The 288,358-nt window shown below is 42.1% G+C and overlaps 5 protein-coding genes across 6 annotated transcripts; 2 read left to right on the forward strand and 3 right to left on the reverse strand.

Moving 5' to 3' along the window:
• Nucleotides 1-26,540: 26,540 nt before the first annotated feature.
• On the forward strand, nt 26,541-189,107 carry CELSR1 (cadherin EGF LAG seven-pass G-type receptor 1). Of its 2 annotated transcripts, none has more exons than XM_083859672.1 (35): nt 26,541-29,340; nt 93,545-94,183; nt 113,899-114,121; nt 118,538-118,653; nt 121,281-121,369; nt 141,253-141,410; nt 142,315-142,478; nt 143,529-143,654; nt 148,192-148,358; nt 148,810-148,995; nt 149,327-149,440; nt 149,767-149,941; nt 150,635-150,776; nt 152,482-152,602; nt 153,721-153,904; nt 154,746-154,847; nt 156,670-156,764; nt 157,072-157,281; nt 159,883-160,066; nt 162,757-162,900; nt 164,077-164,278; nt 164,594-164,761; nt 167,096-167,222; nt 167,604-167,804; nt 171,146-171,320; nt 176,977-177,089; nt 178,356-178,435; nt 179,844-179,970; nt 181,869-181,994; nt 182,301-182,437; nt 182,860-182,963; nt 183,755-183,919; nt 184,769-185,011; nt 185,318-185,582; nt 186,906-189,107. In XM_083859672.1, exons 1-35 carry the CDS (start codon nt 26,658-26,660, stop codon nt 186,928-186,930), a joined length of 8,280 nt encoding a protein of 2,759 aa, XP_083715798.1. In that variant the 5' UTR covers nt 26,541-26,657; the 3' UTR covers nt 186,931-189,107. The 2 variants fall into 2 exon arrangements, with proteins under 2 accessions (XP_083715798.1, XP_083715797.1); XM_083859671.1 differs by having other exon boundaries at nt 26,542-29,340; nt 182,301-182,395.
• A 9,578-nt stretch (nt 189,108-198,685) lies between these two features.
• Nucleotides 198,686-209,739, reverse strand: TRMU (tRNA mitochondrial 2-thiouridylase; the record flags this gene model as incomplete). The annotated part of the gene is made up of 11 exons (XM_083860305.1): nt 198,686-199,612; nt 200,802-200,884; nt 201,124-201,268; nt 202,321-202,421; nt 203,236-203,302; nt 203,818-203,871; nt 204,802-204,974; nt 206,129-206,251; nt 206,813-206,919; nt 209,034-209,199; nt 209,652-209,739. The coding sequence occupies 11 exons, from the start codon at nt 209,737-209,739 to the stop codon at nt 199,466-199,468; spliced, it is 1,254 nt and encodes a 417-aa protein (XP_083716431.1). The 3' UTR covers nt 198,686-199,465.
• Nucleotides 209,740-210,312: 573 nt separating this feature from the next.
• Nucleotides 210,313-221,372, reverse strand: GTSE1 (G2 and S-phase expressed 1; the record flags this gene model as incomplete). The annotated part of the gene is made up of 11 exons (XM_083860323.1): nt 210,313-210,691; nt 211,623-211,763; nt 213,272-213,470; nt 214,605-214,847; nt 215,259-215,331; nt 215,523-215,900; nt 217,077-217,224; nt 218,570-218,740; nt 219,858-220,461; nt 220,538-220,601; nt 221,294-221,372. 11 exons carry the CDS (start codon nt 221,370-221,372, stop codon nt 210,608-210,610), a joined length of 2,184 nt encoding a protein of 727 aa, XP_083716449.1. The 3' UTR covers nt 210,313-210,607.
• A 6,771-nt stretch (nt 221,373-228,143) lies between these two features.
• TPRKB (TP53RK binding protein) lies at nt 228,144-232,472 on the reverse strand. Its single transcript, XM_083859459.1, has 4 exons — nt 232,164-232,472; nt 231,605-231,727; nt 231,143-231,319; nt 228,144-230,328 (listed from the first exon to the last, which is right to left on the reverse strand). The coding sequence occupies exons 1-4, from the start codon at nt 232,302-232,304 to the stop codon at nt 230,242-230,244; spliced, it is 528 nt and encodes a 175-aa protein (XP_083715585.1). The 5' UTR covers nt 232,305-232,472; the 3' UTR covers nt 228,144-230,241.
• A 45-nt stretch (nt 232,473-232,517) lies between these two features.
• Nucleotides 232,518-239,667, forward strand: ALG10 (ALG10 alpha-1,2-glucosyltransferase; the record flags this gene model as incomplete). The annotated part of the gene is made up of 3 exons (XM_083859457.1): nt 232,518-232,682; nt 233,233-233,430; nt 235,198-239,667. The coding sequence occupies 3 exons, from the start codon at nt 232,518-232,520 to the stop codon at nt 236,251-236,253; spliced, it is 1,419 nt and encodes a 472-aa protein (XP_083715583.1). The 3' UTR covers nt 236,254-239,667.
• Between the last annotated feature and the right edge of the window lie 48,691 nt (nt 239,668-288,358).

The raw sequence follows: 288,358 nt of genomic DNA on the forward strand, positions 1-288,358 counted from the left end.
GTGGAATGAACCTGCTCCAGTCCAAGCAGCGTGTTTGAGCCAGGACACACATCTCCCAGGATTACCTGGCACAGCCTCTAAACTCTCTCTCTCTTTTGAACAGAGCAGAGTCCCACTTTAGTCTCCACAGGCTGCAAGAAATCAGGAAAATAAAATTAGGTATTGGCCTTCCAGGGTCTCCTGGGAAGCTCAGGGAGCCAGGAATGAGGCTGGGCACTCAGATGAGAGCTGCTCATTCCATACTCATACTCAGAGTACTGATCACATTTTCTTCTGCCGCTGTTGTCATTCTCCATTTTTGGGGATTGTTTCAGAGAGAGAAGAATCAGTGATTTAAAGCTACAAATATAGCTGAAAGCTTAAAAGAATTTTTTTATATTGTCTAAAGCCAAGTGATTGAGACTGATCATGTCCATGCATTTATAGTTTAGGTTGTCCTTTTATGCATTATTTGCTCTTCGCTGTCCATTTGTATTTATTTTTTTTTTACTCACTCCTGACAATAGGAAGCATAGGATTGAGGAACTGATCCATATTAAAACAAACCTTTTTTTTTTTTTTTCCTTCCTTTCTTTCAAGCTTTGTTTTAATCCTGTTCTGGTGGCTGCTCTGTTCTGTCACTGCTGTACAGACATTTATGCCAGCAAAGGGAAGGGATGATCCAGGAAAGGCAAGGCATGTATAAGCTAGGACTGACACAGAAAGCATTTGGGAAGTTAATGTACAGGACACCATCCACAGCAGTTAAACGGGAATTAGTTTGAATGTGATGAGCTTGGGCTGAGCCTTAATGTTGGAGGCAACAGAAGGTGGTCTAAAAGTTCAAGGATTGATTGTCCACTAAGTAATCTGAGGTGTGACATACTTCACAGTTTCCTGGTAAGGAGGTTTGCTGCAGAAGATGGATTCTGCACTACAGGATCTGTGCTTTTAAAGAATACATATTTCCAGTTCTGGAATTGAGAAAATGTTTTGAAAGTGAAGATAATATACCAAGCCCCACTGTCTGTGATTCCTGCTGCAATCCCAGAAGCATCTCTGGTCCATGCCTGTGTTTTGCCAGGCAAATTTTAAAAAATTAAATCAACTACAGATTGAAAGGAAGGATTGGAAAAGAAGATGAAAAAGGTAATACAGCCTTGATATTAATTTATTATTAACCCCAAGGATATCACTGCACTGAGTTATTTGTTTTCATGTACAATTTAAAAGAGAAAACAAGCTGCTGTAGATATTCTGATTTTCCACCCTGCTTCCCTAGAAGAGCCTAAAGTCCATCTGCCTTTCCCAGCAGAGTTCAACCTATAGAGGAACTGAGTGGCCACCTACATGGAGGCTTGCTCCTGCTCAGGACAGACGGGTTTTTAGTCAAGCATGGGGAAAACGAGCCAAAACAAATGTGGAGGACAAGTGCCTGTACTGGACACAATTGTGTGTCCCACAAAGGGGCACTAAAGAGCCCTGCCCAGTGGAGTTGTGTGGCCTGTGCACCCTTCACTCTGGTGACAGGCAGCCATATGGGTAGCCCCAAGTCCTGCCACCCCTGGAGTAGTTTGGCATGGCCTCTGCACAGCCTCAGCATTTGCTCCGTCGTAGCATTTCCTGACGGTTTACATCCAGATCAAATTGTTTACACAGAAAGGAAGAATGGAAACTGAATAATAAAAATCACATACTGACAGAATTTGTAGAGTTTCCTGGGACCACCACCTGGGGAGCAATCCTTCATGCTTACTCCATGCATGGTATCTTGTGGGCTTATGAACAAAGAGTTTTCTGACAATAAATGTTACATCAAGTATGATTCATGTTGTATTACTGCTGGGTTATGACTTCGTGCTAATTACCTGCTTTCTGTTAAATGTCTAAATAAACTGTAACTTCCAGCCTGTTGGAAGTCAATGGTACCCAACTGTCAGAGTGTCTTTGCCTCTGCCTTATCACTAGTGTTCCCCCAAGTCCTGCATTTCTCCTTCTCTGTGATATTTCCTCCAGACCTGGGGTGACAGCAACCACCCTTCCAGCAGAGAGGGAGCACAGCTGATCCTGACAGAGGGTCAGTCAAAAACCAGAGGAGCCCCACACTGAAAGGATATCACAGGCTCCCCACTCCTCATGGGGAGTCACTCACACCAAACATGAGTGCAATATAATCTGTTTTTCTCAAGCCCTTCCAATGATTTGTTCCGGGCAGAGCTGAGCCTGCAGCCTGCCCTTGCCACACTCCACCTTGGGGTGTGCTCTGCCTGGCACCCATCATTTACCCCCAAACAGGAATAGTTTGGACTGAACAATGTGAGATCCTGTGGCTGAAGAAGTGTTTTATGCACAGTCAGAATTTCTGTTGATCTGAATTAACAATTACTAATGCTAACAACATCTTTTCTTGGACTCTGAGAAGTTTATAGGCCACAAACATGGAATGAGATGTAGCATCTGAAAACCCCAGAAAGAAAAAGATCTTCTCTTTAAAGAACGATTGGTAAATACACTCCAGTAAAATACTTATCTGCTGGACATCAGCATTGTACTGCATTCACTGGGGTGGGAAATGCATGTGCCATGCTGGACACTGTCTGCTGGAGAAACTAGTTATGGCATGTAACAGAAATCAGAGCTAAAAATGTTTCTAGTGTCTCTAAAGAAATACAAGCTTAACATAATTGGGAAAATCAGTATTTAGAGAAAAAAATCCCAATTTATAACTAGCTGATCTGAAGTATTTATTTTGAAGGAAATAGTTTTTGCTTGTTACACTGATTTCCATTTTGATACCCCTTTCCAGAGACACACCCACAGTGCACTTTTAAAACAAAGCTGACAGCAAGGTATTAGGAAGACCCAGACCAGGTTATAAAAGGTAGAGCATAACCCTATGGTCATGATTCTCCAGGTTATTGGGAGATAACTTTTTAATTATCCAGTTATTATCTAATAATTACTGACTGGTTATTCAAAGACCATTAACTGGACTCAGGTGCCAGATGAATATGGCTGTCAGCAGAACCAAGTAGACGAACTCAGGATTATCAAAAGAAATTATGAGAGGATGATGTTTGAATTAAGAGGAGCAGCCTTTCAGGCAGTGAGTCGTCCACAGAGCCTTTGGCAATGGCTGTTGAAGATGCTAGAATTGTCTCAAGGAAAAACTCCTGGGAGAAAAATTCTTTAAGCCTTGCTAAACACTTATAAACTATGCTGAAAAAATATTCTAGGCTGAGAGAGTACAGAAAGGCAGAAACTGCATGTGTCTGTCCTATTCCTACAGTCTTTTTTGCCTATTCTGTCACAACCATACCTGGAAACAAGATTTTGGACTGGATGCACCAAAGGGCTGCTCCAGGTTGTCTCCTCACACACATGAACTGTAAAGAGTTTCAGGCAGTTTTCTTAGGCCTATGGAGTTTAGAACTAAGCATAAAAGAAAGGGGTTTTGACCTCAGTTTTCTATGTGGCTCCTGCTGTCAGGATTTTAAGAGAGATGGGACCACTGGAAAACATCTCAAAACATAATTTATTGCCTCAGCCTCAAGGAGTGAGAACATCTTCACTGCATACACCAGGAGTTCGTGGTCAGTGGTCATCAGTGATCACAAGACCACAGGTTACTGGGGTTTTTAAAGGTTTATTAGCCAATTATCTACTGCCACACATGTTATTTTAGCTTTCACACCAATGGCTAATTCAAATTTTATCACATCCTGCCTGCAATGCAGACTTTTTCTATCCAATGATATTATGACACACAAACTAGTTCCTATACCTTAAAACTTATTACCTTTATAACTACTTCTATATCTTAAACTTTAAACTCTAAAACTTTCCACTACTTTGCTTAATATGTCTCTGCTTAAACTACAAACTCACATTCTTACTTATGGTCTCTAAATTTGGAAGCCTTTTCCAAGGTCTCAGGTCAAAGCCTGTATTCTCTGCTGTATTTGGGCCGGCATGTATGAGGTTCCAAGATTTTTCTGTGCCTCGATTTCCCACATCCTGGACTTGGTTTGATGGTTATATGGATTCTGTTACCCTGGCTTACATGAAAGATATGAGAGATGTTTTGTTTCTAAAATAGGTAGGGTTAATAAACACAGATGGTGTGAGAATGAGGAATGGAGCTTCTGCTTTCTCATATAATGGAAAGCTGTTCTCAAAAACATTTTTCATTTTCTCTCTTGAAGCAGTTGATTTAAAAATAAATAAATAAATACACAATTTCCTGCCTTTTAATGTCCATAATGCTAATTCCATCCCCTAGCAAAAAAAAATCTTTTAGAGAAATTCATTCAGAAAAAAAAATCTTACAAATTTAACTGTCTTCTAATAAAAGAAGAATATTCTAATAGTAATAGAAATAGGAGGATTGGTAGAAATGAGAAAGGAATGGCAATGGGTGGGTGTGAGGCACCAGAAGGGACCAGAGGCAGGAGACTGTAAGTGATTGCTGCAAGAGTGACAGATGCTGGTGGGAACTCGCTGAGGGGCTCACCAAGATGCCAGCACACACACTGTGCTGCTGCTTGGGAGATAGGAAATGAAGGGCAGGGAGTGAATCCTGGTAGCTCCCAGGAGTGGAGCAGGATGAACCGTGTAGTTGCTACCAGAAAAGGTACAAGAGGCACATCCAGAGCCAGCACATGTCACCAATTCAAGAGCAGCACAGGAAATATGATGCAGACATGAGGGCATCATGTCTTATGCTCAAAGTAATTGCAAAGTTGGACACACATATCCAGCATGCTGGTCAGACAGCTTGGATACATCCATCTCATGGGGGTGCTGCTTTAAAATAACTTCATCTGCCAGTAAGGAGACAAAGTCACCCTCCTACAGGGATTTGTGTTCATTTTGCTACGTGACTGCACATCAATCATTTGGGTACATCCAGCCTTGGGGCAGGAAAGCTGTCTCATCTTCTGGGCACTGCTCCCATTTATGGGCCATTAAACCTCCTCCTAATCAGGCATGGAGCACTTTATACAAAGTACATCCGTATTTGCCAAGACTCAGAAAAATGTCCAGCAAAACTTTTCAAATAAACCTAATCCGACCTAATCTGCCCCATAGACTCAACACACTCTGATGAATACCATGTCTGCCTCTGAACAATTCACTCTGAAGAGGAGAGCTACAAGTGCAGTTGATACGGGCACCCAGTGTCCCTTGCACAAAGCTTTCTGAGGCATAAATTACAGCAAAGTGGGAAGCCTAGGACAGTAAGGGCTGCCTGAGCATGTTGAGAGCAAGATGGTTGCTTTGTTGAGAGGTTACATTTTTGAGATGAACATGTATCTAATTTCCCCTGTCATCGAGGTAATAAAAAGTCACATCTGAGTATTGACTTCAGAGATGCAGGATCCTCCCGTCTCTTCCACAAACACCCTGCAAATGCAGCATCCACATGTACTCGCACTTAGTCCACGCTGCTCCAATACTGGCACTCTGGCCTGGGTTAGAGCCAGACAACTGCAGCTTTAAGTGGAAAACTCCACGGTAGAGCAAAAGACGAAAATCGGAATTAATCCCTCAGTGCCTTTTGCAGCTTGTTTGGTAGTGAAAGGACCGAGACACCTCAGGCTGCAGCTGATCTTGGCCAACAAAAGCTGTCTCAGTGGGGTCCGCCAGCAGTCACCGGCCACTTAGCAGGAGAGAGCCCGAGCTCTTTTTAGCCCGGATGATTCAGCACAAAGAAGCCTTTATAGCTCAGCAGCAGCAACTCGCGCCTCTCCGCATCACGCCTCTTCCCAGGTTCTAAATACAAGGGGACAAAAGTTCTTACAAACCCCTGATTCTGTCAATTCCCTGAACAGACGCCTGAACAGCTCCTGTTGGCATTTAAGTGTCCTTAAATGGAAAAGATAGAGCTCAGGAGTGTGTGCACCATCTCTCTTTCAGAGCCAGCGTCTTCCCCAGCTTGGCTGAGGGATCACCTCTTGTGATACCTCACGGCTGCAGGGCAGGACACTGAACACCCCAGAGCTGCACAGCAGAGCTCAGTGCCAGCAGCTGCCTGCCCTGAGGGGTGAGCAGGAGGTCCCCCATGCCAAAACCAGGGTATCGCAGCAACCAAAAGCAACCAATTTTAAAGAGATTAGAAGTGCATAGATGGGAAGAAGGATTTTCATAACAAAAGACTAAATAGATGCAAGTTTGCAAGCAAAAGTGGCTCTTTGCTTTATGGGAAAGTTACACTAGATAGAAAGAAACCGTAGGAAGAAATCTTATCCTGCCCTGCTAGTTGCTGTGGACCTTGCAGCATCCTCAGAAACAACCCCTGCCTGCTGGTCCAGGTAAGGAGCCTTCCCTAGGTAAAGGCAGAACAGAAAGCCATGCCCTAGCTGCCCTATTCGTGTGAATGAATAGTCAGTTCAGACTGTTCTGAAAGAAATACTCAGATTTTGGAAATTTTTCCTCTTTATTTTTTGTTTTGGTTTTCTGTTTCTTTTGCTATCGCTTTTGCTTTTGCTTTTGTTTGTTAGTTTTATTAATAATCTACCATTTAGATAAAATTATTCATTTTTTTTCCTGCTGCTTTTTCCAACTGCTTCCCAACCCTGCCATTACTCCTATTCCTAGCTTGGGCCACCCCTTTCTATGCCACTGCCGAGGCCCAGGCAGCTATTTGGAAAAAAGAAATCAAGTAAAATACATGTAGGAAGAAGCAAGTATTTCTGAACCAAAGGATAACAGATCAGTAACCTAGAAGCTGTTTCTTTAACGTAAATTATTAGTGAGGAGGTGTGTGTGACTTGGAGCAGAAATCCATTCCCAAGTGAGTGCCATCTCCTCCAGGCTCCCCATCAAGTGCACTTTTGCTTTCTAATATTTTTGGACAAGAGATCAGTTTAGGAGGCAGCCAAGGGTGAGAACTCCTTGTAAACTAGACATAGTAGTACTATTATTTAAATTTCTCACACATCTCTTTACCACAGCTAAGAGCCTGCAATGGATGAAAATCCAACCTCTGCTTCTCATTCTAGTTTCAAAACAGGTACATTAGCTGGGTCTGATGATCCAAGTACTAGTGGTAGCACCAGCATCTGTTGTTGCTGTTATCAACCTTCATAAAAGGTCTTTTGCCTGTCCTTGAAGGCAGATTGACAGTGAAGCTGTTTCCAGCACTGGAAATGGTGTCCTCTCCTTTTTGTGGTTATGTCACATTCCTGCACTTGTCAGATGATGACCTAGAAGAGGTAGCAGCCATTTCAGACAGTCTTTTCTGTCCCCTGGAGCCAGCTAGGGATAAGATTTGACTGGGTGCTATAAAAAATTTATTGGAAGACATGTGGTTAAGCTGACATCTCTGGTCACTAGTGGGATTTCAAGGCACAGCACATCAGGTTGCATTTCACTGTGCAGGGCTGCTCTTCTCCTGTGCTGAATTCTCCCTGGCTTTGTCAGTGAGCCCTCAAAATCAAGGATTCAGCTGTGGATGTGCATAATCTAAGCCATATCGTGTTATATCCTGTGTGTCTTGCTAGAGGCCCAGTTGCAGTGCTCAGTAAGCTCCAGTGAAAGATCTTAGTTGGATTCTCAGGCTATAATTAACTGAGATTTCATTGAGAATTTAAATTATTTTTAGTGAGGTGGAAAAAGTCCTTTTTCATTATCTAAGATTTAGTTCTCTCCAAGTCAGCCAGTCAAGGCACTTCCACCAGGGTGCTGAGTCACACAGCTGAAGATGGTACCACCTTTTTCTTGCAGGAATGAGTGTGATATCATCTGGGTTTTGAGCCCTGAACTGAAGCAGCACCTGTGACATACCGACAAGATGAGTCACTGAGACAGCCAGAGGGGAAGAGGCCTTGGCCACAGCAAACACACTCTCCAGAAATCCAGTCCAAAGCCTTGAGCCTGAAAGGCAACACACACACAGCTCCTTCCAGCAGCTCCTGTATAAGCTGGCTGAAACCTGCTGCTGACAGTTCTTTTCATTCTCACAGATAAATGTAAGCTGTGGGTATGGCAGAGCAGTGTTTGGTATAAATCAGTTAACTGAAATACAGCCAACTTGTGTCAGGGCTGAAATAAACCTGAAAGGTTTCTTCGCAAATATTTTATTTTTATTTTAGCAATGCTAAAATAATTGAAAGGAGAGCATGTCTCAACAGCAAAGAAAAAAGGCTTCTGTTCCAGAGAGACTGCTCCCAGGCACAGGACAGGCTGGCAGGACGGCATGGCACAGTGAGGAGTGCCAAGGGATGCTGCCAGGTGCCAGGAGTGCTGCAGGCAGGGGCCTGTTCCTGGCTCTGCTCCCTCCCCTCCCCAGCACTTTGCTCAAGTGTCCCCCTCTTTCTCCTGCTCCTCACTGCACGTGGCTTTGGCCAGCTCTTCCCTAAGGCAAGGAGGTACCAGCCCCTCTCCCTCTGAGCTCCTGTCTCCAGAAATAGATAGAAGAAATGAAGGGGTTACTCATTTCAAAGGCCCCCAACCAAAAATCTACAGCTGAAAAGGCCCCAAAGGATTGCTCATCATGCATGGAGGAGGTAAGTTTTTACAGTACTGTTGAGGAAGGAGTTATAGTCCCCACACATGCTGTCAGCTGCAAAAGCCAGCATGGATAAAGGAACATCATTTTGCTTTACTCCTCCCTGCCTGGATGACAGGTATCTGATGTGCTGGTATCTCTCATCACTGGACTTATGAGCAATTTCCACTCTGTGAGCTGACTGACATGCACTAGGAAGAAGTGACCTATGCTCCAGGAGTGCACACTTCTCTCAATTTATGAGGGAAGGAACCTAAAAACCTTCCTTGAAGAAAAATATCTGAAATTAGGCAAGGCTGTAGTAGGTAAGACATGGCTGAGGGGGAACATAGATCCATGAAGAGTCCACCCAGCAGTGTCTGGTGGCTGTGTATCCCCCAGGATGTCACATTCCTGACCTTCCCACCAGCAGCTGTGTGTAAGCTATTAACTGTTTGCCACGGTAAGCTGCTGGGCTGAGAGATGCTGAACAACATCCGATTCAGCTCAGTTTGGAGCTCATTCACCTCAGGCTGGCATAGACATGTCCTCTCCACAGACCTGACACTTACAGGGACAGCCAAAAGCCCTTCCAGAGCTAGAGCCCTTTCAGGCTTCCATTTACCATCTTTGTGTATTGTAGGGCAGAAACTCTGCCTGAGTCACCTCTCAGCAGGGTTTTCTGAAAGCAGGATGTCAGGGACTTGGGTCATGCCCTTTTGGAAAAGTGGAGAGCCCCTTGAGAAGATTATCCTGTAGACCTGTCCTCACTCACTTGCACAGCTGTCTTGCCTTCCCCACAGGAAGCCTTTCTACTGAAGGAGAAAATTCAGTGCTGCTTTCTGAATCCCACAGAGTGCAAGATAAATCCATCTGCAGGGAAAAAAAAATAAATAAATACAGTGGGCAAGTTTTGCAGGCACCTTTTGCAGGCACCTGACATCAGTTGCACATTTCTGTCTTGCCTGCAGCTGCTGCCAGAAGTTTTTTGTCATTCCCATGTCTATCCTGGAAGAAGTTGTCTCTCTGCTGTTTGGAGATTGTGGGCACAGGAAGCAGCTTGGGAACAGTCTTGGACTTGAGGAGCTTCAGCTTTACCTGCTTACTGCACAGGGCTGTCACCATAAGGGAGTAACTGAGCCACCTGGCTGGGTTTCTCCTGCACTGAACTGCACAAACAGCACAAAGCTGGGCAAGTTCAACAAACAGCTTCTCAGGGACTCAGCTCGTATCTACTGCCAGTGGTCATTACATGGCCTACACAGATCCTTTCATCTTCTAGTAGAAACAAAACAGGAAAATTATCCTTCCTCTTACTTGCCTCCCATAAGAAAAGGAGAGCACAGATTCCTGAAGTCTATGGAGAGCGATTAAATATTGTCACAGACTGACCAAGCATTGTATTCAGCCCTGTGCTCTCCCCCCCCAGTGTTTCTTCTGCCTAACAGCAGTGGTCAAATCCATGGTGCTCACATCTCCCAAGGGCATATTCTGCAGCAGAATTTTGATTCCATGAAGTGGGTGTTAGTTTCATTCAGTGCCATAATTTTGAAGGTGGGACTGCAGGTTCCCTCCTCTACCCTGATTTGGAGATGCCCTGAGGCAGACAAACCTATACACCCACACAGAGGCAGCAGGGGGATTAGGGACAGATTTTTGAAGCCCGTGTCCATTCTCCTGATGCTGAAGAAGCCAGGATCTGGCTAGCAGAGGACAGTGCTTTCCTCATGCAGCAGGGCAAGCTGTCTTTAGATCCCCGAGATTTGGGTTCCTTCAATTCTTATTGCAAGTCAAATCACATCAAATCAAATACTTTGCAACTTACTTCATGAGGTACCTGTGAAAACAGAATCTGACATGCTGCATCTCTCTCTAAAACTAACATGATCCTACTACAGTAGAAGTTTGGGGGATCAGTAGCACTTAATGACACAGTTCTTTGAGTAGGTATAAATCTTCCTCGTACTCAGGCTGGAAGAGTCACAAGTTAATGACAAATATTTGTTCTCTTTAATATGTGTACCAAGGGAGGAGAGCCTAACTCCTTCCAGCTTTCCTCCTCCATCCCTCTGACAGCTTCAACACCACCTGCTCTTAGAGCAAAGTGGGCACAGAAATAAAATCCATGCCAATTTTTGGATGGGCAGGCACCACAGTCCTGTAATGTGAGAACATGCCCTTTATTTTTAAGTAGAAGAACTTGGGCACACCTTGTTGCAGATGGAGTGATGCACTTCACTTGAAACAAAGAAGTATCAGTATTCTTATTGATATAAAACATAAATTTAAAAACATTTGATAGTAAATGCAACAGTGATTTAACAAAATTGATGGCAAGGTACACTTGGTTATTTGCTGCTTAGATAACAGAGTAAGAAAACTTTCAGGGAGATGTTCCTATTGAGTCCTGAGGTTCAGAAAGGATCCTTTTGCTTTCCAAACTCCTACTTTGAGGGGAGTTTAGAGATGGCTAGATCCAGACTTAGTCCCAAAATTGGTCAATGATTCATATATAAAGGATGTAAAGGATTTTACATGTACAATCAATCCTTTTAATCACTTAGCTAAGATTTCAAAGTTTCAGAAAATCTAAAGAAAAAAAAATTAGGTCTTTCCTCCAGGCTGCCTTTCCTGTACACTGCTATTATTCAACCATCTTTCCTCCAGGATCTCACTCCTCATAAATGTCATTGCTCAAATTCCCTGGGAGCCAGGACCAGCCTCACAGGTTCCCACTGCTTCACCTCACTCCTCAGCTGTCAAGGACCTTGAGCACTCTCCTCTGCCTCCCAGGCTGTCCCAAAAATGGCTCCTACTCCCCAGCAGCTCTTCTCCTCCTTGTCCTCCTCCTCATCATCATGTGTTCACCCCTCTCCTTCATCTGTAAAGACAGATATAGCCTGTATCTTCTTTTGCTAAAGCCTGTAAGTGCTGGATCATCCTGCCCTTCTCTGATCTGTTCTCACTAAGGAATCAGACAAAAAAGAAGTTTCTGCTTTTGTTGTGTAGCTTTCAGATTACAGAAAAGTTTCAACATAGTGCACCACTGGTGCAGACACCTCACAGAGGACATTGGACTGACTGGCTGGCTGCTCTCATGCTACAAGGCACAGTCAGAGCAATCACCAGCTGATGGAACAAGATGCATTTGAAGCCCTGGGGCTTCAGATTGAAACGCTGTGGTCCAGAGAGGTGACCAGATCCCAGGTTCTCAGGGATCTGTGGTGGCAGGGGAATAGCATGAAAGGAAATCCAGAGGCTGCTTTTCAACAGCGTGTCACCCTGCTGAGTGCCACCATTGTGCTGCTGAATCATGTGCAACCTCCCAGAGCTGCCCAGTGCACTGGGATGGCAGAGATGCTCCTGTGTGGCCACGCTGGGACCCCCTGCAGCAGCACGTGCCTGGTGTTTCCACATCCCACATCCTCATCCCAGGGTGTCCAGAGTACCCTTCAGATGTGAAGCTACGCCCATCACTTACACCCTTTGGGTTCCAGGAGCTGTGTGGTTTGAGTTCTTGGTTTGCTTTGCCTTTTTTTTTTTTTTTTTTTTTTTTTAAACTGGTGAACAAGCAGTTCTTTATGCTGTAATTATGAGGGACAGTTGAATATTTACAACCTTGCTCTGCCAAGACAGACATGTATTATCAGTGCTCTCATTCAAGCTTGTAGGTGCATGGTCTGTGGTATAATGGGGTCCTGATCCACATGAGGATCTTCAGTGACCTGCTGAAATATGAATGATAATAAGTACAGCTGATATATCAGGTTCGAAAAAGATTCATGTCTTTGAAAGTTCAGGATTGATGCTGCTCCTGTACAGAGAATAAATTATCTATGTAAACTTTGTCCTCAGTTTTCCATTAACTTAAACTTGCTAATGTTTCTGCTCCATGTAAGTAAAACTGGTATAAGTTCATGAAAAGATCATGAATATAATATATATACTGTTGTGGATATCTAAGGTTTAATACCTTTGAATATTGGTGCCAAGATTTGGCCCTTTTTAAAATTACTCTTTTTGTAAGGCCAGACTTTAAAAATCTGTGATTTAGAAAACACTTTATAGGTAAATTATTAAATGTTCCTACTAAGAATCCAACCAACCAGAAAACCCACGCTCCCCTCCAAAAAAAAACAAAAAAAAACCACAAAACCCCCTTCTTCTAAAGAGCTTCATTGGATACTCTTTTAGAGAACAAACAGTTATTCACATGTTTTTGTCATTGTATTAAAAGGTAGAGCAACTCTAGCATGATTAATTTTTCATGTATTGAGTAGAAAGGGATAATTAGAGTGTGCTTCATACCAATTGACTGCAATGGCTTTCTAATTAAGTAGGTGACTGCAGAGCTAATGAGATTCAAAATTAATTTTTATATATGAATTTGGCCAGACCTATTTTAAGAACCATGAAGACAGATTGGTCATAAGCTTTCTTTTGATGTCAATCAGACTTCTATTTTGGAAGTAGGCGTTTTATCACCAGGGTGGCTGTTTTGCAATGGCTTTTGCCTCTACCTGGTGGCTGGAAGATGAATTGCACGATTCACAGGTTTTCTTTTGGTTGCAGGTGGACAGTATTATTGGATAAGAATATACATAAACAGGAAAAGCACTCTAAGCTTTTACTGTCTGAGGACTCATCTTTTTCCCCCACTCCACAGCTGGGTCAAGTAAATATTGGCAAGGATTGGTCGTTCGGATATGTAAATAAATAAGGTACATGCGTCACAGCTAGCATCAGCAGTCATGATTCACATATCTGTAAGATTCCTTTGAGACCATCAACAAACTACTGTTAACAGACAAGCAAAACCCAAAAGATAAAGTCAATTCGATTTCCCAAAAGCACTGGGGAAATCCTTCAACAGCAGTTTGTGAAATAGCTGCCATGGATTAAGAGAGAGTGAGCAAGAAATTGGCAAAACCCAGGAATATATCAGCATTACTCACAGGGAAGGGGAGTCCCAGCTGGAGTCCTACACTGACATATGCTGCAGCTCCTCTGAGCAACCAGTTTCTACAAAATCTGCAAATGAAGGTGAATAATAGACCTTCTGGGATATTGAGTAAAGTCAGTCAACTATATGCAGCTGTCCAAAATAATAGGGACAAAGGTTACTTCAGCAGTTGCAGAAGGGTTTCAGAATGCACAGAAACTGGACAATAAAATGGCAGGTGAAATTGCAGATAAAAGACACAGTAGTTTACATCAAGCCCATTAGCAAACCCAATTCCAATGTGCAGAGATAAGACCTGAAAAAGCTATTGCAAATCAAAACAAGATGCACAGTTCTGGGCCCCCTTTTCAAGGTAAATATAAATGTGAAAATATGTTACAGAAAAAACTGCAGCCATTAGCCCTGAAAATAAATAACTGGGGGTGGGAGGGTGGGAACTGTGTGCATGAAGTCTTGAACAGGATGAAGAAAGGGAGCAGAGAACATTGTCTGAGGGTGTTTGCAACCCTAAGCAGGTGACAGATGCTACAGGGAAGGAAGGGGAGGTTTTCTCACACAATGAATGCTGAAGTTTCACAGCAGTTTGTGGGAGGCTGCCGAAGTTTGCACAGTTCAGAAAGGAATCAGCCAAGTTCCTGGAAGAAAAATCCATTTGGTGCTATTAAAAATGAAGGTGTTATTTCTGGTCAGAAAGTCTTTGGACCACAAATACTTGCAGTCTGCAAGCTCTTCTGTGAAACACCAGCACTTTCTTGTCATCTCCTTTTACTCTGCCTGCAGGACCTCACTGCCAGAGAGAGGGTAATGAAACCAGGAAGCTCTTTGGTCTGCTTATTCTTGATGGTCTTTGTATCATTTATATCCATTACATGCCAAATTTGAAGAAAAACACCAAAGGCTACTAAGCATTTGCTGAAATACATCTTGTCTCCCACTGGATAACATTTCAAACCTCAGCAGGAGTCATCTACAGTTTCTATAATAGGAATGGAGACAGCTAACCAGAAAGCCCCAACTAAATGTGAAAGGGGGCTAAAATCCTTTCTATTACTAAGTCCAGAGTGTACAACAAGTGCTATGCTGAGGATCTGTAGCAAAATTCCCATAGTAAGTGTACTTAAGAAATCTATATAGCACATAGAGCTCACCTTAATTCTGGCATACTGTTGCAAGCTTGACTTTGCAAAGGCAGTAAAGTTAATTTAATTTGGTCTCTGCGTGTTGCTGTGTGAATAATTAGTAGGAATAATTTTTAAAATCATCAGGACTTTACATTTGTACTGTACATTTTTACAGTTTGGGATGATTTTCATTCATCAGACTCAGTAGGGTTCAAGCTGCTCTCTTCCTGTGAGTGTAGGCAAAGCCTGCCCCAGGCATGGAAATGACCCATTGGAGGGTCTTGTGTGCCTGCACCTTTCAGTCAGATTGTGTCTCAGGGCAGGCAGTGCTCCCACAGCACTGAAACCCTGATCATGGTCCATGGTGAGCACTGGTGCTATGCAAGCTCAGCCCAAAATTGTCATTGTTTGGGCAGATACGACACAGAGTGACACAAGAAATTCTTCAGAAGGCTCTTTCTTATGGCAGCATGCTGTCTTTTATACAGTTTTTACAAACCCTGTGGGCAACTGTAATTGGTTAATAGCTTTTTTGTTCATTATTCTATTGGTTAGTAAAAGGTATTCTTCTTGTCCATCAAATTTCTGTATTATTGGATTGTTTATATATTTTCTTTCCTGATTCTCATGGGACAAATCCTTTTTTATTAGAGGTGCATTTGTTTTTCACCCTCAGAACAGATTGTTGTGTTAAAGGAACTTCTAATTCTCAAAATAGCTACATATGGGAATGCAAATTGCTCATTAGCTGCACTAGAAAGAAATGACAGGCCAGCTATGGCTCTAGCCACACAAGAGGTGATGAGTACCCCTCGCCACAGCCACCCCACCTGTGGGCATGGTCTTCACTGCACAGCCAGCCTCAAGCAATACCAAGAGGAAGAGAACAGTTCTGTATGGCTTTCAGATAAGCCAACAGCACCACATAAACCCTTGCAATGATGCTGCTAGTTACAGTAATAGAGTCAATCCAACCCCAGCAAAGAAACTGTGCTCAGACCGGCCAGCAGACATCATGCCAGCTGCGGCTATCACATTCCACCATATCTCAATTAGCAAAACTGCCAGTGGATAACAGGACAATCTAGATGAACACCACCAGTGAAGGCTGCCAGGAATGTCCACCCAGCATTCCATGTGTTTGATGTGCCATCTGCTTCTGACTGACCACTGTAGTACTGGAAGCTCATGCCCCAAGCAGTTTCTGGGATTCAGACTCCAAGGGAGAGGGAAAACCACAGAAAAATGCTTGATTAGGAGCAGCCATGTCTCTTGGATCACCCTGCCATTGCCTCTGCACATCCAAAGGCAGACTCTGTACATGGGTGATGAAGTGCAGTGACAGTGCTGATACTGGGCAGCTCTTCCAGCACTTCCAGGTTTCACTAGCTTAGTGTTACAGGATGGGATGGCTTGGCATAGGTTGACTGCAACCCATGATGACCATCTTGAGAAGTTCAGTACCAGGTAGGAAACCTGCCAAATTGTAAGATTATTGTGATTTTTCACTTTGCAACCAATTTCTACTGCAGCATTATATCTCAGTAAGTCTTAAGATATTGGTTTCAGACAGGGCCAGAAGAAAGGGAACACTAACTGATGCTCCCTCCTAGCAGTTTCATTCCTCTCTTCCATTCTGCCTCTGTAATTTACCTCACTCTATCTTTCTTGCCCTGTCTTAGCCTGCTTTTTTTCCACTGTTTACTGTCCTGTTTTGAACCACAGAATGGTTGAATTTGGAAAGGACCTTTAGAAGTACCTGGTCCAAGGCTCTGGTCAAAAAAAGGTCATCCACAGCTGGTTGGCCAGGCCCATAGTCAGATGGCCTTTGAGTATCTCCAAGGACAGAGACTCCACAAGATGGAGACTCCTGGGCAGCCTGTGCCAGTGCTCAGTCACCCCTGCAGTAAGGAGGTGTTTCATTGATATTCAGAGGGAACCTCCTGTGTTCCACTTTGTGCCCATTGCCTCTCAGTGGGCACTGCTGAGAAGAGGGTCTGTCCTCTCTGCACCCACCAGGTATCTGTATACCCTGATGAGATCCCCCTGAGCCTTCTCTTCTCCAGGCTGCACAGTCCCAGCTCACTCAGCCTTTCCTCACAGGAGTGGTGCTACAGCCCTGTCATTGTGTCCATGGCCCTGCTCTGGGCTGTCTCCGGTATGTCCATGTCTCTCCTGCACAGGGGAGTGCAGAACTGGACCTGGCACACCAGGTGTGAGCTCCCCAGTGCTGAGCAGAGGGGCAGGATCCTCCTGACATCCTTCTCCTGGGAATACTTTGCCTAGTGCAGCCTGGGAGGACACCAATAGCTCTCTTTGCACTCCACTGCACAAGACCAGGAGAGCAACACTGCAGAACTTACCTAAGAAGAAATGTTTCATTGAAAGAACTCTAAGAGCCACCAAGTTCCTACCAACAGATTATTGAGGCTAAACACTTCTTTATTTTAGAAAAATGCAGCCTTGAGGCTGAACAAACCATCTGATCAAAAGTTACAGTACATGAAAAAGGCAAGGCCTTTCCAAGAGAGCCTTACCTCAATCCATACAATAGATGGATATCATGGATTAGGACAGGAAGCAATCTTGGCTGTAGAACAGTAAAACACAGATACAGGGCAATATGCCTTCAGCAATCCGAATTATCACACATATCTGGATCTACAAGTTTTAGACAGTATGCAGTTGAGTAAGGAAGCAAAGAAAGGATACGAGGATATCCTCTTCCAAACAAGACCAAAGGCTTCCCTTCATCCTCTTTCCCAAGAAGCAACTGATTAGCACCCAGTGATATCCACCCATGAGAAGTCTAACATCCCAGCACTCCAGCACTATGCTCCGTGACTACCCCAGGACTCTTCTCTGTCCTAGTCTATGCTGACAGCATGCTCTGTTGGTTAGAATTTTCAGAATAAGCCAATTGTGACAACCTTTTTCATCAGTGACAGTGGCAGCTGTGGGGATACTTTTACTTCCAAGTTTCTCAACCTCCTCATAGTGCAGAAAATATTTCATTTTCTCCGCGGTGGGTGAAAATGAAGATCAGCACTTTCTAATGTTAGAGCAATGCTCTCTGCATGAGTAGCAAAGAGTCCCAGTGTTTCACACAGAGTCTGCAAAACACAAGGGCACCCTGCATTTCTCTAACATGACATGGCAGAAGGTGCAACTAATTGCAGAGGGAGCAGCTAAGGGTGATGTTGCACACTCCGGTAGGAATGGTTAAAGGTATTCCCAGAGGACTTTTTCACCTGAAAATGTGTTTTGTGCCCCTGAGAACAATGAAATCATCAAAATGGAATTTATAGCTGAAGGTCAGGTCAGGAATTATAGTATCATCAAGGTTGGAAGAGACCTTTTAGATCATCAAGGCGAACCATCAGCTCACCACTACCACTATAACCCCTGAACTCCTAAACTGTTAGGGAGAAGCAGGCAGGGTGGGAGCAGTGCTGTGTTGGCTCTGCAGAGCCCTGTGAAACCATTGCTGGGGCATGACTGATAGTGGGATTTGAAGCCAAAGCTGCTCTGTGGAAACCATCTTGTGTGACTCTTGTTTCTTTGGGGGCTGTGAGACCCATGTCTGTCGGTACAGGGAAAATCAGTCTGGCAGCAGAGGTGGAGTTGGAGCACATGCCTGACAGCCTAATGAGCTTCCCATTCCCCCAGCCTGTGTAACCAGAGATAATTTTTGTCCTTTTTCCTTACTACAGTGTTCAGGGTAGAATATCTGAAGATAAGGCTGTTTTGGGGCATGCCAGATAGAACAGGAAATGACTCCTGGCTGTATCTGAGTGGGAAAGAGGGTCTCTTGTATCCACGTGGTACATCCTCCCACAGGCACTGTAGTGCTGCCAGTGAGGCTGCTGTGTGCCGAGGGGCTCCAGTCACTGCAAATAAGCTTCACCAATTTTACTTAAAAAGCAGAATTTGGACTGCTTCCCAGATTATAATTACCTATATATAAAAATAATGATAATTACGCTACCTAAGAGAGACCTCAGAGCACAAAGCTGACAAGTGATGACAACTAAATTCATTAAGAGTGCAAATGCTCTTCCTCTCCTTTATGAAAAAACACTGAGTGATCTCCAAAGAAATCCAGCAACCAGAGACAGTCTGTTAATAAGTGGTGAGCCTGGTGAAAGCTGCTGGAGAGGCAGGACAATGAACTGTGGTGCTCAGTAGCAGAGCAGAAGAAAATAAAACAGCTAAGATACTAGATTCTGAAAATACAAAGTGTTTCATATGTTTGGAGTGAAATCTCTCTTTCAGTTTGTTTAAACTGGGAAAAAAATCAGAGCAGGGGCCATTTTTCATCACAGAGGCCAACTGGTATGGCATGGCTTGCTACCAAAGAAGAGCCCTTTTACCTTTACCAACACACACAAGGTAGCTCCATCCAATTTTCTCACAGGGCATAGTCCCAAGGGCTGTGCAAAGCCCAGCCTGGCATGGGCTGACCAAGGAGGTGAGCTGGCACAGGCAAAGCTCAGACTGGGAGCTCAGCAGCAGTGCAATGCACACAACCTGGGTCTGATCCCTCTGGATGCCAGCAGATGGACATGGTGTCTCTGTGTACCCATCCAGAGCCAGAGAGAGCCTAAACTGAGACCCAGCACAGTATTAGTGAGGCTTTTTAAAGTGATTTTCCAAACACTTCCTGTTTTTCAACATTCAAAATTGCCAAGCCTCAGGTATGCCCACAAACTCTCAGAAATATGTTACAAAATGCATCTATGAGAAAAAAATTACTATTCCTATGTCTCTTGGGAAAAGATGAAAAGAGGTTGTAGTGAAGAGTGTGATTCCAGTCCAGGGCTAGAAACCAAGTCTCTGTCTTTCCATTGAATTCTAGGTATGAAATAAAACTAAGAAAGGGGGGACATAACAATAGTCATAATATCTCACGTGGAAATCCTACAGTGACTAGGAGAGGTGCTAAATGCCAACTTCACTTTCTCTTACTAAAACAGCCACAAAGCTGTAACCCCCACTGTTATCTGAGCAACCTGTTATGCTGACTTCATATTCCCACATTAAGCATTTCAGTTAATATTTTTATTTTTCCAACTAATTCCCTGCCTGCAAGTGTTAGAGCACTTAGAGCTGCGTGTTTCCTCCTCTAAGGGCTGAAATCCCTTGCCTTTGAATGTAACTGAACTTCTGACAAATGAACAGGTTAGACCAAAGTCACAGTGTCCTTGCTTTCACTCCACCTTCCTGCCCATCCACCAGAAGCTCTTTGAATACTCTTTGATAAGTAGCTGAAAGAATTTTCCTTCATACTTTTCTTCTGCAAATGTTGCTGTGCCCAATGAGCCCATGGCAAGCTCATGAAAAATGGGCTACAGGGTCCTACTGCCAGGAAAGGAGCCAAGCAGAAAGTTGGCTGGGTGTGTAGATGTTACAAAAATAACCAGTACTGTTTAACCTAATGACATCAAACCAGCTTCTGGAGAAGAATCTCTTGGTGCTGAGCAAGTAGGCAATATAATGGCAAATGATGCTTGGTGCTGATAAAGACAAAATAATAGAGATTGGAGGGAAAAAGTCTAATCCTGTCTCCATGTATACCATAAAAAGTTCAGAAGATGTTAGTTCACTCCAGCAAAAAAATATTTTGGAGGCATTAAAATCTCTAGAAAACAGTATTTCAGTATGAAATGGGTGTTTAAGTAGTAGAAAGAGCTGAAAGAAATACTACGGGAGAAATTGGAGCAGTATGGATTTTAAAATTGTATTACAAACATCCACGTGTAGCTACTGAGGAGTAGCTACTGATGGTGGTACAGGAACAGTGTCCCCATATTCCCATGTAAACACAGAGCATGCCTACCCCAGCAGTGCAGTCCTGCAGACTCCTCCACAGCCAGAAGCATCTCTACCAGTACTTGAACTCTACTACTTAATCTACTCATCTTCTGTGTCATCTCCTTGTTCTTCATGGTTCTTGTAGCACCACCAGTAACTGCTCCCTGGTGACCACATCAGGGTGTTTGTAACATGTTGTCAGACTTCAGTCCCAAACCCATCACTCAGTCAAGCTAGAATGACTACCAAGATAGTGTTTCCCTTTTGTACTCTGTTCTTATTAATTAGTCCACTAATCCCCTGATTAAACAACAGGAGCTGGCAAAGCAAGGAGATCTGTCCTACTGCACTTTTATTTTGATGAGCTGGCAGCAAACTTCCAGCAAACTCTTGGGCAAAGTCACAAGAGCTGACTTTTTAATCTGTTTGTACATTATAAAGTGAGACACTGTGAGAAAGAAAGGGCAAATCCTACAAGACAAACAGTAAAAGGTAATTTCTAAGGGTTTGTTTTTCTCTCAGTACCTCAGTTAATGTATAAGAGAGGCATGCAAAGTACAGAAAAACACATCAATTTGTAGACTTGGGCTTTCTCCTCTTCTTACTTGAACTAACTGGCTGATTAGTCTCATTTTATTTACTAGTTTGTTACAGTATGTGTTATAGACTTGTTATTATGTAGAACTACATTTCTGATGCATTAATCTCTATATCACTTCCTTCATAAATAAAAATCAAGCCTTATTCAGTTTTTTTTCTTGGCCGCTGTGCAATTTTTGAACATGAAATTTGCTTTTCTATTGGTTTATTTGTGGTTTTGCATGTTGTAACTAGTGAAGCCTTTAGCTAAACTGAGGAGGGAAAAAACCCCCAAACCAATTTAGAGTGAGGAAACTCACAGGCAATGTTTGAGTAGGGTGGAGCTGAGCTCCTTAGGGTAAATTATAAATGGATGGTATGAAGTCTAAAGAAATAAACAAGTTCCAACACCGAATCACTGCTGTATCCACTGAGGATTTAAAAAGAGGCAACAGTATGATTCGCTAGAACAAACGCCAAGAGAGCTCTGAACTGTTTCTACTCTTTCTCAAAAGGAAAGCTACATACAGCCAAGAAGCCTTGAACATTAATTCCTGCAGTAAGGATCTCAGCATTTTGAAATCCATTCTTGGCTTTAAGAAGAATGAATGTTAGCAATAAAAGTATTTTCTGGAACACTTCCAAACCCGTGTGGTTCCTGCAATAGGTGAGGGATCAAATTTCACCATATGGAGCTTGAACTAATTCTTCTATTCCTAAAGTAAACTCAGTTGCAATGTGGAAACATAAATTACTTTTGCTCATTTGATCATTCTTGGGCTGGACATGGAATAGGATGGGGACTGGAAGTCCAAATGCCTGTTCACAGAGAAAATTCTTATGCTTTCTTCCTGTAGTGATTGGAGAAATAGCCTAAAATTATGAGTTTATCCAACTTAAATTCACTACAATGATCCTATCAGCTCCTGTCCTCAGCCTAGTTTGCACATTGAAGCAGGATGAGGTCTCCTGGAGGAGCTTTGAGCAGACAGATCCTCTCTGTGGTGCATTGTCCCAGGAGTGACTTGGCCAGGGCTCCCACCTGCCTCCTGCCATGGGCAGGGGGAACCTTCAAAACTGAGGAATTCCTCTTAGTTTTCCCCTTCCATTTTTAATTAGGTTTTGTCTGGGATCACAGAAGATTGCTCTTTGCTGATGCGCAGTCCCAGACAATGAAGACACCCAGCCATGAGGGTAGGATGTAACAGCAACCAGCACAGGTAGTCTAAAAACTAGCAAGTCATTTGTTATTTGGTTTTGGTTTGTTTTGGTTTTTTTCATGTCTAATACGCTCGTTAGTTTATTTGAAATAATGGGCAACAACTCAAAAATCTAGTATTATTTACTTCTAGTGTGTGGCACAAAACACCCAGTTTCTTTCCAGATGCTGGAAAAATGTAAGGTTGTGGAATAAATTGTGGTTAAAGGTTGTTTTATTACTGCCTGTTGTGGTTTCTTAGATTATTTTCTCAATGTACTGCTTCAGCAGGAATAGATCATTGGTGCATTTGTGAAGTAAATACTTGCAGTTATGAAAATGTAATACATGTATCAATTTATGTTAACACCATGTATATAGAGATCTTGTACAAGATATAGGTTGTGTTGCATGGGTACCTAAATTTGAGGAAAAATTTTCTTCTTCCCCCAAGCAAGAGTTTAGAAGATAAAAGCCCTGGTTTGGAGGGATAGGGGAAACACTGCATATATTTTTTGCAATATACTTCACAAATCCAATAACAAAAAACTTTTCACCACTCTTGTTCTTAAAAAAAAAAAAAAAAAAAAAAAAAAAAAAAACAAAAAAAAAAACAAAACACAGAAAAAAGTGAGCTATTTTAACACAGCATTACTGAATGTGAATTTTTAAGTCCTTCCTCAAAGTACTGGTGAGCTGAGATAAGAAAAGCTTCATCTGCTTCTATAAAACCACTTCTTCCACAGGGATGGATTGACACTGAATCACTTTATTCCCAAGTTTAAAAATACTATTGGATCTAGATGCAGGCAACTCCAACTCTGCATGAGCCTTCCTCTGGCCTACAGTCCCAATTAAGGAATGACACGCGATCTCTCCCTGGTCTTGTAAACTTCATGTTTTAGGAAAATTCCTTACAGTTTAAGTACTTTTTTTTTGTTCAAGCTAAGCTCTGAATGAAGCTGGGTAACAATTCAATCTATTTTGGTTTTATTTCATTCCTCAGTTTTCTTTTAAATTCACTTTGGAAAGAAACTTTGAAATATTTCACTCCTAGACAAGTTGAAACAGAACTTTTTCTTTTTGCTTTTTCTTTTAGCTGTGAAATGAATATGTCATCAATTGCTACTGAGGAAACAAAGGGTCAAGGAAAACCTCACCCACTTGCATTTTTTATGGACGTCGCTCATCACAGCCATGTCAGTGTGCTTTCTTTCTTCTATAGGAAAAGGAGAGCTTATATGAGAAAATCTGCAAAGTCAGGCACAAAGAAAGTATCTGGTATTCTTTGAAGGATCTGCCTTCATTAAAACTTGCCAGCTAAAACAAGAGAGACATGTAATTTTGTTTTTGTTCTCCAAGTTTTGTTGCCTTTACCAAAAGTTCTGTTTCACTGTTGCCTTCCCTGGCTCCTCTGGACGCACAGAGGCAGCAGCAGAAACAGATCCCCTCAGCCCTGACCTCTGATCTAACAGCGACCCCTGTTTCCACACACAGCAATCTGAGAACACGAGTCTTTCACCACTGAAAAGTCATTTGAGTTTCCCGAGTGTTAAATAAACCTATTATTTTTGCTAGAGCAGTGAGTCAGTTGTAAAAACTGTATTCACCATTTTGGATCTGAAATCTATTTTAATGGTAAAATAATACGACAAATGGTGTAAAACATGCAAGGAACAATAAGGATAATACATTTAATTAGAAAACAGTGAAACAAGACAAATTTAACTGGAAATAGAAGGCAGGTCATACAAATAGGGAAAAGATGGAGGATTTTGTGTAATTGTGCAGAAAATTGGTTTATACAGAAGATATTACAGTATCTTCCCAACTCACAGTTGCCTCTTATCGCAATAAAAAGAAAAGAAAAAAGTTTAAACTGTCTCTTCTTACAAATCTATTTTATCTTTAAACATGTACTTGGTTGTTATTTTTGAAGAGTCAAAAAAAGAGGTTATTTCATAACAAGAGGTTATTTTTCAACTGTAGGTATTACGAATAGCAGCAAGAAAATGTGGAGTGAAGCAAGAAAAGTATGGACTTAAACTAGTTTCCTTATGCAAATCCCAGGTTAATATCGATTAACCAAATTACCAAGTGAGTTGCTTTATTCCTGGAGTACAAAGTAGGTCACTACATCCACTCAAGCTCAATAAACAAATGGAAGATTACGCTCAATTTTTTAAACTTTCTTTTCATGAGCGATCATTTTCATCAGAGGATATACAATGCCAAGTAAACTTCTAAATTCCATTTTAAAAAATCTCTAATTGAGTAAAGTTGAATCAGCAAAACATCTTCCAAAAATTTCAATTTATGAAGCTCTTTTTCCTCCTGACAGACATACTGGCAATTATCCAGTTGGTTGGTTTTTTGATATTCTGGGGGTTCCTCTCCTCTCCTCTCCTCTCCTCTCCTCTCCTCTCCTCTCCTCTCCTCTCCTCTCCTCTCCTCTCCTCTCCTCTCCTCTCCTCTCCTCTCCTCTCCTCTCCTCTCCTCCCTTTCTTTATTTTCTTTCTTTCTTTCCCTTGCAATAATGCATTTCCGGGGATGAAAGCCACTGAAAGAATCTGTTTTGCTCGTAGTCTTCTTAAAAGTGCTGAAGAGCCTGAACCGACAGCGACAGATCGCTCTGAAAGTCGCCTCCCAGCTCCTACAAGTAACAAAGTTTTGCCAAATCCCAATCGGCAACCCTTGGCTGCTCGTTGTCCACAACCCCGTGTGTTGCCCCTGGCACAGCCCTGGCACGGGGGGTCTCTGCACACGAGCATCGCCGATTGCTGCGGGCGGCAGAGCGAGCCCCGCTCCGCCCGCGCCTCCCGCCGCTCCCGGCAGGGGGCGCCGCAGCCGCGGGGATGCGGCCCGGGCTGGGGCCGCTCCGGCCTCTGCCCCGCTCAGGGAACAGGAGCGCGACGGAAAGTGTTTCGCATAACATCCCTAGAATTGACATTATAATCAGCAGCGCAACATTTCCATGCGGGGTTGGGCTCTGCTTCTTCCCATAGAAGTTTGCGTCCTGTCTATCGTTGTTTGCTGCCCCAAAGAAATCTTTAACTGGAGCTCCAGCCCCCGCGGCTGCTCTGCGTGTGCCGGAGCGAGGCGAGAGCGCGGCACATCTTCCGCCGGGACACCGGCAGCCCCCCTTGGGCTCCACATGATGCTCAGTTTGCCCTGGAAAGTAGTTTCACTTTATTTTCCCCTCTCCACAGCGAGAATTTAATAAAATGGATTAAAATTAATTTCTGTTTAACTTTGTTCCGGACGCCGGCTCCAGACGACAGGTGGCTGCTGCCGGGGGAAGCGGCCGAGCGAAGCTCCGTCCCTGTGGGGCAGCGGGCCCGCCCCGAGCCCGCCCGAGCCCGCCCGGCCCCGCAGCTCCCCGGCCGCCGAGGGGCGCCGGAGCGGGACCCCGCGGGGCTGGAGCCGGCCCGGCCCCGCCGCCACCGCCCGGGAGGGGCCGGGCGGGGCCCGCAGGAAACCCCGCCCCGGGCAGCGCCCGCCGAGCCAGCGCAGCCAGAGCCGCTCAGCCCAGCGAGCCGAGCCGAGCCGAGCCGGGCCGGGCCGGGCCGGGGGCTGGAGCGGGACGGGACGGGACAGGACGGGACGGACGAGGCGCGGAGGCGCTGCCGTGTCCCGCAGCCACGCGGGACCGCGCCGCCCGTGGGCCGGCCCCGCCGCGGGGGGACCTCGGTGTTTGATTTTCTTTTCTTCTTTCTGGCGAAGGAGAGGAGCAGCAGGTTTATGCTAATCGTCCTCCGGGGAGCGGCGGCGGGAGGAGGAGGAGAGGAGCCATTTTGAACTCACTTCAAAGTTGAAGGTGGAAAAGTTGGAGCTCTCCAGCGCGCTGCCCGCGGACCGGGCCGGGGCGCGGGGCTCGGGGCCGGCGGTGCCCGGGCGGGGGCGGGGACGGGCCGCCGGCTGATGGATGCGGGCGGGCGGGCGGCCCGGCGGGTGGATGGATTGTGCGGCAGCCCGCTGCCCGGCCCCGCTGCCCGCTGAGCTCCGGAGATGCCGCGGCTGCTGTCCGCCGCCGCCTGCGTGTCCTGGGCCGCGCTGCTCTGCGCCCTGGCCTCGGCGGGCGGCGGGGACCCGCGGCCGCCCCGCACCGCCCCGCCGCTCCACCTGCCCGCGGGGCCCGGGGGCCGCCCCGCCGCTGCCGCCGCCGCCGCCGAGCCGCCGGCGCTGCCGCCCGCCGGGCGCCTGAGGGCTGCGGGCACCGCTCCGCCCGCCGAGCCCCGCGGGGCCCGTGGCGGTGGCCCCTGCCCGCGCCGCCCCCGGCACCGAGCGGCCGCCGAGCCCCGCGGAGCCGCCGCCGGCTGCGCCCCGACGCCGGGCAGGGAGAGCGGCGGGCGGCGGGGAGCGCGGCGGGCGCGGAGCATCAACAACCCCCCGCAGTTCCAGCTGCCCAGCTACCAGGTCTCCATCCCCGAGAACGAGCCGGCCGGCACGGCGGTCATCGTGCTGCGGGCCCAGGACCCCGACGAGGGGGAAGCCGGCCGGCTGGCGTACTCCATGGAGGCGCTCTTTGACGAGCGCTCCAACGACTACTTCACCATCGACGCCGAGACGGGCAGCGTGGTCACCGCCCGCAGCCTGGACCGCGAGACGAAGGACACCCACGTGCTGAAGGTCACCGCCTCCGACCACGGTTCCCCCCGCCGCCGCTCGGCCACCACCTATCTGACGGTGACTGTGAGTGACACCAACGACCACGAGCCCGTGTTTGAGCAGCCCGAGTACCGGGAGAGCATCCGGGAGAACCTGGAGGTGGGCTACGAGGTGCTGACGATCCGAGCCACCGATGGTGATGCCCCAGCCAATGCCAACATGCTGTACCGCCTGCTGGAGCCAGGGGCTGGTGAAGGGGTCTTTGAGATTGACCCGCGGTCCGGGGTTGTGAGGACCCGAGCCTCGGTGGACCGGGAGGAGGTCTCCGAGTACCACCTGGTGGTGGAAGCCAACGACCAGGGCAAGGATCCAGGACCACGCAGTGCCACGGCTATGGTGCACATCACTGTAGAGGATGAGAATGACAACTACCCTCAGTTCAGTGAGAAGCGCTACCTGGTCCAGGTGCCAGAGGATGCCCCGGTGAACAGCCAGATACTGCAGGTACAGGCCACAGATCGGGACCGGGGCAGCAATGCCCAGGTACACTACAGCATTGTGAGTGGCAACCTGAAAGGCCAATTTTACATTCATTCTTTCTCTGGCGCCATTGACCTCATCAACCCTCTGGATTACGAGACTATCCGGGAGTACACGCTCCGGATCAAAGCCCAGGATGGGGGCAGACCTCCTTTGATCAACTCCAGTGGTATGGTGTCGGTGCAGGTTGTAGACGTGAATGACAATGCCCCCATCTTTGTGAGCACTCCCTTCCAGGCCTCGGTGCTGGAGAATGTTCCTCTGGGCTACTCGGTGCTGCACATCCAGGCTGTGGATGCTGACTCTGGAGAGAATGCCCGCCTGGAGTACAAACTGATAGAGATGGCACCGTCCAGTGGAGGTGCCCCTGTGACAGGAGACTCTGGGTTCCCTTTTCAAATCAACAACAGCACAGGGTGGATCACTGTAGCTGCAGAGCTGGACCGAGAGACTGTGGAAAACTATCACTTTGGGGTGGAGGCCAGGGACCACGGTGTGCCGGTCATGACCTCCTCAGCGAGTGTGTCCATCACTGTCCTGGATGTGAATGACAACAACCCCACCTTCACAGAGAAGGTGTATCACCTCAGACTGAACGAGGATGCGGCTGTGGGCAGCAGTGTCCTGACCCTGACAGCAGTGGACAGGGACGTTAACAGTGTTGTGACTTACCAGATTACCAGTGGCAACACCAGGAACCGTTTTGCCATCACCAGTCAGAGTGGAGGAGGGCTGATCACACTGGCCTTGCCCCTGGATTACAAGCAAGAAAGGCAGTATGTGCTCACAGTCACTGCCTCTGATGGCACTCGCTTTGACACCGTCCAGGTCTTCATCAATGTCACAGATGCCAACACACACCGCCCAGTCTTCCAGAGCTCCCACTACACAGTGAGCGTCAGTGAGGACAAGCCCATTGGCACCTCTATTGTCACCATCAGTGCCACTGATGAAGACACAGGGGAGAACGCAAGAATCACTTATATTTTGGATGATAATATCCCCCAGTTCCGCATCGACCCTGATACAGGCACCATCACCACCCTGATGGAGCTGGACTATGAGGACCAGGCCTCCTACACATTGGCCATTACGGCCCATGACAATGGTATCCCCCAGAAATCAGACACCACGTACGTTGAGATCCTCATCCTGGACGCCAATGACAATGCGCCCCGCTTCCTGCGCGACCGCTACCAGGGCTCGGTGTTTGAGGATGTGCCACTCTCCACCAGTGTCCTGCAGCTGTCTGCCACTGACCGTGACTCAGGCCTCAATGGCCGTCTCCTCTACACGTTCCAAGGTGGTGATGATGGAGATGGGGACTTCTACATCGAACCCACTTCTGGAGTGATTCGCACACTGCGCAAGCTGGACCGCGAGAACGTGGCTGTCTACAGCCTGCGGGCCTTTGCCGTGGACAGGGGCAGCCCACCACTGAAAGCCTCTGTGGACATCCAGGTGACTGTGCTGGACATTAATGACAACCCCCCTGTCTTTGAGAAGGATGAATTTGATATCTTTGTGGAGGAGAACAGCCCCGTGGGCTCTATTGTGGCACGGATCAGTGCAGCTGATCCCGACGAGGGGACCAACGCACAGATCATGTACCAGATTGTAGAGGGAAACATCCCTGAGGTCTTCCAACTAGACTTGCTCAATGGAGACCTCACAGCCCTAATGGACCTGGATTACGAAAGCCGGACGGAGTATGTTATTGTGGTGCAGGCCACTTCAGCCCCTCTTGTGAGCCGAGCAACTGTGCACATCCGCCTCCTGGACCAGAACGACAATCCACCCGTGCTGCAGGACTTCCAGATCCTCTTCAATAACTACGTGACCAACAAGTCCAACAGTTTTCCCTCTGGCGTGATTGGCAAGATCCCAGCTCATGATCCCGATGTGTCTGATAGCCTGGCCTACACTTTTGTCCAAGGCAATGAGTTAAACTTGCTCCTTTTGGACTCTGCCACTGGGGAACTCAAACTGAGTCGTGATCTGGACAACAACAGACCCCTGGAAGCCCTTATGAAAGTGTCAGTCTCAGGTAAGCAAGCATTGGAGTGCATGATTTTGTTTGTCAGATCAGTGTGTGGGCATGGGAAGAAATAACACACTTGCAGTTTAGAGTGTAGTTCTTGATTTCCTGAAGCAGCAATTTATCTGTGAAATTTTTGGAGAGGAACCACAAAAATGTATCAAGCCTATGTGCTGTGGATTGAAGTGGTGCTTTGAAGTTATTTAGTAAACGTGGATCACAGAGATAAATAAATATGAGTGTGCGGGGAAGGGAGCATACTCCCTCAGCTGAGGTGGTACCTTGGCTGGAGCTTTTCTGACGTGGTTCCATAAAGGTAGTAACTGATGTAACTTGAAAAGATGTAGGGAATGCACGTGTATCTGTAATGCTGTCTCCCCTCCCTCTTTATTTTTCTCTAAAAAAGTTGAGATTTGATATCTGCTTTTCCAGCAACAAAGCATGTTTACTCCCTTCTGTGTACCCTGAGGTTTGGCTGGTAGCTCCTTCGACCTCAGCCCAGAGCTGGGATGTGGATGGTGGATGTGCTGCTGGTGTTTGCATTGCTGACCTGCACTCCTGTGGGAAATGGCAGCTTTAAGAGCAATCAGTTATGGGTTTGTGATGGCTGTGTAACGTGGCTAATGGCACTGGAGTTGCTTTAGTGGCACCAGGGGCAGATACTGGCCAAATGCAACCCCTAAATCAGGGCTGTTATGGGGAGGCAGAAAAAGGGAGAGGGAGGGATACTGTGCCATTAACTTCATTGGAGAACTTTTGTCTGTGTGTGTGTGAATACTGTTCCTTGGTGTCCAATATGTACTTTTCTTTGAGCACAAACATGCTCTTAGGATATTATTCTTTTTCTGCTTAGTTGCTTGTTTATCATGGAATTACTTTTTATGCCTCTAATTGTGATATCAATCATGCAATGAGTAATTTCCTCTGCAGGTGCCACTCTATAAAGTTTACTGTGGACCTGATCCCATATTTCTGTTGACTTTCAAGGGTTTAGCCAGATACTTTCCTTGCTGCTTCTCTCTGCAAACTAAACTAAGATCTGTGTTATTTTTGTAAAAAAGAAATAAGCTTAAAGTACTAAGTATATAAAATCATACTTCGGGAGATTATGAGAAAAATAATAATCAAACTCTAGCATAATCCCAGCAGCAATTGTTTTCCTGTAAAAGTGGGCACGGTGTGCAGCAAGGCCTCGGAAAAATGAGCTACACTCTCCCTTGTGCTCGCAGGCTTGAGGTTCTTTTTGCTTCAGAAAAATGAAAGTGACATTAACTGAGCTGACTGATTTTGCTGCAGTGTATATCCTGAAAAGCCGCTCCTGGTTCTTGCAGAGTACTGGGGTGCAGCTTATGTGGTAAGGCAAATGCTGTTTCTGTGTCCTGTGAGGACTAGCAGGAAAAACAGACAGTAGGCTAAAGAAAAACATTTGGATTAACGTGCAGATGATTGCATGGTCACTGTCTGTTTGAACCAGTAGCTCTTTATCTGGTAGCAAAAGATAAGCACTCATCTTGGAGCACCAAGCTTGGAAAAGTTGTTAAACTAGGTGAAGAGTGTGTTTACTGCAGAAAAATAGCTGACACGAATAATTCCTTTCTTGGTATAATGATTTACACTGTTTAAGTGGGTGAAGTCTCAGGTAGGAGCGAAGACCTGTTTTCTTATGCAGGAGATTGATTATTCCAGCATCATTTTCGTGTTTTGTGAAGCTCTGAACTTTGAAACTGTGCTGTGCTGTTCATCAGAATGGACTGTCTGCTGTGTGTCTCGAGATACTTGAAATGTTAAAGTTTTTAATGGCTAGGATTTAAAGATAATTTTAACGAACACTGAACGACATTTGACATTTGTTTGGAGTAGTTCACTGTGTGGAAATTGGAAGGGCAGTTTGTCGTTGTGTGATTAGTCCATGCAAGTCTCACCTGCCTGGTTTCTCTGATTTATCTGATGTAGTTCAAAAAAAGAAAAGAGACAGAAAAGAAGCTCAGACAGAAGTACTCCACGGGGTTATCTCTAAGTGTTGCATAACACCTGCAAATCATCTGCTAAAATGACCTGCCAGTTAACTGAAAAAAACGTGTCTATGGAGTAGCCATTAGCCTCTCAACCCAGACAGACACAAAGTCCTCCGCTACTCACAGCTGCTCTTGGGTCAGGGAAGGACTGGAACTCTTTATGAACTTGGGGAATTTGATCTCTATATGAGTCGGAAATAACAGCGGTGCTGTAAAAATCTTATTTCTGTCTAGCGATGTGTTGTGCTGCAGAGGCATGTGAGTGTGTGCAGTGTTAGTGAGGAGCCCTGCTGCTCCACTGAGTTACTTTGAGACGCTGATACGTGGCTGAACGCAGCACTCTTTCATTTGACTTGGGGATTATTCAAATAAGCATGGTAATTTTTGCCTTCTGCTTATAAACAAAATTTAAGAACCATGAAGACCAAGCAAATGGAGCTAATAGACTTCACAAGGCTGTCAGAAGTTTCATGTCAGCATTGCCAGAAGCCCTGTGGGGTGGTGAGCAGCTGGGCAGGCTCGGGGCGGGTGTGGCTCTGCCCTTGCCCGGAGCTGGGCTACCCGTGGGGTACCTGTGGGCTGTGCCCCCACAGCCAGTCAGGAGCCAACACAGGCAGAGGAGGGAGGAGCGTGGGTGGTGTGGATATTAGCATCTTGCTTTGGATTGGGAAGAAGCTTTTGAAGTCTATCTCTTTTGAAGTGAATCTCTCTGGGTGCCCCTCTGCCTGTGCCTGTTGTACAGAGCCGTCGGAGTGAACAAACCAGACCCCTTTTGCATGCAACTGTTCCAGAAGTGCTCCAGGGGGCCCTTAAAAAGGCACATTCTCCTTTTTCTAGTGTACCTTCAAGGTTTTCCTACAGAAAGGCAGAGCTTTTGCTTTATGTTCCCATGTCTGCACATTGTGTTGTTGTTTTAACAACTGGGACGAAATCTGGACTTTGCTGAAATCCTGCCCCTGGTTTCCAGGAGGGGCAGGAACTCTGACCTTCTAAAACAGGTGGTCAAGAGTCGATCAGTCTGTGATTTCTTAGTGTTATTAGTAAATACACGGTTCAAATTGACAGGATGGTTAAATATGATTATGTTTTGTCCACAGCGATGTTCATGATAATGTTAAATTGGGATTTATTTGGTCAAAAAATGGGTTAAATATTGCTGAAGTCACATTGCATTTCCTTGTTAAACATTATATTGCAGTCCTTGCTGGGGCGGCGGGGAGAGGGCTGGTATGAGCATCAGCTTTGCACAAATGTTACACAAGTTTGCCTGGGTATCACATTGCAAACAATGCTGGCACCTGCTTGGCTGTGTTGCCACAAGTAGTCCCACTTATCATCAACGACAGCTCGGTGGGATACAATAGCTGTGTGTGCAAACTCCTCTGGGAACCCAGCCTAAATCAGCAGTGCAGACAAAACCCAAACTGGCTGGATGCTACAGCTTTTGAGTGGTCCGGATAAATGTAAAATATTATGCAACATACAGTACACAGTTCTGGGAAGGTGTTGCACCTCAGGCAGTGAGGGATAGACACCCAGGCATTTCTGAGGACTGTGCAAGCTCAAGTATCGTCTTTTACATTTCTTTAGCTTTAAATATCCAGTGGCATTCAGTGAGGTTATTGACTAATCAGCAAATGGAAGTTAACATAGAGCTTGTTGTGTTACAATCAACTTCGGGAATTTTTACTCAGAGCTTGGTAAAGAATCTTCATTATTATTGTAATTTAAAAGTCATTATTGCTAATGATCCTGAATCTCCAGGTCTGTGCCTTCTCCATACAAATGCAGATGATACAATACTTTGGTGCTGCCCCTCTGAAAAAGGTGAGGCCACAGCTGTGCGTGAGATACAAAGTATTGGGCATTACTCGTGTGTGGCAAGATTTGAGATTAAAGGGAAAAAGGAAATTCTAGCTAGAAGGTATCCTTGTGTGTACAGGGACACCTCTGGGCGGGAGAGTGAGCATGGTGTGGCCTCTCAGGATGTGTCCTGGACACTTGGGCAGCACCAGGGCCCAGCCCAGCCTCGTGTCCCCCCCTTTGGGCAGCAGGGCAGGTGGGGCTTTGTGAGCTTTGGGAGCAGGATGGCGGCTTCTGGCTGCCCCCAAGGAAGTGCTTCCAGGGACTCTAAGGGGCACTTAGCACCCAAGCTGCTCTCCATGATCCCCCTTCCAGGGAAACAATCCTACAGGCAGCTAGTATATGGATCCTGTGAGTTATACAATTAGGAGATGATGGAAATGAAGGGGTGGAGAGTTCTCCCCTTGGAGCAGGAGAGGTGTTGGAGCCTGTTGTGTGGCTGCAGGTCTTTTGCATGTTGGCATCCCAGGGACCTTGGGCTCTTGCACTTCCCTCATGTATCCCACTGTGGAGTGAGGGGAGGAGGCAGAGGCTGGGTGGCAGTGATGAGGACACATTTAGAAAGATGGCATGATACTACAAGCTGCAGGATTGTATCCCCAGTCGTTGTGTGGTGTGTTTGGTGGGACTGAAGTGAAGAGTGATTGATAATAGCTAATAGTGGTGACTTTGAACATTTACATTTATTTTCCTAAAATAGCAAATCAAGAACAGTGACCATCAATTAAAATTAGTGTGGTTCCTGGATCTGCTGTGGCTACTCATATCCTTTCTTGCATCCATGTATGTTCCATAGTCTAATTTCTGCTACAGCAAGGTGCATTGATGTGTGTCCTTCCAGCATGCTGGAATATGACTTTCTGTTTCCAGCTGTATGATGTGTTCCAGCTGATAAAAAGCTGTGGTTGCCTTGTTGCTTCTCTACAGGCTTCCTTCCACTTCATGCCTGGATTTTATAGGAGTGGTGTATTTTTGTTTCAAAAAACAGGAAAACATCTATGGCAATGAGGGGAAAATATTTAGTGGAAGTCTGACAAAGGAACTGTTTACTGAGATAAAAGGTATCTTCTCTTTGTTAATAAATAAAATGTTGATACTTTTCTCAGCAATTTCTGCAAAAGAGAGATGCTAAGTTAACAAGGAGAAATTATAAGAAGAATGAGAATGGAGATATGACAGTGAGAAAGATCTAATAGGCTTGATAATAAGTCTCATGGGAAAGAAATTAAATGTAGAGAAGTATGGTGGTGGGATAACCTTGGTAACTTTTTTCCTCTCATTTTCACATTATTTTCGAATGAAGAGATAGTTGTAATAAGCATTTTTAAAAATTGGACTAGTAATTGTTTTATATTTTTTGATTAATTTTTAAGCCTCAGCGTATATTAAAGAATTGGTTTCCTTGTTGTATACTCTTGTGATTTGCTTCCATCTCAGATATCACTGAAGTATTCTTCCTTCTGACCTGCACTCATGAGTTCAGAAGAATCCTCTCTTGTTCTGTTTTTCTGGTCAGGCATTTCAGAATTGTTTTAGGCCGGAATTGCGGAACCTGCTGCAAACTGCCAAATACAGAATAAACATTGAATTGTTGTCTGAGTAACGGCAAAAGAACCCTTTGTTTAGAATACAGGAACAGTTTCCTAAGTTTCGATGTTAGCATGATAGTAAACCTGCAGTAGAGGTAGTGGTGGGGAAAGTAGGTGATGTGAAGCAGTGGGATTTTATACTTCATTATCTCCAGCATCCCAAGCGTTACCTGAGGAAGTGTCTGGCTGCTGATAAAGCCTATCATTTTACACCTGCTCCCTGAATGGTCCATTTTCCTTCAGTGTATATACTTAATGCCTTGGAAGTAACTCCCATCCATTGCTGACTCCTGTCTTGGAACTAAATAAATTTTCTCAGACATCCCATGACTGAGGAACATAATGTGATGTTTTAAAGTACAATATTAGGTGAAGTAAGTAGCTGCTCTTCTGTAGGGTGATTGAGAGACCCTTAGCAGACACTAGGATAGGAACCCAGACATCTTCACATTTCAACCAGTCGGATTAGAGCATCTTGATCAGAGCATCATGGCATCCTGGTATCTCCCAGCATCTTCATGGAGGGTTTGGAGTGACTCATTCATGATCTGCCTCCTCCTCAGTGTGCAGCAGATCTTTCAGACACCCCTGTGGCTGACAAATTGTCTCCAGTCCTTGGGCTGGCTGGGTGCTCAGAGTTCATGGGTCCAGGGGCGTGTCAGAGCATGCCACACCTGTGATGGTGGTTCTGGTAGCCAGATGTGTAGCTGCTGCATACATTGGCATAGCTGAGCTCACATCCCTCTGGTTATGTTGGGTACAGCAATTGTTGAGCACAGGTTCTACTTGCAGCTACTGGGCCCCTCAATTCAGCTTGTGGTCAGGTAAGACTGATATGAAGACTCTGGGAATGTAACTGCTCTGAAAGTTGGAGCAGAATATAACTAAATGTGAAGCAGAAACCTCTTTAAACCTGTGTGCAAGTACGTTTTCAATATTTAGCAGTGTAGGCAACTCTAGCAGTAATGCTCATGCATGGAGGATGAGTAAAGAAAGGATCAAATGTCAAGACACAAGATCTATGCTTTCCATTCCTTCACCCTCTCTTTTGTAAGCCCTCAGGGTTTTGAGAGTCAGTTGGTGAGGACAAGTTCTCTATATTTGAGTACTGGAAATAACAACACAACCTACCTGCTTACCTCAGTATTGCCTAAGTTACAGGGTTTGGGCAACTGCCTCTTTTGGCTTCCTTTGGCCTACTGACTTGCATTTCCAAAAATATCTATGGAAAGTATTTAGGAAATGTAGGAGGGTTAGAAGAGCTGAAGATGCTCAGATCAGATCTAATGATAGTCTTTGGCAATCTTCCGTGTTACAGTTTTTCTGTCCTGGTTTCTGTGGGAATTATGATGTTTTTAGGTAATATAGTACTCCTAACTACTCTGACATCTGCTTTGCCATTCAAGAAACAAGCATGGTAGTACTGTCTTTTCTGAATGATAGGCTTTTTTGTTTTCTGCTCCTTTTTTAAGACTAGTTGGATGAAAGATTGCATAAATCAAAGTACAGAACAAGTTGACAAGGAGTTCAGTTCTTCAAAGATTTGTTCACAGTGGTTGTCCACTTGAAACAAAGAACATCTGAGACTTAATTAAATTCAGTTTTGCCACTTTGTATTTCTGTGACAAGTGACGTATTATTATTCACCCCCCCCCAATGAAGCTCTTTTTCCAGTGTTGAAAAACACTGAGCTCTTTATAGAAGTAATACAAATTTCCAAAAGGGGCAGGATGTAATCTTTATTGAAAATTTTGAAATCTGTTGAGATTTGCCTAATGCCTTTTTTTTTTTTTTTTAATTCTTAAGACTTTGCTTGAGAATGACTTGCAATGTGTTGGTCTTGTTGGATGGAAAACAGCATTATCAAAAGTACAGCTTGACTTCTGTGGTCAGATCTCTATCTGGTACCATGGTCCTCCTCTGTATCTCTTCTAATGCTTGAAATGTAGGTTGCAGCCATGACTGGTTGATAAGCAGGAGGGCTGTTGACTGGAAATGTCCATCTCGCCCCACTGATTAAAGGGGGAGCATAAATGACTGATTTGGGCTGATTGCCTTGTTGTTAGGTGGCTAAAGTTCAGTGGGATGAACCCACCCTGGATGTGTGCGCCAGAACGGAAGGGTTTGTTTTCTTTTGGAGTAATGATTGTACTTATTTCTGTTACAGCAAACTACCTGTAGTAACAGGCTTAGCAGACTGGATAGAAAAGATGGGAGAGGCTGTAATTTGCAAAAAGAAAAATGTTTTGCCTTTAATAATGTTAGGATATACTTTAAATATTGTCAAGGGTTTGAGTGAATGAAGGGGGAAAGTATGCTTTTACGGGGATTTGGCATTGAACAAAGAAAGAAAATTTTAAAATACTTCAGAAAGATGATCTTCGCACTTGAAAAAAAGCACTTGAACAGAAAAGTAGGATTTGCTGAAGAGAAAGAAAAACTGTTGGGCTTTGTTTCAACAAGCCATTAATGCTGCTAAGCTGTAACCACCTTCATATTTATTCCAGTGTTTACCCTTGCCAAGCACAAAAAAAGCAAATAAATGGAAAAGCAAACCTGTAATAAATCCTCAGGGGACCACATGATAAACATAGACATGTTATGTTTATCACATACAAAGGAAAGTAATCTGTTTTCAACACCATTGCCTGAGATATGATAGATGCTACATTCCATCAGGTCTCCAGCACTTTTGAAAATGACGCATATGGTCAAAATATTTCAGTGCTTTTTAAAGGAGGCAAAAGAAAAATCCCTCGTTAACAACTGCTGTCAACATGGTATCTCCTGCCTGCCATGGGCTAGGCCCAGTTTCAGGAAGCAGCAAAAGGTTCTGGACCCCACCAAAAGGGGCAAAGCAAGGGCTATGTTATTAGATCTGAGTTTCCAGGATGTGATGGCCAGCACCTAGCAGTCTGTCTTTGCTGTTAAAGCCCAAGGGGCTGTTAGGTTTGGAAGCTACTGTACTCAAGGCGGATCTCTAGATGCCATGCACCAGAGCACTTATCAAGGGCACAAAGATCTGCTGGATTGGTTGGGTGTGCCCTTTCCTTTCACTAGCCACAGATCAGACTCCTTGATCCTATTCAAAACTGATGTGAGCAAGTCACTGAGCTTATTGCATTGAATTCCTGTCATAACACTTTTGAACTTTCCAGGAACTGGTTCAGCCTCTCATTCATTTGTGTGCTTGCAGTGGTGTTTGTGCTGGCTCTGCTTCTAAAGGAGACCCTTGAACATCCAGTTTGTGATTTTTAGTTTTAATATTGATTTGGCTGTGTGCATTTAGTTTAAATCATATAAAAGCTGTCCCACACCAGTGCATTTCTTGCTTTAGCAGCCTCCAGACACTGCGGGCACTGCTCAGCGTGACTGGGGAGAGGCATTTGGCACCTTTCATGCCTTAGGTCTAGTAAGAGGACTTGGATCTAACCAGCAAGTGCTACAGCACTTCACTTGTAGGTGCCTGTTCCCTGCAGTCGTATTCTGTTTTAGGCAGTTAAGTGTCCTATAAAGTGGGAATACTTGAAATACCATCCCACTACAGCTTGGGCACTTCACTCAGCATAGCGATCAGGACACTCAGCAGGGCAGAGATGGGCTGGGCTCCAGCCCTTGATCTAAGAGCTCTCACCGTGCTATACATTAAAGAGGAGCCGAAGAAGGTTCAGAAGCTGTTGTGGGACTCACATTTCCCATCTCTTTGGTAAGTGCCATAAGCCACAGGATCACACTCACTCTTGGAGGGCACAGGAGAAGAGGCTTTATGGCTCATGTGCATGGACACCTCTGCTCCAGCAGCAGTGTGGGCAGTCTGGCTTTTACCCTCAGCTGCTGGATACTGTTTAGGCTATTACAAAAGTGGGATCATGAGCCATTCAGGCCATGGCAGGATTAGGTCACTTCTGGTTGTAACCAGGAACTGAATTCTTCTCACTTGGGAAGCTAAACTAAAGATAAAATAAACAAGAACCCTGGGAATTTCTGTGGAATACTTTCTTATTGATCAGAGATGATTTGGTTGCCTCCTGGCTTTAACTATTCGTAAATGTATTCTGATTTTATGTGGAGCAGCCCCTACATTGGCTAAAGAGTTGATTATGGAAGAATTCATGGTGTCAGACTTAAATTACACTGCTAAATGTTCTGAGTCCAACTCATCTTCACCTACTGTTTAATCCTCTTTCTCACTGCAGTTTGCCATGATGATAGACTTGCTAGTAATTATCGACATGTTGCTGCTCGTTGCTTGGATGTGGTGGCTTTTCCTGCAGTGTGCTCACTGGTTCTGTAGACAGCCAGTGCTGCCCCACACATGTGGTAAAGGTCTCTTGGCAGCAACCACTGGGCTGAACTATCCTGTCGGCTGACTCAGTTTCCCTTCTCACAGGGTGTATTTCTGATGTTGGCCCCCTCTTACTGACACAGTGTAATTTAGTGATGTGTGCTCTGCATGATGAGCTCTCCATCTGGCAGGTAATTGCCTGCTAGTTTAAATCCCATCTTAACTTCAGTTTCTCAAGCTCATGAACCTGCTGGTGCCTTCTGGTTAGTTTTGCAGGGTGTTTGCAAAAGGATTTGGTACAAGTTAGAGTGATGTGGGTAAAATTCTCTGAGGTTTTTTTTGATTGTAAAGACAGATTAAAAACGTAAGAGAGATTAACTTTTAAGTCCTACTTACCAAGCTACCTGGCATTATTCTGCATTGAGTTTGGCAGTCTGACACTTGGGTCCGTAGATCAAGCCGCTGACAGCAGGCACTGGTTGTTTGCACTGGTTATGCAGAGTGGGAACCCTGGGTATATTCTGGGACCTGGTAGATGCTGAAAGCTTGTTACACAGTACATGCTGGTGTTCCTCTTTCCTTCTTCCATGTTTTTTTCTCCTTTCTCCCCTTGCAGTCACTGGATCTCTTTGCCCATTCTGTTGTGCAGCAGGGTGCTGCATCTCTGGAGTTTGCTTGCTGCAAGTTTGTACAGGGCCATGCACAGCAGAGACCTTGTTGGGCTGCTTTTGTAATACCTGCTGTAAATAATGAGGATAACCAGCAGGCATCCACTGAGTGACTGCCCTGTGAGATAACAGATGGCAGTGCTGGGGATGTCCTGGGCCTGGCCCATGGTGTCTGTGGCAGGCACTGGGGGCTGGCTGGCAGCTGCCCACCAGGCTCAGGGTTTGCTGATGGTGTGGCAGCCTCCTTTGTCACTGCCTTCCCTCTTGCATTTGGGGAGGCAGGGCAGATTTCTCATCCACTCTGCACCCTTTTCTGACCACTGTGCTGTCACTTAGGAGAGTATGTTGGTGCAGGGCGAGGGGCAGGGTCCATCCCTTCCTGGGATGCCCCTTGAGATGTGCCTGGTGAACCAGTGTACTGCCCGTGCAGCCCCTGCACTTCCACTGGCAGTTCTGGGGTTGAGACTTCAGCAGTGGTGACTGCTGGTTGCAGCTTCTGGAGGTTTTGCAGACACAATCCTTTGCCCCCCTCCTTGTGCAGAGCCCAGGGAGCCAGAGCATAAGGTGGTGACAGTCCCACAGAGGTCACCAGCACAAGCAGTCATGGGACATCTCCAGATTGCAGGGTGTGCTGCACACTCAGTGCTTGTTGTCTTTGCAGTCTGTGGGAGCAACACCTGTGTGGCCGCGTCTGGATATTGATGTTGACTGTATTTTTTTCCTATCCCTTGTGAAAAGGTGCAGTTGCCTTTATTGACTTGTGCCCTTGTGCCTCAGCTACCCTATGGCTCAGATAATAACAGTGTCTGGGACTTCATTCAGCTTTAAGAGGCTTTAAACTAAGAAATTCCTATTTACTACTAACAGCATTGATGGACATGACTGATTAATGGCAATAAACCCAGGTGAGAACTGAGAGACAAGGGTTTTTTTTTTTTTCTGTTCTGTGCAGAGAACATGCTTGTTTTGTATGACTGAGTTTTATGAACTTTTGTATGATCTGCTTTTAAAAAATGTCCTTTGCCAAGTAGTGGGTATTTCTTAAGCTGAGATGACTGATTCACTCCTTTATCTCAGCCAACCTGCATCAGACTGGGCTGAAGCTGAGATACTGAGATGCTCAGATAAAATTCTTCACACCACTTCTGGCAGTTAAGTATCCATCCTTTTTTTTTTCCCTGAGGCAAGTCCTCCAGGAGGGTTTCTCCTGCTCTGAGGTTGTGTCAGTGACTCCCTGGGTTTTTGCTCTGAGTCTCTTTGATAAGTCTGGAGCTGTTAAAAGATTCCATTGCTTTTTTCAAGGTCTAAAGGGAAAGTAAGTGAAAACTTTGATGGCCAGTTTGAAAGCTTTCTCAGACTGGAAAGCATCCCATGGGACAAACAACTTTACTCAAGCTCTAGGCATGCCATGCTGGTCATATAGGATGGCTTAGTGCTGCATAAAATTTGGATATTGTGCATTTTCAGCTATTTCAATGAACTTATATAAGTGACTAATGATAAGAAAGCCCTAATTAAATTTTGTTCCTGTGATGAAACTGAATTTTAGAGAAATCAGGCTGAGATTTCAGCAGTTGTGAAATTCCCAGTGTTGTTCTTTGCACTGTAGAGCCTTTGTGTTTACTGCTGTAGTCATATTACATGTCATTGCCCAATACCGAGCAAGGCGTATTCTTGGCTCATTCAGTAGGTAAGATTCCCTGAGGGTCACTGAATCTGTCCATGCACTCAACAGAGAGCTCAGTCTGATGATTTCACAGCCATGTATTTGCATTTCCAGTGCTTTTTTCTTTTTGCCATTCTTTTCCCTTTTATTCTGCCATGATTATCAAAACCAAGGCTCTGCCTAGTTTCCTGACCTGTGTCATCCCTTCCTGCATCCTATTTGTGGCAGTCAGCAGGCAATTAGCTGGTGGTCTGCCCTGGGGGAGGGTTTTCCCTGTTGACCCCCCCCCCCCCCCCCCCCCCCCCCCCCCTCCATCCTCATGATGCAGTGGGGGGGCCCATGGGTGTAGGCACCTTGCAGAGATGGTCAGCTCATGGGGTGGGGTATTGAACTTGCAGCTGAGAGCTGGTCCTCTAGCAAATGAGAAGCTGATCCATTAGAATTTCAGGGTAATATAATCCCTTTTGGAAAGCACAATAGTTAATAATCCAACACTTAGAAACTACCACTGTTTCTGTTCCTTATTAGACATCTTGATTAATTTATTTTCTATTTCTCCTCTTAGGTATTTTGTAGCATTTAATTTTCTCTATGATAATTTATGATTCACAAAATCTCTTGGAGCAGCTTAGCTTCTATGTGATGGCATTTCAGCACCTCTTGCATTTCCTTTGGTTAGATCATGTGTTGCTGCTTGTTTGGAGGAAATGCTGCTGCTTCTCTGAAGAAATCAGTGTTTTGTTACCTGGCTGTGATATGCCAGGGTCACACTGCCCTCTCTTTGGAGATGGGTCCTCCATCAACCTATATAGTACTTAAAGCGCTTGTCAAATGCTGGGATGGAAAACTACTCCATTTTCTGAAATTACACTATTTGGGTGACCTAATTTTCTTGCCTGTGTATTTAACTTGGTTTGGATACATGGAAGGATCAGACCAGTGGAAAAAAGGCAGTGGTACATGGAGCTTCCACCACAGGGGCTTAAGAACTGAGATGGGTTTATTACATAAAGTGAAGTATTACATGCTGTTGTTCAAGCCACTGCAAATATCTCATCTCACTCCAATTCTGATTGTTCCTAGTCAAGAAAATGTATATTGTAAAGAGGACAAACTGGGGAACAGAGAATTTGTTTTACCGGAGGTATCATTTATGGTAGAAGATTGCATCCTCCTTATTGCAAAATAAAAACCAGAGAAGGCTATGACTGCTGCCTACATCCCTGAAGTAGAGGAGCAGGGCGATTTTAAGAAGGAAATGTCTAAGTGAGCATAATAAATTTAGGTGGGATGTTAGAAGGCAGTCTGAAACCTTTAGGAAAGCAAATTTCTGGGATAACCTCTCTGTGAAGGGATCTGAAGAAGTGTAGCTGGGTTTAAGATAAAGCTTGATAAATTGATAAGCTTCATAGTTTTAAGTAATATTATGTATATACAACATATTTCCTTGAGAACCTTCCTTAAATAGAAATTTGAACTTGCTGGTGGAAAAGTTATTTCCTGTTCTCTTTTTACTGCAGAAATGAAACATAGATATTAATAAATTACGAGAGCAATTAGCCCTTTGAACTGCCTGAGCTTGTGTAATTTGCTGTGTGTTGGTAGCAGCATTACTGTCTTCTCCTAAACTTGGTATCAAAAGAAGGTAAAGAATCCACAAAGTAAGGTGGTTCAACAGATACATGAATAGGGCTGGAAGTTATTCACAAATGTCTCAGCATGCAAGTTGCAGCAAAGATGAACCAATCTTACTTCTAGCTGTTACAGCCCTTTGCTTCCTGTCACCCGTATGACCATGTGCTGGGCTGTTTCCATCCACCAAGTTTCTGAAAAGCCAATCTGCCGATAAAAAACCCCAACAGAACAAGCTTCTGACTTAGCATGGAGAAACAGCTGAGTTTCCAGTGCAGAGGTGGAGAGGAGCTATGGTAGTCAGCCCTTTGGCTGCTTTGCATTTGCAACCAAAGCAAAACTAATTTTTCTTGCTGTTTTTATTTCTTTTAGTAGGATTTCTGTCGCCTTGTGCTGGAGCAGTTCAGCATATGGTTGGACAGACATAGGGATGGTGTTGATGAGGAAGCAGTAATTAGGTGGGTTTAGGCTCAGCCCTTGGCTTGGTGATTTCCCTGCTGCTTTTTCTTGAAGGAGATATAATTTTGGCCATGCTTGCATTATATCCCTCTTGAAGGTTGAAAGTTTCTAGAAAGTCTATTTAAGTTGTGAAAATGTTGTACTGTCCCTCCCTCAGGCCTGTGTGACCACATAACTCATATCAAGTGAGGGATTTGTTCCACTGCTCTGTGCAATACTCAGCACCTAATCCATATAGGCAAGAGTGTCAGCACTCACCACTTTCTTCTGTGGGTACAAAGCTCCCAGCTTTCATTTGTGTGAATTTCTGCCACCTAGAAATTCTACAGCTTGAACCTATTACAGATTTTGTGATACAAAATGCAGCTGCATTGTATTAACATTAAAACCTCAATAAACATGTTTAAAAACACCTGTCTTGACACACAGAGCACACGAAAAAATAGTAATAAGTGGATGCAAAAATAAACAACTGAATATATTTTTCCTGTAGATTGCTGCCTTTCTAAGTTTGTTAATTTAAAAGATTAACAAATTTCAGTTAAAAAAATAGCAAATTCTCTGATAATAAGAGTTTTGTATTGAGAAAGTGTACATATTTATGAGCTCTGGCTCAGTCCTTTGAATTATCTAGACACTACTGTAACTGATAAGTGAATGCTGATAACCCTGTTAATATTTCAAGGACTCTTTGCAGCTATAGGGGAGCCCTCGGTAACTATCACATTCCTTTGCACTGCAGGACAGGTTTTTTATTTGCTATCTTAATGGTATTATATACATACAGTTTTTTTTCTAACTCAGTTCACCTTGTCTCGCAGCAGCTCCTTGGCACACAGCCTCCTGAACTCTCTAAGATGCTTTTTACAGCAGCTAGGCTCATTGCCTGCTCTGGTGTGGCTGAGATTTGGATTGCAAATTCCTGATTCAAACAAAGAGAGGGAATAGAAAAGGGCTGGTCTCTGGCCTCTCTCACACTTTAGGAAACTTTACTGGCTTCAGAGGATTGTTCTGGTAACTCTGGTTACACTTCCAAAAAAAAAAAAAAAAAAAAAAAAAATCTTTGTAAAGATGGGTGCAGCCCCACCACCAGCTGGAGAGAGGTGGTTCTGAGGAGGCTGCTGGGATTTCAGGCTACCTTGAGTTTTGTCCCCACTGGTTCTCTTTTCTCCCCCTGTTTTGTTTCCTCCAAACCATGGGTCTGGAAATCCATGAGTTTAGAAAACTCATGAGAGAGGGGGAAAAAAATGGATGGAGACAAGTGGTGTATGCAGGATGTATCTGCATATGTTCCTTCACTGGCTTCTTGGCTGCACACAAGGGCCCTGCAATCTGAGAAGCAGCTTCCTGTAATTGATTTCGTGAGCCAGTATCAACTGGGTAGGATTTGGCCTGTACTGGCTTGTGTTCCTTGAGGAGCAGAGGAGAGGAGTCAAACTAAACAGGGTGACTCATGAGAGTCAGGTTCCTGCAATGGTTTGTCTAAAAATGCTCAGAGTTGGGAAATGGGCTGTCATGATGGTTAAATCATTATCTCCCTTTGGTTTGCAGCTCTTTGGAGCCATTGGAGAAGGCCCATGAAGTCCCTGACAGCCACAGTCATAGGAAAAAGTCTGTGTGACTGACACTTAACTGCCCAGGGGCTCTGGACAAGGACAGCCACATTACTGCAGGGCAACTGCTGAGACTACACTTGTGTGCTTGCACCTGAGGTTCCCTTTTTGCTGTCCCTATCATTAAAATTGACCAAAATGGCTCAAATCACTGATTTGTGTGGAAACCTGTACAGAGGTCTTTGCACAGTAGGCAGTGCTGGGCTAGGCAGCCTGCAATTATTCAGTGTTTTACTTTAAAGTGTGGTAACTACTTCTCTGAAGCCAGGTTTGTGCAGTGCAATGAGGAAAGGCACTGCTTTGCTGTCTCCTGAACTGTGTTTTGATTTGACATCATTCTCCGTCAATGTTTACCACATACTGGAATCTCCACCTCTCTAGTGGCATAAAATCACAGGCCTTCAACTTAATGGACTGGGAGAACCAGGTAGAGGCAGGAGAAGGTGGCCAGATGGACACTGGAATTACTCTGTCCCTCACCCTGGGGTTGATCAGAAGAAATCCAGTCAGGGATGCTTTTCTCCTGCATGAGAGAAAACCTCCTGAATAGGGGAACTGTAAGGTAGAGCCAGCTATGAAGCTTTGGGAGGAGAACCTTGTTTGATCTGCAGATGAGAGCTCCTGTGGGTGCAGAGCCAGGGTGGTGGCCGGGAGCAGCCGTGGGAGCAGCCGGGATGGTGGCCGTGGGCGGGAAGGAGCCCCGGGGCTCCCTCACACTGATCTCTGCAGACAGGAGCAGCCTCATCAAAGCGTGGTCTTGAATTTAATATGCACAAAACAAGTCTCTGGGAAAAGCTGCTGCTTGCTGGAGACATTTTTTGGGTGTATCCTGCTCTGTGAGTTACAATTTCTGTGAGATGCAGCACACCCTCTTAGGGTGAGTTTGTTAGTCAAAAAATACACTGACTTCCTTCTGTTCCAGGGGAAGCAAGGCTGGAGGAGAGGCAGGTAAACACTGCAAGGGGATCCTCTGGCATGGCTCATTTTAGAGCTAGGAGGCCACTGGAATGGGGACTTGGCTGGGCTGCCTGGTCAGTTCCAGGCATAGAGGTAATTAAGATATATCCTCCAATTAACCTGAGTCACCCTTTAATTGATGTGTGCGATCAGTGGGCCCAACTGCCATATAGACAGCAGAAAAGAGTCTGGATTATTTTAACCACTGCTTTGCATGTTTAAGTAATTTAGAAATCTACCCTGTTAATGTTTACAGAGGCTCATTGAGCAAGACAGGTATGTTTCCCTGCCCTGCAGGTAAAGTGGCAGAGGCTGGCAGGGCTGGAATGGTTCCCTTTGCTTTGTCCATCCTGGTATGGCCAGATCTGTCCCTGCAAGTGAGCCAGCTCAGCAGGGTGCTGCTGCACCTGCCAAAAATTGCACCAGGTCCAGGGCTAACGCTGCTGAGTTGTGTGGCAGCAGAACGTATCTATGAATGTATGTATGTCCTTGGTGCCCTGTGTTATTTAGTGCCATCAGCATCACCTCTCAGACCTGCTAAATGCTATGAGGCCAAAGGGATGTCCAAGCTAATATCCCCACTCTTGCTCTGCCTTGCAACATATACTAAGGAAAGTGTATGAGAACCAGGACAAGTACAGACTGATCCTTCCCTCCTTGCACTGTTCCAGCTCGCAGCAGGCAGATGTTTAAGGGCTTTTGGGGTTGCAGCTTTCCCCCGATTGTGGTGTTGACTCACTGTGGAACAAGTCAGTGCCACAATCCGTGGCCCCCTCATCTCTCAATTTCTTTAATCCCTCTGAAGTTTCTGCTTTCCCCAGTGCCTGATCACAGTCCCCACCATTCAGATGCACACACTTGCAGAAATTGTTTCCTGTTAGAACATGTTGTGGGTGATATTTAGTTTTTATATTGTGAGGGACAGGGATTATTTATTTTTTGTTTCCTTTCTTGTTGTGATTTTATATTGCCTTGTCATGCTTCATTTTAGCCATCTGTCTTTCCATCTTATGAGGAGTGGTCCTAGTCTTGAATATACTGTGAAGATGATTTCTCCAGATGTGCTTGACTTGCCCAGGAGGATGTAAATGAAAGCATCCCAATGTATATGGGTGCATTTATGGCCAAACCATTTCCAGGGAAAAGGCAAATTGCAGAAGTGGTAACTGTCCGCAGTGTTCTAAGATGCTTTGAGCTTTGTATTTTTTCTGCAAAAAATTTACTGTATTTGGATTTTTTTTAAAACTTCTTTACAAAACTTTGGATATAGAAACATTGTTGTCCCCAGTTAGCTGCTTCTGGAGGCTGCTGTTTGAAGAGTTGCAGGGTGCCCCATAACAGCTTTTTGTTACTCTCTTTGCCCATCTCTCTAGCTGGGTGGTTTTGGATACTGGGCTGTTTTAATGCCCATTTCAACACACTAGTGGCTATATTGCCTTCCCACTCATGTCAAAGCAAAGCTTAGTCACGTATTTCAGAGAAGAATAAAGAACCAGGTGCAGCAAATGTATTTTTACATTTCTATTTGTATTTGTTGGCAGCATTTTAGCCTGCAAATTGTCAACACAAGAGCAGGCAGGAGAGCTGTGCTGAGCAGTGTTTGCTCTCCTCCCTGTGTTGCAGCTGACAGAGGGTAGCTGTGACCTGGGTTGGGCATCTTGTCAGAATTAAGATGTTCACCCCCACTGGACTCTTGCTTACATTTGGGCCCATCTTCAGGTAATTGATGGTTGTGGAAACAACCAGGAGAGGGTGGGAGATACCCCATGACACCTTCAGCCAGGGTGTGCACATCACCCCTGCCAAGCTGATCCCTGCTGGGTGCTGTGGCAGCGTGGGGAGCAGGGACCGTTGTGGCTCCCTCATCCCTGGGGAAAGGCTTGACTCCAGCTAAACGTTTTACCCCACTCACTGTTTGTTTATTTATTTGGTTATGCATATGGATACTTTTGCTTTTATAACCACATGAATTGTGAGCACATCTGAACTTGATACTTTAATTGCTGTATGAATTGCCTTTGCATCGCTAAGGGAAAATCCCTCTTTTTTTACTTTAACGGTGTTGTCTACCTGCTCAGGATTTTGCTTTGAGGTGGGGCAGGTTGTTGGCTGCCTGCTTTCTTAGACCCCCTTGCTTAGCCTTTTGTGATAGAAAGACCAAGGTGAGTGCATGTGGACAGATTATTAGTTTTTTTACAAGAACTCTTTCTGCTAAAATGAGAACACACAGAGTTTTTTTATCAAAGTCAAAACCAGGTCAAAAAAGAAGATTTCTGTAAGCTTCTGTAGAAGACCAAAGCAGTGAGAATATTATCTGCTTAGCATATGGAGTACAGGGCTTTGGGAGTTTCATGGTGCTGTTGGAGAGTGTCTTCATGGGGCCCCTGTCAGCAGTCTTTTGGAGAACAACTTCACCCAAAATGAGACCTCAGCACTTGGCAACAACACTGGATGTTATTTTTAGTTCTTAGATTTAAATTTGTCTCTGTTTACTGATTAAAAAAAGGGACAAAAATAAGAAGCAGAAAATCTTAAGCATCATTGTTCAAAGGACATAAAAAGCAAAGTTGGGTCATAGGGGCTTGATCCTGGTTCCACTTTGGATTATAAATCACTATAATAAAATGAAAAAAGCCAGCACCTCTGCTTTGCCTAGCACACAAGTATGATATAGCATTTGCTTTATTTATTTTTTTTTTTAATTTTCCATGTATGCTTTTGATTCCACTTTTAGACTTAACCGGAATTGTATTGGTTGTGTCTTGGTCACAGATGATTGAGCAGGGAATTATTAACCCAGCATAAGAGCTAACATGAGGATTACTGGAAAGTTCCTGCCTGTGACAGCTTTAAGTGAACTATGTTACTGAAAAAACTGCAGAAAGTTCAAATTGCTTGAGATCGTGCCAGAGGACTGTCAGTGGTCTTTTGTTAGAGGCTGACCACCTCAGGCAGGGCTCACAAAGGAAGCCTATTTTGTTTAAACCAAGCAGGGCTAGTTCTGTGCTCCAGAGTTACAGCCTAGCTACCTTTCCCTACATCAGCATTTCGGATATTAAAATTGCTACCCGTGTCTCCAAAAGCCTCTAGGAGGGAACCTGGCAGTGCTGTGATTTGGGTCTTACCAGCTTTAATGGAAACATACTGCAAAGCTCCTGTTGTCTTGTTGACTACCTCTGTTTTTATGTGAATCATAAAACTTGGTTTTGACCAAATCCTGCTGGCTGACCACTCCATATGGCTGGCTGACACCTGGGTCATCAGTGCTGGGCTGGACATCCATCCTGCTGAGGCTGAGCCCTGCCATGTCGATATGTCACTGAAATGGAGTAGTTCCCTAAAGCCTGAGAAATCTGGATGAGGCTCTGAATCTTTTCCTAAGCATGAAGAGCTGTGGTGGAGACATCTGCAAGGACCCTTGTGTGGCTGAGGTCTGGGGAACAGGCCTCCAGAGTCATCAGTTTCCTCCAGGTTGCTGGGAGAGGGTCTTCTCCATTGGACATTCCTCCTCTGTAGAGCCCCCATTGCTCTGAGGGATCTGAGATGCTGCACTCCTGTAATTCTTCTGGAGCAGAAAAGCCTGAAATGTCATCAGTTGCATTGAGGAGCTGAGGGTCTTCTGTGCATTGGGCCAACAGTTTCAGATCAAATTGAACAGGAGTCTGGAGTCTGGACAACTCCTCTTTCTCATGTTGTCATTTAAAGCATCGTCCACTGAGTAACTGATGTCCTTGATTCCAATATCTGCAATATCTGGATTTTAGATAATTTCAGGAGATATTTGCTTAGGTTGTCAAACCCTTGGAGACAGAGACAGCAGCAGAACCAGGAACTGTTCTTCACTGTCAGCTACTTGAGAGGTTGAGATCACCCTCCAGGAAACTGGAAGATGTTGAAAACTATTGTATTGTTTGTACCTTGTGGTGGGAAATGTGTAAATGGTGCCTGTAAGAGGCCAGTTGGAGAGCAGAGCAGTGGAGACTGGGGGGATTTCCAGCAATTCCCCAACTGCTCACACATAGCAAAGCCACACATTATCAGCAGCTGCCCTGAGTGTGTGACCACAGCTTTCTCATGTGTTCCTGGGGATGCTGAGAGGACCAGCTAGAGAGCTGCAGGCCTGGTTACTGGTGAAGCTTGGTGCTCTGTAGCAAAGTATCCTGGCAGAAGTTTTAACAGAAGAAATAACCTGGTCAGTGGTCAGCAAAAGTCACAGCTTCTTTTGCATTTTCACCTCTTTTCTAGATTGGTTGACCTGTGTCTTCAGCTCTAGCCTGGGAGGTGTTGCCTTCTGGGGTGATTTTTTCCATCACTGTCAGCAGATTATGGAGGCTGAGCCTGACTTTCTGCACCTGTGCCTCTGCTGACTTTGATGGATGCATGAGTTTGTCACTGTTAAAGCTACTCCCAGCATGGCCAGCATCTGTCCTGGAGGACTAAACAAGGACCAGCCTTTGTCTTAACTGAGAGACAATGTAATCTGTCTACAGAAGCTGTAGATAGCCCAGGGCTACCTAACTGTATGCTCTCATAGCTCTGCTGCCCTAAGAGCAAGAGGCTGCATTTCAGAAAGGAATTTCTTGCTTTCATGGAGAGAAACATTGCCAGTCCTATCTCATTGGCATGTTCTGCCCATTCCCAGAAGTCCTTTTTGCTTAGTCTGGGGGGCTGTGAACACACAGCCTTAACTGGGTGTCATTTCTTGAAGGTGAGATCTGGTTTCTTTTCTCTTTACTGCTGTAATTTTTCTGTCAAAGCTTATTTTCATTAGCCAAATGTATATGCTTTCTAGAAAAAATCCTCAGATCCTGTGGCTTTACACTTCAGAGCTTATTTTTTTTAATCTCTGATGGTAGCATGACAGACACAAGTATTACTAGTATTTGATGGCTGGACCTCTAGGAGGCCTGTAAATAGACTTATATTGGTACATTTTTCAAGTTTATTGTGCGCCTATATGTGACCGTATATCACTGCAACTATTCTTGAGGTAAACATATTGAGAGATCCACTATTGTTCCAGCATTTAAAACCCTAAATAGTGGCAGTAGCATGAGACCCTGTCTTGTGTTAGTTTGACCCTTTCAACAGCTTTCTGAAGCAGCAGATCCTGATGAGTCAGAGGAACAGATACACAGGCTTATGTGGATTCTTTCAGAAATAGACGTGTTTCCCCAAATCCTTTAGTTGTTGTAGGGTTGTTTTATTTTTTTATTTTTTTATTTTTTTTTTTTATTTTTTTTTTTTTGGTAGCATCTCTTTCTCTTATACATATGTGCTGCTTCTAGAAGAGAAGGCTCAGTACAGTGGTTGTACACTTGGCAAGTCAAAGGCTACCCTGCAGCACTGTATTCTACTCAGGCATGTCTAACAAAATTAGCTCCTTTCTTTTAACTATTGTGTATTGTATAACTTAGTATTGTTGTTGGATAACACTGAAGACCTCTTTCTTGTGTGTGTACCTACACGTGTGGAGAGCACCACTGTGGTAAAAGGGAACAATTCCTGCAACACGTTGTTGGGGCTGTCAGCTGCTGATGCTGGTGCTTGCTGGGGGTGTGTACAGCCTTTGCATCCCTCAGAATCAAAAGCAACAGCTGCTGAGGCTTTTGTGCTGGCTCTGATTGCAAAACCACTCTCTCCTTGTTTCTCCCCGTGCCGACCCGCCACCCCTGCAGCAGGCTGCGTGCAAACCCTGTGACCATTTCTACAGGATCAGTCTCCAAAATCCTCATTTTGCACTCCGGCATCTGCCAGATTCACTGCGATTTACTGCTTTAGCTGTGCGCCGTGTAACCTGTGTTTATTCACTTCCCTGTGAAAGTAGTAAGTAGTAACAGGTCAGCAGTCAGAGCAGAAAATGAGCTGGCTGTAACCTAGCTGGGTGCAGATCTCACTGAAAGGGAAAACGGGGCGGCCACACGGTACAAACCATCCCGCGGGAATGCAGAGCACTGAGCGGGGCTCAGTTAATGTGCCTCTGAATTGGCACCGGCTGAGAACTGCGCTGTGAATATTGAACAGTTTCTTTTATCGAATTCCCGGTGAGGTAATTCTTATGGAATAACGTCAAATTATTGATGAAACGGAATTCTTATGGAATAACATCAAATCACCGATGAAAGGAAAGCCCTTTATTTGCTTATTCTAGAGAGAGATGGTAATACAGTACAAGAAATGCTGTGTAAATACGAGTGGCAAGAAATGGTTGCATTTGATTTTGTTGATGGAGATATGGCAGAGACTTGGCAGATAAAGACTGACAAATCCCTAAAAAATCCCTATTGTGGATTGAAATAAAATGCAAATGTGAAGAAGTATATAATCTTCTCCTTAGCTGTCCCTATGCATCTTCATAAGTTTACAAACTCATGAGGTACCAAAACCTTTAGATCCCAGAACACCCATGTTTTACTCAAATGATGCTTGTGGCAGGTTGTTCTGGCCTCACTTTTCTTTTTATCCTTTCTGTTATTTTCTTCCTTCACAGCAGAAATATTTTGGCCAGCTATAATGTAAAATTCTCGATTCTTTTTGAAAACTCATGTTTGCCAAAATGGTAACCTCATAGATTATTCTCTTGTCAGCAAGGCTTTTAACCACAGTTTTGGCAGAGCCTTAAAACATGCCCTCTCTCAAGAAAGAGTTGTCTGGGCTAGAAAATCATTGGCATTAAAAAGAGGTTGTCATAGTGATTGAAACCTCCTCATAGACATTCCTTAGGAAAAGTAGGCTGCAAGATGCACCTTTGTAGTCCCTTTTTTAAGTAAGGGACCCTTTAAACTGAAGAGCCTATTTCATTGTCTAAATGCAGATTTCTGTCACTTGTAAAACAATAGGACTCTGGAGTGCTGTTTGTGTATCAATGCTTCTTTTAATTACTTTCTACAAGAAATGACTCAATGGGAATTAAGTTCCAATTTCTTGCTATTGGAAGGCACCAGGTTTTTAGGTCTAAACCAGGATCACAGCTTGGTTCCCTAGATTAATAGGAAAAGATTCAAGGAAGACACTCCAACTGAGCCCTGAATGACCAGCTCTGAGCAGGCTTGAAAAGCACAGCCTGGGAAATCCTTCCTTGTAGAAGTTTGGTGTCTTGCCTGAAAAGACCTAAACAAGGTCGGGAATTAACTGTTACCTCTGGAGGAGGCAGATCCAAATGTGTCATCAGTGTGTTTGGCTCTGGACAGAGCTATGCAGATACAAAAGAGAGAGTTGAGAACATGAACTAATCATTTTTATGCTAAATCTATAAATACCATATTGAATCAGTATGGTGGGGATTTTTTAATAGGGAGATGTAATTATTTATTTGAATCACTGCTATATTTGTGCTGTATTTCTCAGTAAGACTAAAATAAGATGAGGAGGCACATGTTTCTTGGATGGGATCTTTACTATATAAAGTGAATCAAAATGTATGCTGGATAATCTGGGAAAAGACTGGAAGATAATTAAGCTAGAAACAAAAATATGTGCAGGGGCTGGGGTGAGGTTGTAGAAGTCTCTTGGCAATTATATCTTTCACTAGTTGGAGTCTCTGGATGTGCTTTATTCCGTACACCTACTTTCAATTCTTTCATAACACATGCACATGCAAGGAATATTAATTAGATAAAAGCTAAACTTATGGCTAGCCCAGAGCCATCTGTTAGGAACCTACTTTTTTACCTGGCTACCCAGCAAGAAAGGTTTAATCCTGAGCTCTTTGGAGACAGTGGCAGAATGAGAAATGTTGATGTGAGCTGCACTGGATTTCAATGCCTACTCCTGCAACAAAATTAACCCTAAATTCCAATCCTGTTGGGATTAAAGAAAGAGACAAAGAAAGAGACCTTTAGGAAGATCTTGTTATTTCTGGAAGTACCCAAAGCCCTGCTGGGAATGAGGCCTAATGAGAACCTATTATTGTTCTTATTGTTGTCTCTGAAGTCAAAGGGACTTCTGCAACGACTTGAAAGGAGCAGGACCTGGGAGCCATTTATTTTACTTTCATTCCCTGCGTGAGAGTTCATCAGTTCCAGAATAGTGATTTCAGGGGTTTTGGGTATGGGAAAGTCCATCTGAGGGAGAAACAGGGACTACTTTTTTGTATTGCATCAGGGTGTCTGGGGAGTTGGGCAAAGCTGAAAGCTGTGGTGCAGTTTAAATCTGTCTCACCATAGGTGCATCTGTCAGCATTTAGTTCTGATCACAAGTGTGCTTTTGAAGCAGATCTGCTGATCATTTCCACTTACCCGCTGCGATGTGCACTTCAGTGTGCTTTGTGCAGTCACTTGTGAGTGCAGGAACTGGGCTTCTCCCAGATGAAACTTGTCCAGAATGCTCACTTTAAACACAGCCAGTTCTCAGGACAGAGCCAGGACAGGCAAGACCAGGAAGCCCTGAAATGCATGCAGAGACTGTCAGCCCCTTTCACCTCACAGATCCTGTTGTGCTGCCATGTCAACGTCATGTGCCTCTGCTGCCGCAGCAGCCTGGAGGGGAATTGTGCACCACCTCGAGTTTCCCAGTTGTCCATCCTTGTCTGCATGTCAGGCAGTAGCTTGGAGCAAGTCTGCAGGGTCTCAAAAGGTGAGGAAAATCCACAGGAGGGTCGCTGAGCTCACAAGATAACAGGAGACAGATTTTCTCCTTTTAGCACACAGCCATGCTTGCTCCATGTCTGCCTTTTCTTGTTCTAAGGATGCTGCAGCAGGTGCTAGGTTATTGCTTTCATAGAAAAGTTTTTTCTTTTCACATATGCAGCTGATTTTAAATATTTCAGAAATACTGGAATATTGAAACATGTTTAGTGATAGATTTTTCAAGCAGCTCAGTGAGGTTGGACTTAGCATTACAGTTGGCAAAGGGATTGCTACAGGTGAACTGATGGTTGAAACAGTGCTTTGAACAATTTTTTGTCTGTCCTTTCTTTTTGAAAGCTCTGAAGTTAAGGAGGACCAAAATCTGGATCCAGCTCATAATTCTTATGTGTTTTCTCCACATGAGAAAGGACTGTAAATAGTCATTCAAAAATCCTTTAGGAAAAATAATAAAAGGCATTTGGCAAAAATTGGCAAAATTTGGTCCAATACTCCCTTTATGATTACTCCCACCAGCTACGGACGGGTGTCTCTCCAGCTGCTGTTTCAGCCTGGAGCCTTCCCAGGTGCCCTTCCCCGGGGTTTGTTCCAGGCTGCAGCCTTTCCCCCGCTCCCTGCCGGGCGCGTTAGGGACCTGCGGGAGCGCTGGGCGCAGCCATTGTCCCCGAGTTACTCATCAACCGGCGGGGCCGGGGGCTGGGGAGGGCTGTCCCGTTGCTCTGGTTACCGGCTGCATCGCGCTCCGCTTGTAAATGCGATCTTTGACCGCAGCCACTGCACCGGAGGAATTTTCACAGCTCCCGGAGAAGACAAAACTCCGGGAGCCGGGATGTAAAAGGTTATCTGATACAAGATGGATGAAGTGGAGGCTTGTTCTGTGTGAAAGCGAATCCCTCTGCCTCACAGTGAGGGAAATGTTGGGAAGATTTTAAAGTTTCAGGCGTATTCCCTTGCAGCTCTGGTCTTGTTAAATTTGTTTTCTCTAGCTCCGGTACAAGGGTCGTACACAGTGGTAGGAGTTTGGCCCTTGGCCATTTCCAGAGCTATAAGGTCACTCAAAATTGTTCTTGCACTTGTGTGTTCGCAGCAAGAAAATTTTAATGAGTCTTTCATCGGTAGCAGCCAGATTGTATCTGCTCCAGGGTATCACTCATCTGGCCCCAGCAGAATTAATGCACTGAATGCCCTGAGCTTCGGGCTGAACTGGCAGAAAAGGAGCTCAAGTCTTTGTCTGCGTAGCCACAGCAACTAAACCACAGATGAACTATAAGTTTCTCCAGGATCTGACAATAAACATGCTTTAGCCTCAAAGATTGTGATCACCTGCCTGTAGAAGGGTGTTCTCAGTCAGGACTTCTTGCTTATTTGTTTCAAATTGATGGGTCCCTGAATAAGAGAAATTGGGGCAGAGCACTGAAGTCATCGTAATATTATTTCATTTACCATTGTACTTTGTCTCACTTGTTCACTGTTACATTATGTTAATAACTTTATTTTTCAGGGGCGTTTGTACCCATAGACTATATGTGTCTATTCTGTATCATGTTTTTATTTACTTGAATTGCTTACAATGTTTAATTCAAGGCAAGGGTTTAACAGGGATAGGGGCTGGTGTGGCACTGGCTGAAAGGGAAGTGCAAGAGGTGCAGGTGCTGGTATTGTCCCCTCTTGCTGGGACTCACCCCCTCCCATGTGCTTCAGACATTCCAAGCTCTTCTTAGGGTTTTAGAAGTCCCTTCCTTCTTCCCATACATCTGAGTTCAGGCCTTACCTACCTCTGTTCTTCCAGTTTTTAAATGGAAAATACACTGGCACTTGTGCAGTTAATGAAAATACCAGAAATTACTGCCTGCCTGAGTTTAAAATCTGTGTGATGGCTCTGAGCAGATCCTCAGCCCTTACGGTGTGAAGATGGCAGCTGGAGCCAACGGGGGAGGTCCTGCCCCTGGGTCAGAGGACAAGAAGGGGTGACAGTGGGGTGCTGGGTTGGCTCCAGGTTTCAGGGACAGGGTGAACAGCTGGTCTCTTGGATGGTGTCAGGAATGAAACCAAGGGAATTAATGCAGTTAAACCTGCATCCAGTTTTTTTCGTAGTTCCCTCTTTGCTATTGTGGGAAGCTCCCAAAGTGAGTATGACTCAACAATATGAGCTTGTGAAGATGCTCTCCTTGCACCACTTTGGGAGCTGCATTCAGCTCTTGGGAGGTGCTGCTAGGAGAGACATCCCAAGGCAAGCATGAGGGTGAGGGCAGTCAGGGGGTGTAGCAGGTGAGGGCTCTGTGGTGCTGCAGGATCACAGCCCCAAACAGAGATGATAGGCCAGATACAGTTTCACTGGGGCTCATACTGTGGCATAAAGGGTTCTTTTTTAGTGCAGCCAAGAATTCCATTAGCCTTTTCTTTTCCCAAACAGCCTGTCTCCTATCTGCTGGCAGTACATTTTGGTTTCCTTGCATCATATAGTGTGTCTTATATGGTTTTGTTCTAAAATGCATCTCTTTACTTTTACTCACATTATAGTGAATTTCTGTCACTTCACTACAACCAGCTCCCACAAGCCTTGAGTCATACAGTGTCCTGATGATTCCATGAGTCTTTTCCCAGTGGGGAGATGAGCAGAATTTGGTTACTAGTGAGAACAACGCCTGTCCAGTGTGTGTGACATGGGACATTCAATGTATTGGAGAGATTTGAGTGGTCTGGGGTGTGAAGCTGTAGAGCCTGTGAAACTGTACTGATGCAATGACATTGTGAGGTGTTCGACTTTATAGGAAATCTTTTGCTCCTTTCTTGTAATTTTTGAACATCTATCCCATTTGTAAAAACAGAATTCTCCCATCTCATCCACTTGAATACTCTGATAAAGCAGCTCTTCTGTTGTGTCATTAATGTTACAATGTCTTTGTGCACTCTCTGGTCCCTATAATGTCGTATCACTTTGGACTAGGAACCTGAATATAGTTATTCATTACTTTAGTGGAAAAAGCACCCAAGATCCAAGTTTTTATACCATCAAAATCAAAGTAGTAGATATTAGGCACTATCATTCTCATGTTAGTAACTTTGGCTGAATTAAAAGAAATCTGTACTATGAAAAAGCTTTTATCTGCTAGTAAAAGTATCTTAAAACTCTTTATATTCTTCCTGAATTACATGTGAATGGTCCTTCTGCTGTGAGAGATCAATACTAGTTCAATCTTGGTGGAGCTCTTTTAGTTTCCCTGTAGATTACCAGCAGCTTATACCCACTCCTGCCATTACCCATCATTGCAGAAAGCAGACTCTCCAATGCTGACTCTCAGAATAAATTGGTCTGAGAAACTGTTGGCAAACAAACTGCTGCAGTTAGATGATTTAGAACAGTGCTAATGAGGAGAAATTTGCAGGGATATTTGGCATGATTCAGCATGGCTGTCAACCATGTTTACTGTTTCTGCCCAAAATACTAAAACATGTGTAATTTGGCTGTAACTGGTAAAACAGTTTTCAGGTATAAACAGGTCAGTTGTCTGTAGAGCAGAGACACCAAAGCTTATTATAATAATTTTCAGGTCTGAAAACTCTATCACTGATAAATATCTCTTGTAGGCACCAACACGTATCTTGCTTAAGTGGGCTTTCTTGTCTACCTTGAGCAATTTCCTTAATTTCATTCTAACTGCCTGGGTAGGAAGAGGTTTGCAAGACCAGGTCAACAGTTTGACTTCATTTCCCAGGTGGTGCTAGACTTCATTGTAACAAACTCCTTGTTACCATTTTCAATTCATTTTTAGGAGGAAAGACTGCTTTTGATAAGCGATCTAGACCCTGTTGTTTGTGCTATTTTCCTATGGATTTTTCTTGCCTGGGGATTTTGTAACACTTTTTTCTGTTGAGATCTATTCTTTTAAGAATTGTCCTTTTGGTAAGAGCTGCTTGCTTGCAGAGATTTGTGTACCTAAAGTGCTGAGGTTGATTGTACAGTGGATTTCCACGTCTCGAGTATTTGTCTCCCTGTTGGATTAACTGTTCTCGCTGTGCCACTAGGAACATCTGTCAACCTTTTCTGCCCTGTCTGGCGGCTTCATTAAGGACTTCAAAGGCATGTAAACACCTTGGGGCTGGGCTTGTCTATGACTTTGCTCTTTGCTAATGCAGTGTATTTAGCAAGTCCTGCACCAGTGACACTTCTTAGTAAGAGATACAGATAGTATGTGAGTACTCAGAAACAGTAGAATATTCATGGTCTCAGTTTAAAGGGTTTGGACATCGGCCTCTCTCACAAAAGTCATTGGGATAGGAAGAACTTGGACTTTTCCAGGTCAAACTTTTAATCTCCAGAATGTTCAGGTTCTCTTCTGTACTGCAATTTACTGTTGGAAAGGTATTTGAGGACTTGGGTAGTTTTGTTTATTTAATGGGGGTTTTGTGTGATCACTTAAGGGGATCAGTGAGTTCTTTTGTGTTTCTTAATTTTATTTTTTACTTGCATCATGGGTTGTTGGACAGATCAGAGGCACCATTTATTCTTGGTACATGCACTTCAAGTGACATTTCCAGTGGTGGCCATAAGAAAAAGAAGGCAAATAAATGTAGTAGGCACAATCCTTTTTTAGGGTACAATTACTTTTTCAAAGGTGCATGAATGGAATATGCCTTCTAACCAGCAGGTACCTCAAGGAGGGGATAAGGCCTTCACTGCCTGGCTAGGAAGGCAGAGGAGTGGGGCTGGCAGTCACTGGACTTTGCCTGCAGAATGGATGTGGAATGGGATCCCCAGGCTGTACATTAGGCAGGTCTGCTGTGAAATACAAGGTCTTTCTCCTTTCCCTTTTGAAGTGCATTTTGTCCTTTTTTGGAATGCAGCTTCCTTGGGCTGAGCATAATTTGAATAATCTGTGATCAATAGCTGTTATCAGTGCCTCTCTTCTCGGACACAGTTCAGGGATGGTGTGAAGAGATGGCAACCACAAGTCAGGTCTGCCCCATCTAGAATGGATCTTTTCCATTTTTGTATGGAACCTGTTCTTCAGAAATTATGTGAAATGATCAGAACTGTTTTAGTGGATGATGTTTGTCAGGTGAGTTTTCAGTTGTTTTCACTATGGAAAGCATGTTTTGTTTTCTGACTTGGCTGAAACAATTACCCAAGTCGTGGGACCAAGAAGGTGACGGACTTCTATAATCCTCTTGCAAATTTGCTGAGGTCAGTAGAGTTTTCCTACCTGAGCCCTTTGAGCTGACCTTACAGAAAATATGTGTGCCTTACCCTAATTATGATTTCCCTCAGGGTAGGTGACACGCACTAGTTACCTTCAGTCAGAATAAAACGAGAATCTCCCTCCCATGTAGTCAGGACTCTCCTAAGCTTCCTTCCAGTGCTTCTATTGATATTGCCAGTGCCAACATAGCTCTTGTTAATTAGTGCACCCTCGTGGGACTTCTCACTTTCCCGCTGGATGCGAGTGGCAATCTAGGAACAGGATCCTTCTGTGTACCCAAATACAGAAGACAACAGACTGTAGCTGTAGCTCACAAGGGAATTTGGTTTGTTGTTTTACTCTAACTTTAGTTCAGTCTGTTTTCCAAGGAGTGCAGATGGCCCAGTTCTGAATACTGTACAGACTTGTATTTCCTCTGTGTTTTTCTTTGTAAATTGTCTTTCTTATATATTTGGGAATGTACCAATATCTATATATGTTTCTCTTTTAAATAGTTTAAAAATCTTGCTTTTTAAGGCAATGACAAACTATGGCATTATTAAAAGATACAAACATGTTGCCTTCATCTTATATTTAGCCCAAATACAGTGAGTGGAGAGTGATTTAGTAGGGCTGTGAGAATGTAATGAGTGCATTAGCAGGCTTATAAAGTCAGATTGTGAATCAAATCCTGACTCATGCACAAGAAGTTTTAACTTGCTGAGTTAGTCTGTTGGATTTCACACAGCCAACAAATTAATGAAGTATATGAATTATTGGCCTTTCAGCACCTTCCTCTTCCTTTTTTAGTTAAAATGTTGTTTTCATTCTTAGTACAGACAGTTCATATTATAAAACTGTTTTGGTAACTGTAGACTCCTTGTTGGCATTTTCCTGCCCTTTCTTGGTAAAATTGATGCTGAGGTTTCCAGGAGATTTGCATTGGCAGAAGTGTCCAGCCTCAAAGGGCTGTGAGTGCCTCCTGCACAAAGTCTGCATCTCATCCTCCTTCCAAGCTACTCTTTGCCTGTTGAGCAGACACGGGATGGTCAGGATGGCAAGACAGGTTCCTGAACCAGAGGAGTAATGGAGACAGCATTAGCACTTTTTTATGGCATGAAACTCTTGCAAGCAAGCACACTTACTGGTTTTCTGAATGCCCTCACACCTGGAGCCCTGTGATTTCACAGCTATCAATTTTTCATTTTTGGGGTTAAAAAAACCCAAAACACTTCAATGAGCAAACGCTTAATTGCTTTAATATAAGATTTCCCAACTTGCTGCAATTTCATTTTAAAATCACGTGTTGTTATGAGAAAGCCATGCTCTGACAGTTATGCCACATTTTAATAGAGTCCTGGGGCCTAATTCTGCCATGTTTGCATTAAGCAATGCTTTGTTCCAAGAGCAGTTGTATGGCAATTACCTGGTGTACATTACTGCACACCATGAGTAAGCATGTGATTTAATTACCTCATGGGAGATTCTCATTGATGTAAAAGGAAATATTGACCCAAAATCTAATACCTGAACTTCAGCGAAAGTAGATAAAGCTGTTTTCTATCTGGATACCAAGTGTACTAATTAAACATTAAGAACTCACTGTAAAAATGTAATGGGAAAAGTTGGCCACAGTGCTGGAAGAATTGTGGTATGGGCTGGAGCCTGTGCAGTTCCCAGGAATGGGAATTCTTCCTTTGACTTGGTGAAGAGCAAGATAAAGATCAGTTTGCTGAGTTCTGAGGGACCAGTTAAACAACTCATGTTGGTCACATTCTCACGGTAAGCCTGTGGACTAAATGTGCAACTACTTCAACAAGTAAATGCCTCTAAATTAACACCAATAAATTAACTAACCTAATCCTTTGCTGTAAATAACGTCTGTTGTCTGCCATATTTTAGCATGTTGGGATCTGAAGAGATTTGTAGCAGAAAAGCAGAGTATGCACTCTAATGAGAGAGAGCAACAGTCTGTGAGCACACCTTACTTTTGAGGATCTCAACTGGACACTAATCATTACAGATTTTATTAGCAAAATTCTCCTTTCAAGTCTGTTTACATATAATGCACTAAGCATGTTTTATCAGATTTTTTTTCAGAGGGAGTGGCAAGAATCTCTGATGAAAAAACTCATGTCAGTGGTGTGTTTGCCGGTAGCTCGAAGGAGGAGATATACGCTGTGCAGCTTATTCTCATCAGGCGGACAAAAATCTACTCTTTGCTCATGAGGTTTTCTTGATTTTGTTTGGTTGTTCTTCACTGAGTGTTTTAGGTTTTTGTTTGAAAGATGTATTGCTGTCCCATAGATTTCTCTACTGTTTGTCTCTTATAAAGTTGTGGAACTGTGTTCTCAGCTTCCAACTCTGAAGGGGCATCTTCTCATCTGGTGATTTTGAGGTTGGAAGCCAGGGGAGCAGGAGATCTTTATGTGTGCTCAATTTATCTTCAAATAATTCAGGAGTTAGTTTCATGGGGTGTGGAGTCAGGATCTGCCTCCTTCCCTCACTGAGTCCTTTCTGGTTTGCCAGACTTTCCTGGTTTGCCAGGACTTTCAGGTTGCCTGTCTTGCCTTCTCCACATGACTATTGCAGCCAGCCTTGCAGTGTGTGCCATGGTGAGGAAAGGGTGCCTGGAAATGCTAGGGCAGGATGTGAGCCCAGGAAGGGCAGGGACAGCCATTGGGTCTCCAGCATTAGAGTCCCCTTTGCTTCCCAAGTCACACATCCTGAGGGTTACACAGTGTATCGTTTTGTTCATTGTCTGGAAAACTTGTGTGACTAGGGAAGTCCATGATCTGTGTGCTCTTCATTCGTAAATACCAAGTCAGTAATTTTGTTTAATTCTTGAAAAATCTGCAGTACTGTAAATGCCTATAGAGGCTGTGCCCTTTTGGATAGCATTTTCATTGGGGTCTTACCTTGGTATTCAGAGAAATTCAGAGGAAAACTGTCCCCCTACTTAACTATATAACATCTGCTCAGATGATTTACTGCCTGACTTGCAGATGTGATTGGACTCATATGCTGTGTTGGTATGTTTGCCTTGCAGTATATATTACCAAATTTGAATGTAAGGTTGCTGGAATACAGCAGACACCAAGTCTACTGTACCTTCTGCACAGCACAGCTGTCATGAAGAAGATTCCATTCCTTGTGCCACAAAAATATCCTGGGTGGTTCTTGATCCTAAATGAGGAAAACAGATTTATTATTTCATTACTTTTGCCCTCTCCGAAGTGTTAGGTGAGGACTCCATGTCAGGCAGCATTGAAATATTGAAAAGTAAAAGAAAATGGAAATACAAGGATGCGTCCCTCTTCACAGCAGGAATCCCTCTCTGTTAAACAGAAAAAGAATTTATCTATAAATTTCCTTTTAAAACTTGTATCTATTGAAAGAGAATTGTTCAAACAACATAATAAAGAAAGTTATATAAAATTTTTAATGCTGTGCCATGTACCACTTTCAATTTTTAATAGGGAACTTTCATCAGTGTATTTTTCTGTTTTGATGAGTAAGTGTTTTCACCTGAAGATGATGAGTGAAAACTACGAAAGTTATTGCAGAACACATTGCTCTGGCAGATGGATGGCCTGGGGCACCTCATCAAGTAGGTGCCCGTTGCTCCTGCAGTGCCAGCAGGAGCTGCTGAGAGGAAAAACACTGCTTGAATTCTCATCCTGGTGACCACCTTGCTGCTTTGAAAAATATGGCTGTAAAAGAACTTGGCTTATGCTGCTTCAAGTACCAGCTTGATCATACCAGCCTTGCTTACTTCATCATATTTGTCCACTTAGACCAAGATCAGAGGCCACTACAGAACGACTCTGAGAAGAATCTTGTACCAGGGTGGACCTGAGGTGACTCCTCTGGCATGGGTTCTAGTTCCTCACAGTTTAGGCCTTGCAGTGAGATTTTTAAGGGCTGTGAAGATTTTTAGAACTAGAGGAGTAGATTAACAGAAAAGTGTTTAATAAGGAGATATATAAATTTTCTATGTCAGATATGTAGATAGATACTTCAGAACTGAAGTAGCCACACATGGGATGTGGTATATACAGTTAGAGCCATATAACAATTTCCTAACTGTGGCACCTGGGGAAATGTAACTGTCTCCTTTGGTCACCACTCACTGTCTTCAATTCAAAATATTAGCCCCCTATTTTTTTTCTTTTTGTGCTGCTTTTATAAACCTTTGGGCAGGAGCAATGCATTCCTGGCATTGTTAGGCTTTTTGGGGGAACACAATTCCATGCATTCTTAGCATTAGGGAGTGATCAGGCAGAAAGGTGTGAGCTAATGTCTGATGATTTATCACTGTTCTACCAGAAAAGGGACACAAGATTTTAAACAATTACTGGCTGTATAAGTTCAGAAAGTTATTTGACATGGGGTTGTTTAAGCCCAAAATAGGAAAAGTGAGAGCCTTGCATAGTGGAAGAGTGCACTCCTGTTTAAATCCATAGGCATGATTTACTTGCATGATAATTTTGATAATGGAATAATGGGAAAAAGTGTATAAAGGAGAGATTTACTTTCAGGAAAAATATTAAGACTGTGAAAGCTTAATATGTCAAAATGCTGGGTACTTTGTTCAGTCCGGGAGGTCTTTATCTTTGTATTCGTAACAATGGTCTTCTCCAACCTAGGATTTAAGTTTATTGATGGGCTGTCTTGGTGAATGAAGAACTTCCTTTCTGTGCTGCTGAGAGAAAGAAAACAGCATACTTGACTGAGATTCCTCTTTTATTAAATCCAAAATCAGTTGCTTGACAACTGATGGTATGTTCTCAAGTTTTTCACAGCAGAAACCTTGTATTTAAACCTTGCTTTTATTCTACAGCATACATAATGTAGAAGAAATTCTCTAATTTAAATACAGTAGTTGTAAAAGGAATATGTCAAGTGCTCTCTCAATTTCACTCTCTTTCAGAAAGCATTGGCAAATCAGATAGGTAGTAAATTGTTTAAATTTACTTATGAATTCTGCAAGAATTATCTACAAAGTCATCACGCTTCTATGTTTTCTTGGACACGTCTCCTTCCCAGCAGTTTTGTCCAGGCAGAAAGACAGGGCTTTGCCCATATAAAAGCACATTATGTCAGGCCCTTAGCATTTGAAAATTTTGCCTAAATTACCACTGCTACTTTGGCTTTCTATATAGCACTGCTGTGAAGACTTGTCTATTTTTAGGTACACAGTTTTCTGGGTGACAGTCTTTTGAATTTTGTGATGGACTACTTTGTACAAGCACATGCATGAAGTGTTTCCAGCCCTGGGTAATGATAAAGCCTCTTTAAAAGAAATCAAAAGGTGTATTTTGTTCTGGTTCACGAAAGTGATATTGAATAACATAGTGAAAACCTTTGCTGCTTAGTGAATCAGGAGAGAAACAGCAGTCTGGCCTTGAAGGGAGGAGAGTTGGATGTACAGAACCTCAAGAAGGTGAAGTCCCAGGGCCTTTGGGTTTATATTCTGAAAGAAATAAAGCACATTTTCTTTTAGACAGAAGTCAAATTCTGACTTCCTTCAGTTGGGAACCATGGGCAGAGTCAGGAACTGGCTCTGAAGCAAATCAGGGTTGAAGGAGCGAGAACTGGGGTTGGGAGGCAAAGGAGAAGACGGGCTGTTGTGGGAAGCTGCTGGAGTTGGACACTTACTTCAGCTGAAAAGTTTTCCTTTCCTGACTGCCCCAGAGTTCCCTCCCAGCCCTCCTGGGTGAGAAATACCTGGTGTCCTGGATCTGGTAAAATGTCTGTCTCTCAAGGCACAAAGATTCCTGTTTACAGCTTTACTAAGACAGGGAATATGTGAAAGGGGAGAGTGGGAGGGGAAGAATACATGCTGTGTCTTGGGGAACTTGTTGTGTTTCTCAGCATGTGAAGGACACAGGAATTAAACTCCCTGCTTGAAAAATATGACTCTCATTCATTGTGTTTGTCCTCAGTCCATATGTATGTATATATATTTACCTATGTGTGTAATATACAGTCAAATATTGAGATTTTTTTGGTTCTGAAAAGAGAGTGTAGAGAGAGAAATTGCTTGTATTGTCATGTAATTTCTTAGCAGCATTTGAAATAGACGGGAAATAGTGAACAAGTTCCTTTGAGTTAAGAAAACTTAACACTGAAAACCCCCCAGCAAACAAAAAAATCCAATTCCAATACATGAAAAATTATTGCATTCAGTTTCCGCAGATGGAAATGATTCTCCTTCAAGTCTGAAAGTGGAGCTTCCTTAAAATGAAAGAGTTAGGGGAATCCCAAGCCCAGAATCATTCAATTTCAGAAGTTTGAACTTTCATGCTCTAAGAAAAGGAAAGCATTTGTCTTTTTTCAGTATACATACATGTGTCTATTTACAGTCAGAGTAGTGTAAACATCATCAGAACCACCGGGATTATTTCATGTTGGCATCTGTGGGAATAGTATTTGTCTTGTGATCATGATGCTTTAGCTCCTCACCAGAACTCAAATCCACAGGTGGAATATGCTGATATTTTCCTGTGAAAGCGTGAATTCACAAGGGAAAAATCAAATGTGTGGAATGGTATCATTAAAGTCGAAAGCTGAGGGAAATTGTGCAAAGTCCCAAAACACAGACTGTTAGGCTCGGATCTGCTTCCATTATAGCGAATGCCAAAACTCCTATTGTTTTCCTTAGGAACTGGATTAAGATTTCTATTGATATCATGCCAGTTTGAATTCCTTCTCTTATTTTTGATCTTGACAATCACTTTTTCCATTGCAGTTCAATTAAAGACTTATAACAAAGTAAAAAAAACCTCAGTGTAAAAAATCAGCTTAATGCACCTAAATTATTATGCAAATGGATACAAATTAAAATGCATTCACATAATTGAAATTTTCTCTTCACAGCAAACAACAGAATCTAAACTTTATTATTTTTGCTTGCTAATCAATTTTCAGTTCATTGTTCCTTTTTTTCCAGGGGTTTCTAGAGTATCAAAGTAATTGAAAATAATTGGTCTTTCACTTGTTTTACAGTTAGTACTTGAATAATTAAAAATTAAGCAGATTTTGCATGTTGTATTTTAATAGAACAATTAATTCAGTGGCATTATTCAGTGGACTCTGTGGAGCATGCCTGGCAGCACTCAGCCCCAAACCAATGGAGACCAGTCCAGAACAGAGAACTGGCCTCTGCATTTTGGCAGCCACTGAAATTGCTATTATGGACTCTCCACAAGGAAATAGAAATAAAAGGACTGAAGTTATCCTTTTTTAACCCAGGAGAAGCTGCTGCAGCAGAGATTTGGGAGCAGTGGCAGCAAGAGGCTCCAGATGTCAAAGGGTTCTGGATCAGCTACATCTCTTCTTCATTCACTCTGGCATTTTTTCTAAGACTGATAAGAGGTGTCTATGTGGGGATCATATGTAGATCTGAATAAATAGTCCTTAGTCAGGGTCAATGTAGTAAATTCTGTCTTGGTTGACCTCAGTATGGCCATCTTTCAAATTATGTATTTACATAATTCTGAAAATTTGTAAACTTGGTTGTGAGGTGTATTGGCTCAGATTTTGCATGTAGAAATAAATGGAGATACTGAAGGCTGTCAGTGTGCAACTTTGCTGTCATTCAGGCTGATCACAGTTTGGTTTTGTGTAGATGATTTTGATATGAATTTAAAGGTGTGATAGCAAAAATATGGTTTGAATAAAATTTATATATTGCATCTAAAATATTTGCAGTGAAGAACCAAAGTGTCTTATGCCATTTTAGTTTTGGGTCTCCACAGTGTGAATTCCTTTGCCTCCAGCTTTTGCATAGGACAGCTGTAGGAGCATTGCTGTACTGTTTTACCACTTCACACAGCAAATATTACAGGCAATTAAAGACAGTTTGAAAAATTCTTCTATTTTTTCAGATTTGAAAAATCTTTAGTGAATAGACCAGTCTCCTGTCTACAGTATGTAATACAATTTTTCATATTACACCAAGTAATATGACCTGACACAAATAAGGGGAGTTTTGCAAGCTGCACCTCTTTTGGGACATTTCTGTCACTTACCTACATGAGAAGGGTGTTCAGGTAGTGGACACAGATACTGAGGAAATAGTGATATGATAAGAAGCATATGTCTTCAAATGTTGTTTCCTCTTCTGTGCACATGGACACACAAGCACTGGATGCAGAGTCTTAAGTCAGTCCATTGCTCCCTGTGGAGGTCAGGCCAAGGCCTTTGCTGGTTAATGAAGCAGGTATTTATGGCCTCCAAAAATTTTCCCTGTCCTTGTGGCAGGACAGGTTTTTATAATGGTGAGGTGTGGAATCTGTTGCATTCACTCAGTGTTCTGTGATGGCTCTTAGGGAGCAGGAGCATGTTTCTGTGTTTTCCCTTTGTGGCTGGATCAAGAAAAGAAGCTGTATGTCAGATAAACTCAGTTAATGGAAATGTTACAGACACGTTGTCCCTAGGTTTTTCCCCTTCTTTTCATACACTTCATTCTACATACATTTCAAAAGGAACGGGTATTGCCAAAAGGAATGAGCAGCATGCAGGGACAATGAAACCTGAATTTGGCAGCCTGCAGCCTACCAAGGGCTGGGAACCAGGGGGTGCAGCCTTCACAGGGCGCCAGACTGAGTAGGCTAGACCACATGCAAATCTTGATTTGAACAGTAAAGGGAATTTTGGGATGGGTCTTGCTGGGATGAGTGTTCCAAATCATTCTCATATGCCCAGGGCAGATCTATTAGTGTTTGAGCATTTGGTTGAGACTCAGCTGTTAGCTTTACTGCTGGAACCAGGGATGTCAAGTTCTCTCTTCAGTAATAGCCCTATAAGCCTCAGCAGAATCAATGGATTTATGTCAGGTTGGCATCTTTGGGAGTGAGGACAGTATTTTACTTCCGGGCAGACTTCAAATACACAGATAAAAAGAGACAAGTTTCTTTTGTCTTGCAACAAAACAGCTCTTCTTTCAACAGATTTGAGTGGGTTTTGGTGGCCTGAGTCTTTCATCCACAGTGCATGAAGCATGGTGTGAAGCTGCTCTGCTCAAGCTCTACTGCTCCCTGGCTTTGCAACAGCTCTGTACACATGCTCACAGCTGGGTGGGCTTGCCTGGAAATGTGCCCTGAACCTATGTGGTTTTATTCTTTAGTCTTCTAACACTCCACCCAAGAGTTGCTAATAAAACTGTCCTTTCTATGGCGGTCTAATATCATATGAGCGCTGCTTTTGAGCAAATTTACATCATTTCATGGCATGTGGTGACAAGTCTGAAGTGTTGCAGAGCACTGGGGTGACTTCTGCACCCTGGGCTGGAGGGGCGGCTCCTGATAGATACCCCTTCACACGTGCACAAAAATCTGTGTCACTTCTGACTGCAGCAGGTTTGTGAGCTGTGCAAAGGGATTTCAGTAGGTGTGATCTCTCATGGTGCAGCTGCAAGGACACCAGCAGTGGCTCTGCTGATGACTTTCTGCTTTTTCCTTTCAAATATGTTTGGAGTGTTACCTGCCTAAAAAAATCCCTTGATCCCTATACTCTCTGAGAAGCCTTTTAGGTGGGTGAACACAAGCTTAGTAGAACACAAGAGCTCAAATAGTAATCAGGTGGTTGTTTGAATAGTAATACTTTTTTATCATTTTCTTCACAAAAGGCTTAGTGAAGGTGTGGATTACTTGCTAACAGCTGAAGTCAAGCAGTGATAGGCAAATCCTTCCTCTCTATTTACACAACATAAAGCCAGAAAGCAAGAAATGTTTTTGAAATAGTCTCTGGAAGCACTGTAAAAACAAATGTCTCCACCCTTCACAAATAAAGGCTTTACTGGAGAGGCCATTTGCCATGTATAGAGCAGAGAAAAGGAAATAAAGCTGGTAAAAGTACCCTGTGCATGATGGAAGTGAGAATCCTGGCTGTTCTTCTGTCCATGTTTGCAAACACATCTCTGGTGACTCCGTGAGCTCCACAGAGCTGAGCACCGAGGAGGAAGAGGAGAGCTTTGGGGGAACAGTCAGAACATCCATCACCTCCCAAACCGGTGCATTTTTAAAACAGGTTTGAGTAGAGGTTAATGCCATTTGGCTCTTCTAGGAGCTCCTTAGCATGGATTGCTGATGGGGGACTCAGTTTCTGAAGGCTGATGCTTGACTATAGCTCACTCCTGCCCTGAAGATACCTGTTCTGTGCTAGTTAGTCACTAGTCTTATATTTTGTACACGTTAGCTACTGCTTCCCAAGCAACCCAGAGGTGAACCACAAACAGGTTGCAACAAGACCCTTTAAAATGCTGAAAGGTTAGAATGCAGCAAGTGGGATTTTCAGTGTGTTAAAAAAAAATAAAATCTTGTAAACCTTTCATCCCTAAATTTTTAATGGACATTTTTAGTGCGTGTGTGTGTATCTTTCTAGGAATAAAAAATTATTTGAGGCGATCTGGAAGTATAAATTAATTGTAAATTGAATTGGGAAGACACTTCCAATTCAAGAGGGAGAACAAAACTCCTCTCCAGCATTTCTGAAGTTGTGCAGTAGGATACAAGACCTTGTAATGATTTTTCCAGTTGTTTATTTATTTTTTTTTTCAATATGGCTACTCTTCTGTCGGCCTTCTACTCTTCAGAGGGGGCTTGGCATGAACTGGGAGGTATCTCAGATCTCAGCAAGTAGAGTTTCTGAGCCCTGCATCAGCTGCATTTGCAGGTCTCCTCCACACCAAACAAAAATCCCCGAAAAGGAGTATTTTTCTCTCCATGTTCATGCAGAGTAGAGGATTACTTAGTTGTCTTCCTTGCACTGAAAAAGATCTGTGGAAGCTTCAGTTGCTGAACATGCAGCTGTTTGAAGTCTCTCAAACTCCTGTTTCTGAGTCAGTGATCTCCAAAACAGCACAGAGAGACCCTTTGGTACACTTTAGAAGCTGCATAATGCTTTCAATTTAACAAGTGCTGTTCAGGTGGCATTTTGGTGCTCAGACTGGTGACCCAAAAAGCACAGCCATTGCTTTTGCAAACCTTTCCCAGTGGGGGCTCCAGGAGGTGATAGTGGAGGTGCTCAGGAGCCCGTGGGTGGGCAGCACTGGGCATGGCGTGGGGCAGGGGATGGATGGGCAGTAGAGTGGGAGCTGCTGCTGCTCAGTGACCCCATGCCCTGCCTGGGGACACCTGTACATGGGGCATCTTAGCAAAGATTAGTGCTGGAGTGTAAAGGACCTCAGCAGCCCAGGCAGGGAATGTTGGAGTGAGTGGCAATGGAGGAATGCAGTGAAACTCCTAATAGTAATTAACTGCATACTGTGGACTTAATGAAAAATCTGTTTGTTTTCTCTTTTTAAATCCTTTTTTTCATGCTGTAATAAATGGTAGAATTATGATGATCAGCCAAATAAGCTGGGGTGGCAAATGAAATGACCTTTATACAGGAAAGAGTGTTACATTGCTGTTCCCATCTTCAGTTGAAATATGTCCAGTGCATTTTTCTATTGTTTAAATTGCTTAATTGCTATGCTCCATGAAGGCATTATTTTGCTTGTCTTATTATTCTTTAATTTGTAAGGTAAACTTTAATTTGGGGCTAGAAGTTCAGCTCATTAATATTTTTTTTAGTTTTTAGTTAAATAATTTTGCTCTTAAGAAGTCTTTCAGTGCTAAATCCCTGTGTCCTGTAAAATAAGTCCGCATTGAATAAAATGAGAAATTAAGAAGCCTAAGCTAATAGTAAAATTTATCAGGAGCAGGGTGCCACTGGCTTGCCTGGTGGTACTATTGATCACTGGGTGTGCAGCATGTCACCCCTTGCAGCTTCTCCAGGAACTTGTTTAATTTCTCTTGGCAAAGGCAGTCTCTAATGCAAGGAGTAAGAATTCCCCTGGGTGCCAAGCCTGGAAAGGCTGTAGACCCCTGAGCTAACCAGCATTAGTCTAGTGGAGACAGATTGATGTGCTTCTCCCAGCATGTTCTAAAATATTGCTAAAACCTTCTAAATGCTAGTCTATACAAGTTAATCAGCTGAATTTTATCCCTGCTCAGTACCCTCGGAAGGCATGCTCTGTGTGTCTGAGCTTTACCTGAGCTTGGCTGTTTGCTCTGCTTTGGAGAAATGCAGCAATAACAGATGATAGGCATTCTTTCTCACAAACGTCTTCTTTTTTCCATCCTCCTTGAATGAGCTTGTGCCAGAAGTTGCTGAGCTGTTAGGAAGGTGCCGGAAGCTGGTAATTTGCTCTCCTACAGCTTTACAAAAGCTACCAATTTTTCGAGTAGTTCTTACCATCTAAAGGTGAATATAATTAAGAAATTTAGTTGGTTTACAAATAGGTCATGGACCATCTAATAAACTGCAATTGTTGACATTTATGGAGGCTTTTTCTCCCAAACATTGTTTATGAAAGGCAACTGGCAAAAGCAATGAGACAAAAACTGCTGTAGGCTCCTATTCTGGGCAGCACTCAGCATCTCCAGCTCCTCCTCCTCTTTCTCTCCCCAGCTGTCTTTTGAAGCTCCCTTTGAGTATTTTCATGTATGTACATGTGCTACACTTCAAATGGCTCAGTAGTTGATTTTCTTGTACTGAGAGCTGTGGGTTGTTAATTGCTAGGCTGGTATTAATGGGTTTCACCCAAATTTTGGTTTTCCTCCAGTGAGGCTGCAGTGCATGTCGGTGATTTCAGCTGCCTTGCAGGCTAGGCAGGGTGTCCCAGCCAGGCACAAAGTGTCCTGCCAGACCTCCTGCAGAGCTGTCACCTTCACTGGGTCAATGTGGAGGGCTCTGGCTCTCTCCAGCAGCACAGACATTTGTGTGTCTCAGCCCCAAAGCAACCTCTGAAGCAGCTGTAGGTACATGTATGGTCTTGCTCTTTGTGGGAGAGCAGCAGTACGTCAAGCACCAGAGCTGCTGCAGGCAACAAAGGGTCAGGATAGAGTCTGTCCTTGAAGCAGCCAGTAAATTTACCCTCAAGTTTTCTTATTTCAGTTTGCTGTGCATTGCATTTCATTCTTGTACCAGAATTATTTACTCCAGTCAGAGGCAGCTGATCTGAACTGAAAAAAGTCTTGCTGGAGGCAAAATGCATATTCTGTCTTCATTACCCACACCAGACTGGTGAGAAAAAAACAAAGGTGGGGAGGCAAGGAGAACCAGATCAGGGAAAGAGTTGAAAGCAGAAGCCTGGTTTGCATTCAGTTTTTTGTACATGATCTTGTGTGCTCAGAGGTGTGGTTAGCTGGATTCAGGAGAAGGAAAATAAGGGTCAGTCAAGGAATGACCTCGACCTGATCTTCTCAAAAACTGGTAGTATTAGGTTGCAAAGTTGCGGTTCGGCACTGTTGGTAAGGAGGCAAAACCAGGAACAGAGTGGAAGCTGCAGCCTGTGAGAATCTTGAAGGAGCAATAGCATCTTTCATACTTCATATTTCATGTCTATAAAACACATGAATCAACTCACCTGAGGCAAGAGAAGTCAGGAGCAGCTGACATCAACCACCAGGAGCCGAGCTGCTCATTCTTTCAGAGTTAGCGCATTTCCCGACCGACCCAGTCTGCGCTCTGGAGGCCGATCCCTCCTTCCCTGCCAATGGGAGCTGGGGCCGGATGTTTCATATACTTCTGCTGTTGTGTCAGGCAGCTCACCATTCCCACAGAGTCCACCATGCAGGAGCTTGGTGTGAGGCCAGGCTGGACACTCCCCTTGCTGGACATAACACTGGGCAAGAGGTATTGTGCCATGCCTTTAGTGGTATTCCCACCGTGTGTGGTACCCTGCACCACACAAGGTGCTGAGAACAGTTCTATCCTGCATGGCAGGGGACAGCACTGCGCTCCCTCATGATGAGAAGCTGGAGATCAGTGTGCACGGCTTGAGTTTTGGATGGTTCATGTGCAGTTCAACAGTTGTGTCTGAGAGGCCACTTTCTTTGCACCCAAAATTACTGTAGTTGTAGTAATTACTGTAGTTGTAGTTTTAGTGCAAAAGGTCCCAGACTGACCAAACTGGGATTTAATTTACCCAGGACAAGACCCCTTGTAGCAAAATCCCACCCCTTCTTGCACGGCATGAGTCAGTGTTTTAGACACCAGTAAGAGCCAGAGAGAAGCTAGATTAAACTCATTTAATTTTTTCTTTTGCCGGGGCACTCAACCTGGTGTGAAAGACTCCTATTAGCAGGATTATTCTCTTGTCAGATGGAAGCTGGAGATAGTTTTCCCAGATGTGCATGTCTGGTTTGAAGGCCTGATTATCTTGTTCATGTCACTTCTTGGCCTCTTATCAAAGGAACTCTCACACACATCACCTTTCAGCTCCTCACTCTCAGCTCTGCAAGGAGGAGGAGTACACTTAAACCATTTCCAGCTAGTAAGCCGATGTTTGTAATTTTTTTTCCTCTGGGGCAACAGTGTCAAGAAGAACAGGCTCCTGAGCATGTCAGGTGGAGGGAGGATGGAAGGAGGTTTCTCCTGGCTGAGGACAGTAGCTGAGGACAGAGCTGCTGTGCTGCAGCAGGAGGATTACTGCACGGTGCATTTGCCAGGCATGAGGCGCCTGTCAGATGGAGCCTTTTGGATGGCTGGCATTTGATTTAAAAAATTTTAAAATACCCTTTATTGGTGAAATGGAGCTTAAAATTTGAAGGTGTTATCAGGTGGCTCAAGAGGAGACCTTAAGGAAGATTCAGAAGTACCTTAAATACCCACTTTTTAAAAAATCATCTATTATTATTTTTATCAATATGTCAATAGATTAACTAGAAGTTCTGGTATTTCTGGAGTCATTAACATGAACTATGTAGTAACTTTTTCTAACAAAGATATCAAGAAGAGAAACCAAGTATTTCCTGCTTGTAAAACCCCAGAGATCATTTGGCACCTGTCAAGGTGTCAGCAGGCTAAACAGGGGCATATGTCCTGAAACCAACCTGAACACAATTAATGCAGGAGCTTCCATCTCTGTCATTCACTGGGAGGGAAAGCTTGTCCTTTCCCAAGGCACATTGACAAGGGACTGTTTAATTGAGCTGAACAAACTGGTACTCGAGGGGCCGGGGCGGGGGAGCTGCCGGAGGATGAGCAGCCCTGGCTGCAGGGCAGCTGCTGGAGGATGAGCAGCCCTGGCTGCAGGGCAGGCATCTGGCTCGGCTCGGCTCAGAGTCCCGGCTTGAAATGGTGACTTCATGGAGTGCCGGGAGCCAAGCCCACATCCTGCACTGCAGCGGCAGGGGAGAGAGAGAGAGAGAGGGATTAAGGGAGAGGAAGGAGGTAAGAGTTGAAGTAAGTCAGTGAGGTGCTCCCAGTTAGATTGGCACAGCAGCAGTTGTGAGCTCCACAATCTGTGACCATCACTCAAGTCCAGGAGGACTGGAAGTTACTTCTGTGATTCCAGTAAAAACACTCTGAAGATACTCCACTTTTATCGTGTATCATTTTTATCAGTAACTAATCTATATTAAGAAAAGTGCAATATATATAGAGAGAATACAATATATAAAAGTGCAATACATAAAAAGAAGTTCATGTTGGGTTAAATTGGCTTCTGTCATATCTGAATCCTGCAGATGGAAGCATTACTAGAATTAACAATTTACTTGTATTTGGCAAATCAATTTTAACTATGCTGACTGCTGTATTTGTTCATTACTAGCACTAAACCACCACATGTTGCATTACCAGCTAGTTGTTCCTTTAATTCTTAAGTCCTCTGAAGTATTTTCTTTTAATTAGATTCTACTGTTTCTGTATCGCAGAGCTGTTCTATAGCAGAATCCAGCATGTGTGGATATGCCCAGTGTGTTAAAGTTCCTACTTCTTTACAAGGTGTGAAAAGCCGAGCAAGTTTATATTGTGCTGTGGTCTGTTCCTGATGTCCAACTTTGATTTCCTCTTATGGCTGCTTTGGGGTTTGTCCCATTTATTCACTCCCATAATGTTTTACCTCTTTATTTTCTTCATTGTCATATGGGTTTTTGTTAGCAACATCTAGCATTGCATCACCCACCCCTCTGCCTCCATTCTCTCTTCTCATTGCTAGTCCAAGAATCATTGTTCTCTGTTTGGGGATGTTGCCTAGGTCACAAATTGCATCATTTATTAACATTTTTGCATAGCTCACTTCTTTCCCATATCCTCTACATTGTGTCTGTGTACATCAATGTAGCTGTCACCAAGCACTTAAATTAAACTTTTTTAATTAGTATTTTGACTTTTCAGGGTTTCTTTGAGCCACAAAAAGGAGCAGAGAGTTGGCTTTGCAGAGTAACATATTCAGGCATTTCCCCAGGCTTGCAGAAAACCCAGATTACACAGACCTGAGAGGTATGTCTGTGTTAGGAAGATATTTACATACTAGGGGCCTGTCAGCAGTGGAAGCAAACACCAGCCATCAGTGTGCCATGTGTGGCTTGGCTTCTTGTAATGTATATTGTGGTATACAATTGAGGAGTGAGAATATATATTTAGGAAGTAAGAAAAACCTTTTTTTTTTTTTTTACACTCTATGCTGGAGCCTGTACTGAGGCCTCTGAGCTAAATGCCTCTTCATGTTTTGCACTTATCTTGAAGCTCTTCTGAGCTCTCAGTTGTGAACAAAGGGAGGTTAGCACCCTCTTTGCTTAAGACCATTTAATCTTAGTATGAACCTTTCATTGAAGAGAGCACCTGTGAGCCCTGCCATTGCAGGTTCATTTCTGTGGCACTCCTGTGTCCCTTGGCTGCTGTGCAATCTGTACTGATTGACAATCTGCAGTGGGTACCAGAGCAGTTGCAGAGGGGCCTTCCTCTTGGCTTTTCTAGTCACACATTTCTAACATGATCCTATTAAGCACTGACTTCCCTGCTGCCCTTCTCATGAGTTTTCACTTGAAAATACTGACTCAGAAAATTCCCCGGTATTCTTGAGCTGATCTACCCTCCATATGTTTATTGTATTAATCCCATCCTAACCTCCCAGAAGGTAACATCACATCCCATTCTCTTTGTTACAGGCTACAGGTTTTGGCTCTTCACCGTGAAATACCAGTCACGGTCACTTAGGTCATCTCTGTCTCCAGGCTTTGGCTCATGTTTGCTCCTTGACTGTGAGTTAGAGTAAGTTTTGGGTTACGTGTGTCCCTTTCAAGCACTGCTCTCTGCAGGAGCTGAGGCTCAGTCAGTCTGAGCAGCCTCTAAGCCCACACAGTAAATTCTCCACAAACATATGCCCTGGGACCATAAATCCTTTTCTGCAAGAGATACCTTTGCTTTGTTACTGTTATCTTGTTGCATTTTAGCCGCCTGCTGAGACCCAGAGCCAGGTGTAGGAGCACAGAACAGGCAGCCCTTGGGGCTGAAAAAAGAGATGATAAAAATTTGCCAGGCTCACTCAGGGTGAGGGATGGGGGAAGGGCAAGGCCATTTATCTCTGTACATTTGCCCCTGCATTTGCAGTTGAGACCTTCCCTTATCCACATTAACATGTGAAGGAGGCATCTGTGGCTGCAGCCACTTGCACCTGCTGTCACCTGCCATCACAGCAGGGCAGCTTCCCATCAAGTTTATAGTGAGAAAGAGAGGGAGGACTTTGTGGTCACTCTGGAAAGTGAAAAAGGGACAGACACTGGAAGAACATGAATTATAGGGTAAATCTGATGCTGGGAGATGGAACCCTGCTATGCTGGCAGAGCAGAGGGTAAGTGGCAATGTATCACAAGTAAAGGCTGCAGAGTGACCTTAATGATGTGGAAATCTTGATATGCCATGCCTACAGCACCACTGTAGCTCTCTGATGTTATTCCTTAGCTCATGAGGATCCTGTGAGGCACCACACTACTGCTTTGAGGACTATATTTGCTTTTGTTGGTGTGAGAGCTCTCCTTTCTTTCCCATCTCCTTTGAGCTCTGAGGGAGTATTTCCTACAGTTTTCTTTGCAAGTTCTCTGCATTTGCTCCAACAGAAGCATCAGCTTCAGGCAAGGGCTGACAGAACCTGAGCCCACACTGTACCAAACAAAAACTAATAAGTAGTTACCCTTGAATGACTAGTTTTCATATCTGCATTCATGGTTTTCCCCTGCACGTGCTTCTCTGCCCACTTCTTCACTGACCGTTGGCAATTTGCATTTGAAGTATTTGGGTTGAGTATCAGTAGATGTTTTGTGACGTTTTGGGGTGCCAAACTGGGACTTGTTCACCTCCTCAAACATGCATCTGCCTCTTAGTCCTGCTGTGCAAGTTTAGCAGCCGAGTAGAGAGGGATTAGTCTCTAGACAGGGCTTTCAGAAACAGACTTTAATTAAAGGTGCAGGATGGAGCTCAGTGATCACCTCTGATTACTGGTGCAAATGCTTTAAGAAGAGAAATTAGAGCAATGGCGTATTAAGAGGTGGATTCCGAGGTCTTTATCTCAAGCAGTTCAGTCTTTTTTAAGTGATTTGGCCAGTTTCTGCCTCCTGGTGCCCAAAATAACTCCAATACACCAAAGGTGTTCCAGAGCAGAGCAGTTACTTTGGTGCTTTGGGTAGGGAGTTTTGAGCTCAGTGCTGCTGAGTGTGTTACTTTGTGCTTGGAAAGACTGGAGGGAAACACCCAATTTGTTTTACAGTGGTAAGTGATAATAGAGAAATGGTCTGTTTCATGCTCATATGACCTTGTTGTTGCCACATTATTTCTTTTTACATTTCTGAGCTTCTGCTGGTGTCTTGGGATTTTGGTTTGGTATTTTCTAGGATAGTATAATTATTCAAATCCCATGCCTTGCACAGCAGTGCACAGCATGCACCAAGTGAGCTCAGTACTTTAAAGTAATTACAGAAATATCTTTACTTGATTGGCAAATAAAAACTGTTGTGAAAGAGAGATACAAGATGCACTCAAAGACCTAAGGAGCCCCTCTGTACTTCCATGATCTCCAGAGTACCCTGTGCTTTCCACATGACTCAGTCAGTAAAATGTAGCAAATGTTAAACGATGCTATATTTTAAGAAATTGTAATATCGTATTTATTGGCCTTGAGTAGTGTCTGGGTATGAGTCATGGACCTCTACAAAAACCCCCTAATTTCTGACTATGAGGGTACACATCTAAAGACAAAAAGGTGCATTAGGTAGGTAATATTAAAGTGTTTCCTTTTTCTGGGTGCTGACTTAACTTTGACCACCTGTTACAGCATTTTCTGAAGCTTCAGGTTACTGCTGAGAAAACAACATGTAGGAGATGTCTTGAGCCACCCAAGAAAGCGAGTAGAGAGGTCATTTATAGATCTTGAGCTGTTTTAAAGAGCACAGGAGCCTGGTGTCACTGCACAGCTTCCTGTTCACAAGAGCCTCTTTCAAAGACAAATGTGAAAGGGTTTATCCGCTAAACACGGGGCCAGCAGCAGTCCTGGAGCAGGAGCATGGCATTCGATTTCTATAAGAGGACACTGTGAAATGTCCTCTTTGCCAAACAGGTCTCTGGAAAGGACACAAAGACAAATTGGTAATTTTTTCAGGGCTGGAATATCTTATTTTGAGCTTCAACATTCCTTGAAATTTTCATGGGGTTTTTTGTTGCATTCGGATTTTTTTCCTTTTAATTATGCATCTATCCATCCTAAAATTACAATGTTCTTATTGCTTTTAATTTTACATCCATCCTTAATTAGAAGATTGTTCTCTTTTTTTAATGGAACCAAAATAGAAGATATGTTTTTCAACTGGGGAAGCACTTTGAAATTTTAGTGTAATGAAGTTAGAGTTCATGAAAGCATGAGTCTGGCCAAACCCACCTCTCCCCATGGGCTTCATGCCCATGAACAGTTTTCCACCATGAAATGCGCTGTTGGAGTTTGATTCTGTGTCACCACTCAGAGTGGAATGCCCATGTGAGCTGTCCTTTTCTACCTCCATGTCCTTGTAGTTACAAATGCAACAGTTTGTTTTTCCTGGGAATACAGAAAGAAAAAAAAATAGAGGAGTAAAAGCCAGCTTCTCTGGGACAATTCTCTGTTCTTCTAGGGGTGGTGGAGGAAAAGCTGCATCCTCTTCTTGTTAGCAGTCACAGGAATCAGCCTGAGCTGGAGATCAAGAACTTCTACTGTTTTAGAAGATTTCTGATAGAAATGTTTCTCCACTTGATGCTTTCTCCAGACATTGCAGTGACCTGTCATGACACTTCCATGTGCATCTTGCTCTGAGTTTTCTGGCAGGAAGAATGATGTTTGTGTGACAAATTGTGGAGCTGGGTTGGGTGACAGTTGGGCATTGCCACTGGTCACTAGACTGCCCCCACCCAGCCCCCTGCTTGTACTCCCTCTGACCTGGAGCATGCTGAAGCTGTCCCTTGCCTGGCACATGTTTATGTGATTTTTTGCTGTTCTTTCCACTAATATTGGCCTGTGTTGAGCTACTGCTTCCTGTGCTGCATGGGCACACTGGCAGCCCTATAAACCTCCTGATCTGGGTTACAGCTGCTTTGCCTTTCTCCCCATTACCAGCTGTCACATCCAGAGAGAAAAAGTTCTTTGCATGCAAATACTGAAGCTCTAGTTCTCTTTTGCATGAGCCCACTTCTGAGACATTCAAGGAAATAAGTGCTTCAAGCAGCCAGTGCTGTGAGGTCCTTCAGCTGTGGACCACTATGAGTAGGATTTGGCTGTCTTAGGACCCCACCTCAGGGATCAGCAGGTTTCCTGCAGGCTGGGAAGAGGAAGGGGGTTTCTGGTAGACCCTGTGGAGAGAAGGGGGGAGTCTTCCCACATGAGATGTTTTTGGGGTTATTAATGCAGTACAATGACTGCAGGTGTTACAACTGAGTGTTTTTTTCAGCATTTAGGAAGCTCTTTCATAAAGATACTCACCACTGGCTGAATAGAGAAATATCAGACTAAATATAAACAGGACTAAAGGGGTTTTTGAAAACGGAGGAAATTTAAAAATAGCTAAAATACATTTTTCTTCTGAGAACTTTTTCATTGAGTTGAGCCATAGCATAGGCCTAATTTTATAAGTGGAGAGAAAGAATGAATGTCTGGACTCAAGGGCATGGTCCAAAGAGCTGATGTACTCTGTCCAGCTGACCTCAGAGCTCAGGTGGTGAAAAGATATGCTCTAGACACTGAAACACTAATGCTCTCTACTAGTTAAACTTCAGCAATTGTCTGAGCTCTTGGGAAGTGACTCCACAGTATGAAGCATCCTGCAGGAATTCAGATAAGGTCTTTGCATGGAAAAATCCTGCTTTTCACAATGTGTACTACTAAATTTTACAAAGTATATTTTAAAAGTAAAATTAGTATTTATATTCTCTTGGGGGTAACATTAAACTCATATTGCATGCATACAAATGGAGGACACAGGGGTTTGGTATGTTTTATAGAAAGGTGATATGGTGAACCTCTGCTAATGCTTGGTGAAATTTCATCCTTGTGACTCACTGGTTTCTCAGGAAGCTGCACATTCTTGATGTCGTACCAAAGTAGTCTCAGAGCTCAGGCTGAAGGCTTCTCCAGCAGTCCTGTAATGCTCAGGCTGTGCTGAAATCAGTGGGATTATAGGGGTAGGGATTCCTAGAATGAAGATTTTCAGTTATTTACATTTTAAGGCCCAACATTAATGGTGACAGTTTTTGAGTATATTTTACATATGCTCAGTATTTTATATTTTTCCACAAAACATAACTGAAACAATGAAAAACAATGCCTTTAAAGATATTAATAGGAATCTACTGGAACTATAATGAAGGAGATACATTAATTCTTTATGTATCCTGTATCTTGTGTTCTTGTAGAATATATGAACTACCCTGGGAAAATTCAATGTACAACAAAATGTTTTTTTTTCCATGGGTAGTTTATTCCATGCTAGTTGAAAAGTGCTGCTTCCACAGCACCATTAAGATCATAATATATCCAGTTTTCACTGTGTGTCCTCTTCTAGACCTGGGAATTCTGCTTGGGTTGAAAGAGAAGGCTTTTCTACAGGTGTAAAGACGTCCAGTGATCTGGTGGGATCATTAGTTTCAATGGGACACCTGGAAATGGTGAATTAATTCTCACTGAACTGGAAAAACTTTGTGCTGTCCATGATGCAGGTGTCACAGGGAGTCATCCTGCCCTGCTTTTTGGTGAGCACATGCCTACTGCATCTGGCCATGCTCTACTGGTAAGGCTCCGTTTGCTGCTGAATACCCTGATCTCACTAAATACAACTCACCTGGTTTGTCTGCAAATTTGGCAGAATAGGAAGGAAAGAGCCATCACCCAGAAGAGAAAGATACAGTCATCCCGCCCTTGGCCAGAAACATGTGGCTGCTTGGCAGAGCCCAGCCTGGCACACTCCTGGTGATGCCCTGCTGATGCTCTGCTAAGATCAAACGTGTCGAGAGCATAGTTTTTTTCTCTGTTCATCCATTATAGTAAATTCCTTTAAAGAACATCCTTTTGTTATGGAATTTGTTGGACAGTCTGACATCAGTCCTAGAATGTAAAATTTTGCTCCAGATCTGTGTCTTACAAAGTGTCTGGCAGAAAATCTTATCTGATTCTTGAAGAAGTGAATCATGTAGTTATGACTTCATTTCTACAGTTCAGCTGAATAGGAATCCTTAGATAGGCATTTGAGATAGCAGTATCATTCCTGGAGATCAGTGTAGTTTCTGTGTTTCACCAGTGGGTCCCAGTCACTGTGTTACCCACTCTCATCTGTCATAACTTGACCTGCCCTCTCTGCATCAGCTTCCCAAGATGACGTGCAGTGATCGCAGTCAAGCTCTTGCATTCTCCACATTTTGTATGGGTGGTTGCTTTTGTCTTTGGAAAAATTTTGGGGAGTAAAATACCCACTGCAGATTCAGTACTATAGAAACAGGAAACAAGTGCCTTGTCTCTTTTGACTCATGTCCAGCATTCTAGTTCTAACGGCAGGGATCCAAGAATAATCTCAGTTGACCATGCAGCCAAACCCACCATGATCTCATTGGCAGTGGCCAGTGATGTGTAGGTGGTTAGTTAATCAAAAGGGGGTTGTTTTTGCATTACATTTTTAGAAGATTGTGTAGGTCCCCTATCAACAGAGAGTCCAGACAAAGTACACAGCATTTTCCCTATAAATATTCCCAGTGCCTGGTGAGTCTTTCCCAAAACTGTGAAAGTTTGGTAAGAGCGGTTTTGCCTGCTTATTTTGTCTTTGTGTTCTTACTTCTTTAATCACGATGCAAACAATTTTTTATTTACATTTCTTATTTGCTTAAATTTATTTCCTCAAGTTTCTGATTTGCTTATTTGCTTCTTACTCTGCTTAAGTCAGCAGACCTCAGTTAACAGAAAAGACCAGCTAAACTGGTCAGCTGAAAATCTAGTAAGAGAAAGGAAAATCTATTCCCTTTGAAACCAAAAATGAAGGAAACCATTATATTTTGTTGAATATTTTCTTTCTGGGGATTTTTAATGAAATTAAGCTAGTTGAAAGTCTAAATTTTTCAGACTGTGGGAGATGGGTATATTTTTTTTGTCAGATCCCATCAGATGGACCATGATGGACCGCATCTCTTCCCTTGAATTTGATCTACTTCTTATTAAAAATTCTTAAGCATTAATTGAGCTTGAGAGAGGAAGGGAGAAAAGGTAGAGTTATAAAGGCTCTGAAACTTTTTCATTTGGACATGTGTGCTACAGGTGGGACATCCATGCCCCACCATTGCTCCTGTCAAAAAACTTGAGAAGTGAAGCAGCCTGAGAATGTTACCTTATTTATGTGGGTCCCTCATGTTTGAGTCTGAGTCGCCTGGGGCAGAAGGAGTAGCTGAATCAACTTTTCCTGTGCCCAGTGCATATGAAAGCTGACATTTAGCCGTTATTACTTGCCCTGTCCCAGAATGATAGCCCACTGTTTTTACCTTGTATTAATTTGCAAATGCCTTAGGATGACAAAAACCACAAAAAAAACGAAGACAAGAAGTGTCCATATGCCTCAGAACCCTCTTGTTTCCCCAAACTGGGCCTCCATAGCACACGAGCACAGTCATCAACCTGTTGAGCTACTACAGCTGAATTTTCCTGATGGTTTTCCTGTTTCAGAGAGCTGGGCAAGTCTGCATCACCCCATATATCAATAACTTTCATTTGATACATAACTGTTTTGAAGGCATGTCTGTAAACAGAAATTACACCAGAAAAACATAACTTTGTCTTTCTTTCATTGTTCCCTTCTTTTTTTTCCACTCAAGATAGCAAACCTGAACCCCATCCAGCAGGAAGTGTCCCTATGATTTCACTGAGGGTCACAGCAAGGAGCAGAGCGTATCACCAGGCAAAAGCAGCATGGAAATATGGAGACATTTAGAAAAATAAACCTGATGGATTTAATTTTGCTGATGCTGTTTTGAAAGGATACCTTTGAGGTTACTAATATGCAGTATGGGTGCAAACAGTGAGGCAGAGAAGCAATTTCCTTATCACTCCTCCCAGTTTTGAAACTCCCAGGTCCCCACCCCAATTCTCCCCCCTTCACCCTTACCATCCTCCAAACAGTTTTCATCCATTCCTGCTTTGAAACTGAGGAGAGGGATTTTAATAGACTCTGGCTTGCTTGGGGAAGTTCTTGCTTTAATCAGACACAGTGAATAAAAGTGTTTGCAGGGGATGTGTGGCTGTAAGGAGAATGGAGGCTTTTATGATGACCCCTGGGTTGTCCCCCCAGCAGCACAGCCAGGCACCCCACACAAGGGATGTCCCTTTTGAAGTGGGGTAAGTGACGTAAAAATCATGGGGTAAACACGCTGCTCTTATGTCCTCTGTATAAAATGCATCATTTACTTGAAGACCATGGCCTGAATGGAGATTTAACGCTGGAACATCCCATGACTACAGTTGTTTGTCCAGTGCTTTCAAGGATTTTTGACTCCTGTATACCAATGGTTACAGCTGAGGAGTTGGAGGCCCAGGAAAAGCCTTTTGGCTGTGGGGTGAGTGGACAACAGTGCTCCTTGTGTCTGGGCTTCATTCACCCATTGCTGGCTGGCATCTCTGCCTGCCCAGCCGTGCCCCAGCCAAGCCACTGCAGCCGCTACTGCGGCACACTGCGAGATGAGGCTGCAGGCCATGCCAGTCTGCTGGGAAACTCTCTTTTGGCTAACGACATTTAGCTCTGCATTTAATTAGAATGAAAATGTGAATGATATTAAACCCCTCTCCCTTTAAAGTTCAGAGAAAATTATTGCAGTAATTAGGCAATAGTTTTGATTATATATGAAACAAGATCAAGCTTTATGGGAGGTGCTGGAGCCCCCAGCAAGTCAGTCTGTGAATTTATCTGGTGTAGCAATCTGGAGTGGGGTTTTTCAGCTGAACAGGTCAGATGAGTGCTGTAAGATGCACAGTTTCCATGGACATTAGCATTAAATGGAAATCCTTGTCTTCAGCAAGAGTCTGGAATCTGCATTGTGGCTGGCAGCTGGCCGGGAGGAGCAGCAGAGCTCCTGAGCTGTGCACCCCACCAGGGGCTGGCAGGCCCAGAGCAGGGCAGGATGGGGACCCATCCCCACTGCTGTGTGCGGCTGGGCAGGAGAGTCTGCCCAGTCCTTGCTAACAAGGAAAACCAGCTGAGGTACAGGGAGGTGTGCAGAGCCCAGAAGGAAAATTGCTTTGCATTTTAGCTAGAAGGAAAATCTCCTCTTTAGTTCAATAGACTGTAAGGAGCTGATAGTTAGCATGCTCATGCTATCTTCCCACATATTATACTTCCCTCTAGGTATCCTGAATCGCTTCTACTTGTGCTTTCTGCTCAGGACAGGGACTTGTTTCCCTGTCCAACCTGTTGCTCCTGCATCCCTGTCAGCATCCCCTGCCTGCATCTCATCCCCTAGAGAAGCTATAGCCCGTGAGCACCAGGTACCTGAAGAGCAAGAGGTGATTCTGTGGGAGGGTGTTCAAGGAAATTAGGTGTATCTTCAGCCTTGCTGCAGTTAGAATTCAAGAGTGCTTATTCCTGCCAGCAGATCCAACTTGCTTTACCTCCTACCCTCCGGAAATGTTCCCCCAGACTAGTGTTATCAACCCAATTAACATTTCGAAATTCTCAGCTTGCAGGTGCTGGTTTCAGAACAGCAATCTTGTACAATGTTGAGCAATCCAGTTGGCATCAATTTGTTCTTAATTCCCTGTTCAAGCTGCAGACTGAAATATGCTCTTTTTCTTTTCAGTATTGTGTACAAAGTAAATAATCCTGAATAGCACAGGCTGCATTAAAGATAATGATGCCAAAATTGGTTTGTTTTTTTCTCTTATGCACGTTGGGAATTCACAATTGCTTTATACACAATTTATCTTCCCACAATTTGGGTATTTTTAGCTGTTTGATTTAGCTTGGTACAGCTATGGCTGCTGCCAAGGGAAGTGTGGGGTGAGAGCCCCAAATGCCACTGCCCACTTTCCCCAGGTGTCCCAGATATTCATCTTCTTTGCAAGAAGAAGTACATTAAGGTTTGACTTGAAATTAAGAGTGCCTGCAGTTTGTGAGCAGAAGAGGTGGCTTTGTCTGGAAGTGTCTGAATACACTTCTTGGGATCCATTGCTTGCAATGACCCTGACATCATTTCACACGTGAGGATGTGGCTGATGCTGTTCTGGGACAGTGCAGTGACAAGGTACAGCCTGGCATAGCCATGATCCAGGTGCATACCCCATGGCCTGGGTGGCCTGTGACAGACCCCTGGGGTGCTCTGAGTTGCCACAGTGGCAGCAGGAAGGTGCTGGAGGTAATGTGGTTAATGCTGGTTTAAAGAGAGCTGGTCACTGGCACAGTCACACACTGGCACTCACTCTGCCAGTATGGACATATTGCTTGCCCTCCATCAGTCTGCCAGTCTTGCTGTAATTAATCCCAGATACCTTCTTTTCCCCTAAAGACATGTCTACCCAGGACTTTCCCCTTCCTTGCAGCTCAGTCAAGACTGGGTATGCCAAGGTACTTGCAGACACCTTATACCTCAGCTGCCTCCTGTTTTGCCTCACCCTGTAATCTAAAATACCCCTGTAATACCAGGTAACACATCTTTGTCTTCCCTCTTCCTGTCAGTGCTTCAAACCTTCTTTCCTCCAAATGATGCTGGGCAACATCGGCCAATGTTTTCAAAACAGAGCATCTGCTGAGGGGTGGCTGCAGCTGCTCATCCTTCCTGGTATTTAAGAGATATTGAGGTGCTCATTCAGACACCTCATTTTAGGAAGACCTTTACCACCTTTACAACTCAGGAGGTGCAGTCCATGTGGCATGTTTCTAGTGTCCACATGTTTTCCCTGCTCATCCGTCACGTTTTGCTTTCTGCCCTTGCCTTTCTGATTTTTCAGAGCCATTTCCTGGGCATTGTTCTTGTTTGGGCTGCAGGGTTGGGAGTGAAGCTCTGTGTGAGAGTACTGGCAATGACTCTGGGAATTAGGCTCTGGGCCAAATTTTGGCAGGGAATGAAGCCCACTGAAGTCAATGAGAATCTTCCTGTTGATGTAGCGGGCTTGTGAGTAGACCTGGACTTTGACATTCTTCAGAGCAGTGGTTCCAACGTGAACCTTTGGCATTGTGTGGATAATAGACAGTTATTTTTATATATTGTTTCCAAAGCCCACAGCTTGTGTTGGCAGTCAGTGCTCCTAAATGCAGGGAGCTGACTGGCAGCCTGAAACAAAGGGACAAAATCAATAACATAAGTTTCATGTGGCCAAGGATGGTCATCTCCATGTAGTTGCATCCAACTTGACATAATGACAGAATTGCTCATCAGCTGTGTTTGCAATTCCAAGGAAAGGGAGGCTTTGACAGAATTCATTAGTGCCTGTCTAAGAAATCATAGGATATCATACACAATATGTTTATGTTTTTACAAAGAAAGTGATGGAATGTTTTTTTCAAGGATGTTACTTTTCTGTTACTGTACCATTTAAGATCACTTTTCTCTAGCAAAAGGGGCCTTTACAGTTTGAGCTATTCCTGCTATTACAAAACAGAGTCTCTTTAGGGACACAGAGAGGATATTTGCCATTGGACATTGCTCTTGTCTTTTGGAAAGCTAAGACCAAAACCATCCCCTGCCTCCTTTTCCAGAGTGCCCAGAGAGGACACTAAAACTGGGGTCATACACCTTCTATCCTGAAACATTTCCTCAATGAGGCTGCTTGCTAACTGGGAAAACCCTGAGATGGGATATCTGTAAATTCACAATTATGCCCATTTTCCTTTTCCTTTCTGGTCATGTTTTCCTGGTGTTTCAGCACCAGGTTTCCACCTGCCATTTTCTCTGCAATTTATTTTCTTTCAGGATATTTTCTTTGCATTATAAACTCCTGAACTTTTCTGTAATACAGAAGATGTTTTAAGGAGTTTATCTTATGGGTGTTCATAGACTTCTTATTTCTACTCATGGAAGTGAAGCTTTGTAGTGCCTACAGCAATGGTTTGGAAGGGATAATATTAGCACACTGATGCTTTATGCATTTTAAATCTGCTTCCGTGGTGGTGGAAGCTCAATGCAAGGAAAGGAGTCAGTCCTGCAATGCTGGCAGATTCTCTGAGGCAAACTAAAGCTCAGTGCAGGACTGTGCACTCAGTCTCACTTTTATTGACATCTGCTGATTTTTTACTGCTGTTTGCTCAGCGGGAAGTGTGGTTTGGGTGCCAGCCCTGCTCAGCCAGCCAAGCATTGCCTGCAGTATTTATTTCTGTGACCTGGTGCTACTTCTGTGCCACTACCACCCAAGCAGTGGAGAGGACACTAAAAAATCCAGATTTAGTGCTGGACTGGGTATGTATTAATTCCCACGTGGACAGACGTGGCTGAAAGCAATGGGGATGCAACTTTGCTCATTCCAAGGCCTGTTACCAAGCAATGGCTGCTACCCATGGCCACAGCTGTATCTTATGATTTGGGAAGAGCAAGAGGTTATTTGAACCTGTGGATTGCTAGTCAAGGATTTTGCATGACTGTCCTAAAGACTGACATCTGCTATTTCCAGATGTGTTGTAAAGCAAAATTAGAATGGGTTTGGGGTGCTATATCTGCAAAAGAAAGCTCTGATGCTGAAGTATTTGTATAACGTATGCAAAGTATGTGATTCAAAATTGGTACTAAAACTTTTGCATGTAATAAGCTAAAAAAAGTGTTAATTATTTTATTTCTGCAAACTTAAGAAACAAAAGAACCTTTCTGGCCAGGTGCTGCCATTGCCAAATATGCGTTTCAGTTAAACTTTGCTGTGTTTACATTTCTAGATTATACAATTCTTTGGTTTATGGACTGCCAGAGGATAGAAAGCTGAGATTAAAGTATCAGATTTGATAAGGTTTGTTGTAAAGTAAAGGTAATAATGAAACAATGCCTATTTAGTAAATTTTCAGGTTATTAATGTATTTTAGAGAGTGTCAAGTTTTCATCAGCCTTTCTTGTCTTCTTTTTACTTTGTAATACATCAGGGTATGTGTTTGCTAATAGATCTTTTCATTAATTTGATGAAGGATGAAGATGATTAATTCTAGTTTTAAGTATCCTCTTTAGCAATGACAATGACTCAAAAGCCAAGTCTGCTTTGATTTCCACCTTGTAGGGAGCACTTTTGTGGAAATTATACATAGAATAATATTGCCAGATTAAAAATTCAGTGTGCAGGGACCACATTTGTAATGAACACATTTTTGGTGTAGCTACCAAGCTGTTCAGAATTCTTTTTGTTCATTCACGAGTCTGTGAGACATTAAGACTCTTATTTTAATCTTTCCACCTTGTGGCTACAACAGCTCTTAAAAGGACCTTTTATGATTTCTTAGGGACATTTGTGTTGTTTTTGTTACCCCAGTGTCTCACCATTTCATCATCTGTACCCTCTACTTCACAGTGTACATGTTAAGTGCTATTATCTATTATCCCTATTTTATGGAGGAGAAACTTGAGGACAAAGTGACAAAAGACCTTGGTACAGGGAATTAGGAGCCAAGACAGCAAAAAGATTGGTTGAATCCTTTTTTTTTTTTTTTTCCTTTGGCCTGTCCTGTGTTTCCCTTTCCTCAGGCTACCCGGGTGGCTTGGGCTGCTGAGATCCAGGCTGTCTGCTCAAATCACTCTTTGCAGGGTGCCTGCATATCCCGTCTGCCAGCATGATCTGAGTGTTTAGAGCTCCTTTAGGAAAACTCCTGCATCCAGCTGGTTTGCCAAAGCCCCCACATGATGGCTGTGAGAACTGGTGACAGCTAAGCCTGGGGAATGTGTGTGCACTCATCTGTTCCAAGATCTGCTCCAAAGAGTAAAGTGTAGCCAGAAATTCCAGTGTAGAAACTTGAAGGTTGTTTCACACCCCTGACTCAAACCATCTTGCACCTGCCATAACGTGAGAGGGACTTCTTATAGCTGTATCATAAGACCTTGGGAAACTCAGATGGTTTGAGCCCTTTTAGCAAACTGGTGGCTGCATATGGTGGGCATCTCAAAGACTGAAGGCCACAAAGTATTGCCACTCCACAAAACACAAAATAGTACTTCCTAATGATAATTCTCTGGCATTTCTGGCAGGAAACATTTTAAACATTTATGGAGTATTTTAATTGTAAATCTCAAAACACATACATTACTGGGTATTTAGGGCTTAAGTCATTTTCCAAAAAAGACAAAAAAAATTCCATTTTTTTTATTGTGCTTGTTCCCAACCTCAAAGCGAATGTTGTCTGTTGGAAGTAGAATAGATACTAATTTGGTCTCATAAAACCACAGATTGTTTCAACTTTCCTTGAGTTTCTGAATGAATAGATGATCAGATCCTGTGATGCTGCTCTCAGCCTAACTGGTGATATGAAAGAGGCGCTTGTCCAGCCAGCTCTATAGCTGTGCCATTCTTTTGTTGCCTATAGTACACATGCTCTGCTCCTTTTTTACTCTCTTTTTATTTTAATGCTCTGCAACAGGGTTGCACAAAGCTGAGTTGGCTTTTAAAACACCACTTCATTTTGCAGCTATATGTCTGTGCCCAGTTTTCTTTTGTGCTGCCCATGGAACAAGGAGGCTGTGTGGTATCTGACACCAGGCTTTTTTCCAGTGATTTATTAACTGTGTCAGAATAGCTGTTGTGAATGCTGGGAAGCTCTTGAGTATTGTGACAGTTGATATTGATTATGACAGTTTGTAGACTCTACTGCATTGTCAGACAGTGGATCGTATTTTGTCTTCTTACTATACATACCATGGGCTACAGATCATAGTGTTTTCCTGAAAAAAGGACCCATTGTCCAGAATTCTGGCTGGTATGAGGGAACTTCTGTAGCATATTGTGCAACAAATAGCAAAATAGTTCAGGCACCCTATGGGACAAACAGGCAAACGTCAATTGCTTTAGGAAAAAAAACTTGAATAGTTTTCATGGGGAATGAGCTGGGCAAATGATAGACATGGGTAAACTAGTCTGAGGATGTAATTTATGAAAATACTGGTATCCTGTATTGTCTATTGGCCAGAAATCCACAGACCATGTAGGAGGAGTTTGCAATGAGGATTTTGGCTACTAATCATTGTAAAGGTTGCTTTGGGTCTTGATGGAAGCTGAGACTACACATTTCTAGAATGAGTCTGAGGGAGAGAAGATAAAGATTTTTGCAAACTTGGGAGAAAATGAAAGCTGTTATGTGAGTTTCTGTGGTGGGCACATAGAATCACAGAATTGTTTATTTTGGAAAGGACCTTTAACATCATTTATTTTGGAAAGGACTTTTAAGATCATCAAGTCCAACCATAAACCCAACCTTGCCATGCCCACCATTTAACCATGTCCCTAAGGGCCACATCTACACATCATTTAAACACCTCCAGGAATGGTGACTCCACCACTTCCCTGGGCTGCCTGTTCCAATGCCTGAGCACCCTTGTGGTGGAGAAATTCTTCCTCATATTTAAATCTAAGCCTCCCCTGGAGCAACCTGGGGCCATTTCCTCTTGTCTTGTCACTTGTTACCTGGGAGAAGTCAAACAGAACACTCCAGACAATGACCCCTCCTGGCTGATTGGTTTTAGCCAGGCAGCAGTTAAAGCAGGACACAGAAGAAGAGATTTTTCTATTTGCATAAAAGCTGCTTCAGTGGGGAAAAGTCAACAGCTGAGCTTTTGCAGACAATCTGATAGGAGGAGAGAGTCAAAAGCCATTTTGTTAATTAAGCTGCTGTGATTTACTATATCACTGCTATAAAACTGGAGGAAAAAAATCTTCCAACAATACATATCTTTTTAAAATAAAACCACACTTGAGATGAAGTGGTGACAGTGAGTAGGAAAGAAATCATTCTGATTTTTTCTGTTCTATTTCTTCATGACCATAATAGGTCAAAAAGTTAACTTTGAGATAACAAACCTTAGCAAAATGACATTCTAACAGTAGTCTATTCTGTTAGAATTTTGATCTCACACTGATTGATTTAAATGCCATTCTTGATGCAATTTTACACTGATGTGATTCAAAATCCATTTCTGCATGTGATTTAATTGAAATCAGGCTTAATAGCAGGTTACTTGTGTAATTATTATCTCTGAGATACTTCAGACCAAGGCTGTGGCACTGAGCTGTGGCTTAAGGAAACTGGGCTCAGTTCTTAACTTCACTCTGGGCCTCATATTGACCACTCAAACCAATTCATCTCTCTCGTGAGATGAACTCATGCCCATTTAAGGTCATTTGTTTACACTGTGACATCTTTCAGAAGGATCGTTTCCTATCGGAAGCCACTCTTGATCTCATCTGGGATTTCTAGATGCTGCTCTAATGCTAATCATATTTTCTGTAATGCAATCTGTATTTTAATGAGTCCCTAATGTTAGCAAGGAGACGCAAGGAGACAGATTTAAAGTAAGTGATTTGATTTTAGCGATGATGCAACTTCCCATTCTGCACTTGCATTGAAGTTGGATTAAATTTAGCAGTCACTGTGTCATAATTATTTCCCATAATGACAGAATAATTTAGAGTTTGTACATTCACAGCACTACTGTAAGCCTCAGGGTGTACTGAAATTTTACAGTGGCATCTCTCAGTCCAGTGTCAGGTATTAGTGCTATATTTTTAAAATTATGGGGTTTATTGCAGAACAGCCACAGCAGTATCAGAAATGCCTTAAAGGAAGATAAAATGGAAGAGTTTTTAAATGTCTGCTTTTCACTACAGGCAAATTTAATTTAATTTTTTTTCTCATATTCATAAAATATTTTTAAGAAGTTACGTGTGAGAAATTAAGAAGATCCAGCACTCAAATGTGAAGACTTGTTTCCTTAGATGACTTATATCTGAAGCTCTGGTCCCAGTTCTCTGTCTGTGCAGAGTTCTGGCTGCTTAAGCCTGAGACCACTCCCAAAGAAAATGATTTTGGTATTGTGCTGTGAAAAGCAACAACTTCCCAGAACCAGTTGTAGACCAGCAGACACTGTCATGAGAGTCCCCTTCCTCTTGGTTTCCCTTGGCCATCATAGGGCCCTCAGAATGTTTCCACACTAACCCTTGCTGGTTATTTGCCTGGGATCTTTTGCAGGTGTTCTGGCCTCTGAGATATCTTGGGTCCTTTGAGTTACAATTCTTAAGAAATTTTATTTTGTTTTCCTGAGAAAAGGCAATGGTATCAACTGCAGAAGGTGGATACATGTCCCTCTCCCATCCCGGTGCCCTGAACTGACTGCCTTGCAGGTTTCATTTTCCGGAGTCTATGGGAGCCTCCTTGTCCCTAGGTTGAAGCCTGCTCTCTGACATCGCTGTTATTTTTCTCTCTTCCCTTCAGATGGTGTTCACAGTGTCACTGCAGTCTGCACCCTGCGTGTCACCATCATCACAGATGACATGCTCACCAACAGCATCACAGTGCGCCTGGAGAACATGTCCCAGGAGAGGTTCCTTTCTCCCCTCCTGTCCCTGTTTGTGGAGGGGGTGGCAACTGTGCTCTCCACTGCCAAGGACGGCATCTTTGTTTTCAACATCCAAAATGACACGGATGTCAGCTCCAATATCCTGAACGTGACCTTCTCAGCCTTGCTCCCTGGTGGCATCCGTAACAAGTTCTTCCCCTCTGAGGACCTGCAGGAGCAGATCTACCTCAACAGGACGCTGCTGACCATGATTTCGACGCAGAGGGTGCTGCCCTTCGACGACAACATCTGCCTGCGCGAGCCCTGTGAGAACTACATGAAGTGTGTGTCCGTGCTGAAGTTTGACAGCTCTGCCCCGTTCATCAGCTCCAACACGGTTCTGTTCCGCCCCATCCACCCCATCAATGGGCTGCGGTGCCGCTGCCCCCCGGGCTTCACGGGGGACTACTGTGAGACCGAGATTGACCTGTGCTACTCCAACCCCTGCGGGAGCAACGGGCTCTGTCGAAGCCGGGAGGGAGGCTACACTTGTGACTGCTACGAGGACTACACCGGTATGTGTTTATCTTATCTTGGACCCATGATTTATATGTTAGACCATCAGCCAGGCCAGCTCTGTGTCGAGCTGAAATTGCTGGCATTCTTAGTCAAAGGGGGAAAAACTCCTGGCACTGCCTTCTAGTCAGGAGAAGGTCTGTGAGTGTCACTTAGGGTGAGTTCCCCACCTCTGTGCGTGCACGGTGGTAGGAACCATGCCATGCTCCAGGTCATGCAGGGAGTCCGTCAGCTGCTGAAGAGATTTGCACGATGTGAATTTATGCTCAAAATGCTTTATGCAAACATATTTCTTCTGTCTGGAAGGAAAAAGGTGGGACATATCTCCTAGTTTATGGGTTTGCATGTAAACCCATTCCAGGCCCCTTCGCACACCAGGGCATAGTGTGGGTGCACAGCTTGGTAGGAGCTCCTCAGCCCTTGGCCATCAGCCAGCCCAGAGCAATAAGATTGTTCTTGTTCCCAAAAAGCTGCAATAATACACACTTAAGGGAAATACTCTAAGTCAGCTCTGCTTTGTAAATGTTCAGATAAAACCCCAGAAGGACATAGCTGCTTCCAGGCCTGTCTCCACAGCCTGCTGAGGAACGTACTTTGCCTCATCAAGGACTTGACAGCTAATAAAGATCAAAGTGCTGCTTCCCAAATACTCCTGAGAAGTTACGAAAGAATATTAGGTGAATGTTTTCTGGTGCTTCAGTAAAGTCAGTGGGATTATTTATGTATTTGAAATTGCACACGCATTTAAGTGTTCTGCACTGACGTGCTGCCAGCTGTAATTTACACTGACAGCTCAGCAATGTCTGCTGTGACCCCTGCAAACAAGGGGTGAAGCAGAGGGGGTTGGTTCCCAACACTGCCTCTCACTGCTGAAGTTATAAAAAATTGAAAACATAAATTATTTAAATTCTGACATCAAAACAAATCTAGTTGATATGGGTTCAGCCCTCCAGGTGGAAGGGTTTTCCCTCACAGTCTCTGGCTTTTGCCTCAGGGCTGTCATCAAAAATGCGATGTGGCAGGAGCCAGGAGTTGGTGAGCAGGGACATGGCAGCAAAGGAACTATGCTTTTCCCAGCATGGGGGACAGGAGATGCTTTCTCCAATTTATGCAGGGCTTGGGGCAGCAGGACCTTTCTAAGAAGATGGAGACAAGTTTTTTTGCCTGATGGGAGAAACCCTGAACACAACTGTGAGATGGTTGGGATATTTGGTGTTTGTTGAGTTACTTTCCTACCAAGCTTCTCATTAATGACTTCCACAGTGAAATACATTTTAAAGTACATTATCCATAAATACACAATACACACAGAATTGGGCATCACAAAATTAATTTTATGATCAGTAGATTTCATTAAAAACGTTTGTATACTATTGTATTCTAAATAGGAATGCTTAGAAGTAGCAAGATTCATTAACCCAAGATATGCATAAGAATGAAGTTAATACACCCATGTCATAGTTTTGGAATGACATGCATTCCATCACATTTTTAGAATCACTTGCTAGAAATCTTCAGAAAAAAAAGGCTAAATATACTTTTAAAATGGAAGATAATAAGCTTATATTAATAATTGATGAACGTGTTTAATACTTAATGCTAGTATTTGTAGTCAGAACAAACACAGTACATATTTAGAAGAGAAGCACCATATTATTCATACACAAAGAAAGATTTGATCTGTAAGTCTCTTTTCAGTGCATAGTTGTTGAGTTAAAAATTAACTGTCCTGCTGCCAGAATATTAAAGGGGTCAGAAGTTAAAGAGTGAGCACTGCATATAGCTTTGCTGTCTTTAGGTTGAAGAGTTAACTACACTTGAGTGAAACACTTTCTTCTTTGGGAGGACAGTTTGATCCCATTCAGATTGACCAGGGAAAAACACTTCCAACCATGATAAAGAAGGCTCTGCAATACCAAAAATTGATACAAATATTGTTGAATATTTCTGTTTTATTACTGGATGAATGCAGTAGAAATTTAGTATATGTTCTGAGGTTGGTTGAAGTTACTTTGATGCCTATACATTCCATGTTGCATAACAATGTTTTGTTCATCAAACTCAAAGATCTACCCACATATGGTGGCCATTAGTTGGTTGATTTTCATCCCCTTTACAGAGCAAGGTTGAAAATGTTATCAACAAGTAATCTATTACCATGAATATTTCATGAAGATGCATTATTGAATTTTGTCCCAGTCTCCTTTAAGCACTGTTATTTTACCTATTATTGTAATATTTTCTTTAAATATATTCATATCCATTTGCAGGTTCAGTTTATATCTGTTGATCATAATATTGTGTCTTCAGCTTGGATGTGAATTTATTGTTTACAGCAATCCAGATTTTCTAAATATTTGATATGTAAATAGCATAGGTTGGTTTCAATAGCAGCAGTGTATGTTGGCTCAAGGGATGTAGTGCCCATTAACTGGAATGAGCAGAGAATTGCTAAGTCTAAAGGTTGGAAGATTCAGGTATTACTGAAATTTTATCATAGTACTAACTTGGTGTAGTAACACACCAGTATGAGGTACTTACAAATCTTTGAATTAATTATAAAGATGAAATATGAATTGTAATAGTCTATGAAAGGAAGTCTGCTTTGGGAGCTCTCAAGTTTCCAATTCCCAGTTAAGAGCCTACATAGAAAAATAATTATAAGAAAATACTAAGATCTGTCATCTGTTTAGGGAGATAGGCTGCAATTTGATGAGAAATCACTACACAATCATAACCCTGTACTGATTCTATCTGACTGGTCACCTGCTAAAAATATAGTGTTTATTTCCTGTACAAGACAATTTTGTCCTATCTTAGTAAGATGGAATTTCCCTCCATTTTTCCACCCTGCTTTGAAGCCCTCCATTTAGTTTGATGTAATTGTTAGTCATTTATACATGATGAAAGTTTCTCTGTCTTCAGGAGTCTTCTGTTACGGGTGCAAAGGTAAATTGAGCTTCTACAAGGTATTTCTGAAACCTGATTACTGGCTAGGCTGGGGTGATTTGGAATTAACTTTATTTCCTGTGATGTAAGGAGGTGAGTGAGGAAGTACATATATTTTTAATACTTTTTTTTTTCAGACTTACAACCTCTTTAACTTCTTTATATACAAGTTAAGGTACAGAAGTGAACAATGTACACACTAATCCTTGTGCATTGACGGCAGAGAGCTGTGTACATGACTAAAAGTTAAAGCAAGTAATTTTGGTTAAGCAAACAAATTTATTGAACACTATCTGAAGCCCATATAATTTTTCCAGCTTTGTATATCTATGAGTGCTGCAGAAGCAGCTGAGATGAACTCATCTAGGTGAAGGCCTAGACACAGGTGGAATTGTCTATACTCCCCAGGGGGCAACCCCCTGAAGTTTAAATGCATCATGTCATCCACACCAATTTTGGGGGCATGGATGCCACAGCAGTTCCTGCATGAGCAGGAACTTCCAGCCCCATCCTGGTGCCTCCTATAGAGCACAGCACTGCAGCCATAAGGCAGCACCCTATTGTCTGTGAATTCCCACTGCTCCTGCCCTGCCATGAGTGGCTGCCTCCTCCAGTGCTATTCTTGTGGTCCTCCAGCTCAGCAGCCACCAACACTGCTCTCCTCTATGGTCATGTTCCCAAAAATTTAATTTACACAGAACAAAAGCGCTCTAATGGGAAAAAAAAGCCCCCACCAACTCCTGAAATAAAGGAGAGATTTAATGTTCCCACAGTTCTCCTTAGCATTATCACATTCTCTCTACCTCCTTTGCTATGCAACCCCTAGCAAGGAGCAATTTGTAGAGGAAAAAGATCATCAGGGAATTCCCCATATCCTTTGCATCTCTCCTTGGATTTCACATCAGAGAGAGGAGAAATCTTGTGTCGTTGTAAATCATTCTAGTAATCAAATACAGCAATTAGAGATCTTTTGCGTGTTACACTTTTTTCCCTCCTAATTTGTATTTGTGATACCATATTGACATGAGGAATCATGACATCTAATGTGCCTGCTATGAATTCAAACTTTGTGTCATGAGAAGGTAATTATAGCTGCTTTCTCAGCATGCTGCCAGAAGTTCCTAATCATATTGCTTAGAAGGTTCTCAGTGTTTGGCTCTTGCAAACAGAACACAAAAGTAAATGCGAGGATATCTTCTGCTTTATCTTTACTTATAGTCATTCTTCAGATAGTAATTTCTCAACTCACTCTGATACCAGATTCTCCTTTTTTCAGGCCAGAGAGATTTATTTCAAGGAATTTCAGCTTTCAGGCAGCCACAGTAGTCATAATGAGTGTTTTATCTTATGCAAGAAGGTCTGAAATTCCACGCTCAGTTGCACAGGTGTGCAACAGCCAAATCCTGTACAGCAAATCTAAATTTGATTCCTTCCTCACTACATCTTTAACTCCTTGTTTAGCTTATGAAAGGCTGTGGTTTTGTGACAGCAAGTATGAACAAAGGTTATCCTTACAGGCCTGTGGGACTTTGACAACACTTACAAGCAGCTATGACCAAGTTTTTCTTTAATAAAAAACACCAAACAAGAAATTCTGTCATTCACAAACACTGCCGTGAATGTAGGGACATTGTCCTTGCCCTTTGACAGCTTCATGGGTCATCTCTCTGATACTTAACTACAAAATTAAGAGAACACAATGAAGATACTGAAATGTTTTGTATCATTGCTGCCTGAACAGTATCTTTTAGTCTAGGTCCTAAGAGTTATGCTGCTGGATTCCAGGTGGTTTTAAATAGTAAAGAGATAAAAACCTAGGCAAGGTCTAATACTCTAAAAACCATATAGTCAATTTAAAGAGTTTAAATACAATTACAGTTATTAAAGTGCTGGATGATTTGCAGTATTTCCAGAATTTGAACTCTTAGTGAGTTTTTATGAAGTATTTCTGCTGATTTTGGCTTCAAGAAAAATTGAAGAAGAGTGCTGACTAACTTCCATTGTTTCTCAGTGCCTGAAGTAGAATACCTGGTTGCCTAACCTTGCAATTTCTGTATGGCGATTGTGTGAAAAAGCTTGTGGAGGGTGATTGCATCCCAGTGAAGGTCTGGACAGTGTTGAAGGTTTAGACATTTTTTCTAAATTTCTTTTCTTTTTCAACAGTGCTATGCAATGCCATTATTCTGATGCTTGTAGTGAAACCAGGTCTTCATAACAGCATCACCACTTCCCTTTGGTTGCTGTGGACCTGATTCTGCAGCTTTTTCACATCTGATGGAAAGATAAATAATTGTTTGCTTGTAAGATCCACCCTTACAATTAGTACTCCTTGGCTGATGTCCCAGCACAGCCTTTTCCATCCATTTTCAACTTTCTCTGTTTCATCAGCCTTTTTCTGCCTTTACTGAATAAGCAGGCATCTCTGTTGTTGTAGACATGGCAAGCTGTGTCCCCAGTTGGCAGCAGCTGTATACAGCCAGGTACCTGTTTCCTCCCAGCCCCTTCCAAGCCCCCAAGTGCTTACAGCAGAGCTTAAATCCTCCAACCACTTCTCAGAGCATGACTGGTCTAAAAGCTGGAAAAGGCTATCATTATAGTTACTTATTATCTTCATCAATGACATAGACAAAGGGATTGAGCACGCCCTCTGCAAAATTTCTCAGATGACATCAAGCTGAGTGGTGCAATTGACACACCTGAAGGATGGGATGCCATCCAGAGGGACCTGGACAAGCTCGAGAAATGGGTCCAGGGGAATCTCATGAGGTTTAAGAAGACCAAGAGCAAGGTTTTGCACCTGGGTTGGGGCACCTCCAGTATCAACATAGTCTGAGGAATGAACAGATCAAGAGCAGCCCTGCCAGGAAGGACTCAGAGGAAGAGCTCATCCACCTCGCTGGTGGATGCAAGGCTGGACATGAGCTGGCAATGTGCTCTTATAGCCCAGAAGGCCAATTGTGTCCTGGGCTGCATCAAAAGCAAGTCAAGAGCAGCTGAGGAAGGGCCATTCCATGGCCGGAAACCTGTGAAACCTGTGAAAGACATTTCTTTCCTGACAGAGATTCTCAGCCAAAGTCTGCGCACCCACTCACGTGGTGTGTTTAACTCTGAGATTTGCTGTGCATGTTAAAACAGGTTCTTGCTTCTTTTTGTGGCAAGGTTTGCTGTTCACACATGCAGGGATGGGGCCAGCACACCACAGCCTTATGGCTGGATCCAAGTGATCCTGCACTGAGGCTGTGGCCCAGATATAACAACTGTATAACTGTTTCCTCCAGAAGATAAATGAAACAATAAAAACAGAGTAAACTATTTCAGTCAAATTCTGAAGTCTATTATTGTCATATTTCTGTTCATTATATCCCTGTCCATGTCTGTCACCAAGTCACAGGAGATGAATGTTGGAAATGTGGAGTTTCTATCAGATTCACAGGACTCACTGGCCTACCATTTCTCTAAGTGGGTTTTTATCTGGAGGATATGTCCTTCAGCTAATCCTCAACCTACGCTCACTTGTCAGGATGCAAAAAGCCTTTGCTAATTGGATTACTGTGGTGTATTTGTTGACAGTTTAGTTCTCAAATGCTGTACATGGCCTGCAGCCTTCTCAGCAGGCTGCTATGCTTTTTCTTAAACTCAGGCAAAGAGTTTTATCACATTACCCTCATGCTGATGTGCATAAACTAGCTACTGTTTAAAGTTCAACAGTTTTCTCAGTCATGTCCAAACCCTCTTTGCCCTCACCCCAAGGTGCTGCAGGTGGAATGGTCTTTGATTCAGCTGACCTGCTGCAAGTGCTGGGAGTTCAGATGCCTCATCTGGAGCCTTGTGTCTTGTTTTCCTTGCCCATGGAAATATGTGCACTGATCAAAGTCCTTTGCTGTCATGTGGAAACCTAGCTACAGACCTAATGTTGTGTTTGGGTTTTTAAAATTAGTTCTAGAATTATTTAACAGGACTCATGTTCTTCCTGGGTGCTCCTGCAGTGGAGACACAATGGGTGCTTTGTAGAAGCAAGTAGCAGATCACACACCAAGGTAATCACTTAGCTCTGGCTTCAGGAGCTACCTCAGTAATTAATCTCCAATATACTTATGAATTCAGCTCTTCCAAACAGTTCAGTGTCTAGGAAATCCTCCTTACTGATTACTGCTTATCTTCTTTTGCTTCTCCATAAGGCAGCTGTGGGGCTGGCTTCTTCTTTCCTTCATTTAGCCACTCCCCTCATTTGTCAGCTGAAGAGTCTATGACTGTTTATTTTACACTTTTTCCCCAGATTTTGGTAACAACAACAACAACAAATTTTAAAAAGTAAAAGTAGCATGTAGCTAAAATTTAGTAACCAGATAACTTGGGCAGTAACCTGTCTCCGGATGGTTCCATTCTCACACTTACATTTTTACACTTGCTGGCTCTTAATGCCCTTGGTGTCTGTGGGATCACAGTGAAATATGGAGAGAAGGCAGGTTTTTGGTTGTGAGCTGTACATTATGAAGTCAAGGCCTGCAGACATGGGAGGCCTGCAAGCACAGACTGGTGGGACAGGGTTGTAGCTGTTGGACAAGTGCTAACTCCAGCTCTCCTACAATGCAGGTGTTTAGTATCTAGCCCTGGTGCCCAGGTATAACCTCAGGATGTTTGGGGTTGGAAGGGCCCTCTGAAGATCAGCTAGTCCAACGCTTCTACCATGGCTAACATTGGTTCAGTCTCTTTTTTTCAAGTCGAATTTCATTAAATACCTGTTGGAAAATAACATCTGTGACCCTCACCCGGTGGCCAGCTAAGCTCCTGTTTGCTGTCAGGCAGCTGGCTTTGTGTGAGCAAGGCAAGCAGCTAACCTGGCCTGGGTACCTGCCTGCCTCTGGACCTGACCTCTCTTCCCACCCCTTGACAAGGAAATGTGCTACGAGTATGAGCTTATCAGTGGTGTCCAATGACAGAGAGACACTGTGAGCGCCTCAGGTTTCCTATTGGCATCCTGGTTAACAACAGACTGATCCAAATTCAGGATTCCATTTATTCTAGCACATGTGAAATCTCTTTTATTGTATTTCATTGGGTATAATACTGCTCTGTCAATTTTGAGCAGTTTCTTGAATTATTTTCCTGGTTTTATATTGATGGTATTTCTGTCACCACACCTAATTGGGAGTCACAGTTCTCCCAGCCTTTTTGAAAACCTTTGTTATAGTGCATTTTCTTATCATCATTGGTAAAACTAAAATTAAAAAAAAGTGGGAAGTGAAGCATAATTAATCAAAGTGGAGGTATTTGATATTATAATTTTATAGGTACATGTAAAACCCCTCCTCACTGATGTAGTTATATTCCCACACATTGTCATAATTGTGAACATATATGCATTGCAAATCATTGGTCTGACAGAAATTACACACATGGAGGTTTGTTTTCATTAAAATATTTTAAATAGCAGTTTATTAAACAACAGCAAGTTTATCTGTGACTGTAGTTTACAATTGTGGTTTTATTAATTTAGCCAAGTTGAGCCTTGTGTAATGTAAGATTTGGGGGGTTTTTCCCCATTGTTTAATTTCAAAAAGGTTAGCTGGATAAAATTTTAAGCTGCACAAGTGCATTCTCATTACCCAAACATACACTTGCTAAACGTCAAAATAACCCATATGTTCAACTACTCCTTAAGTGACTACCCAAACTAACCCATATGTTAAACTCTCCTTAAGTGGTGGTGTTTTTTTCTCACTGAAAACAAATCAGATAACAAAAAAGAAGGAGAGAAAGGAGGAGAAAACCCAAAAAACTTGCCTGTAAGTTATTTGTGCAGAAGATAAAATTGTATTGAGATAGTATTTTTTTTCCAGTATACCTTATGTTCTAAAAATCCCCTCACAGTATTCACAGCAGATCAGAGGTGAAGACAAAAAATTCTGGGCTATCTGAAGTAGGTCTTCCAAAACAAAAAAGAGATTTAGCTTTCAAGGATCATGGTAATGGGACTCCTTTTCCCCTGTCTGCAAATAAAAAACTGGGAAACAAAACTGGGAAGCAGTAGAACTGAATTATGAAAAACATGCTGGACTTCTGTATATATATTTATAATTCCCAAATTAGACTTTTTTGTTCTCATCAGTGGATAAACAATGGGGAAGTGGCAGGAAGGATAGTTGGGTGCAGAGATGGGGGTATCAGGATGATATCTTGTTAGGAAGCAAAAAAAAAAAAAGCATGGAATAGTTTCTTCTGTCTCTTTTCTTTGTGTTATGATGATTGAAAGTTTCGACAGTTGAGCAGCAGACTGAGGCACTTGGCCTTGAACATCAAGATAATTACAGTTGTGCAGAGCGTGGTGGGAACCACAACTTCATTGTTGTTGCAAATGCTCTTTTGTTTAGAGCATCATGGTTCAGTGCCTGCATCCCAGCCCTGCTCCTCCCGGGGCGGGTTTTGTTCTGCAGCTTGCACTGTACGGAGCCCCCGAAACGCGGCTTCCAGAGCAGACACCAGCCTGAGTTCTCAGCTTCTAAAAATCAACATGAAGATACTTTACTTCAGGCTGTCCCTCAAATTCTCCATAGAGAAGCATATGAGACCTTTAACATTTTCATAGAGTATAATTAAAAAGCATGTTTTAATTAGATAGGCCAGCTTAAAGGGTCAGCAATACTGATGTGCCTATTGTAAGAAAGATGAAGATATGAAGATTAATGCCTTATATTAATAATTAAACACATTCTAATTGACATAATGAAGTGTATTAACTCTAATAAGATGGTAATCATTGAAGCTTACTTTAAAATTGAATGGTATTTAACAAAAAAGGCTGAATTTTAATTCACTGGACTGCTGTAAGCAGAGTTAAGTACAAGCTGTGAAAGCTGTCTGGATTAATTTTTTATGAGTCCATTTAAAAATACTTTTTAAGAAAGTAACTTGAATTTCCGTCTGTTCTGTAGGTTTAAAAATACATGGATTTTGAGATTTTCTGTGCAAGATGCGTGTGACAGTACAATCCTTTTTCACGACTCATTAAGAAAAAGTCAGTTACCCTGATTAAGTTGTTTTTTGTTTTCTGTTTGTGCTCCTGCACTGTGTACCAAATATTTTTGAAGCTACCAAAACATAAGATTATGGGATTATTTTTTAACCCTAATCCTTTTAATTTCACAAACAAAAGGGCATTTTTGATTATTTTTTCAGAATTTCCTTTTCATGTATAACAATGAGAATTTGATGAGCACCAGATTATTTTGCCTATCCCATAATGCTAAACCACTGAACTGCGATTCACAGTAAAGACAGACAGCGCTTTTAGGTAAATCTTTCTTTTAAGCTGATACTTCTCATATAAAATAAAGAGCTCTGAACTCCTAACTTCCTAACACGTACTTACATTAGTAGGTTGACTTTAAGCACGATTTTCTGTTGCGTTATTAATATTTTATGGCTTATCTTCAGTTATTCTCATTAATTGGCCATTAGGCTTCTTTCCACCAGAGCTTCTGGGACCACCTGGGATGTTAAGGGGCATGGTTTGATTTGAGGTCTGCCTGGTTCTAAATTGCCATGATATTTACCATAGCATTGGATTACACAGAAGATGGGAGAGTGAGATTGTCTTGTGAAAACTTTTAATTTATGGAAAACACAAAATGCAGTTTCTCACCAGCCTTCCCTTAGATGTGCAGAGTTAACTGCTCGTGCAGTCAGTCCCAGAGGGCTGCTGGAGACTAGGGGAGATGTCTTCTTCTGTGTTTTGTCTCCTGCGAGCAGAATCATCATGTCTGTAACAGTTACATGGAGAAAATTGAGTGGGGTCTTAGTGAAATAAGGGCTGAACTCTCCTAAAGAAAAGAGCAATGACTGCCCTTGAAAGGGAGACACTGATCTTCTTTTCTGCATATTCTTTAGCCTTCATTTTTCTTCTTCTTTCTGAGGGCAGTTATTTGCAGATGTGTTGCCTTTTTGAACTGCTTTGAGATGCTAACTTGATCAAAAACAAGTGCTAGAGTTTTGGTCTTGCCCGCCAGTTTAGGAACTGGGAGTTGGAACCTTTTGGTGATCTCTGTGAAAAGCAGCTTAGGGAAACCGGGCTGAAAGTGAGCAGGAAGCCTGATGGTGCCTGAAAGTGTGTCTGGTTTTCCAGCTCCTGAGTTCCTGTTGATAAAAGATGTTATTGCACACACACACCCACCACTGCCACCACGCCTTGCTTGCTTTCCTCATTCACATAAATAGTTTAATGTATTTTGAAAAGCCCAGCATGAGGCCTGTGGAACAGCAGCCTTGTGGAGTTAATGGTCCTGGTAGTGGCATTTGGTGGCCAGGAAAAACTGCAGCTCTGTGGGATGAAATAATCTTTCTTGTCATCTGAGCAGAAGCACGATGAGTCTGTCCCCTTCTTCTATCTCATTGCTGCCCATGGAAGGAGCTGAGATCTAGGCCTGGCAGGTGGTTCCCATGCTGAAGTGCCTGCAGGCGTGCAGAGGTGCAAATATGGATCAGCCTGCAAAGGTTGTCCCAAAGGGAATCTGTCCAGCCAGCCATGGTGGCTACTCCAGCCTTTGGTTCCCTCCATGTGCCCCTCTTTGAGTAACAGTCCTGGAGAGGAATCAAGGGCCACAGAGAGCTGAGAAAACAAAATATAATACCAGATGAGTATGTAGTAAAGGTAGAGGGTGATTCTGCCTGTTAAAAATAAAGAGAGGGAGGGAAATTTCTCTGTAAATGAATGTGTGCACAAAGGGATGCTTTGTTCTTACACCTCCAGCTTCTTCACCAGTTTTAAGGTGGGATTTTTAGGAACAGATTTATTCCAAGTAATAATGCAAATTGCAGACACAATGGCATAATCTAGTTTGAGGTTTATCTTTGACATCTATAATAATGTTATCCCCCTGATAATACATCCAGAGATAAAGCTTAGGCTTCTATTGAAAGGCACTGTTTCATCACCATATCTTACACCAAATCACTGCAATTTGCATTATGATGAATTGTCTTACATGTAAACCTGCCACAGAGTTCAACATAACTGGAAATTTTTGTGCATTTCTTTTTTCTCGTTTGAAAAAAAATTGACTTTTGATTAGATTTGTACTGTGTTTAGCTCTGTGAGAGAGACAGAACCTAAAAGGTCTCTGAAGCTTTACCTTACAGGTCAAATGCAGAAGAAGATGACACCTTCTAAGGCCCTGTACCTAACAATAAATGGTTGAATAATTTAAAGAGTGTAGCAACCATTGTAAGATGTTAAGGAATTACCCATTGGATCCCATAGGGCAAAATTTGTTGTTAAGTAAGTGGCAGGCTAAAGGCTTGGATGCTAAAGGCCTTTTCCAACCAAAATGATCCTGTGATTCTCTGGGTTTTTCTCCTCCACCACATCTAAAGCATTCCAAAAAAGTGCTTTTCCTCAGCATTTTCTCAAAAGCCTGGGAGTGATTAAGTCTGGTGCTGTGGGAGCAGGCAGCAGGGGGAAATCAGACACGTTATGTGCATCCCTGTCCACTGGCCCACTGCAGGACGCCAGTGCCCAGGTTTGACAGAGAGATGTCTCTTCATGAGTTTGCCATTGAGCCTCACTTCTGCAAAACAACCATCTGGGGCTTTTTTTGGAGGTACTGGCACCAATCCATGGGCTGCAAAATCATGTGTTACCTCTTTTCTTTGCCAGACCATAAGATGGGCTTCAGAATTGGGTGTTTCCTTAAATGGAGAATATTTTACTGGCATCTGGCTCCTTGTTCACCATGGTGCTGCCAGGAAAAAGAAATCACAATCACAGTACTTCTGATAAATCTCAGTTACACTTCTGGTGCTCACACCATTCTGGCCTCATGGCCGGAAGGTGAAAGGTGAGTTGTCTGGTGTAGATAGAGTGGAAACTTAATGCCTGGGAAATTTTAATCCTCAACAAATACACAAGGAAGAGAGCACAGGTATTCCGTTGTGACTTTTGTCTATGCTCTATTCTTGCTGGCACTGGTGGAAATTGCATAGGAGAATGAGGTTCAGTGATCATGTAACACTGGGCATATATCATCTTGAGGACATGCTCATAATTTCTGGAATCCACAGACTAATTCATTTCTCCAACAGATGTGCCCCAAATATCACTAATCCTCCTCAGTATTGTTTCTTCTCCCTCCCACCTCCCCCAATTATTCCTTCTCATTTAAATGCAAAACCACAAAACAACCCAAATCATAAATGCATCCATCCATCCTTCTCTGCAGGGTGTCTTTTGTTTTGCCTTGTTTTGTTACCAGGGAAGGGGAGGAGTCGAGGGAAAATGGAACATCTTTGCTCAGGATGATGCTGCTCTAGGATCCTGGGCCTGGTTTGGGGCTGTCAAAAGGCCAGGCACTGTTGCAGTGGCTGCCCTGCATGTGCATTGCATCAGTGGGCACAGCCTGAAGCAGCTTGAGAGATGGAGACCTGCTTTTGCTGCTTTTGCTCTTGTAAAATACAGTTTAGCCTAGTTTCCAGTGGGGAAAGATCAGCCAGTAGAATGGAGTCCTGGCCTCTCCCTGCCTGTTTGGCCCATGGGATATTTTCATTGTAAAATATCCTTCTCCTCCCAGAAGCTTGTAGGACTTCAGAGCAGCCAGGGTGCTGATGCTTTCCTTGAGGACCCTGGTGGGAAGAGGAACTGGGACGGCTCAAGTAGCATCATCCTGTGGAGGTGTGAGTAGAAATGGGAGCTCCCTCAGAACAGGCAGTTTGGGCTGGAATTTGACCACCAAGAGCTCTCATGTACCTTAGGGCCAGCAGATGACACCCACAGCTTCAGAGGCAAATAAAAGAAAAAAAAACCCTCACATGTTCATTATTTTGAAGCAACTCATGATTAAAAATCTTAGGACCCTTATTTAGCTGAGTCTTACGATTTTTGAAAATCTGAATTGTGAATTTTCAGGCATGCCTAGGGGGAGCTTTATGGAAGAAGCACAGGGAAGGGAGAAGGGTGATGGTAAAGGAGAGGTATAAGAGATTTGTTTCCAAAAGAGCAGTGGTAGATCTACACACTTCCTTCCCACTAGCTCAGAGCCTTAGTGCTTATGCCCACGGAAAAACAAAAGCAGATCCAAAGATAAGATGGTGATTTCTGGAGTATCTTATTATGGAATCATTTCTACATATCACCTCAGAGAATTACTTGGCAAGCTGTATACATAGTGTGACAGGAATATTTTCACTGTTACTTTGCTTGCTGTTACAAGCTGTATTTCCAAAACAGCTAAACCTTTCTAAGACCATTTCTTCATTCTTATTCCTGGGTGCATGGTCCTGCCTCCTTCCCATGTGCTCGCTGTGCTATTCATCCCATCAGTCCTAGAAGGAACTTAATCTGAAGATCACTAACTCTTCAATAAAGAAATAATGATGTTTTGCCATCTTAGCTCTACAAATCAGTCAACTGCAGGATTACATGAATGTCAGCACAAGGGAGGGAGAGGAAACTGCAGCATGCTTGGGGGAAGGAGGGGACTGTGGTAACTCCCACTCAGTCTGAACTATGGTGAAACCACCCCTAAAGCGCAGGATCCCAAATTCTTTATCTCTTGTCCCAGTAGAGATTTCCAAGCTGATTCTGCAGCTAATTTGTTTTTAACAACCTTCTTATTACTTAGTGCACTGATTGCTTTGGTGCCAATTGTCATGTAAGGTTAGTAGTGCTTTAGTTACTAGAGGAAAAGGAGGATTGATTTCCCATAATGTGCAAGACAGCAAATACATTTTTAATGCAGTTGGTTCTTTATTAGAGCGAACAGTCAATGGGAATTGTTTGAAGACTTTAGTTGTTCTATTTCTTGTTTTTTCTCCTTTTGCCTAATTTTTGTGGATTCTCCTTTCCATTTTAAAGTATATAATTTTAGGTTGGCTGCTTAAATCAGTTTCTCAAAATGCATTTTATTCTGGCAAAGCAACTATAAACATAGAGAAAATTAATGTGTCTAGAGCAAGTGGCAGGATGAGGAAAGGAGAAAAAAATCAGTTCAAACTATTACAGACAGTGAGTAAAAAATTAATGTGTCCAAGTAAACTGAAGGAAAAAAGAACATCAGTGCAAACCTGCTTCTTCATGTAAATATATATTTAATGTACTGTTTCAGTTGAATACAATCAGAAAGATTTTGAGGACTAGTCCCTACTCTGGTGTATTGGTGAAACGCAGTGCAATAAACTGATGTGAAGAGGAATACTGTATGTCTTTGAATGCCATCATCTTGTTTCCAGCAAGCTTTCAAACATTATATACATCATTGTTGTAAGGTCAAACAACTCATCAGCAAAGCCAGAGTCAGATTTCTGCAAAGACCAGCTCATTGATGCACATGAGTGTGTTGCTTGAAACCCACAATGTTCAGCTCACAAGGCATTTGCAATTTTGATATTATTGTCTCAGTTTTAAGACAGTTTATTTGTATTTCTTCTCACTTTTTTCATTACCATTTATTGTTCATTAGTTCAACTTCTATTATTTTATTTGGAATAGGTCAGAGGAAGACCAAATCTAGCCATCCTTTGTATTTGCCTGTTCTTGTTATTTTGCACCTGCTATCATGGTGTCCTCACTTACATAAACTTAATAACAGAAACTTTATGATTAACATCTTTGTAACATTAGTCCTAAAATCGAAGAGGATGGGTATGTATTAAAGATGGGATGTTTGTGTGTAGGATCCAGTGTCAAAAGCAACTATGACATTTTGGTCTCAAGGGCTTTAGAAACAGGAAGCACTACATAAAGGGCTGCAGAAAAGCCACAGCACTCATAGCTTTAGGAGTCATCAGTATTAATTGGAAGCTTATAAGATCAGCTATTGTCATGTCACAGTAAATATGTCATATCATATTCTGGCAAGGGCAGAATTTTTTCAAAGGCCAGGAATCTGCTGGCAGATAACAGGCAGCCTGTGTTATCTGAGAGTTCATGCTTTAGCTTCAGCAGCTGGAGGGGCTGAGCTTCACATCCCCTGCTTGGATTTCACAGAGTTCTGATATGTAACTAGTTTGTTCAGTGGCTCCTAAAATGCGAGCCAGTGTGAAAAATTAAATTATATTAGTCAAGGAAATGCTGTGAGGAGCAAAGGAGAGTTTCACAGGCTGGGTGAGTGGCTGAGGCATGCTGCCATCACCAGCATCACAGACTGACCCCAGGCTGTGTGTGACAGCTATTTGGGTTGTGCTTTTATCACCCCATCCCCTCCAGACCCTCTCTGCACAGCAGCTCTCCCTCTTCTGTACTATTTTTTCCTACCAGACTGTAAGGCCACCCTTTTGATGGCACATCCCAGCCTTCCGACCTTCAGCTGCAATAGGCACACAGGCTCTTTTCATTCCAAAAGGCTGTCACAGGCAGTTCCCTTCCTTTCCTGCTCCTCAAGGAACTCTTCCCTAAGGGCCTTCTGACTCCAGCTCCAGCCAGCAACCAGCTCTTCCTCCAAGTCCATGCAGGCTTTGGTTCAAATTCTGAGGATGGTTTTTAGGCTGTGCCTCAAACTTCCTGCAGGGCAGAGCTGTGAGACAGTGGTGTGTCCAAGGGTAGGTGGCTGCCCTTGGAAGTGACATACCCAAGGGTGACACAAAGATGCCTTCTGTTGTCAGTCCTGATCAAAGCAGTGCATCAAATTCTTACTCAGATGGCTACTCGCAGAGGCAAAAATGCTCTGTTTCTAAATAATTCCAGGCACTTTTGGAGAAAAGAGTAATTAAGGTTTTTAAGTGTAAAAAACAAAAGGTTTTTTGGTAACCTTTTTGCCTCAAAGCACAGTGGCACCTTGAATTTACTGCTGAGATTTCAAACCCACTATTTTAATATATTTTGGTAAATACACATAAAATATGAAAATTTAACATCAAAGAATATGCATCAAATGCAGTTCTCATTTACATTACAGACTTAAGAGAATTCAGAATAATTTTAGTAACTGGGACATCAATGATCTACAGATGAATGAATATAGGACAAAGAATCTTGAAGTATATTCTTTTAATTTACTTCTTTACACATCATAATGAAAAGCTGTAATAAACACAATACAATAGAACTTTCCTGTAAGCTTTTCTCTTAAGTAGTTTTCTGCCCGTATAAGTATCTAAACAAATGGCCTATGCATTCTTGTTATATCACAGAATTAATACAGAACCATCAATGACTTCCAGCTCAGGCTTTTATATTTCACCTCTGTATTGCCATGGCATTTCCACAGCATGCTGCAATGCCAAGAATCTCTCTTTTTAGCTCCCCCTTTGCTCTCTGTGTATTCAAGCCTTCGTGTTATTTGCTCTTGCAAATACATCATCCTGTTCCCAGAAAGCCTTGAAGATTACATTCTTCTCTGAGTCAGAGAGTTATTTCATAAAATATCCTACTACTTTTTTTAAAGCAACAAACCTGTTTTGTCTTTCTATAGGAATTTTGGTTTTCCAATTTTTTTAGAATTTTGGTACACATGATAGTGTATAAGGGCTGTGCTCACGCAGTGGATCATCAACATATGCTTGCTGTAGTGTTCTCTTAAAACTTCTGATGTGTGCTCTACATACAATATACCAAGGGATGTCTTAGATCATATATACATTTTTTTCCAAAAGAAACACATTATAGAGTGTTTAAAAATATTAAGGGAAATATATTCACATAATCTTGCCTGATATGTAGGGCTGATAAATAGAAACAGGAAGATATCTATCAAGTGATTTTCACAGCATTTCACTTAATATGTTAAAGTGAGAATATAGGAACATCAATGCTGAAGGGGGAAAGCTCTAAGCACAGGCTGAACACAAGTCTATATGGGTTCAGAGTAATGCACAGAGCAGGTCCCTCCTCCAGAGCTGGCCCCACCTGTATGGGGTGTGCATCCAGGCCTGGCTCCCGATCATAGCAGTCTTGTGTTTGCTCCTGCATTTTGCCAGCTTAAGCCATACCTGTCTGAAAGGCAAGTGATGTTGATGCAAGAAGAAAAAGGCAGCAAAGCTGGAGAGCCTAAACCACAAAGCTGCCCACCTCACCTTATCTCAGAGATCAGTGCCCCTGGGGCAGTGGCTAAACCAGCTGCAAACCATGGCAGTTTACAGCCTGGCACAGAAAGGAGGTGCAGATCCAGGTGTGGGTCAGCAGTACTGCTGACTTCAGCCTGCCTCCCAGCTAGGGCAATGGGAACCTGTGGGAGCAGGGCTGTGGAGCAGCAAATAGAACAAAACTTTCCATTGAAATTTGCTTTTGTTAATGAGTCACTGCCCACAGCTCCTGCTGCTTTTACTTCCCTGCGGGAATGCGTTTTCAAGGTTTTAACTGTGCTTGAATCAATCACAGGACTGCAGAATGGCCAGGGTTGGAAGGGGTCTCTGCTCCTCCAAACCCCTGCTAAAGCAGATTCACCTACAGCAATTTGCACAGGATCACATCTGCAGGGGTTTTGGATATCTCCAGAGAAAGAGACTCCACAGCCTCTCTGGGCAGCCCATTCCAGTGCTCTGTCATCCTCAAAGGACAGAAGTTTTTCCTCATTCTCAGGTGGAACTTCCTGCTTTTCAGTCTGTGCCTGTCACCCCTTGTCCTGTTGCTGAGCACCACTGTAAAGAGCTTGTCCCAATGTAATTGTATCATCTGGTGGCAAGGGATCATGCAAACATTGAAGTGTTAGAAATGTATTCCTTCAGCTGGCTGTGTTGAATAGTATTGCTCTACATTTATTTGTCAGACACCATTACTGGATTAAATTAAACTGTGTATGCCACCTCCAGTTTCTCTGAACAGTTTTACATGTGGGATGTGAACATGCTTTATACCACAAGGAGACACGCGTCAAGATACTAAAGTTAACTCATTAACTTACACAGAGGGTTTGGCTTTCTGTACAATGAATAATTCAGCAGCTGCTTTTGTCCCAACTGCAGCAGATTTTTTAAAATTATAATCCTCTGTACATTACTTTTTTAAAATTAGGATTAATTCACAGATTTTGGGCAAGCACAGGACAAAACCCCATGGCATATATACAAAGCAAGACACCACGATCTTTAGTATTGTATTTAACACATCTAAGTACATACTTTGGGGATGAATAAAGACAAAGTATTTAGGGTTGAAACAACATTAGTAAGTGGTACATAGAATCCATAACTTCTGTGGAGAGTTAATGTGCTCTGCTCCGAAGAGTTCAGAAAATGGTCATCACCTGCAGGATGCACGTGTGGAAAAAGGTGGAAGCAATCTCTATGTCATCTGTATCCTGCTTATTCCTGCTATAGACATTTTGAGAGCTTTGTCATGAGCTGAGCCATGTCCTGCTTGCCACCATGGGCAGCCAAGCCAAATTCCATTCAAGACAAAGTGCAACCATTTATCCATTTTACACAATTTCCAACTACAGTGAAATGCCAAAACAATTTGCAGATATTTTGGTTGACAGGAAATGTGCAGGGTTTTTACCTCCTCCCATCTAGATCTGTCTGTCACCAGCTCTGTATTTATCACTCAGTTTGGAAACAGCCAAGAAATCTGTAAACCATAGGTCAATGTTGTTGGATATTTGGAAGAGGATTGCTGAGCAAGTCACATTCCTCAGTTCCCTGAAAATTCAGGCTTGAAAAAGATGCAGCATCCTTACCCCCAGCAATCACAGGCTTGTGCCTCACTCAGTTGCTTAGGGGATCAGGTGTAGAAGTTTGGAAGCAGCTTAACCTACAGCAGAACCACTTGGGTAGCTGAGTGTCAGAGCTTGATGCTGGGGTGAGGTGTCACCTTCCCTGATGTCTGCTTCTCCCCTTGCAGGAGAGTACTGCGAGGTGAACGCGCGCTCTGGCCGCTGCGCTCCGGGGGTGTGCAAGAACGGCGGCACCTGTGTCAACCTGCTCATCGGGGGCTTCAAGTGCGAGTGCCCCCCGGGCGAGTACGAGCGGCCCTACTGCGAGATGACCACCAGGAGCTTCCCCCCTCAGTCCTTCATCACCTTCAAGGGGCTGCGGCAGCGCTTCCACTTCACTGTGTCCCTCATGTAAGTCCTGGGGGGAGGGTTCTGTGGCTGACGGCTTCTGGCTTGAGCTTGGGATGGTTTGTCACGTTCTGATACCACCAAACACCTACTCTTGAAGGTCACTGCAGGCATTTCTGACAGTGATTCCACATGCATGTTATTTGAAAGCATTTGATTTTCTGCCCTGCTGTGGATGTTTCTGAGTTGCTGACTCACAACCTTCCCTGCTGTAACACAAGGAGAAGGGACACCAGGACCACTCTGGCCACCCATCAGCAGCCTTCAGCCACAGAAGTGGCGGGGTAGATGTTGGGTTTAACACTTTTACTAGCTGGGCCTTTGGCTTCCTGACCTTCAGCCTAGCTTCAAAACCAATCCATTCATGTTCCTTGTTTAGGGGCACTCTCCTGTTTCCTCACCTGTGAGAGGACATGGGCATGTCAGGCCATGGCTGAGCCCAGTCTGGTCCTTCTCAGGTTCTTTCCAGTGTTCCCCATCCTTGGGCTTGAGACAACCCCAACTGATCCAGCTTCTCACTTAGCTCCTTCTGGCCTTCACACCCTGGTCCTGCTTCTGGTCCTACTCCAGCTCCCAGGCACAAGTAGCCTTATCCCCATCCCATCTGCCCCAACATCCCCACATTGGGCAGTCTTCTTCTGGGCTCTCACTTTTCCCTTTGTGGGTATGTAGGCAAGGAGGAGCCATGATAGCAGCCAAGTCATGGGCAAGGGCTCTGCCCTCACCTGGGAAAAAACCCTCTCCTGGAGAAGGCTTATTGGGTCAGGCATAGGGCTTGCTTGGTGTGGAGCCAGAGTTCCAAATGCACAGATATCTCTTCTCTTGGGAGGGGGTGGGTTTGCAGCTTTTCCATGATTTAGCTGGTCAGGATTGACTTTTGGCTTTCCCTCATAGCTGACTGTGAGTAAACAACACAAAATGTCTTAGTCCTGACCCCAAAAAGCAGAGCTGGGGATTTTTTGATAGGTACAACAGTAGCTGCAAAGGCAGACCAGTTTGTGTATCTGCCCAGAGAAAGTGCTCAGGAAGATCAGACAGGCATCAGACTTATGTCCCCTCCAGCACCCAGACATTACCTGGTGTTTCACATCTGTCAGGAGCCAGGTCACTTTTGTACAGCATGTTTTTCAATACTGTCCTTTAACATATTTTATTTTCCTGAGCGAAGATCCCAGAGAGACTCCCCATGTAATGCTTCTGTTTATATAAGTAAGTAATTCCCCATCCTTGTAAATGTTCAAGGCCAGGCTGGATAGGGCTTGGAGCAACCTGGTCTAGTGGAAGGTGTCCCTGCCCATGCAGGGGGTTGGAACTGGATAGACTTTATGGTCTCTTCCAAACCATTCTATCATTTTATGATTTCTACCATTTTATCTTTCACCTGCCTTAATCCTGAAGTCAAAATTTTATGGAATCTTGAAAGCTTGCATAAATCAGAAAGCAGAGACATGGTTTGCACACAAGCCAAGGCAAGGGAGAGTTGTGCCTGTGAAGATTGTTTTGAAGCATCAGGTCTAAGTACACAGAAAAACTGAAGAGCAACAGGCTCTGTTGGATTTGTCAGACCCACAGTGAGAGCAAACAAAGGTGTGATCTGGGCTGGCTGCCAGCATGAATTGCCTGTGCTACCCTTGACTTGTCCCCTCAGCCATGAGGTGTCATTTTTCAGGCTTTTGGAAAGAGATCTTTGACGTTTAGGGTGCTTCATGTGAAAATGGCTCAAATGCCCTGTGTAGGAGTTATTGAGAAATAGCAAAGTACTGTACAAAGGTAGTCCTTACACCAGGGTTTCTTCATCTTTAGAACTATGATGCCTTATTTAGTGAGCTAAACACTACTTAGTCCACTCAAATGTGACTATAAGAATTCCAAGCCATTGTGAAGTTCATCCCACACTGTCTGGAATGGTGACACATTTAGCTTTTCATACCTGAAGTTCACTTTTATTTACACTAGCTATTTCTTTGGCTTTTATTATCCTTCAGCGGAGAAGGAAAACATTATGTGAGGATCAGCAAGAATTAGCAGTTTGACTGCTTATGATGATGATTTGCCATTATGTATTTTGTGACTTGGGAGCATTCTTAAAATCCTGGGGTGTCCAGATCTCCTCAGTCTTAAGTGACTCATGACCCACTCCTAACAAAGAGCAGAATATTTGAATTGTCCAGTCTCATAACTAAAATGCTTTTTAAAGTATTTAGGTTACTGACCATGCATGTCTTTCTGCTCCCAATATTATGTATCTTCCTTGCTTAATTCCAACACTTACTACTCTTTCACTTCAAGAGACACTGTTAGTGGAGAGGTTTTCTCATTATTTAGCAAAATTCTGTGAGAAAGAGAATTTTTTGTTTCCTGTGTCATGAAATGAAACATATCCTTTCTATTAAAAAACAGTATATCTTTCCCCCAGCTGGTGGGTGGTAACCAGAAAAGTTCAAAAGCAGTAGTGCTTTTAACAACAAGTATAATACAATAATATAATAACAACAAAAGCTTTTAACAACAAGTATAATACAAAAGTTGCTTTTGACTAGTGGCAAAGAATGGAACTGAGCACAGATAAATATACAAAATGACTTAATAATGTAATAGTTTAATAAATAATGTTTTCATGATTAAAATTATAGTAGAAAATTGTAAGAATATGAGAAAATATATTCAAACACTAAGCTTCCTTCTATTGCTAGATCTTCCTGTCCACTGAAGAATCACCATTAGCATTATTCCCTTTTCCTTTGCTGATATATATTCTTGATAGATGTGATCAAAATATTTGGATGAAGAAGTTATCCATGAAAAAATAGTCTTGGGAAATGTTTTACAGGAACTGTATTCCTTTGGATGAAATGTTTGATGGTGAAAAGTGAAAACTAAATTCGTGTTTTGATAATACTGATATATTTCAATAGTATTGTTGTAATGAATTTAGTTTGCCTTTTACTTGTAGAATATACTATGATAAACAAAACTAGAAGTAAATATGCATATCAAAAATTATTAAAAGTAATCAAAACATTAATTAATATCTTGATAGACTATAATGCATATTCTTTGAAATTTTAATTTTGCAGGAAATATCAAAATCTTGACCTCTATTTTTTGAACCAGAATAATTCATTATCCTTCCAAACCATTAAAAAATATATGAATAAAATTCCCCGTTTCCATGTTGATCAAATTCTGAAAGGTCTCTACTCAGTGTGGTCCACAACATACTTGTGTCTGACAAACAACTTCTGGTAAAAAATATTCTTTGTCTTTGAAACTTTTTCTTTCAAATACCAGCCCTGGTATTCTAAAATACTGCTTCATTCCCATTCTCCAAAATGCAGATTTTGTTGCATTACATGAGAGTCTTGCTATTCAACATGATATGACTGGCACAAGAGTAATTTCTTATGTCCTTGGAAAACAGTTTTCATTAGCTGTGTTCAGCATTTCATTCATTTGTAGGGAAAGTGGGTTAATTTAAATCAGGCATATTTCCTGAGGTTCAAGACACAAAATCAGACTAAATTGCCATTGGGAAGTGCAAGAAATTCCCATGGTTTCTCTCTTTTTCTCTCTTTATCTAATATTAATCTTTGTAAAAATGTTTATGTGAAGTGTAATTTTTTTTTGCATTTGTGAGTAGATGAAAGCTGTGTGCAACTCTCCAGAGATAAAAGAATTCAATTAAATATTATAAAATACTCACAACAAACAGAAATTTGAAAAAATGTTCTGTGCTGACAAAAAAAACCCAAACAAGGCTTTTAAAAAAGTGAGGTTGCCCTTTTTTCTGCAAGAAAGATACATCCCATATTAATAGCACAAGAAAAATAAAGCCCAAATACACCCATTGGTGCTGATCTAGTGAGATCATTTAAGTGTTTATTTTCCTTCCTCCAACTGACTGACCTGTTGATTGACTAACTCTGATTTTCTACATGGTGTTATTAAAGTAACTCTTATCTTCCTTTCCCCTTACCTCCCCATGAGGCTTTTTTAATCAGCTGATGACTCTCCTAGGACTCTGTAGCACTTGGACGGCAAGCAGGCAGCAAGGATCCCCCCTTTGATGGGAAAATGCTCTCAGCTGTCAGACTGTTTGCAGAGTGTAGTGAGTGCTACTGTTTGGCAAGTGTCAGATACTGCTGTTGCATCTTGTGTCTGCCTAATTTTAGCCCTTGTGACGGTCAGAAGATCTCTGCAGAGTAGATTTCTGTAATTTTCATCTGCTTGCCTTGTTTGTGAAAGAGTAGATTTATCCTGAGGCTGACTCCTCAGTTTTACAATTTTCTGTCTGAAGACTGATTCAAAGGCTTGTTTATCTGCTAAACACAATGCTGTCTTTCTTCTGGGTGACTTGACCATCAGCCTTTAATCCATAAGCTGCTAAGCACAAACTAACTCCATGTGTCTGTGTTCCAGGTTTGCAACCAGGGAGAGGAATGCTCTCCTCCTCTACAATGGGCGTTTCAATGAGAAGCACGACTTCATTGCCTTGGAGATCATTGAGGAGCAGATCCAGCTCACCTTCTCTGCAGGTGAGGTTTCACTTGAGTCGAACATTTCTGCTTGAAGTCAGGAGATCCTCTCAAGCCATTTGGAAATGCACTTCAGTGATTTTATATGGCTATTTGCTGCCTCATTAATTTACTGGCTGACATTGCACAGTAAACAACTGATGCCGGGTGTACTCCAGATTGTAGCGGTTTGTGGTGATTACACTCACTGTCGTAGGCAGGAGCTTGTCAACATATCAGTTATAAAAGCCAGAGTTTATGACTACTATAAAAGATTGGCACTAGCCTGAATGTTGGCCTCCAAGCCAATGTTTGCTTAAATTAGACTTCATTTTATCATACTGTGATAAATGTTGTGTGTTTATGCGTTTTTACACTACACCATCAGAGGAACGTAGGTGCATAAATGTTATCTAAAAAAATCTCTGCAAGCCAAAGGAAAAGCTAGCAGAAGTGAAGCCTGCCTGCCATTCATTAGGGATTGGGTAGGAGCAGTGCTGTCTCTGGAATGCATTTCTGCACTGGAGAAGCACCTCCTCTTAGAAGAAGCCATTAACAACAATGAATTTAGGAGAACTGCATGCTCATTGCTACAGGAAACAGCAAGTGGCAGCTTTGGCATTTGCTTGCTTTCTACACTAGGACTGAGCCAGTGCCTTCTGGTGCTTGTAGGAGAAGGGAGAGGGGAGGGCTGACAAGCAAATGTCAGGCAGGACATATGCCCAGAAGCAGATGTGTGCTTTCAGTGGCAAGGCTTTGGTGACTTTATGAAATCTCAGTAGTGTAGACAAGCTCTGGTTGTCACAGGTTTAAGGTATTTTTCTATTGGGACTAAAACAAATACCTGGAAAGATGCTGTCCTAAAGTCAAGTGGAGTTATGTGTAGGTCAAGTGAGATTACTTGCCTCTGTATTGGGCACGTAATTCAGGAAATAATCCTGCTATTTCTCATTATCCATAACCAGGATAGGCACATGGAGTCAAGTCAACTTGTGTTTTATTTTCATGGAGAGTGAGACACTGGAAGCAGTAAAGCCATAGAAGCAGAAACACAGCCCACATTGGTGTTGCACACGCATCACTGGTGGCTGCTGTCCTCAGACCCCATGGTAAATCCTGTGTGACCCCACTGATTTACCAGTGATGCTTAAGTGCATATGTGAGCCCTTTGGGTTGAAGATATCCGGTTACATTTCCCCTTTATTACCTCAAAGTTCTCCAAATTAAATTTTAAGGCAAGTTTCTGAATGGATTTGTGTAAGGAAATAACATGCTGCAGAGAGATGTACTTTCTTCTGTAGCTCTGTTTCACCTGTCTAAACTTGAATCAAATTGCTTGGAAGGTACCCTGAGGATGAATGAGAAAAAAATAAATTCTGCTTGCACTTATATGCATTTAAATGTGAAGGAACTCCTTTAAGATACATGAAACTAAATTTAGATTTGCACTGCTGCACCTGAGAGCAGGTCTGGTCCTGCATATTACAAATGGTATTTTCTTTGGAAGGGGAATGGTTTATGTTTTATAGTTTTAAGTGGCTTTTAACGAACAGTAAAAGTTTTGGACACCTGATCTCACTGTGTTACGTGTCCCAACAACTTTTTCACAGAAAGCAGAGCAAAAAGATTGCAGGACAGTGATCTTCCTTTTGCAGATACTTGATAGCTGAATAAAAAGCCCAATTATTTGTATAGATTTTATCACTAAATGATAAAACCATCACAGCAGGATGTCATATATGCTAAGCTGAAATATGTATCATTTAAATAACAGAAATATATGGGGTGGGAGTTAAAGCAGAGCAGGAGACACAAGAATAATACTTTACTTAGGTATTTGTTGCAAATAGAGATTTGCAAATTTTGATCTTAAGCTCAACAATACTATGAGCTTTGTTAGTTTACAGAAGAAGTTACTTTTCCTGTGATTTATTATGTAGAATTTTCCAACATTTTTAAAGAAAAGAAAAATTTTAAAAAAGCAAGCAATCCCTTCTCTGTGCCAGGCCTACTATGTACTTTCAACATGAATGTTTATTTTGCTGCTAGCTTGAAATAGATATGCCTGGTTACTGAGCTGAGTCTGCTGACTCAGTCCTGGCTTAAAAGCTTCAGCTTTCCAATTAGAATGGCAAAGTCTTGCTTTCAAATTTAAACGCTGAAAGGCTGCCAGTAATTTCATTAATTACTGGTAAAATTTTGCTGAGCCCAAGGTTACCATGGGTTTTATACTAGAGTACTTTTGGATTTCTCTTTCTCAGCTCTAACAGGGAGTCGTTTCTTTCCTTGACAACATATCCCATCACAATACTCACCACACTAAAAAAACATCAAAGGATGCTTTTGGCAAAAATGCAGAAAAATTCATGTACATTTCTCCCTCAGTTGATCACTTCAGCAACAGCTGTATCTACCCAATGCATCTGCTACAATGCTTGGCAGAAGCATGATAAAAAACAACATAATTCACCCAAATGTGCCAGAAGCTGTTTTTTGTGCACCAGAGTAACTCCATGGAATTGTCTTGCAGGACAAACCCAAATTCCTCCCTGATGAAGCAAGGTGGCTGCATCCTGTGCCCAGAGAGAGTCTCTCTGTGTTTCTTGCAGTGATGGTGACTTATTTTTCCCTTCTGGCTGTTTTTGCAGGGGAGACAACCACTACAGTGGCACCGTTCATTGTGGGAGGGGTCAGCGATGGGCAGTGGCACTCGGTTCAGGTGCAGTACTACAATAAGGTAAGACTAATTGTGTTGGTGATAACCCTGCTATTTATACAGCAATAGAGGCATGGGTCATCTAGCTCTGACCTGACATATGCAGGTGCCCTGAATTTCATTTGTTTAACCAGGCATGTTGGTACAGCTCTGCACAAATGGTACTGGTCTTGCTTACCTTGCCTGGGACAAAAATTCTCTCACAGGACTTTAGAGTTTTGAGCCAGGAAGGCAAAACTAGATGTAGTACATATTTTTTCAGAAGTACTCCTAGGAAAATCTTCAAGTACTTGGAACTATTTTCATTTTCAGTTTTTTAAGCTGTTGCAAGTGTCAATGTATCTAAACCAATTGATTCATTTGTATCTTGTTAAAAAAATTGTGCTATGCAGGAGCCTTCAGTGTAATAACTACCAACCATTATTGTAGAATTTTCTGAAACAAAGAAAATTCTTTCCTATAGCTCTCTTTTCATGTCAAATGACAAGTTTAGCTAGCACTAGCTTCTCTGGTTTGGAAAATATGATTATTAAATGGTTCACACCTTTCAGTAATAAAGCACTGTCTTACTAAGTAATTTTTTGTCTGCTATGTAAAAAGATACACAAGAGAAATGCAAAAGTGGTCACTGCATGCAGTCCATGGCACTCAGAGGTGGACTCTGGGGTCCCTGTCCCTCAGCTGCACCCTTGGTCATTGCCACTTGGTCACAGGGTCAGTCTGACTGAACTTAAAGGATTGCAGGCTCTCTGTGCAGAGCAGCCATTTCATGAACCAGAAAGCAGGCTTTTAGAGTGTACAGTGTCACTATTTACAGGTAGATGCCAGAGATCTTCTATAAACCATAACAAAAATAAAAGAGTTCATTTAGTGACTAAGAAACGTTGCTTTTAAGTCTGACATGATAGCTTTTTGAGGGATCACATAAGGAAATAGAGAAGCATTGTTGGTTGGTAAAAAGGAAACAGGATACTGGTGTAGGAAGCTGAATGGAAGATGAAGGATTTATATGATCAGCAAGTTCTTTATTTCCCAGTGCTGCATGCTTTCATCACAGTTTGTGTGGCAGTTTGAATGGGAGGATTAAAATTTTATTTTGACTCCTAGATAGGATCTCCTAGCCTAAGGATATTTTACTGAGGTAATAAAAAGCTTCCTACTAGTATTTTATATTTTTTTTAAAAATTATAACTTAATTAAGTTTTGTGCTCAATATACATAATATACTCTCTGCTATCCAGAACCCAGAGAAATAGATGTGAAACTTGGTGTGTTGCCATGCAAACATCTGTGGACACTGTGAAGCTCTTCCTCTGTTTCCATGTGTGCATATTTCTTAGAGGATTACTCTGGCAGAGTGAACAGCACTTGTTGAGGCAGTGGAGGGGCACTCCAGCTTTCAGGCTCCTGGGCACAGCTGCAGGGAGAGCTGCTGGACCAGCTCACTGAAGTGCCAGTGAGCAGATAAGGGGCCCGAGCAGCAGAGGAACACTCTTTAAAAGGCAAGGAGATCTGACACACATGTTAAAAATAAACCCCTGACTCATTTTCAGGGCTTGCTGTGGTTCAAGCAGACTGGTAGGTGAGCCATGCTAGCAGCTGGTATTTTCTTGTTGTTAACACGTGTGCCCTGTCATCATTTTCTTCTTCTGCCCCAGTTTTTTGAAGTGAAATGAGCCAGTCTCCACTGAACAGAACAAAATTCAGGGCAGAGAGGGAGAGCAGAGTGAAACACCAGGAAACACTGCTGACTTCACTGCCTTTGCCACTTGTGTGACATGAAAGTGATGAAAAGCAGGGTCACTGTGTGGAGAGCAGCACTGTGCCCTTTGCTGTCCATGTGAGAGACTGAGGTCATCACCTTCCCCTTAGCAGCATTTATTGCAGGATGCTAACATTTGGGCTAGAGGGGAGAGCTCACAATATTGAGTAAATGGCACAAGCAGGATATGCTCACCAGTACTTATTCAGCATGCTCTCAGGACTTCCCAGCATATCTGAGAACTGCACGTGTGGCACCAGCTCTCCAGCAGTGAAAGAGGGAGTGGGTGCTGCAGGGCAGTGACAGATGGAGGCAGCTCTGCAGCCCTGCCCACCAGGCTGCCCCTGCACCCTGCCCCAGGGTAAGCCTTCACCTCAGCTGGTGTTTGTTTGTACAAAAGTTTCTTGGCTACTTCATGTTTTAACAAAGCTGGAAGTAAAGTTCCTGTGAGGAGGTTGAAAAGACAGGGATAATTTAGGGATTTGAGTTGTGCCAAGATAAATGGGATGCTGTGTCTAAACTTGACACTGTTGAGATGTTTGAATGACGGAGTACAAAAACTTAAGAGTTTCCCTAAATTATGCACAAATATTAGTTTGCAAGTTCTGCATCCTTCCACTCTTTCCAAAATCCTACTGCAGTGTCAGTTTATCATCCCAAGGCTACACAGCCCCTTTGTTCTGCTCAGACACTGCACAACCTTTCTGAGCATGCAGAGCTCCCCTGAGCTGTCTCCTGTCTCTGGCTCACGTTTGATCCTCAGGCCCTTCTGGACTCTCCTTCCTCCTGTCTGCCTCTCTCTTTTCCTGGCCACAGGGGCTACCTCCACCAGCATCCCTTTGGTGCTCCAAGCCCCTTTTTCCATTCTGCTGTTCGCCTGGTGAGCTTCTGGTCTTTGCTCCTTTTTAGACATCTCTTACCAATGTTGTCCATGGGAAATGCATAATCACCATTGCAGATATCCATAGAGATCCAATTGATTGATTTGTCTTTCTTGCATTAAAAATTTTCAGCAGCAGCTATTTTCTTAATAGACGCACCCTGGCGCTGTGCACAGTCAGCCTGCACAAAGTCAGTTTGCTAACAGCCATAATGAAACAAGAAGCAAGTGTAGAAGCGACTCCTGTAAAGTATTTTCTGTACTTAGCTCAAAAGTGATGTGGTTGGTAATATTTAGCTTTAGTATTGTTGAAAAATGATGGTTTAGAGTTAAGTGCATATCATGAAGATCCCCTGCCACTTGGGGGCAAACACTGGAGCCTCATCAGTAAAAGAGAAGTCCAGACCTGGCTTTGCTCCACTGTGTTTGGAGGAATGCGTCAAACCAGTTCCCTGTCAGTTCAAGTATTTGATGTTTTCTTACCAATCCTGCTATGTGCCAGCACTGTAAAACATTGCAGTAAGGAAACAGATTGTATCAGAAGAAGGGAAGCAATGTCATTTCATTTACTGTGTAGTGATGGAAATGGATGCTCCCTGCATTGGAGGAAACCAGCTGACACACTTGGTTTCAGTGGAAGTGCCTGAGGGAAGCGCATGGAACTTGTGCTGAGTGCTGGCTCTGTATTGAATTTGTGGAAGGGAAGACACCAAGGCGGAGGAATTAGAAGTTATAAGACTATAATACTTCTTCACAGCAGAAGTGACCTGGGAGTGTTTTATAACCATTATCTAGTTTCAGTTACGTATTAAAAGCTTTTCAGCTTCCCAGTAGCAAAGTATCAGTTTACCTGTTACTTGCCATTATAGATGTTTGCTGACAGTGGGGATGACAGGGAGGAAGGCCACTCGCTGACTCTGATAGCTCAAACACGTTATTTAGTGAGGTCCTGATCTTGCAGCCATTAAAAGCAATGGGAGGTATTGAATTAAAGGTAACCCATGGGTGACCTGCTTTCTCAAGAGGTATAAATATTGATAAGATTAGAATAAATATAATTTTTAAAATTATTTTGGAAGGAAAGGTGGAAGGAGGGGCAAGATTTCAGCCTGGTAAATAAAACTAATTAAAAAATAGTAGAAACAGCCTGCTGCTTGTCCACAGGATAGCTGGTGTAAGGGTCAGCAGCAATGTCAGCTGCCCTATTTGCCTCAGTATTATACTTCCTTTCCAGGTGATGAGAATATAGTCAGCCTCTAATGGAATTTGGTCCTCAGCCTTTGGCTCCCCTGAGCCTGCCAGCATGAGTGACAGTGATCAGGTTTAGCCATGCTGATACTTGTGTGGAATAGGAGCAAACCCATGTTTGATGGTAGTGATGTTCAATAGCAATGACATTGTATGAACTGTCTGGCATTCATTGCACATACAGAATCATGTATGACTGTAGGTAGTACTTGTAACAGCAGATTTTACTGAACCCAGTAGTGAGTGGTGTTTTTAATTAAGTGCAAAGTTCAAGCTGCTCTCACAAACTTCTGATAGAAACACAGTTTTGTTCAGAATTTGAGATATATCATCAAACTTATGTTAATGTTTTACCTGACTCATTACCTCAGGGTACAATTCATCATTTGGCACAACATAAAAATATTTTGAGTATGGACATGTTCCTTTAATTATAGAGGGAATGTACCTGTATATTTGTATTTATATGCTCTGTATATTATGTGTTACTTATACATATATGTCATTTAAGTTGCTCAAGGATGTTACTTTTCTGTAGGCAGAAAGTCCTTCAGAAAACCTGAGAAAAGCATAGAGAAACAAGCTATCAGTGAGTGTCTGATGTGCAGTGCAGTAATTCTCAGAGATAGGATGAACAAAGCCCTGAATGACTCACTGAATGACTAACAAAAGTAACAACTTCTGTGTGCTTTTAGGCAGTGTCTGTGATGGGATCCACTTCCATGGTCAGGAGGTGTAAAATGATGGGTGCCTAGGAGAGTGTCTCCACTATGCTAATCTCTTGAACCTACAGTCTTCTAGGATGAGCTATTCAGAACAAATATTACTCTTTTTCCATAACTGGGATGAGGTTTCTTCTCATATCTGATAATCTTTAGTAAGCTGCTGTTCCTTCTCTCCCTCCTTGAGTGTCTTCAGCTGAGATGTGCCATGGTTTTTGTTTCAGATACTTGGCTGTCTTGGGAGTATCCCACCCCTTTAGAGTGATTAGAGTTAGTAGGGACCTGCTGATTCTCATCCCTCTGTGCTTCCCACCCGGCAGAACCCAGACCTGCACTTAGCCTGAAGACAACTGCCAGGAAAACAGGCAAATTCTTCAGTTAGAGATAAACTTGAAAGAAGTGAGGGCTGCTTAGGTTTGATCTTTGGTGTGTTGCGAATTCAAAGAACAGGAGGTGCATTGCTCTCAATTAGACTCACATATGAATTCGAAAATCTCCTGCCTGTGGTAAGTGATGAGTTAACTGGCCTTCATCTGGGGCAAGAGTTAACTCTTGAGTTAACTGGCCTTCATCTGGGGCAAGAGTTAACTCTTGAGTTAACTGGCCTTCATCTGAGGCAAGCTGCAGCTTGAATATCACTGAAGACTGAGTTGATACTGTAGAGATTTAGCTCTCAGCCCACTCATGCACTAGAATTTGCCAGTACCTTCCCATCTTACGGAGGTTTTATCCCTCATCCACTGGCTGAGAGCTGTTTACAGGTGCCAGAACACCCTGTGTTTCAGTGCCAAGTCCTACACTGTATTTTATTTTCCATACCTGGGCTCAGTACTGCAGCTCTACCCTTGTGCTTGCTCAGCGGGCGAGCAGTGGGTGGGGAAGGCAGCTCCCTCCCTCACCTGAGGGCTCCTTGGCCAAAGCTGAGCCTGAAGGGTTATTTTACCATGCCCATACAGCTGTGCTGTAGCACCAGCAGAGCTTATTTTTTGAAGTCTGCATCCACAGATCCTCCATACTCTGGATCACTAGTAGTGCCCACAGACTGGCTGTTGATGCCAGGGGAAGCCTCTGGGAAAAACCCACCACCTCAGTGAGCCCCATTTGTTCATCCCATCTGAGTGGTGGCTCTCCAGCATTGTTGAACAGAGCTTGTGTGCCTGGCTGTAATCCAGATGAAGCTGTGGGCAGCTGAGGGTCTTGAGGATGCTGTGGATGTGGGACTGTTGCCAGCTCAGGTAGACTTGGAATGAAGCTGTTCACAACAGAGAAACAGATCCTATCTGCACTTGCTAGGGACTTAGGATAAAGTGGAAGGAAGAGCAGGGTCATGAAGGAAAAGTCAGAAAGAAAAAAGCAATCCCAGGCCAGGCCAGGGTTTCATATGATGCTGTTCTTGTAGCTACGATGTTCAGAATTGTTCCAGGCAATATGATGGTCAGAAAGAGGAACATCATATGGAAGTCCTGTGAATATAGGTGTCCAAAGAGGCATAAATTAAGAGCATACCTGAAGATAAAATCTGTCAATGCTCTTAATGTTAAAACAAAAGGCATCTGCCAGTCTGTTTTGAACCACCCACCTTCACTCCATGTACACTCTTCATCTCTATGTGAAATTTTTGTCATGCCCAAGTGTACTGGGTTTGGCTGGGGTAAAGTTAACTCTCTTTACAGTAGCTAACATGGGCTGTGTTTCGTATTTGTGCTGAAAGCACTGTTGGTAACACAGGGACATTTGAGTTGCTGCTGAGCAGGGCTTACACAGAGTCAAGGACTTCTCTACTCCTCAGACTGCCCCACCAGTGAGGAGGCTGGCAGTGCACAAGGAGTTGGGAGGGGACAGGCAGGACAGCTGACCACAGGGGTACCCCATGCCATATGATTGAAGAGAAGAAGGAGGCAGGAGGGATGTTCACAGTAATGACATTTGTTTTCCCAAGTCACCATTATGTGTGATGGAGGCCTGCTTTCCTGAAGATGGCTGAACACCTTCCTGCCCATGGGAAGTGATGAATGAATTCCTTGTTTTGCTTTGCATGTATGCACAGCCTTTGCTTTACCTATTAAACTGTCTTTATCTCAACCCAGAAACTTTCTCACTTTTACCCTTCTGATTCTCTTCCCCGTCCTTTTGTGGGGAAAGAGAGAGAGCAGCTGTGTGGGGCTTAGCAGATAAAGACTTTCTATAATACCTCTTTAAGGAGGAAAGACCTTGAGATAAAAGATTGCAATGTTTAGGTGGCAAGTTTGGATATGTAAAGGGAAGGTTATTGGGTTTGGAGTTTGCTGAGTTTTTGCATTTCTCGGGAGCCGAGGATGCATCCCCTCATTTTCTAAATTAAGCAGAATAATCAACCAGTTGCAAAGTACAGTCCTGTACAACCCCTGTATTTGTTATACTCCTACACATGTTATGTCTGCCACTTGTTGGCAGAATTATCTTCAGGATTATCTTTATAGCAAATCTCTGACAATCATCACTGCCTTTGTTTTACTAGAGCCTCTGTTTTGATTCTGGGAGCTTGTGTTGCAGAACTGCCTAACAGTGGACAACTTGAACAACTTGAGGATGTGTACGCAAAGCTTTTCTTTTAAAAACTTGGGTCCACTCCTGTTCTCCCACCCAGGAGCCAGCTGAGACCAAGTTTCATGCAGCCACCCATCACCAAGGAGGGGGTGACACAGTCATACCCCAAAAATCAAGATCTGCAGGGCTGTGTGTTGTAGTCATGGGCAGCAGAAGCTTGGCGGCCACTTGCAATCTCCTGCCATGGGCAGGCAGGATGTGCCTTTTTATCCGAGGGCATAAACACAAGTGGCAGGGCAGTCCCAGGCAGTGGGAGTGGGGCAGCTCTTTGTTAGAGAGGTTAATATAGCAGTTTGTTTTGAATAGGATGAGTGCAGCAACCTCTGACAGTCTGCTGCTCAGACAAGCACAGACCCTGCTGCCTCTGGCACAAGGGATGCCTTTGGAGCTGACAGATAGGTTATCTCGTTTCCTTCTGAAAACACAGACCTTCTTTGATGATGGCAAATTTGCCTGTTATGGAAATATATTCCCTATCCAGGACTGACAATTGATTTTGCCACTTTGCCTTGGGAAAAGAAAAAAAGGCAGAGTGCCTTTCACTACAACATTGTAGTGAAACTCAGACTGTGACAATTGTGCCAAAACACAAGGATGGCACTAGTTACTTCTTTCTTTCCTGTAAAGGGAACCAATCCTTGTTAGAAATTCTGAGTTCTCAGGACTCTGTTGCCCGAGGACCAACAGGCAGCATCATGCTCAGCACAGGCTTCCCTGTGCCACCCCACTCCCACCTTGTTGTGAGCATTCCAGCACAAACACCTTGTTTGCTCAGCTCTTGGTCTCCCTGCTGAGCCTGCCAAGGAGGCTGCCAGCGCTGCGGGTGATTTATGAGGCAGGCACATGCCTGCAGCTGAATAGGGATTGCCAGATCCTTGGAGAAAAGCCACATAGCTGCCACCAGCTAGGCATAACTTTGGTCATTGGACCCTGGGTGAAAGACACTGCCCTCACAGTATCCAGGACACCACCCAGTATCGTTTGCTTCTTAATCTGAATGGTCAGGAAAAGTGGTTGGCAATTAAATTCTTAGATGGGTATTTGGTATTACCCCTTGTGTTGGGGGGCATCTCTCACACTGGAGCAGGATTGCCCAGCTGAGTGCTGAGTAGACCCCAGCAGAAGTCAAATAACTGGAAAAACAATTAGCAATAATGATTGGGTATGACTTATGCAAATGTCTATCACTGGTGACATCTGAGCAGATGTAACTGTGATCTGAGGGAGAATTTTTGAAGTTAATCCTTGTGGTGGCTTCCAGACTAATTTGTTAAGGGATTGAGGGAGATTTTCTAAATAAACAATGCAGTTGTTGAAGATTATGGTAATGCCACTGTTGATCAGATGTGGGCATTGCCAGAGTTTGGATTTTGCTGGCTCAGATTGACTTGATGTGTTTACAGCATTTGTGATTGACACAGACCTGCTCCAGCATTGCTTGGCATTGTCTGATAAAGAAAAATGCAGAACAGTAATTGCCATGTCAAGCAAACTGTGGAGGTGGGGAGGTACTGAAATACTGAAAATGTTATTCAATTAGGAGCAACCTACTTCTCTGGGCATATTTTTCCAGAAAGAAATATAATTTTGTGGCATTTCAAAACCTAAATTCATACTATTTCTAAGAAATGCGAATATATCTTTTAAAGGCTCTTTTAAGTGTGCAAGGCAGAAAGTGCATGACAATGTAATGCTTCCTCTTAAAAGAAACCATGTATTCTTACATAAGATTTAACTATATTTCTTCCAATTTTATCATTTCCTTATCGCCCATCTTATTGTGAATTGTTTAATAGCAGAAGGTAGAGCAGGGTCTGGAGGTCAGTGGTGTTACAGCAAGGAGAAGGTGGTGGAGGGTGCTAACTTCCAGCAGAGCATAGATGGTACACCTCACCAGATCATCAATTTGTGCTGGATGCCTTTCCTTCTACGGCATTTTCATGGGATCAAAAGTTCTGCCATGGCTTATGCACAGGGAAGCTTGCAGGACACAAAACCACAGGGAGCATAACCACAGTCAATTCTTTAGCTCAAGTCTTTGAGGACTTAGCTGTACTTACCCATGTAACTGGAGGGCCTGTTCTTCACAGGTTAAGTTAACAGGGTTTCTTCAGCTTTACAAGAAAAAAAGCATTTCTGATGTAAAAGTCACTTTCTTTCCTAGCCACAACCAAAGTTTTAAGCAGCATCCTGAGAGACATTCAAGTTTAATTTATTTCTCAGCTCAAGAGAGTAAGGAAATTTGACTGGAATACCAAGGTGGTTAGCCAGAAGCAGGTTATGACAGTTTTTTCACAATCTTCTTACAAACAGAAGTTACTGTATCAGCAAATTATTGTGCTTTTTGGTGGGTAGGCTTGTATACTGGTGAAAGATGTGGTAGGTAGTGCTGCTCTCATGTACAATATGAGAGTATGAGGAATTTGTAGCTATGCATTTGTATTACTTATCTGTACTATGTATTTTTGGTGCTACTGGGTATGGCCATTTAAAAAAAACCTAGCAATTAAAATTACAAGCAGCAAAAGGAAGGAAAGAAATTAGATTTTTCATTACTGAATGCATTCTGCATTTTACATTTAAAGTTAGGAATGTTGTTCTAGTCAAACACATAAAATATGTTCTTCATGTCTGAATGCAAAAGATGTCATTTCCCACATGCTCAGAAGTCAATTTTTAAAACGCCATGAGAAAAGGTAATCTCAGAAAAAGTAGTTCCGTTTATGAGTCATTTCCTGGCTTTATGGCTCGTGATTCAGACACTCACATCCTTGCTGATGTCAAATTCATCCTCTTCCACCCAAATCCAGAGGATCATCAATGAAAGTCCTCCTCTAGGTAAGACCATAGATTTGCTATATAGAAACTGAATCTTGACAGATTCTGATTAGAGTTAATATATCTACCCACCATTCTGATGTTCTTACTGTCCCTTGAAATCTTTAAATCAAGTCAGTATTTCCCTTTCTAAAGGAACATTTTTGCTTGGGTGCAAGTGGTCTTGTTGAGCAGGACTCACTGGGTTATGTTCTGCAGTTGTATAAAGCATAAGACTGATTAGATGAGAACATGAGTCCCATCAATTCAAAAAACACAACAGAATCCTGTGAAAACCTGTCTGGAGTTCCAGCCTGCTGTAGTATTGCAGGTGGAAAGCTTAGAGAGAACAGAAATGTTGCTGTACAATTGCCCTGTTCTTGAACACTTCCACAGCATCTACCACTCCCTTAGTGGGACTTTGGTCTGGCCTATGGCAACCATTTACATTCCTAACATCTCCTGAAAAGCACTGGAGGGCTGCCTGGCTAATATTTACTTTTTCTTGCTCTGGCTGGTTGTGGAGCCCCTGCAGGTGTTAGTGGGTGTAAAGGGGTGGGGGGTGGGCAGCTGATCTGCCCTTGTGGAACAAAGATATGTGAGCCTGGACTTTAAAAGCCCCTCCCTGCAATTCCACCGATATTTATTCATGTGGATTTCAATTAGTAATTGTTTTTGTTGGTGTTTTGTTTGCCTTTTTTTTTTCTGGTAGAGGGTAAGTGTGAAGTGATTGATATCTGGGAAAGGAAATCAGGATTTGGCTGTGGAGCGACATTCCATTGTCTTGACACAAAATAACAAATAACTCACCTATAAATCTGTGTCTCGGGAAATTAAAGTGTAAAGCAGTGAAAGTCATTCGGAGGTCATTGAGATGTAAAGTGTGACCCGCTCCCCAGCACTGAGTAGCTCAGCTCTCAGTGACAGCTTTGAGAAATCTCTCCGGCGACCAGGGAAGGGAGGGAAAGTACCCAGTGCCTGGCTTGTTCTCTCCCCTGCCTGCTTTTGGACCTGTTGCTCTCACAGAGTTTGCAAACATCACCTGAAAACACTAGTTGTTGTGGTGGTGATTTTTATGCAAACACAAACAGTAACTTTTCAGAAAAAATCCCACAAATCAGTGTGGTACTGTAATTTACTACACGAGGGACACAGTAAGGGACCGTGTCTTGGCAAAACCAGCCTGAGTCCCTCCTCCTATGGAAGCCTCATCCTTGGCAAGGCTGTTCAGTTCTTGCTCTTCTCACATCACCTAGGTTTTAAAGGCTTAACTTGTGCACCCATCTAGGGTGTGCACCCCACACCTGAAGTGGGTGTCAGCTGTGTGGCTTTTCCTCCTGTTGTGGGGCTCTCAGGTCATCCTGGGGAACCTGACACCCAGCAATGCTCTTTGAGCCCAGTTTGCTCAAGCCACTTGACACCTCTGCACTGCAAAAATCCAAAGACATTTAGTGGCACTTCCCAAAATGGTGATTTTTGGCTCCTCCTGAAGGCTAAGGAGATGTAAGGGACCTCCATGAGACTCTGAGGCACAATCTGAATGGTCCTTGACTCACCCTAAGGCCCTGAGGACAGCGCTTGAAGGTTGTGCTGTGCAGCCCAGCCTGGCAAGGCCTTGCTCAAAACCAGCACTCTGCTGGCTTTCATTGGAATGGCACCTCAGGAATTTGGTGTGAGTTCTTTGAAGTGCACTGTTATCTCCATTAAATCGTGTAGTAAATTACAGTAGCTCATTGACTTGCAGTAACTTTTCAGGTATTTTGTATCTGTCTGTGTAGTGAGAGGAAGCAGCACTTGGCAGTTACCTGGCCTTGCAGAAATCTCTGTGTGCCAGGAGACCCTCACACAGATCCAGCCTTGGGGGCAGGGAGGGAGCCCAGAGAAGTGTGGGATTCCTGGATTTTATAGGCTGAAATGTGACTCCATTACCCACACTAAGCAGCAGTTTGCTTGGCTTGACAGGGATTTGTCCAGGAAGGAGTTAGTTGCTGTGGATATGTGTCACAGGTATTTCTCGGACTTTGAGAGAAGCAACATTGACATCCTGGATGCAAAAATATGTCGTAGAATTTACAAGATTTAAATAAAGCCAAAAATATTTGAGAATGGTTCTTTGGCAGGTAGATAGGGACAAATGGCAAAGAGAGAAGGATTTGCTGAACTGGGAGAGGACAGCAGGGGAAGGAGAACAAGGGGGCTCTCCCAGTGTCAATGGATGTGTTCTTCTTTCCCAGTTCTCCAAGGGGGCTGGAGAACATCCTTGGAAACAGCAAAATAGGCAGAAAACGGGTTCAGAGGGCAAGAGAGGTCAGGGAGAAGGGACACCAGCCACAGGGGGAGATCACAGCGAGGAGAGGGCTGCAGAGGAAGGACAAGGGCACCCGCAGCAGCAGAGCTCTGTGGTGAGTGCTGTCTCCCACATGGAAAACTGAATGCTGTCTTGAGGAGAGGATGGTCCCTTGACAGCCAAAACAGGTCTGTCTTGCTGTGTCATTGATTCAGCATCAAAGAGCTGAGAAGCATCTGAGAAGACACATTTGAGGATAAAATTTCCATTTGCAGACAGGGAAAACTCATCTTCCCATCAGCACTGCAGCAGCCCTTGCCAAAATTAGTCAAAACTAAGAATATACCCTTTGCAATAGCTGGATGATATTTGTGAAGATACTGGTCATGCTGTAGAGGCAAGGAGCATATCTGGATGCCATGCCTGTGTAACCACTGCTTTTCACAGCCCTCCTGTGCCTTTGCCACATGTTGTGACAGGAGGGGCTGCCTCTCATCTCTGCCCCAGCACTGGAAGAGCAGCAGCCATTCTGGCAGTGCCATTCATTAGTGCCAGGTCTCATAGCTGTGCTGAAAGCCTCCTGCTTTGAATATCAAAGTTTAGCCTCTGGATACAGCCCTAAAAGAGATAACGAATCTGGCCAGTAAAACTTGCTCGACTTTGTGGGCCAGCCCAGATCCTGATGATTGGTGTTGCAGGGCGTTTCTCTAGGAAAAGGAACTGGTCTGGTGGCTTTTCAGGATTTGCATTTTTTACTCACTGATGGGAAGCTCTTTGGTTTTCCTTTTCACTGTCACAGCCTCTCGTGTTTCTGCACAGACTTGAGCCAAATTTGTATAAAGAAATGAATGCCATTAAAATATTCAGTGAATAAAGGGGATACATACATCAAAGGCATAAGGGGGTTATGTGAAATGACTTGTCCTGCCTTTCCCTGGTGACTAATCAGGATCTGTTCTTCGCACCGCCTATTTTAAAGGTGCTCTGGAAATCTGTAAGAGGAAACTCTAGAAAACAAAGATTAACTTTAGTGGTTTCTGTAATCTGGCCTAATTTGGAGTTTCCTGATTGATCAGCGGTCTGCAAGCCCATGCTAAGCTCCTCTGGCATTTCCCAGTCTCTCCTCCCAGGACTGTAAGCAATGTGCCTCCCCTGTTTATTTTTTCCTGTTTATTTATTTATTTTCCTTGCCGGCAGGGGGGCTGGGCTCCGGCGGCTTGTCCGGGGAGAGCGGCGCTGCCATGGGCCCTTAATGAGGTTTTTGCCCACTGGAGCATCACAGCCCGGCCTGGGAATGGCGGGGGTCCCTCCCTTCCCTTCCCTCCCGGGGCCGGCGGGTTAACGAAGCGCCGGGCGGCCTAATGAGCCTCGGGGAGCCGGGCAGGGGGACAGAGCAGCCTCCAGCAGGACCAGCCACAGCTGCTCCACTTTTCCCCATTGTTACTGTAGCTGGAAGCTTTAAAAAAGCCCCAAAAAGGTATGAGTATAAGGCGTTTTCCACCCAGCACTTTTGGGGGTGGTGGGGTCTGAACCAGCACGTTAACAATGAAGAGGAGAGTGTTAAAAAAAATAAGTAGGAAACAGATTCTTTTTAACCTTTAACCACTCCAAACAGCCAATAAATCATTAGCTACTAATTAACAAAAACAGAAGGGTAACTTACTGTCTGGTAAGCAGACTCTTGGAGTCACTGAAAGGCTGGCACTGACTTCAGCATGGCTTTTTTTCTTACACATTTGCACTTATTAAAAAGACAAACAAGCCAAGCTCTGAACATTAAGCTATGCCATGCAAAACATTTTGCTAAAAGATTGACTTTCTAAAATAAATATATTTTAAATGTGTACAGTGAGCTGAGCAAATGCAGAATTCACAATATGCAACATCTGACCCCCAAGAAAATAGGTCTCCTCCTGGTGCCAAGTGTGACAACGTAGGTTGTGTCTCCTCTGCAAGCAATACTGGTTTGCATTTTCTAACTCTTGGCCATACTTACAGTCTGCTGCTGAATCATCTCCTCAGCTCCTTCAAAAGACTCAATGAGGTGGCTAAAAGCAGGCGGAAAACCTCCTGGCCAAGGTCTGGGCTGGAGAGCACAGCTTTCAGGCTGAGCCCAGGGAATATCCCTGTTATGTTGGAACACTCTCTGATGGCTGATCAAAACCACTCTCCCTCTGCCTATCTGTGAGAAAAGTCAAGTGGCACGTTTTTATCTAGGCATGGAAGTTAGAAAAAAGTTTTCTGGTGGAGGAAATGTTTGTGAGACCTCTGGAACAGGCTATTATCTTGCAGATTATCTAATAAAAGGGTGAGATTCGGGAATCTGAGTGTCACCACTGCTGCTGATTTACTAAGCAAACATTCGGACTTTGCAGTATTACTATTACATGTACAGACACTATCTAGTCTGGTTTAATTTAAAACAAGTCTGCCAAAGATTGGACTACTTGCTTAAAGCTCTCCAACAATTTTGCATCCTGACGTGGAAACAGTAGGAATATGATCTAAAATCCAAGGGTTAAGTGTTTAGGACAAGGGCTCCCATTGTCTGTTGATCTGTATGTCTTTTCCATTCACTGTGCATCGTTACACCAGCTGTGTCTTTAATAAGTAACTGTGTGGGCTCTCAGAGTTTAAATATTTACTTAAACATAATAGAGAATCCAAATGAAACTGAGATACATGAGAATATCCACGTCTGATGTTCTAAGTGGAATCAGAGTGGATTTGTGCAGTAGATTTGCAAACTATAAACAGATGTGTTTTGATGACTTTCTCTCCTCTGTCTGGTCTCCGCTTACAAAGCACAAGTTCACAGATTAAGCTGCTCAGAGTTTTTCACCTGGGAGAAGCTACATGTCTTTTTTGCTGTTGAATTTATAGGGAGAAGTCCAAACATTGGTCTGTAACTGAGTTTCACAAAAATCAGATTTGGCATTGTTAGTCAAATACCTGCACAGTGGTGTTCTCTTACTGCAACCTGAAGAAGTCACTACAGGTGGCCAAAGGGAAATCCATACCCCATTGCAGCTCAAGAAGGTCACTCCTCCAGGTCACTGCTGAGGACAGTAGATGAGTCTCACTGTTAGCTCTGCTATGGTCAGAAATGGAGCTGCAATTTTCAAAAGACTAGGAGGCTGTCATTCCTGTAGTCACATTTTGCCTGTGACTCTCCCTGGGCAGGGGTGAATGTAATGTGTTAGACATGAGATGGGAGATTGTCACTCATAGATCAGAACCACTGATCTTCATGAAAGCTCAGTGAGGCAAAGTTTCATTACATTGTTTACAGTTTCAGGTACTAATTGCCATTATTTGAGGAACATAAATATGGTTCATCTTGCTTTACAGATAGAGAAAAAGGTAGAGGACTTATGCTGTCACATGTGGATCCTGAGACAGGACTGTTTCTTTCTCTTCTCCAAGCAACTCTATATGTGACTATAACATAAAAACATAAAATCAGTATAACAAAATTAATTTCACTATGGGATGCAGAGAATATTTGAAGAATCATCATGTGGTGGTGATAAAACACCACAATGCTCGGTGCTGCTTTTTTTTCCTTTCATCTGAGTCCCAGAATAATCCACTTCTTTCATAGTTTGTTTAAGGGAGACCAGGTTTTCTCTCTGGCACTTTTTGGTACCTCTTCTTGCTACACAGTGTTACAGCATGTGGTCTTTGAAATTTGAATCCCAGCTTCTTTCTGGAGAAGCACTAACTGAGAAGGCAGCCTTTAGGGTTAGGCAACGAAAGGTAAATTTTCGGCTTCATGAGCAGGAACTCAGTTACATGACTTGCATTACTATTAATGGGGGTCATGCTGGTAAATTCCTGTACACCACACTGCACATTTACTCATGAGTGCAGAATTGGCACAGCTAATGAAACTTGCCTTTCGGGTAGCATGTGTTTCAGGAGATGGGTCTGACAGGCAGAAAGGACTGCTAAGTACCCAGATGAAAGTCTGGCTTTTAACTCCTTGAACATATTTCCAGAAAATAATAGTGTGAATTAATGCTGGTTAGTGTTAGCTGTTCCTACTGTTAGGGATCAGTCTTGCTCCAGTAGGATTTCATTGAGGTGAAGATCATGCCTGAAATGTGAATGTGTGTGCTGTCATTTAGTGTTGACAATTTGCTTTCTGGTGCATTTTCCAAGTACTACTTACTCTTACTTATTTTTTTTCAAACATAGGCCGGTCCTCTGCTAACACCAGCTTCTATAATCATAAACAAATAAAGTGTTTTTTCACCCTTGCTACTTTCCTAAAGATGATCTCTCCTATGGCTGAGATGACTGGTGATTACCAGCCTACATTACTCATGGGCATCTTATACCCCTTTATTCTTGTACTGTGTCCGTTGCAGTGACAGCCTCTTATTTCCAAAACTCTCCTCCAGGCTTTACTTTGCTAGGCTAAACATGCCAAGTCCATTTTGCCTGTTTGATAGGGTAAACTTGGCACTGCTCTGGCTGCTGTTCTGTGCACCTGCTGTAATTGGAAAGTATTTTTAGTAAATGAAAACAAAACTGCCCAAGCATTCTATCCTGTTCAGTGTCATGAAACTTTCCTCATATGCATCTGTGCAGCAGCCCAGTGTTGTATTCCCTTTTTAACCTTTTAATCTCACCATGGTTCCTCATTGTTCTGTAGTTAATTAGTAGGGTTGCTTTATTATTTTTCATCATTTAGTGCTCAGAGTCTGCAATAGGAATTGTTGTCATCAGATCCCATGTTTCATGTTGTGGGATTAATTCTCTTTCTTGCATGCAACTATTCAAAGTGATTTTTTAATGATACTTGAAATATCCTTTGCATCACCAGTAACCTATATTTAACAATAATCTAAGTATTTAATGAATAAAATCTGTTCCATGATTCATTGCTGAAGGAGCTCCTAACTTGGGTTTTTGCTGATAAAGTATTTTATTTATTTCCCATTATATCAATTATAGAGTATTCTGTATGTTAGCTGTTGAGAAGATGAGTATTGTGTGGTACTTGTCAAATATTTTGTGTTTGTACTTTGTTAAATCAGTCAGAAAATCTCTCTTTCTTTTCCCAGTAACATATTATTGCTTTTTGGGAAAGGCCTGTCAAGTTCTGTCAAATGAGCCTTTTAATATGGTCAGAAAATTACCTTGCGTTTGAAATAAGTATGGTTTGAACTGCCAGTTGATTTCATTCACTGGAATATTCCCTTTGTTCATGGTTCTGTGTGGCCATCAGAGCCAAAGAGATGCCAGAGATCTGTACTGCAATGAACAGTCAACATCTAGAGAAACACTTTTCAGTGTCTATGTTAAATAAAAGTAGAAAAAAATCAATTTGCTACTGCAGCTAGTGACTGTGAAGGAGCAGCTGCGAAGTGCTGAGTCTCATCAGGTTGCAGTCATGATTAACATTGGGCAGATCCCCCCTGCTGAGGGAATAAATACCCTGCCTTTGTCAAGGCTCCCATGTAAGAAACAATGGATTATTTCAGTGAAGCACAAGAACATAAATGTTAATCGAATCACTCCCCCAAATGAATAGAAGTAGCACCCAGAATGCAAACATTTTAATTTTGGAAGGGAAGGTCTGCCGTTGGTTCATTTTCCATGTTTTTTTTTCATATACTTTGAAAAGCTGCTCACTAACATTGCCATCAGTGCATACAATAACATTTTCAGCACTTCAAATACGTATGTTTCCTGTCTTTCCAAGCTAGGCAGTGGCAAAGTCCAGGGAGTATCGGAAAAAATAAAATCTGCCTTAATAAAATCACTAAAGAGAGGTCAAAACCTTATACTGAATAACTGCCAAACTATGTGATCACATTAGTTCTTGGTAGAGGAAATGGAAAATACTTTCCAACTGGAATTGACACCAGGAAACATATTTTAAAAATGTTTTTTATACATGGGGATAATTACCCTTAAAAATAAATCTGTCTCTATACAGATGATGAAAGTGGCTGGAAGTATTTTAACAAATTTATGTGTATGTAAGTGAAACAGAAAGAAGTAATTTATCCTCTTACTGCTTCCTTGTTTGCTGTTCAAATAAGGAATTTCAGAACGCAGTCAAGCAGAACGTGTTTTAAAGCAAGTGTACAACAAGCTACAGATGCCCAGCCATCTTCACTTTCATATGGATACAGCTATTGTTGATAAACACATCCAATAAATATGTTTTGACTTACAGTGTATGTGGTCAGATCCTGCTGACTCCATTCCTGTGGAGCGTCCCTTTGCAAAGTCAGTAGGGTTCATCTCAGTGCTTCTCTTGTACCCACAGTGTCCTCAGAGATCTTGCACCAGTGGTAGATGAGGACCCCTCAGCTCTATATGAACACCAAACATGGAAACAGTTTTCTTACAGGATTTGCTAGTTCTTCACTGAGGCTGCTATGCTGCTGTTTATACATGCACCCTTTTTTAACAGTCGCAATGTACTTCTCCACTGGACAAATCTGTCTCTTGAGTTTCTGCACAGAAAACATCATCTTCTGTCAGTCACTCTGGGATACATCTCAACAGTGACAAAATTAGTGAAGATGAAGGATCTGTTTGTGGTGGAAGCACAGAAGTTTGATGGCTGGTGTTGAATTCCTGGTGGCCCCATAGGAGAGCCTGTCTGTTGTGATCACTGAATTTCCCCACTCAGTAGGTGCTGAAGTGGGGAGAACAATAACTGACAACAGGTGATTGGCAGAGTGAGCCAGTAACAGTGGAAGTGTGAAGCTGAGTGTGATAATTCTAGTTTTGTGGCTCATGTTCACCAGGGCACATTGTGACTGGGCAAGCAGGAGTTTCCTACTGCCTGGGAGTAGCAGAGGTGAGGAGAAGCCAGGGCCTTTATTGCTGCTCTAAAATACACTTTCTTTCCATCTTCCATGCTGCACTTGCAGTGTCAGTCTGTATGCCTGCACCAGAGCAATCCATTATTCTTGTTGTCCAGCTCCACTGGTCATTGGTCTCTATTCTCCTGTAACTAGAAACTGGGGGCTTCTCGGCTGACCCAGCAATGGGCAATGGTTTTTCATGCACTCCATCTTGTAGCTGGAACAAGCAGGTTTCATCTAAGTTCCTTCTCAATCATCAGACAACCCCTCACTATGACTTTTATAGAGGCCTGAAGTCAGTTTCTGGTAGCCTTGACAGAGTATGCCCATCAGAGAAAATGTGATTTAAGCCTTTAATTTAAGCCTCAGTTGTAATAATACATTGTTTTGGGGTTTTCATTCCCTTGAAGTGAAAAGATGCAAAATGAGCATAATTTGTTAGACTTTACTATGCAAAAATGAGAAAACATCTGTTTGATGTGATTTGGGCCAAAGTGGTTCAGCTGTGGAAAAGACCAAAGCCACTTCTGACCACCCTGTGTATCATACTGGGCATGTGTGGACTCTCACTGAAGTCATCTGTCAGGGTTTTTCGTTGCCTAAATGTTGTAGAGCAACCTAACTTCTGCTGTTATATTTGCATCTTCTATTTTTGTCCTCTTTGGGGGTAGTAATAAGTATGTTGTTGAGCTGACTGAACCAGCATTTAAATGTTGTGTGTATGCACATATATAATGGGTATATGACGTGTGCCATTTACTTTTTGAAGCCAAACATTGGCCGATTAGGGATTCCCCATGGGCCCTCTGGAGAGAAGGTGGCTGTGGTGACTGTGGATGACTGTGACACAGCAGTGGCCGTGCGCTTCGGGAGCCTCATTGGAAACTACACCTGTGCTGCCCAGGGGACTCAGACTGGCTCAAAAAAGTAAGAATTCGCTATATTTGTGTCTTCCATTCATTCTCTTTTTCCAGTGGAGAGTCAACAGTATGCAATTAACCACTGAGCACTAAGTGATTAACCAGTAAATTGAAAAAACAGCTATGACATAACAAGAAAGAGTAACGAAGTTTAATTTGGGATAGGGAATTACTTCCATCATTTAAGTTAAGAGTCCTATCTTAAAAGAAGGGAGAAATAAAGGATATAAACAAAAAACCATTGAAAATCATTGGATATGAGAAAAGGTTTCCTGTGAAGAAAGAAAAAAAAAAATAGTACTTTTGAGTTTAAAGAAGAGGTGAACAGCAAGCAACATAGGAGGATATAAAGTAATGAGCGATAGCAGAGAGACCACTGAGACACACATGGTGCTCTAATGTCCCAAGAGAGGGGCACACTATAAAAACTGGGGCTAATCCAAATGACCAGATGATAACACTTTTCACACAATGTGGAGTCGTTTAGTGGAACCTACATCCACTAAATGTCATTAAGGCTAAGATCTTCAGAGGATTTTAAAGGGGTTGGCACTATATAATAATTAAATAATTATATAAAAATGTGCTGCTTCTCAACCTTGTGCTGAGCAGCATCAGCCAGTCCCTGCATGATTGGGGTCAGAAACAAGTGTCTTGTGGCTACACATTTTTCTCTAATTTTCATTTTCTTCTGCATACCAGCAACTGTTAGGGAGAGGTCACTGGATTCTATATGCACATGACAGCTCCTAAGTTAAAAGTGAGTGTTACTGGACAGTCTTTGATTACAAGCTCTGGAAATGCTCAGGTAGCAGAGGGAAGTACAGCTTAAACATGCTTGTGGAAGCAGTAAGATAAAGAACAACACAAACTCTTTGCAAGAAATTATGAGCATTTCTTTATTTCTTCAGATCTTTGGACCTAACTGGCCCTCTCCTCCTTGGTGGTGTCCCAAACTTGCCTGAGGATTTCCCAGTGCACAACAGGCAGTTCATCGGCTGCATGAGGAACCTCTCCATCGACAGCAAGCCCATCGACATGGCTGGTTTCATTGCCAACAATGGCACCATGCCAGGTATGGGCAGCCAGTGCCTCAAAGGCCACCACCAGAAAGGTTCTGCCACAGCTGTGCATGTGGCACAGCTTAGGGTGTCTAGGAGGCTGGCACTGAGAGGAGTTCCAGGAAAGGGACACAGGGTTCTGAAATGACCCCTGTCCCCCTGTTAGCACTGTTGAGGGCAAAGCAGCTATGGCACAGGGACTTCAGGCGTTGTATGGCATTGTGCTGCCACTGTGTCTCTGGCCAGACCTCATTTGTTTGAGCAAGGTGCAGTCCACACCTGTGCCAGGGAGGCATACAATAGCCCGTGGCACAGGGCACACTTCCAGGATTCAGCAGTACATGGGAAAGGACTCGGCTTGTTTAGACTTTCTGCGTTGCTGGAAGTTTCAGCCAGGAATTTACTCCTAAATTAACTTTTCATCTTCTATTTTTTAACTACCTATTAAATGTCATTTTGCTCTGAAAGCCAGTGGGATTAGTTCATGAAAAAGACAGCATTTACAATGACTTTTTAATAAATTGTGTTTGTTCTGTAAATACAATTCTGCAGTCCCCCAAATGTGAAACCTGCTTCATGGAGCAGCCTATTGGAGGTTCTGATTTGATTTCCAGTCCTTGGATCCCTGATCAGGATTAGTTCTGGTGATTAGGTATACAGAATGTTCTCATCATCCTAAAACTGGCACTTACACACAAAAATGGAAAGTCCCTTCTGTCCATGCTGCTGAAAGTCTGTGTAAGAGCTAAATTGCAGTTCTAAAGTATGTTGCATTAATTGTGGATTAAGGAGGGAGTCATAGCATATGCCATTGATAGACAGACTTGTCTTTATGCATTTGACACATGATCAGCTTACATAAACTTTTGCCATCCACATTTTGCTTCACTGACTTCGAAAATATTCTTAAAAAAAGCCAAAAAACCCAAACCTATAATAGTCATGACTTCTTTTTTACATAAAAACTCAAATACAGTAATTCGAAGCCTCTTTCTTATTAAAACCATACAAAGTAATGGTTTGTCCCATGTCCCAAATTTCATGTCTCGTGTCCTGAATTCCAGGCTGTGCAGCGCAGAGGAACTATTGTGAAACCAACTGGTGCCAGAATGGAGGCACGTGCATCAACAAGTGGAACACGTACATCTGTGAGTGCCCCGTGCGCTACGGAGGGAAAAACTGTGAGCAAGGTAGGCTGCAGAGAGCTCTCTGTGCATTGCCATGTGTGCACACTCCATTGCCTGTCATTGCCATCTCATGGCATGTATGTCCAGCTGGGATGCTTAAGGGTAACAGAAGATTGCAGTTGAGACTGTCACCCATTATCTATTTGAAATAATTTTAGACATCCCCTATATAGTAGATGACATATTGTCGTGAATAAGAGCAGCTTTCATTGATTTACTTACATAAGCAAAGCAGTTCCAAAGAACTTGGCTGTATTTAGTAATTTGTTTATAGTAAAAAATGTCTGATCCTAAGCCCCTTTAAATCAGTGGAAAGAATCCTGCTGACTTTACTGGGCTTTGACTCAAACTGGGGATGAATGTGCTGTTTTAATCACCACTTTTTTGGCAAGAAGGCATTCTGTGCTAAGTAAGAGCACTTTCAGTTTTACTGGATTTCTCTTTGATTGAACACAATGTGCATATATGTGTAAAACCTCATTAGTAAAGGATAAGGAAGGAGCAGCAGGTGAGTTTTATAGGGTGTGAAGAACTTGCAGTCAGTTTTTTCCCTAGAAGTGAGAAGTTGCCTGTGTGAGGAGTCCCATGAGGTTGATGCTGTAAGGTGGCTGCTCCTTTGGAGTCTTCCTGGATGCTCCCAGCAAAGAAGATGTGCTCCTACTAGGCCAAGTCTAGGTAGTGGCAATTTCTCTTTCCTTTCCTAAGAAGCAGCAATATTAACTTAAGAGGAGAGGACACATGGTTGAGTTTCTGTCTTGGAGATAAAGGTTTGCAGAGTGAAGAACAGGGAAAAGGAATGATGGAGACCTCTTCCTATGCTCCACCTCACACACACGGAGCTGCTATTATTGCCCCTAGTCTGGTACCTGCTTTCTGTAGCAGCTCCTCAAATATTTTGAGCTTCCCAGGTTTGTATGAAGATCCAATTTTTCCATGTGTCTCACGTCAAATACGTTGGTGAACTTCTTATGCTCTCTTCATGATTGGCTGTTCTCTGTGCTACAAACCCACTCTGATGTATCCTGAGAGGAGTGCCAGGGCCCAGCTATGGTGTGTACTGTACAGGTGTAAATAAGGAATACTGCTATCACGTGCAAATACTATCCTTCCCTCTGTTTTTCAGAAGGAAATTCAGAATTTGATCAAATGTTTGTTTTATTTACTATTTTCTTATCCCAAACTCAAGACCAATCCACAAAGTTTGGGATTTAGAAAATCATCTAAGAGCTGCCCTGTAGCTGTCCCTGGAAACTCATTTCAAATTCAGGTGATAGAGATGATGTCAGTTGCAGCAGCACTGCCTCCTGCCCATCCCAGCTGTCACCTCTGCCTCCAGCACTGTGCATTCCTGCTTGTCCCCTTTGTCTCTGCCCCCATGTTCTTGCTGATGCCTCAGTTTGTGGGGTTTTTCTGATACTTTGAAGGGCAGCAGGCTGCTTGGTTCTTTGATGATAGATGTGGGCCAGTTTCCCTGGAAAAATTGCAAGCCAAGAAAGAAATGGAATGTGACCAAGGATTTCAGGAGCCCAAAGTCAGGAGGAATCACAGATATGCTATACTCCTGTCTTTTAAATTGCTTATTTGAATGTTCAGCTATGATCCTAAGAGCATGAGCCATAATTAGGCAGCTATTTTTTAAAAAGTCTTAGATAGAATATTTGCATTTTTGAGTAGGAGTACTGCATTTCTTCAGTCCCTTTGGTCGTGCTGGTTCTGCTTCAGGCTAAGAGAGGATAAAGACTTTGGCAAGTTACCAATTAACCTTTTTTTTCATTTCTTGCTCTTCAAAAACTCTGGGATCTGGTCTGCACTAGTGAGGATGGGGTGTTTTACTTTCACCCCCCTCCCAGAACCTGTTAACTCACCTTCTGGCAGTTCCCATCTCCCTCTGCTGAAATATAGAAGGGAAATAAAATTAAGGAAAAATTAGTTTCGCCTTTATTTTAATATAATTTTTCGAAACTATTAGGTGTTGCAATTCTGTGAAGAAGCTCTAGCAGCTGTGTCATCCTCACTCTTGGATGACCACTGTCATTGCACATTGCACGAGCCTTGGGCTAAACACTGCAGGTCTGCACCTAAAAATAAGCTTCCACATGTCCAGCACCCTGCAGGTGACATTCAGTGGGATGTTGGCAGCGTGTTTCCCCAGGCCCTCTGTCTCCACAGGGAATGGCCCTCACATCTTCCTGCTGGCCTGTTAAATGTAGGACTCTCTTTAGAGTGATCAGATACAGTCAGTGCTTCCAAGTGACAAACCCTGGGCAGACAATTAATTAGTTTGTATCACTGCAGCACCGATGGCAGGGAGGTGCTGGGAAGCACGTAGAGAGGGGAGGTCAGGTCCCAGCTGGAGACAGTGGATGTGGCCAGCCCCTCCATGGACACTCCTGGTCCCAGGCATGAGGAAGGGCTGAGGGAAAGAGGGAGGTCAGAGGGGGCTGACAGATGGGGATTTCTATTTAACAGCAGGGGAAGGTGCACCCTGGCCCCAGGGAAGGGAGGGAAGTTGGGAGAAGGTGTGGGAAGGGAATGGTATTTGCAAGTACAGAAAGTCACCACCAGTGAGAAAAGGAAGAAGGTGGCTAATTGCCATGCCAGTCCAGTTCTCCCAGGAGCAAAGGCAAAATGCTTGCAGACAGCATTCCCAGCCTCCAGCAGGTGGGAAGCCCACAAGTTTGCATCCTGCCTCTGCACTTCAGAAGCAGATGGGCTCAAAGATCTCAGCAACAGTCCAAAAAAACAGCAGTTGGAAGCTGAGGTCATTGTGAGGGTCAGCAGGGTAGAGGAGGAAGGCAAAGGCTGATTTATGCACAGGTGGAGCAAGAGAAAATAATCCTCCTCAACACTGGTTACTTTTACATTGATATGGTGCAGTGTGGGCTGATGAATTGTGCCCTGGCCCACAATTGTGCCCTGGCCCAAACAGCCAGAACTCAAGCACTGCATTCAAGTTTTAAGCAACCTAAGGACATCTGTATCTGGTGACTATGTTTTTTTAAGTTTACATCTGGTTTTCAAGAGCAGGCTATACTGCAGTTGTTCCACCATTTGTCCTGTATGTCATCTGTGGTATGACTGCAGAGGGGAGCAGGAGGGAGAAGGGCTGCCCCTTGGGACTGCTTGCCCTCAGCCTGATGTGAGGTGGTTGGGTAACCACATCTTAAGGAGGGGCAAGTCAAGTTACACCTTTGGCTTGACTAGTGGTATCCCACTAGTCCCTGACTTTTTGTTTCTCGCCAATAAGGAACTAAAGGCCTTGCACTTTACTCCAGCCCTGCACTTCACTCCCCACCCCAGCCTTTCCCTTTACCAGCAAGGCAGAATTTGGGATTTGGCTTTATTCCTCAAAAAAATGCAGCTTCACATTAACTTTACTCCATTTTCTGCTACGGTGTCATCCCTTAACCTTTTTTTAAGGACTTACCATTTCATAGTGACACATAAGCATTAGTATATACAGAAAATGTCAGCAGATACGGTGGCATGGAGCAGAAGGGGAAAGACTGTTAAGCCTTGCCAATTCACTGACCAACATGGACTCAGCACAAGATGAAATAAAAGGCTAGGTGCTAATTTGTGGTGGTTGCACCCAGTCTGTAATGCCTGCTTCTACTGGCAAAAAGCTGCCATGAACTTCACCAACATGCCCATGAGCGAAGGTGTCAGGCAGGGACTGACTGCAGATCCCACTACAAGGTTCCACACGTGGTGGAGGTGTCATATAAGGTGTTAGAAATAGTACAGTTCTCCCATGGCTTACTTCATGCTTCTAATCAGTGGGATCAACTAATCCATGGGACTGTAGCTCCTGTTACGCAGGGTAACAACTTTAAAAGTCCAAAGTGATTGATGTTCCTCTATTTTCCATCAGCAAAGTGCTTTCTATTGAAGCCTGTCATTGGTGTTATGCTGTAGGAGCTCTGCTTGTGCAAGGTTAGAGAGGGGGGCAGTTTTGCAGGTGTCACCTCAGGATATTTAAGATGATTTAGGCAATTCCACACAAACTTTCTCCCTTTGAAAAGGCTGTGTAGCTGGGGCAGCTGAATAATCTGGCCCTGGAGTATTCATAATTAATTTATATTTCCTGTTTCCCAGCCTCTTCCTCTCTTCGATCTGTTAATTATAAGCAGGTAATCAAGGTTATGTTGAAAACATCTGCAGCAACTGTTGCCCTCATACTTCCTGCTCTGTCCACCCACTCACCAGCAGAACTGTATCAGCAGAGATCCTGAGCTTACCTTTCTAGGAACAGCTCTCACATGGGTAATGCCATAGCAGTGTGGAGGTGCTGCTTTTGAGTACAGGCCCCAAGACAAGATGCCTACCCCATAACCAGGGTAGGTTGTATATTTGCAGTATTATCAACTGCTTCAGGGTAACTGCCCTAGCCCAGCTCTTCATCCATGGTAGATTGAATATAGCTAAGTGGGAGAGGGACTAACTCCCTTGCGTCATCACTGTGACATAGCATCATTTTTACTCTCAACATTTGTCCTGAAGGATAAAAACTGTTTCTCCTCTATATTTTGATTCACAGCAATGCCTTCTCCTCAGCGTTTCAGTGGTGAGAGCATTATCATTTGGAGTGACCTTGACATTACCATCTCTGTGCCATGGTACATTGGGCTGATGTTCAGAACCCGGAAAGTCAATGGCATGCTTATGCAAGCCAATGCTGGGGCTGCATCCAAGATCAACATTCAGGTAAAAGTGGGGCTGCCTTCGGTTAGAAAAGAATTAATACTTCCCCAGCAGTGGATATGGCCAGATGAACTACATAGCTTCATCCACTTAACTAAATGCATGTCAATAAAAATACATCATTACTTTAGCCTTTTACAAAGATCAAAAAGTGAATGATCCTTATAAAAATCATATTGATTTAAGATTATTTTTCTAATCAGAGGTAGTAGTGGGCATTAATATAGATGTAAAAAATGGGTCTATTGCCTTAAGGGTTTTTGCCCATAAGGGAAATTGGAGTCTAAATGTCCAAAGTTATACAAGGAGTTCTTGCAAGCATTCCCATCTTTACTGTTTGGGGGTTTTTTTCCTTTTGGGTTGTCTTAGGAAATGTTATTATCTTGCCCTCTACCTCTTTCTGCATCAAGTACAAATATGTAGCAAAAAGGCACGATTTTTTTTTCCCCAACAGATACTGAACAATTATGTGCAGTTTGAAGTGTACAGTGGCCTCAGCCAGGTTGCTAGTTTGAAGATGAGCCAGTCACGGGTCAGTGATGGGGAATGGCATCATTTATTAATAGAGCTGAAGAGTGCAAAAGATGGTAAAGACCTCAAGTACCTTGCTGTCATGTCCTTGGACTATGGGATGTACCAGGTAAGGCAGCATCATAATTTTGCCACTGAGCACTGCACAAATGCTTTTAGGAGAAAGTAGGATAAAAGACTGTGGGCAAGTACTTAGGCTGTGAGACATGTACTGCAGTGATTTTTGCCTAATCAGTGATATTAATATATTAAGCTTTATGGTAAAATATCTTATAAAGAAGTCTGTAAAAGGACACATTCTGATATCTGGCTCCTCACTGCTTTGGTATTTTTTATGTAATCTACTGTCAGCTATTGCTGGACTCCATCACTACAGAATGCGGGCTGTCTGTGTCACAGAGGATGATAGTGCTTCTTATCATCTATCTTCTTCCTTGCAGAGCACTGTGCAGATTGGAAATCAACTACCTGGATTGAAAATGAAAAGCATCATTGTGGGAGGTGTCTCTGGAGACCAGGTCTCTGTTCAGCAGGGATTTTATGGCTGTATGCAGGTATGAAATGAAAAGTGTAGCAATAAATTTTGAACTCGTAAGAAAATACCCAGGTGAAAATGTGAGAGGTTTCTTTTTCATCCACCCTCAAACATTTCTGTTTCCTCCAAAAAATTATCTTAGAATCAAAATATTAAAGCCTACCCACTTTGCCAGGTACAAATATGATCACATAGGGAAAAAAACATTTGAAAAAAAATCTGTATTTGGCTCATCAGGTGATTTCTTTAAAATGTAGCCTCGTTGATTGATGAAAATAGTGAAACACATAATACTGTACTCTGAAAGGAGATTCTAATTTTAAAATAATTGTCTTTCATCACCAGGGAGTAAGAATGGGAGAGACATCTACAAACATAGCGACACTCAACATGAAACAGGCTATCAAGATTAACGTGAGGGAGGGCTGTGAAGTGGATAACCCTTGTGATTCCAACCCTTGTCCCCAGCACAGCTACTGCAGTGACGACTGGGACAGCTACTCCTGTGTCTGTGACCCAGGTAAGCTGGTGGCCACTCATACAGAAGCTGGATCACACCTTCAGAAGCAGCACAGCAGCAGCAGCAGCATGCTGGCAAAATGTTAATCTTCTGATTCTTCCTCTTTTAATCAATATTACCCCTCTCATTCTTACTGTAGCGCCCTGGAAGCTGCAGTCCTGGGCTAAGAATCCAGGCAGTGTATCCACCAAACAGAAAGACAGTCTCTGGTCCAAAGGACTCCTGTGCATCTCCCCTTTTCTTTTTATGTTTTTTTTTTTTCCTTTTCTTTCTCAGCCATTCTCTGCTGTTGAATTTCAGTCTCTCACTCTGCATCCTAATCAAGATACTTTGAATGTTTTCTCTGTTTTGGAGCATGTAGCCAGCACATGCTGTCAGCACCCAGCACAGTCACCTCCAATACATGCAGCAAGAGAATACAAAACTATTTGTAGCACATGCCCCGAATATAAAACTGGGAACCAAAGGCACAAGGGTGCCTCAAGCATGGTAACAGACTGTCAGAAAGAATGGCTTACTATTATTTTGTCTGAGAAGAAAAAGAGTGCTTCATTTCTGACAGTATCACAGGGGGAATCTACTGATTATCAAAAATGTGTTATTAATGTATAAGCTTATGACAGACAGTCTTTTGGAGACATGCAAATCGTAAATTACAATGGTTGCTGTAATTTTCTTACCTTGTCTCCCCAGGGTACTTTGGGAGAGACTGTGTTGATGTATGTAATTTGAACCCATGTGAGCATGTCTCCACATGTGTGCACAAACCTAGCTCATCCCACGGCTACACCTGTGAATGTGGACAAAGCTACTATGGACAGTACTGCGAAAGCAAGTAAGAGAATTATTTTGTTCTTGGTTTCTTGATCCTCCCAGGTAGCTCTTCATCTAAGGCAACAGTCCTCCCATTTCCTGTTCCGCTCTGATAAACTTCCCTGTTACAATTTGGGTGGTATTTTAGGCTCCACTGCCTTTCGGCATTCCTGAGCTCTTCCCAGAAACTAGCCAATCTTCCCTGTTATTCAGGAGCCACTTGTCTTGATCAGGGGCTCAACCAGTTCTGCTGTGTTACACAGCACTGCATCTCGCCTGTACTTTGTGGTGGGCTTGGCCTGAGTTTGCTCTGCATCTCTCCTCCAGCTTCCCCAGCACACAGAGCGATGCACCAGTTTGGTGGCCTGTAGCAAGATAAAGTCTCTTTGCTGTTTAGGTCCAGTCCCTGGGCTGGCAAAGAGCCATCTCTTCTGGACAGTCTGGGAGCCTCTGTCTGTTGCTTTGTGGGAGAAACGTGCTGATTCCCTCGTCAGCAGCTTCCTGGTCTCAGATAAGCATTCAGCAACCAGCCTTATCCCAGAGGCGGCACTTTGATTTACTGTAATATGGGCCATTCATGATGTGCAAATGAAGTGCATTTGACTGCCCATTTAGGAATGGCTCATGCGATGTTTCCTTCCCTTTGTAAACTGCAAGCTTCTTCTTCTTCCTTTTGTTGTGTGGGCTTGCAAATGTTGCCCGTGCTGTTGCCAGATTTGTCTTTCATTCCTCTGGATTATGGACACAGAAACATTGTCCCTTGTCATTATCTGCTGACATCGTGTCAAGTGCAACATTGTGGTTTTCATATTCTAAAGTATAGAAATACAAACCTAGCATTTAACATAAATAAAATTGATAGTGGTCTTGATCAGATGCAAATAGCTTTTCTTTCCTAAAATGAGCAGAGGGGAGAGGATACCTTGTGCATTACCATGATCCTGGTCCCAGAGCCCTTGTCCTTCAGGCTATTGTTTGACAAAGACTCCCAGCTATTAGAGAATCAGAGGTCTCCTTGCCAGAACTAGTGTTGGATAACCTTCTCAGAGGCTCACCCAGCAGAAATAGCATCCGTGAGAATGGGGGTTTTCCTTCAGCAGGGTGGCCTTTGGCTTGCTTGCTGCTTAGCTTCCAGTGCTGCCACACTCAGTCTCAATCATAGTCTTTGATCCATAGCCCAGATCAAAGCTGCCACCCTCCCCTCGTCCATGTCCCCAACCACAGGTCCTCTGTCTCTCCTGTGGCAGACCAGGGCTTTTCAGACCTTGTAGTGAACCATCTAAGAAAGCCAGGCTGGCTGAAAGTAGTGCCTTTTCTTCATAGGATGAGCTTGTAGACAGACAGCTTTGCACCTGAGCTGGTGTCCCTGTGGCCTGGACAAGAAGTCCTGCTGCCACAGCAGGGCTGGAGTAGGATGGGAATGGGAGTGGGATATAAAGTGTTGGGGAGATGTACCCCAAGGCAGTTTGTGGTGGTTGATAAACCAGGGCACAGGCTCAGAACCACCAGCACTTAAAGAAAATACTTAAAGAAACACTCCCTCTAGGGAGTGATATTCTAAATTTTCCCGTATTATAGTGTATTTATATATGTATTGATTGTTGTTTGAGATACATTACTGTCTGTAAGCTGATGCGGCTAAGTTCAGATTTGCCCCAAAGCTTTTTTTCACACTTTGTAAGAGGGAACTTAAAATAACTTTCTTTGAATTTGATTTTCTTTAATAGGATTGATCTACCTTGTCCCAGAGGTTGGTGGGGAAATCCCATCTGTGGCCCATGTAATTGTGAGACTAGTAAAGGGTTTGATTCTGATTGCAATAAGACCAATGGAGAATGCCATTGCAAGGTAAGCAAAAGAAACCAGTCTTAAGTCAAAATTTCTTTAGTTTAAAAAGTAGCTGTACCACTAATAATTACAAGTGAGTATCTAAGACAAAGTACACACAGTTGTGCTTTGTATGACATATATATGTATGTGCATAGTGGAGAGTGGAGTTAATCATTACCTAAAACATTTTGCTGGCACCGCCCTTCTCCAAATCATACTGTACAGTTCTTATCTTATTTGTGTTTGGAAAACCAAACGGAGAGGATGAAAGCCTGGCTCTGATCTCTGAAGTGCAGCCTGGTTTATCGGGGGAGATCAGGCTGGGGTGCAGAGGAGTGTCAGTGGGGTTTTGTGTATCACAAGTGAGTAATAGCCATGAAACAGCTCGGGCCAGCTGGGTGAAGCTCTCCCCTGTGCTATGGCCAGCAAAAGACCTGGCAGCTGGACAGAGCTGGAGGGCTAAATGCTTTCCTCACTGCCATATCTTGAGTTTTCTGTGGACAAGCAGGGACAGATGGGGGACATGGGAGGGGAGGCACCTCGTCATCAAGGTTTTACAAAGGACTTCTCACAATAGGTTTTACAACTGGCTTGAATGACATCAGAGGAGCTGGGCTTGTGCAGACTGGCGGCTGTGAATCTGGCCCCCTGCTCCTTTCCAAAATGCCAGCAGGACACACAGCAACTGTTGCATTAAATGGAGTCAGTGGGGTGCCAGCTCCATGCTCTTGTGCAATTGTAATGCCTCAGATCAAAAGCGTGTACAGAGGCAATTTGAATATGGGATCATTGCGTGCTCTCCACCCTCTACGTGAAACACAAATGCACAGTGCAGGAAGTTTCTCCGCAGTGGCTCATTCGTGCCAAGAGCGGAATTGCAAAGCTGAGAAAACTGTAAATCCTCCAAGAATATGTTTGATGGGCACTTGTAATGAGTGTCCGAGGAGTAACGTGGGCCCTGTGGCTCCACTGCAAATGGCAACGCCAACCCTGTGTCTCTGATAATAACAATGTAATTTTTATCTGTGCCGTGCAAAATGAGCCCTTTTATGATGTACACGCTGCTAGAGCAGGTTTCAGAAATGTAAGCAGTTTAGAAGTCAAACACCTCATGTCTATCATTTTGGTTTTCCTAGGCCAACTACTACAGGCCCCAAAGCAGTGACACCTGCTACCCCTGCGACTGCTTCCCCTCTGGCTCCCACACGCGGGCCTGCGACATGGAGACGGGGCAGTGTCCCTGCAAACCCGGCGTCATAGGGCGGCAGTGCAACCGCTGCGACAACCCCTTCGCCGAGGTCACCGTGCGGGGCTGCGAAGGTACCTTCTGCCCGCCCTGCTGCTGGCCTGCCAAGGGACCAGAGCCGCCGGCTGCGGGCGGAGCGGGGACACCGCGCTGGGGACACACAGCAGTGGTGGGGCAGCCACGTCCTGGGGTTCTGTGAGCCCAGCTGGAGGTTCCAGCGGTGGGGGAAATGGGGGCTGCAGCAGCCTAAGCACACACCCCTCCTCCTAGATATGTGCTAGTAGGACTTACGGGGGTTGAGGATATGGAAAGAAAGCTCTTATGTCTTTAATATTTCTCAAATGGAAATATAGCGAGCTGAGGTGGAGTAGGGGGAGCAAAAGATTAACATCAACTTTTCCTTGAACCTGAGTTCATCTGCCAGTGCAGTGTGGCATTGCTGAGCTGCAGCAGCAGGTGGGAGCCCTCACACCTTTAGCCCACAGAGGCTGTGCCGTGCACCTCGTGCACTCTACACCCTTCCCCATCTCGCCCATCCTGCCTTTCCTCTCACCCACCCACCCACTCACCGTCCTCCTGTGATCAGCACAAAGCTGCTGCAACAGCCATCTCACCACAGTGTGTGGGTGAAATGAAGGAGAAATGTTTTCCCACAATAAAGGAGCAAGCAGAGATAGGCAGAGCCAAAATCCAGAGCCCCATAATCATCCTGAGCTCTCCTTTGCCTCTACCTGTCTGTCCAATCTGCTGGATAAGGAGCAACTGGTTGGTTACAGCTTGGAAGGCACTGCAGAGGACAGGTATCCTGACAGGGCTTGGGAATTACAGGAAGGTCCTTCAGGAATGTTGAAATATCTCACTGTTGTGATTTTTATCCTGTCAGAAAAATTGCATCATTTCTTTTTCTGCTTTCAGTAATTTATAATGGCTGTCCCAAAGCTTTCGAGGCTGGTATTTGGTGGCCACAGACCAAGTTTGGCCAGCCAGCTGCTGTGCCTTGTCCTAAGGGCTCAGTGGGTAAGTTCCCTGGGTAAATAATTACCTACTTTATCTGCATGCATATCTTAAAAAAAAAAAAAATGTACAATGTGTACATAGGGAATAGCATTAATTTATTGGGTCTAGAGACTGCAGCGTAGCCTATTCATATCATGAGCAAAAAAATATAACTAGCTGAAATCAAAGAGCTGTTAAAATACATTTGGACTATTAGCAATAAATAAATACAATGGTACAGCAGATAAACATGTACAAAGCACAGAAATTCTCTACTTTCAAAAAAGTAGAGCCCAATTTTCTATTTTTAATTTCTATTTATCAAGTAATTCTTACACATGTCACTTTTAGTTTCTAGTGACATATTATAAGTGTTCTTTAGCCATACAGTTCCTCTGGGCAAAGATAAAATTAGGAAAATCATATTCCTGATGATGGCTTTACTAGAGTTGCAGCCTACTAAAGCTAAGAGTTGCAACAAAACTCGCATTTTTCCACACGGTATCTTTTCCGTAAGTGAAACAGGTGAAAAACACCTTTTATAAAGCAGATTAGGTGTGTTGTTTTGTAGAACAGGCAAATGACAATCTGCTTTTTCATATATGTCTCTGAAAACTTGTATCAGATTTTTGAAAATAGAGTTCCCAATCTTTTCCAAAAGCTGTTCTATACGAAAGGAAAATTCTGTCTTGGTTCTGGACCTGGTAACTCTCTGCTATGAGTGCTCCTTAGGCTCAGGGAGTTATTAATATTTTGACGCCCAAATATTTCTAGAGGGAGGCCACTGCTTATTGGTGTGCAGAAGATTCGTGGTCAACCTAGTTCCTGTCCTAAAGATTTTAGGAGATAGATTTTTGTTTTAGGTGAATAATACTTTCATGATTAAACAGTATAAAGTTGAATTAAAAAGAGTTTTCTGCACTGTTCTTGTGGTTGACCCAAATGTCTTTTCTAGGAAACAGACTAGCAGGCAATATAGTATAGCTGCTTATAGTAATTGCACATTCTAAGTAAATTTTACTGATCATTCAAAAAAGTAAGCCTTATAACAATGAATATTCAGACTAAGAGCCTGAGGCTTAATTGTATTCATCTAATAATAGAAGAGAAATAATATAATTAGATACAGTAAAATTAATTATAGTTCTTATTTAGATATTGGTAATTAAATGGCTTAGACATATGCAGTATGTTATGTGCAAATTAACTAGCACAAATGTAAAATTTGAATTTGATTACTTGCAATTCATGGTGAAGGATCCTCAGCCAAAAATTACATTTTAAAATTAATGACAAACAGTATGAAATATAATAGGCTAAATTAAACAGTAAGCTGCTCACAGTCCATTTACAAGTGGCAAAAAGGCAATTATGCATGTTGGCTGAAGTGTTTAGCACATGCAGCATGCAGATGTGTGGGCATGTGTCGATGTGAATACAGCATTTGTCCAGGAGGTCTTACTAGATAAGTGATTGCACAGAAATCTCAGCAGGGGTTGGCTTCCAGGAATACTTAGGAAGTGCAGAGTCTTTCTCTTTTTTGGTATAAAGAAATGAATGAATTAATTTGAGAACAATCGAGCAGTGAGGCTGAGAGCAGTAGGGCAGAGCTTGGAATTGGCCTGACTTTTCTCTAAAGCCTGAGGAAAGCAATTCCTGAAGATTAATAGTCTTTAACTTTTCTCTCACAGGAATCCCCTCTTTGGAAATTGAAATACACATGTGTAGCTTTGAGCAACTTGAAAATGTAGGAAATCTGAAAGTCTAGGATAGTTGAAATCTATGAATATTTACCCTGCACAATTCAGATCATTGTTTGCCATTGATGCTTTGTTTCCTTCAGGAAACGCCGTTCGCCATTGTAACATTGAGAAGGGCTGGCTGCCTCCTGAGCTTTTCAACTGCACCACCCACACTTTTGTGGATCTAAAAAACATGGTAAGCTGGGTTTTCTCAGTTTTCCCTTTATTTTGTAAATAGTGATCGGTTTGGGCTCCAGTTGGATATCCCTGTGCTCAGTCTTTTGACTGCATCCTTGAACACCCTCGTTTTCCATCCTGGTGCTTTCCTGGCTCACTTGCCATTGAGTTTTGTTGCCAGCTCATTCAGACAAACAAAATTTTGACCAAACAATTCCTTTATGCCAAAAATCTCTAAATTGTGATTGTCTTTGTAACTAGAATGAATATATATATACATATATATATATAAAATTGGATTTTTTGTTCCTTTTCATTTGATTCAGAATGAGAAGTTGCACCACAATGAGACCAAGTTGGATGGAGACAAAACCATACGGATCGTGAGAGCGCTGCAGAATGCCACCAGACATACACACAGCTTGTATGGCAATGACGTGAGGACAGCCTACCAGATAATGATCCGGGTCCTCCAGTATGAGAGCCAGCAGCAAGGATTTGACTTGGCAGCCACAAGGGATGTGGAATTCAATGAGGTAAGAGAAATACTGTATGCTGTGCTGGGTCCTTGCAGTTTCCCTTAAAAATTAGGTGGCAGTGAGTAATTAAATTTGTCTTTGACCAAGGTGAAGCAAATATTGTGTAATTGCCTAATCTCTTCCACAAATAAGCCTTTCTTCTCAGATTAGAATGGAGAGTTGGTTATGCATGTGTCTATGCACACAGATGTATGTGTAATGCAAATACAATAGAATGTGCTTTTCTAAAATATATCGTCATAGTAACAGCCAAAAGCAATATTCCCCATATGAAAAAAAATCATCAAGTTAATGTGTTTTTCCTGGCTAAAATAGTTTTGTGTACTGTGTTTATTTTTGTTGTAAAACATGCCCAGTGTGATCGTGCACATTTAAATGTGCAGTGAACTAAGTCTGAGCCAGTTACTGACTCTGAAGGTTTCCTCTAATTTACTTTGAGAACACTTGAGTCATGAGTTGGTACATTGAGAGACATTCCATATCATATTGGTATTTTAAGGCACATACCAAAATGTGTGCCAGAGAGCTTCTGCTACTCAGAGCATTCATGAAAGACCCAGTTATTACCAAAGACCTGATCACGGCTGGAGAACAAGCTGTAGCACCCTCCCTGTCTGGGAAAATATGTAGTTGGGGTAGAAAAATGTGAAATTCGAAGGCAGTTGGGAGTTTCCTGTGGTCTGATAATGGGAAGGCTGGATGACCCATGTCAGGCTTCTAGAGATTTCCTCAATCCCATGTGTACAGTGGGGTGCTGTTCTCTGCTCTTGCCCCATACTATTTCCAAGATCCTGACCGTGGCACAACACAGAGTCCAAGCTAAAACATCTGTTTGGATCTGTGCTGGCAGAGCCCAGAGCTTAGGCACCAGCATGTGGAATGACCCTCCATGGGTCAAGAGTGGCGTCTGTGCTGGCCAAAGATTGTTTGGCTCCCTTAGAAGGTGTGCCACCCCCACAGTACTCCAGGAGGACCGGATAGGTCAGGCAGACTTTGGGGTGAAATTGGAGAGCCTGTGCAAAGCCAAGCTGCACCAGGAGAAGATGACACTGGAGAGTTAGGAGCAGGAAGAAATATGGCTGAGAAAATTCCTTAGTGTCTTGAGCTGTATAGTCAGCAGAGAGTGGAGAACTTCTGAAGCATTTTACATTATAGATGCACCAGATTTTAAGAGATTCACTTTTTTCTTTCCTGTGGGCTGTGAAGCAAGCCATTCAGCTCTTGAAAAGGAACTCCATTTCTAGCATGTTTTGTTAAGTACAAATATAAACAATAAGAAAAAAAAATTGGTTTGGAAACATATGCTTTAATTTATTGTTCTCTGCACTTGGCACTGAAATTCATACTGATGATGTTTTCAAGAACTCCCTAAATATTTTAGGATAGGTCAGGAATTCGAAAACTAATGAGTGCAGCTCATGAATAAAAGGAGGTAACATCCTAGGCTGAGGAAGCACAAGGGGAGAAGGAATTTTTTTTATAGTCCCACATAGAAACCTGAAAAATAGATAACAAAAAACCATAAATAATGTTCACAAACATGGAGGAGGCCTGGTACCAAGTACAGTGTGTGTCTCCTGCATTCCTGGGAACCACGTTGTGTTTCTCACGCTGGGTAAATGTGGTCATATTGGGAGTCTCTTTTAGCTCAGATGCTTGCAACCTCAAACAATACAGACAGGATACAGATAGCTCCTTCTGAATGAAGCCTAAATATTTGTCTTGGCTATTTTAGAACCTGTGGTGATTAATTCCTACCTTCATTTATGCCAATTTTACCTTAGTTAGGAATTAGGTTTTGTTGCAACAACATAGCTCATATGTACACCGAGATTAAAAACTTCTTAGCATCTTTGTCATTTAAGCCATTTAGCACTCTCTTTTGGGGTCAATCTTTTTCTGTTCAGCCATTTGCATATTTTTCTAAGAAAGGGCAGAAGAGTCAGATCCTCAGAAAGAAGTGCCTTTTTAATACCATTTGTAAGCAACATAAAAATGAGGAGAAAATAACATGATATAAATTTTCTTATGTATTTTCAAGTTTGTCTATGCAAGCTAATACTCTTATCATTCTTCACCCTGTAAGTTGTTTTCATTATATAGGAAACAAAGTAAAAGAAAAAATTAAAGTAAAAGAGGAAGTGGCATTTCTATCCATGGCTTTCTTTTGTTTTTTCAACAAAAAAACCCATTATTTTGATTTCTCTGTGGAAGTTCTTCAGTGTACCTGCTAAGAGCTGTGCTTTTCATGTGTCTGATCTCTCAGAAACAAAGAAAACATGTATAAGTTTTCCTCCTGCATTTTCTTGCTCGATTTCCTGTCATTAGGAGGAGGAAAGTAAGCAGTTCTCTTACAGCCTTCAATTTTGGCTTACTCAGCTCATAAAAAGTTTGGAGGGATTTGCTTTACATGACCAAAAAACCTCTGGGTGAGTAACTGCTGTGCATATTTTTATATGGCTGCAGTGGAACATGCCTGCATTAAATATTTCGTTAAACACTCACCTGAGGCAATCAGGCCAATCATTTTCAATACTTCTAACTTGACACCCAGCTCTATGTTTGCTTTATAATTTAGGCTTGTACTTTATTTTTCAGAATATTATCAAAGTGGGTAGTGCTTTACTGGACCCTGGCAACAAGGAGCACTGGGAACAAATTCAGCGGACAGAGGGTGGCACCGCTCACCTGCTCAGGCACTATGAGGAATACTTCGACAATGTGGCCCAGAACATGAAAAAAACCTACCTAAGACCATTTGTCATTGTTGCCACTAACATGAGTGAGTATCTGTGTTGAAAACTGCCATTTTTTTCAGTCTTATAAGTGTGCTGGATAGAGGTGCTAGTTATTTGTTTTAATAGTACCCATTGAGAAAAATAATTGCATTAGTTTCAAATCCATCAAGCCTTGATCCATATCTTTCAGTTGCCATGGGGGCCTCCTAGGAGATGTCTGATCTCTTTTGCCTCTGGACCATGCCACTGCTCCATGTGGCTTTTTGTTGCAGTCATAGCAGTGTAGAGATAGTAGGAAGGACTAAGTTTGTAAATAAAAGTAATGCCTTTTGAGACCAGCTAATCTCATTTTTGGAGGAATCACATCAACATCACCTGAAGAATTACTGCAGTACAAAAAAAAAGTAACCCTACTATTGACTTTATTGCATATTGTTAAATTTACTTGCATAGGTATGGACTGCCCAGGGAGGTGGTGGAATTCCCAGCCCTGGAGGTGTTCAAGAAACAACTGAATGTGACATTTAGTGCTGTGGTCTAGTTGACAGGGTAATGATCCATCAAAGGTTGGACTCAATGATCATCTTTTCCAACCTAGATGATTCTGTGATTCTGCCTCTCATTTTCACATGCTTTCCTAACCTTGAATCTATCCAGAAAATCATCATCTGCAGAGATTCTTGTCCTTAAAGGTATTTTCACAGAATCACCAATCCTTCTAACACCATCCCAGTCTTACAAAACCCATAATCAGAGCAAAATCCATGGGATTCAAAATATCCAGAATGAGTCTAAACTGAGAAGGAAATATCAGGCACACCAAGACACCTTCCCTACCTATCACAAGAAATTTCTCCTCTGACAAACAAATAGCAGCTCCTGCACTTTGGACTGTGATATATTTCATAGACATCCCTGAAGTGCATATAGAGGTGAAGCAGAGCAACCACAGCCTGGTCAGCTTGTTTCCCCATTTTCTCACCTGCCCTCTCTATTTCATTTTCTTCCCAGCTACAAAGTCTGAGCTGGGGGGGGTGTTGGTGATAGTCCTGCTCTGAATGGGAGGTGAAATGAAGCCAGCTGACTTTTAGAAGTCCCTCACAAGCAGCATTGCTATTTGGTTTTTCTTTCAGAGGTGCTCTAAACTATATCAGCCTGAACTCGTGTTTAGCTTTTCAAGCTGTTGTGTTTATTTCAGATATGAAGAAGGCTTATGTGCCAAAAGTGTGCTTTATTTTCCCAACTACACCTGCTGTTATAATAAGAATTTGAATTGGCTATAAACCTTGTCCCAAGAATGCTTTGTGTCCACAATCACAGGGGCAGAAAATCAAAGGCATGAGGCAGTCAGGTTACAAAGGCTGTATAGCATCCTGCATCAACAGGGCATAGATTATTGTTGAACTAGGCCAAACTGAAACACTTTGATTTTTCTTTAATACACTAAAACTGAAATACTTTCTTATGACTCAGGACTATGAGAATCAAAATATTTTTATCTTCATACTCAGAAAAGAAATGTGCTCAGGATTTTAACCCAACTGAACTGAGATGAAAACAAGCCCCAGAATTTCTTGCAGGTGTTAAGTCATGATTTTTTTTCAACCAGTTCTTCTGTGTAAAGAGGTGTGAGGTTGAGAGGGATGAGGCAACTCTGGCCTGAAAGAGGTCTGTTTTCTTTTGAACAGTTTTTCCAGGTGAACATGGTGTTAATAGAGTTTCCTAATGGCTCATCTGGGAGTGAGTTAAAAACTAGGAAAGGAATGGGAATTTGCAGGTCTTAAAGTGGGTATTTCTTCATACGGAAATTTGTAAAGGATCACACCTTTGGTGTAGGGTCACCCCCAGCACATGTGAATTGGCACTCAGTGACTTGTCTTAAATAAGAAAGTTAAAGCCAACTCAAGTGCTTTTAAGTATTTTGGCAGTTAAACAGGCAGAGATGATGAGGTAAGCTAGGGAGGAACTGCCAGTGGAGGACTAAGGAGTAGTCCCAGATAAAATGCATGTTATTTTCTTTGGTCAGCTGACTTCACAATCCAGCAGATGTAGAACTATATTTTTGAAGCAGTAGATTTAGGCTTCCCATTAAAAAGTGAGTCTAAAATTGGAACATGCAGCACACACTGGAGCAAGCCAGCAGCACATAGAGAAACTCCGTGAAGCAGGAGCACTCCCTGAACAGCAGCCAGGAAAAAGCCTCTGTGAAACCCCAATCAGCTGCTGCTGGAGAAGTAACAGCAAAGTGATCTACCTCAAGATGGTATTGGGAAAAATTTCTTCATTGAAAAAATTCTCAGGCATTGAAACAGGCAGCCCAGGGAAGTCACCATCCCTGGAGGTATTTAAGACATGCAGATGTGGCCCTTGAGGCCATGGTTTAGTGCTGAACTTGGCAGTGCTGAGTTAAGAGTTCCACTTGATCTTGGAGATCTTTTCCAACCTAAACAGTTTTATGATATTTTATTTCCAATGTTTGCAGTAGTGTTTTCATAGTATAAGATATTGTCTTGTGAATTCCTTTCCACTGAACAATAAATGTATAATTTGATAAATGTAACAACATAATGCTGACACATAAACTTTTAGTTATTGTATAAGGTGTTAACAGAAGAAAATTAAATTTTGCTTTCTGTTTTGAGGTTTAAATTTTTCATCTGCATTGTGCAGTCATTTTAACCTTTCTGTAATGTTTCACTGTGCTGATGGGAAACTTTTATTTCCCCCCCCCCAGTTATTGCTGTTGACATCTTTGACAAGTCTAATTTCACGGGAGCTAGAATACCACGATTTCATGAGATTAAAGAAGATTACCCCAAAGATCTGGAGTCATCTGTTGTCTTCCCTGATACTTTATTCAGACCTTCAGAAAGGAAAGGTAAAACCCTTCTGGTGCTGTTTGGTGAGCAATTATGGCTGGCTCCCAGGGAGTGTGATTGATCCTCAGGGAGCAGAGTGGTACTAGGGTGAGAGCAGGGCAACCGCCTGCACAAGTGAACATTATTGAGGGATGGAGCAGCTGTGCATACTTCTGAGGCATTTTGCCTGCCGGCAGCAATGGAGGCATGGGGGGGCTGTGGGACTGGCTGTACCTGTCTGTCAGGTCTCACTTGCAGCCCCTCAAAGCCCTGTCAAAGCGGGATAAATGCTCTGCCTCTGTTCCCACCAGGATAGGATGGGATGGCTGCCCAGCGCCTGCAGTCCCACAGCCACCTTCCTCCAGTCCCTGCAGAGGTGGAGGGAGGTGGTGTGAGAGACAGAGAATCCAAATCTGGGAGCAGGGAAAGGTGCTGTCAGAACTAGACAGCAATGAAAAAGCCTTGAGCTGGGTGATAAGGGGGAATACAGGGGGCAGTACCTGCCTCCCACTCTCTGAAGTACCCCAAGATTGCTGCAAAGCATCACAAGGCTTTTTGGGCAAAGGAAGAGAGGGTAACTCAAAGTTCAATATACATACCATGGCTGAATGTCTTCTGAATGGGGAAATAGTAACTCTTCTGAAAATAATACATGAAGCTAATACAGATTTATGACTTTTTGCTTAGAAAGAGAGCATCTGCTTCTGTGATTTGTATCTTTTCTGTAAGAAAAGGGCTTGGGAATTTTAAGAGAATCTTCCAAAACTGAAAGCTCATTAAATGTCAGAATTAGCAGGGAGAGATCTTATGTGAGTAGTTGGTGTATTCATTAATACTAGTTTTGCCATATATAAAGGTTCACGCAATTTAACAGCATGCATAATGTTTTAATGCTCTCCTTAAGTTATGCATGGGGTACTTATATACTTACAGACCTTTTAGCTTAGAAATTGCTTATTTTATAGCTAGACTAAATGGCTTTTCAGTGTTCAATGGTTATTTGATTATCAGTATATAACTATGAGCTGTGCTGAAATTTTACTCAAAATATCAAATATAACATTAGGAGCATGCTGAGTGCTCTAAGCCTGGAGTTGTAACAACTCTAATATTATCGTATCTTGCAAAAGCAAAATTACCAGTTTAAATGGTAGCTCTGAAGCTGTGTGCAAAGAATTTAATATTTGTGTCCATAGCAGTGCCTACAATGAAACCTTCAAATCAGAAAATACCCTCTAAGTTGAACAGCAATGTGTTCAGCCCTGAGAGTGCTTTTGCAAAGAGAAAGAAGCGACACCCCGACATTGAGACACATCATACTGTTGCCATGGTCATTATTTACCGATCCCTGGGACACCTCCTGCCTGAAAACTATGATCCTGACAGAAGGAGCTTGAGGTAGGATTCAGACCTGTTTGTGAATTGTTCAGATCCTTTCTTCTACTCTCTGGATGTGTGGGGGAGGCTGAGCTGCTTTTTTACCGGCCAAATGTCACCAGTGCTGCTGTTCTCATCACACTACTGTCTCATGTCCTCCTCTGGCACACTGTGGGAGAATAACTATGCCAGAAGTGCCAGCAGTTTTTGGAAACACATCTGTATGGAAGGCTGATGGTATGCCTGCCTCACTTTCAGAGCAGAAGCAGAGCATTTGCAGAACGTAGCTTTGCATTTAGATGTGTAGATCACTATGCAATTTTTCTCCTTTTGCAGGTTGCCAAATCGCCCTATCATCAACACACCTGTAGTGAGCACAGCCATTCACAGTGATGGGGGGTTTCCTCCCAACCTGGTGGAAAAGCCCATCATAGTAGAGTATGCCATGCTGGAAACAGAGGAGAGAACGAAGCCTGTCTGTGTCTTCTGGAATCACTCCATCACGTATGTCTCCTGCTTGCTTTAAGGCTCTGAGTGACAACTGTCTGAGTAGCAGAAAAGTCCTGCCAGGGAAGATAATTCTGGAGGAAACCCTGTCTTGGTCTGTCAATTCAACTGACAACTGATTTTTGGTGGAATAGTGCCATGTAGTCATTTCCCACCCACCTGAGAAAAATGAAAATAATTATCATAACTCCTCAAACAAAGGATTAGCCATGCAATTTCTAAGAAACACAGTGCTGTCCTGTCTTTCTGCAGGGTTAATTTTCACCCAGAAATAACAACTCTCATGATTTCCTTGTATTTGCCCATGCTTTTTGCCCACAGATGTATGTCTGGACAGGCATGCTCCAACTCCAATGTCTGAATTCATGGCTTGTCTGAGATCTTCAAGTCAGGATTTTCAGGAGATGATTCAGCTCTTCCATGGGCGGAATCTCCAGTGACTATGGACAGAGTAGATAGCAAACAGGCACCTACCCTTGGTGCTTCAGCCAGGGCCAGTGCAAAAAATAACAAAACCAAGTCTTCCTTTTGGTAGAAATGAAGACTGAGGTTTTGCAGATAAAATTAGGAGTAAAGATTGTGAATTTCTGATCCACAAATTTTTGAATCAAAAGTCAATGCAAAGACAGTTGCATTGGTAAGAAACTTAATTTTCACTTCATCAGCTATTGTGGATTTGCTTTCATTTGTTTTAGTGAAAAATTAGAGGGAGAGGAAATACCTTCTTTGGGACATCAGACCTTTTCAGTTTATGGAAAGCAATTGTAATATAGGAGCAGAATATAGGGAGAGAATATTAGACTCTCTAAGAGGGAGGTGTTAGGAAAAAGATGAAATATTCTGAAAATGGTTCATTTAGGTCTTTTGTATTCAGTAAAGTTCAAGATAAAGGCATCTTTTTCTTGAAAACGAGAAAAATTAGATGATCTGGAACTGTATATGCTGATGTTTCATTGGTTCTATGACATTGTGGAAGCAGCACAGTCCTGTTGGAGATATTTCAAGAGTGTGGGTAAAACAAAGGAAAATGTTTTGAGAGGTAACCACATTGATATTATGCTTTCACAATATTGTAACTATTACATACATATTGTAATTTCCAGCTACAAACCCAGGTACACAGTGAGAGGATGACATGGTCTGCCCAGGGGAAAGGGAATAGCTGTTACTTGTTTCCTAACAACCAAAGAACTCTAGTAAACCAATGGAAAAATCCATTAAAAGGCAATATCCTGTGCTGGAAATAAAACAGCAAACTAACCTAGGGAATTTGTGCCTCCTAGTTAAATGCTTTAGGAGATTATGTCATTTAAAGGATTGAAGATGCAACAGAAATCTCTTATATTCACAGTAATAAACTCTTCCATTTGCCCACATGAAGTAGTGTTTTTGCTTGCATGCACTCCGTCAATCTGCTGGTTATGAGGGAATAGCAAATCCTTTTCCATAAATTTTTAAACATTGTATGAGCTTGAATAACTCATTAGCTCCAAAGTGATTCATCTGTTAGCTATTCGCTGGCAACTTCAGTGGCATTGTTATCTGTGTTACCTCTTCCTACAGCCACAATTGAAAAGTAGCTCTTAAGTGGCATGTAATGAAAGAGCTTTTAGAAAGAAAGTGAGTACTTTTTGGGTGAAAGTGATATTAAAATTTAACAAATATTTTATTGCTGAATGAAAAAGAGGTCGTCATATCTAATTGAAAAATCTTTCAGTAACTGCAAGACTATTTTTATTATTCATTAACTTCAGAATAGAATAATTAATATTATACAAAATAATTTCTGAAGTCACCGTAGTTAACCATAACTGCACAAGGAAGAATTTTAAGGCAGCAGTTCCTCCCCATTGTTAATATAAGACACTTCCTGATATGAAATGTTATTTATTAGAGAAGGTTTTAACCTTTTCTTGTGTACTTTCCAGAGGAACTCTATAATGATATCATATTATTGGTGAAACATATTTCACGTGACTCAAAGATGTGTCCCTCTGTGGTTCTGGTATTATTTACCTTGGTTACAGACATTTTGTTCAGTGCAATCTCTTTCCCATATTGGTTGTGTGGTCACTGACCCAAAAGCAAAATTTTAATTTTTTTTTTACTCATAACAGACTGTTAAAGCCATAAAATCCAGGCATCAAAACCAGCTATCTTAACAGAAACTACTTCAACTGAAGACCTTTTTAGTTTGATGATACTCTTTCAGGCAGGTGACAGCTATAAGTAATTCTGTCCTGGTACTTGCAGCACAAGCTGTCACAGAGGGCAGTGGAAGGTAAGGGGAGATCAGAGGATGGTGCTCAGAAATGCCTTTTTTCCCCACAGGATTGGTGGGACAGGTGCCTGGTCCTCCAGAGGGTGTGAGCTGTTTTCCAGGAACCAGAGCCATATTGCCTGCCAGTGCAACCATATAACCAGCTTCGCTGTCCTGATGGACATTTCTAAACGAGAGGTGGGTGATGTCAGGCTCATGATTTTTGGAGACTTTGGTTTTCAAGGGCTTGGACTCAGAGCTGGAGCTTTTGTGTGACTCAGGGCATTGTCAGCATACCAGTCCCAGTGTCAGGAGTGTGTTGCCCATGCCTGACAGCACCTGCCATTGGGTTTGCTGAAAAGAGCTTCTTACCTGCTTGGTGCATGCTCTGGGTGCTGCCCATACACACTCAACATGTTTAGCAACTAAAGAGTGTCATCACCCACTCCTGTTGGTCCCTAAGTAAATCTATATGTTGGCTCAGTAGTAATGAAAACATTGTTATTCTGAGTAGTAGATTTGATTGGAGGAGAAGGAAGGGAAAACCCCAAGAGATCCTGTCAAGCTGTCTTTCTACAGAATGGGGAGGTGCTTCCTCTGAAGATTGTGACTTACACAACCGTGTCCATCTCGCTGGCGGCTTTGCTGATCACCTTCATTTTGCTGGTCCTGATCCGCACACTACGTTCCAACTTGCACAGTATCCACAAAAACCTGGTGGCTGCCCTGTTCTTTTCTGAGCTTGTGTTTCTTATTGGAATCAACCAGACTGAAAACCCGGTAAGACTTACTCTGTGTTCATTGCTAGAGTTGTTCTAAGCTTTAAATCAGGGGGTTCATATTGCAGCTTTTACCTTCTCCCATCTGTTACACTTTCTCCTCTTTCTGGCTTCTTTTTGGCTTCAACACTTACTTGAAAAACATCAGATTTTTAGTATATCCATGTGTGGTTGATATCATAGCAATGGCAGGCAATAGGACTATATCTTATTTTCAGAGAATGTATGACAGCAGCCCTGTTGAAGGTATATCCCAGGAACTGAACCTTGAATACTGAGTTCTTCCTTCCTTTCCATCAGTATGTTTTCTGTCTTGCTTTTTCTGTTCAGTAGGAAACTCCAGTTTCTCCTGCAGCAGGTTATCTCCCAAGCCCAAATGGCTCCTGGTGTTGACTCACAGGTTGTCAGCAATGTGGTGCCGGTCAGGTGCTAATATGCACATTGTACACCCACTGGCCATTCTGGGGAAGCCACTTGCCAGGCATGGGACAGCTTGCTGCGTCCAAGATTCAGTAGGAGACATGTCAGTTTGCTTTGTGCCTTCCAGACACAGTGTTTGTTGGCTTCAGCCCATCATACCTGTTGAAAAAGCTTAATGCAAGGATCTCCAGCATTGTGCATGTGAAGTAATGCAAGTTATGAATAGACTGAGTACAAGATAGATATAAACCACACATGAAGTGTGTGTGTTCTGTACTTAAGACCTCATTGCTCTCTTAACCATGTGGCATTATATGTAGTCTTGCTGCTATTTCTTAGTAGCACCCATCCCAAAAGCCATTTAGACAGGTAAGAGAGAGAAGGGCTCCAGCACTGCCACGCTGCACAGGCACCTGTGCCAAACAGGCTGGACACAGATAGGGGATGACATGCAATAAAAGTATGTCCTTAATAGATAGGAAAAATATTCAAAATGTTACTTTAGGGATTATCTGAACACCGTGAAGAAAATTTATCTTCTAGAAATCCATTACTGTACATTTTCAAATTGTTTTTTTGAGAAAGAAGTCCAGGGTTGAGATCAAAACAAAACAACAACAACAAAAAAATCATGCTGATTTCACATGGTCCAAGCAGCAAAAATAGGAGAATATGCCTACATTCAATGAATATCATCACCATTGTGGTAGTGACACTGTGGTGCCAAAACATGCACCTTCATTTGCTGTATAACTTAATCCTACACTGTCACTCTGGCTTCTAATATCCACTTGAGGTATAACATGCATTTTAAAAAGTGTTTGACTGTATAATTTCAGCTTCCAGTAAGCGAGTGCTGACAAGAACGTTTCCTAGTAAATTTGAGAAACCTCTCTTATAAAAATTGTTTTGCCAGGAAACCTCTGTTTAATAGTATTTCTTTTGGAAAACTGTATAAAACTAAGCTGCTGAAATTATTCCACTTCTGAGATTCAGGTTAGTCTGTTGGGTTTTTTTCTGGGCTTCTTCTCCCACTTTACCTTTTGAAAAATTGTGAATGCCGAACTCAATAAAGCTTTCCAGCTGGCTGCATCACTTTCAATGCCATGTACCAATATTCCCCTTTACCAGGAATTCAGGTCCTTTATCTGCTGCTGTGCTGAGATCTTCTACAGTGACCTGCCCTCTGGGATATGATCTCATGTCATGTGTGAACTTGTGTTGTCTTTGTTTCATTATACAAATGTTTGCATACTAAAATAACTATGCTGAAAGGAGCTCACCTTGCCAATTGATACACAGCACTCCGTGTAACTTGACCTTTCCCACGCCTTGCTGAGCACACCACTCATTTTTCACTGGGTTTCACTACTAAGGGGTTTATACTCTTTCAGTTCTCCGACATATCTACTGAGGAGTTAGGGGCCAAGTCCACATCTCTCCCTAGAATTTTACCATTATGCAGTAAATGATGGCTCCTCATTTCCAGATTCCTTTCATAGTATCATGAAGCACCAAGCAGAGGCTTATAAAAGCAGTAAAACAGTTCATTACATCAATACCACAAATCCTTATGGTTATACTTGGTGAGATTATTCTCTTTTGCTCCTTCTCATTTTTCGGGTTCATGGTGTGCTCATGTCCTGTAGTGTTACCAGGACTCATTGAAACACCCCAAACCTTTAAACCATTTACACAGATCTTTAATTTACAGAATGTATTTCATATGGCAGAAAGCTGCTCCTCACAGCCTACCCAGTCAATTTGATAAGGTAGGAGGGCTGTAAGCCTTGTCTGCTTGAGACAATTATTCATCTGTCTGTATGGAATGAGAGTTGTCTAACGAGTCATGCACTGATGAACATAAAGAGGTTAAGAATGCTGGAGCACAAATAATGCAGTGCTGCTTGGCACCCAGCCTGGCTTTTATGGGTTTCTGTAAATTAACAGTCACATTTCTGGGTGGGGTTTTAATCTTTCCATGGACTATTGATAGAAAGTGATTTATTTTCTTTCTCTTTTCTTACCTGAAAAAGGTAATGTTCAGGGCAGCACTCTATTCATAAGCATGTGAGAATAGGAACATGGGAAGCACTACTTACATAGAGGGAAGAGAGTTTATTTAGTGAGCCACATTTTCAGTAACACTTGATGTTACACTAACGCTGATGTGGTAAGTGAATTCAGAAAGTTGGCGGTCTTTGTATGATTCTTTTGCTTAGCAGAGAGGTCAAATGTACATTAAACAGGGAAATGTACATTTCTGAGCATTACACCATGAAAAACCACTAAAAAGTGTGAAAGCTGGGTCAGTGCTGCACAGGAACAAAAGGTTACAAAATGCAATGTAGAACATTTTCGAACAAAAGCTGAATGATTGCACAAAGTTCTCTTAATTCAGGCTTATCAACAGATCCTTGGCAAAATCTTTTGGCTTCTGAAAGGAGAAAGTTAATTGCAAGATTACAATTCAGGTGTCGGATGCTTGTGGTCATTCTTGTTTTCACTCATCAAACTATTAAGTTGGGAGAGAAAAATGGTTAGCAGATACAGAAATGCAAGTATCTGCAAGTATAGCTTTCAAGATGGCTATTTGATCACAAAAATGACTTCAGCTACCAGTTTGCCCATTGTTGTTGTTATTTATAGTCATGCTGTGGACCTGGTCTCTGGTTTCAGCAGCTCCCTAATTTTTGCTGCTCTCAGCCTGACAGAGCTTAGTGATCCATTTTAAAAAAGCAAAATCTTTCATGGCATGAGCAGCTCTTCTTAAACTCTGAAAAACTTAATTAAAGGCAGTATATTTGTTCTGCCAAAATCTTTTTATTACATATGCCATTAGCTGCATGGGGGGAACCAGTGACTCACCAGGTTGTGATTCAGAAGAGCAACTCTAATTTTCCTGCCCTTTCCTTTCTGCAGTTTGTGTGTACTGTGATTGCCATCCTCCTGCATTATTTCTACATGAGCACCTTCGCATGGATGTTTGTGGAGCAGCTCCACATCTACCGGATGCTGACTGAAGTGAGGAACATCAACTTCGGGCACATGCGGTTCTACTACGTTGTTGGCTGGGGCATTCCTGCCATCATAACAGGTACCCTCAACCACCTCCAAAAAGCTGTTTCCCTGCCATCTTCACTGGCTGGGTTCAGGGAAGTTGCCCCATCCCAGGCAGCTATGAGTGTTTTCCTGAGCAGGGCACCACCAAGCCACATCTAGCAGAAGTCAGCCTGCATTTGGCAGATCAATGTACCAAATGCCTGTTGACACAGCTGAAAGGATCCTGATGGTTATCCAACAACCAAAACATAATTGCACAGATTAAATCAGGACTTGATAACGTTGCTTGGGAATAACAGTATTTTTATTTTAACAATTTTGCCAATAGCTTTCAGAAATTTCCTTTCCCCGTTCTGGTACCTCCAGATACGGACACACGGACTCTTAGAGGTGACTGCAGTGGCTTCAGAAGCAATGCTGCCTGCCCACAGGGCATTACTGCCCTTCACTGGACATTCCCACTGCCTACTGTCAACCAGCAGTAAATACTTCTTGAAGGGAATTTCAATGGCTGTTTCATTTGGCATAAAACCAAGCTGGGAGTACTCAAGCTGCCTTTTACTTAATTTCAGATACAAAGGCTGTAACTTCCAGTTGAGGAAAAGTAATGAAAAACTGGAGGCAGTAATGTTTTAAAGCAATCCAGAGCAATCCATAGGAGCACATCCATCTCCACCCTCACCGTGCCTATTTTTGCCATAGACATTTCCAGTGTTATCCTAAGCAAACAGTGCTGTGTTAATTCAGGCAGACAGCTCCTCAGGAACTGCTTCATGGAACAGTTGGAGTGGGGTTTTTGGTTCAACTGTTTCAGCATGTATCTGTTGCCATATGGGAAATCAGATCAGAGGCAGGCAGATAACTTTTTTCCAATTGGTTTTATTTTTACTAATAATATCATACTGTCAGCAATGGCAGAGGTTTAGATGTCTCTGAGATCAAACAAATAGCTATCACTCATGTACACTTGCAAAAATATTATGGAACAAGTTAGATTTAAAAATACATACTTTACATTCTTTTTTTTCTGTGTGTTTTAAGAAACTGTAATACCAAATCAAAGTGTAGGCTGGTACTGGTTAATTCTCTCTTCAGGGGGCTAGTAAGTTTCTTCATATAATTTTGTGCCTAAATAATTTCTACTTCTATCAGTTCATAGTAGAAAGCACAGCCCAGAAGGCTCTGGTAATTTAGATGTACTCCAAACATTTAAAATAGAAATTGTCCTTGAACTTATGAAGTATTTCAGACCTATTTGACTTTTATCAGTATCTACAGGACTACTACAGTATTTTCAGGAACTCTGAAGTGCAATCAGATACTTGACAGCATCATTTCTAGGAGAAAAGAAGTATCATTAAATAACAAAACCTAATTAAGTTTCAGAACTCATTACCTTTAGAGTATTTTTTGAAGGAGTTTCTGCTTCAAGTTTACTTTCTCTCTTAAAATCTAAATTAATTCAGACCTTCTCAACAGCAGTATTATGCAATTTAAATATCACAAGCATGTCATTTTTACATTTTTCTACTTAGATATGCTCTCTGTGATATGGAACTATTTTGCACTTCTAAAACTTCCCAGGTTGTGTCCTGCAATTTAATCTCTGAATCTACTGAACTTGCAGTTCTGTTTAAATGAAAAGTAAGATCCCTATTACTGAGAAAGTCATGGGATTTTGTGAAATGAAGGATAAAGAAAACTAAGCCTTTAGTTTGCCCTTCCAGGCTTATAAATCATCTGAAGAGAAAATTGTTTCATCATAAATAGCACAATGTAGGATTTCTTGCCTCTAGATAACTTGTTACTATACATATTTTAAATAAGCTTCTTTATAAATTTTAATTTCTAAATAGTAAAAAGGTTCCAACTTCATAACATGAATCCTAAACATTATTTAAATTGCTTTTTGAGAGAAGGATTGGTTATTTTTCTTAGAAGTGATATAGTCTAGATATGGGAAGAAATTTCAGTCTTGGGACATGCAGAGGACTTTTTTATTTTAAAGATAAATACCATTTTATCTTCATCATAGCTATCCTGAGGGAAAAAAAAAAAAAAAAAAAAAAACAACCAAAAAAAAAAAAAAAAAAAAAACACCCAGTAGCAATGACTTTTTGCATATTATTTTTTCTACTTTCTATGCTTAAACTGATATTCATTTCAAGCTGGGACGTAGTGGTCCTAAGGCATCTGTAATGGGACCAAGCTACTTGAAGAAGGGAACCTTGGCCTTTAGAGGAGGATAAAACTTAGTAAAATGTTTACAGATGAGCACTCCAATGGGGAAGAACCACATTTAATCACAGCATAGAAATGCAAATTTCCATGAATAAGAATAGAATAGAAGTTGAAAAAAGGCTTCCAACAGCCATCAAAAGAGTGTAGATCTGGAATAATCCTCCATTGGGAGTGATAGTGGAACATTTTATATTTGCTTTAAGCTTGCTCATTTTAAAGTGTAGTTTGATCCATCTTGGAGAGGGATTTTATGACTTCCTTGCCACAGGAGCAAAGGGCTGGATTTGGCACTCAGCAAGACCCCCCCAGTTCTGCCTGTCTCTGTGGCAGCACACTAACTGCTTGACATATGTGTGCAGTAACTGCTTTGCCATGGAGACTGCAGTGCTTGTGTTAAAACAGGTTCTTTCTTATGCAGCCCTAAAACAAATATCCCCCAGAAACTGTGACTTTCCAAATCCTAAGCAAAGCAATGAATCAGGAGAGAGTTGAGGCTGCCCCACAGCTGCCTGAGTCACAAGTGGCTGCTGAGCCCTCAGGAGCTGAGAAGGGTTAAACATGCCCTTCCTGCAGCCCTTGGCACAGTCCTGTATGTGTGCTGGGGATGGGTGCTGGTCCCTACAGGACTCTTGGCCACAGGACCAGCCCCTCTTCCTGCAAACGTCAGCAAGGTATCACTCAGCCTGCACACTCAGTCTGTTAAGGGCAGCCAGGCTGCAGCATTTAATTGATGTGCCAAAATATTTCTCAGTATTACATTGCATCGGCTTAATTCTGCCTTTGAGTAAAGTGTTATTTCACGTGTTGTTGACTGCAGTAATATTTGAACCATGTACCTGAAGACTGCAATTTGCTCCATTTGTTTAATGGAGAACTTAAGGGTAGGATTTTGGGAGTGAAAAAATGTTGCTGTCTGCCAATTACTCATAGAGCCAGAGTCCCATTAATGGAGAAATCCAGTCCTGGGAAACAGACTGTATCCACAGAATTACATCTGTATAAAATACTTTATGGTCCCTTAATCATTTATGGCTAATTCTTTCTGGATGGCAACTGCTGAAGGGATCGTGGAAGGGCCAATGGGAGCAGGAAGGGAGACTAGTCCTATCTCATTCCACATTTCAGTGAAAACAGATCCAATATCCACTGCTTTGCCAAATACCCAGTTTAGTTTTCATAGACCATAGGCCTGTACCAGATGTGAATATTGGCTGTGGGCCAGTTCTAAGCAGCAAGAGTAAAATGCAGCTACCTTTCCCTTTCTCAGTGTCCTTTCATCAAAGCATGCAGGCTTCAATTCAAGAAAGGATGACTCTTAATGCACATGAACCCTCCTTGCAGAGAACAGCCCTGCCTTCAGCCTTGACCGCCTCTTGAGATGGGCCATACGCTCCTCACAGGAGCTGTCCTCATGCCCAGACAGCATGCCCTGCTGCAGCCACCTGCCATATGTCACTGGCCACAGGCCTCACTGGGATCAGTTTCTGTGTCCTGAGGAAGGAAGATCTCTGCAGACAGGGTACACCTGTCTCAAAGAGGGGAAAGGATCTTTGCACAGGAATTAGCAGGGCTCATTAAAAGTGCTTTAAACTAGGTTTGAAGGGGGAAAGGGATAGAACCAAGCTCACTAGAGGCAACTGAGGGCAGAATGCCAGTGTTTGTGGGACAGTGTGCTAGTGTGTCCTTGCCTTTGCCATCTCAGTGGAGGCAGGGGTTGGAGATCCATGTGGCAGCAAAGATGCAGCTGTGTCCATGTTAGAAACCATAGGAACCATAACCCGTATTAGAGGGTGTTTTGACTGTACAGAGCTTAATGCTGGCGATAAAATAATTGAGTGTTTATGAGTAAGAATCATCAGGAAGGATGACAGTACAGTGAGAGTCTATTATAGACCATCCAACCAGGATGAGGAGGCAGAGGAAATATTTTACAAGCAGCTGGGAGAAATCTCACCACCACTAGTTCTTGTGGGGAACTTCAACTTAACAGATGTCTGCTGGGAATACAATGCAGCAGAAAAGATTCCAGGAGGCTCTTGAGTTTATGGAAAAGAACTTCCTGATGCAGCTAATGAGTGAGCCAGCAAAGGGAGATATCCCACTGAACCTGTTTGTTGTGAACAGAGAAGAACTGGTGGATGATGTGATGGCTGGAGACTGTCTTTGACACAGTGATACAAAATTATAGTTTTCAATTCTCTTAGAAGTAAGCTGGGGATCCAACAGAACTTCCACCTTGGATTTCCATAGGGCTGACTTTGGCCTCTTTAGAGGCCTAACTCACAAAGTCTCTTGGGAGGCAGTCAAGAAGGCTGAACATTCCTCAGGTGGGAAGTCCTGAAGGCATGGGAATAGGCCATCCCCATATGGTGTCAGACAAACCAATGGGAAAGACCAGCCTGTATGAAGAGGGGGCTTTTGCTGGAACCAAGGGAAAAATGGAGAAAAACGCAGGCAACTCAGGAGGACTAAAAGGATGTTGTGATCATGCCCCTGTACTCAGCACTGGTGAAGCCACACGGCAAATCAGTTCAGTTTTGGGGCCCTCACTACAGGGAAGACATTGAGGTGCTGGAGCGAGTCCAGAAGGAGATGGTAAAGGATCTGGAACACAAGTCTGATGTGGAGCAGCTAAGGGAGCTGGGGAGAAAAATTTCAGGGGACACCTTATCTGAAAGATCTTTTCCAACCTAAACAATGCTATGGTTGTATGATTTTGCAGGTCAAAGGCAAATCCCAGTCCATCACCATGTGGGCGAGGTGTAGGTCACCAAGTCAGACAGCACTGTAAATCAGCAGACGAATGTTAGGCTCAGAGACCTGCCTTTGGAATTGGCCAGGTTTTGAAAAATAAAATAATAAAAGGTGTGTTTTTAACTCGATTGCCTTGGGGGCATTAACTCCATTTCAGACATTGCGGAAAGCAAGGTGAGGTACCTGGGATGGCAGTTCAAAATGAATCCCACCTGAGCTCAAGCAGTTAACTCCCATAAGTTCCCAGGTTCCTTTGTCTCTGATGTTATTTTAGTGACAGCAAGTTAAGAATGCACTTTTTTTTTTTTTTTCATAGCATAGACATCTCCTCCGTTATGATTCATGTCATTCTGCTGCACAGGCTTATTGAAATTCCTCAACATGTCACTCACCCTCAAGGCTCATGCTGTGTGAGAATGACTATAAAACTGTGCTGAAACAGAATTAATTTGGGACTTACATTTGTTGTCATTTTTATGTAGCTGAACTTTGTTCTAGTTGGCAAAACTCAGAGTATTGTTTGATATGACATGACCAGGACAAAGATTTTGATTCACAAAAGTTTGAATCCAGCTTTTCCTTTCACAGAATTTCCTGTTGAATAATTTTTGCCATGATAATTTTGTTTATTTGAAACTACATTTGGTTACAGGCAGCAGTTTTCTGATTTACTTTTTCTCCATTTTGTGACACAGGGCTTGCTGTTGGTCTGGATCCACAAGGCTATGGGAATCCTGATTTCTGCTGGCTGTCTGTTCATGACACCCTGATCTGGAGTTTTGCTGGGCCCATCGTAATGGTTGTTGTTGTAAGTAGGGGGAGTTGGCATCCAGAGCTGTCTCTTCTTTACTGCTGTCTTTTCTTGTAAGTTTTGTCAGACAGTAGTCATGCAAAGCAACCTTGTTCTTTACATTTGAAGCAAATGTACTCAAGCTTGCATCTTTTGCTTAAATAGATAAGACATAAGCTAAGCTCCTGGAAATCAGAGGGCTGCTTGCCCATACAAAGTTTGCTTGTGGAGCAATGGCTCTAAGGCCAGAAACCTATTACTCATTTGCTTTGTTCCATTTTTGAAGGGTTGGTCTGTATGTTGATTTGTAAACAAATCAACAAAATGAACCATAACAAGCCACTTCATCTAGAAGTTCTAAAGGAATATTAAATATTTCCACTTTCAGGAATTTAAAAGAATGGGCTGCTGCTCAACTTTTCCCTTACAGTTTCTTCCTCAAAGTAACAGCAGAAGATAAATATTCATGGTTTGGTTCTTATCTTGAATGCCAAAAGCAAGTTCTGATCTCCTCGCCTCAAAAAGTAGACCTGGCAGCAGTGTAGGTTATGGTCACAAGCCATCAGAGACATGGGACAGCCCCCACTGGAGGACCAAAAAGTGGACTAGGAGTCTTAAGCTTAGGGAAAGGAAAGCTGCAGAGAAGGGGGAAGGAGGAGCCTGTAATAGTGTGTTGGTCTGGAGAAAATGGCTATGGACCCAACCATTCTTTTCCAAAACAAGCAGTAGCAGGAGGTGGGAGATCTAGCAGGAACAGGACAATGGCAGTGGTAAATCTCTACACTGTTTTGGAAAGTGGATGATGAGACAAATTCTCAGAATTAATATTCACTTCAAGTGATTAAGTACAAATGCACCACCAGTCTAGTACATCCCAGCTGACATGGAAATCAGTGGAGACTGGAGGTTTATTCAGAGTAATTATCACTGTATGCTCTGCTAGAAAAGATTCCTGAATTCTGGTTTGATCCAACTGAAACAAGCTGCTGGGCTGAGGTGGACAAGGCTTGGACAAGGACAGCCATTCTTGAATTTTTATCTTTCCCTCAAGCATCTTTGCATAGGGTTGTCTTACTGAGTTTCATCCAGGTCAAGTGCCAGCATGTCCTTGACTATGTTGCCTTGAAACAAGGTGAATCTTGGAATTTAGAGACCTGTAAGTTGAACAAAAAATATTCTCAGTGCCACAAACCATTTTAGGATAAAAATTGCATTGTTATTGAAAATAGAGCTGTAACAAATGTACAGAAAGAATCCATGCTGTTATTTCAATTTCCCTTTCAGATAAACACTGTCATCTTTATACTAGCAATGAAAGCATCATGCAGAAGAAGGCAACGTTCATTTGAAAAAACAGGAGTCGTGTAAGTTTGAGTTCAAAAACCTGTAGAAGTTCTGACCAGAAATAATAAAAGACAGAATTGCCTAAAATCAAGTTTTGGAGCAGGAAATAGAAATGGTTTTTTGGAGGAGAGTGTTGGTAGAGGCAATTGGAGCTGCTTCACCCCACCCACTCCTGGAGGAGAAGGCAGGAGAAGGGAGAAGGGAGAAGGGAAAGACCTATCCTCCAGGTGGTATCATTGCAGTCCTTCCAGTCTCTACTACAGTGTCACTTCACCTCTGCCCATGGCATGCCCAGGCAGACGTAATTCTGGGTCTCCCAGTGCTTGTCCATGGCTCAGAAAGGTCTCCCCTCTCAAGTGTCTTTACCGGCTGTGTCATGGCAGACACCCACTGATGTTCCCATGCAGAGGGCCAGCCTCCCTGCATCCCATGCTCATCACAAGTTACAAGCTGCCACCCTCCTGAGCTGTTGTGGCAGCCTGTTCACATTAACATCTGTTTTGCCCAAAGCACAGAATTTATCTGTGAACTCAAATGTCCTTAGCTAGTGGCAGTAGAGCCCCTTGTGTTTTTTTTTTTCCAACGAGGTAGCTGTATGAGACTTCAAATGGCTGCTTTTCATTATGTTTTTTAGCTCTGGCTGTGGGGTGTTGTGTGTGCTAGACTTTGTGGTTCTTTGAACCTTAACACTAAGCTTAATGAAAACTAGAATCTGAGGGTGAGCTCCCTGGCAACATGGGTGGCCCAGTTAATAAAAGTGTGGAAGGAGCAATGTTGGTGCAGTGCCATGCTCCCCTTGGCATGCCCTTTCCTTTCCATGCAGCTGTCAGCTTTGTGCATTCTGAACCCTGACCCCAATAGTGTCTGGGTGTTGAGGATGAGGTCTAAGTCTCCCTAAACTAAGGAGTATAATTGCTACCTAATGGCAGCAATTTTACTCATAATATAAAACTTTTGCCACTATATTTGTTTGTCTTTTGAAAGTGTCTGTGAAAATTGTATTTTTAAGCAAGCAAATATTCCCTGAGTGCCCTCAATCCAAAACCTTGGGTAGTAACATTGGGAAGGAATGTGAGAGTGAAGCTGACATGAGATGGACATGGCCATTTACATTTACATGCCCAGATGTGTTCCTCAGAGTCATCAAGGCTGAACAGCATGGGCTTGTAAAGCAGTCAGATTTGTTTGAAGAAAGTCTTGGAAACGAACTTGGAAAGAAATCCCTTTTTTTAACATAAACATGCTAAGCTGTGGAGTATTGCTGTGTGAGAGATGGAAACTGGGAATTAGTGAACACCGCTCTAATTTTCCCAAAGGGCTTTTCTAGTTGCCAAGTTGTTGGGCACATAACATCATCCATGGGGAGAAGCTGGGCTGTTCTCTTGTATCCCATCTCACTGCAGAATTCCATCTGTGTTTGCCTTACAGCTCTGTGCTGCGGACAGCATTTCTGCTCCTGCTGCTCATCAGTGCCACGTGGCTGCTGGGGCTCATGGCAGTCAACAGTGATGTCATGACATTTCACTATCTCTTTGCCATTTTCAGCTGCCTGCAGGTAAGCTGGGTAGCATCTTGTCTGTGGTAGACTTGGTGAGCACACTGCCACACCCAGATTTCCAAAAATCTACTCAGCATGGGCTAACTTAAGAAAAACAGAGATCTCAAGGGCAATTTTTGCTTTCTCTTCTCAAGGAGAGGGTTCTGTTCACCAAAACTATAATTTTGAGTAATTATGTCTCTCACTTTTAGTCATTCTAAAGTAAGGGCAGTACCACAGTAACCTGTGACAGTAGGCCAGGTTATACCTCTGTCTTTCTAGAGACAAAATCTTTGTCCCTGTGTTCTGTGTGCTCATTGTTAAGTCATTCTTTTGCAATCACAAATGAGAGACTGCTGTATTTCACCCAATGGCTCCAAGTTCAATGCTTTCACAAATTAAGTTATTGTTTAAAGAAATTACACAAATAAGGATTTTCAAATATAATGTAAGTTTTATTAGGGTTTTACTGGGTTGCCTGGGTTACACAATTGTTGATTAAAGATGCAGAAAATAGTTATTTGTAGGATACCTGGCATGGAAGTAGTCACAGAAATTCATGTGGTCACAATTTGAACGTGACCAAGGATGACAGTAATTGCCCTAGCAGGTGCCTGCAGCACTAGAACAACTTCTGTAAGACACTCAGCTGCAGCACAACAGCCACAACTTGCAGCCACAGAGAAAACAAAGTCTGATGGGTCTCCTTTGGAGATGGCTGTCAGTGCCCTGGAAGCACAGCACATAGGTCAGCCTGGAGCAAGGTTGTTTTGCCACTGCAACTAGTGTGCTCTGAAATAAATGCACCTACTCAGGCTTCCACAAATCTAAAATTCAATTAAATTAAGCACAAACCTGATGATAGGGACAAAGGTCAGCAGCCAGAATTCTCCAAACTTGCCCAGGGAGGCACGGTGGTATGTAGCATTTCACATCACTGCCTTCTTTGAACTTGTATTTTTAAAGAGACATTTATGTGAATTTTATTAATGAATAATCCCAAAGTGCTAGTGCCAGCTAAGATCATATTTGATTGAATGTTAAGAAAGTGAGCTTGAAGTTTAAAGTTACTCTAAGTCAATTGCTTTGGCTGAAATCCTGAAATTCAGGCTTCTTATGATGTTGGTACAGCTGCAACTTCACGAGTATTGGCTTTTCTATACTGTGTGTCCAACCAAAGCCGATAACAATTTGGCAGCTGCATTAATTCCCTCAGAGCAAGCACATCTGAAGGCACACACACGTGTGTGTGTGCCCTGCCCCCAGCAAAAGCTGTTAATGTGTGTTCCTGGCAGCCAACAACTGCCCAGCCCTGGGGACTTCACTGATTTTCCCACCAGAGCTATTGCTTAACCAAGGAACTTCAGTGACAAAAGTTGGGACCTCTCTGCTCCCAGTACCTCTTCACATCTCACCAGGCTTTCTAAAATTTTCTTAGATTCGATTCAGTATTAAGAGCTCCTTTCACAGAAGCCTATTTCCAGAGGCTTTCACTAAAGGTTGTGATATCTTTCATGTGCTGCTATTGATTTTTTTCTCATCATCTGTGTAAAAGCTCCAAAATCCCAAATTCTAAAATCTCTGCAATGTTTTCTAGTGGGACATTGAGGTTCCCTTTGGATTTCTTCCCAAATCAAGCTGTGCTCTGTAAATTCTGGAGAAAGGCATATTTTTTCTATATTTTCCCAAGCCTTTAATGTACATTTGAAATTGGAATCAAACTATGAAGAAGTACTAAGAGACCAGTCAATGCCATTTCAGACAAGAAATAAAATATTTATTGCTTTTGAAATACCTTGTCATGGACTACAAACTAGAATTCAGGGGTTGTTTCAAAATGAGTGTTCTCTAATATCCATATTTGCAATGTGGTAGTAGCAAAGCATTTACATTTTCCTCTCTCTAAAACTATCCAGGGGCTGTTCATTTTCTTCTTCCACTGCGTATTTAACAAAGAAGTGAGAAAGCACTTGAAGAACACTTTAACTGGAAAGAAACCTCTTCCAGATGATTCCACTGCAACAAGAGCTACATTGTTAACTGTAAGAAAAAAGCATTGGGAGAAAAAACATCCTCTTTCTGGTAGAAGTTACCTAAAATAAACTTATAGGTGGCTTGTCTGTAATTAAGTGAACTGAATGATTGCTTTCAGTGACTTGTACAAAGATTACTGATGGCTTCTCTCGAGAGTTTTGATTATTATTTGAATTTAAACATTTGAGAGAAAATAATTACTTTCCCCGGTGTCAAAACCCATTTGGTTCTTTGAAACTTAATACATTTGTGGGTAACATGAGCTTCTGGGATGATAATTCACTATTGCTTTGTGTCTTTTTTTTGCCTTTCAGCGATCTCTGAACTGTAACAACACATATATAGAGGAGCCAAACATGTATCGCACAACTATGGGGGAATCCACTGTCTCCCTAGAGAGCACCGTCAGGTCAGCCAAGAGCCACAATAGCTACCTTGCTTATATTCTCAGGTAATCCGGTGGCAGGTGCATGGCTTTCAGGTGCTTGCCTTTCCCTTTTTTTTTGCTCTTGTGGAAACCAGAACTCTGGTTCAAATGCTACTTGGTTTATGTCTTAACAGCTCTGTTTCATGTGACTGTTGTTCTCTTTGGTGCATTTTCTGTTGCATGTGTCTTCAGGGCAGGGCTGTTACCTGTGTGGGCCATGCTGCTTGTCTAATTCAGATGTGTCTCAAGGAGCACAGTTCAGATCCTTAGCTTTAGGCTTTTTGAGAAGGTGATAGCTACATCAGGATAACCTGTGTCTCTCTATAAAGTGTTTGTGCAGTCAAGCACAGCCTGGCTGGCATCCCCTGCAACTTTCTACATGTCTGCCTTGTTGTTATAAAGAGTAAAGTGACCAAGAAGGTTGTCCTCTATTTTTCTTCTCAAAGGGACGAGGCTGCTCATAAACTCAGTGGATCCTCAAGTCAAGCAAGGGCTGGTCAGACTGAAGCAGATTCCTCCATTTTTCATAGGAATCCATCCAAATCCAATGGTGAGGATAATTTCTAAACACTTTGGCCCATTTATGCATCTTCTTCTCATCACTTTCTTTGAAGTCTTCTGTAACAGAAAGAATAATTAGAATAATTAGATGTTCTCATTCTCATTATGCTATTGGCATAACAAGCTGTGCAATGGCTGCCTTACAAGGAAATCCTGGAATGGAAGTATCATATATCTGCTGCTTATGATGGTTTAATTTTTATCTGATGTTGTCACAGCTGTTGACAGTTTATGGAGTCCCCGTTCTTTCTCACAAATTACATACTGTTTCTCTTGATTTTTAGTTGGAGAAATTTTAATGTTTGAGACCTTGAGGCAATATTCTCCTTTAGTGCTCTGTGGTTTGTACAAAAAATGAGAGGTGCCCCTTGTCTGATTTCCTTTCATTTTGGTCTTGACATTCCATTTTGTTTCCTTGTAGCAGTTTTTAAGTTAAGTGCATCTCAGGTTCTTGATATTTCTAGATACCTTGTTTTGCCTGTGTGTTGTGTTCACTGAGATCCAGTAGAGTTACTGTGCTGCATGTAAAATAGGGAAGAATGTGTTCCCTCTCTGTTCTGCACATCCTGTACTTGTAAAAGATCTTGTCCACTAGCTGAACTGAGTGGTTGTGCTGCCTTCTGAATTTATCTTATATACACTTACAGATGTAAAGCTCATTCCTGTCATGGCCTGAACCAGATCCCTGCCTTTCCTTTCTCCTTGTCCATTTGTCAGGCAGATTTTTTTTTAACTCCCCTTTACACTTTCACCAGTGTGTTTCCCCATCCCTGTTTGCAGAGCACGATTCAGACTCTGACAGTGAGCTGTCCCTGGATGAACACAGCAGTTCTTACGCCTCCTCCCACTCATCGGACAGCGAGGAAGATGGCCTCGAGACAGAGAAGAAGTGGAACACAACTTCCAAAAACAATGAACACGGCCCACTCCACAGCACACCCAAAGGTACTCCCAGTGTGAGGGGAGGGGCAGTGGTGCTCTAAAACAGTTTTAGATTAGATGGGATAAATTTGCCACACGACCATGTGACTGAGGCAGCATCTCAACCTCTGTGCCTTGCTTCTGTAGAGATCCTTGTTGTTTCCAGCTTTGAGACCTTTCTTCTTCCAAAGGCTGGTTCACAGGGGTGACTGAGTACTGAATCACACAGAATTACACAGAATGCTGAATGCCTTATGGCAGAGTGAGCTTTTCAGGCAGGTCTGCAAAGCAGTTGGACATGGCATTACCAAACCAGCAAAATCTCATGAAAAAGAGGAGAAAAAAGCCACTTGTTTTGAGGACAGGGGTAGGAAATGCCTGTCTCTCCTCATGCAATAAAGGCATTGGTATTGGGGAGGTCCTGGACCTAAAGACTTGGCAGTCATTGGCCATTAATATAATTTCTTTGTGGCAGGGTGCAGGCATTTCTAAACACAGTTGATCCTGTCCTAATAAAATGCAACTTTGAATCACAAACATCAGTTCTGAAGGCTGAGAGGCGCCCTCAGCCTTCAGAAACCACCTCCCCAAGGGGGAATCTCTGGCCCTGGTCAGCTGAGAGGACGGGTTTGCCTCACGCTTTTCCATAATGGAGCTGGCAACCTCGCTCTGGGAAGGGTTTAGACACCCTGCCATCCTACCAGGTGATTTTTGGAGGATTTAATGGACCCTGAGGGCAGTGCAGTCCAGCAAGGACTGACTGAAGGATTGCTCTGGTTGGATACATAGCTCCTCTCCAGCCACAGAGGCCAGGCAGTGGTTGAGAGAACATACCAAAAGTGTTTTTTGAGCTAGTGTTTTTTTGCGTTGCAGTTGATACCCTTCCCAATCATGTGAAACCCTATTGGCCCACAGAGTGCGTAACAGCCAGCGATGGCGAGGACCCCGGTAGGAAACAAAAACTCAAAGTAGAGACCAAGGTCAACGTAGAGCTTCACAGGGAAAACCAGGTGAACCACAACAATGAAGCACCACAGGACAAGGAGAACGAAGGGCAGCAGAAGGAGAACAGGCCTCTGGCCCACCAGAATAACCAGCAGCCGGAACAGAGGAAAGGTAGCGCAGCCAACCCAGCCTCACAGTTGGATTGGGAGACTGGGGGGTTAACGAGCATTAATTAGTTTAAAAGGTAGCTCTGTCAGGGAGAAGTACTTTCCAAATGGCTCCAACCTGTGTAGTCAGATACACCATGGGAAGCCAGTAGGTGGCTGCTGAAGTCTAATCTTTTGGTTATGAAATGAAATGCCAAACTAGAAGTCTTAGTAATAAATAGAGAATGTAACATCTTGCATGTGGTTAGCTTGATAAATGAAATTACTGATACACTTAAAAAATTTTATTATTCCCTCTTTTCCTTAACAGGCATCTTAAAAAATAAAGTTACCTACCCTCCCCCACTGGTGGATAAGAATATGAAGAATCGTTTGCGGGAAAAGCTGTCGGATTACAATCAGAGCACAGTCTCATCCAGGACTACTTCCCTAGGGACAAATGAAGGGGTCCGCTCTCCTTCGGACTCAGGGGTAACAGTAAAAAATGTCCGGAGGGAGCAGTCTCGAGACCAGCTCAATGGCATGGCCATGACCCTCCACGTGGGAACAGGACATGCTGACACCTCAGACTCAGAGTAAGTGCCACATCGGGATGCCCTGCTGACCTCCTGTAGTCCCACCCTTCACCTTCCTACCCCAGACTCACACACGAGCAAAATTTCCCCTGGTAAGTGGCCAGAGTCCTTCACCAGTGACTGTCTTGATGGTTTGCCCATGCTATGTCCCCAGGCCATGGTGTTTTAGTCATGAGAAGGCCAAAACTGGTATCACAGGTGAGGTGCTGTGACAGATACCTGCTCCTGGGTCACCCAGGACCTGAACAGTCATGCTGATGTGGTACTGGCACACTTGGACAGGAGCAGCCTCACTCTGCCTTGCCACCCTGCCAGGACTTGGGTGGGGAAGGGCACAAGGCTGTGGGGGGCATGGAGTGAGTGTCCATCAGGGCAGAGGGAAACCACGAGTGAGGCAGGAGACCCCAAGGCTGGAGAGAAAACCAAGCCACTGATCCTCAGTTACCAGGCATGTGATTCCCACCTGCTGCATGGCAATCAGTGTGTGAATTTACCATTATAAACTAAATCAAATATAAACAAAAGGCTGAGTAAGCTCTCAGCCAAAGGCAATTCTCAGAAACCTCATTACTCATCATAATTCTTGCATTTCAAATTAAGACAACAGCCATATGTAAAGTCTCTCCAGGCATTTTATGCATATAGTCTCATTTTTATTAACATGAGTAACGGTCTTATTCTTTCACCAAACTGAGAGAAAATTTCTCACCCAGCTTTAACTCTGGCACTGTCTCACCAGGCTTTAAATACTCCTGTTGTCTGGGTGCACAGACCATTCCCACCTCACTATAAAAACACATCTTTGGATTGCTGGAAGTTGGCTGATGAAATAGATCCTGGTTAGCCAGGAAACATGGATGTTTTGAATAAGCCATAACTGAATAAGCTGCTACCAGGTAACACAGTCATTACTGGAGAGTAACTCGCCAGCTTGTCCTAAGCAGCTGTGTTATCTCCAGAGCTTTGGCATAATGGAAAGCTCTGCTGTTGGCAGCAGATTGCATGAATCCATCTGATACACTGGGCTTCTAACAGCTTGTAAGATGTGTGTGAACCTTGTATCCTCAGCAAAGCATTACACAAATACAAGCCCTCAGTAGAACTTCCTCTAAAGCATTTCTGTTGTATACTACCTGAAACTGTTTTTCCCAGCCGGTCTTCCCCTCCAGGACAGCACCCCCCTTCCAAGCACTGGATTGGCAAGGCATGGTAACTTCACAGAGCATGAGCCCTTACTAAAAATGATTAGGTGGGTTTGGGTGGAGTGGTTTGCCTGTGCCTGTTTAACCCTAAGCCTGCATGATCACTTCTTCTCACTAACAGCGGCAGTAATGAAACTTCAATTTGAACCATCAGGAAACTGTGATCTCCTTGCATGGTTCCCACTCCTCGCCGCGGGGTCACCACCTGCCCGCCTCGGACTTCATCAGAGTGGCCACATGGTGAGGAGCAGGAGGTGGGCATCCATTCCTACATGGCTTCACCTTCTGGCAGACTCCTGACTGCTCCCAGCGCCGACACAGTGCCCAGCTGCACTCACTATAAGGGCTCTGTGTGGTACGTTCCTCCCACAGGAACCCGTGCTGAAAACATGGAAATGGCCACAGGGATGCACTGTGATGGACACACACTTGTGCATGGTGCAGACTCTGCTGCAGAGGTTGCTTGTTACAGGGGAGAACCAAGGAAAAACACATTGTTTCCTAGTGGACCTACAATAAGCCTGAAGACAAGCACTAGGAGGTGTCTCTTGTGGAGTTTTGATGGCTACAGCATGAACCCTTGAGGCTGCTGAGCTCTAGGGGGGAATATTGCAACAAGTGTCCTTTGGTTTCTATGCCAGCATCTCTGTCCACCTCTCTATGGACACATCGTCTTAAGAAAAAAATCCTTTATATATATATATATAAAAAGTGTAGATACTTTTATATATTTTGTATGGTGTTGCTAAAGAAAAAGTTCCTTTGTATATTTTACATTTATACTGATCTTCTTAATTTGATAATAGGAAACCAATTAAAAAAATGTTTTGATATTTTTTATATGAACATTGCACAATTTTACTTGAATTTGGCGTTTGTTAGGGTTTTGCATGAAAGCCACCTTCAGATGCAATGCAATTTTCAAAGTAATACAGTAAAGATTACATCAAAATCCATTACTATAATTTATAAGTTTTGTTAACAGATTTTGGAACACTTTAAGGGCACAGTACATTTTTCTCATAACCTCTTCTTAAACCCACAAAACTGGTTTTTTTTAATTTTTTGATATTTTTCACTTCTCACAAGTGCATTGAAGCGTTCAGGAACTGAACTGCAGGACTACACATATCTTTGTGTAAGGTTTCAACACAGACCTTCTCTGGAAGAAGTCAAATCAGTATTTTCCTCACCAAGAACAAGAAAATAATTGATGTGATTGTATGGTAGGTTTTGACCTTGGTCTGGCTCTGCAACAGACCAGCACTCTGCATGTCCCAAGGAGAGGGCCCTCCTTCCATGGGCTCAAGTTCTGACTCAGGTGCAGTATTTTTTTCTCTTTTTTGCTCGCTGGATTCAGCACATTGCTAATCAAAGCAGAAATACAAGACTTAAAAGATGTCCAGATTTGGCTGCCCAGCTCTTTGACAAAGCCCTGGCTTTCTTGATATTTCAAAAAGCTCATGGAAGGCTTACGTTTTCATGTTTCCCACAAAATGTGCTGGTTTCACAAGTACAGGAAAGTTAAACATGATCTGTCTGCTGTCTTCACCTTCCTGCAATGTTTACAGAAAGAGGAAAAGTGAGATGTGAAAGTTTGCATCCAGCAGTGTGAGGCAGAGCTCAGCCTGTGGCTGCCATGATGGGAATACATGACTCCAAGGATGACAATGGTGTGCCTGCTCTCTGCCAACAAGGCTTTCAGGAGCTCCTTGCTCACCAGAGCAGCCCTTTTGAGAAAATACTGGCTATTGTTTTTGCAAATGTGTGTGAAAGGGAAGAAACAGAAAATTGGGCTAAATAAAATTGGGCAGGAATTGAGGAAAAGATGAGAAGCTGTATACTGTAATCTGAGTTTCATTATATTCCTGTGCATTTTCTAAGTATCAAGGAGGCCTTTGGAAGGGGAGAGGGAGGAAAGATGCTGTTCCTTTAAAAATTATGCAACATATTGTGTGACATTTTCTGACAGAAAAAAAAATTTGAATGTTTTAAGGGTCTGGCACTTGGGTGTGTGCTCAGGCATTGTGTATAACCCATGCTAGTTGTTCTTACATCTGTGTATGTATATTTTGTCCCAGTGAGATGTAGGTAGTTTTTATTTTCATCAGAATTGTTGCAGTAAATGAGGGTCAGTTGTATTAATGACAAAAAAATTAAAACCTATTTTTATGACTTTTTAAAAGCTTTATGGCAGATTAGACACTGGAAGTTTGTTTGGTTTTTTTTAACAAATGTATATTTATTAATGTGCAGAACACTGGAATTGCAGCACAGATGAAAGGAGAATTTACAATAAATTAAGAAATTTTTTGAACTTGTATTCTTCCTCTGGTGGTTTATTTTTAAGTGTAGCACAGATAATGAGGGTCCCAATGGCATTTCCTGGGGATTAGCAGGAGCAGGAACATACAGGTACCCGTCTCTCACTGAGGCAGCAGAGGCTGTAAAGCACCAACCAGCCAATGCACAGCCCCTTGCAGCCCAGGGCCCTGTGCTGGCACAGGATGCCACAGAGTGCATCACATTTCAGTCCATATCTGCAGAATTTTTCAGACGTGGGAAATGGTCCACGGAAGAGAAATGCCCTCTGCTAATCCAGAGCAAAGCAGATCTCCAGGAAAGCACCAGATTTAGAAAAGGACATGTGAGAGCAGCTCGAGAGGAGTGGCAGCCAGCCCAGCCCACAACAGCCTGCAGTGAGTGACAAGAGCGTTCTCCCACGGGCTGGGCTCCATCCTTGGCTCTCCCAAGCCAGCTGAGGCCAAGCCATGGTCCTGCTCACTCAGTCTTTTCCAGGCTGTTGTGCAAGTCCTCATTCATGCATCTCACGAGGCACAGGGTGACCTGCACGTCTTGTCAGCTTTTTGGAAATAAAAGTATTTCTTAGTGTCAGCTGGCCACTGTGAAGCCAGGTGGAGAGAGTCTGGCTACTGATTTAGGAGCAAAATCAAATCTTTAGGATCTTCAGTTTGGAAACAGCTCTGCCAAAACTTGCCACTCAACAAACTCAAATAATTATCCCCAAGAGAAACTGGTTTTAATTTTTTGTACAAGTGCATTATTTGGTGGAACACTGAGGTTTTTCCTCAAGTATTAGTTCACCATTCTGTGGAGAATCAGAAATAAGCCTCAGGCTTTCACATAAGCAGGTTAGTTAAGGGAGAGAGACCAGCCTGTGATCCTGTCTCCAGCAGCTACCTACAGCATATGTTTAGGAAAAGAGGATTATCAGCCACACGTTACATGCCAAGGTGGCCCCAGGAGGGTCCACAGCCCCCAGCTCTCTGCAGCTCAGGGCTGCCCAGAGGGAGGGGTTCTGCTTGTCTGTCTCCAGCAACCCAGATATTTTCATACATCTCTCATGGATCCATTTGAACTTCTAGTACGCAGTGGGCTGCCTGATTCAGTCACAAGCAGCAAGAAAAATTTCTTCCTTCAGCTTCATTCCTGTCCCCTACCATGGACACCTTTGTTGTTTGCAGCAGGAGAGGCAGTGAGAATCATCTCTCAGCCACATTCTCCAAGTGAAAGAGAGAGACAGGCTCTGTCCTAGAGCACTTGAGTAATCTCTTTCCAGCTGGGTAGCTTGGATCTCTGTTCCATGTGCAGAAACTCTGCTGTACCTTTTAGCCTTCCTTCTTGCCCTTCTTCAATCCATTACCAGGTCAACTATAGCCTTTTTGGTGGTGGCAGGGAGAGAGGAGGGCAGAGTAGTCCAGAAAATGCAAGCAGTAGGCCTGCCAACACTCTCAAAGAAAGGAAATAATTTTTAAAATCTCCGTTTCATTCACTTTTCCTGTCTTAATCTTTACAATGATATTTGGCCTAAGCAAATTGTAGAAAAAAATTCCTTAGGAAATGCACCACTGGCAGCAGTGTGGCATATTAAGGCTGCAGTAACATAAGTCATGTAGCCCAGCCCCTTCAACAACTCAGCATACTCAAATACCTTCAAATATACACAGGGCTCTGTCTAAAAGTCCTAAACAATAATTCCAGTAGAATTGCCAATAGCCCGCAATAGTATTTCTGAGGATGATGAGTTTGTTTGTGTGAATCCTGAGGCCATGCTAAGGCACACAGCTCAGCTGCAGAGAATGCTCCTGCCAGGTCTAGGGGATCACAGAAAGGAGATCCCCAGCAGCCCTGGTGAGACATCCCCAGTGTCCACACACCACCTGCAGTGCCAGGAGCAGTCTAGGATGCATTTAGGCCTCACAGCCTCTTCTGCAGAGGTTCTGCCCTGCCTTTATGCTCCTGTTTGCACATGTGCAATTCACTTTTCTTCCCTAAAAGAAGCAATTTGTACTGGACTTATTTTCCATTTTAGTCTATTGATTTTTGGATCCATCCTCCAGTTTCTCATACTCATTTTGGATTTTAGTCCTGTCCATGAGGATGCCTGGAGGCAGCATTTGCAACCTTTACAAGCTACCTTTTATTTTGTCATTCAAACAATGAATGAAAATACCAAATAAAACTAAGCCCAAGAGAGCTTTTGTAACACTTCTCACCAAGCAAGTTTTGCACCTACCTCATATTGATTAATGTCAGCTGCACTGACAGTGTTTTGTGTGTGACAATAGAGTGTGGGATAGTATGAAACCCTTTACTGAAGACATCGTTTCATCTGCTGCTGCTGCTTCTTTATCCACCGTGCCAGGCACTGTATTAAAGAAAATTAGATTAATCTGAAGTGTGTGCGGCAAAGAGACTGTGTTAATTCATGATTGACCTCTAAATACTTCAAAGCATTTCTAAATGCCCCCAGGAACCCCCTCGAGCTCTGCACTGTGCTGGTGTGTCCCCTTCTGCCTTGGTCAGACATCTGCTGCTGCCATCCCTCTGCTCAGAGATACTTCTGAATAGAGTATCCACTCCTTCAAACTCTAATTTTGCACAGTCTGAACATAATGTCCTTATTTGAAGGGAGGCCTAGATTGATTTCCCTGTGGACTGAGGCTTCATGGAGGTGCTGTGAGAGCCCAGCCTCTGCACTGGGTCAGAAGACACCACAGAGGTGGAGCAGAGCTGACACACCTCTTAGGGAGAGAACTGTGCTTAAGGTGGGAGGTGCCCTGTCACTCTGACAGCTGCCGTGTGTCCCAGGGCCATCCTCTGCCCAGCATGCCCTGACTTCTGGAGCCCCTCCTGACCTCCACAGAGCCTCCATTTTTCATGAGATGCAGCCAGGAAATAGAAACGAACTCACAGCTCTGGCTTTCCAGGTGCTGCCACTCTTTCATTAAAATAGCTGTACTGCAGCCAGCTGTGTGGTTTGCTGTATTAGTTTACACATTAGGGCTTTTCCCCTCTAGAGATAAAACAGTTTGCAAAACCACCAGTCTCTTGGGTTAGTGTGTAGGAAAACCTCTTCCTTTTGGTCATTTGATGGAAACTCTCCAGAAGTGCATCTTGAATGATCTTGTTTGCATGTTCAGCCTGCATTGTGCTTTCCAAGTAGAGAACTGTCCTGGGTTGTAGTGTAGGATGTACACAAAGTATTTATTCTATCACCATCTTCATGAACTGTTGAAACCAGGTGGGCTAGTGTTTTCCCAAGCCCCTGCCTCTTCTGCTAATGACCTTTGGGGTGTCTTCTGCTAATGGCCCATCAATGCCTGGCCCATGAGTCACAGGTAACTCCCTCCAGGGGTTATCTCTGTTTAATGGGCCATCAAGGACCCACTTCACACTTCTCATGCTATTGTGAGATGCTCTGCCCAGGGGGAGGAGCCAAGCATTCTCACCTGGATATAAGCTGGTATGTGGGACAGTGCAAGGGCACTTATCCACTGGATTCCCAGAGGAGCAGGGCTGCCAGACCTTTCTACAGGATCACTGCTTCAGGAAGAGCACCTCACCTGGACTGCTTCCACCATCCTGCTCAGGTTGTATTCTGACTCTGTCAGTGATCCTTTGTGTTATTGCATTTATTTTATTTTACTTTTACCTTTTTACCTTTCTTCTTATTAAATTATATCTCTGACTTGGAGCCTCTCATTCATTTTGCTTTCAAACCACAACAAGAACATAGAGCTAGGTCTCTGCTTTTGTTAGATATTCATACACTCAAGAAAACAGTGAGCATAGGAAGCCTTGTGTATGTATAAACAGGGCAGCCAAAGCAGAAGGGAATGATCCATTCCCTTCAGGTTAGGAACATCCCACTGAATGCCACACAAAGCAGCAGCTGCTGTGGTTGGGAGCCAGCAAAGGTAACAAGTGTCCAGGGGAAACAGTGAATATCGATTTTGAGAAAAATCAATACCTTTTATTACATGTTTATTTCCTGAATAAAACAAACAGAAACACTTAGAATGGTTAACTCCTTCACTTACAGATGCATAGGTTTCAGGGATGGACAGGATCAGGGAAAAGCCTAGTTGGCTTAGGGGCTTTAGGGGTTACGGTTCATACTGCTGGCACAAAATGGCCAAATGAATGGGAGTGAGCAGGTGGTCAGGAGGGACCAAGCTGCCATCTAAGCACACCTGACACACGGCTTTCTCCACCGGCTTGTCCAAGGAAAAACATTCCTGGCTGATCTTATCTAGGTTATGCCAACCACAACCCGAAAGCAGCTTGTATATGTTCTTTCTTGCTCACCCAGTGACAGGGCAGGCCCTCAATCACCCACAGGGAAGTCTGCATCACTTCTCTCTGGGCAGATCTGTGACAGAGCCAGTGCCATCACAGCTGAGGTAAACCCAAAGGGGCTTCTGCCAAGGCTATTCCTCTGCTGGAGCAGACCAGCAACAAAGCACTCCTGTTTCTTGCAGAGTGTTTAGTTTGCAGATACAGACACACTATGCATCCCTTGGGATTTTCTGAAAGCTCCATCTGTGTTAAACATGCCTCTTAGGAGGTTTAACATGGGAGGTTCAAGCTTGGCCTCCACTGGGCTGGCTTTTCATGGCAGATGCTCAGTACAGCAGCATTAGCTACTAAAGTTCATTGCAATTAAAGGGTTGGACAGTTGTGGCAAGAAGCACTGGAGCAGAGTTGCCTGTTCTAATTCCCAGGATCAATCTACTGTGCTTAGACAGTATTTACATGTTTCTCCTGATCCATCAGTGATGCTCTCCTCTGGCCTCAGAAAGAAGGCAGCTTGCAGGGAGCCACCTTAAAAGGCATCAGTTTCAGCTCTCTTCTCAGTATCAAATTCCCCTGCTTGCTCTGGAGTTCAAGCACCACTGTTGAATTGCAGTACAGAGGAGACACACCACATGAGGACAGTCTGCTCCATTAAATGGTTGTGTCTTAAATAAGGCTCGACACCTGGCTACTACTCAGTTCACAGATTCTTCTTGTGCTGTCACCTTCACCCGAAAAGGTAGGCATAAAACTAACTTAGTGTAGCAACCTTATGCCATAAAACACCTTTAATATTTAAACCCAGTGTAGATTATTCTGATTGATTTCTAAAGGTGTTACTATATGAATAAGTACTAATAGTATGTAAAGTGATTGTAATAGATTGACCACAGTTTTACTATATATAGCTAATTTGCTATATTTATTATATTTGCTAAATTTGCTAACAGCCATGGAGCTGTTGGTGTGACATGCCCTTTGGAGTCCTTATTGTACTCTCAGAGAGGAGAGAGAAAAATGTGTGAAGAGTAATTAAGTGACTAGATTAAAATAAAAGCTACCTTTAATCCAGCACCAATCTGAAATCCAACAGATGCTACCTGGCTAGTTATCCTGACTATTTTTGCATACCAGTCCATTTTATGTTTACAATCCATCCTTCTTTGATGTTTATCGTTTCATACAAAGCCTCATCCAGTGTAATGGGACCATACCAGACCACCTGAATTTGCTTTGCCACCAGGCAGGAGCTGCAGCAAGGCTGGGGACAGAGCCTTTGAGATGGACAGATTTCCAAAGACATCTGCACTACCCTTTTTTAGATGCAAATTTTGCTGAAGTCCTTCAAATGAGAGAAGAAATGTTCCATCACTGGTTTTACTCAGTCTCTCCTCCTGTGTTGCACTGAGAAGTGGACATAGCCCAGGATTTTCCTGCTGTGCTGGTGTCCATCAGCCCTGGAGAACACAGCAAGACTGGGAGGCAGACAGAGGAAATCTCCACAAGTACCTGCCACAGAGAAGAGGAGCACATGGGGCATCTTCTTTGCTCCCAAGGACATGGCTGAACTTCCTGTCTCTGCTCGGATCAAATTTCTTTGAAATAGAGACCTGGATGTACAGTTATGAAACAGCTGGCTCCCACAAACTCAGTGCTACATACATCTTGAGTCTCTTTCCTCTCTAGAGCATTCTTGAAGAAAAGAAAGAATTCACCATTTGTCTAGGAGTCCAACCTGAAGTTTTTTGATACAACCCAGATGTCCCATCTGCCAGCCAGAACTGCCACCAACGCTGTTTGCAGACTACATCCAGCTCATTCAACCCCAAAGACACAAATGCAGCAGCCCTGCAGGAATGCAAAGCACCAGAGGAATTTCTGTCATGAGCTCCTGCAACACTTCTAGAGAAATTCAAGACAGAGTAGTCAGGTCACTTTTCTCTTGATGAATCTTCTTACTGGAAGTAGGTCTTCTGCTGCTTTTCACCACAGGGACTGATATGATGTAATTACAAAACTGGTATTTTCCTGGGAGCCTCCTCAAAAGATGGTGCTATTGAATGGGAAAGGTGCCACTGAATTATCAAAGTCCAGAGCACAGCAATCACTCAAAACAACCTTAATTTCTCCAGGTAGGGTCTTGTTTAAGGGGTATCTGTCCATGTATTTCATTGGTTCTAGCACCTTAAACTTGCAGAATGAGTTGGGAACTCTTTTGCATTGAAGAAATTACTTTGTATGCTGCAAACCTGCGTAGAATGAGGAGTCCATTCACTTGTTGCATTCTTAAGCTTCTGTAGTAAAAAGCAAGGCATTTTAGGAAAGAAAACCCCCAAAAGTCAGTGTTCATCAGAACCCTCACATACTCAAAGAAGTGTAAGAATCTGGTACTAGTTCTCAAGAGAAAAAAAAAAAATCTCCTTTTTACCTCCACCCATTCAAGAACCAGATGAAATTTGAGTGTGACCAGGAAACAAATGACTGCACAGTGTGGCACAGGGGAAAGAGGGCAGGTAGGACCTGAACTCTGATGAAAATGTGTGTGTTTTCCCTGCTGCTGGGGCCATCACAGGCCTGACTTGTACCACAGTCTCTGCCCAGCCCCAGTGAGAGTTTGGCTCTTAAAAGCTGCTGCTTCCCAGCCAGCTCATGGCTGTGCTGACATGCCTGGGCAGCTTTATCCCTGCCGTGAGCAAACCCACCGAGGAGCAATTCTTCCAATGGACTGGCTCAGCAAAAATCTAGAACAAAAGGGAAGAACTTACAATTACAGATGTGCTAATTGCCACCATCTCCCAACAATGTTGCCCAGGGTTGGGAGGGATGACGGTGATGCCCTGGTGCCTCCTGGTGCTGAAGCTGGAAATGGCACATCACTTCCCTGCATCATTGTGCATACCATGTTGGTGTGATTATCGCATTTATCATAGATAGTTTCCTTTTGTTCAATGTTTTAAAGCATGTAAATACACATAAATGCAGAGAAAGCATTTTTAAAATTAAACCTGAGGCTGTTTGGTGGTACTGAGACCCCCCCTGCAGCTCTTTGTGCTGTACCTGGCTGCAGAACCCAACCTGGTCCTGCACAAGCAGGGACAGCAAAAACTCTCCCCTGTCCCTTCCTGTGCTGAAGCCTCCAAGCTGAAAGGGTTCTCATGGACAAAGAGAGGCCAGAAAATTCTGGTTTAGGAATAAAGGGGAAAGGAGAAATTGTATTTGCTCTGAAACAGCATGATCCTGAAATCCCAGCAGCAGAGGCTGTGCTGTGAACCTTCACTCCAGTCCCATCTCATTGCTTTCGGGGGAGAGTCTGCACAGGAGGCTGCACACACTCGTCTCCCAGCTTCCAGGGAGAGCTCAGCCTGGTCCATAGAAGCTGGAGTCAATATTCACATATATAAGAATACAAATTTAAATGCTGCATCCAAAAATTTGGGTGGTTGTTTTTTTTTTTTTTTTGCTTGTAAGTATTCTAACAATATAGACCTCCTACTCTAAAAAGGAGAAAGGGGATAAAGCTTTATAAAAACAGCAGCAGCTTTGTTCCCCGTAGTTTGCAACTAAAGAGAGAAAGCAGCTAAAAAGAGTGAATGGTGAGTTTTGAAGTAGGAGGATGACAGCTTCTCTCAGCCCTAAAAGCCAATGCAAACACTGAGAGCCAATGCTTTTACTGCTGGATTGTAAATACTGTCCTGCCAAAGTGCAAATGAAATCCTTCACCACACCTGTGCAACATCTCAATGCTCCAAAGATCCTAACCAGGTGATGACAGAATCACAGGACAGCCCTGCTCTCCTTGCATGGGGGCACTTCCGTCCTCCTGCACCAGCAGGGGCAGGAACACTGCCAAGATGGAGCAAAACCAGAGTGCAATTAAGACAGATTTTCCACAAGCACTTCTGGAATAAAACTGCACTTGGAGTGCAATTCTTTAGCCATTTTACACTAAGAAACACAGGTTTCAAATACATTCAAAGGGCACAACAGAGACTTCAATTCAGACCCAGACTTACCTGACATGAGTTGTGGTTTTTCAGTTACATGATCCTAATCTTGTTATCACATTTTCTACTTTGGAAGGAAAAAGTCCTTTTCCAAATAGTGATGCTCGTGTCTTTTGAAACCAAATATTTCAGGACCTGAAAAGCTTCATGACAACTTGAAAGTGAAATAATCTGCTTGCAATTTGTTGCCCAAAGTGGCAGAAGAAATGACCAATAAAAAGTTAAAAGCCAATGAATTTTAAAAAGCACATTGATGCTAATCTTCTGCAAAATATATAGAAAAGAAAATTGACCTGCCAGACTGCTCTTACCCCATTCAAGCTTAATCTTGGCAAATTCCAGCCTTGGCAAAGGCTGTGTGAGCAATGGTGTCAGTGATGGTACCTCGTAGGGCACACGGCTGCCTGACCCCAGCACCAACCTCTGCTCTCACCTCACTCCTTTACCTCGTTTCCAAGCTGTTTTGAAATGCTGGTTTCAAGATGAAAGTGTGGTGTTGCTGGACACATGCAGCCTCTTGTGAAGCATCCCATGCAAGAAGCTATTTGCAATTTGAAATTCAAAAACGCCCACTAACTCCTAGCTCACAGCAGTGTGGTGAGGTTCACTGGGAGCCAGAGCAGCAACCACCCCAGGTCAAAGGGCTTTGTTGTCATCATGGCAAGAAACTGGGCTTGCAGCCTCCACCCTTCTCAATGAGTCTGTACTAACCAAACATTGTCCATATTCACCGCTACCTCAGATGAGCATTCTTCAGTAGAACCACGAGGTTCACTTCTGATGATAAAAATCAAAGTCCTCTGAGTCTACAAAGTGAATGGAGATCATAACTGGAGAGGTTTCTACCAAACAGCAGCATGTTAGCTTCTGAATTTTCTGCAATAGCCATCCTGGATTACTGCTGTGTCCAATGTTAAGGATGCTTAAACAAGAAGAGGGAAGCAGAGAATATATTAAAAAGCCTCTATTCTGCAGGTGCTGTAGCAAACATTCATTGCATCCAATGCCAGCTGTGCTACAAGCAGAACATGGTTAACCTTTCCTGCTATGAGGCACTGGCTCAGCAGCTCTCAGCAAACCTGGGATCTCACTGCCAGTTAAAATCTCAAAATTCACATCACCAGGAAGTCCTGCTCCTGCACAACTGTACTTCAAGAACAGTTACCTTCTACCACCATGCTGAAAGACAGGAATTCATTTTTGCTAACTTGCTCCAATGAAGTTTTATTAGAAATTTGGGGTATCCTCAATATGTACCCAGTCTTTATAAACCTATCTAATTTGGATGCAGTATTCAGCTCTTCCTAAGACTACTCCATTTTGAGACATGGCAAGATCCAATCATTATCAGGTCTATATTAAGCATGATCCACAATAAGGAAATACCTGTGAATTTGCATTTTTCTCAAGCACACCACCACATTCTCTTCTCCAGGAGACAAAAAAAACAGCCTCAGACCTCAGCAGTTAACAGAAAATTAGTCAGTTGTGTGAAAACATTTAACATTCAAGACTGTTAAGCCTGTAAAATTTGTAATTCTGATTTATGTAAACACCTGAAGCAACTACTTAATACAGTTATAAATCCAATGCATTTTCTATAAAACTATCCAAAATGAAAAATAAGTATCTGTTGCCTGGAGTTCATTCCAAATGCTGAACTTAAACGTCATTCATTCCTCTTCCAGAGTCAAAGCACAAGCACACATTTAATGTAAAATAACATATGTACTTTACTAGGGACAGGTACCTTTAAGTAAGGGGGAAAAAAAAGCATTTAATTTATACATAAGAGATAAATTTATTGTTTCAGACACGATTTTTGTATTAAAATTCTTGTATGTATAACTACTATTACAGAACACCTTAGGACATCCCTTGATACATATTAATACAAACAGCACCACACAGTCCAGCAAAATTGCACCAGACTGGCTTTACTTTTAAACTCCTTCAGTGCTAACAGTCAAGAGTTGGGACTCTCTGGTTTACTGGCCTTAAGAACTGCATTTATTATAGTTTTTATTGTTCTCAGGCAGCAAATTCTCCAAAGTCCTTCAATAAACAATCCCAGGTGTTACGTTGCTGGTTCTATTTTGTCAATCTCTTCCTTCTTTGGACTCTCCTCTCTGTTTTTTCCCTGTTGCAAGGTATACACTGATGGGCCTATCCTCAGGATCTTCCCACTGCCCAGGCACTCGTCTCCCTTGTAGAACACGGCAAACTAGGAGATAAACACAGGGAAAGTCATTTTAGCAGCTGCAAAAACCATGGTGAGCAACTGCAGGCTGTGCAAGACCTGCTAAACAGTGAGCAATTTATATCTGCTCTGTCTGAATCTTAAAAAAAAAAAACACCTGAGAGAAACAAAACCCCCAAATTACAGAGGATTTGTAGGCTCATATGAGTGTAAATTTTTGAACACGTTGGTGGAAATTTCATCGTGAACTTCTACAAGGCTATCTCAGAACTCTTCAGTTACTGAGGTGGAATGGATTGTGCTGGAAAGTTTCCTCTCCAAAGAGGGTAACATACGTAACATCATCTGCATCTTCACTGGATCATCCCCAGAGAACTGTGCCTTGCCTATGGTGGCACTTCTCAAAACAGGACAGGGACCAAGGACTATGGCAGCAGACCATCTCCAAGGAAGCACCTGGAGCTCCCTGATGTGCTCAGCAGGTTCCTGCAGGAGAGGGGAGCCCCAGGTCTCCTGCCTTGTCTCACTACCTGGCAGTACAGAACCTGGTTACAGGCTTCAGCAGCTCCTGGCACTCAGGGGCTTCTCATGCCTCTCATAAGCTCTGGCTGGATTCTTCTCAGCTTCTCTCCCCTACAAACAGTTCTCATGAAATTTCCCTCCTGATGTGCCCCACAGGCCCCTAAGTATTGTGGAGTATGCTGGGAGGAAGGGATAAAGGGAATGCTTGAGAGCCAGTGTGCTGGAATGTGATGGAGTATCTTTACATTGGCAATGTTAAAAGGCATCCCTTTTAGGCACAGCACCTCCTCTCAGCTCTGTGCAGGACAATGGAATTCACCAGTCTCACTAAACAGGTTTGAACACTAAACCCATATTAAGCAGGCAATTATCAAATTAATGCCTTTTAAAATCTATTTCTTGCAAACCATAGCAGCTTCCATTTCTGCATATACAGCTGATTACCAGAGATGCTTCCATGTATTTCTAGAATTCGTAAGCAAGTTTCTTAGACTATACAGATAACAACAGATCATTAGAACTAGAAACAACCTCCCTGGAAATAGCTGATAAACAGTCAAAATAGAGCTAACCACTCTCACATGCAAATAAATTAATTACTTGGCTCCAGCTAATAAAAATGCTATTCTGTTTTATTAGCCAGATAAAGTAAAACACAAAAATGGAAGGAAAACTACTTCTAATAACTTACCTGTCCAGGTGTGATAGCTCTTGCTGGCTTCACTAGTGTTACCCACACACTCCCATCTTGGTTTAGAGTCAGGACACAAGGCACTAGAGCAGAAAATGATCAAACACCTGACAGTTAACCATTACGTTCACACTAAAGAATTTGGAAAACTAAGGCTAAACAGATCTGAGCCAAGATACTACTGCACAGAATTGTTTTGTAAGACACTGCAGGAACAAGAAGGCCAAGTCAAAACCTATCCACTATTACTGCAGAACTACATGAACCTGTTAGCAGAGTTTCACAAACTGAGTGAGACAAAAGAAAAACAAGGTTTGACTACCTAGTGCCATCTGGTGCCGAAATCTGAAATGACACTCCATCATCTTCTCTCTAACGAGCTCTGCCGGAGGCTCCTCTGCTATCCAGTGCACTCGGTTTGTCCGCAGGAGGTCTCTGTACAGAGCAGGGTGATCTCCTGATGGTGCCTTAAAATACGTTTGTTTATTGCTGATGTTTTTGCCAAAGAGCATGTAACTTGTAAAGTGAAGCATGAAATGTAGAAGAAGCATCAAGCCATAGCAAAACGAAGGCAGTATGAGCAAGAAAGCAAACATTTATTAGCATTAAATTAGGCTAAAGCAAGCCTGAATGATTTGTCAGTCTTCTACTCCTCAGAGTCACGTCTCTCTTCTTGTATGCTTTTCCCTCCAAATGCATTTCTGCTTTCTTCAGCCTGAGTTCAGAAATATGACTCTCTTTACCCTAATAGTTTACAATCTCAGCAAGATGCTACCTCCCTCTTCTGCAGCTTCCCAGATGAACACCTCCCCAGCAAAGGCACTGCCTTTGACAAACTTGCTGCAGGACATAAAAATTCTTCTGAGTGCTCCTGTCTGTTTCTTCTCAATTCTCATTTGATTATAGTCCCCTGCACTGGCTTATCAACAAGCAGCAAAACACCTCATTATAATCACATCAGTATCCGGGAAGAATAACAACTGCATGAACAGGAAGAAATATTATCAATGCTAGCAAGCTGCAGAACTCTGCATCGCCTCATATCATTAGCCATTAACACACTAATTATTTATTGTTTAGCATATATATTCTGTCTCAGTTTTCAAAATGATAAAACTGTGTCCCTAGCTCCTCATTCTTTTTCTACAAAAACAAAGCAGCAATATATCATAAACCAAGGTAATACACATTTTATAAACCACGTCATAATAACTATGATTACGCTTTATTTATTACCCTCATGCTTTAGAGTAGAAAATGAGAGCTCAGAGATTGGCTGATTCTTTTCAGTATTTGCCCTTTGCTTGGAAAAACTCTATGCCAAAATCTAAAACAACTTGGTACTTATAAAAAGCCTGTTTAGAAAAGATGTTTCACATCTGCTGTGCTATGCTAGTTGGTTCTTGTTTGCCCAAGAGGAAAGCCAAGAATTCTGCCCAGGTTAGGCTCAAGCTCCATACAGCAGCAGTCACAAAATGCATGCATCGGTCATTTGCAAACCCACTGTTAATTAACTCACCACAAAGACATCTCCAGTGCTGACATCTTTGTCTACAACAAACCAAGCATCACTGAGGCCTGCCAGCCGAGCCCTCTGGCCTATTGTGAAGAGGAACCAACCTAAAGAAATATGAAAACGGAAAGCTGGTAGCAACTTTCCATCTTTTATTTTCAGAAGAACACATTAAAATCATTTCCCCAAAACTTTACCACTAAACAAAGAATAACAAACCAAGCTGTCTTAGAGAAGAGGGCCAACCACAAACTAAACTAACATTTACTCGAAATTTCATCTGTACCTGAAATGCAAACGGAAGATTACAAATTAATCATTTCAACTGTAGCGTTCCTAGGTCTTATAAAAGACATACATTTATTTACTTCAGTCTTAATTTGTGGGTTATCTACCATTCAGTCTTGCCAGTCTCCCTTTTATGCACCAGTATAACATCCTATCATCATAAATCACTTGGGAGAGGAACTCAGTTCTGGCAGCTTGAACTGAGGACAGCAAAGGAAGAACACACAGGAGAAAAGGAAAAGTTAAGTTGCCCATGTTTGATGATACCCTGCTGTGCATCACTGAGGTGCATTTTCTTCTGTCAAGTTTAGGTACTGAAGAATATGGAACTGAAGCACAGTCATTTTGAAGGAATTAAGTGAGCAATGGTCTCCTGGTATTAAAATAACAACTACTTAGTATCAACAGAGTAACCCTAATAATTATTTGCTTTTTTTGCAATATGGAACGAATAACCAAGAATCAGTGGTAGTTCAAAGCTCTATTACTGTATACAGCAAATATTCCATGGTTTAACAAACTGGGTAAAACCTGTAGACTCCTTTGGAACTTCCCAAATTTTGTCCCTCCAAATATAAGTGGTATTGTTCCATTTATCTAAAACTAAGTTATTAAGGTGGGGTAGCCAATTACCTTTGTGTCTTCCCATCAACTTCTTATCTTCAATGGAAACAAAGTTACCTGGTTGAGGTTCCAAATACTAACAAAGAGGAAGAGGTAAGTCACAAGACAGCCCAAGAAAACCTCATAGTATATTTCAGATTCTGCCACTACATTCTCTCAAAGCTAAAAAATAACTCTTCAAGAAGCAAACTCTGCCCAAGCAGACTACTGACTCCTCCTCGACACGGCTCATAGGCAGTCCCTATGAGCAGTTATTCTAGGCTTCACTTCCCCTATCCTCACATTTGTCAGGAGACAGCAGGATCCAGCACTTTGTCCCTCTCACATTGCAATCATTTGTCAGAGCCTGGCAGGCACAGGAGCGCATGTTCACTCTTCTGCTCCAGAAAATGAGTGACACCTGGCAGAGGGCTAAGATGCTTCCTACAGGCTGTGGGTGTCAGCCTCTAACTAGGCTTGTGACTGCAAAAGGAGGTGGGACATTGCTGCTTACAGAGGGCCACAAGCTGCTAGAGAACTTTCTATAGACAGTGTTTTAAAAACTGAACACTAGAACAAAACAAAGATTGTCAGAGATTTAGTGCTGCTCACCTCAAGAAGGAAATTTTCGAAGTTTCTTTTACCAATGAAACAGACCCCCATACTCTGAAAAAGAAAGATAGACTTGAATACACAAAAGCAGAGAAAAACATTTGAAATAATGTCTATTAATAATCTGTCCAAGATTTTTTTCCCCTCCCATGTATCCCAAACTATCTTAGGCATCTCATAAACAAATCCACAACACCTGCTGCAACATAGGTAAACTAATTCTAGACAGAATCAGTGAGAGCTGTAACCACAGAAGTAAGAAGGGTAATAATCTGTTCAATAAGTACATTAACCTTGGTGACTAGATTGTATGTATATTAAAAACAGACGTCTCTTTCATATTAAAGTACAAAAGTAACAAAATAATAGAGTGATGGTCCATCTCTTGGAAAAACCCATTTTCAGAACTAAATAGGCTTTTCTTTTCCTTCCAATTACTGCTGACAATCTTCAAGCATCCATTTACTGAAGCTGAATATAAACATGAAAAGCAATCAAGACAGCATCAGCAACATAACTACAGTCTGCATTACAGTTTTTAAGATCAACTCATGAAGTCTTAGTTCTCAGAGAAACATAACTTTATTATTTTAAAGCGTAATGGGAAAAACAGTATGATTCAATTTCTAAAGACATAGTGAGAAATAATTGTAAGTGAGGAAGCTCTTAAAAGCTATGGAGAATAAAGAACAAAAGATTCTCCCTTGCTGTGATAGCGGATGCTTTTCTTTAGGCTCATAGCATCCTACACATTCACTTCCATCTTAGTTCTTCTGAGATACAAGCTAAAATACACAACTAATCACAAAAAGTACTCCTAGAAGTACTTTTAAGGAAGTAGCCAGCCATGAAAAATTATTCCCAATCTATTATATTATTCCAAGTATAGAAATGGATGGCTTATCACAGGTTAAAGTTCAAAAAGCTCAGAAAAGTTGTTTTATAGAGAAATACAAATCAAAAGAGTGTTAAGTGTTACCATGCCTCTTTTTTCTTTAGCACATGATGAAGGTCATGTTCTGCTGCTATCTTCTTTACGAAGCTTTTTGTTAAATCCCCTAAAGGGAAGATGGTTTTCCTCAAAGCATCCTGTGAAATCTGACTTAGAAAGAACGTCTGGTCCTTAAAGAGATCTGCCCCTTGAAGGAGTTTCACAGCTGCAAAGTGAAACACATCAAACAACTCAACGTAACTACAAGCAATAGTTCAAATTGCTTTTGTATTCTGTTTGCCAATCAACATTTCATATTTATTATTTTCAAATACATGTTAGAGACAGTATTTTACATGTTTTTAAAAATCTAACAAGAACACTTGGATATTTTCTCATCACTAAAAAGATCTAGAAGATTCTGGTTTTGTACTATGCAGAATCTTTAGAAGACTTACAGGGCCTCATCTATTTCAGTAGTGCATGTGTCACTGGCAAGGACAGTGACAACACAAAAAGCACAAACAACTTTCACATTTCCTGTGAAAGAGAAAATGAAGATTCAAATACCTTGGAGTATATTGTTCTTCAGAAAGACACTGTTTTGCCCTAAAATCACCCTACCAGAAATCAATAATTTGAGTAATGTGTGGAATTATTACCAATGCTCAGAGATGAGAGCTTGATCTTTTTTTTTTTTTAAATAGATGAAATCTCCTGATTACCCAGATGAAATAGAATTGGTACAGTTTTTCAATCATATTCTGCCCCCGTCTTTATAAGTGAATAGCTCTACTGATGTACAAACACTACTTATGTGTTTCTTGACTCGAACACAAACTACAGGCCAATAGTTCAGTCACAACTGGTGATACAAAATCTCAGTCATGGGGCAAGGAAGCCCATCACAAAACACAACATCTGTAAATCAGTCTGTCACATATACAGATCATAGGTCCAGCTGGGGCCATTTCAACTTTCCAAAAGTAAAATTAAAACAAAGAAACTAATAAACCCCTTTAAGTCTAGGGGTGACGAAATGAAAGCAGGGAATTTGTAATGTAAAATCATCACTGTGGCAGCCTTGCATAGCTTTAGTTTACAAGTTTTTTTTTTTTCCTTTGGGTAGAGCATGCTTCTCACCATTTATCAGATATTCATCTGACTCTTAGAACAAGAAAATGTAATGCTTGGCAAGTCAGGATCATTTTCAGTGATGTAAATGCCTTGTTTAGCACAAACAACCATCTACAAAGGCTGGGGTTTAATCACTAATCATTGTGTGTAAGGTCACAAACATCCCTGATCCTGTGACACCAAATACAGTTTAAATTTCTCTTTCATATGTAGGACAAAATACAGTGTGAAGACACAACTTACTATTTCTAACTTCAAAACGGTTTCTGAAAAGCTTCTGTGGTCTTTTAGTATGTTTCTGTTGAAACACTTCCTCATCCTCCAGTGAGGTCCTGGCATAATGCCCAGTAGCAATTGCATCTGCTCCTATGAAGGAAAGAAAAACCAAACACAACATAAAGGCACAAACTTGAAATTCACAGTTCAAAACACAATTGCAAACACACAGTAAGAAAAGCAGAAAGCAGTGAAAGAAGAAAACCTATAGAGAAGTATTAGACAATAATTGTACTCCTGCTGTTTGTACTCCTGCTATTTAAATACTGCAAACTATTCACCAGCATGCCAGCACTTGTGCTTTTGTACTTTAGGGACTACCTAAGAATGTAAAACTTAACGGTCAGGTCAATGCATGTCCCTAAAATAAATCTGTTCCTACATATAAGCAACCTAATCTAGTGGAAGATGTCCCTGCCCAGGGCAGAGGAGCTGGACTAGATGACCTTTAAAGGTCCCTCCCAACCTGAACCTGATTCTTTTTGTAAAAGCAATCTTAAAACAAAATACTTTGCTATTATTGACATGCTACTACAGAGATGAGTTAGGCATGCACATGAACTCAGATATTTCCCCACCTTTAAAGAGTTTGTTTCCTTAAAGCATTTTCATGGCACACACTCGGTACTGACACACTTGAAAATGCCTTACCAAGGTTATCCATAGCATAGTGCAGAAAGTAGTTGAATTTGATGTGCTTGTTACACAAAATATCAGGATTAGGTGTCCTTCCCAATTCATACTCTTTTAAGAGGTCACTGTAAAATAAAAATTCAAATGACTATCAGAATTGTTAATGTGCATAGCACTATCTGAAACTGGACAGTGTTTAAACATGAAAAACTAAGTCCCAGTCCCAGAGAAGACCCAGTCACTGTAAACATTTTATGTTAGAAATAAAATACCCATTAGATTTTAATGTGCAAAAAACCAATGCCTGGAAGATTTTCTTCAAAGTGCACTTAAATTATATTGAATTATAAATTATCACTTATAATCTTGCAACCCTGTTTTATTAAGGGCGCATCCTACTCATCTCTCACAGAATACTTACCTTCAGAATGAAACAACCTTATTTAATTTTTCAGTGGGACAATATGGTGCTACACACCAGGAGTGTCTCAACTGAACAGACAGTAACTTCAGCTGCAATAATGTCACCAGAAGCAGTCACTCATGGGGCTTAATTTTAGAGGCTTTTTCCTGTCCTTGTTGTTTTTTTCTTTCCTTTCTAGAAATTCTAAAAGTTTCTCAAAGTTATGTTGTAGTTTTACACTGCTGCATAATTACTTAGTATGATACACTTGAAAACACTGAAATAATAACTAATGAAATAAACCAGCATACAATGTTAGCCTGAGATATCAAAAGGCCTTATCACTACATCATTGTGTTTGTCAGGCTGTTGTCAGTAGCCACTGCATCAAGAAGAACCGAGAGTTCAGCCTAGATTTAAAAGAACAACAGCAATCCTCGTATTTGGTTTTGCTTTTCTCCATCTGAAACACAATCAACTGCTTCTTCCTTACCATGTAACACTACGTTAAAATATAAAGCAACATATCTCTTATTTTCTCTATCTCCTTTTTAAAAGTTCTGAATTCAGCAACTCATACTAACAATTAAATCACCTGGGTCCACCCAGAGCTGCCTCCTTCTTGCTGGCTCACACTGTACTCTTATGGTACCCCAGGAGTTCTACAAAGGAGTCAACACGAGGCCACCCTCACACCAATTCAGACCTTCTAGTAAAGCACAGAATCAGAGAAAGGGCAATGAAGGGTGTCTACTGAATCTCTCTCTGGCAGAAAGAACTGAAACAGGCTTTGAATAAACCCTGGAAAAGACAAGACCTGGAACAGTTCTCGTTATAAAAGGTGTTTTATGGTGAATAACTCTTTAAAGAGAGATCCAGAGGAGGAGTAAAATTAAGATCAGTGATGACAGTAAAGAAAAAAGGATTCTGAAACAAACCAAGACACTTGTAACAAAGTTAGGAAACACTGTACTAATAAACTCCAAGAAGTTTTGTAAGCACTTACTCATTCTCTCGCACCAAAAGGGGAAAAATGGAGTGAACTTTCCCAGAAAAGAGCTATTCTGCTGTTTTCTTCACTGACTGTCCAAAAGTTTGGTGCTCAGCTTAATGTAATTTCAACATGCAGTACAAGTAGCATGACCAGGTTATTCCTCAGTTTCACATAAAGTAATAACAGCTCTATTTAAAGGGGGATCATGAAGATCAGGAACAATTTTTAGGTACTTATGTCCAGTGCATAAAGATAAATTATGCTGTTATACCAATGTGCCCCCTCTTGTCCTACCTTCCAAGAAAATCTCTCAGCTTTTCCTGTGTAGAACTACCCTAAAGTACAACAAGTTCACAGAAAATCTGAGCACCCTCTGTAGAGAACAGTTTTAGATTTGTTATTAGTTTAAAGAAGCAAGGCTAGGTCACAATCATTTTGTGCTAAACTGGATTCAGCACACGTTGTGTAAAATGCACTGCGTAAGTTATATACATAGACAATAACAGTAGCCCACTAATTTTTTTTTTTCAAGTTTCAGTAAGGTTGGGCCAGTAAATCAGTAGCTGAAGAAATAAGCTGCAACAGAGCAATTTCTACACACTCACACAGGAAGAAATCCCTAAAAAAAAGAACATATTACAGCAAAATATAAATTCTGACCTTAAATACAAACGAGAGAATAAATAATTCCTCAATATTTAACAGGCTTCAGGGCTTTCTCTTATCATTGATAAAACTGCAAAGAATTGTCATTGCTCATTACCTGTCCATTCTTACTTTTCACTGCAACATGATACCACACTAATATACTGAAAGAGCAGCTATTGTACACGTGTTTCTACCTGAACACATCATTCCAGTATTCCTTCACGTAGGAAACCTGGTGAAATGGGATATCGAGCTTCTGGCACACCCGATAAGCATCTTCACAATCTCTGTCAATGGTGCAAGCTCCCTGCTCATCCAGAGGGTCCCAGTTCTTCATGAACACACCTGTCACCTCGTAGCCTATGAAATGAAGGCAAGAATGACTTAGAAAGTAAAATTCTTCCAGCCTGGACACAAATCCTGTGTTCCTCAAGAATGGCTTTAGTATCTTACCGAGGATGTGACTAGCCCTGTGCTACGCTTTACAGTGCAGCTACTGTACAGCTATGGTTTTTTCTCTGCGAAATAGCTAACCCAAGCCCTTCTAGCAACCTGACATGACTGAAGTCACATCTCCCGCCCTCGTTAGGGCCGTCCCGCCGGCCCCGCGGTGCCCGGCTCTCCGCGCTGCTCTGCGCGGCCTGGGCCGCTCCCCCGGCCCGAGGTGGGGCCGCGCCCGGGGGAGGCGCCGGTCGGACCGCCGGCACCGCGGGCACCCAGAGGGGACGGACGGGCCCCGCAGCACGGCCCGGGACGAGGCAGGGCCGGGCCCCGCCGCCCTCACTCCCCTCGTCCCCGGCCCGGCCCCGCACCTCGGCGGCGCAGCAGCAGCGCGGCCACGGCGCTGTCCACGCCGCCCGACACGGCGCAGGCCACGCGGCGCGCCCGGGCCGCCAGCATCGCCCCGCCGCCGCTTCCGCCCGCCCGCGGCACCGCGCCTGCGCGCCGGGACCGGCACCAGGGGGGGCGAAGCGGGACAGGCCGGGGAGGGAGCAGGGAGCGCTCGGGCCTCGCCAGGGCACCCAAAACCCTCACAGGGGCTCGGCCCGAGCCCTCACACTGCCCCCGAGCCTCAGGACACAGCACCCTGAGCTAGGTAAAGAAAAACCCAGAAGAAAAATCTCCCTTTGAGTGCTTCATGTCAGTTACCCTTGGATAAGCCGCAGTTTATCCCAGCTGGGGGCAGCTACGACTGAACCATCTGGCAGTAACAAGCTGTTATCTTCTCCTTTGCAGCACAGAAATTCTGGTGGTGCTGGTGATTTATTATGCTGGCATTCAATACTAAAATGTTTATTTCTAAATTTACTATGCGACCCTGAAGTCCAGTAGTTTTTACCCACATACTATTATTTGTTAGTGAAACACTAGAAAAGACTACACAAAGCATGTAATAAAAAAAATTGCTATTTTGTATAGGTTTATCAAACAACTCATTTATTTTAAATTAAAACTTTGTTGTACGTAGAGGAAAGGAATCAAATGACAATAGGTAGGAAGTAAGGAGGCAGGTTTCCAATTCAGAAACTGGAATTCCAGTTCAAAATTTTTTGCCTTTGTGCAACATAGTTTAAATAGAGCCATTGCAGCACATCCATGAACAAAACCATTATCAGACTGACTCTATCAAGACTGTTGGAATTCTATTTTGTTAACACAGTTCATCAGACAATCTACAGCCATCTTCAAAAAATTATACAAATGAGGAATAACACCAGAAACACTTCAAAGATCACAGTTGCTAAGAATTCTTCATTCCAGTTCAAATTCAGAACTTGAGTAGAGGGGAATCCAGATTTTCTTTGTTTACATCAGGGCTCAGAGTGATAAGAGGAGAACTCAAATCAATTAGCTGAAAGAAAAACAGTAAAATTTAGCCAGTGTAGTCAACTGTTGTGCATAGCTACTAGCAGCTATAGTCTCTATTATTTTCAAGTACTTTTCTTGTTTAGGGTTCCAATTAGTATTTAGAAGACATACAAGCAGCACACTAAAGCTTTTGTGTTCAGGTTTTTAAAAACATGTTCATTCTTAGACAAGCACAAGCCTCTCACAAGGTGCTTATTGCCCATACTTACCTTAAAAACCTAAAAGCCTTTTCTAAGTTTCACTACTATGCATATTCTAGTGACAGTGCCATCCAGACAGGACACAGCACTTCTGAACTCCTCTGAACATGCCCCCCCAGAGTCAGAGTTCTGCAACACTCCTCTTTTGACAGAATTTGAAAGGCCTGATACTCAGTTCAGCCTTTTGTCAAAGGCTGCAGCCTCACAGTTACCAGTATTCATCTGACAGTGGCATCTACCTTCCAGCCACTAAAATTTAGAGCAGATTCCAACAGCACACATCTTCTATTAAGAAGAGGATTAGGAGAGGAGCTAAACAGGAGAGGTATCCTTTCTTTTTTGATTAAAATGAGCTGCTGCCAAGAACTGAAAACGTGCAAGAAAGGTGAAACAAGAACAAGCATGCCAACTCTACTGAAGACAACATTCACTTCTTGCTTCAGAACAATTTTATTCTATAACAACTGCTTTAAGTACTAAGTTCTTTCTCCATCCTCCTCCTTTTCCTATTTGCAGATTGCTCACTGAGCTCTAGTTCAGAACACTTTTTTTAAACATGACATTTTCTTAAGAGGACCTAATTATGTATATCATATTGAGCTAATATTAAATAATTCCTACAGTATTGTGAACTGCTCTGCAGACAAGGGTATGCAGCCAGTTGACATTTTTCTGCTAACATAACTTGCACCAGATGATTTAAATAAAACTTACCTTTATCTGCCCAGATAACACAGGCTTTGGAGAAGTAATCTTACTCACTTCGGGAGTATTGGAAAGGTCAATCAAAGGTCTACTTTCACATTCAGAAGTGTGTGGGAGAGATTTGTCTGCTCCAATATCTACCAATAAAGCCTTTAAAAAAAAATATTCAGGTTTTCTTCCCTGTTCACTAAGTTTCTTTCATATACATCGAGGCAATCAATTTAGCTTATGCAGCTGCAATAATCACAGATCAGGCTTAACTTACAGCTTGCTATTTTTCAGGCAGGATTCATTGCACACAGTGTAAAAACCTTAGCTCCTACTCTGCCTTTGGCTAGCATCACAGGGAAAATGCAGTAGACAAGGAAAAAGACATCCTTTGGTGCATAAAACAGTTTTTCATTTAAAAATAGAGTTAAAATTAAAACAGAAGATTCGTTAACAGTTAAATGATTTAACTACAATTATTGTTCAATGTTATCTAGCCATATAAACTATTCTCTACAGCTTCACACTCTAGTTATCCTTTTGTCCAGTGTAACTACCCCAAACATGTGCTAAGCCATTCTAAAAACACACCTTATGCCACCAAATAAGCTAACAAGGAACATACTGATGCAATAACATCAAGTAATCAATCCAAAGATTATTCGAAACCTCAGTATTTGTAAATCAATACCCACTTGGTCAGGTTAATGTTTCAGAACTACAACTTCAGTCCTTTCTTCTTAATGCCTGTGGCTTCAACATGAAGCCACTACACTCCTGAGGGGGGAAGTTTCCACTGAACTATTAACTTGACACTTAAGTTTACTGCTATCTGGACTTTAGGGTTTAATCTTCCCTCATTGTATGCAGATTTGTGCTCCTTTTAGATGACTGTATTTAGCTACAGCAGTGTTTTGGGTTTGGAGGGCTTTTTTAATCCCTGAAGGAGCTTTAAGGCTGCAACACAAACTGCCCTGCAACATTACTTCTCTAATTGAAGCTACAAGGATTTCACAGTACTTTTCCAAAAGTGGAAATTTAATATACAATCTGCAAGTATTTGACAGTGCATTTGAGATGGGAACACACTTAATAGAAATATTGAACATATGATGTTCAGTGCTAAATATAGACACTAGAGGGTGCACATGGTTACAGGCAATTGGGCACCATAATATGAAAAAACCCATGGAGCTATTTGAGAGCATCCAGAGGAAGGCAGCAGGGATGGTGATGGGTCTGGAGGGGAATTATGAGGAGCTCCTTATGAGGAGCAGTTGAGGGCACTGTTCAGCCTGGAGAAGAGGAGATGAGGGGAGACCTTACTGTGGTCTTGAACATCCTCAGGAGGGGAAGCAGAGAGGCAGGTGCCAATCTTTTCATCCTCATGGATCAGTGACAGGACTCAGGGAAACATCATGAAGTTGAGTCAGGAGGTTTAGGTTGGGTAGCAGGAAAAGCTTTTTCACTCAGAGGGTGGTTGGGCACTGGGAGCTGGACTTGATGATTCTGATGGGTCCCTTCCAACTCAAAATATTCTATTATTTCATTATTCTAACATGTTTTAACTTCATGTATACTGAAGTAGTTTCGCTACTTATTCCTTATCTTGATATAATTCAAGCAGTTTACATAGTAATTTTGTAGGAAAATATATTGTCATTTCTTACCTCAGGTTGTTTCTCTTCAGCCAGCTGATCTTGTACTTCAGCCAGCTGATTTTGTACTTTCACCTCTTTTAGTTTATTTTCTACTCCTTCTGTAGCAGCTTTCTCTGGTGAGAAGTTGAGTACCAGAGGCTGGACAGGTGGAGGAGATGTATCATCTTCTGAAGATGTTTGTGTCTTACTCTCTTGTTTTGGTTTAGGACTAGGGAAAAGAGCACAAGTGATAATTGAGTTCTTTAATCAGCATTAAAGACTAAAGATAAGCCTATTTCTAACCTAATTTTCTCCTTTTTTACCCCAAGCTTTAATGACAAAAAGGCTTCCCATATTTTTATCAAATAAATGCTAGTTATCCACAAAATACAAAACATTCCATTCTGCAGAAAAAGTATGGCCTACCCATGCAAAAAAAAAAAAAAAAAAAAAAAGGAATTATGAAGAATTTAATCTTAATTGACATTTCCATCTGGCCTAAACTTCACACAAGGTATTTTAGTTGGTTTTTTTCTAAAGTTGGAACAGCTAGCAAAAACTGATATGTGTATGTATCACTGAGCAACCCACTTCAGTCCCTGCTGAAAGGAAGTACTGACACTGGCTGGAGGACAAGAGGCTGTAATCTGATTAGTATGATAAAGTCATTGTAGACAGAATAATTGTTTCCTTGAGAGAAAAGACTATTTGAGACCTTTGGCCTAAGTAACATGACACAGTTTTCTAGCTATGAATCATTCCTACTTTAATACAGTTCCTATTCACCAGCCACAAAACAAGCCTGCATACATTTATATATGGCCTTTGTCAGAAGATGCTGGGCAGATAATATAAGAAGGCAGCACTACTTTCACAGAAAAAAACAATTAGAACATAAGCTACTCAGAAAATAAAGTTCAAGTTAACAAAATCCTTGGCTTTTTGACTGATGCTTTAAAAAGTGTAATTATATAGACCATTGGCAACAATATAAAACAAAAGTTAAAAGTATTATGCATTTTAGTCAGCTATTTCCCTTAATCAGAAGGCAATAGCAAAATAACACCAGAGCATCAGACAAGTCTTAAGTTTTTCCCTTGCTCAAGAAATACAAAATTTCCTATTAAAACTGTAAATCTTTAGTGTTAGATATTGACTTACCTCAGTGCTGCTTTGGGTACATTTGAATGGTACATTTTACCATTCATAAGTTATTTTCTTAGGCCTATACAGCTCTTCTATGCTCAAATGCTTTATTCTAACATTTAGCAGAGGCCCTTGAAACCCAAGAGTCATCACTAGAATTCATACAGAGGCAGCTGGCCTACAATACTCATTTCATATATGAAGATTTCTGTCTTACCCAGCTGTAAAAGTCTTATTGGTAGAAAAGCTGAAGCTCTGCCGAAGAGATGCAGCATGTGGAGAAAATGCCATTCTTGGTAGACTCTTTGGAGTCACTGCTGGGAACCCTGAGATACGACGGACAGGGGTAGGTAGGCCAGACCGTCTCACACTAGCAGGAGTCGTGGACTTCTCAGGAAAACAAAAACTCTGGAACACCTTATCTTCTGAGGCTTTCAGAGGAGTGCTGACTGCCATGGCACTAGAAGAGGAACATGCCTTAGCCAAAACCTTCTACAAACTGAATAACACTGTTCTACCAAACAATAAAAATCCATTTCTCTTTGGTCAGTAAGGGAACAGTAGTCACCTTAAAGTTGATAATCACAGCATAGTAAAGGCTTTACTTGGTAAGAATTCTTTTATGAATTATTTTAGTCTATTTAGCACTGCAAAGAAACCTCTTCTGAATAGAGTGGGAGAGGTTATTCGATTTAGTTCTGGGTTTTGATTTGTTTTAAATCAGTTCCAAGAGGAATCAACACACCTAACTTGGCAGGTCTCAAGAGACTAGACAGTGAAATTAGAAGTTTTAAAAGACTGTTACAACACCCAACCATGTTGCATGCTAAGAAGGATGCCTCAATGCATGCAATTTTCAGTGAAGCCCTACCTTCCAGGTGTGCCACAAAATGTTAATCCAAGAGATGGTGTTGCTTTTGGTTCCAATTTGTTTGGTGTTGCATCTAAGGAGAAAAGTTTTGTTAATTGCTATCAGATTCATATTTATTTATTTTATAGCAGTTGTCTTTCAGTTAAATACTAACTCCTCCCTAAAGGTGGACAGACATGTAATGAAACAAATAACAAATCTTCAAGGTAACACTTGCTTTTAATAACCAAAATAGAAGACAGATCATACAAAGTATGTGCTTACCTTGAATCTTCCCAGGAGCCTTAGTTTGACTTGTGGAAACAGACCAAACTCTAGCCTTGGGCTTTGGACACAGGCTTCCTTTTGTTGAACTCCCATCTTTTTTCTGCTGACACAGCTGCTGCAGACTAGCAACAGAGCTTGGTCTCTGAATTCCACTGCCTGCAGCCTCAAATGATGTTGCAGAAGCTGAAGATTTAGCCAGGCTTATAGCACTAGATATTTTGGGAGTACTAGCTGATCTCACTTGCTTCCTGGATTTCTCAGTATTGGCAGCCTGCAGAGATGACACTGTGGTAGGTCTGACAAGGGCCAGCCTGCTTGTACCAGATGAAAGCTTAGAGCCACTCACACTAGCTTTTGATGACATGCCTGATTTTCCTGAAATAGAAAGTTGTACTTCTGAAGTTTTTGACTAAGCAGAATAATTATACTAACACAGGAAAGAAAAAGAGCAATTTACAGCACTTAAATTTAGTTTCAAACAATTCAAGTTTAATGAGAATATATACAACTACTGAAAATTTCTTCCTCAAATTCTTCAGCAATTTTATTCTATAGTCTTCTCACCAAATTCCTGAATTACTGCAATCAAGTAAAAGAATATTCTTCAAGGAATGCCAAAACAGCTTGTAGATTCCAATTACTTCCAGCATTTACTCCCAGCAGAGCTGGCTCTGTTCCCTTAAGCAGCCTTTCAAGGAAATAATAGTTTGAGTTACATTGATTAACACCACAGACTAAACTACTGCACAAGTATTTTTCCCAGATTTCTGTCAAGTTCTTACTTTTAGTCTGTAGGTTATGTTCATTAATGGGATGAATCTTGATTAGACAGTTCTATTGCATAAAATAGTTCTTACTAAGCTTTAAAAAATGTTATTGATCTCCCAGAAACAAGGTGCAAAATAAAAATTTGCTCAAACTTGGTATTTGATAGATGTACAAGAACGGTAGTCCTTACATCTGTCATTACTTTTAGGAGACTATTTTTCTGATCCTTTGAGGCTTACTGAAATGGTCAAAATGATGGTCTCAATAGAGTACAAGCCTCTTGGCTGTGTTAGCTCTCTAAAGGTGTTTTTCCCATCTGCTTGAGTAAAGCTCATCCTTTATTTAGGCTTACAGAAACGTGGAATAATGCCTTCCACCTTCCAAATTTCAGTTGTTTTGGTATTTTGTTTTTTTCTTTTAATTCCAGTCAGACAAGCTCAGAGCATTCAGAAGCTCACGTTCTTGGTTATAATAGAGGAGATCATGCATAAAGGGAACAGAATTCCTGGGGCATTGCTTCCTTCCTAGCTGTGCCACATGCTCACACGTAGGCAGCAGGTTTGTATCAATCTAGTCAATCTACAAGTTATGTATGTCTAACATTTATCTTTGGTCCACAGGGATTCACTGGGCTAGCCTACAAAATATTATTCTCCGTACAAAACATTTCTTAGTGCTCAAACGTACTGAACACCATTAAAACGCTTCCAAATGCAAAGTCCAGAAGATGCTTAACTATTTCAAAACTGATTTGTGTCACAAATCTGTAGTAAAAGCAATTACCTTTTTTGCCTATAGGAGAAATGGATAAACTTGAATTAAGACTTGAGTTCATGCTGGACACTGATGATGAAGATGATGATGTAATCTTTCTTGTGAGACCACTGGCAACACCAGGACATTTCAGATATGTCATTCTCCTTAAGCCAGGCTGAACCAAAAGAAAAAGATGCCCTATTTAACACATTATTTTGCCATTATTTGTCTTGGTATTGTAACTTTGTGAACTTGTGAATTTTAGAGGAGCTCCTTAACTCAGATTACACTTTAAAAAGTGAATTTTCTTAAGAGAAAATTCATTGTAATTGTATCTGTATTATTATACAGAACTGGAACATCAGATCTAGGAGGCAGTTATTTCTATTCCTGCCACAAACTTGAATATAGATTTAAAGAAATTAAAGAATAAAAAAGGCACCAGTATATGCTGGGCACCAACCAGCTGGAAAGCAGCTCTGCAGAGCAGGCCCTTGGGAGTGCTGGTGGACAAGCTGAACATGAGTCTGCAATGCACCCTTGCAGCAAAGAATGCTGACAGTACCCTGGGCTGCACAAGGAGGAGTGTTGCCAGCAAGTGAAGGGAGGTGATCCTGCTCTCTGCTCAGCACTGAGAGCCCACACCTGAAGATCTCCATACAGTTCCAGGCTCCCCAGTATGAGAGTGATTTAGAGCTACTGGAAAGAGTCCAACAAAAGACTCCTAGAATGATTAAGGGACTGGAGTATCTCTCACCTAAGGAAAGGCTAAAAGCTGGGACTTCTCAGCTTGGAGAAGATAAGGCTCAAGGTGGATCTCATCAATACGTAGAAATATCTGAAAGGACAGTAGCCAGTGGTGCCCAGTGACAGGACTAGCGGCAATGGGCAGAGTAAAACACAGTAGGTTCTACTTCTGAAGATCAGAAACACTTTTCTTTCTTCAGGGGTCACCGATCACTGGCACTGCCTCCCTCTGAGGTTGCCAAGACTTCACCCTTGGAGACACTCAAAAGCTGTCTGGCCACGTGCCTGGCAAATGACCCCATGTGGTCCTGCTTGAGCAGCTCATTGGACCAGATGACCTCAAAAGGTCCCTTCCACTCTCAGCAATTCTGTGGTTTAGTGAAGTGGCATTACAATAAGCATTTAAAGCTTCAAAGCAACTGACAGCTGTAGGTATACTACCTTCATGCAAATTATGGCAACATTTTCATATGGTACAGTTAACTCCACATCAAAAACTTACAGGAAACTGCTCATCACTTACCTGCAGCTAGTGCTTTAAAAACAAAGGCATGCTTGTTAATCCAACATATTTGTAGTTGCTCTTAAGTACATTCATCTGTTACAGACTTAGAGCACACATTCAAGAATGGCAAATATAAAGCATTGATTACTTTTCCTTAAAATCATTTTACACAACAGCTTTAAATTAAATTAGAAAGTAAGCTATATTAATTTCTTTTCATCAGAAATACTACAGAAGTTCTTTTCATATTAAGGAGGGTTGCCATTACCTTACTTGGTGCAGGAAGGACTTTTGTGTCTTGCACTGAGGAACTGCTACTGAATGCAGACTCAATGGCATCTAAAGCAATACTGGGTTTATCAGAAATTACATCTTCAGATGATTCCATGCTGGTCATGTCTCTTTTTGTAGAAATGCTAGTATTTTTTCCTTGTTTGAGCTGCAAATTTCAATACAACATTTTAAAAGCTACTAGTGCTTCTAGAAATCATTATAAAGCTTTTTATATTGATTCTGTTCAGAAACAGAGACAGCAGTCAATGAAGAAGCCTCCAAATCCAGTGAAGTCTTCAGACAAATACAGTCTGAACTAAGTCTACTGAATGTATTGGCCAAGTACTTGGATATGCTTGAACCCAGATACTGGACAGCAACTTAAGGACAGTTCTGCAACAATTCATCATTACAAATCACATGATCATATTAATCTACAGAGTGTTCCATACACACTGTAACAGCTGTACCTTACAACTATATTGGAGTTCCCATTTATTATTCTTTTACTTTACTCTGGCTTCAAAAAGGTGAGACATTACAGTAGTAGACTGCATCATACAAACTGTTCAGACAGTGGGGTATTATTTGCCTAGTTGAAGCATTTAAGATAATGTCTTTTCTTATAGCACAAAAAAATCAAGAAGAAATTTAAGCTACAAAGAAAAATCAAAGTCCTGTAATTTCTATAGGTGATGGTTCTTAAGAAGCCCCTATCACATCTTCAGTAAAATCTGTAATACATATTAGAGCCTAAGCTATAAAGTGTAGAGCAATAAAATCCAAAAGATATTCTATCTCAAGACCGGGATTTGTGCTCACAAGGTCACTATCACAACTGCTTTCTTGCTATCCCAGAATTGATTCCCATTGACAAGGATTAACAGTAAATAAAGCCACTTTTACACATTAAGTGCAAAATTAAGTGTAAAATTACACATGAAGTGTAACAGTGTATAATTTTACCAGCAACACAGCAGTGTCAGAAACCAGTTAGAAGTGAAGCCAAGAATTATAGTATTCACTATAAAAAAAGATTGCAACTGAAATTTACTTGCAAATGCTCTACATTGTCATAATTGACAAAGTAATTGGTTACTATACCATAGTACCTACCCTCATTTTTTTTTCCTCTATATGTATTTTCTGACTAAGGGTCTTACGAGGTAGAGAAGCATCAGAAGATTAAAGTTCACTTTTAAAAATCAAGATTGTAGACAGGTTAAGTATTCCTAAAACACAGATTTGACTTGAAGAAAATGTTGCCCAGAACCTGACTTTACCTTGTCAATTGCCAACAAATTGCTCTTTCCAAAAGCAGATGACAGTTTTGCCACTGGCAGCTTGCCAATTGCCTTTCTATTTGTTTCCTTAGTTTTCTGTTCCTCTGTCAGGGGCAAACTGGCATGTTTTGTAGGAGACACACAAATTTTAACAGGGCTCCTGTTAGGAGCAGCAGGAAGAGCATGTACTTCGCCATCTGACACAAGTTCATGTGATGCCTTCTGAAAACAAGGTGGCAGCTGACATGCCGGGCTGTCCTGCAGACAGAACGTCTCCCGGTTAATGGCCCTTGGAGTTATTTCTATACTTTTGTTTCTCAGTATCTTCAGCTTTGACTTTGAGTCCTCCACAAATGTTTCTACAATCTTGTTGTCCTGTTCTTCTGATTGACTTATTTTGGTCTCCTTGTTCTTGCTTCCAGTCTCTATTTGCAGTGCCAACAAATGAGCTTCTTTGAAAATTTCCACAAATTTCTCTCCTTGAAGTGGGCTCCACAGGAGTTTATCATCAGAAGCAGAAACACACTTTTTTGCTTCAATACTGGCAGCAATACATCTTTCTTCATGTCCCACGGGTCCAACAAAAACTTCATCTTCATTTCCACTACAAAGAAAAATAATTTAGCTCAGCACTTCACGTGTGTCCATTTTGAAGGGTCTACAGTACTTATGTAGCTTACCTTGTTGAAGAGAGGGAAAGGTCAAAATCAAACTTTTCATCAGTCAGAAGAGAAAAGTCTGAAACTATAAAAAGGATTTTGTCACAACATGGATTTGCAATGAAAATGATTGCATTATGCTCTGACAATTTGGTGAGTGATGGCAGCTGGCAAAAAAAAAGCTTTAGTTACCAAGTTTAAAATATTAAATTTAGGAAAACGTATTTTAGATCCAAGAAATTTAAGGTACAATTGTGCATATGATCAAAATTTGAGCTGCCCAAATATTGTGAAGCAGCTTAATGGTCATTTCTAAGCAGCTGTAACAGCAACATGGAATGCACCTTTATCAGCAGCCTCCAATCAAAATAAGTGAGAACAAGTAATCTAGAGCCGTGTGACAATACAGTTGTCCCATTCATCAGTTCTTTTCTTGTTCAGGCTACCACAGAACAGTAGCAGAAGCCAGTGAGAAAGATTACTTTTCTTATTAGTTAATATATACACTAAACAAATCAGCAGCTGATGGATAAGGGAGGAGCTCAGATTAGCTATATAGAGGAGAGGTTGATGACATCAGTCACTATTTCACAAGCTTTAGCACTATGCTCTACAAGGTCCTCAGGAGGCTTCTGGGACTGGCAACAGCAGCCCACCCAAGCAAAGTGAGTACACAGAACATGATATAAAGCAGAGGATGTGTATTGATCTGAGCTGTCCTAACCTATAAAAGGGGATATACCACATAGAGAATAACACACCATGTTCTCCACCTACCATTGCTCATGCAAATATCCCGTTTCTCTTCAGCCAAGTGACTCAGGCTATGTTCTGACATTTCTTTTTTTCCCTCCATAGTACCTGGAAAATATAGAAGAGGTTTAAAAAATACCCCAAACCGAAAAACAGGATCACAGACTTTGATGATACTGCTGAATTAGTGAGGAGGTAAACATTCCCTTTGAAGAGTCTCATATTTAGGGACTACCACACAGAGTCACAGAGTAGTTGGGGTAAGAAGGGACCTCTGGAGATCATCTACTCCAATCCCGTATCAAGGCAGGGGCACCTGGAGCAAATTACACAGGAACGCCTCCAGGTGGGTTAGGAATATCTCCAGAGATGGAGACTTCACTACCGCCCTGGGCAGCCTATTCCGATGTTCCGCCACCCTCGATGTAAAGTTCCTATTCACACTGAAATTAAACTTCTTATGGTGTAGTTTAATTTAATATTTCTACTCGTCCTCTCGCTGGGCACCACCGAAGAGGTGGTTTATGGGATGCCACACAGTTCACCATCCCGCCGACCGCCCAGCGCCCCACCTCAGGCGAGCCCTTCCCTGACCGCCGCGGGAAACGGGCCCCACGCTGGGGCTCTGGGGAAGGCCCCGGGCCGCCGTTCCCATCTCCGTCCCCCCGCGCTCACCGCTCTCCGCCACCGCGCACGGGCCGCGCCGCGCAGCCGCACCGACTTGAAAAGCGCGCCCCGCCACGTGACGCGCCCCTCGCGCTCTCACTGGCGGGTTCGAAGGATACACGGGCGCTTCCGGTGCATTCTGGGGCTTGTAGTTAGGAGGGGCCTCCAACAGCCAGCTGGGCTGCGCAGGCTCCACTGCCCCTCTCCGCTTCACTCTGCGCCGTCCTTGCCCCTGGGCGGGCTCTGGCTGTGGTGCGTCACCCCTGCGAGTCGTCCTTGCGCAGCCCCGCTTGCCGCAGCCGCGGTGCTGGCAGCAGCGTAAGGGAAAGCCTCAGCAGGGTGTGGGCGTTGTAGAAGGTCTCCCCCTGAGGCCGTGACGGCTGCGATGGGGCCTGCGCGCCCATTCCTTTGGTGTCCTGGATACCTTTGCTGGATGTGGTTGTCCTAGTAGCTTAACTTTAAGAGTGAAGCTAAACGGAGGTTCAGCTTGGACATAAGAGGAATTTAATGACGGACAGCATGATGAGGCATTGGAATGGGCTGCCCAGGGAGGTGGTGGAGTCATCCTGGAGCTGTTCAAGGATAGACTGGATGTGGCACTCACCGCCACGGTCTAGTGTCAAGGTGGTGTTCAGTCAAAGGTTGGACTCAGAGGTCTTTTCCAGCCTAATGATCCTATGATTTTGTGAAGGGGAAATATATCTAACCCTAAAGTGGCATAAGGAAGAGATCCATGGATGTCAGTCCCAGCTACAGACTATTATTATCAGTCCCATTAAAGCAGCCTGCCAGAATAATTTTTAAAAGTAGAACTGTGTTCATAAAAAACACTAGGAAATGCTTCACATTTCTCTTGATATTTAATGCAGTGCTTAGGGTTTTCTCATAATGTGTGTGTGGCATGAGAAATCACATTCCAGTGATGTATTCTGTTTAAGTATTTTGGGATGACTAAATCAATCAGCTGGAATTTATCAGCTGAATAAGAATAGTTAATCATAACCTGCAGATTTTCACGTAGATAAGATACTCTCTAATCCTTTCTCCAGTCGACCATTTGTAAATTTTTACCTTTCATGGGAGCCCCACAAGCAGTATATATTTAACTTAAGTATATAGCAAGTCCATATGTATTGGCAGATATGCACAGCAAATGGCTGGGACAGATAGGCATCTGCTGAATATTAACATGCTCACCTCACATTTCTCCCTCTCATGAAATGACATGAGGAGTCCCCTCCTGGCTGGAAGTGGTCGGTTGTATGGGGAACTGTCCAGCTTTGTTCCTTGTAAAACAGGCCAATCCTCATTGTTACAGTTTCTGTCTTCCAGCCTTTTACATCAGAGTTTTCTACCCATTCTCTTTGATGTTTTCCTCATTGCTCCTTGAATTACTCTTATGGATGTAGCAATTTCAATTTATTGATTTCTTTTATTTCTTGCCATTCAATTTCATGTCATTATCGTTCCTACCTAGTCCGTTTGTTTCACTTTGTTCTGTTTTCAAGATTTCATTTCCTTTCATGGAAGGAAATTCTTCATTTCCTCAAAGGAAATGAAATTTTGCGATTTCAATGAGGATCAATTTGGTAAGGTGTGCACTTCTCCCTGCACTTCATGTCATCCCATGCCATTTGATTGTTTTTCCTTTGTTGCAGATTTTTTTTCTTTAAGCATTTCATTTCAGTTTCTTCTCCTGTCTTTTTGTTTGACTTCAATAATTGTAATATTTTTCTATATTTAATATATTACTACTAATGAAGAATGAGTCTTTGTCCTCCTAGGTTCACTGGTTCCAGTAACACTGTTTCAGTCACATGGGTCAACAAACTCAGCCGCAATTTTCTGGAGTGTAACTGATTTTTCCAGGACATATTTGGAAATTACTAGTTGTTTTAATAAAACTAAAGGAACCAGTTTTATTTATATAAAAACATAAATGCTGTAACCAGGACATATGTGAAGGAAAGGCAAAATCCTTTAGAAATGTACCACAAGTTCAGATTTATCTTAGTAGCAATTACATGTGACAATAAGCTGAAAGTAACAGTTAAATGAGAAATACAGTTATTTTAAAGTTAAAGATTATGAAGTTAAGTGTTTTGGGAAAGAAGGGTTTTGGTCTGTCTTTATAAATTGCAAATTTGAATGTGTTTATTTACAAGCCCTTACAAATCATTACAGGGGCACTGAATTGGTTATACCAAACCCACCATTAACACAGCTGATCATGCAACACCAGCTTGGGAGAAATTCTGTGTTGGCACAGCCTCTTGGTAATTAATGGCTCCGGGTGGTCAGGAAATAACAGGATGTATGTGACTCTGTTGCTAAGCCTAGGTGTCAAAATGTGGTGTTTTGTGGTGATATATTGCTTATTGACTGCTTATTGACTGTGATCATATTATAGAAGTCAAAGTTTTTTTAAAAAAGGCATCTGCTTTTTCATAAAATATATTTGAGTATTAGAGCACACATAAATGATGGTGGCTTGAAATTTCACTCCAGGCAATTTGAACCAAATTGCAGTTGTATCAAGGAACTAAGCTTTACCCCAAAATAGCCTGTGATCTAATAGAAAGTAATTCTAAGTTACAGCTCATGCTGCATTTTTCAACACCACCACCCTCCATCTGTGCATTACTTGTGTTGTTATGAATTTGGCAACACTTCTGCAGTGAGCTACTGTTTATAACAAGAGATCCTAGCAGCTAAAAGAAGCCAGTCATTGGGATTACTCATAACCTGCCTTGTGAACTGCTCGGGGGAATTTCTTGAAGAACTGTGTCAAAATCAGCTCTAGAAACCATTAATTTGAGATCTTTCATTGACACATAAGTGTTCCGAGATTATTGTTGGTCAAGTTGGTGGGCTTGGAAGGTACTTTTTCTTGGTGCTGAGAGAAAATTTTCTCATTTTGTGCAAGGAAACAAGAGGATAAAAAAGGCTTTTTTCCTCTCTGCAAGAAGAATTCTGACGCAGTGGGAACTCAATCACCCAAACACCATGAATGCCTGCAGAAGGTAAGCTGCATATACTGCATTTCCCTCAGGTAGGAATAGAAAAGCAAACTATTGGCAGAATATTCCTCTCGTGCTCTTCACATGATGCTCCCAAATGATCATGAACTGTGTTACTTGATCTGCAGCTACACATGACATGATTGTCCTGATACAAATGTTAAATGTCTAATTCCGCAATTACCTTCTGTAAAAGCTCAACGGGAGAAGTTCCGTTTGATTGGTGAATTCCCTTTTGGTTGTATTTCCTAGTCCTTCAGTTTTAGCAAATCAGTTTTGACAGCTCTCTTCCAAGTGTGCCTAAGTATGTAATTTGTGGTTTAAAGTTCTTTTTTACTCATAAGCTCTATCTGTGCTAACATTTGTGGTAATCTCTACTCTTCTGTTATAGTAACAGCAGGAACAACATATGAACCAGACCTGCAATACATCTAATCCATCTCAAACCCTTCCTAATGAACATGAAAACCACAAGCTAGTTAATCTCCTTTTGGCATTCCAGTTCAGATGTAATTGTGCACATTAAACAGTTCTTTTCTCTTAAAAAAAAAAAAAAAAAAAAAAAAAAAAAAAAAAAAAAGGAACATAAAAGGAACATGGACTTAGCACTGGGGCTTAGCAGGCAATTTTCAGTGAAGATAATAACTGGAAGTGTCTGTTGCCATAGACAAATACTTCTAGTTTGAAACCCTTAGGGAAAGGTGACAAAGCAATGTTAAATGCTACTGCAGAGAATCCTGCAGGTGTGCTTTGCGTAGTTACTCCTGACTGGTACCTTTGCTTAACAAATACCTTGACACAAGTCGCCTCTGAAAAGCAGAGATAGAAAAACATGCCAGAACAGAATGGGAAGATCACATGCTGTCCTTATTCCCATGGATTAAAGCTTTGGAAACTTGTAATTTTTTTATTTGAACCCTTCCACTTTCATAATACTGCAAAATGAAAGGGTATATTTTTTCTCGTACAATGATCTGTATCAATAGTGAGGAGTAAGAGCACTGTGTTTCCTCTAACAAGCCCATACCCTGTCTCTGTGCCTGTCAGTGGGAGAGAAATACCAAATGGCTGGTAAATGTTTTGCATTTCCAATTATAGAAAATATTTTATTAGCCTCTGACAGTTTGAAGAGCTTTTTCCCAAATCTAGTCAATGATTCAATGCACACTCTGGATTTCATTACAAACATTATTGAACTGTTAATAAAGAAGAATAATTTCTAACCTTAATCTTGCTTTTTGTTATGTCAGGATACATTCTCTCCGTGCTCACAGACAGAAAACTAATGGAAACAAAAGTGAGAACTGGCACAGCACCTCTGGGTTCAAGTACCAGCATGGAGATGATCTTGTTACAGTCCACATCCTTTACACAGTGATCATCATGATCCTTCTAGTGGCACTCTGGGGTGCCTGGTCAAGAAAGGATTCATCCTTATAGCAGAAATATAGCAACTTTGTCAAATATTTAAAGAAGTATTTGTATAAATTGTCCATACTCAAGAGGTACAAAAACACTGGTCTCGGCATATTTCATTTTACTTGAAACTGCTTAAATGGCTGCTACTTGTGGAAGTGAATCTATGAAGCAATTTAACAAGCCATGTACAGAACATAATTTTGTGAATAACAGAGACCTGTTTGACCTGTACACATTTATATTACCCTCAGCACATATATGAAACTTTTAAGCACAATATTCTAGAAAGAAGAGTTCAACTTCTGTTTTATTGGTCAATGTTTTTTATGCCCACCCCAGCTTTCCATTTGTGAACTTGTCGAGTCTCTACCTCTGCTAAGTCTGTCCCAATCCATGGTAAAATATATACTGTAAGCAGGGAAATAATCTGCCATGTCACAACAACAGGAAAAAATAATCAACAAACCCAGCAATTCTGCCAGCAAAGGAAGATGATTGAAAAAGCTGAATTCTCATCTCTGTTGAAGATTTTTATATGGAACTTGCATCCATTATTTTTAACTTATGGTATTGACTTTGTAAGCTCAGGAATAAAACAATGAAATAAGCTGCTTTTGTGAATCCTTTGTCACAGACCCCGCTGCCTCAGTTTTCATTTTGTATGTATTTATCTGCAACCACCACTTGCTTTTCCATAATTCATTAACACCTCATGGCAGCACAAGCTTCTACGTACACTAGCCCATCACCGATGGGGGGCATTCCATACTCCCACATTTTCAGAGAGGTAACCCCACTCAGACAACCCACAAGCCTTTTGGACATAGAGCCAGTTGGCAGTTCCTGTTCAACTCTGTTTGTTGTCTACTCACGAGTACACATTAGTGGACTGGCAGCTCTGAGAGGCAGTGACAACACAATTCTTACAAGTACTGTGTACCCCATTTTGGTATCCATTCATAATCAGGAGGGATATATAAACTAAAATGTCCTTGAGAAGAGCTCCAGGAGTGTTAACAAAGGTCAGTGTAGCACTAGAGACTCAGTTCTCAGTGAGGTGGCTGGAATTGGTGTTCCTCCAGTGCTGCTGAACTCTGCCAGCATTACTTGGGCAGGCACCACCTCAGCATGCTCGAACATGGGAGCAGTGCTTTGATGATGCTCCCTAAAGAACAGCACACAAAGGAATACTTAAGAAAACTGATTAGCACATTAGATACATTGTCACAGAACATAGGGACCCAGTCATTAAACACGTAGCATGAACATTGTAATTGAACACAAAAGGATGGGCCCTCCTTTGTCAATATACATTTGAAGTACATGAGATGGGAGAGGGACCTACACATTTTGACAGCAGCACAAAAACCCCTGGTGATCAGAGCTATGGGACAGGCAATGGCCTCAGTGTGCTGGAAGTCAAAAACAAATTCCCAAATGCACCCTCACCAAGGGAAAAAAAAAAGCCTAGAACAACTGACCACAGATCATGATGTAGCATTTAGTTGTTAAATTTATAAATTCTGCAGGTATAATCCTGCCTCTGAAGCACTAGAGGTTCAAATAAGTTATTGCAAATACTTCGGTTTCCTTTTTCACCTTGTGATAGAAGAGATGAAGTATGAAAGTTCAGAAGAAACTGCTGCAGAACATCAAATGTTTTGAAAAACATTTTTTTAAAAAGTTTTGCTTTCATGGAAAACCGCCTAGGTTAATTTAACAGTAATATTAGAGATCTAAATTAAGTAACTTTTAATGTGTTCAGAAAGACAACTGTATTTTTGCAGGGTGAACAAAATCTACTTTTATTACTAGTTTTTGTAAATAACTCATTTAACTTGCATAATGCAATCACGTCTAGGGAAAACCTGTGGTCTTGCAGGGCAGAGTCTTCAATGCAAACAGACCCAAGTCACCTTCCTGACTAAATGACACTTTGGAGACTTCAGCTTCCAAAATAATTTCTTGTAAATCCACCCATGAAAACACCTCATTTGGGTCTCATAGTAAATCACAATTTAACTTATGTCAACAGTAAAAAGCTATTTAATGTCTCTACACCAATGAAACTAGTAGAAACTAGGAACCCAAGTTTGGAACTTGTCTGTCAAAACTTTTATGCAGCACTCATTTTATTACTATTTCTCCTGTATTAAATAGACCAGAGAGATGTTTTACACGTGTTCAAAAAAGGCAGTGGTTTAAGTAAGCCTGTCTGCTGCTATTTTAAACAAACAAAAACATTGTAGTCCAGCCAGTAAATCTTATGATATATTCCATGTACCAACTGGACTGTCAGAAATGAAAAACAAGTCTCTTATTTTCCACGGTCATTCTCACAGGCTGATGTGACACCCTTTTGTTTTTAAAGGCTCAAGTCCTTCCAAGCTCCATTTTTTACTATGCCTCACATTTCCCTTTAGAGAGGATGATGCATTCTGTAAAGCCATCTTTAAAACAAGAAGTCAGCACAGCCATTTGTCCCTAATCCTTTGATAAACCTTGTAATTCCCTTAGTACTTCATAACTAAATTTGCCATTGGTCTGGTTGGTAAGAAAAGGACGATATTTGTACTACTGTGTTTTAACTAAGGGAAGACTTAACTGAAATCAAAATACAAAACTGAAGCTGTACATTTCTGTATTAAACACAGAAACAGACAAAACCAGGTCTGTGTGTCAGTTCACTGGTCTGTTTACTGTATGGGACAACATTTTAACTCTAAGACTTACCTCTCCTTCAACATCTATGTGTAAGAACGTGAGGCATTCTCTTCCAAAGATCTTTTAAGTACACAAATCATAATACCTCAGAGAACATCAGAAAAACCCCACAAAACTGCAGACAGTTATAGTTTTATGCACATCCCAGAAAAACAATACAGCACAAAAATAACAAACAGTATGGATTTCTACCTAATTAGGACAGTAATTTTACTTTAACAGGATGCATACATGTGATGAAATGGTAACATTCACAGTTGTTGCACCTGGTGACTACTGCAAATCAGTAGCCCTCCTAATTCCTTTTGATAGCCTTTCCTAGCAGTGGTTCAAAAAACCAAGACAAGTTTTATGTCCGTTCAGAATGCTATGTAAGCTCTATTGACAATTTAAGTGGATACAACCTATGGTGCAAATTTGTCTGTGAATTCTGCACCTGTAAACAGGCTCTAGGAGTTCAGCATCACCATGCATAAATCAGTGTTATGAAGTCAAAGCACCACTCCTTCTTTTAAAGCCAGCAGTGGATGGCAGCAGACTGTCAGGTGCTAACACCACCACAGATTATCCACACAGACCTTATTCTTCACTGTACACATCTCTGATGCCCCTGCTTCACACTGCTACCGGCCAGCACAGCACCTCTCTGCCTCTTCCTGTCCTCAAAGAGGGGGCAGCAACTCCATCCCAGCAGCACAAAGAGGGAGATGCTGATGATTGTTTATGGAAAATTTCCTCTTTCTAGTCCATCAGAAATACTTGGGCTGTAAAGATGCCTTTTCTGGCAGTAGTATTGTTAAAAGGATATCATCCATCAGGTTGCCAAAACAAAATAAATCAGAGTATGTTTAATAAAAATTATTTACAATGTTTGAACCCTCTCTGGGACCACCAAAATATTTGACAAAAGACAAAAGTACAGATTACAGATTTCCAAGCCTTTTGTTTAAGTTCAGCTTAAAGTCCTGCCAATTCTTCCTTGTCAAGAAAAAGGAAGAAATGCCAATAGCAAATTCTGCTTGGCATGCTCTCTGTGCATATAACACAGCTCAGGTTACCCTTGTGTCCAAGCTTCGTTAAAGCTCAGATGTCATCAAATGACTCAGTACTATGTTTCTTCCTCTGAAATTTATTTCCACATTTTCACAGAACATCTTTTGTTGACATTCTGCAAACAACACTATCCAATAAAGTGCCGATTTTTTCTTCCTGTGGTGTAACTTTGTACATCTGCAGAAAAAAACAAGAAAAACAGAAAAGATGTATAAGGAAGAAAAAACCTGATGACATACCTTCTAAAAATATGTACACAAGAAAAGATTATTCCCTTCTCCCCCACTTTTACACTGGAAAATCCTGTCTTCTTGTGACTGCAAGACTAAATTTGGACTGAAGCAAATTCTGAAACTGCAAGAACAAGGAAAGCTACGAAACTGAGTGAGCAGCACTTTTAGCTCCACATGTTAAACGCTGATTTGTCCAATTTTATTCATATGTCTTATATCAATACTTTGACAGACATGATAAAGATAATTTAAGTTACTTGAATTTTATCCTGTAGGAGACTTATGCTTCTAAATACCTCTTTAGCATATGGTAATCTGTTAAGAGCATATATGCCCCAAGACAGCTCCTAACAGCTAATTAACCTGTTTTATTTTAACCACCCCTACTGGGACTATCTATGTACTTAATCTTATGAAACTGTTCATGACTGAAATTTTTAATTAAATGAATATTTGCCTGAAAAACAGGAATCAAAAGTGCTTGGATGGTAGGCAGCACTTCGGAATTTATTTTTACATTCTTATTCCCTGACAACATTATTAATTTGAAGACTTAAACTTTGTGATGTTAAGGTGTGACAACTAAAACTTGTTTCAACTAAAAAAATCTAAGAAATAATCAAGGTCCACTTAAAACAAGTTAGCAGTTGCACTAAAGAAATACAGATCCTAAGTTAATGACGTCTGTTGATATTTAATCAGTCAACTAAATAAACTGTCCCTTTTCTCCATGTCAGTCTTCTCTTTTGGCCACACACCTTTTTAACTTTGGCAGTGTCTGTTAGCCGGGGTAGTTCATCTAGGGAAACCTGCTGGCCTTCCACCTGAGATGCTATATCTGCCAGATCTACAGTCTTGTCTCCATCCACAACCAACACAATGAGGACTGCTGTGTCGCTGTCTGAAATGCCAAACTTTTTAAATGCATCTGAAATCTGAAAAAAGATAAAATATTTTGAGTCACTTTCTCACTACATATAAGGAACCTTTTCAGTTACTGTGTCAGATACACCAAGAGCATAAATTAACAGACATTTTATATTAATGGAATTCTGACAAGCTACAAACCATAACAGCACGTCAGTGATATTAAAAATAACAATTAAAACCTTCTACTAGTAGTCAGGTAAAGTGTTAAAGGAATACATGTACTTAGTTTGGCTGTGTGGGTCTTAGCAAGCTTTTCTGGCAAAAAAAGAGACTTGTTCAATAAATCTTACATTGTTGCTTGGTGAAAGGCTGAAAATAATTTCTGCATAGAGTGTTCTGGTCTTCATTTTACCTATCTTCTGCAGATGCACTGCTTTGTTGGCTGCCACAAGAACCTGAAAAGGATCTACAATCTGTAAAACACAACAGAAACAGTTATACAGAATTAACTTACTGTTTTGAAATCTGGAAAAAACACTGATCATTTCATTTTGATAGCCTAATTCTAACAAAAAAAAAAAAATACTAGATTTTGAAACTGTTTATGGGTTAAACGAGAACAAAGACACCAAATAGTAAATTTTTGGCAGCACGAATTAATTAGCACTCGAGTTTACACATGAAGCAGATCTAAACTCCACCAAGCAGGATGTGAAATTAACCAAAACAATGTTTTTGGCCAGTCTTGCCAAGGCTCTGTGTTACAGAGGAACTGTTCTGCTACAGGACACAGTACTGAGATCAGATGAGGGCACTCGAGCAGGGCCTGGGGGACGCGCACAGCAACTCGTGTGACAGCGACTGCCAACACGGGCCAGCCTCGTGAGCCCCCGACACGCCTTCCCTCACCATCGCAGGGTTTATCAGTGCTCCGTCAATGGCTCCTTCCATGGCTTTTTTCCGCAGAGCAGCGGCGTTTTTCACGTGCTGGAAGAGGAGCAGCGTGACGCTGCGCTCAGGGAACAGCTCCAGGCGGTGCGTCCGCTCCATCCCGGCAGCGCCGCGGAGTATCGGCGGCTCGTCCCGTGAAAACACAGCGCTCACACGCGGCTATCGCTGAGACCGGGGGCTCAGCGATTGCTACAGCGATTCCTACAGCGATCCCCCGATTCCCGGCCCCGCTGCAGCCCTTCCCGCCCGGCCGGGCCCGCCGCTCGCCCCTCCCCGGAAGGGCGGCCCCATCGCGGCCGGCGCGGAGCCGGCATGGAGCGGGCCGAGGCCTACGGCTTCTCGGGGGCCATGAGCGGTTCCTTCCTGCTGTCCTGCCTGCTCTTCGCGGCCGTCAGCCGCCGGCAGCGCGGGCCCTACATGGACGAGGTGTTCCACGTCCCGCAGGCGCAGGCCTATTGCCACGGCCGCTTCCTGCAGGTCAGGGCGGGACTCGGGTGCGGGCGGCCGAAGGCGGGTTTGGTACCGGGGGGAGCCGCGGCGCACACAGAGTTCAGAGCCCTGAGGGCAGCAGTGCCGGCAGCTGTCTGAGCCTCGGGCCGGGCGAGGGGAAGGGGCCGTGTGGGAGTGGCGGTGGCGCGGCTCAGGGCCCGCTGTCGGCAGGGCTCCATGACACTGTGTGTGTGTCTGTGTCCCCTGCAGTGGGACAGGGCTCCATAACGCTGTGTGTGTGTCCCTTGCAGTGGGACAGGGCACCATAACGCTGTGTGTGTGTCCCTTACATTGGGACAGGGCTCCATGACACTGTGTGTGTGTCCCCTGCAGTGGGACAGGGCTCTATAACGCTGTGTGTGTGTCCCCTGCAGTGGGACAGGGCTCTATAACGCTGTGTGTGTGTCCCCTGCAGTGGGACAGGGCCCCATAACGCTGTGTGTGTGTCCCTTACATTGGGACAGGGCTCCATGACACTGTGTGTGTGTCCCCTGCAGTGGGACAGGGCCCCATGACGCTGTGTGTGTGTCCCCTGCAGTGGGACCCCATGATCACCACGCTGCCCGGCCTGTACCTGCTCTCCGTGGGAGTGGTGAAGCCCGCGGCGTGGCTCCTCGGCTGGACGGGGAGCGTGGTGTGCTCTGTGGGGATGCTCAGGTTCATCAACCTCCTCTTCAGTGCTGGGAACTTCTATTTACTCTATTTGCTTCTGTTCAAGATCCATCAGAAGAATAAGGTACAGTCGAAGTAAAATAATTTTATGCATTCGTACAAGCAGCTTTGGTTGCCTAGGGTATGTTCACTTCACTACATATGTGAGATGTTAGGAGTTTTGTATAACTGCGGGTACCACCACCAGTTGGGCCAAGAAGGCACATTCCTATTCTCTATTTTTTAAATTTTTTTTTCTAGCACAAGGTGCAGTCCTCTAAAAATTCATTCTTGCATATAGGCAGAAGGAGTCCTATTGAAATCAAAGTTAGTAGATATACAGACTTATTATCCAAAGGTCTGAACGTTCATGTAGTTGGCATTGCTTCAGAGTCCTCACAAAACTTGAACAGCAGCTCCTTAGCTGCTCTGTGAGCAGCCTGTGTAGTTTGTGGGGATTTCTTCTTTTTCAGCTGCAGGCATTTGGATTTATCCTTGTTGAATTTCATCATGTTTTTGTCACCCCATTCCTCCAGCCTGTGTGGCTCACTCTGGATCACACCTGTGCTCTTGAGCAAATTGGCTGGTCCTGCCCATACAGTGTCAACTACAGACTTGGTGACAGTGCTGCTTTCTTGTCTTTGATAAAGCCATTAAACAGGACAGGTCCCAGTGCAGATCTCTGTGGTACTTGGGTTGTTACTGTCCTTTGGGTAGAGTGTGACCAGTTCACCATCCAGCCAGTTTTTACTTGTCTAGCTGTCCACACATCCAGACCATACAGTTCAGCTTGAATACATGAATGCTGTAGATTTAAAATTTTGGAGCATCCACCACTGCAGTAGATAAATTATTTTAGTGGTTAATGGCCTATTTAAAATCCTTCACATTAGTAAAGTTACTTAGCTTGACTTTTAACTTTAAAACATCTTTTTCCTATTCCCTGATAACTGAAGGATTCCTTTACCATAAAGAAAATTTCTTTTGGAGGAACCTCTTCATTTTTAAGCACATGATAACACTGTACAGAATTAGATTAAGTAAATTGTTTCCACTTTTAATTTTATACTTGGAAGTGGAAATATAAATGTAAGAAAAAAGTTTCACGACAGTAGGCTAAGCATGTAGTGATACTTTGCCATTTTTTTGACCTCAGTGTTTTCTCAATTCTTCTTGTGAGGTGTTGAGTGGCTGTTTCACCCTGCACTACATCATTCGGAAATATTGTGCAACATTTTTTAGTGTTATTATTTCTGGTGTTGTCATGTAGTGAATGGAATAATTGGGAAGAGTTTTTAACTACGTGGTCTCCTACCTTTTTTTAAATTTCTGACTCGTGAATTACAATGATTAAAACAAAAAAAGCTGCATCAAAGATTGGACTTGGAGTTGGCCTCTCTGTGGACTGGATTCAAAAGAGGTAACAATAGAGGCACAGAATCTCATTATGAGATTGCAGGGGCATTAGCTATTGATTCATTCTGCCCATTAGTGCAGCCTTTTTATCCTTTTTATCCAAGCTATGGGAGCAATTATGCTCCCACCATGATTTTAATGCCACAAATATGTGCACACCTGACATATGAAAGAAGCTGGTGTATTTTTCGTTGCCATATTTTTAACTCACCTGCAGTAATGTTCTGTACTTTTCACTTGGATTTTAACATTGTGTAACTATATTAACATAGCAGGAGCTTAAAAAAGTATAGCATTTGTGCAATAATGGAAACAAAGAATATAGGAGATATTATATTGTTTTAATGAATTGCCAAGAATAATGCTAGTTTTCTTTTAATACACTATTTTGTTTTATTGGACATTGTCTGATCACATTTTTCTGCTTCTTCTTTAGGCTGTGTCTGGTTTCCAGAGAATCTTGTCGGCATTAACTCTTGCAATGTTTCCCACTCTTTATTTTTTTACATTCCTTTATTATACAGATCCAGGGTCAGTATTTTTTACTCTCTTTTCCTATTTAATGTGCCTTTATGGTAACCATAAAACTTCTGCTCTCCTTGGATTTTGTGGCTTCATGTTTCGTCAGACAAATATTGTGTGGACAGTTTTTTGTGCTGGAAATGTTGTTGCAGAGAAGCTAAATGAAGCCTGGAAGATTGAGTTGCAGAAAAAGAGAGATGAGAAGATTTCTTCCAGGAAAGGATCATTTTCAGATTTGACCAGAGTACTGAAGTTTCTTGTTGAATATCTGTTGTCACCTAAAAACTTAGTTACACTTACTGCTTTAACTTGGCCATACATCATATTAGTATCTCTTTTCTTCGTTTTTGTTTTTGTCAACGGTGGAATAGTTGTTGGTGATAGAAGTAGTCATGAAGCCTGTTTGCACTTTCCTCAGCTGTTTTATTTTCTGTCCTTTACTGTTTTTTTTTCATTCCCTCATTTATTGACCCCTAGTAAAATCAGGAAATTCCTTTTGTCATTGCGAAAGCACCCTGTGCAGTATAGTTTAATCACTGTCATCTCTTTATTCCTGATCTGGAAATTTACCTATGTCCATAAGTATTTACTAGCAGATAACAGACATTATACATTTTATGTCTGGAGAAAAGTGTTCCAAAGACACGAGCTTGTAAAATACCTGTTAGTTCCATTTTATATATTTGCTGGATGGAGTTTTGCTGATACCCTGAAATCAAAATCGATATTCTGGATCTTAATGTATTTTGTATGTTTATTAGCAGTTACAGTTCCTCAAAAATTGCTAGAATTTCGTTACTTTATTTTGCCATTCTTAATATATAGGCTCAATATTCCATATCTGTCTCTATATAGACAACTTCTGGAGCTGGCTTTTTATATTTTAGTAAATGCTGTAACTTTTTATCTCTTTCTAAACAGAACGTTCCAATGGGAAAATAGTGATGAAGTACAGAGGTTTATGTGGTGACATTTTTTTGATACTTTTATACCTTTAGGAAAACACAGTTCTGTTTCAGGACTGGACTCTTGAATGCAAATGATGCAAAACAATGTATTGCATCATTTAAGGACTGTTTTCCCTAGCTGGAATTGTGAAGTAAGCTCTTTGCTTATATTGTTGCAACCAAATGCAAAATCTGTTAAGATGTGAAGATACTCCATATATTGAATTTATGAGAATTTTAAAATTCAGTATGAGGGGAAATATGAGAACACCCTTCTGCAATTAATGTAAAATAAAGGAGATGTTTACTGTCATTTTTCATGATAATAAAATATTATATAACATGCCGTTGAAGGTATAAGAGTTTATGTTTCAGAGGTTTCTCTTTTACAAAAGAAGAATTTCAACATGTTCAACCTTTTTGTTTATTTGTGTGTTTATTTATTCGTCAGATCAGGCCATTTCCTTCTAGGTTTACTACTGGTCAAAGTATAAACCACTACTGAAGTACAATGTTTTCAAAGCCTCCTACATCTCACTGAATTTTCATTACTTTTTTTGTCACTAAATGCTTACATTAGCTTTGTAAGCAGAATGTAGGCTCTTAAGTCATTAGAGCATTTTCAACACTTTATTTCAAACTGATATTTAGAAAACACAGCAGATGCTATGTGTGTGCACCTTCTTTGGAGGAATAAATGTTACTGTACAATAAAACATAAATGGCACTTGATAATGTGACCTGTTAGAAAGGGCGTAGTTTACAGATGTCAGACTGCAACGTGCAGTGGATTGCAGCACTCTTAAATAATTGAGCATTTATGTCCTGTGGTTTGTGCTGAAATCAGGTCTGAGTGCATTCCTGAGTTGCATTGAGTGTTTCAAAGATCTCTGGTGTGTAATCTTCAAATACTAATGGCAATATTGAACCATTCTTTTTAACTGTTTTTCATGTTTAATGGAACTTGAGTGTATATATTTTGTTTGACAAAGGTGAAATGCAATATGTATATATATGTGTGTATGTATATTTAAAAGCATCTAGTGTGCATTATCATCGGAGTAAATGAAGGGTGTAATGGTTCCTGTCAGTAAATCACTTCATTAAGTCTCAAAACATTTGACGGCTAAAGTATGTGGCAGGGGAGAGTGATGTCCAAAACTTCAGGTACTGTGTAGCTTGGAGCCATGTCTTGACTCCAATCCTTCCCTGTACTAGCACTGTGGTGGGTGTGGTGAGTTCACATTCTGATCAATGCCTTTGCAACCCTGTTCCTCCTAAGGAAACCCTCTAGCCACTTTCAATGAGTAAGTGCATTTGTAGTGAATTCAAGATATTTGCCAGGTTGCTTTTTGCTTCTTGGCCTTTTGTCAGCCTGGTAACTTGTCAATGTGTACCATAGGGAAAGCCATTTTCAATCAGTCCCTATTTGCTTCTTCAAGTTGAAGGGACAAGAGAAACTCAAAATTGATTGCTTTTGAAGAATCCAGTGTGGTTCTGGCAGAGTCCAGGATGTTATATTGTGATTTCAGTATCGTGGATTTGGGAGGGGAAGTCTTGTGTGCCTTCTGCTTCCAATTTTGTTTTTGTATGCCATGCCAATAAAATCATAAGATAAAGAGCATTTGCCTGCTTAAGTACAACTTCCTTTGTGCCGTGAAATACTGAGTTGGAATTATAACATGGAAAGGCATGGGGCTCTGTCTAGTATTCCAAGTTGTATCTTAGATCCAAAGTTTTTTCCTGGTTTTATGTAGGGGAGCAGGTGTTAATTCCCTTGAGAAAAAAATTCCCGTGCAAAGATCCCTGTGTAGTCCACAGGTGTTTTATCCAGCATGTCTATTTTGTACTGATTTCAAATGCCATCCATTATGAACTCTGGTGAGAGACTGTTCATGCTTCCTATTTTTAACAGAGGTAGCAGCTGTGTTACAGGTGAAAAGAACCAGATTAAATGTGAACAATTTTAAAACTTTTTTTTTTTTTTTTTTTTTTTGTGAAAAGTGAGTGCAAAACATCCACCAAAATTTAGAGCACAATACCTTTCTAATGAGCTCCAACTCAGGAGACACTGGAAAAATTACAATAGAGCGATGTCTGTGACCTGTTTGGGCTGTTTAACCAGTACTATGAAATGGCATAATATTTTATAATTGAATTTATCATTATACTTACAGGTTTTAATTTAAAAGTACAATTATACTTAATATATTTTACTCATTTGAAAGCAGGCTGAGTTGATAAAAGTTTAAAGAGCGAAGTTGATGAATTACTAAAGTATGAACATAGCTTTATTTGTAGAATAAAGCTATGTTTTCACTTTTGCCTGTGGTCCTCAGGGTGTTTGCTGGTGAAATTTAATGTTAGCCAAGTCAGTCCAGAAATCAGAGGGGTTATATTTGGATCAGAATTGGTCATAAAGAAAGGTCTCCAAATTCCATCAATATTTCCTGGGACTTTGACAAATAGCAGTAGTACTGTTGAAATCCATTGAAAAATGAATTTTAATATTTTGCCACTGAAATATTTCCATTGTAGTTGTTTCTAATTTATTAGCTGTTTTCCTTAAAGACATGCAGAATGGGCTGTATTTATCCTGCTTATCCTGCTGAGGTCTTCTAGATTCAATAGAACTATAATTACTTACTTTAGGTTAAATCTCCACAGGTGTCAATGAAATTTCATATAACAGCTTAAAATATTAATTTCTTGTAAATTTTATTAGTTATCAATTTAGGATAAAATCACACTAATGTCTTGAAGTATTCAAAGTAAAACAAAAAATAGCACACCTAACAATTCTATAATGGCTGCTTTGAAAATAAAGCTCAGTTTTAATTTTTCCTAGAAATAAGATGATTTTTCAGTAACTGTTGGAATAATAAAAGTAACTGAACAGTCACAGTATGGGTGAATTGTTTTGAAGTGGGGGAAAAAATAGAAACAATTGAACGTCTTTTTTTCTTTTAGATAAAAATATGTTGTTATTCAGCTAGATAGGAAGTTTGATAATCCTTTATGCTGTGAACTACATTTCCTGCTGTTTGTGAGCATTCCATATTTCATTCCTTTTCACTTTGATAACACACATTCATGTTCAAAATTAGCAAGAATTTTGTAGCATAAGCAATGCTGAAATATTTTTATCTGTTAATTTTCTAGAGATGGATAAATAAGATAGATTATTTCTGTTAGAAAGTGAGAAAAGAGTATTCTATATTGTCTGGGGGCAGTTGAATTTTGTCCTGTTGATGCAGCTTTGCTGTTTTTTGTTGTTCACAAGGTGGCAGTGCTGTGCTGTCTTGTTGAGCTGACCAAGTGCTTAGTGCAATGCTGCTTGAAATCATAATGTTGTTCCAGCAGCACTCTGATATAATTAGGAAACTTCAAGTTCTCTCATGCCTGGTTGCTTGTTTTAGCAACTGATTTAGCTATAATATCCTTGCTAATTTTAAAAACGTATAGTATGTTAAAGTTTTACTAGGACAAGTTTTGTTCATCTTTAAAGTGGCTTTGTGACATTTTTTTTCTGTTAGTGAAATTTTCATGTCTGCTCTAAGAGAACAAAATGAAATCCTACTTGAAATCCTACTGTTGTGAAGATGGTTTTAGCAGTTTTCCTTTGGGTGTTTTGTTATTAAATTTCACAGTATTCTTACTTTCTTTGCATATTCATTCTATTTGTTTCTGTCTAAAAAGAAAAAACCCCTGAAGGACAAATTGAGAAAAGCAGAGTAATTATGCTTTTGAGACTGACATATGGTGATTTTTCTAAGATATTTGCTCTTATTTGGGTGATGCATGTACAAACTAGAAATTCTCAAGTGTCTGTTTGCCCTATAGTAGTCAGTATACCATCTTTTAAATGCATCATTTGGTTTCCATTTAATAAAAAACTGTAAAGCCCAGTCCATGAAAATTCCTCCAATTATCTTAAACTTTGTCTATATTCAGTATACTAATTTTTTCCCCTGAAAAACTTTTTTTTCTCCTTACTTATCCCTTGTTAGATAAGACATGCTTTTTATTTTCAATTCAGTGACATTTTTCTGTCACCTGAGGCATGTTTTATAGAAAAACATCCTTCTTAAAAGTATGCTTTAGATGATGTGCAGATAATTAGTTTTGCTAACAAATGTCCTTTTGCAAACAAAAAGGATCTCTATGAGACAGAAATGCTAATCTTCCCAGCCATGTGTAGCTAAAATGCCCTTAATTTGCTAGTTTTTCTGCTTGATCTCAGAATATGTTCAGGACCTCATGCTGTTCCTTCAGCTTCATGGATAGTTAGGATTCGAGGAGCAGGAAACAAGAGGAAAAATATTTCTGCAGATCATTGTCACTGCAGTGCTGCCATAGCTGGGAGTGTGCAAGGCAGCCAGGAGCAGGAGTGAGTTGGTGCTTCTTGGGGTTAGAGGGCTCCACTGAATTTAGCAGAGCACTGTGGCTGGCTAAAGTACATGGTGATAGGGGGGAGCTGCTTGCCATACACATGTAGGAATGTCTTCTCCATCTGCAAGGAGAATCTGCTTGTTGCTAGAGCTGCCCGGATCTCTGGGAGAATGATCCTGTTGAAATCTGACAGTGAACTGGTTTGGTGGAGGATGTTTTAGCACTTTGCAGTGCATTTGTAAATAAAAAACTCTTCTTGCTGTGTTCAGGAAATGTGAGCTTACTTGAAACACAGCTGTGTGTCACAAATAGGGAAGGAGTTGCTTTCATTTTTGTGGAATACAGAATCATTAAGGTTGGACTAGACTCACAAGACCATTGAGTCCAGCTATCAACCCAGTACCACCTTTTTCACCACTAAACCATATCCCCAGCTGCTACATTCTTTGAACCCTTGGAGGGATAGTGATTCCGCCACTTCGCTGGGCAGCAAATTTCAAAGTCTGACTACCCTTTCCATGAAGAATTTTTTTATAATGTCCAATCTAGACTTAAGGCCGTTTTATCTGGTCCTCTCCCTTGCTGCATGGGAGAAGAAACAAGCCCAGACCTGCTACAACCTTGTTTCAGGGACCACTTTCAGACACCCCCTTCAGACCTATAAGTTTAATATACGTAAATCACATTTTCCTGCAATTCCCATTTGATTCCCATTGAACCTCAAACAAAGCATTGTCTGGCTGATTTTCACACTGTCAGTTGCTTGGGTACTTTAGTGGGTTTATAATACAAAATCGATGTGTCTTAGAAAATAAACATTGTTAAAGGAATGTTTCCCATGTGTTTTATATCCTGGTTTTAAGTAGATGTAAATTAATATCCCATGCATTTAATTCAAATTGGCTTGAACTCCTATTAATAACAGCAGTCTATGCCTTTTCAAAGATGTAATTGCTGAAGTTCATGTCCTTAGCTACATTCCCATCTTCTGTAATGAGATTACGTTTTGACATTTTCATATCAACGCTCCTGAAAGTATTATCATAGAAATAATTTTGTGAAAATATAATGAAAAAGGAATGGTGATTATCACTGGCAAGAGTCTAATTTAAGGGCATTAGTTCAGACCTGCAAGTTTAGTACATGTAAATCATGCTGCATTTTCCTGTGTTCCCTTCAAATCTCAAAGCATTGCCTGGCTGAACTGAAATTTAAATGACAAGCTTCAAAAGAAGAAAGGAAACACAGTTGGGAAAATCACCAATTTCAGGGGTAGCACTTCACCCTCGCGGTCAGTGCTTATCAAATGCCACCACGTTGTTGGTGTGTGGGAGTAAGCACAGTCCTGGTGCAGGGCAGCAAGGGTGTTGTGTGTGCTGCACGTGGGATTCCTTCCTTACTAGGTGCTCTGTGCATTCCTGAATAAGCACTACATACTTACTACCAATAGTATTATTTTATATTGGAGATAGTTGTGAAGGTGGGAGTTAAACCACCTTCTAGTGTGAGCTGCTGGCTGGAGCACTGCCTGTTCCTGAGCTGGGAAAGCCTCATAGCCAAGACTGAGGCCAGAATGACCAGTGTTTGAGTTGATTTTCCTGGCAACCGCTCTGCTAGCTAAATTTGAAAAGTTTCAGCCCAATCCAGTGTGTTGTTAACTTGCTTTAAAATCTCAGGAAGTCTTGTGGAGTTACCTTCTCGCTTCAGGTCTGGGCCCTGGAGAAAGAACCAGTAACACATCAAAGGAAAAGGAGTTTATTTGCCGTTTATAGTAAAAACTTGTATGTATCCTTGCTAAAGCTATATCAGTGCACATTTGCTTCAATAACAGTGAGTTTTATTCCCTTGACTGTTACTGGAATGGAATTTTCTGCCTTCTTTTTTGAAACAAGGAAGAAGAATAGTTTGCTTAAAACCAAAAAGAAATTGGGTGTCTGGCAGTTTCCTTAAGTATTAAGAAAATATATTTGGGATTCTGGAAACAGCTGTTGTCTGAGAGAAGCTTTAAGTTTGCCTTCAAGATAAATACCAGTAATTTCACTTCTCCCTCATATACTGCTTATAAAATATATATTACTTAAATTTTGTGAGAGTGGAAGAGAGGGGTAGCATTACAATGGCCTGGTCTGGCTGTTTGCTGACAGGAGGCCACAAAACTTTATCAAAGAACTTCTACCAAGGAGGAAGTTACTTTCCACATTATGTAAGTGAATCTTGTAGAGTTTAGTATTTTGAAGCTGAAATGGAGCTCATTTTTTGAAAACACACTATTTAAAGCAGTCAAGTAGTGATGAATTTGCCATTTCATTAGATGAGCTTTTGCAGGGATTAATTGCTTCTACTCTTAGGAGCCTTTTCTCTCTAGTTACGATCTTTTTGCTACATCTGTGCAAAGACAATTGTCCCTATTTTCCTCTTCCACTTGTGCAGGTACATATAATTAATGCTGCTATGTGCAGCTCACAACACAACAGCCTCTTAACCTACTCACCTACAGAGATATGAGGATTTATTTTCCTCCAGCTTGTTTTCCCTAGCTTTATTTTCAGCACATAATGAAGTTATGATTATTGTAATTGAAGAAATCACAAAACTTTTGAGATCTTCTATTTCTGTAAGGAAGGAGTATCATCTACCTAGACCTGTGCACCCTGCTCTGTTTAGCTGAAACAACGGCAGTGACATTTTGTATGCATGGATGCTCTTACTGTGAGGAGCATGCTGGCTACCTTGTACATGAAGCATCAATTTTTGACTTATAAAGTCAAGCTAATGGAAAAATTAGTCCAAAATAAATATATTAGCAATTTCCAAAACAACATCTTTCATCTTTATTAGTGAAGTGGCTGGAGATACACACAACAGTTTGCTTGCTTCTCCTTGGTTATTACTATGTTAATAGTAGTTAGGGCATGTGAAGTTTCAGTTTGGCTGAGCAGCTTATGATGTGGCTATCTCCTGTAGAGCTCTTTCAAGTTAAATGCTTGTGGAGGCAAATGTAATTAGTTGATTACTGTCTTGATCTCTAAAGCCAGGGCTAAGTCAAGTAGCTTGCTGTTGTATTGAGAAGTTGGCTGTGTTTGTCTTGAGCCACAGTTTCTGTTTGGAGTTCAAGCATAGGAAATTTCCTTTTCTGTTGAATTAAAAAGAAAGGTATTCAGATTATGAGAATTCTGTAAGGAAGCCTGCTTTTCTTATCCTTATACTGACTAAACCAAATTTCATTTGCCCTGGTGGAGCTCTGTGTACTCTTTAATACATAGAATCACTCTGCTCAAGGGCTAGAGGACTTAAGGCCTTGTTTTAAACAACTATCAGATCAGCTAACTTTGCAAGAAGCCTTTGATTTTGAATAAAAACTCACCACCACCATCAACTGGTGAGCTCATTCCTCTTGCACATTCAAATCCTAGCATTATAATTAAAACTTCTTTGTGAATAAAGAGTCTTTCTGGAAAACAGTTGTCCATCCTACTAGCAATTAAGTCTTCTATAAACTTTAGCATGCAATTAAAGCAAAGATCGGATAAAGTCGTTTGTGATTGAATCTGAATCAAAGATATTAACACCTGCAAAGATTCTACCTTGTGTTTAAGTCACACACAATAGAATACATGATGCTTTTGAACTTTCTTGCCCATCAGTTTGTCAGAGAATAAGCAACCAAAAAAAGCCTTTAAAGTCAGCCCTAACATCTAACTAACTGATAGTCTGCAGTTACTTGGCAAAAAATTAGCCTGTCAAAATCAGCTTGTAGTCTCTTTTGTAAAAAGCTTTAAAAGATTTCTGAGGGTTTTGCTGTGATGGATCTCATGATAAATATTCTTCAGCCCTTTATGTGTTTTCTTTCACAACGCACAATCCTCTTCTCTTGACATGGCTTTATCGCCTCTTGGACAAAAAAACTGTTTTGGAGGACTGTTGCATTGCATTAAAGAAGTGTTTATGCATTAACATGAGTAATACTTCAACTGAATGGATCTATACCCTGCAGTCAAAATGCAAACAACAGTGTCTATTGACAGAATATATTCCATACTTTATTTTCTCATTAAATGTAGCGTAAAGCAGACAAGATAATTTGGTATCAGACTTAATCTTTCATATTACTCTGCAAGTGTATAGATATTGACAATTTGTTTAGTCCTTCAAACATATACTTCCAAGGCAGAGTTAAAGAAGGTAATTACAAACCAAGACTCTTTGCCATTACCCATACACTAATTTAATTGAAATTGTAGTAAGTACAACTTCATGAGATGGATCTATTTTCATTTCAATACTGCATTCTCCAAGGACATTGGAGGATATAAATCAACAGGAACTGCACACTGAAGAAATAAAAACTCCCTCTGGAAATGCTTCATCAGCGTGCTCTCAATCTTACAACCTGAAAGAACAGGCATAAAGACCTTACAGATTTTTGGATTTGTGTATTCACTAGAATGTATAATGTTAAAAAGTAAACTAAAACTCAGGGCAGTGCCCCAGTGACCACTTTTTTTTTTTTTAACTACCATTTGATATTTATGACAATGGAACAATACAAGGAAATACAAATACATTTTGGCAGATTTTCTGTTGTCAGCTCATATAAGGTAGAGAGCAGCTGTGCACCAAAATCTGAAAAGGTGGATTTATTTGTTTATGTGCTCACCTGCATTTTTATAATTCTAAATACCTTTATAAATCTGATATTTTCCTTTGAACCTTCACTATTACTTCTGTATTTTGATAACAAATAAAAGAGAAAACTGTAGGGTAGTCCTGGTAAGTTGCATAGAGAAAAAAGACAAAAGTAATGCTGTACGCATTTGCTGGAAGTTTAGGCTGGGAATAAATTCCACGGTAAGGGCCCCTCAGCCTCCACTTTCATCCCTTTCTAGGGTGAATGATCCCATTCCTCCCACCACAGGCCATAGCTCTTTTTGCTTGGCTGTTCTTCCTTTTGTGCTGGCCTCTCTTCTCCATGTAAGTATGTGCCACAGACTGTCCAGAGTTGTAGCTGGCTTTGTCCCAGCCACCCTGGCATGCTGAGACTGTTTCTTTATCTCATTCCTGCTGCTGAAAAACAAAATTCAGTGTTCATTTGGGCAAGGATTTCAAGAGATGTAAATGTAGGTTGTACTTATCATCAGCTTCATTGGGATGACATCAGAAAGACTGGCCTGGGAAAAGGAGTGTGTGATCACTACCTTGGCTATCAGAAGCAAAATTTGCAGTGTTGAAGTTTTGCTTGTCTTGATTTTCCTAGTAGGGCCTCTTCAGATGATTGATAATTTCTAGCTGGGGTGAGCTGACAGCCTTTTTGCCTTGTCCTGAGATAATGTAACAAAGCTCTGAGCTCAGCAGACTGTGTTGTGCCGCCTTCAAGCAGCACTAAAGACAGCCATAAAATTGCATGTCATTTGGTAGCCTAGCCTGGCTTCCTCTTCTGAGATGTTGCAGCATCAGCATTTGCTCAGCCTGGGAATGGATGGTGAGACAGATTCCCTGGTGGCCTGTTAGAGCTTGATGTCCTTCAAAATGCATGAGTGCAGCTGCTGGTAGTGGTCAAGTGGTACTCTTGAATGGCTTTTTTCCTTAATTTCCAGTCACTTTATTATTTTTGCATTTTGTCTGTGTTATGTGACAAACTAGTGTCATTGGCTTTCCTCTTAGTGGATAAGAACATTTTTCTGATGTTTTACATGTTGCCTTTATTTTCGCCCTGCATTTCATGGCTTTTTACAAAGCTTTTTTATAAGCAGACAGTGAGTCATTTACATAGAACTAGCCTTGTCCCCTTGTTCTATACTTTATTTATTTTGCAATGGTTAAAAATTGCTTTGGATAAATATATTTCCAATACACATAACCCAACAAAAAATTACAGGCAGTGTTTATTGAAGGGAATGTATTGGATAGTCTTCTTTCTTTGTAACTATTTAAGAAAAAACAAGTCCTCATGGAAGGAAAAAACATTAGACTGAAGACTAATCTTTTATCATTAATTACAAAGAGATTTTGCTTTAAAATAAAGTTGTAAAAATTAACCTTTACATTTTGGCTTCAATCATAAAACTCAGATTGGATTCATTCCCCTATTGGACAACAAGAATCAATATACTCAAATTCCTACTGCTCCTATTACACCTTCCCCTTTTCATTCAAATTAAATAAATCAAATAAAACATAAATAAAAATATAGTTTCTAGAGAAAGAAGAACCCAAAGTGGGTGGATGAAGAAGAGAAGCCTGAGTACTATGTATTTATCAACAGCAATCTTTCAGTTTCTAGATTTCTAGTAAGATACTTTCTTCTTCTGAAGAACTCCTTCACAGGAGTGAATAGTGGTGCCATGATGAGGCTCAAGAATTCAAGACAACTATTGCAATACTTTCTGTATTTCTTGAAGAGCTGAGCTTCCATCAGCTTTTGCTTTTCTGGAAACGTGTCCAATTTGCTCCTTTTCCTTCACAGAAACTTAAAATAATTGCTGACAGTTTTAAACCTGAGAGCAGGTAGGTGACCTATGCATGAAAGCCACAGTGCTGAGAGCTCATGATTCAAACAATGACGTTTTTTGTTCTTCATCTCACCTATTACTGTACAACATGGATAATGAGGAACAAGCTGAGACCTTGGCACTGACTCTGTCATTTCAATTTTTCAGTTCATTGCATATAGGGCTGTGTTGCTCTTAAATAGCCAGGATTTCTTTAGTGTTTTACTATTGAAAACTTACCCCATTTGATTTATACCATTTCTGTAACACAAAGCATTCCTGCCTCAAAATGTAATAATCTGTCCAAATGAAAATAAAGTGCTGGTATGTTTGGAATTAGGTATTGCCTAAGTAGAACATCCTGAAAGATGTTCCTTTATGAAGCTGTTGCTTGTTTCTTTTTTCCCCTCTCTTGGCGAGATTTTCATTACAAAATTACAAGTGGCACATGCTGTAGTAAGTCCTATCTGCACTACAAGTATCTGTGCTAACCATAAACATGACCCAAGGCATATTAGTCAGCCATAAAGAATCACTTGTCAAATAAAGCCTGTCTGCAAAAGGACAGAAAATGCTTACTGGAATTCATTGAGTGTCAGGTGTGGTCCCTGCTGCCACTGCCACTGCTCCTCCAAAGGCATGTTAATTTAACAAGATGCAGAGAAAATAAATCTGTCATGTTCTTGTGGTCAGAATCCAGGGAGAGGTAACAGATGATGACTTAAATGGTTTCTGAAAGCTTTGGTTTGGTTTTGTTTTTAAAGAAATTGTTCAATAGATACCAGCTTCATTGAAATTAAACTGAAAGGATACTTTAACTTTCTCCTTGTGTTTAGTTCCTCCTTTGATACTGCAGAAACCCAGAAGATAATAGGCTGCTGTGTATGTCTCAAATGCTGATATCTGGTTGTGTGCTTATACTAAAAGATAAAGGACAAACTTATACCAGTTTATACATGACAAGTGTGTAACTTACTAATAAAACTCTGTATATTTTGCAGATCCTCTGACTTTGGTCATTTTTTTTCAAGTGGGCATCTGCTAATCTCAGGAGCTCCCTTCTCCTTAAGGATGAGATGTCACAGGATATTAGACATCACTGTATCAGGAGCTGTTCCAAGTATATCCATCTCTCACAAATAAGTGACTATGCAGCTCAGGGAAAAAGGTTTCTGGTCCTGTTGGATTTCAAAAAAAGAGTATATTCTTACTCGAACTTTGTTTACTAAAATCACTCAGATTTTGATCCACCTGGCCAGAGAAAAAATATTGTAATTGATGCTGATAGTGACACAGTGATCAACAAAGTCCTACAGTTTCACTGTTAATATGATGAATTAGAATCACTTTTCTGAAGACTCATCTCTAAGGACACTAAGAAAGTTGCTGTATCAGGCTCAAACCATATCTAATTCTGATTTATGTACTCTATTGCAAGTTCTTGTGTTGACCCTTAAATCTAGTACCAATCATAGTACAAACACAATGTGCTGTAATTAAAAATAATTGTATTTTCATTTTTATTTCTCTCTCAAAACTTGACTGTAATGTATGCCAAAACTTTGCCAAAGCATTCTTTTTCTACAGAGCACAGCTTACCCAAAATAATAAAGAATTTGTCAATAGCATCAGAGTCCCAGAGAATGACTTAGGTAACTCTAAAAATTATATTCCTGATATAAAATAGCAAATAGTTGCAAGAAATATGGATTCACATATAAATGCTGCCTAGTAACTGGGAATCTATATCTATGCATTAAATAACCTAACAGAGTTAGAAGATTGCAAAGTTATCAATGACTCTGGTATCTGCAAATTGATTCATTATTTTAGTTACAAAGCCTGTAATTCCCTTTGGGGGAAGAGAGAGACAGTCTTTGTGTGGGAGATTAGTATTACAGTAAGTAGTACTTTGGATCTGCTATTTTAATCATCCATAGAATAATGGGAAAAGTGTCCTGTGTTGTGTTGTCTACAAGACTTATAAAGTCTATAAGTCTACAAGACTTATAAACCACATTCCCAGAGCTCTTTTTAAGAGCATGAAGGGAAATACCATGTTAGACAAAAATGTGTGATTAAGGCTGGGAGTTTATCAGGGAGACCTGATTTTTTATCTCTGTTTTCTGATCTATGCAATAAGGATGAAGAGAGGAGTTTGCTTTTCATTTTAGTGTTCCTGCTTGTGGGCTTTTACCTGCTGAGCACCCTGATTCCCCTCGGGTGCAGGAGGTGCAGCCACAGCCCCTGGAGTGGGGCTCCTGCCCCAGGGTACCACCTGTGAGACCCTGGCTGGGATGGTGGGAAGGGACTGTCCTCTCCTCGGGAGAACTGAAAGTCCCTCCTGGCCTTCACCCCAGTGACCTGAGGACCCCGTGGGCTTTGCTGCATGGGGTCAGAGGAGTGATTCAGGGGCTTTCCTGGGACAGGATTTCTGGGTGAAAGGAGCAGAGCAGAGAAGGTGTGTTTTTAAATTACTTCCCTATTCCAGCATGCCTGTTTTCCATTGGTCTTGCCAAAATGAGCTTTAAGTAGTGTCAGACAGTTTATACATACTAACTAAATAAGTCTGTGTTGATGTTGGCACTCGAGCCACTTTGTTTCTAAAGGCTGTGCTGAGATTGGAGCACTGCCACAACCCCAGGCACTGGCCTGAAACTATGATGGTAGATAGTAAAGTGACAGGAGAAATAGGTCAGAAGGAACATCTACCTGGGAAAATGAGTCAAGATCTTGTCTGAGTGTTCAGCACGATTAGAGGGGTTTCATGCTCTCTGTCTTTAAGGTCCCAAGTCAGGGAAGGAGATGGAAAGCTGGTCTTGGTGTGGTCTGATGTGGCCACTGGTGACAGGTGAACTCGCTACAGGGGCATTTGGGGCACTCAGGTCAGTGAGTGCATTTCTGGATTATTATAAAATCTAAAAGTGGCATTTTACTGTAAGTGTTTGATGAAAAAGAGAAGAGGGATATCCCAGAGGCCAGCCCGAATTTGGGAATTACAATGTCTCTCCTGCAAGCCTAAGAAGTCAGATCAGCTTTGGCCAGAGACTTAGTTATCCGTGTTTAGATGAACTCCAACAAATTCTAAATTTCTGAAGTGTGCTCAAATATACATAGGTTTTTTTCTAAGACCATCTGTCTGGGTCACTGTGAATATTTGGCTGCCTTTATTGTAGTGGTATTGCACGTCACCTCATTTTAATGCTCATCCAAATGCTCTGGAGAAGATCCCTACTACAAGGCTGGCTAAAAGCCACTTTTGCTCTTGTTTGCTCTAGTTGAGCCTGTGGTTGCAAATCTAAAATAAGCATTCTGAAACCAGCTTTTCTTTGATCTGTAGTGAAGTGCATTTCTTCCAGTAAGAGTCAAAGGCTGCATGTCAACTTGTAAACATGGACAAACTGAAGGGTGGCATCAGATTTCCAAGCAATACAGGTAAGGAAGACTGAATATACCAACAGGCCATTTGCTGTTATTCTAGTGAAGGTCTCCTGTTATGAAGACAGGAACTTATTTCTGCTGATGTTGGTATTTGGTGGTGTTTATTTGCAAGCAGCAGCAGCAGGGTTGTAAAGCCATCTGTTTACAAATCACAGTTTTTAACACGGGCTTAATCACTCAACTCAAGAATGCAGTTACAAACTATTTACATCTCTATGTCTGACAGAAATATGTGCTCCTTCCATTCCCTCACATTCCCTCCCTACTTGCTCAGCATGTCCTGTTCTGAGATGTTCCGCCAGAGTTCTGTTCTACTAAAAATGCTCTAAAACAGATCACTCAGTATTTTACTTGAGGACTCAGAGCAAAGTATTTGCTCTTAAAAGGATGTCATTTGTCACTGGCAGCTGTCAGGTTTACCAGATCCTTTTGAAATATGGTTTCTAAGCTGACTCCACTATTCTGGCACTGCAGACCTTGCAGAGCACATGGCTGCAGTGCCCATGTTTCACGCTGCTCATTTAGCACTTTCAAAACCTGTGTGTGCTGCATTTTGCACATTTCCATGCATAACTACACTTGGTGCATATTCTGACAAATATCTGGGTGTATAAAACAGGACAAGAGTCATGATAGGTTCTGTGTTCTGATCCCTATGGTGAATTTTCTCCCAAGGAGCCACAGGTGCTTCTGCCTCTTGGGGCTCTCAGTGACAGTGGGAGTAGCTACTGGCTTCGCATGCCACACTGCTGGTTCAAAGATTTTCTGAAGTTTTTTTTAAAAGTACTGTTTAGATTAGCCAGTGGGCATCTAACACTACAGGCATGTTTCTATGGAAGCAAAGGGTTCCTTTGAGCATGTCTGTAGACAACGCAAAGATTTGATGGACTTGACACTCTGCGCCATGTGTTGAAACGTATTTAAAAAACTGTCTATACTATCTGCCCACAAAGTCTTAAAATTATATTTGGATTTACTTCTGGAACATGCAATAATGTGGAATAATTTAACTGGATTTGACCCACTGGCCTGAAAGTGCCACTTGCACAGACTGAAAATCAGCATTTTGATAGTAGGTCCTTTACTTGTATTAGTTTCACTCCTCTCCTTTTCATTGCCCTTAATTCCCTTCTCTTCTACCTAAACCCTGAAGGAATCTTTTGTTGAAATAGGTTGTGACCAGATGACCAGGAAGATGAGTCTTAGCACTTTGATGGAGATGTCTAGTCCAAGGGCGCTCTAGTCCAGCTGCCTCTAAAACCTGAGTTAGATCTCTTGATATTGGTAATAATAGAGTTTAATCACACTGGTATCTCATAACACCTCAATTTAATTATTTTATGTTAACAGTAATAGAATTATACAGCTCCTTTACCAAAGCTATCACACCTTTAAATATGTGGAACTTCTCTGCAATTTAATAAAAGGCAAGTTTGAAATCTCAACAATCATTATTCCCTGAGAAAATGAAATATTTTGTCAGAAATTTTGCCCATCAGCTCAGACTATGACAAGAGACTTCAAAGCTCCTGTCTGTGTTTCTCTTGACATTAACTATTTGTGAGTACAGTGATTTGTACAACATTTGTTGTATGATGACACTGGATCACCAGTCTGACTGATTGGGTGAGCAATGACATTGGCTTAGAGGGAAAATGCGCAGACACAAGCCAAAATGGAATTCAGTCAAATAACTCATTAAAAAAAAAAAAAAAAAAAAGAGGAGACAGTGAGAGAGAGAAAGCAAAGACAAACTGCAGAGAGAGAGAGAAAGCAAAGACAAATTGTAGGTGGAATGAAGCATAATGCAAAAAGGAAGACCCCTATATTTCTGGGGTCACCCAATCTAGCAAGTATCATTTGTGACAGAATCCATGTAGAAGCTGAGGAGGTGAAAAGACCAGAAAATATGTACTGTATGTGTCAGTGTTTGCACCATTCTGGGTCGTTCCACTACAGCAGACACTGTAATGGGCTGTATTATTTATGTCCTCCATAGCCCTGCAAAAGCATAGCTCCCAGCAAAACAAATGCTATCCTTGAGTAAGCAGAATATTTATACCATAGGACCTCACTAAGGATGGATAAAGAAGTTTAGCGCTTTAAAGAATATTTGAACTTTTGAGTTCAGAATTTCATTAAATAGTATAAAATAAAAATATTTTTTTCTTATGCCTCAAACCATTAGTTAGGGTTTTTTTTAAAAAAAAAAAGTCTATTTTGGATTAATTTACTTCCCATTGGACAAAATGTGGGAAATGTCACCAAGAAAAATATCTTAATTAAGTCAGTGATTTCATTGTATCAAGAATCCCCTGCTTTCTCTGCTGTTTATTAATGTTTTTCATTTTCAAGCTTTGGTTTCTCCCAGAGTCATCATCAATGGCTTGAGAAACTATTTTGTAGCAGAAGGAGCAGCCTGCCTAGGCTCTATGGCTTTCTGGTCTCCTCTCAAAGGCCACAGAAGCAATGTGTGCTTTCAAGTGCTTTCAAGTCTCATAGTTTTTACAGGTAGGAAATAGGTGAGGATTAGTAACCATTATGCACCTCTGGAAAAGCAACAGACAAAAAAAACCAAACCAAACCAAAACAAAACAAAAAACCCCAAAAACCTCCTAAAAGGGGACTAACAAGTAAAGAAAAAAGCCAAACAGCTTACAGAGATGGATAAAGCCTGGGAACCTCTTTCTGCAAGCAGACACACTTCCAGCTCAGGTGTTACAAAGGACTTTCTATTTTGAACTATCAGAGAAATGGATCAAACAACACAGTCAGAAGGAAGAAAAGCAACAGCAGGGCATGCACACAATCAGATTTAGGCAAGAACAGAATTGTGATGATGCATCAATGAAATGTAGTAACTTAAAAAGGAATTGCCTGGTGAAGGAAAAGAGAGATAACCAGGTGCATCACTTCAAAAATCCTCCATAATCCTCTGTTCCTCTTCATGTCCTGCAAGGAAGGATGCATACTGCTTCCTATATGGTAAAAGCAGAAGATTATGTTTTCTATCCCATATTTATATCTTGTAGTGACAGGCAGGGTCTTTGAGAATGTGCCTCAGTCCCGAGGGCACTCACGCCCCTCATGTCCCTGCCCACCCTGCCCACAGCCTGGGATCCCATCTCAGCACAGTCCAGGGCCACCAGTCCCTGCCCCAGCAATGCTGTCAGGGTCTGGTCTCCAGCCCTGCCACAGCTTTGCATGAAAATTAGAGTGGTTTTTTTATTTACTGAATGAATTGCAGAACTTCCCTGGGCTTTGAGGGGGCCAGGATGTGGCCCATGGCATTGTGCCAGTCATCTGCTGTATGGTGTAGCAGGTGATCAATTGAGCTCAAAACCAATGAGTTTTTTGAGCATCTTTTTTTTCATAAATCATCCTTGTTTTTTAAAAGATGTTTTCTTTAAATAGACACAGCCTGTAGCATGTATCAAATATGTTTTTTCCAGCTAATCTCCAGTATCTGATTGCTGATACTGTCAAAGATAATCCAATATATATTAGTTGTCTTTTTGATATGCCATGATGGGGGAGTTTTGTAATCTTTCCTCTATATACCTAAAAGGGGTATGTTTTCCACTGCTGATTGAAATGCTCCCTGAATGCCAGAAATGCACTCATCAACATTTCAAGTGATGCATTTATCTGAAGTAGTTTCCTTCTGATAATTTCATTTGATGAATCAAAAATACAGCTTTCAAATCCCTGCAAATCATGACAAGAATTTTTGGAGAACATTTATAAAAGCAATATTGGGGTCAGATAAACTAGCCTTGATTCCTAGTGGATGTTTTATTTTCTTTTGATGTTGCCACCTTATAGCAGCCCATTTAAATCCAACATTAACTTATTACAGCTCACTACCCAGGAAAAGATACAGCTGTAATGCTCGTGTGAAGAATTTGGCCATTTAATTCCGCTGGCTTCAGCACATGGAGGGATCTCCATCATAATTGCACAAAAGCACAAATCTCTCGAAGTTTTTACCACTAAATTGTTAGCAAGAGAGTTGTCTTTTGTTTGTGGTGGGTTTTTTTTGTTTTGTTTTGTATTTTTGGGGGGGAGCTTTTTATGGTTTTTTTGCCACTGGGAGCCGGTTATTTGAACAAAGCTCAGTCCCTTCTTCCCCATGCTCTCAATCTTTTGCTTCCTTTCCTCTACCATTGCTTCTACTCTGCTATATCTCAAAAACCAACTTCCAGCACTCCCCACAGACTTTATTATACTAAAAGGAGGGAAAATAAACATTTAATCTAAAATATTTGATAAGTGCAGATAAATCTATGAATTTATTTGAAGTTTCCAGCAAAAATAAAATGCTTTGGATGGATAATGAGCAATTGAAGACATTAATCTTAGAATATTAAGGTAGAAATCTGAATTTACAGCCTGGCTTTCTGTAAACACAATTACTGAGATGTGCAGGTTGATTTTATTTATTCCCAAAAAAGTCCAAGGCAGATGAAAACAAAAAGTAAGTGCCATGAATTATTCTCGATTTTTTTTTCATTCAAAATTACTTAAAAACTTGAGGCCCCAGCAACTACTGATAAATCAAACTGTACTTAAAAAAATGTTACAATGCTCTTTCTAGCTGCTCTGTCAAAATAGATTTCAAGTATGGCCCTTCCCACATTCTCTGCTGTGCTTTATGTGCTCAAAACCAAAGGAAAAGGTTTTTTAAGTTTTCCTTGGAAAGAAGGAACTTCAAGAGCAGCACTGTAGAAGAATCAGAAGAGCCCTCTGAACTGATGCTTTTTGTTATGAACTCTTCTCTCTCCAGCCTAGTCCTGTGCTGAAATTATGCCATTTTTTTCACTACCAGCTCAAGCACACACAGGATGCCATACACAGAGTCTGTCAGTCTGTGGCGAGGAATGTCTGTGCTGCTTTCATGTGTAGTGTTTTGATGCTGCCTTGCCACAGGCTGCTGGATGTGGCTGTGATGCCAGCCCAAGGGTTTGCATTTCTTTTTCTGCCTCTGCCAGGTCTCCTGGGCTCTCCCACAGCAGACTGCAGAATGAGGCAGTTGCCTGCACCCCTTCATGGTCAGGTGTGACCTTAGGGCAGGTTGCACTTGTTGGTGCCTGTTGTCCCACCAGCCTTTCCAGCCCAGCTCCACGTACAACCAGTGTCACTCATCTGAATGGGCCTTTTGCACTTCGGGATATAGCCCCTTCCAAAAAATGCAACTATTTCCTGCTTGGGAGCAGGGCAAGGGCTGAGCAGCCCCATTGGTTTCATTAATGCCTCTGTTCAGCAAAGGATAGCACACTGTGGGTCTGCCACCATGAGCTGCCCAGGCACATCACCAGCTCCTATCCCTCAGGGACCAGAGCCAATTTAGGTGACTGAGTCAAATTAGGGATGCCAGAAAGGCATCTTCAGTTAGAAAAACATCTGGCAATTCACTATAAACATTTGTGTGCAAGAAAAAGCATTGTTTACTGCTGCAAATCCTTCTGGGGGGTCTGTGTTCCAGCTACCCAGTGGCAGTTCAGTCATGAGCCTGGAAATAATTTGTGAGATTATTTTTGGAAATGTTCAATTGTCTTATTATGCCAAGACTAAATGGGGTAACAGATGTAGTAATTAAAAATGAAAAAGTGACAGTTATTTTTGGCTCAAATTGATACTATTAACTAACACGGTAGATGGGCTTTTAAAGCCAAAAATATATGCAATAGCAGTCAGAATAGCTGTTATTTCCCTGCTGTTTGTGAAAGGCTTATGAATCATGTTCTACACTCAGCCAATGGCATACCTTTATTTCAGATACTATTTAAGTTACACTTAATTTAAATGAAGAGGTGAAACTAAGGAAGGAACTAATTAAATATCTGAGAGTTTTTTCAGGCTTTGTCTGATATCAGAAGTCAGATGACTACGTATCTTGATTTCCAGAAAAACATATGAAATGGATTAATAAAATAAACAGGAAATGAACTCCCTGTTGACCTGTAAAAAGACCATACTGAATTTACAGCTGCAATGTCAGACTTAATTTGTATTCCCATAAGATCAGTATTGAGAATGTACTTATTTTAGTTATTAATATTATGTGGGAGAAACCAGTTGCTGCTTACTGACCCATCATTTCCAGGGCATTGTATTAACAGAGCATGTATCAGTAGTAACCACACCAAATTTTTTCTCACTTAAAATGAGAACAGTAGGATTTGGCTCTGCTTCTTACATACTCCTAAATAGAGCCCTAGAAAGAAAAATAATTTAAAACCTCCACAACTGTTAAGGCAGATCCTACAACTAGGGACATTCCCTGGCTATAAGGATGTGACTGAGGACTGTGTATTTCTGAGCTCATTTGCACTAGATTCACTGCAAGCCTTAAATAAATGCATTAACTTTTAGAAAAGGTAATCATGATATTAATTTATCTCCTTCATCTATAATGCCAGGTAATGCATTTTGGCAAGCATCACTTATAACTAGAATTATTCTCCCCTGGGAAGCTGCAAATGACTCCTCTTCATTCAAATATGTTTTGCTTCTATGCACAGAGACACACAGAGTATCTTCTTTAAGTTATTGAACTTAAATCAATATTGTGATCAACACTGAATCCAATTAAAGCATATTTTCTTGGCTTTTCAGATGGTGAAGTAATGATCTTCCCCAATTCCAGCAAGACATCAGGGAGGTGCAGAGGATATCTGGGAGGCTGGGCTGCACATCCCCTCCTGGAGCTGTCAGGGTCACTTTATCAGCACTGGAGCGTGGTGGGCAACGCCTGTTTTGGCTGGCAGAGAACCAGGTGCTGCGGGTGAAAGCTTTCCTGGCACCAACATCACAGAGTTGCAGCACTACGGATTTTCCTTGAGCAGAGACACAAGCAGGCAATGGGAATTTATTGTGGTGCCTTTGCAGCCTCCACTGGGTGAAATCTGCTGCAGATCAAGCCCTTGACTTCCCTCACCATTCTCTGCTCTTGCAGGTCCACTGGAGTAGAGATACTCTGCTCTGCAGTGGCTGCTTCCCCTGCCCACACTTTGGCAGGGCTGCTTGGCTTAATTTTAAATATTTATTGGACATTTACTCTAATGCCCACTACTTGGGAAATGCCTCATATGATGGGTGTAAAAGCAAAGGTCAACTTATTTTGCAAGAGGCTGGCCTAGAAAAAGCAATCTCCAGCTGTTCATTACTGGGAACACACATCTATGGCATTCCTCTTGGAGTGACATTTCTGCTGCACTGTACTTTAAGTGAGGTATATCCTTTGGAACTTGCAAGGCAGCTCAACTAATTTGCTTTGAAAAGTAGACAGTAAGTGAGAATTTATTTTTGATAAACATTTGAAAATTTTCTATCTGGATGGAACACTTGTGATACAAGAACAAATACTTGATGGCTCCTTCAGGATGAATTGGAGGAGCCCAGTTAAGAAGTTTGCATAGAAATCAATCATTTCCAATTCTACATAAACACTCTCACGAATTCTGTGTTCTGCAAAATCAGGGGAGTAAGCACATTTGTTACCATTAGTCACACACACAGCACTCTGCAATATTATCTATGATTCTTTGTGCAGAGCAACAGCTTCCAGCTCAAAATGCAGATCACGCACCACAGACTTTATTTATGGCCTTTATTCCTGCTTCCTTGCAAACAGCAGGGCTGGATGGACAAAATGTTAAAAAGAAGTATCAGAATTCTCTGGAAGGCTTAGGAGAGCAGCTAGAGCCCTTTTTCTGGAAATCCTCTTAGGCCATTGTAATGGGCTTACATTACAATGTGAAAAAAAGTGTCTGAAATACGATTTTCAGGGGTAAATGGCTGAAGCAGATTATTGTACAGCTGTCCTAGCAGCATGAACTGAGCAAGTCCCTAAGTGTATGCCGCCAAAGTGAGTAGAGAGGCATTTCATTGTCATATGCTGAAGGACTGTCTGGCACCTGACATTTTATCTCAGCTATCTGTCCCATGCTCTGCAGCTCACCTTCAATAACCACCAGACAGGAAAAAATGTGACCCTGAGGATTAAACAAAGCAGTCAAAGCTTGATCTTCTATTGTTTTGTACATCTTGTGATGATCTATGGCTCTCCAGAAGAAGGGTGAAGTTGCTCTGAAATGTGGCCATCCTTGAGAAGAACTTTACTCCAATTTTATTTCCCTGGTGTGGAACATAAATCACTGCATGGCCTACAAGGTGAGTTCTCCAAGAAGACTTGTCCTCTCTTTCTGCCATTCTGGTTAAAGCCTCTTTCACAGCTTAAGCTGTGAATTAAATCAAGGGCAGGACTGCTGGAGAAGGTGGGTGTCTTGGGGAGCTGAACCACAGCTGTGTGCCGTCCTGAGTTCCTGATGTGCACACAGCACTTTGCCAGGCCCTCAAAGGTACACATTTCAGTGTCTTGTGCCCCATGAGAGCACAAAGTATAATGGTGTTTTTTAAAGATATCTGTATCTCTAGACGTTGCCTACATAGCCTTTCTTATAATTATAGATCTGTAATTATGTACTTAATGATGACACCCCCTCTGTCTGAGGATAAATATATTTTTTCATAATAGCACTTAACCATTGCATATTTACTAATCATAAGGAGATTTGCTGTGCAAGTGAAGAATTACAAATTAATTGCACCATATCTTTAATTATACCATAAATAATCTGGATGATTTCCCAAGAAATTATATTAGAGCTCTTGTAAAGACACTTACCCTGGTTGCCTGCAATGGCCCACATCTTGTGCTTACTCTGATAGTGTAAGAAATCCAAAGTGCTAAGTTTTCATTACTACTGCCTCTGAAGTAACTGCAGTGCACTTAAAATAGATGGACAATTCATGAAAATGAATCATTAAAAGGCATTGAGTTGAATTGTGCCTGGCAGATGTTGTCACAAACATTGCTGAAATACTTAAACGCTTCTTCCAGCAAGTGACGAGAGGATGCTTGGCAGCAAAATCATGCCATACCCAGAGAAGTAATGCTTTTCATGCTAATGCAAGAAAGGCTTCACAAACAACTTCATGGAGCTCTACTGCACAGTTATGATGGTGCTCCTTCCTCCTCTATTGGATAGCTCTTGCTCAAGGATACATCATCCTACCCATGGTGATCCCACACCTCAGCCCTGGAAAAAATGAGAAGTTGCAAGCCGGAGGCAGAGGCCAGTCTGTCTTGAGCTGTTCTCCATCCCCTGGGCTCTTTATGCAACGCCCCCCTGCTCCCTACTCACCCATGGTGCTGGTGCACAGGGCTCATCTGCTTCTCTCATCTAGAAACAGCTTGATAGGGTTAATTTTTAGCCATACAAACCTGAGTGGGGTAGAGAAGGAAATACTGGAGAGCAGTACAGAATGGGTTGGTTTAAGATGGTCAATTCCCTGAAACCAAAGTTTTGAAAAACATGATAATTTTCTGTGTCCTTCCTGCCGAAGGGCTGGATCAACCCCAAAAAATACTTTGGCAAATATTGTAATTGCATGATCTGCAATGGCTTGTTTTCATCATCTCTTTGGGTGTAGACATTTTTTTAAGAGGACTTGATCATGGGCAAGACTGCAGGTTCTCCAGGACACAGCTGTAAGTTTGATTGAACCCCATTTTTAGTGAGTACATTTTGGTGTTTAAACATGGCAGGTCCACACCAGACTTTTCTTCATGTCACACATGGTAAATGCTCCATCCATCTTCCTGATTCCACTCACATGACATAAAAAATAATTTTAATTTTCCCCCTCATTAATGTTTCCCCAAATAAGACTCATGTGTATAGGGGTGAATTCTTACTGGCAGGAAAATATCTCACTTGGAGGCTTATTTTAACTTCTGGAGGAGAATGGCCTTATCAGATCCCTCAGCAATTGAATAAAGCATGTGGTCTCTCAGCTTATCTAGGATTTGAATAAGAGCCATGCTAATGCTGATGGCTTCAAAGCACACAGCACCTAAACATACTTTGACAGATGATTTTTCTTCTGTGTTTAACTGAAAAGAGTACATCCTGGTGGAGGAGTTTATCAGTTCCAGCCTAGCTAATGAGCTTAGTCTTCTTTCTGTACTGCTGAAATTATACAAAAGTGCCTGCCTGAAGGAGGCATATGGATGAAATTTTCCTTCAGCTCTGAGCACTGAGAAGCTTAATCACTTAAATCTCTGGGCAAGAGAGTTTCCTCACCCACTGCAGGGTCTGCCCAAAGGCCAAGCTCTTTGCTGCTCTCAGCTCAGCTGTCAGCACCTGCTGATCTACAGCAGGCTGGTGGGTTAGCCAGGGAAGCAGTGAGTGATTGGGCTGCCTGAAATACTTTAGTTTGCATCATCCATGCATGATGGGGAACTGGCCTCTGAACTGACCATCTCTCTTATGATGGATACCTTCTGTGGCTGAATCTCACTGTGTTTGTGTGACTTCAAAGATGCAATCGTTCTTGCTATGATATCAGTCATTCCTTCTATCTCTGGGTTAGTAAGCTTTCTGAGGACTTGGAAACACTCCTCATCTGACATTTTCTATTTTAGCAATTCAGAATGTGGACACCCTACTTTGCAGTATTTTACACAATTAATTTGTCCATTTCTGGTACACAAATGGTAAGAGACTTTCTATAGTACATAGTCTCTAAGCAGTGTTACCAGTGCTTCACAAATCCTTTGCACTTTGTTTTTCCTTTTGATGAAAGGTCTGCTCTCTTTCCTGGGTTATGAATGTCTGGTGAGCCTGTCTCAGTAACTCCCTAAAGCCTTCTTCCTTCTCAGAGTTATTGCTGCCGTGCTCTTTTAAATAACACCATTCAAAAGCAGGTTTTTTCTGCACAAGCACATGTTTATAGTTCCTCTGAAGATGTGTCCCTTCACCCTCCTCACTAATATCCACCATCATGACATTGCTCTTTGAAAGCTCTGCGGCACCTGGCAGCCTGTGCTCACATGAGATGTCTCTGGGCTCATTGCACATGCTGATTGCCACAGCTAGGGTGGGACATGGCTCTGGGTGAACCCAAGTCCCCATGGAAAATCCACATTGAATGGGACAGCCAAGGCTTGATATGGGTAAAGCAGCATTTGTTTTCTCTCTTCTTACCTTGTGGCACATCTTCCCTGAAGCCTCTTCTGAAGGTGAGAAAGTGAAATTGTGGCAGCCTGGAAACAATGTTTGAAGTAAATGTGATACCACAAAATGGTCCTTTAATTCCATTGCCAAGCACACATTAACCTAATTTAAAAATGCCAGTCCTGCATGTGTTATGTATGCTAAGTGGTTTTGCTTTTTAACTGAGAGCCCTTCTTTCCTTGTAAAGCTGGCAGTAAGGATATCTGTTGAAGGATTGGTTGGTGTCTTGAGCCTATCAAGACAAGTAACCCATTTATTTATGTTAAAATATTTAAAAGTTCCACTCATTATTGAAACTCTGTAACTGAGTTCTCTGGAGAACAAATGAATCGGAGAGCATTGTGTTTTCTTGAACATAAAAAATAGTAAAGATTTCAAGAGAGAGGGTTTTTGTTTGTTTGTTTGTTTCCCCCCCCAGGAAAGGACATATATTTTTACCAATTATAGTCAAGAAAAAACATGAAGGTGTTAGACACTTCAAAGTCACTCCTGAAGGAATAACTAGCTCTTCAGAGGGCTGGAAAACAAGGCAGCCCCCTAGGATATATCCTGATTTCAGGAAAATTGTTGCTGGTTGCTGTTACCATCATAACAAAGAGGCCTAAAACATTGTTCCTGTCCCTTATGTAACAGCACATCAAGTTTTTCTTTGCAACTCAGAGTACTCAATAATTGATATAAATTAATAATACCACAATTTTATTTCCACGTGAAGGTGAATTTAAGATTCTTTACGATTTTATAAGAAAACTGACATCCATGTTTTACAGTTGCCCCATTAATTGTTTTTGGTGGTATTCACCAATTTGCAAAAGCCCCAGCTCCAAATTCCTGCTCCCTCCTATCAAATACTTGCAGATGAAGCATGTTCTCCCTGTCGAGAGCCAGAGCACACATTCAGCTTGCTCAGCATTTGGCTGCTGGTGCCAGAGGAGCAAACCCCTCCACAGAGAGGGGAAGGATGCATCAGAGGTGGAGACTCACTGGCCAGCCTGGTGGAGACCACATATTAGCCAAATCTGCAAACAGTTCAGAGCAGGAGCTATTATTTCATGACTTGCATTAAGTGTAGAATGTAATTACCAGTGAACAAATAGCACTAACAATAACAGTTGTACTGCTGTACTGATAGCTTTATGCTTCCCTTTGCATTGTGCTGCACCGTAGACCTTACCCTGGTTTTAAAGCACAAAGCCTGGCTATTAAAGCAGAGAGAGGAATTATACCCTCCTACGTAGACTATGCTGCAAACAGGGTGACTGCCTCGGGTCCCTCGGTAACGGCATTGTGCAACACACAAATGCCTTTAATCATCCCAGCACTGCTCCCACAGTGTCTTGTTTAGACTACTTAAAATAACCTACCCAAATTATGAAGCTTTGCATAAGAAATGATGTGTGTTTCAAAACACAATGAGACACATTCTGCACAAAGGTTGGTTGGGAAGTGGGAGTGAGCCTTCGTGCAAGAGGCAATTCAGCAGAGAACTGCCATTGTCTTTAACACTGCAATTAACCTAAAACATTGTCCTTGTAAATAAAAAGATTTGCAGTGTGGCCACTGCTGTGGAAAGCTTGTGATGAAACATTTAGGACAGTGCTTTCTGAATGTGACTAATTTTTGGAAGGCATATCAAAGTTTCATAGGGGCACTAATCTAATCACAGATGATGAATGATTTTATTTTTATGTTGGGCTTTAACAAGGCTGGATGAATGTGGGGTGGCTTAACGAGTCAGCGTGTGCCGAGGGCCGCCTGAGTCACGGCTTTTGGAGAGCTGCTTCCCTCCAGCTGAGCACATCGTGTCAGCCTTAACGGGGCTCTGAGCCCTCATGCTGCCTTCACAGCTGAACCCAAATGCAGGGAAACCTGGCAATTATGAGAGAACTTCACAACCAGCAGCAAAGCCTTTGGTTAAATCCTCATTAACCACCTCTACCCTGCTCCTGGCTCAGTCTCTGCAGGCACAGACTAATCACATTGAGGGGGAAATAAAAGGAAGCAGCAGCGTGTTTCTGTGAGGTGTTGGTTGTACTTATTGTATTTCCAGGGTGTCCTCACACCCCACTGAACTGGCTGTGCTGTGGAGGGAAATGTGGTGGTGGGAGTTTGCAGGGACAGTCCAAGGTGCAGCAACACCACAGCTGCTGCTGACACCCCCCGCTGCTCCTACACTTTCATCATTGTGCTGCAAAAGATCTGCTCTTCCAGCTTGATCTAGAAGTTTGGAAAAGTAGAAAAAAGTTTTAAGTAAAATTGCAGGAGAGACAAAGTGTTTTGGGATGATGTACGTAACAAGCCAAAAGACAGTACCATGGATCCCTTTTCTTGGGATCAGATGAAGGCTACGTAGAAAATTCAAGCGTGTCATATTTCTCCATCCAACAAACAATGACAATTTAATCATGATCTGTAGTGAGTGGCTGGATCTCAACACAAGCCTGTCCCCCAGACCTGAGCCCCAGGACTGCCTGTGCTGCACAGCTGCCTGACAGTGTGAGCACAGGCATAGCAGAACCTCATCCTCCTCTTTCTTCCGATCCTTTTCAGCAGGTGGAGCACTTTTTCGGCAGCAGAATTGTTACCCAGGAGATGGAAGCAAGCATCAGCCTTGCTCGGGGCAGGATGAAGCTGGCCCCCTGCCAGTCTGCCTTGCTCAGGGTCAGCCACAGTGGTATGGGGTGTAAAGAGGGGTTGTTCCCCCAGGGCTGTGCAGGAGGGTATGGGACACATCCTGTTGAGAGCACCTGTGCTGACCACGGGGCCTCCTTGCACTGGGAAAGGGCACAACACACCAGTATGGTGCTGGGAAGGGGCAAATGCACTGTGTCAGCTCTGGAATCACAAGTTTGCTGAGCAGATGAGTGGTGGCCCTTTTGCATGCTGAGAGTTTCCAGCACTGCCTCAGTTGTGCTAGGAACACAAATATTTTTCTGTTGTGCCTGTGCCAAATCAGTTACAGAACTCAGCAGCTGTGCTGGTGTGTTTTGACTGAAGAGACTCCACTTGATGTCAGCATAAAGTAACTCATTATCAACACATTCACCCAATTTCACATTTAGGAACTTCAGAAATTATTACCAGTACATTAAGCTACATGTTTGAAGCTTTGCAGCTAATTAATATGCACTGATTGAGCCCAGACTCAGCCTCAGGTACTGGGAAAGTTTCTAATATAATAAAGCTACAAGCAGAGTGACAGGGACATATTTCTTCACTAGATAGCCGTTTGTTAAAATAATCCAATGCATTTCTAAGAAGTGTTCTAATCTCCACTTGAAACACAATTTAAAATGGAGGGACATTTACCTTAAAAGGGTTCGGAGAACAAATATTTCACAAGTTAGATAAAGGCAGTTCTGGTTTAAGGCAACAAAAGGTGGGAAAACAATAACTAATAAAAAACATTCTCAGTGATGGAATTTCAAGCATAACTGCTGTTTGTGAGGCATTTAGATTGCTATGGAAAACTTTCCTCTGGAAGGTGACACAACAGTCTGTGTTCAAGAGTCATCAGCATAACTGAGGTACAGAATTGTGTGAATAATGATTAATCTGATAGGAAAACAAACATTTTGTTTTGGAGAACTGAATCCTCTAAGGGTTTTATTAAACTTTAGGTCACACTTGGAATGGAAATGCTGTTGTGTAATGAGATCCTGAATATGCTGGAAAATAAATTAAAGAAGACAAAATGTATTTTTTAAGATTATAATCTGATGAGGCCAGTTGATGTTTTTAAAAAGGAATTAGCATGTCTTGATGAATTCACTGTTTGAAGTAAAAAAAGTTGCTGGATCCTTGGATGTCGTGGAAGTAGGTAACAAACTCAAAGGTGGACTTAGGCCGTTTCTCTGATTCACTCCTGCATTGTTCAATCCATTCCTTGGGTTTTTACCTTTTTTTTTTTTTTACTGTTCTGAGGCCAGCTTAGAGCAATATGGGTTCCTAAATCTTTGTTGCTCCAAGACCCAGGAAGGATGACCAGCCATCAGCATCATACACTGAGGATCTCCACACCTGTGTCAGGAGACTTGGGTAGTCTGCACTGCCTGCACTGGGCTCCCCAAGGGGAGCAACACCTGTTTTGCTGGGCTGACACCCCAACCCTGCAGCATCTCCATCACAGCCTTTTCCACAGCTTGGTATCTCTCTCCAACAGAGAACAGGGAAGACAACAGAGACAATGTCTTTTCTTCCAAAAAGGGGGAAGAAGGTGGTTGTGATGGTGTTGGGAGACAATATGAAAGTTGTGGGAAAAGGTCTGCTTTCCAGCCTTTTTTCAGTTTGCTGAGCTGTCACCTCTGTTCAGCTCCGATATTTTGGCTTGCTGTGTGTACAAAGTTTGCCTCTGATGTCCTCCCTCTGTTCTCACACAAAAGGTAAGAAACTCCTTCTTGCTTCATGGGTTTTTCATTTCTTTCTGCTGTTTCATCTCCCATGCTTCATGCTTCAGCTGCCCATCTCAGAGCAAGGGCTGCCTTGACTGTTTCTGACATGTCTTTGACTTTCATGGGAGACCTTTACCACCTTCATACTACAGAAAGGAAGAAGAGCAAGTGTTTTCTACTGTTTTACTGAGAGACAAACCACATGAGACACAGTTAAGAAACATTTTGATGCAGAAACCCTTTTCACTGCAGATAAATTGCAGTATTTTATGTTCTCCACAAAGAAACAATGCACAAAAGGGTAATTCAGAGAGCTGACATTGCTGTCCTGATGCCTTTCTTGTGGAAAGACACAGCTCCAAAAGAAAAATTGTAGCAACCAGGAGTCAGAAGAGCTTAACCAATCTCTACTTCCTTCAGTAGAACATGCAATTGGAAAAGATTAATGGTAGAATTTTAACCTCATGGACAGGGGTCTCACTGAATGAGAGCAGATCCGAGCTTTGCTCTTGATTCCTTGATTAGTTCCTGACATTTTTAAAACATGAAATATAAAATACATTAACAGGCTTTGACTGGAGCCAGAAACAGTCAGAAATTCAGAGATAAATGGTATTTTGCAGACAAGCAAGGTGTTGCCACTTACTGAATAACACAGGTAATTTTTGCTGCAGCTCACCTTTATGACATCCTCTTCCTCCAGCAGCTCAGCATCTTGGCTGTACTACACCCATTTTTCATTTTCTTAATATCTCTTACAATTTTTAATATTTTTTTCCTCAAATATTTAGATTCAGAATCAGAACATTCATATGCTGACCACACTTTGCTTCTTTGAGAAGTTATGTTCAGGGACCATTAGTTTTTGACCTGAACAACAGGCAGATATCACAAACATCTGCAGTTCATGGGCCTCATAAAACTCATCTACTTTGAAAGACAGTGAAAGAAAAAGAAAAGCCTAAACCAAAGCAAGTATTTAAACGGTGAGTCCAAAGGTAGGTCAACCTGTTATCTCAGCCCTCCTCTTAGTCTGCTCACATCAGTCATACAAGCTATACCTGTTTAAATAAAACATGGACAAGTATTCACAGTCTGGTGTATCTAACAAATTCACTTTCCCATATTCTCAGTAAGTTCTTAGGAGCATCAAAAGGAAAAACCCCACCTTTAGTGTGCTTTAAAAGCAGATAGAGATTTAGAAACACTTGCTCCCCACTCTCTTTTTCTATATTCTCTACATCAAAAAAAGCAACTCACAAAAAAAAAAAAAAAAAAAAAAAAAAAAAAAAAAAAAAAAAAAAAAACAAAAACAGAAAATAAATGCCCAAAAAGTGAGATGAAATATTAAGTTTATTCAGGAGCTCAGAATTATTTCAGAGAGCTGCTTTTCATTCCTGTCAATTGCATATGTATAAGTTTTAAGTCAATATGTTTTGCTAGCACTGTTAAACTAGAAAGCTGCCTGCTATCCATGGTAGCTAAATGCCAGGTAAATAAACAACCAACTGGCTTAAGCAAATTAAGTAAATAGTGTTTGTGGGCAGGTAGTTTTGTTCAGCATGTGGCATATAAATGTTTATTAAGCTGTTAACCTGGAGAAATGCTGAGGTAAAGGAAGAGATTACAGCAAATGTACAGATTAAAACAGAAACATTTGTCAAAAACAGTGTTCATAGAAGCAAATAGTAAACAACCACATGAGTTTGCTGAAGCCAAATGCTCCCATTTAATAAATGAAACGCTTCATTAATCCTCTCTGACAGAAGTAATGCTTGGAATGGAGAATAGATCCAAGAGAAAATATTTTTCCAAGTCACATCCCATGAATCCCTGGCAGCCCAGGCAGGAACCACAGCTGCTCCCAGACAAGGAGGAGTATAACAAAGGCAGCCCCTTGCAGCTCTTGCTCCTGCAACTCCTGCCAAAATATTTGGGGCTGATAACAGAGCAACTGGAGGAGCTATCAGTTGTGTAGGTTGCTATGATCAATAGCTGCCTTAGAGATGCTCATGGTCCCTGAGTGCTGTGCACCAGCTGTGATCCAGATGCCAAAAATATGTTATGACAGAGTTGTCCACATGCTGTATCCTACACTAAGACACCCACTTACCACAGTGGCACTTGCTTTGAGGGTTGACCAGAAGCAAAGCACACGGTGGTGGCAAATCCCCACACTTCAAGTGAGCCCTCCAGCACTGGGTGCCTTTCTGCAGGAGCTCTGTGATCAGCTGCATGCCTCATCTTTACCCTAAAACAATGTATTTCCATTTGTCAGGATTAGGTCTTGAGACACACATGGCCTATGCAGCTGGATGGTTGTCTGAAGGTCCATCTCATTTCCTGAGCCCCAGCTGCAGCACTGCTCTGGTGTTTGCTGACCACATCCAGCTCTGCAGCAGTGCCTAGGAACAAAACCCTCCTTTTTCTTTAGCAAGCAGCTTTACACAGCATTGACTTGTCCTCCATAACTTGGACCTCTCGGACTGCCTAGACCATCTCAACATCCCTGTAGTGAAGGCACTCCCTGCACACCATCTGGCACACAAGGCTGAGGTATGGCTTGTTACCTTCATCACTGGAATGTCTTGCCATGGAATTTCTCATCAGCTTTTCAGTCACTGTGCCTCAAGCTGCTTCATGTCCCCTCATATGAGCTCGAGGACCAGGACAAAGAGCAGACAGTGACTGCTCAACTGAGGCAGTCCATGGCACCTATGAAAGAACTCATGGTGTGGCAAACTCTCTCTTCTCTCTTCTGCCTGGCCTTTGTCAGGGCATCTTGTCTTCAGGGCTGTTGTCCCTTTATGAAGTTAGATTGAAAGTGAGCAGATGGTCTGGTAGTGTCTGGCATGGGGAAATGACATACATAAACCCTGCATTAGAAAAATCAAGCTTAAAATAGACAGGCTCAAAGCCAAGATACTCCTTTGCACACACTTCTTCCCCAGGGCAGAGGAGGATAGTGCTGAGATGTGACAGGTGCCAATCACTTTGCTTCATGTATTTCTGGAAATAGATTAGATGCTGCAATGAGAACAACAAAGTAAGAACTTGAACTAAATATTTAAGTCCTCTGCCTTCCTGGGAGATGGGCTGAGGAAGCACCATAAGGAGAGATCTGGGATGAGAATGGGCCACACTCCTTCCCATTTATCAGAATGTAAAACATGGGGTGTTTTTGTAATGAAGATGCAAGATCAGCAACAAGTTGTTCTCCTAGTACAGGAAGCTTTAGGAGAAAAAATGGCTAAAAATATGCAGAAAAAGGTGTGCCAGACTATTGGCTGAGAAATGGATCAGAGTAAATTGTTTCAATGAGACAGCTCAACTGAGGATCCCAAGAAAAAATATTTGAAAAGTAAAGTGGGCAAAGAAAGAGTGTTTGAAAGATAGCTGTGATCCAGATATTATATCAGTGGGAGAAGCTGGGGAGAAGAGCTGTGGACCCCATCCTTACCCAGCAGCCAGTTGAGCTCCTGCCCACATTATGGTATGTGTTATGGTATCCCAAAGCACACATGGAAATGTCAGGGGAACACTCCTCTTTTTGGTTTAAGTGAGTTTTGGTAGATTCACTGACTTCTTACACATTTGGTACAGGGGAGTGAAAAGTAATACAGATGCCACCAGAAACCTTCATGCCAGAGTTGAATTTGCAGCACATGAGAGCTAATGCCATATGGAAGCTGAGGTTCAGCTTGAGCTTGCAGTATTTTTGTGATGAAGAGAACATTGAGATGGTCAGTGCTACACAAACTGAGTTGCACCGAGTCCCTCTGAGTCTGGCAGCTACATTTTTTACTTTGTGCTGCAACGTGAAGAGAGAATTTGCTTTGCCTTCTGATGTTTATCTTATTTTTACATGTGTTCACAACTCACAGGAGAAAATGACATATTGAGAAAATATTTGTTTTCACAAAAGCCAGGAGGCTGTTGCAGCAGACAGCCAGACAAACACAGTTTAAGTGCCAAAGTCTGAGCTTTTCTATACCGTGTTCATGATCAGTTTTACTTGCCTAAAGGGCAATAGTAAATTCAGTCCATATGCTGCCATAATTACTGCAGTGTCTCTGCACAAGGATTACTTGTTGCATCCCACTGCAGGTTTTTGGAACACCACCCAAAAGGGAGGCTGAAATAATCAGCCACATTTCATTTGGCCACGCCAACTGAATCAAAACAAATTGAAAAATGACCCGCCTGTAACACTTTGAGGCGTACAGCAGAAAATAACTCTGAAATAGCTGCTTATGTTCACTGCAGAAAGATTTATTTCTGATCTCTGAGCTTGAGTAGCAGAGGTAAACAGAACCACCTGTAAACCATTACCTGTCATGCCCCACCGCCCCCATGCGGAAAAACAAGAACAGGCATTGCTTGGAGTGGAGTTGGTCTAGTAAATGATGAGGAAAATGGAATGTTTTCTCTCAAAAAGCAGAAAATGAAGAGGAGCTGCTACATCTGAAATGATGTTTGCCTGAAAGGTCCCAGCTTTTGACAAAAGGCCCATGAGTCTAGCATTTCCTTTTTCTCCTGTGGCGCAACATGAGCCACTCTGTCCTTTACTTCATACTTCAGGAGGGATTTTGGTGGTGAAACAAACTGACCTATTTTACAAATGGCTTAAAAGGCTCTGCACTGATGTACAGCCAAAATGGAGAAGAGTTCTGTATAGTAGTGTGGCTGTCTATTTACCTAGTTTTTATCTATTTATTTAAGCTGGGGCGGGGGGGGGGGGGGGGGGTGGGGGGGGGAAGGAGTGTTTGTTTTGTATTTAGTAATGGATTTTGATGCCATGATATTATACATTCCATGTAAATCCCTGAAAAAGCAGATCTTAAAAGTGTTTGCTTGTAATACCAATTTATTTAGGTCCATGTTTTTCTACCAGTAACCAGCAGTGTGATTTCCAAACATGGCCAATGCCAAGGTTCCCTGGTCCATGGCATCCTAGCTCTCCTAGACAAACACAGCACAGTACATCTTGCCTGAAGCATTTCTCTAGTTCCACTGTGACTTTAGCCCAGTTTCCTAAGGAAACCATCTGAGCATGACCTCTATCTTTCCCTCTCCTCTTTTCTCTCAACTCCTGAGCCCATTGACTGGTTTAGCATCCACGAGACAGACAGCTGGAAGCCTCAAACATCAATTTTCCCTGTGGATTCTGTGCAAATTGGGGGGAAGGTATTTACAGAGCCTTTTAAAAAGACAGCTTTTAGTGCTTCCACCAAGGAAAGAGGTCAGAAAACTTTGGTATTTCCCATTGCTTGTCAACCCCTAGATAATCAAGCAATAAGTGCAAGGTCCCAAATTTAGTTTGGACTAACCACAGCCCATGTTCTCTCCTGCCAAGTGGGAATGCCATAGATGACAAGAGAGGAATGGTGGTTAAGGAAGGAGGATGTTCAGGGACAAAGGAACTGTATTAGTAGGACAATATGTCCTACTGTCTTGGCTGCCCACAAATCTGCTTTTCAGGATATTTTTAAATTTTCTGTTTCTTCCTTCTCTAAGTCCCTGCAGGCAGCAGGTGGTCCTTGGAAGATGTGATGACAAGGAAAAAGCTCTTCAGTGACCATAGAGAATGTAGAAGTGAAAACACACCTCCCAGGATCTCATCCTGAGCTGAAAGGAATTGTAAAAGTACTGTTCCTACATCCACACTGGTTGCTGGAAATAGAGTACAAATACAGGATCCTGCCCTGGCAGTCTTTTCCTTCTAAAAGCAGAAGGAAAAGAATAAACCTTGAGGGGGAAAGACAGGAGCGCCCAGTGCCTGGGAGATCTGTGGTTATCCACAAGGGAATGGTCTGCATGGTCAGAAATCTCCTCCTGCGGGATTGTCAGGATGCTGGCTAGGAAAGACAAGGTGTTGTTGTTGGCATATTGCTGTACCTTGGTGCTGTCACCATCAGTCAATAGCCCTTCTGCTCCCAGCCAGGCCACTCGAGTTCATTAGCAGAATGTCTGGCATTTGTTGCCACATGCCTTTCCTTTTCTTCTGGCTTATATATAAGCCCTCTTGACCTCAACAGTGGTGTGACACATAAACAAGTTATAAAAAAACTCACCAAGTGCATTTTTGCAGATCACAGGTCCCCTATATTTAATAGTCCAATATTTGAAGAAAGTGGCTGGGTTCAACATGGGGTCAGTTCTTCTTTGAGGGGATTACATTTTATGCCCTTCTGCTACCTTCCTAAACAAGAATTCACACATTTCTTACTTGAATGCTTTGTTTTTGTTATGAGATGTAGAAAAAAGCAAGACCAAAAGTGGTCTCAGCACTTTAGAACTGGGCACATGATGCTTCCATCATGTTTGTGCCACCAGATCATAGATGGGAAATGCAAGCACTGCAGTCGTGTGACTCTGTTAACTGCTAATTCCACTGCCAACCTTAAAATCTGATTCTTTAATGTGGTATACAGTGACATAGTCTTTGTACTGTGTGCAGTATCTGAAATACCTTTAGATGTTTTAGATGTATCCCACAATAAACTTGTATTTAGGTGGGACAGCAATGCCCAGTCTGAGTATGCTGAAGATGAGGCTCATCTTGTCCCTTTTCAGTGCTGTTCAGACTGTGTGACTGAGCACAGGGAAAAAAATCAAGAAGGGCTTCAAAATGGGGTTGGGAAATGTTGATGCTTTTAGGGTCTCAGATGGACCCTCAGACTCCCTAAAACTGCCTTTGAGCTCCCAAGGTATTTTGGACCATAGCACAAAAGAACCACAGAAAAGAGGTTCCTTATCAAGATGTCTTTATTTACTCAGGTATCTCTATGAAACTTTGGAAAAAAAGCATGTACATAATTTATTCCCAGGTGCATTTGGGATGTCTGATCCTGTCAAAACAATATCAGTAACACATGGACTAAATCACATCCCTGTCTGCTCCTGCAGGAGCAGATTTGATCCCTGGCACTGGCAAGCTGGTATGTGAATTTTACAGATCCATGAGAATAAACTGATCTTAGTCACTTCTCACCAGTTTTCCACCAAACCAAAAGTATTTTAATTATTTGAGTGTCAAGCAGTCAAGTGCTGTACCTCAGACACAGCTATTTCAGGAGAAAATTGGAAGCACAAAGGAGCAAACAATGTGCCAGAGAAGCCATGATCACAGTGTGATCTGAAGGATAACTTTAGTAATGCAAGTGTTTCTTTGCTGGATGACTCATGGAAGAAAGCCGGGGCTGGAGCTGCTGGAAAAAGAGCCCGCTCCTTGGGAACACCAGCGAAGGTCAAGGATCAACTGTGTAAAACCAACTTTTTGTTTGACATTAATAATCTTTAGGAAATGGATGAAGTGAGAGCAAATGTCAGCTCCAGTAATGACTATGTAACTTTGGGACTGTATGGAAAAGTGATAGCCCAGCTCACATGTTGCTGGTGGAAATAATGGGGAGAAGTGAGCTGAGGATTCAAGCCTTGGTTCAATGTTTTCTTTTGAGTTTCTCTGTGAATTCTGATTTATCAAAAGGACAGGCAGCAATCTTCAATATTTAACTCTCTGTATATATAGCATATAGGTATTTATATACATATAGATACGCTATATATACTATATATATACTATATATATACAGTATATATATATACAGTATATATACCATACAGATACTATATAGGCATTTTTTACCATTGTGTTTTGTCTGTGCAACAGCTTTCCAAAGCTTCACAAGAAACATCATCTTACTGACTGTCACTTACTGAATTTTAAAAAGTATAAATATCTAATAGTTTTTTATGTTAAGATCCAACTGGCATGTTATAATATTTAATTAAAACAAACATAATAATATACATATTATATAGGAATATGTGTTCAATTGTTAAATTTTACACATACCACTCAGACCCACCTTGCACATATTTTTTCAGTGGTTATTTTCAGAGTATCTTCTTCCAATAACAGTTTCTTGAAGCCTCATTCCTTCTGTGTCTTGCCAATATAGCAGCAAGTTTAATTTTGTTTCTCTTCCAAATTGTGGCACAGCTGGCAGTGTGTAAACCCAGCAGACTGCTCTACATTTGTGACCGTGCTCCTTCCTTCCAGATGAAGGGTGCCAGCTCTGTAAATTCAGAGGCCAGATCACATTCTGGCAGAAGGTCAGAGTATTAAGGGAGAAGAATGTAGCATATAATTCTGCTGTCTGCTATTTTGAATTTGCTGCCATTTATTTAAAATGGAGGCTTGTTGGGTTTTTTTTTGGCAGAGCCACCAGCTATGCTCTGCATTGATGAAAGGAATATTGGTTCCCCAGCCGGCCTGCTCATGGTTTGTTGTCCTGTGTTAGAAAGATTTCCTGACATCAACCTCAAATGCCACTTCCTCTGGCAGGTCCGTGGCCATTTGTCCCACTCATAGCAAACGTGAAAGCCTCAATTGGGAAGTCTCTAAGTTGAAAACAACTGGGAGCTGAAGTGCTTGGGGAAAGTATTTTTCATATATTTGTCCTGTTTGCTTGCTTCTCCAGACATTCACTTTGATTCTGTCAGAGATAGGAGCCTGGCAGGCAAAATTTTAGTCTGATGCAGTACAGCTATTTTTAGGACACAAAATCCAGTTTATTGCGTTCTTCTTCACAACAGCCTTTTCTGTCCTCGAGGAGTGTTACTGATTCTCCTCTCCTCCTGGCTATACAATTCCAAGTTTTTAAATTTTCCTTCAAAGGACAGAACCTCAGACCTCTCATCTTCATCCTCTTGACTCTTCCTTGGCTGCACCACATCTTCCTGGGGACATATTACTCACAGCTGAACACAGGACTGCAGCAGGGGCACCAGCAGTGCTGGGAACCATGGTAGGGTTAATCCTGACATCTTTCAGGACAAGTTGTGTTCACCCCCAGGGTGTGTGCCCTTCTCCACAGAGGGTCAGCACCACTGACTCATGCTGCTCTCTGATTCACCCTGGACCCTCCTCAGCAGAGCTGTCACCCAGACGCTTGGTCACACTCCATAGCTGTGCAGCTGGCTGTTCCCACCCCAGTGAAGGGAAATGTGTCTGTATCAGGATGTCCATGGGTGCAACTGGTGCTAGTCTGCCTGAGCTCTCAATCACCTGTACAGTCCAGGGGCACTTGGACAGAGGAAGGGGGTGAGAAAGAGGATGTGCAAAGATAGTGAATGTGTTCCTCAAATTCAAAATTTGTTTGCAGGTTTCCCAGCATGCAATAAAGGTTCTGTTTATAGTTTTGGAATTTGTTCATTCTTATGTTTTTATACTTTGTTATTCTGCATTTTTTAATTTGACACCACCTTGCAAATCCACACCAAGTTTCTCACACACCAATTGTGAATGCTGCAAATTGAGCTCTGAATTGATATATCTCCTGGATTCAAATAGAGAAGCCATAGTACTGACTTCTAAGTACAAAAAAAGGGGAAATCAGCTTTCATTTCAGCTGGAATATTTTTAAATGAAAGGGCAGAAAAATGAACATCCTTTCTGTCAAAAACTACAAAACAGATCTACTTTTTGTGAGTGCTCAAGGATATAGAAGCAAAGAGTGCTTGTGACTCTAGGGAGGAGACATTTTTATACAAGTGGCAAGGCATGTAATAAATGTGATGGGTTTGGATACTGGGAGGAAAGGAATCTCAAAATGCTCAAGTAGTTTAGCTTGAGCCAACCTTGGAAAGGCTGGAACAGTGGTTCTGTGTCCAGCTTGCACTGTGTGCATTATTTGAGTTACCTGATTCTGTTTAGGCCAACCAATGTAAGTATTTTTGTGCTCTGTACCACACAACATTGTCTTTCTATATCTTTACAACATGATCTGCTTGACTCTTCCAAACAGATTAGTGGAGGGACAGGACTGGAAACAAAAAAATAGATTAAATAGGCTGTGAGCTGCTGGAGTAGAAGTGATTTTTGTCATCCAAAGGACATTTAATAGTTGTCTAAATTCTATTGAATTTAATTGATTTTTAAATTTAATTCTATGGTACCTGTTCTCTCTTTAAATCTGCCTTCTTGTCTTCTTGAAAGTTTTATACATTTTTCAATAACTATTGGACTAATATGAAATGTAGAACTGCTTCCTTTGGCTCCCTTATTCTGAGGTACATGGAACTCTATAAATCTCAGGGATAAACATAATTCTGCCTAAGACATTAATGTCCCAAACTAAAGAAGTTGATCGGGAGAGGATGAGACTGTGGAGACAGCAATCTTGTGTTCCAGACATGTGGGGCAATGCCAGACTGGGTTGCAGCCATTCGAATTTTGGATCTGTGAGATAAAAGACTTTGCCTTAGTAGGAGGCAAAAGCCTAAAAACTAGCTCAAGGAAGAAGGGGATATATGCCAATTTAACAAGTGAATGCAGAGAAACTTGACCATCAAATGGTTTATATCCAACTGGCAATGGGGCCAGAGGAATCAGTTTAATCTGTTGACTTGACAGAAAACTGTATATGATGTAGTAGATTATATAATTCCCATAATTTCTTTCAACAGTTTTGGAGAGTTTCAGAGATGTTTACAAAGATGTTGTTTGGTTTCTTCTATGTATTCTGTAAGCTTTGAAGCAAACTTCTTCACAAGTCTTTTCTCTTGCCATATAGCCTCTGAATTGTATTACTTCCACTATGATTCTTGAAATAAACATGACATGAAAATAAATTTAAATTTTAACCTTCATTCTTGTTCCTACACTTCTGAGAGGTTCTAAAAAGATTTGAAGATAATTTTAAATGTTATTCAAAAAAGCAGAGCTTTTATTATCTCTATCTGCTGCTAGACGCCATGGAAAATCCTTCGAAATATAATGAAACATAACACATAAAACCCACTGAGCCACCATCTAATCAAATGAGTAGATTCACAACGACAGAATACCATTAAAATGCAGGCAGAAAACTTCACAGTACTCTTATTCTGCATTTCTTTTTGTTACTTTAAGTCTTCACTTAGGGAGTAATGGAAGCGAGCTGAATAATGAATACAGTTAATACAGTCTCAAGGAGTCTCAATTCCTTTCTCTTGAGCTGAGCTGAAGGTCAAATAACTTCAGTATAGTAGAAAGCACCAAGATGGTCCTTTTTAGACTCTTTTAATGACTACAATTTAATGGTGACAAGGAATAATAATGGATATGGAGATGAGATATTTTAAAGCTTTAGTTTGCTTACAGCAAAATAAGAGAATAATGCATTTCAGTTCCTTGGGCAAATGACAATAAAATAATCACTTTGCTAGTTTTAGGCAGTGCAGTGAATAGCTCAAATCAGAAGTATAGACAACTGCTTTTTCCTTAATGAGTTTATCCCACTGATGAATGAAGACGAGTCAAATGATGCAGTTATTTCTCCATTAACTGAGTAATCGTGGCTTGTTACTGAATTTAATCAATGGATATTTCCATATATCTAGACCCTGCTGTGGAACTCTGCCCTGGGCTGAGCACCTTGTTCCCTTGTACAATACCTGGGAAACGAGTATGAGAGTATTGCAGAGTATGACTGCAAGGCAGCAAGAACACCGCCCAAGGAAACTGGCAATGGCAATGTACACCCAGAAAATAGAGGCACTTGTCTAATTTTTAATATATGTACTCATAAATGTTATGTTATGTATGCATATAACAGTTATAACTAATGACTGTAACTAGCAGCTAGATCTACAGGGCAAAGGCTTAAGATTACTTTGTTCACAGAACGGGTAAGATGGGAAGGGACCACTGTGGATCATCTGGTCCAACCTCCCAGCTCAAGCAGGGTCATCCTAGAGCATGTTGCACAGGATTGCATCCAGAAAGGTCTTGAGTATCTCCAGTGAGATATTCCACAACCTCTCTGGGCAACCTGTTCCAGTGCATGGTCACTGCACAGTAAAGTTCTTCCTTATGCTCAGTTGCAATTTCCTGTGCATCAGTTTGTGCCTGTTGCCTCTTGTTACTTGACACCACCAAAAAGAGCCTGGCTTCATCCCCTTGGCACCTTCCCTTCCAATTCCCCTACATATATTGATTATTCCTTCTTCATATTTTCTTCTGTGCCTTCATCTGGACAGAGAGATGCTCTGCTGTGGGTGTGAACCAGCATGGCCAAGGAAGGATTCGTAAACTGGGACACATGGGCTCAGTCATGCTAAGTTCATGAAAGGAGGGGGCAGGAGGAGGCTTATTGCTGGCACTGGAACTTTTGAACCACTGAGGCAGGACTGTGAGGAATGGACAGGAAGCATGGAAGGCAGCTTAATTTGCAGCCAGGATGAACAGTATTGCAAATTTGAAGGGAGATAATTCAATATGAATGGATGTGAAGCTGTTTCTGTATCTCCAAATCTTACTGCAATGCCTGGGAGCCTTCTATGTGATTAAGACCAAGGGAATGCCATGTAGCATCACCCACCTGAACATCATTATGTTAAAAAAAAAGTCATCTTCATGGTTAATACAAATTTATAAAGTTTTTAGCTTCCTTTTTACATGTTGACTAAAACAAGTAATGTTTTAGATTTCTCTCTCAACTTGTCCTGTCCTTTGTGCCTGATTTGCCCTCATGTGGATATGTTCACATTCCACCCTTATCATATGAGCATTGTGCAAGCCTTGGAAAGCTTTCCTCCATTACTCATTCCTTCAGCAGATGTTCATGTTTACCACCCTGTTGACCTTGTTAGCATATTTACCACTGTGTAAACAGTTTGTACTCTGCTCAGACTGTGAAGTCTATTTTGGCCAATATTTTAGCAAAGGCTTAGTGTGAGTATGTGCCTGCTAATATAGCAGAGAAATCTGCATATTTAAAAAAAAAAAAAAAAGGAGGAGAAATAGAAAGCACCATAAATGAGATTAAATAGTGAGCTTTTCAGTGATCTCATACACATGGCATATTGAACGTATACAGGGCAAGACATCAGGTCACATGTCTAGGAAGCTGCATGTAAGAATACTGCAGGCATATAAGGAGAAAATTAGAAAGTCCATGCACAAAATGTCATACATGAAAGATAACAAGAAAATACACTAAGTTTAGATTAATAGTGAGAGGATTATGAAAGGAAGAGTTGGTCTTATATTCAGAGGGAGACCAAGTTATTTATAAATGATATTGAAAAGACTGAAGTGTTCTGCTTCTTTTTTGCCTCAGCATTCCCTGGAAGAGCCATGAAAAAGGGTATGAATTCAGGTAGAAATACAAAATCTGCTGAGAGCACAAATTGATTTTTCAAAAAAAAAATTCTCTGGAGCTAATGAAATTTCACAGGTAATTTTGAAAACCAGATGAAACACATCTGACAGCAATTAGAGTCTAATCACTGGAAACCAGAGGATGGGTACAGCTGGGAGCCTACTTATCTTTATGATGGGGAATAGAGTGAACTGGGGAATTGCAGTCTTGCCAGTTCATGTTCTCATCTTCTCCTCCTAAAATGGGAAGAAATAATCCAACCGTCAGTAAACATCCAGAAGATAATGAAGAATACGTAACAGCTATCAGGGATTTGTCAGGAACATAAGATCTTTAACAAAGGTCATTTCCATTTACAGCAGCAGGAGAGGCCTCATGGGCTTGTGGGAAGGAGGTCAACACCACATTTCAGAAAGGCTGTGACACAGAGCTCCTGTTTTTGCACCTGGATGAGCTGGCTGCAGGGCTGTGATCCAAGCTCCATGGCCAACATGGACACACCAGCCATGGTTTCCATGGGCACCTCTCCTGGACCCCTTGTAACCCAATATTTTTGCTGATGACTTGGTGATAAACTAAGAACTACCTTTGTTCAATTTTTAAATAGAATGCTAGGAAGGGTCTTGAGTGTACTGGGGAGATGGGGTGAGGTGTGAGAATGCTTCTGCCTGATCCTGCCAAAATCAGATGTATTTTCTGTAATGCTTTGTAGCTGACTGGGGTGGCCTTTCTGAAAGCCCAAGCACCGAGTTGCACTGAAGGCAAAAGTCTCCTTGCTGGGTCCTGCCAAACCCCTTGTGGCCTCAGCACAGGGCTTGTGGACAAGGTGGTCTCAGCACTTTGTCTTCCCCACTCCTGTCTCAGGGGTACCTACACCTCCAGCCTAGCTGACCTGGGGGCATGGAGATTTTCATGTCCTACAACACAGTCAGCATGGAACCAGGAATAAGCATAGCCAAGACCAAACAGGATCTTCATGATCCACTGCTCAAAGCTCACTTTGCTGTACAGGAGGTCCTGTGGATGGGGTATATCCAGGCAGCCCCAGGAGGAGCTATTAGCCCCAGATGTTCCCCAGCCAGCTTGCTGCCATGGGGACAGCCTCAACATTGGGACTCGGAGCCTAAAAGTCATCCTAACATGCAGATTTAAATAGCTTTAATAATGATTTTCACTTGGGATTGGATTTGCATGTGATCTCTATGTTTTACAGGGACATTTAGTGCTGTCTCCTCTGCTGAGAGGCAGCTCTGTGTGTGGACAAGTAAATGCCCAGGCTCATAAAGGGAGGGTGTACTCCCAGACCTCATAAGCCTGATGCAAAGCAGCTGCTGTTAAGACCTAGAGGGAGAAAAACTGGCCTCTGGTCCACTTGCCAGGCTGCTTCCTGCTCTCACAAAACCCTTAGAAAAATGCAGTCAAAAATTTGCAATCTGTCCTAAAACAAACTTTCTAAATGCGATTCAAACTTTGAAAGATTTCAATCTTGAGTTGTCTTGAAGTAATTTTTTTAAAATGTTAATTTTCTACTATTGACCTAAAAAATCAGTCATTTAGACAACCCTGTTCCTTGCAAAAAGGATAAGGTTATCACAGAACCAAACACAATTTTTCAGGACCTGTTGGGAAGAGGAAAATACCATACAGCTTTCCATTACAGATTCAGAGCACATTTCTTTGGCCTGTCCTCCTCTCAAGATAAGCGTAGTACATATGCAAATAACTGCAATAAATGCCATCAACAGGCAGGTGGAAAATAAGCAGCTCAACCAACTAAACTAACAACTTAAACTGAAACATCCCTCTCTTCCTGGGAAAAGATAAAAAGACAAGTGCCTGACAGCATGTTGGGCACCTCACCTTGCTTTTTGAAGGGTAAGTCATGGTTAAGGCCTGGGAGTAGTAATGGCACTTTTGTTGCCCCCCATTAGCCATAGTGCTCCCTGAGATGGCATTTCATAGCATTCTCTGGTCACAAAGCACAGCAGTGCCAGCACAGCCACTTCCTCTTTGGGGACATGGATGAGAAGAAGAGCAGTTCAATACAGATTAGCTGTGAACCCAAAGAGCCCAGCACCATGGAGTGGCAGGAATGGGCTGAAGCATCACCACATATGCACTGCCCAGCTCTGGACATGTCTCCATGGACATGTCTTTGTGGACACTCTTCATGTCCAGAAGATATTCTCCAATCATTTGTCACTATTTCTGTTCTATTGACAAAACACAGTTAAAGGTAATTTTGAGCACTCAGTTAAAAATCCATGCCTGCACTTAGTCTTTGTTAGGGGGTGGCTGCTAGTGATAGCCATCCTTACTGAAAATGCTGCCCAGTAGTGTTTGCTGCCAGGGCTGCAGGCATCGAGGGCCTCTTGTACATCATACTGTAAAAAACTCAGGTTTTCCCTTATGCAAAAATGCTATCAAGATGCTATCTAAAATCTCAGAGTTACATAAATATTTGTAATCTTCCCCTCTTTTTCATCCCAAATCCCAAAGGCTGTAATTTGCTACCAAGGGACCAATGCCTATTCCTGCTGTTCCCCAAAATAAATCTGTGGGCTAAATATATCCCATAATCTGAAGGAAACTTGTCAAGGTGCATATAAAATGAAAATCTGATATCAAAAAACTAAGGGAATGACCTGCAGTATCTGAACCACAGCTAAACACTGTACTAAACACTTAAGATATGTTAAAACAGGAATGTATAGTTTGCTATCAGCTTTTACTGAGTAAGGAGAGCCTATTGCTTATGGGTATTTCTGCATGGGGGATTCCAGTTCTGTCAGAAATTTGCCTCTATCACCATCTGAGCTCTTGATTTTTTTTTTCTTCCAGTCATATTAAAATGTAATTACAAAAATGAAAATGCTAACAGATTTCAAATCACTTCAGGACATTTGGCCAGCTAGAAACATGTTGACTTTTTAAACAAATGGCTTGTGTTCCCTGTAATTAATTTTAAAACATTCATTTTTGCACTGATAGACATCAAGCAGCTATTCTGCAGCTGTCTCAGGATTTCTGAGCTTGACCTTAATAAATAATACAAGGTTTTCTTAATTTGAAGAGTAACATATGCTTTTCTTCTTCCCCGCTGAAGTGGATCCATTTATGTTTCCTGCAGCCAATGTGTTTGCTAGGGCAGCATATGCCTTTTGCACAATGTGATTACCTTTATGTGGGCAAGTAGGCCACACAATTAAATATTTACAGAACTTTACATTTAACAAGAAAAAAATCGTTGCCTGTCCCCTTTCCCTTTCTGTGGTAGGGGATGTAAACTGTGAATTTAGAGTCCATGTTTCTCTTTGGCCATGGAGGTTGTGCCATCAGCCACTGATGGCTGTCTTAGTTTGAGAGACAGGTGTCTGCCAGGGAAAAGCCAAAGCTTCCCTTGGAATGGAGAATGTAAACCCCCTCCCTCTGAATTACTATAATTTTGAAATTAAGGGGCTTTCAGGCAAAGATATGGGAATATGAGTAACAGTTCTTTACTAGGAATGTTAAAAATATAGCAGTACAAAAAACCCCAAAGAAAGAAAGAAAAACACTGTCAGAGTCAGGACATGACCTGACACCCTGTTGGTCAGGGGGTTGGAAGCAATCCAATTAAATTCTCCTGGAGTGACAGATGTGGTTCTGTTGGAGCAGAGATGATCCTGTAGAAGGGTCCAGTGGTGCCAAGATAGACCCAGTCTTCCTCTGGAATCCAGTGGAAACCAGGCTGTCCTACAGTTCTGAATCTCAGGTTTTATGCAGGTGGGAATTCTTGGCTCGTCCCACAGGGTGGAGCATCTCACAATGGGATGATGTCATTTTTTCTGTCATGCCGTAAGCTTAATGGCCCATTAACAGCAGGTATCCCCTTGGAGGGAGGATGGGTAGTGGAAGAGATAAAGAAACACTGCCCTACCTGGTTTTAACAGCTGGCCCATTAACAGAAGACACCTGCCCCCTCCCCCCACCTCTTCCCCTGACTCTGCAGTTATGAGATAAAGAAAAAACACCTCTTCAACTGGTTTCAACAGCTGGGAATAGAACACATCTTGTACTGCAACCCAAGACAATGGCTCTCACCTAGCATGTGCACATCCTCATGGGCAGTACTGGGAGATGCAGCTGGGACACCAGCCCAGCCCTGTCCTCAGGAGCAGAGGGTCACTGAGAGGCACTGCCAGCTTCTGGGCTGCTTTTGGTGGATCCCCTCAGGGAGCCCTTTTCCTCACCAGGTGTATATGCTGTGGGTTATGTCCACATCAAGCATCTGTCAGCCTCCTGCACACCAAGGAACACAGACCACTGATGAGGCCACCATGTGCTGGTGACTGTGTGGATGCTGAGTGTCCTGAATTCATTGGGTTTGTGGATTCACCAGGTTTGCCAGTCTCCAGAGCCCAGCAGCCTTTGGGAACACTCCATAGACTTGGCCTCCTTTGTCCAATCTTTAGACTGTATTTTTCTGGTTCCAATTTCTATAAGAATGTTCGCAGGTACTTACAGAGGCCATTCATCCAAACTCACACAAGGAGGATCTTTGTACAAGCTAGTGCCTTTTGTATATGCCACTTTGAGGGCAAAGAGAGAGATAGGCCCAAGTATGTGGCAGACACCAAGGAGTTAAAGCAATGGGGTGCAACGTGTTTTATTTACTTCTCCTGCCATCACTGCTTGCTGCTTCTCCTCCTTGTGGCATCACATCTGCTACCAGTAAGCCAGTAACTATATTAACTACATGGCAGACTCATTGGTCTGAAGATGCAGTAGGGGATGCATCACAGTCTACAAGTGATCTGTTGTGAAAAGATTTTTAACAACATGGCAAAACAAAAAGGCCTCCCTCAGGGCCAACAGTCAGCAGCTCAGGATGCAAAATGCATGAGATTTGGCTCGGACACTGGGGATGAGTTGGAGGTTTCTCAACAGGACCTACTTGCTGCCATAATCAGCAGTTAAACATCATTGGCCATATAGGTGTGGAATACTTTGAAGACCCCTTGGTGTTGGATTTTTTAGGTGTCCACTCCCAAGGGGTTTGCTTTGCCCTCTGGAATACTGGAGGATGTTGTCACAGAGACTTTTGCAGAAGTTTTAAAGCACAGAGTTCCTGAGAACCACAACACACACAATGGTCCATCCCTCTTTGTGATGTCAAAGACATGGGGACACCAGAAGGAGCACAGTGATGCACACCAACATTTAATCACACAAAACTGCACTCAGATGGCTCCTCCAGGAGCCCTTCTGCTTTTCCTTCCAGGAAAAAGCTTTTGACACCAATGAAAGACATCAACTGATTGGTGAAATGAAAGATCTACTTTCATTTCTGTCCCCAGTCACCTGTACTGGGCACATTGTGCCTGTCAGGGCAGTGGCCTGGATCATACTGTGCTGCCTGATGCCATCTCTGGGAAACACCCACTTAAGACATAGAGAAACAGCTATCATTTTTCAAGATTAACTTTATATTCTATTTTTCATTCAAAGCAGGATCAGACCCTCCAGAGTTTATTGTTCTTCCAGTGACAAATTTTCTTGGAAAATATTGCTAGGGAAGACTGGATTTATTGTAAGCAAAATATCAATCAGCAACAAATATGGAGTAATTAGCTTGCTGAAAGATTCCTATATGTCTTTACAGATAATAAAATTGCTGGTAAGATGACAACCACATAAAAATGTACAAATGACCTAATGGAAAAGAGTGAACACTTTAATAAAGCAGAGGCTTACTGCATTGAGGAATGATTTCTATTATTAAACATTAGTAAAGATGGGCTGCATTGCTTGGTTTAATTCCTCTTCAGTCACCTAGTTACAATCTAGTGCTTTGGCCAGCTAACCTGGAACATAAACCAAGTATTTTGCAGGGGGCAATTTTTCTGTGCCTTTAGGTACCTCCTAGGGTTGGCAGCAGAACAATCCCTCCAGGAAGAGAGGGTAGGAACAGGCAGTCACTATTGCTTGCACTTATTGGTACTTTCTTGCAATTGAGCTCTTGCCAGCAATTAAGGACTGGTCAGTGCAAACCAGTGAGTTAGTACATTATTTCCTATACTGTTACTCCTCCTTTTCTCACTGACCTGCAATATAACACTCTGGGATCCTCCCTTGGCTCTCCCTGTGACTCCTCTCCACTCCTCTCAGGAAGTGGGACCCACAGTTGTGGGGCAGAGATGCTTGTACATAGGTAGTGCCTACTCAAAAGAGTATTCAATGGGATACAGAGAGATGGTGGTACCTGTGAAAATCTGAAGCCAAACTGAAGGTTAGTAGGGAGGACACAAGACTGGCCTTCCCTCTGCCTTCTTTCAGCATCAGGAATCTTATTTTCCTTCTTCCCACTCTTGCAGCTCCTACAGTGGACAAATTCCATATAATGCTCAGGGATTTTGACCATGAATAGTAATGGTGAGGATAACAACAATCAGTGTAATAATAACATGCTAGAGAACAATTTGGGATAAATTCAGGACCTGAGCCAGAAAGGATGATCATGTCTTAGCTATCAGATACCTTTCCCTTAGGTTATGCACCAATGTTCTCAATATTAAAAAATCCCATTACAATAAATAAACCCGTAACCATTCTAGACCTTCAAAAGTCTGTCTACAAATCTTCTGTGTGTCTGCAATAACACCAGACCCCAAACAGTTGTACCAGGTAAAGCAATTTCCAATGTATGAGAACAGCCACCAGCATATAAGGTGTGATTCCAGCATCAGATAAATATTTTCTTGTGCTCATTATGCCCATGAGGCTTGCAAGAAAGTTAGCCATAGGGAAAAATAAGCTGATTTTGTTGGTTTTACAAACTAGGAACAGGAGGAACTGAAAGCAAGAGAGCAAAAGGACTGGGGAATCAGATCCAAACTGTTTTTGTGTGCCATGTGAGCAGGGTAGGTGTTGCCCCACAAAGCTCTCAGGGTGGCCTCGGACACTTCCACATTACTGTATTTCTTCTGTTCTCACAGTTCCCTTCCCAACCCAGCTGTGTGGCTGTGACCTGGAGCCTGACCTCCTCACCTGCTCCTCATTTCTGTATTTGTGAAAGGATGTGAATACAACCCTGCTAGCCACCCATACCTCACCCATCTCCTGTGGCAGGAGAGATCTCATGGCCATCATAAACTCTCATTTAAGTGGGTTAAAAATCAGCAGATGACCATGGGATTTGCAGGACAGAGAGGCATTTTGGCAGCACTGAGAGTGTTGCCCAGGGAGCAGCTGACTGCTGTGAGGTGGGGAAGGCAGTATTGTCACCTGAATGTCAGCTTTCACATCTAAGGTGGTTCAGTACTTCCCTTTAACCAGCATGGTCTGGGTTTGAAGGAAGGATCAGGAAGTGTCACTTTTGATTAAAATAGCAAACTATTTTTGAAAAAGGTCTCTGTAAAGAGTAAATGCAGCCAATGGTCTCAGTGGGAGCCAGGAAATATTGACAGTCATAGCTCCAGCAATGAGGATGGAAAGATTCAAACAGCAAATCATTTCCTAGGATGCTCCTGTATCCCATTTAGTGCTTTAGCAACAGTTAAGCACATCTGATTCATGATTTGACTTTAAACCCAGTGATGGCTTAGAGGCTATATAGATTTCTTTGGCACTGGTGGCTGCTGTCACAGGAGAGGTAATTGTGACACTGTTCATTAATCTGTACAATGGTGATGGTGTTATGCTGCATCTCAGTTGCAGAGTTTGGGCATGGAGCACCTTGATCATAGTTTATATGAGCTCTGTGGGGACTTGCAGAGCAGCTGTGGATGCTCTTCTTCCATTTCCTAACTTCCACCAAGCTGGAGCATTCAGGTTTCTGTCTCATTACCTGCTCTGTTTAATGAATTTCAGTTGCCACTGATAGGAGTGCTTTGGAGAGAAATTGCAGGATATTGTGGGTACTCAAGTTTCCTTTCTTTTCTGTCACATATGCCCCTCAGTTTCTCTGTTCTAACACTGTTCTCTGGATAAGGTGGAGGTGACACTGCTAAGAAAAAGGTATCTGTGGTAATGGAGAGAGTTGGAGATCGCAGCAGTGAAGACAAAAACTCCAGTTTTGTCTTGCTGTCTTAAATGCTACCACAATTCACTTGCATGGATTTAACTGCATTTTATCCCTTGTAGGTGTACCCATATCTAGATTTAAGAAACAATGGAGGAATGAAATACTGAAGTGCATGCATAAGGAGTTTCCAGTAGAACAAATATCTAGATAATTTAGTCATGCTTTAAATTTAATTTGGACATTTGGTCCACCCCTGCTTTTACTTCCCAAGATAGGGATTATGTAGTACAACTGAGCTATTGCTGGAATCCAGTTTTTAGTCACCATTGACAAGATAATAATTTTCCCAATTTTAGGATCAAGCACAGTATGCCTCCCTTTCACAGCATCCTCCTTTCCAAGGCTCTGCTGCTGTGTCTCTGCTGGGAGGAGGCGCTGCTGCTGCCGGTGAGTCAGAGCACAGCACTCCTCCTCTCTCAGGGGGAGCAGCTCTCCCCCACCCAGTGTTCCTGTTCTCAGTGGAACGAAATGTCTTCAGTGGCACACTGAAATAACATATTTTCTTATTCTAATGAAAAAACAGGTGCCTGAGTCCCCTGGGTGTGCATCCCTGAGGTGTCACCATGGCTGGAAAGCAGACAGGAGGAGAGCTCTGGATAAAACTGGTGAAGGGCTGGAAAAGCAGAGGCAGGAGGAAAGAGCCTCAGCCACAGAGGGAGGATGAGGAGCCAAGAGAACGACCTTGACAAGGGTTCCACATGCACCACCTAAATGCGAACGAGGGCCAAGAAATCACAGCAGATATTTTCTCCTGCCTGTCATGGTTTAACCCCAGCCAGCAACCAAGCACAAGAGCAGCCACTCTTACACACCTCAAACACAAGGTTTATCAATGTGCACCTTGGAGAGATGAGGTGTAAGTTGCTCTACCGTGGAAGGGTGGATGATGGAAATGACCATTTGGCAATCTAAAACCTCCAAAGAAAATCAAAGAAAAACAATCCTCACGGATTATTAACCACAAGGAGTCTGCCCACAATTTGAAGGAATCCTCCAGGCCTCCAAGGTATGATCATGCTCAAGGAAACAAATGAGAGCATCACACCAAGCCCCAGCCAAATGTAGCAGGTGAAGAGGTGGCTAGAGCCCTGTAAAAAAGCACACTGAGCAGTGAGT

This window comes from Zosterops lateralis (assembly GCF_965231275.1).
Source record: "Zosterops lateralis genome assembly, chromosome: 4".
Lineage (NCBI taxonomy): Eukaryota > Metazoa > Chordata > Aves > Passeriformes > Zosteropidae > Zosterops > Zosterops lateralis.

Excerpts from the sequence above, each read along its gene's own strand:
- CELSR1 (XM_083859672.1), top strand. The coding sequence starts at position 26,658 with ATGGAGGCGCTCTTTGACGAGCGCTCCAACGACTACTTCACCATCGAC. Across the intron at positions 154,848-156,669 it reads TTGTCCTAAGGGCTCAGTGG|GAAACGCCGTTCGCCATTGT; the intron begins GTAAGTTCCCTG and ends TGTTTCCTTCAG. Across the intron at positions 182,964-183,754 it reads GAATCCATCCAAATCCAATG|AGCACGATTCAGACTCTGAC; the intron begins GTGAGGATAATT and ends CCCTGTTTGCAG.
- TPRKB (XM_083859459.1), bottom strand. The coding sequence starts at position 232,304 with ATGGAGCGGACGCACCGCCTGGAGCTGTTCCCTGAGCGCAGCGTCACG. Across the intron at positions 231,320-231,604 it reads GCCTTTCACCAAGCAACAAT|ATTTCAGATGCATTTAAAAA; the intron begins GTAAGATTTATT and ends ATCTTTTTTCAG. Across the intron at positions 230,329-231,142 it reads ACACTGCCAAAGTTAAAAAG|ATGTACAAAGTTACACCACA; the intron begins GTGTGTGGCCAA and ends TTTTTTCTGCAG.